This window comes from Artibeus jamaicensis, unplaced genomic scaffold (assembly GCF_021234435.1).
Source record: "Artibeus jamaicensis isolate MK-2021 breed Jamaican fruit bat unplaced genomic scaffold, CSHL_Jam_final contig_585, whole genome shotgun sequence".
Lineage (NCBI taxonomy): Eukaryota > Metazoa > Chordata > Mammalia > Chiroptera > Phyllostomidae > Artibeus > Artibeus jamaicensis.
In genome coordinates, this window is record NW_026521894.1 from 7,894,846 (window position 1) to 8,142,663 (window position 247,818).

Consider the following 247,818-nt stretch of genomic DNA (forward strand, 5'->3'; position numbering starts at 1 on the left):
GTTTTACACTAATATAGATGGTTACTATTTTGAAGAGAGTTTTCTTCCTTTATATGTTAATATCAAATAATTTTCAGATTAGGAGAGAGCAAGATGGCGTCGGAGTAAGAGGGAGCGGATTCTAGCTCCCGCACTCGTGGGTGAAAATCCTGGCAGATCTATAGAAAAGCGGCGCACTAATCCATCAGTTATCCAGCATTTGTGAAATTGAAAGAACAGAGACTCTGTTGGACGCTGAAACACCAGAAAGCGGCAGGTCAGTGGGGCTTTGGGGACCAGTTTAAAGACAAAGCAGCGGCGGGGGCTGGCGCCCCAGGCCAGGTGGCCCGGGTGCTGCATCTACAGACGGGGTCCAGAACCATCCGTCTGAGACTAACACCAGAGAGGTCTACCACAGGAGCTTGGGCACCCAGCGGCTCCAGTGGCCACCAGCATGGGCCAGCAGCTCCCCTGCTTCCTGTACAAGCAAAACTGGACAACACCGGGCAGAGACCTGTCTGCTTGCCGGCTTGCATTTTTGGGGAGGGGTACAAAGACACAGGGCCCGGTTCAACTGCAGACTCTGTGATTGCAAGCCTGGGAGAATCCAGAGACGGATTAGCCTCACGGGTTTGGTTGGGGACTGAGCGGGAATGAGAGACAGGCTGTCCGGAAAGTTTTGTTTTGTTTTTTTTTATTGAAAGTGGACTGAGGTGTTCTCCTGCCAAATAATTTTCATTCATATATTAAATCTGGGAAACATTTTAATCAAAAGCCACCTCAAAACCAGCAGTGCATTTATTCTCATTCGTCCCAGGACCAGCTGTGAGCGACGCCCCTGCATGCCTGCTGCTCTGTTCTCAGCTAAAGTGGAAGTCAGAGATTTCACTGAAAATGATATAGTAGATACTCGAGAAGAAAAAAATAGATGTTTAGCCTAAAAATGGAGCATGAATGACAATCATTTCTAAAGTGTGCAAGAAGAGATATTTCTTGAGACTCTCAAAATATCTTTAAGTGACTGAAGCAAGTACTAAATGTTTTTTAAAAATACTAGTTCGCTTAGTTAAGTATTAACACCATACATTCAAAGTATGTGGTGGGCTAAAAATAAAGGCCAACATATAATTTCTGAAGGTTGAGTTCAAGGGTGATTCATATGCTGAGTATTACACCCAAGCTTTCCATCCTGGGAAGAGTCGGCTGAGGTTTTTGGGGTCCATGGCCTGTTGTAGGAGCAAATTCACTTGTCCACCCACACTGAGCACAGTTCCTTCCTCCTCTCCTTTGAGTTTCTCTTGTAGTCTCATCAAGACACGTTCGGCTACTTTGTTGAAACTCTGGTCCATTGCACTAATGACAAAACACAAAGGTATTAATAAGCTGGAACAGTTTGAAGAGCCTTGGGAATAGAAAAAATCTGAACAAGGACAGTAAGTCCTTCCTAAAATACTGCTACCTGAAATTTCGTTTGCATTCCCGGTCATCTGCATTCTGAGTGGAGTGGAGCTCAGTTTCATCTTCTAGCCTTTGCTGTAAATACAAAGCTTTCAAAGGGTTCATGGTCCAGTCAAAGAGTGGATCGTACAGGAGGACCTAGATAGAACATACGTGTTAGAAGAACAATGTGTGTTTTGATGATGTACTTAGAAACAGTAGAACCAGTAGTATAAAAATAACTGAGCCAATAACATGGTAGTTGACTGGGGGGAGGGGAAAACTTATTGCACAGGCTTCTTGTTTCCTTATGGAAGAAATTACACCAGCACAATGCTCTGGGCTTCCTATCCCATTCTGAATTCATTCTTCTGCCATGGTTGGTGGCAGTGACATCCCTTGGCCTATGGTTTTTTAGAGGTGAAACTATTAAAAGAAAATATGTATTAGTCACTTTCTTCTCGCTCCTTGGTCTGGGTAAGGGCATTTATTTGCAGGCCCAGTTCTCACTCAGGGGGGACAGGTTGAGCTGTGAGTTTGACAGCACTGGCAAGCCTTCTTGGACCTCACTCCTAAGCCATGTTCTCCAAGTTTTATGACATTTTGATCTCTATGCTTTTTCTAAGGCTCTTTCTTTTTCTCTCAATTAGTTCTAACTCTAAATGGATGAACAAAAAGTATAATTTACTGACAGCTAGCTCCTCAAAACCCAAGGCCTTGTGCTGTGGTTGGCATCTTAAGGTACACATGGAGGAGTCCTGGCTGGTATGGCTCAGTGGATTGAGTGCCAGCCTGTGAACCAAAGGGTCGCTGGTTTGATTCCAAACCTAGGGCACATGTCTGGGTTGTGGGCCAAGTCCCCAGTAGGGGGCATGCAAGAGGCAGCCACACAGTGATGTTTCTCTCCCTTTCTCCCTCCCTAAAAATAAATAAATAAAAATCTTAAAAAAGAGAGAGAGATACACATGGAGTAGAATGAATACCAAAATAATTGCTACGGCCAGAGCAAGTGGCTTTAGGTCATAGATTTTATTAAATGAAGTCATGAGGGATTTCTGAACTTGGCAATTCAGAACAGCTAACTGCCCCTGGTGTTTATAAGCATACAAAAAAAATTTTTATAAGCCTTAGCAAGTACTTACCATACAGGTCTTAATAAGTAAAGATTCAATTCCAGGGACGAGTCACATTGCAGGATATCCTACCACTATAAAGTTAGAGCACTTTTTTACTGATGCCTTTACTGTGGTTCTCAGCAGGTCTTCAGGTTGGGACTGCAATATGCCTTTAGCATTACCTGTTTAATGTGCTGGATCAGCAGTAGCAAAATCTGGTCCCCTGTTTATGCTGTTCTCTGTGTCCTCCAGGGCCATTAAACTGAGGGATTGACTGTGACTGTAAGTGGTTTGTCCATTAGTTCAAGGTCCCTTCAAGCTGGGCACTGACATGGCTTTAGATTTCAGAGATACAAACCAGTTTCACCCAAAAAGGGAGTTCTGTTTTACTAATCAACGAGTGAAAAGGAATGAAGGCCTCAATTATAAAGACACGATATAGTCTTTTTGGGGTGAAGTAGAGAAACAACACAATTATTTCAAACCCAAGAGCTTGCATGAAAAAATCATACCTGCAATTTCTGGAATCAAAAAGGAGGTAATTAAAAATATATACTCTAGTCATACTCAGAACGAAAATGGTTAACTGAAAACAGGAATGTAGACTGATTAAGCTAGAGCAGGGTTCCCCAATCTCGGCACTGTGGAAATTTTGGAGCTGGATCCTTCATCATTTGAGGGTTGTCCTGAGCACAGGATGTTTAACGGTCTCCATGGCCAAAACAAGCTGAATGTTGAGAATATCTTCATCACCCCCCTGACCCATTATGATCATCAGGTATTGCCAACTATCCTCCAAGGAAAAAAACTCCCCATGGCTAAGAACCACTGAGTTAAAGGGAGGGATTTCCTTAGTAGATCTGATTAAAATCTTGGAGGACAGAATTGTCTATTATATATAAAAAAAAACAAACCATCACAAAGGTCAAGAGAGGCAAATATGCTGAGAAAGAAGGCAAATGCACCTGAGTCAAAGTGCTCTTAAAGAGGGATTTGGGAAGTGAGGAGATGTTTTCATTGATATTACACCAGAAACAATGACTGTGGCTCAGTGAAACCTAAGAGAGGAAAAGCAAAGAGTACAAGAGAGGGGCCAGGAATGGCATTCCAGAGGACTGGATCCATGCTGCCACCGAGAAGCACCCTCCTTCAGCTGACAATGCACAGTCTTCAACTGGAAAACTGCTCTGAAAGACTGGGCAACCACTCAAATGATGTTGGGAAACTTGAACAGTTTCACAGTGGGGAGGAGTGGGTACGTCAGTATAAAATACACAAAGCACTGGAGGGTGGTCTTCAGTTACACAGATATTACAGGTGGAGATAGATGCAGATCACTTCTCAGGCTCAAAACCTTCCAGTCATTTCCATCTCACTCAGTCAAACCTAAAGTCCTTACAGCTGTGTAGGAACCCCTCGGTGATCTGGCCACTGTTACTTCCCTCACTTGATATCCCACCACTACCTAAAGAATGAGGCTCACGAGCAATCTGACATATTACCGATAAATGTCTGAGGCCTTGAAGAAACGGCCTTCTCCCAGCAAGTGTTCACTCAGCACACGGCTCCTGAAGGAAGCCCAAATCTACCCAAGCAGGACAAATCCTTCTGCCTGATACTGAGCAGAGTAAACACTGCAGAACATGTTAAACCTCCATGGATCTTAAATAAATGTGTAAAGTTTGGACTTTCTGTCTTAAACACAAAAAGGCAAGATAATTTTAGAATTTAAGTTCTGTATCATGCAGGAATCTGGGTTATCATTTACTCTGACCGCAGAACCAAAGGCAAACTGTAATATATGACATATATTACAATTTGAAATGGAAAAAAGAAAAGGGAACACATTTTCATTCAGCCTTGGGACTAGCATAGCTGTGTGTTTAAATTGTCAACATGCTACTGGGATTCATTTCAACGCCTGCTTTGTAGCAAATCTGTATTGCTACCAGCACTCCAGAGATCTATAAAGATGCCTTTGGTTCATAAGGGTGGACACAGGACCACCCGAACAGACTGTTAATTTCACTCTACACAACATACAGCCCTACCCTTATTATCTGATCAGAGGCTTAATGGTTAATGCTGATGAACTGAAGAGAGTGATTCTCAACCCTGGCTGCACAGTGGGAGCACTTTTAAAAAACATTAATGTTCCTGCCGCAGCCCTAGAAGTTTGGTTTGAATCTGGTCAGCATCAGTATTTTTTAAAGGCAGTACAGGTGACACAATAAAGTCCAGCCAGGTCCAGCACCACTAGATTGAAGGAACAAAAAGCTAAAGAATGTAAGTGAGGCCACTCTACCTCCAGAGTTTCCTTGAAGAGGAAGACTCCTCACCTCTTGCTGCACATACCCTTTACCACAGTGGTCAGTGACAGCCTTAGGACACAGTTCTTGCTGGGTAGAGCCAAGGTCACAAGCAGGGAAATGTGCTTAACTTTCTTCCCTTTCTGCCCTGTTTGATGTGAGGCTGTGGGCCTGATAGAGTGTTGGGACTCACCAGGCCCACACCACCACTTGGTGGCTGTCCCAAGGTTAGGACCCCAGAGAGGCCCTGAGACAGTCCCAGCAGCAAGCCAGTCTGACCCTCACTCCCTGGCTACAACCCTTCACCAACAGTGCTGACTTTGATCTCTATACGTCTGGTTAAATGCTTCTGAACCTGGTAGAGAAAAAAGGAAATAACTTGGTTTCTATTAATCCCACAATGGAATCTGTTCTGAAAACCATGAATACCAAACAAGATATCTAAGATGAAGAAGTGCTGATTGATATGTTAAAGACTAGAAATGACTTCTGCTGTACCACTGAAACTTGAGGGAACCGGAGGCATTCTAAGCCACTACTGACGTGTGCAACCCCCACCCCTCTTGCTGCCCATCATCACGCCACATTAAAATGAAGCATTGACCCTTAAATCAGTGACATGCTGACAAGAAACCATGTATCAGAGAGAGAAATAAAGATTTCCTTGTAATATACTTTACCTCTACAATGGTTAACAGGGTTTCCCGAGAGTTTCTCATAACCTCCATGGTTTTCTCACAGCATCTACAACCACATCATAAGTATGGGTTTGGTTACACACCAATGTTTTCAATATATTTCTATTCTCCATCCCCCCTCCCTCTTCATGTGAAGTATACCGAGACTACTTTTGTTAATAATTTCCAAATTAGTATCTTAAAAGCACAGTATGTAGCAGAGTGGGCTCTAAGTAGATGTTTCTAAAATGAATACAAATGTATACCTAATGGAAAGAATAGAGATCCCAGAAATAAACCCACACTTATGTGGTAGCTTTATCCACAGCAAAGGAGACAAGAACACACAACGGACAAAAGACAGCCTCTTCAATGAATAATGTTGGGAAAACTGGACAGATACAAGCAAAATAAATAAAACTGGACAACTTTCTTACACTGTACACAAAAATACACCCAAAATACATTGACTTAAATGTAAAACCTAAAACCATAGAACTCCTAGAATAAAACACAGGCAGTAAACTATCTGATATGGATCTTTCAATATATTCTTTTTGGATATGTACCTCTAGGCAACATTAACAAAAGCATTTTCAAAGTAATTGGCATAGTGAAGAAAACCATCAACAAAACAGAAAGCATGCTAATGATGTATCTGGTAAGAATTTAATATAAAAAACCCACATTAGAAAGCAAACAAATTAAAAATAGGCAGAGGATCAGAATAGACATTTCTCAAAAGAGGAAATACAGGATGGGGCAAAAGTAGGTTTACAGTCACTGGCACAGAAAAAAATACATTAATTAAAACCTAATAATACAAAAAAAAATCTTTATAGTTGTCAGCATACTGACAACTCTGTAAACTTACTTTTGCCTCACTGGAAAATACAATAATAAATAAATAATAATACAAGAATAAACTCTACTTACTATACACACTACTAAACTACTACTAACACTACTAAACCTAATTTTATCCCACCCTCTACAGATGGTGAACAAACACATGAAAAGATGCTAAACATCACTAATCATCAGAAAGAGGCAAATCAAAACCACAATGACATATCACTTCATACCTGTCAGAATGGCTATTATCAGTGTCAAGAATAGGGAATCCTCACACACTGTTGGGGGGCCTGTAAATTGTGCAGCCAATATTGAAAACAACATGGAAGTGCCTCAAAGAGTTAAAAATAGGCCTGGGTTGGGGCCACTCAGTTAGTTGCAGTGTAGCACCATAACCAAAAGGTTGCAGGTTCAATTTCCAGTCCGGGCACATACCTAGGTTGCAGGTTTGGTCCCCAGTCTGGATGTATACGATCTCTCATTTGGATGCACCTGATCCCTACCTATTCTGGGTGTGTACCAGAGGCAAGCAACCAATGTGTCTCTTGCATTCATGTTTTTGCTCTCCCTTTCTCTCTCTCTAAAACCAATGGAAAAATGTCCATGGGTGAGAATTTAAAAAAAATTAGTAACAGAGGGCACTTTCAAAGCAGATGCATCCTTTCTTCTTTGATCCTTTCTCACCATTATGCACTGTGACCCCAACCTGCCCTGGTTTTTTAAAAGATTTTATTCTTATTTATTTATTTTTAGAAAGAAAGGAAGGGAGGGAGTCTGAGATGGAGAGAAACATCAACGTGTGGTAGCCTCTCACATGGCCCCACACTGGGGACCTGGCCCACAACCCAGGCATGTGCCCCAATCAGGAATTAAACTGTGAAAAACCCTCACTCAACCCACTGAGCTACACCAGCCAGGGCTGCCTTGGCTCTTTTTGCAGCTTCTCCTGCTTCTCCATTGTGCCTTGACCCTTCCATCCCTAGTATCAGCCTGTGGGCAGCAGGCATGGTGCCTGGCACCAATGTTCTGGCAGTTGATGTCAAGTGCACAGAACTGGTGACAGGACAGACCATGAAGAGGGAGTGGGAATCACAGACAGGAGGCTGGAAGAGCCCCAGTGAAAAGGGAGAAAGCACGTAGGAGATGCTCACGCAGCCAAGCTCAGGCAGACATTTTGCTCGCCTCCAACACCTTCGAGCGGAATGCCAGTCACTGCAGCTTTTCACACTAGAGCTGTGCCCAGGGCCCACTGAGACCAAGGGCAGAGAGACTGGCAGGAAGTTCTAAATTGCCTCATGTAAACAGTAAGATATTGGTTTTAAAATCATTATGTTTCAAATAATGAACAGAATTCATTCAAATTCTACTTAAGCACCTGCACAGCAGCTTGCACACCATGGTGAGGGTTGAGTTTCACAGACAGCCTGAGGGTCAACCTCATGCACAAATGAGCCAGCAGCAATTAAGGTGCAATTAGAACAGGAGAGCCCACATAATCCACACAAGGGACATTTCTCAAACACCCAGCTCAGGAGATCAAAGAGACTGCACTATTGGGTCCCACAAAACACCCACTATATAAGGCCACCTCATAAAGAAAGAAAGTTGTAGCAGATCTAATACGTAGAAACAAACACAAATAAGGCAACCAAAATGGGGAGACAAACAGGCTTCAAATGAAAGAACAGGAGGGATCTCCAGAAAATGAGCTAAAGGAGATGGGAGGCAAGCAATTTATCAGATATAAAGTTCCAAGTAATGGTTATAAGGATGCTAAGGAACTTAATTTGTGAGAACTACAACACTATGCAAATAATATAGAAATCATGAAAAAGAACCAATAGAAAATGAAGAATACCATACCTAACATCAAGAATATACTGGAAGGAATCAAAAGTAGAATGAATGAAGCAAAGGATCAAACCAGAGATGTGAAAGACAAGGCAGATAAAAACACCCAATCAAGCAGCAAAAAGAAAAAAGAATTACAAACAATGAAGATAGTGAAAGGGATTTGGGGAAATTATGAAGTGTAAGGACATCAGCACCACAGGGATTCCAGAAAGAGAAGAGAGAACAAGAAATCAAGAACCTGTTTGAAGAAATCATGATAAAAAACTTTCCTAACCTAAAACAAAACAAAAAACTTTCCTAACCTGATGAAGGAAAATGACACAAATCCAGAAAACATAGAGTCCCAAACAAGATAAACCCAAAAAGGTGCACATCAAGACGCATCATAATTAAAATAGCAAAAGCTAAAGACAAAGAGAGAATCTTGAAAGCAGTAAGAGAAAAGCACTTCACTACTTACCAAAGAGCTCCTATAAAATTGTCAGGTGATTTCTCAACAAAAACATTTTAGGAAAGAAGGGATGGGCATGAAATATCCAAAGTGATGAAAAGCAAGAACCTACAACTGAGATTACTTTACAAAGCGTGGCCAGCATTTAAAATTGAAGGAAAAATAAAGTTCCTGTCAAGATGGAGGTGTAGGGAGAAACCTTTCGCTTCTTCGCACAACCAAAAGGAGGATAACACCAATTTAAAATCAGTAAACAACCAAAAGTGCCAAAAAATCAAACTTCATGGAACTCTGACGACCAAGGAATTAAAGAAAAAAATCAACCAGGACAACCAGACTGGTATGGCGGACGGTGAGGGCCAACTCAGAAAAACCTCGGGCAAGTGGCTGAGGGGCAGGGCTGACTTAAGGCTAAAACTGAGACTCAGAGCGACTGTGGGCTAAGGCAGGGGTTGCCTCAGTGGGAGATACTTCCAGTCTGACATGAGAGTCTGTTGGGAAGTGCCCTAGAGATGAGCAAGCGAGCTGCATAGCTCTCTCTCTGGCCCCTCCTCTACAGGCAGCACCAAAGCACATCCAAGAGGGTCATCCCACTCTTGTGTATTCCTAAGGCCCCACCCCTTAAAACTTATCAGGTATGTCAAGACAAAGAAATATGGCTCAAATGAAAGAAAAGAGCAAAACCTCTTAACTAAGCAGTGAGGAGATTGCCAACCTATCTGATAAAGAATTGAAAGCCCTGGTAATCAAAATGCTCACAGAACTGATTGAACTTTGTTGAAAAAATGAAAGAACAAATGAAAGATACCCAAAATATTCAGGGAACCAACAGTGACAAGAAGGAAATTAGGATTAAAAGCAATAATTTGGAACAAAAGGAAAAAATAAACATCCAACCAGATCAGAACAAAGAAACAGAAATCCAAAAAAATGAAGAAATGCTAGGGTTCTCTGGGACAACCTGAAACATTCCACTATCCAAATTATAGGGGCACCAGAAGGAGAAGAACGACAGCAAGAAATCGAAAACTTATTTGAACAAATACTGAAGGAAAAATTCCCCAATCTGGTGAAGGAAATAGACTTTCAGGAAATCGAGGAAGCCCAGAGAATACCAAAGAAGTTGGACCCAAACAGGAACACACCAAGGTACATCATCATTAAGTTACCAGAATTAAATATAAAGAGAAAATCCTAAAAGCAGCAAGAGAAAAGGAGACAGTTACCTACAAAGGACTTCCCATAAAGCTATCAGCTGATTTCTCAAAAGAAACTTTGCAGGCAAGAAGGGGCCGGAAAGAAGTATTTGAAGTCATGAAAGGCAAGGACCTACATCTAAGATGACTCTATGCAGCAAAGCTATCACTTAGAATGAAAGGGCAGATAAAGTGCTTCCCAGATAAGGTCAAGTTAAACGAGTTCATCATCACCAAGCCCTTATTATATGAGATGTTAAAGGGACTTATCTAAGAAAAAGAAGATAAAAACTATGAACAGTAAAATGACAACTTACAACTATTAACAAATGAACCCAAAAGAAAAGAAAAACAACAAAAACAAAAACTAAGCAAACAACCAGAACAGGAACAGAATCAGAGAAATGGACATCACACAGAGGGATTTCAGTGGGGAGGGGGAAGGGAGGAATAGGGAGGAAAAGTTACATGAAAGAAGGGATGGGGGGAAAGGTATAGGAAGGAAGCATAATTGGTAGGCATAAAATAGATGGGGAGAGATAAAAAATGGTATAGGAAACAGAGGACTCAAAGAACTTATAGGTACAATCCATGGACATGAACTAAGGTGGGGGGAATGTTGGATGGTTGGGGGGCAGGGTGGAGGGAGAATAAAAGGGGAAAAATTGGGGAAACTGTAATAGCATAATCAATGAAAAAATACTTAATAAAAAATAAAATTGAAGGAAAAATACAGATCTTCCCTGATAAGAGAAAGCTTAAAGGAGTTTGTTACTACCAAGCCAGTATTATAAGAATTATTAAAGGGCCTGGAAGAAGGGTAAGGAAGGGAAAGAGGTGAGAAGGTGGGGAGAGGAAGAAGAGGAGAAAAAAAATGACAAAAAATAGAGAAAAAGATCTTTAAAAAGAACAGAACAAAAACCCCAGGAAAAGAATGAAATAAAATGGAGATAAGCACCCTGTTAGATGCAGAATTCAAAACACTGCTTATCAGGATGCTCCTGGGTACCTCAGCAACACAGGAAAGACCCAGGCAGAAATGAAGGTTGCATTAAGTGAAATAAAGAAAAATCCACAAGGAACCAAGAGTGGAGGGGATAAAGCCAAGAATCAAAGCAACAATTTGGAGCATAAGGAAAAACAAAGCATTCAATCAGAACAGCAAGTAGAAAAAAGAATTTTAAAAAAGAGAATAGAATGAGGAACCTCTGGAACATCTCCAAAGGTACCAAAATTAAACCACTGGGATGCCAGAAGGAGAGAAGAAAGAGCAAGAAACTGAAAACTTATTTGAAAAAATAATGAAAGAAAAGTTCCCTGATCTGATGAAGGAAACAGACATACAAGTCGAGGAAACACAGAGAGTGCTTTGGGTCCAAACAAGTTTGGTCACCAGTTCTATTCCTGGTCAGGGCACACATGCCTAGGTTAAGGGTTCAATCCTTGCTTGGGGTGCATATGAAAGGCAACTGAGCAACGTGTCTCTCTCACACTGATGTTTTTCTTCCTCTTTGTCTCTGTCTTCCCCTCTCTCTAAAATTAATTAATTAAAAAAAGAAAATGGTGGCATATGTATACACTAATAAAGAGCTATCAGGAAGAAAAACCTGGTTATTGTAAATAACAGTGCTATCAATATTAGGGTGCATAGGTTCTTTGACTTGGTGATTCAGGATTCCTAGGGTATAATGCCAGTAGTGGGATGGCTAGATCAAAAGGCATTTCCATCTTTAGTTTTTTTTTGAAGAAATTCCATATTGTTTTCCACAGTAACTACACCAGTCTGCATTCCCACCAACAGTGTACTAGGGATGTGGTACATTTACACACAGAATACTACACAGCAGAAACAAAGAAGGAACCCCTACTCTTCCTAACAGCATGGATAGAACTGAAGAGTATTATGCTAAGTGAAATAAGCCAGGCAGTGAAAGACAAATACATGATTTCACCTACAAATAAAACCTGATGAAGAAAAGAAGCAAGCAAAATAGAACCAGAGGCATGGAAACAAGGAACAGATTGACAGTGACCAGAGGAGAGAGGGAAGGGGGATAATGGGAGAAAGAAGGGGAAGGAGCAAGCCAAGGAACATGAATAGAGGACTTATGAACATGGACAATGGGGGGAGGAGTGACTGTGGTAGCGGGGCAGGGGGACGGGGCAGGGGAAAGCAAAAGGTAGGACAACTGTGACTGAACAACAATAATAAAAAAGGAGAAACTAAGAAATCAATACCATTTCCTATTGCAATAAGAAATTAAGATACCTAGGAATAAACTGAACCAAGGAGGTATAAGTAACATCATTAAAATGTCCACACTACCCAAAGCAATCTATAGATTCAATGCAATTTCTATTAAAATACCAATGGCGTTTTGCATATTTCACAGACCTAGAACAAATATTTCAAAAATTCATATGGAACCAAAAAAGATTTTGCTTAGCCTCAGCAATCCTGAGAAAAAAGAACAAAGTTGGAGGTATCACAATACCTGATATCAAACTGTATTACAAAGCCACTGTAATCAAGACAGCCTGGTATGGCAAAAGAACAAGACACATAGACCAACAGAACAGAATAGAGAGCCTAGGAATCAACCCACATGTATACGGTCAATTAATGTCTGACAAACAAGGTAAGAGTGAGTAAAGACAGTCTCTTCAATAAATGCTGTTAGGAAAATCAAACAAGTACACACAAAAAAATGGAACTAGACCACCAACTTATACCGTACACAAGAATAAACTCAAAATGGAAAAAGGAGTTAAATGTAAAACCCTAAAAGAAAAATAGGTAGTAAAAATCTCAGACAGCTCTTGTAACAAGGTTTTTGCCAATATCTCCTAGGGTAAGAAAAAAGCAAAAAGTACATAGATAGACTACATCAAAGTATAAACCTTCTCCATAACAGGAAACACCATCAACAAAATGAATTGGGAACCCACTGCATGGGAGAACATATTTGCCAATGATACATCTGATAAGGGGTTAATTTCTAAAATATATAAAGAACTTACACAGCTCAACACGAGAAAAACATAAAATCCAATTAAAAAATGGGCAAGAGACCCGAACATTCACTTGTCCAAAGAGGACACACAGATGGCCAATAAACATGAAAAATGGTGAAAATCCCTAATCATCAGAGAGATGCAACTTAAAACCACAATGAGGTATCACCTCACACCTGCCAGAATGGCTACCATCAATAAATCAACAAACAAGTGCTGGTGGAGAAAAGGGAACCCTATGCATTCTTGGAATGCAGGCACTGTGGAAAGCAATATGGAGATTCCTCAAAAAATTAAATATGGAACTGTCTTTGACCCAGCAATCCCACTTCTGGGAATATATCCTAAGAATCCCAAAACACTATTCTCCTATGTTCATAGCAGAGTTATTTACAACAGCCAAAACCTGGAAACAACCCAAGTGCCCATTAGCATGGGAATGGATATAAAAGCTGCGGTAAATAGAATTTATAGAATGGAATACTATGAGGCTGTAAAAAGAAGGGAATGTTACCTTTTGTGGCAGCATGGATGAACCTGGAGACCAGAGGAGAGTTGCTCTTAGCATAATAATATGCTTATTATGCTAAGTGAAATAATCCAGTCACAGAAAGACAAATACCATATAATTTCATTTATATGTAGAATCTAATGAACAAAGTAAACTGGCAAAATAGAAATAGAGGCGGGGATACATGGAACAGACTGACAGCTGTCAGAGGGGAAGGAGTAGGGGGAACTGGATGAAAGAACTGGAGAGAATAGCCAAGGAACATATATACATTACCCACAGACAGACAACACAGTGTGGTGATGGCCAGAGGAAGAGCAGGCGGGGGCTGGGAGGAGGTGGGCAAAGGCAGGGGGGAGGGGAAGAATGGGGACATCTTAATAATGTCAACAATAAAAAGTAAAAATAAATAAATAATTTAAAATAGAACTGCCATACAGATCAGCAATTCCACTTCTGGACAACACTCATAGTCAAGATATGGAAGTAACCCAGGTGTCCATCAATAGATGCATGAATAAAGATATGTGCATAACACACACACATACTCAGCAAGAAAAAAGAATAAAATTTTACCATTTGCAACAATGCAAAAAATATAACTGAATCATGCTCTCACACCATATATAAAAATAAACTCAAAATGCATTAAAAGACTTAAATGGAAGGCCCAAACCCACAGAATTCCTAGAAGAAAACATAGGCAGTAATCTCTTTGACCTCAGTCCTAGAAATATTTTCTTCTGATGTGCCACCCCAAGCGATAGCAACAAAAGCTGTTAGTAGACCCAGAGGGTATTATACTAGTGAAATAAGACAAGGAAAGACTGAAACCCTTTGATAAACAAAAATGAACAAAGTAAAAACAGAGTCAGTTACAGAGAAGAGACTGATGGTTGCCCTAGAGTGGTGTTGGTGGAGGTGTATGAAAAGCTGAAAGGGATCAAGAGGTACAAACTTCCAGTTATAAAATAAGTCAGAGGGATGTAATATACAGCACAGGGAATACAGTCAATAATAGTGTAATACTTTTATATGGTGACCTATGGCTACTAGACTTATCATGGTGATCACCTGTATAGTAAGGTACGTAAATGTTGAATCCCTATTTTGTACACACGAAACTAATAAAATATGGTATGTCAACTATACTTTAATAAAAATGTAGTAACTATTAGGTTACTTTGACTAGAAACTGCCTCATTAAAAGTTAACTTCATAGACCTATGCGAAGGGAATTGCCAATTTCTTTTAGCAGGCACTGGAACTAGATCATAAGCTCCTTTTGAGCAGTCTACATGCCCAACAAAGAGTGCCTCCTAGCGCCAACAGGAGTTCCGAGCAGTAGGATGAAAGAGTTAGCTGGAACAGAGGAGGTTAGGAAAGACAGTACATAGGATATACTCTCACATTAAGTGAGGTCCCAGGTGATCTGAAAGAAGGGGAACCTGTTAGGATTTTTGCCCAGGGTCTTTTCCTTAGTACTTGCAAAGCAGTGAGATGTAATTCTAGCAATGAATTCTATAATCTACAGAAATCAACTATCCAAATAATTATGATACCAAAAATCACTTACCTTCTGAAGACACCTTCAACACCAGTAATGCCCATCCCATCCACAATATCTCTGGTGAGTCTAAAAGGAACGGTTTCAGGAGTAGGAAGGATTTTACCCTGTTCAAAAGCAACCCCTAAGTGAAAAATACAGTGAGGTTAGGAGGTTCCATAGCTGACCGACTTTCCTCCCAACTGGCATGTGAACCTTGTAGAGGCACCAAATAATCTGTCACCTATACCCCCTCAGAACTACAGCACACACTAGTTTATTCTGTTTCTGCTCTGCCTGACCTCCTCTTCTCCACCACTGTTTAGGAGGTCCACCTCAAATTAAACAAACATTACCTACTTCTTGACATAATTAGAGAAATCTTGATTAAAGGGTGATATTTAAAAATGAAGTAGATACAGGTAGAATTTAAAATGCAGAGGATGTATATAGTAATTTATATTTATAAAGTCCTTGATCTCTTTCTAATGGAATTCAATTTTACCACTTATGTACATTACACTGTAGAATTTGTAACTTAAAACTACACCTTCTTAAAAATCTTAAATTCTATATTATTCTTCTTCTGCAAGAAGAAGAAAAACCAAAACCTCTTCTTCTGCAATTAATTTTATTAAACAGTCTTCAGACTCATTGGGGTTTCTAGTCTATTATCCTCTCTTCCTACTCAGCTGAGAGTATAGAATGCAAGGTTGGTTACTCTCACTATACCTCAAACCTCCGTGCCTGACCACACCTACCATTTCAAACTAAAATTTAAACTCCAGGGATGTTCAAGACTGTTGTAAGAAACTGTATAATGACACTACTGGCTCTAATTTAGGATTATCACCTTAGGAAAGTGACCCTTAAACTGCATAGCATGTCTTTTACTTATCCTTTTTTATGATTCTTGGTCTTATTTCCATAGTATTGGTTTTAGAATTTCATTGTTATTTTAAGGCCAATTACCATCCTTCCAATTCTTAGATGTTAGCATGTTTTCTATTTCTCAGAAAAAATGGAATAGCTACTATAATTTCCCTCAAATTCTTTCCTCTCTAGCTTTAGACTTTCCTATTAGTGCTCACTCTTTCCTCTTCTCCACAGAAAAGCTGACATACCTCCAATGTAAAGCTGACTCTACCCCCCACATACCTCATAATTTCCCTTGCTATTTTAAATACCTTTGTATCTTTCCTATTTTATTAATATCTAACATGTCAATGCCTCTCTCATATTAAAAAAGCAAACAAACCTCCCTCAAAACCAATAAAAAAAACCCAAACATGTATCTGTCTCATCTCTATACCAAATTTGTACCCTTCCCTTTCCTTCTAAACTTCTTGCAGAACAATTCCACATTCTTAGTCTATACGTCTTTAACTTCCATTCAATCATTGCCTTTTCATAATTTCACTTCATCCATTCTATCCAAAGGTTACTTCCTAAGCCTCTAAGATTGATTAACTGTTAAATGCAAAGGCCTGCTTTCTGCATTCATCTTATTTGACCTTTCTGTAACAGATATTGCTAAGCCCTTCTTCCTTGATAAAAAATTGTCCTCCTTTGGTTTCCAGGACTTGGTGGTTATTCCTCAGTTTTTCTTCTGATTCAGCCTTTTCATGCTGGCATTCCTTACTATTCTACCCTTAGTTCTATTCATCAAGGCTGATGTATGAGATCAGAATGTCCTTCAGCCCAATGACTTACAACTGAAATCTATTTGCTGAACATGTTATCACACTCAACTTCTTTGCTCTCCTCTTCACTAAACTGCCAACTCCATCTGGAAATCCCATCGATGCCTCAAAACAATGTGCAAAACTAACCTCGTTGCTTCTTTATTCTTTATAAAAGCTATTGTATTCTTAACTAGAAACTTCAGTTATCCTGGAGCCTCCTCTCCCACTGTTTCCACATCTAATATCACTGGTACAGGTTACTCCAAAAATGTCCTCCAAATACAATGCCCAGGTCTTTACAAATGTAGTCCAAATCTTTGTCCTCTCTTGTCTAAACTATTATAGTACCCACCAACTTGTCTCCTGTGGCCAATACTGCTCCCAGTTATTTTCCCAATAATCAGATGTAATTATATCCTGCTTAAATATATTTTCATTTACTTTCCATAATTTAACAGATTAAATTGGAAACTTCTTAACCTGGATTTTTACAGCCTAGAAGCAATCTATCGATCAAGCTATTCAATTACATGCAACCTTTACTCTGCAGGGCACACTGAATGTCTCCTGATACCTATAGCCTGCTACATCTTCATTATTCCTCCTTTCACATCTGCTCTATCTTCTGCCTGGATTCTCCTTCCTCTTTTTGTCTAAGACCTGGCTTAACTGCCACATCATCTAATAAGCCTCACTCATTATCCTGGGTCGAGTTAGCTACTCACTCCAGCATCACTGTGTTTATGCCTTTATGTTTACTGCCTTGATTTCTTTAGCTCCCTCATACTTGTAATATTTTGGTTGAAAAACAATACTTCTTGATGACTAAATATTTATTAAACAAAATAAAAATACATCTTTTATTACTTACCTAAATCTATATGTACAAGTTCTGCTGATTGTTCATTGATCAAGATATTCTGTACGTGTCTATCACCAAGTCCAAGTATGTAACCAACTGGGAAAAAAACAAACCCCGAAATCATCAATGATATCATCTATTTTTAATAAGATATCTAGCCATTATTTCAAATATTACCACTGAATATATATAATTTTTAAGTAGTTTAGGCTTTTTAACCTACTTAAAGGAAATCATGTACATAACTGGCCATTTTGAATTTAAGTCATATCTCACTAGCTGTTTTTCTTTATACTGCATTTTACAGATCCTAGATGATCTGCTAAAAAGTTTTCTGTTTACTAATAATTAAGCAAATATTTAAAAATATTAGTACTTTGAAATTGGTGTGGGTAAAGTTGAAGCCATTATTTACCAGAGCCAAAGCAGTACAGTGCATGCATTCAACTATTTATTGAGTAACCTATGAATGAATTCTTCATTCTTCAATGGAACTTTCTTTTGTCTGATTCTATCTAACACAAATTAATCGTTAATTCATTTTATCAGGTATATACCATAAAAAAGTACATTTCTATTTTTAAGACTGACTATGACAAGCCTTAAAATCCTTTTAACCTAAGAAAAGACATGAGGCAGTGGAACAGAAAAGACACCACATAGGGTGTCAGGATGTTCAAGTGCCTGGCTAGCTCTGTCATTAACTGGGCCTTACTTTCTTGTTTATAAACTAAATTGTCCTCCAAATAAACTAAATTCGTTGAATCAGGTTGATGATTCTGAATATAGAAAAGAAAAAGATTTCATAATTACCTACAACTTTTCCCAAAAACACACATGCCCTGCCATACTGGGGTATGGTACCTAAGTGATGGAGGAAGTTGTCTTTTAGTTAAAAATCAGCAGATTGAAAGATCTCTTAGGTTCCTGTTAGTTTCCATTCTCTAGGAGAATTTTCTCCAGCAGAAGCTAAGAAGAGCTACAATTAGAAGCTAAAAATCAGGATGAAGAAGACACTCAATAATCTAATAATCTAATGATGAAGGCAGTTTGGTTGATAACCAGCATTAACACCACCATCCCCTGCAACTAAGAATGTAGGAAATGCTGAGTCTAATGAGATATCTAAGATTACCAATAGAAGAAGTAGCCACACTGCGAGTATAGGCCAATCGTTTCTCAAACCAAACAGCTGGATCCAAGAATTTTTCCATGCAGAAGTAACGAAAAACTGGTTGGAAATTCTGACAAATATCCATGAAGGTTTTATATTTCTCTTCATAAGACTTCTTTTGCACATCCTTTAAATAGATAAATATAAAATATTTTCTCAATATTGTATTCATCTAATTTAAGTCTACTAAGAGTATCTATATGGAAAATAGTATAATACACAGAGGCAAAAGAGATATCTCTACTAACAGTCTGGTCAAGGAAGCAATTAATAACAATTCTAATCCCTTTCGGGTTTTCATGTTAATATTAGTGGAAGGAGTCACATCAACAGTGACTGTTTTTGACTCAAGTAAACTCTAACTGGCATGATCCTGTAATCTACATGAAAGTCAACACAAAAATGACAAAGGCAGCTCCAGATAGTCTTAGGTGGCATCACAGCACTAGCTGTGAAAACCAAAAAGGAGGAAGAATGAAGGAATCCCCAGTGGATGGCAAAACATCTTGAATCTGTCCTTTAACACCTTCTCACTCTACTGCACATCACTTGCCTGAAGCAAAGCCTATCGATTTCAATGGGCTCAACTCCCACGCAAGTACTGTCGACTTCCAAATCTCTACCTTTGGCCCGGTCATCCTTATGCTCCAGCTTGATGTACTTCTTCAACTGCCCACTCAACATCTTCACTTGGATCAATCACTTCCAGATCCAAACTAATCTGACTTCTCAACTCTGGCAAAGCTTAGCCACTTTATTTTTTGACACAGTAAATAGTCTCTCCATTCACCTCATCACTCCAACCAGAAAATTGAAAGCCACTGATTACTCTTTTTCACCAACCCCACTTCTAATCAGCAACTAAAGCCTATCAGTTCTGCCGAGTTAATATTTCTCATATGTACCCCCATTCCCATTCCTACTGTTATGAGTCTTAGTTATAATCTGCTGTCTCATGACTCTAGTTGGCTTTTTTAAAAACACAACCCACAGTGCTGTCAGAGTTATTGTTCTAAAATGCAAATCTGGTATTAATATTCTTAAGGTTCTCTACTGCTTACGGGATAAAGTGCAAATTTCTTAGCATATCATAAAGCAATTCTCCTTTTCTTGACTAATAACCACTGCTCCAATCTCTTATCTGCTTCTTTTCAAAGACTAAGCCTATGCTGTCTTTAACTGCATATTCATGCCTCCTTTTTTGTTTGTTGTATCTCCTGCTTGGAAAACAAATTCATTTATGAAACTTGGCTCAAACACCAACTGTGTTTGAATCTGATTCTCTTGAATCTGATTCTTTCCATTTCCCCTGTCCCAGGAAGAACTAACCACTTCTTCCTCTATACCCTGTACAAAAGGAAAAGTAAATAATTTTAGAGTTGGAGAGATGAAGTTCAAATCCTTGTTCTACCATGTATTAGCTAATTGACCTTGGATAAGTGAAAGTCTCTGAATTTCTTCTCGTCTTTCAAGGGGATAAGTACAATGATGATTAGTCACAACACTTCTGAAATTTCACATCTGTGAAATCTCATATGGTATAGAAAAGGCATTCAATAAATGTTGATGACTGAGTGAATGTAAGACCAAATGGTCAGTGTAATGTGGCAAATGTCTTAGAAGCTCTCTACATTAATTTCATGTAAAAATTATTTCATAATGCTTTAAAAATTTTTTTAGTGTTTTAAGAATTAGCATACCCCAACTGGAAGCAAATTAGCATACACTGACAAATGTTAAATTTCTCATCAGATAAGGATTGACATTATAGTTTAAAAACCTTCCTTTTTTACTCACTCACCCTTTCATTCTGGTGAGCTTACTGTCTTAGTATCATTAACAGTTGCCTGCTGAAATGAAAAGTTTTTGCATTCTATAATATCTGATAACTATCAGCTTTAATACGATATTAAACAATCTTGAAATAACTCATACTTTTGAGTGTCACTTACCATCATTTTCTTCTGGCATTGATAGGCACTGATATCCTTTGGCCTGTATCTTTTATGAGCACCACTGTCATTGTTAACAAGAAATTCACCAATGGGGACAGTTCCTGTGCACCATTCAAGAACACCACTTCGCTGAGAAAGGGGAACCACCTGAATTTATGGATTAAATATCTTTCAATTATGGAAGGGCATTCAATAGCATGTGACAATCATTCAACTATCAAAGTCATTGTGAAGCATTTTTCCAAAGTTGCATTACTATTTTTCTGTCCATAGGAGGAAGACAAAACTCTTTGGAGGAAGGCTATAAAAATATAAGATTTTGTAGTCTGCTGCTTAGACTTCTGAGACTCCGCTCACCTGTTAGTCTTCATGACTCCCTTTAGAAGTTAATATTGTTGATGACACCCTTCATCACCTGTGACTGAGCCATTCTTACTTCATTCCATTTGGAAGAGGATTTACCCTGCTTTCCTTATACTTTAATATCAAACAAATTTGAAGAATTTCCCTTTGGAAAATACTGAATGTAGTCTCAGTTTTAGTATACCTTAATAATTGCAGGTATATGTATTGTTGTTTTATAGTCTTGCTACCTTTACCAAAGGGAAATGTATTCCTAAACATAAAATAAGCAATTTTACTGGGAAGATTATAAACTGAGACATGTTATAAACAAACATGAAGTATAGAAAATGATATAAACAAATGCCCTTTACCCACTAAATAGCTTTATCAAATCTCAGGTTTTCTCATATTTCCTGGGAGAAGAATCTCCCTCTGGAGTCCTCACTCACCACATGCCCCTTCCCAAGATGGCATGCTAGATGCTTTAGCTAGATGATTGCTTATCATGTGCATGTATTTTTTGGTATACCTGAATCCAATATTACCAATATCAGTTTGTATATCAACTATAACTAAATTTAAAAATAAATGTATAAAATATTTTAAGTGAAGGCCTTCTCTCTTTCATGCTCTTCAGCAATGAAATCTGCTTGGAAACCTTAGCTGCTTTCTGAGAAAATCAGGACGTACTCCTATAGCCCATACTTTGTGCAGCCCATTGTGACCCAATTCTTCAGTCATCATCTTTGCTACCTAAAAGCCTGGCACACATTAAACTTTCCTTTCACGCACATTACAAAATATCTGCCCTCTGAGAACTTCTCAGCAACCATTAAAATATATGTCAGACGGAAGACCAGCAATAGCTCATCAACTCTGTCCTACAATTAAACTAGATCAATAGATAGTAAAGTAACAAGACTGACAGGGTGGTCTCAAAGGGTGGTCCCTGAACCACAGCTGTATCAGTATCACTTGGTTGGTACCTTGATAAAAATGCATATTCTCAGGTTCCGCCCTAGAATTAGAAATTCTGAGAATGAGGCTTAGCAATCTATGTTTTAACAACCTTCCAAGTGATTATGATGCCTGCTAAGTTTAACTTTTTCTTTAATACCAAGCCTTAAGATTTTACTGAGTAATGTTGAGCTTTGAAGGGCTAAGGTTAACTTCTGTTTAGCACTCATGGAGGGCTAACAAATTTTTAAACATTACTAATGGAAAGCATCAATTATATTAATTAATATCCTTAAAAATTCTATATAACAAATTTCTCATAAATCTTGAAGTCTAAGAGAAAATGTGCTTTTGAATAATATGTTTCGCTGCCTCCACCCCAAAATTCTGTAAGGCGATTTACCAAAAAATACAATAAAGATAAGGTGTTTTGTGAAAAACTTAGAATGTGAAAAAAAAGGTACTACCCATAATCCCATCACACTCAGTGATAACAGCACTTTTAGACTTATTGAAGAACTTTCTAAAGCCATAGTTTATAAATGTATATATGCATACACATCTATTTTAAGACTATTCTGTCTTTTTAACCTGTCTATTCTTATGCCACAAACCATACCATCATCATTAGTAAAGCTTTATCACTTGCCTAACTACAACTGGATAAACCCTACGCTCATCTATCACTTTTTATCAAAGACAGCTTAGTCATTCTCACCAATATAGTTTTCAAGAAAAACTTAAACAAATTTTTTAGTTATTGATTTGAGAGAGAGGAAGGGAGGTAGAAAGTGTTGAGTTGAGGGAGAGAAAGAAAAGAGAAACACCAATTTGTTGTTCCACTTATTTATGCATTCACTGGTCGATTCTTCTATGTGGTCTGACTGGGGAACCAACCCACAACCTAGGCATGTAGGGACAACACTCTAACCAACGGAGCTACCTGGCCAGGCCCTCAAGATAAACTTCTAAATCATTTTTCTGATTAATAAGAAATTTCATTGAGATTTCACTGTCCATGCATTAATTTGATGTGCTGACATTTTTCAGTGTCTTCTCATTTAAGACATGGTACCATTCTCTTATCTTACTTTTCCTTTACTCTTTCTTGTTGTATTTTTATAATTTTTTTCATGCAGTCAATACTTTTTATTATTGTGAGATACTTAAACCAGTCTTAGTTAATGGTTAAGATACTTCTTGGTTGTATAAAAGCAGAGTATAAATGTCTCTAAAAGGCTGCTTCTGTACTGCACAGTGATTATTCATACATTTCCTTAATTTGTTTGTATCTTCACAGAAACATGAACAATGAATAAACAAATAAGCCTTGTTACAGAAGTAATAAAGGGCAAGTATGAGATACAGAAATGAAACCTAAAAGGACACAACTATGAAAAATAAACTCTTCAAAATAAGGGTTTACTATTATTTAAAATGTAAACATTAAAGTAAGCATTTAATGTAGAGGCCAAAAATTATTAACTAATACAATAATGTGACTTGAGAACAGTCCTCTCAGGCAAACTACTGGAGGAAGTGCAAATTGGTGCACCCCTCCATTATGGGTAATCTGACAATATCTCCCAATTACAGGTGTGAGGCAGAAAAGAGAAGGAAACAAAGGCCTCAGGCTCTACACCTCCCCTTTCTGGCTTGGCTGGAACATCACGGATGTGACTTTCACTGACCACCTGTTCCCCCGCTTCCCTCTTCCCCATTTCCTATAATTGAGAGGACCCAAAAGAAATCAGTATCTGGAGAGGAGAGACAAGGCTGGCCTGAGTTGGCAGTGACCCTACCAGCTTCAGAAGCCAAGGACAATCCTAGACGACGTTTAATAAAAACCTTCCACCCAGACCCCATCAGCAAGTCTCACTCTCCGAGGTTGCCCATTATCACTTTCAGAATCCATTCTGTAGCTTTAATAAATTTACTGTGTTCTGTCATGCTCTCAAACTCCTTCTTGTTCTGTGACAGGAACCTGGATTGGGTTCACGCCTCCCTTGGCCTCCCCAGGTGCCGCCTGGCATCAGGCAGACCACTCATCTGACCCATGAATGCAACTTTTGGAAATGTATCCCACAAACTGACCTGCATGTACACATGAAAAATTATATGTTCTATGTCATTCACTGCAGCATAGCATTGTTTCCCATAGCAAAAGACTACTAATGGCACAAATGCCCACTTTATACAATAAGGGCTTTTATAATAACCATGAAATATACAAACTACAGCTCTTAAAAAATAGGAAAGACCTCTATAATATACTGTTATATTAAAAACAAGATATGTATGCTGTCTTTTCTCTAAGAAATGGGGAATACTAAAATATATTAATATATTCTATTTGCATAACCTGGAAACAAATAAAAATAGTACTTATAAGGATAAGAAAGGAGTAGGGTGGATGAAGTTGATAGGATGAAAGGTGAGAGAAGACTTCTCTTTTCATACCTTTATCAACTGTTGCATTTTTGACACATGCAAACTGATTACCTAGTCAAAAATTAACAAATTTAAAAGTCTATTTAATGTGCTATAGTCTTCATTAACTCAGTATTTTCTTTTTAATACCACTTTTCATACCCGAAATAAGCCCAATGGATAAAGATAAAGAAAAAATACTTTTGTTGATTACAAGAAACATCTAACTGCATTGATGAGTTCTTAAAAAAAAAAAAAAAAGAAGAAACAAACAAACAAAAAAAAACTGTGAGGCTAAATCAGAGGTTGCCAATCTATGGTCATTAGACCAAACCCAGAAGCAGACTGTTTTCTATAGCCTGTGAGCTAAGAATGGGGTTTCAGATTGAAAGGGTTTTGAAGAAAATAAAAAGAATATGTGACAGAAACCTTTTGTGGCCCATAAGGTTTTAAATGTTTAATATCTTGTCCTTCAGAGAAGACATTTGCTAACCCCCTGGTCTGAATAATGGCATCATTTTTATGCTTCTGTCGAAGCAGCAGAGGTATAAACTAGTGACCTTGTATGTGCAGATGGTCAGCTTCCTCTTCCTGGTCTCAGTGTTTCTCTGCAGCAGTGTGTTACACATCTGGAACACCTGCTGCATGACAGCATCTTGTCTCAAGTCATCTCGGCCCTTCAGGAAAATCAAAACATGAATAACTAAGCATAGTTCATTTTCTTATTATAAAACCACACCAAAGGTTATCTGAGGACAGGGAAGAGCAATCAGAAATCAATCTGAGTACCCATGCCTCTCCTAACAGTCTTGAAGATTTAAAACCTAAGGTGATTCCTTCATTCAGAATAGGGTGTGACATACTGGGTAGGCAGAGCAATTCAGAAGGAAGTTCCCCCTAGCTGTTTTTGTAATTAGACTAACTGGAACTCCTCCACCTGAGAACAGGCTGCAAAATACTTGGGTGGGACAACACAGTTATTTCCCCACTACTCCTCAGGAAGACCCAGGGAGCTTTTGAGCAAAGTAAGGGAGGAATGCTGTCTGTCCCTTTCTGGTACATTTGATAGCATTCAGCATTGTGCCGGACTCGGATACTGAAGCAAGGAACTTCAACTTGAACTATTCAAGAAAATAAATAACAACCCACAAAATATCTTCTCTATGCCAAATAAACTGGTTATTAACATCATCATGTCTGTATATATTAAAAAGTATTCTTTTGTTGCAGGAGATAGCATAGAGTAAAACAGACTGCTCTGCTGATGCTGGACAGCGACTATAGTATCCTGGTTGCCAGAGAACACCTTCTAACACTTAGGTAGCAGCTAGAACTGAGCAGCCAAGGGGGAAAGGAAGGCAGGACCCTCACCATTGCAATCCAACAAAGAACTTAATACAGGAGGCTAAAAGCAAAGGAGAACAAGTCTTATCTGTGACCCAGTAGTCCTGAGCCTGGTTAATTAAGGCTGCCAGGCATTTCGAAAAACATAAGTAAACTATGATAGTGTGGGGAGTCGTGGGCAGGGGGTGGCCCTTGAAAGTCCCTGTGTATCATCCCCACTAGCTGGGAAAAGGAAAACCTTGAGATGGTGTATTTATCCCAAGGCCCAGAAGGAAGAAGGGGAGGGAGCCCACAGTGCCCAAAGAAAAAGCCCATAAACAACTTTGGTTAACTGCCTGCCTCCTGTCAAGTACAAAATGAGCAAATAGAGTCTGAAGCAAGAAAAGGATTCAGGCTAACAGACCTGCCACCACCCATACCTATATTTGGGTAGTCATGTCTCCCCAGGAAAGTGGGCACCACCTTTACCCATCAATCAATATGTAACTCCCTCACCTGTACCCCAGCAACTATGTAAGTGCTCAGAACAAAGGACTCGCTCACTTCTCTTGGCTTGTGGCTCTCTTGACACACTGGGGGCCCCTGGACACTCAGCCTCTGACCTGGGAGGGTCCCTGGTCAGTCACCCCTTTTGAACCACCTGGCCTCTGGACACCCTTGCTCTAGCCACCGGTGCTTTTACTCTCCCATTCACTAATAAACTTTCCTTGCACACTAATAGGCTCACTGATATGTAATTCTTTACTGTACTGGTGAGAAGAACCAGGGTTTCTCTAGTAACACTTTTATTTTAATGAATTGTTGTTATAATATGATCTTTCAGAGACAACACACAAAAAAATTTTTAAAAGCATTCTGCTTCTAGAAAATAATGTATTTCTATTCTGTAACTTTTCCTTACCTATAATTTTTCAGAATAAAAATAAAGACACAAATAAAACAGGAAGAAAAAATCAGTTTCTCTTTGACATTTTTCATTAACTTTTAAAGAACTACATCATAGAAGGAAAGTCTCACCTTGACAAGCTGTCTCCTTTCTTTGCCATCAGAGCCCACACAGTCAATTATTTTTGGTAAGTTTATACCTCCTGCTAAATGAAATTCTGCTTTAAATGACTGTATAGTCACCAGATTTCCATATACTCCTGTGGGGTCCACCTAATAAAAAATATAAATACAATAATAGGTTAGATACACTATTTGCATCTATATAAAAATGAACTGTGATTAATAATTTTAATATTAAACAGGAATAAATGACAATGTGCTGTTGGTTAAGAACTGGAGCTACAACTTTAACTTTCTGTTAAATGACAGAAAATAACTGACATTGAAAAGGTTTTATAAAGCGACACAGATATTACCACCTCTGTAAATATCTTTTTAAAATATATTTTATTGATTATGCCATTACAGTTGTCCCATTCCCCCCCTTCATTCCCCTCCACCCTGCACACCCCTCCCCCACCATCCCCCCCATTTAGTTTATGTCCTTGTGTCACAGTGTTTCCACCTACGCCTTCATCTTGGCGGAAGTCTCCTCTCTAAATATCTCTTAATAAAAGCAGAGTATACAAACTTAGAGTAGTGTCACTGAAACACTATTAAAAACGAGTGCTCATGTCTGCACACTCTTGTATATGTTAAGTCGCCTGAGAAATAGTAAACTACTAACAAAAACATAATAAGGTAATTTTAGAAAAGTGTTTTCTAGGTTGTAACCACTAATTATGGCATTTTCAGGAAATACTCAGCTAAATAGTATTGATGGAATAATAGCTGGGAAGATATTAGTTAATCCATATAATACAACTATACTTCAAATCAAATAACTACATGTACTAACCCTAAACTGCAAACTCAGAGATTTACAATGTAGTTAAAATGTCATTTTCTAAACTATAGCTTTTACTATTACATATATCCCTGAGCACAGGTTACTTGTAGCAGTAAAAGATCATCGTGACATAGTTAAAGTATCATGTACATTATCATTAAATTTATATTCTAATACATACTGCATTACTTAATACTGTAATATATCACAGTCAATATACTCTAATGCATACAGAACTTTTTAAACCAATAACACAATTAGGAACTTTCTCGCCAAGCTGAAAATTAATGTTGGCATAAGCACATGGACTCTTTCCTTCTTCTGGACAGTGAAGACAACAGTCTACAGACCTTCTTCATAAGAAAGATGGAGGCATAAAACTGAAGGCGAAAGAAAGGAAAGCAGGAGAGGCCTTTACGTAGTTTGAGGCTCGAGCAAAGGGAGTCTAATAGTTAAAAAAAAAAAAAAGCCCTATAGACTGAAACAAATAAAATTGCCAATATTTAACCAATATTGACCTACCAAAAAAAGGGCAATTTAAGTTTACTAAAAATATCCAAACAGTCCTGGCTGGTATGGCTCAGTGGATTGAGTGCTGGCCTGTGAACCACAGGGTTACCAGTTTGATTCGCAGTCAAGGCACATGCCTGGGCTATGGGCCAGGTCTTCAGTTGGAGGCATGAGAAAGGCAATCATACACTGATTTTCTCTCCCTCTCTTTCTCCCTCCTTTCCCCTCTGTCCAAAAATAAATAAATAAAATATTAAAAATAAAAGGTAAAAATAAATAAAGATATCAAAACAGTTCATAGTAAATTACCTTAATTTCCACAGTAGGAACAACAACATCTTCTAAATTCTTAAGTTTAGTAATTGGCTGGTCTGCTGGAATTTTTATGCCTTCTGTATTTAAAATAAAGAGGTTTTAGTGACAACCAAAAATTGAGGAACACCACTGAAGGTAAAGCACCGTTCAGGAGGAGATGCTACAGACCTGACCTGTGGCTGACCCGTGGTTTGGGCCCTGATTTAGAAATGGAGACCCAGGGGCTCGGGACACAGTGCAGCTCAGGGTCACAGCATGCAATGGGCAACACGGCTTATAATGCATTTGCAGGTTACCTGGCTCTGGTTATTAGACCACATTTCATCTGAGGGGGTAGATGGAGCACCTTAAGATAATTACATGCTTTTTTAAAGAAATTACATAATTACTTAGTATACTCCTGCCATATTACTATTAAAACTGACTAAAGGGCATGACAACATTTTTTGTTTGCTAAGAGGAACACAATGAGAAGTCTCAATCATTTCAAAGTATTAAGAATTTAAATGTGAAGCTATGATTCTGAACATAAAAAGGAGTATCACTATTAAAGAAAGTATGGGGAGGGAGATACTCTTAAGAGAATGCATATAACCAAAAATTACAGCAACTTATAATTGTTTGAACAGACACAACCAGAACAGTGATGAGTTACATGCAAGGCATTCCATGGAGGAAATGGAGGCCTTTTGACTTTTAATTCCCAGGACACAGTAACTAACAGCATTTAAAAAAACCTCTGATCCTAAAAACTCTCAGTTATTTAAAGGACTTGCTTCTATGCAATCCTCTGCAACAGAAGATTACCCAGAGAAATCAAATTATTCAGTGCAGCCATCTATTATCTGTCCAACCAAAAGGTATTAAGTGAGCCCTGGCTGGTGTGGCTCAGTGGACTGAGTGCCGGCCTGTGAACCAAAGGGTCGCTGGTTCTCTTCTCAGTCAGGGCACATGCCTGGGTTGCATGCCAGGTCCCCAGCAGGGGACACGAAAGAGGCAACCACACACTGATGTTTCTCACCATCCCATTCTCCCTCCCTTCTCCTCTCTCTAAAAATAAATAAATACAATCTTAAAAAAAGATACTAAGTAAAAAAGTGCAGGGTGTTGAAGCTATTAGATAAAAATTAAGCTGGACCACCTGTAAATTGTAATCATCAAGATGTTCACATTATAAATACAGAGAATAACATAGCAAAAAGCAAAGAGTCATTCTTATATACACATACTTCTCTGAGTCTTCCACTGAGTGGCATCAAAGTTTGCTAACAAAATATAAGCATCACAGAGTGTCTCAACACTTCTGACCATCTGAGGTCTCCTGCTACTGATAATACGGATTATTTTGTTTGCAGCCTCGATTCGATCCTATTAATAAAGAAAAAAAAACAATGCATAAGAAAATACCTGACACTTCAACTTTTCAGTTATAGTAACAAAGGAAAAAAGGCTGTATGCACACATATAACAACAAAAGGACTGTAATCCCTCAATCCAAACCAAACAATTCCCATAGGAATGAAATACATAAAAGGTATAATAATCTCAAGAGTAAATGGCATGGGAGCCTTTCAAATTGTATTTTTCATTGTTCATTGCTGTGACAAAAAAAATTGAAATATTACTGGTACTTCCAAACAATTTTAGGTTGTACCCTAATCACCAAGAATTTACAAACTGAGTATGGTCACAACACACATTCTTAGAATCCCTGAGACTTAGAAAAATAGTATTTCAAAAAACACGAATATCACAATTCAAAAAGTTATGTATGTTTAATCCAATACCTCATCAAGCTGAGAGCTTTGTTTAGGTGCGTTTTTAGTTATTCTACTTCTTACTGCTGCCTCTGGTTTGGTCAAAGATTCATCTTTGTTTGCATTTGCTAAGGCCAGTATAATAAACAAAGTATGATGGGGATGATCTGTTGAAATTCTAGAGATGAGCTGTCAGAAAATGAAGAGCCATTAGTTTTATCCAAACAAACAAAATAGTATGAAATCCACAATCCTTTTCATTTTGCTTAACATTAAGATACGTTACTATGGTAGATACCTCAGTGGGTGAGATGTACATATGTGTATGAGAGACAGAGGTGCATGAGTATGAGAGAGAGAAACTGAGTAATCTGTGTGCAGTGGGAGGAGAGAAAAGGAAATCTTCCTTCCTGCCCTTACATATCATAGGAAATGTAACTAAAAATTTTTTTGGTATCTCGATTTCAGAAAATGGAACAGTAGTTCCATATATTTGATATGGTATATAATGATATAAAAGAACTAAAATTCTTTTGATTCTCAGGTTTACTTACATTATTGAGGACTTCATGAAATCCTAGGCCTCCCAACATCTTGGTCCCCATTCTAGCAGCCAATTGGTACATAAGAGGCAGAAATTTATATGAGGGAATCTTCATTCCGTCTCTCTATTGTTTAAAAAAATACAAAATTAAGAAACAACACATTTCAAATAATCTCATCCCTAAGCAAATAAATTATTCTAAGGTAATGCTCCTCAACTAGCACAACCACCTGGTGCTTTTTTTTTTTCCCAAATATTTTACATCTTTTTAAAAAGACTTTATTTATTTATTTTTAGAGGGGAAGGGAAGGAGAGAGGAAGAGAAATATCAATGTATGGTTGCCTCTCGTGCATCCCCTACTGGAGGCCTGGCCCACAACCCAGGCATGTGCCCTGACTGGGAATCAAACTGCAATTCTTTTGGTTCCCAGGCCCATGCTCAATCCACTGAGCTACACCAGTCAGGGCTGGTGCTTGTTAATAATACTTTACTAACTATATTTTTTCCTGATCATCGGTAAGTCATAGTATTTGATCCTAAGTTAAATTGTATTGAGAACTGAAATACTTGGCACGGCTTATAATCCAGTGACTTCCCAGGGGGATGAATGTGGGTCTGTGGACCATGGTGATCCTGACTCCTGAGAAGTGTATTAAAATTAAATATTATACTTTTTATACTAAAAGTAACAGGACTGTGAAATAGCAGATTCATTTGTATCTACTCTGAATCTTATCAACCTTTTCATCCAGCAGAACTATTTTACTTTTAAGCTTCAAATTCACTATCATGCATATAATTAAAACAACTTTAATACTATCAATAAAATTTAACATTTTAAAATAAAAATCAACAAAATACTGCTGCCTTGATGCTTTTGTAAATATATATATTGCTTGCATTTACAAAACTATTTCAATGTATAAATCCCAGAAAAGCATAAACCAGCGGGAACAAACTAATCTGTGTTCATTTTTAACTGTTTTCCAAGTACCCCAATTTAGCATTCTGGGTACTTTCCTGTGGTAATCGTGAAGAAATAGGACTGACCTAAATTCTCCCATCTCCATATAAAACTGCATCATCAGAGCTAACTAAGAATACATGTGTATTCTTAATTACTTGTATTCATATGTAACTTGAACCTATGTGTACTATGAGCACTGAACCAAGTGCTAGGAATACAAAGAACTGTATAACCCATGACATTGATGGGCTTAATTATATGCTTTTACAGCACAGGGTGGAATATTGGGTTGAAAAGACAACTTGCCTTCATCATGCCATTGACTTCAGAAACTCCAGAATTTTCAAGCCAGAGGGAACAAAGACGAAATATCCACATATCATGTCCTTCTCCACTTAACAAGCAACTGATGTAATTTTCAACTGCTTTACATAAGAAACGTTTACGATCCTCTTTCAGTGCACGGAGTGCACATTCATCCAGCTCCAACTCTCGCTGAACCTTTACTGTGTATCTTGCATTGAATAATGAAAGCACAACACAAAAGCCATCAAGTTTTATAGAACTACAAAATCACATGATATACAACACAAATGAAAAATCAGAAAAAGGAACATTCTAAGGATTATAAGTGGAACAAACTTACTTTTTAAAAAAAATTTACTTTTTGCCTTAAAATAAGTTTGTGCAATTCAAAAGCTATCATAGGCAATCAAAGACAAAGTGGGCTCTACCTAAGGTACTTAGTTAACCTTATTCTCTACTTACACTAAAATATACAGACCAAAGGTAGGCCTAAGTACAAGGTTTAAATATATCAAAACAGGTAACCAAAAAGCTAACATCCATGTACTCTATAATGAGCTCAGAACCAGAAAGTATGAGTTCATGATCTGGGCTCCGTGTATCTGTGTGTGTGTGCATGAGGAGGGAACCTCCTCCCAAACGGAATTTATTTATAAAAAATTGTGTATTTCTTCTTACATGTTTAAACTTCAGTCACCTTCAAAGTACTTCCCATTTGATTCAATATAACTATTGAGAGGTTTTTCCCACTGCTCAAAATAGTTTTTGAACTCATAAATTTTGAAGGTTCTCAGTGCTTCTGCCATTTTTTGTTTCACTCTTCCACATCGGCAAACCATTTCCCTCTGAGGACTTTTTTTATCCGGGGAAACAAAAAGAAGTTGCTCAGGAAGACTGGGTAAATAGGGAAGGTGGGACACGGGGGTCACGCTGTTTTTGGTCAAAAACTGAACACTCAGCATGGTGTGGGCAGATGCACTCGTAAATCACCCATCATAAAATGGGCAAACATGTTGAAAGAGTCTTCAAAAAAAAAAAAACTCACTGAAGCCTAACACAGCCTCTTAGAACAACACCAGCTAGTACACTGATAGGTTCCTAGAACACTCACCTAGTGAAGAAACTACAAGAAGCCTGTCCTCCAGAAGATAATTCTGGTTTTGGGTCCCCACTCGTATACAGTCACTGTACATCTGTGCATCTTGTCACTTGTACACATCTAGTTAATTACCTGTTATTGGTCTGAATTTTATGTTCCCTAAGAAGGCCCACTTCTTCTTTGGCCCTTTTCAGGAGAGCTTGTTTGTTTTCAAATTCTGATGATTTCATGTAGTTTTCAATTCTCTGGTACTGAGTATCTGAGAACCGTGCTAGGGAGAGAAATGCCTTCATTTTTCCATTTCTGAGCTCATCGTTTTCTCCATCATATTTTCCAGCAACTTCCACCGCCTTCAAGAAAACACAATCCGTTTCTATTATATTTACAGGTACTAAAAGCATCTAAAAAAATCACTCAGGTCAAAGAATCCCCGCACTAATGTTTAATTTATTTATCAGCGGAAGTGTATGAAGTACAATATTTTCTTGACTTTTCAAAACAACTGATAATGACAGCTAATATTTGTAGAGAACTGTGCAGAAGCAAAGAGCGCCATAAAATTTAAAGGTAATCATCATTGTGCTTTTCATGTTACACCTACTTAGTGAGGTAACTATTTCCAAAATTAGTTAAAATAAAGAAATAGCTGGAGTACTGAAGTCCTAGTACTACTTGTTGGGTGGCTGGACTACAAACGAATAGCAAAAGCTGACTTGCACATTCCTCAATCAGCTAGTTTTATTGATAAATAAATGGAGACATGATTAGAAACTACTTGTTGAAAGACTAGCTGCTGGTGGGAAGTAAAACACATTGGAGCTTACTTTCAAAATATACTTCTTTAGTGACATTCTGTTTCATTCTGCCCTAAAGTTAGATAGAGCCACAACTGTAATAATATATGAAAAAGTGAAATCATACTTTATTTGCCTACAAAATAAATTTAGTCTTGATGAAGAAGATCGAGTATATGCAGGCTGAACAACTGTCTTAGGGCTGCTGGGAAGTCTTACCTTTTCCAGGTAGGTCTGCATGATGCCTGTGGGGTTTTCTAAGCAGGTTTCTGCTAACCAGCTGCCACAAACCCGCAGACACTCTGTGTGTATAAGCTTCAGTTGGGGGTCATGCTGTGTATGAAAAGCAAAATCTTAAAATGTAATTCGTTACCAGGACTATACAAAAATATCTTCCACTTAGAAGAAGTAGGTTAACAATGTTTTTCTTTAGCTGCTTTCGCCAAACAACTATTTTAATAACCCAAGTGTATAAGTCTATGAAATAATCATCTTATACCATTCATAATTATCAATATTATTATTATTAGAACATCTCAGTTATTGAGTACTTCTGTATGACAGGAATTTTCTAAGGGCTTTCTGTACATTAGTATATTTAATCCTATGCAATGAGTATTATTATCCATAATTTGCAGAGTACAAAGTAAAATTGAGGTACAAAGAGTATAAGTAACACCAGCGCCAATATTGTTAAGCAATATTTAAACATCATATCATATTGGCTCCCAATGCTTTGGTATAATAATGAAGTCTCTAACAATGAAAGATGTCATACAAGTGCCCAATACCAGAAGTACAGGAAGTTGATATTCACCAATCAGGTGTATGTGAGAAGGACACCACTCTGACTAAACCTTTTAAACTTCATGAAACCTGCTATATAAATGCCTCTACTTTTGTCCACTGTGTGCTGGAAATAAAGCTGGAGAAGCAGCCAACTTCTCAATAAGTAATAGGTAATGTTAGATAAAGTATGAGACATTATATTTCAAAAGTACTTAGATTGACAAGCTAATTATGCCAACCTGATTTTAAAAAACTTTTGTTCTCTCATGTTTTTTCCCTTATTCCAAATTTATAGTAGCTATTTCATGTTTGTTTCCCACATACCCTTCTGGAATTCCATAGAAAGTTTTTAAGAAAGGCATTGAAATAAATCAAATAATTCTACTACAAGATGGATGACAGAATTGTTGAAAATAGAAAAAATGAGTACTTTGTAAATCCTTTTACAAATATTAATTTTTCAGACTCCTTCTTACAGCTTTTTTAAAAACATTTTTTATTGTTGTTCAAGTACCACTGTCTCCATTTCCTCCCCACCATCCCCCCCACCCTGGCCATCACCACTTCTCACCCCTGATCCTACTCCTCTTTGGTTTTCCCAAAAACATGTTCCTGAAAACCCTTCCCCAGTTTTCCCCTCATTATCCCCTCCCACCCCACCTCTGCTTCTTACAGTTTCTTATTCATGAATCAGTTATTTCAAGGCTTTCGTAGAATTATAAACTTATAAAAAAATATAAAGTGCCATATGTTTTTTTTATAACAGTAAAGTACTAATTCAGACAATAAAAAAACAGTGAACCTCTGAGCAGCTGGCATCCAACTTCTTGATCATGTCCTTGAGAATATTCAGGGCGAGACTCTGCTCCTTTTTTGCCCAGAACACCTGCGCTTCCTCCAGCTGCCACTCAGAAACTCCACAACTAGTTGAATTATACTGTTTAATTTTAAATATTGCCCTTTCAGGAAGCTGAAATGAAAATAACATATAACAGTAAATACTTTTACTATTGTTACTACTACTAAAAGCAGTAACTACCATTCAGTGATGACATGACAACTGAACAGAATTATCTTACATATATCTTTTCCTGCCTTCCTTAACCCCCACTGTTTTTCTGCCTCTTTTCCTTATATCAATATATATGTGTATGTATATGAGTATGAATATATATAGTATGTAAAATAACTGAATTATTGTCAATTTGTTAGGTATCTTCTCATTTCATAAATAGAAAATTTGGACTTAGAGAAGGGTAAGTACCTTGTCCAGGCTTACACTCAGGTCTAATTCTAAATTATTAGAATTAATTCTAAATTCTAATTCTAAAAATGGGAAAGCTTGCCTTAAACAATTATGCTATGCAGTATTCTAATAGCAATCTCTATCTCTCAGTGAGATTGCCTTTTTATTCATCCTTTCTATCTTCTAGGTAATAAAAGGAAGGTCAAGAGGTGAGATGACATAGATTCACCTGGGTGTTGTTGAAGGTTCGGGCTAGTATGGAGAGTTGTATGAGGTGCTTGGTGAGAATGTCCCGAAAACATTCTTTTTGGGAGCTCCCCATTTCCTTTTCCATCAGGAGCTCCAAAATGACTGTGCGTAGAGCCATGATAGGCTCCTGAAAACTAAAATCACTGTCTTTGAGAAGCTGGGAGTGTCTCTGCCACTTCACATACACTTCAGAGGGCTGCTTATCCATAGCTGATCTGAAAGCAGAATCACAGAACTCAGGTAAACAAGCAAAGTGGAAACGAATTGCTATTATGCAGGTCTTAAATTTAAGATAAAACACAAAGGTGTTTTTACAGTAACAAGACTGGAACTTCTAAATAATCCAAAATAAGGATCAAATTTAGAAAACTACAAAACTGTCTGAACTTGGAGAGTCAGAAAAGAGGCCACAGACAATGTACATTTAAAAAGATTTCTTAAAAATCTTTCACAGAAAGCAGCATTTCTAAATATACTGTCTTCTGAAATGAGAACACACTCATCAGGCCGTCACACCAGACACCCAGCTCTCATCCTGCTTCATTGCTCCTTGTGATAAAAGAGGACCTGTCAGCAAGGGGATGGAATCAACCCGCTAATCAGCCACAGTACCCGGCAGGTGGAAGGGATGACTCCATGCAACTGCAGCTGTTAATAAATCATAATCCAGGGGAGGAAATGATGGCAAATGTTTCATACACTGACACTATTTATTAAAGGAAGAGAAAATGCATGTTGTACAACTGGTTTACATGAACGGTATGCTTCCCAGGTGTCTAAACTGATACTGTCTAACCTGTTGGGACTACTGTACTGAGAGAAATTAAGATGAAGCCGGGAGATGAAGAAGATGACAAGGTGCTGACTAGTAAGTGAAAGCTCTTTATACCTTGATAAAGGACACAGTGACACACATTCATAGGACCAAAACTAATTCCTCCCAAAATGATCCTAGAGCAGGAGATATCAAACTTTTTAATCTCAGGAACGCTTTACACTCTTACAAATTAGTGAAGACCCTAAAGAGCTTCTGTTTAAGATTATATCTATGTATATTTACTGTATTAGAAACTAAAACTGTTTAAATAGCAAATATACATTAATTTAAATAACAATAAATCTACTATATACCCTAAATAACATTAAAAGTAACCACAGTTCTCAAAACAAAATTTAGTGAGAAAATGGTTTTGAAGTATATTCTGCAAATCTCTTTGATGCCTCGGTTAATAGAGATAATTGAACTCTCTTCTTTGCTTCTCCAATTGGTTTGCTGTGATATGATGTTTTGGTTGAAGTACATGAAGAAAATCTACCCACATACAGGTATGTAGCTGAAAAAGGGAGGAGTATGTTATTAGTCTTTACAGGTAATTGTGGGTATGTTTTTTTGATACCTCAAAAACATCACTGCACCACATGAGAAAATGACAGCAAAAAAGGAAAATAACCTCTTATCATAAGTATAAAGATAGTTTTGTGTCATGGGCCCTCTGAGTCAGCTCATCCAACTTTCCCTCTCTCTCAGTTCCTTGTAATTCCCTATCAGAGAAAGAGCCAGTATTACTCTTCAGAGGTTTCTTAAAGTATCCTATCCTGTGGTTAGTATAAGACAGTTTTCATACAGAGGAAAAAGTTCCTTGAATACTGTCAATAAGAACTACCAATATACTTATTTATGGAAGCAGAAAGTGGTTTTGTTCCTTTACTCTCTAGATAATGCAATTCCGAAAAACCGTATTATTTCCTAACTCTAAAATTTCCTCCTCCTTTCTACTCACAAAGCATATTCAAAGAAAGTGTTAGTTTAGCATAAAATTATACCCTCTTTCCTTCCTCTTATAATAATAGTGACTCAAAATGACAGAGCTATAAGGGCCCCTTGAGGCCATCAAATATAAGTCCCTCATTTTAGAAATGAGGAAAGTGAGGCCCCCTCCCAAATAAGTGACTTTCTCAGGGTCACAGAATCCAAACTGAGATCCGTAGCATCCAGAAGAGCTGCTTTAGCTCGTTTCCCAATATTCTGGGTCACTTCCTTCTCGCCGTAATAAGAACCAGTCTCCTCTACACACCCCTCTGAACTCACTGACAGTCACTGGATAAAGACAACTGACTGTTTAGTTCCAATCAGTCAACAGGAAAATGCGCTGGGGATACAACAATAAACAAGAACGGGCCCACCTTCAGGGAACCTCTAGTATAGCACGGCAGAGTCTCTAGAAAATGGCACGAATGCCAATGCAGTGCTAGAACTGTGTACTGTATGCTACGGCAAAAAACATGAGGAAACACTTATCTGGGATAGAAAAAAAAACATAGCTCTTGCTGGCATGGCTCAGTTGGCTAAATCATCATCCTATAAACAGGTTGCAGTTTCAACCCCCAGTCATGGCACATGCCCGGTTCCTGTTAGGGCATGAACAAGAGGCAATGGATCAATATTTCTCTGTCTCTACCTCTCTTCCCTGCTCTAAAAAATCAGTAAGCATGTCCTTGGTAAGGGATTTTAAAAAAAGAAAGAAAAACACCTGAAACTAAATTTTAAAGCTTAAATTTTTACATTCATTATTTTTGAAAATATTTAATAAGAAGACAGTTCATTAGACTAATCAACTTTTACATCTTGACAGAACAAACCTACTGTTGGTCTGTATTTTGATTATTTAAAGTCACAACCGGTAACAGGAAAACCACAGCTGAGGACGACAGAGCCATATGAATCACATACCTGGAGAAAAGCTCCCCGATGTTTTCGAGCTCCCCGATGGCCTGCAATCTGCTCAGTGTGGGGTACAGTGAATACACAGACTCCAGGCTGCCCTTACACAGCTCTTCCACTTCTTTTACTCTAGTGACAAAAGAAACAAGACAATTAGAAAACTAAGGAAAGGTTTTTCAGGAAAGCCAAAGCTCAAATCCCTCATCAAAGAGCTCTGATCATAGGCTCTGATTCTGATCTAACAATGCTGGCATTCACATCCCCAGTACAATGCAGTGACAATGAAGTCTGGAATCTGACAGACCTGGATCTGAGGGCCAGTTCTGCCCCTTATGGCTACATAACTTTGGGCCCGTTACTGGTTTCCTGTGACTCTAAGCTCTTCCCTTCCAGAATCACCTTGGTGATCAGAGAATGCATATGAAAGAGCCTAAGAGGCAAGAACATAATAAGCGCTTAAATGGTAACAAAATTACTTCTATAACAAAATACAGGTTTAATAGGTAACTAGCTACTGCTAAACATACATAAGTGCTTTCTAGGCAATGTTTCATTTCTGTCCCATAATAAGCCCGTGAGTACAACCATTAGTCACCACTTTATATTAAAAACACTAATACTAAAAGAGATAAATTCCATACACTTACTAAAGAACATAAGATTAATATTTTTAGTGTACTGGTTCAGGAAAAAAAACAGAGTGGCAATCAACAAAACTTTCATGAGAGTTCAGCATAAATAACAGATCTGGAGTACTAAAGAAAGTGGTTTTTCAAAGGAAAGAATGTATTTGAACCACATGAACAAAGATAAATGTATTACACAAGAAAAAATAATATACGTAGCATATGAGTACGCTCCAACATCTAAAACAAAAACCCAAAACACTGTAATATGTATATATACACAAATACATATTTGACATGTGCATTACAGAATTCTCTAACACATAACATTTAAAAACAAGAATACTTTTTCCAGACAGAAAATAATTAAGATACACATATCCACAATTCTTATAAAAACCTGTTGCAGGAGATAAAACTCATCTGAGCACTCACCTCTCAGATAAGCAAAAGCTATGAAAATGTTAAATACTGGATACTGCATCCCCCATTTGCATCGAGTTTCAACACTAATTTGTATGAATTTTGTTACACAGGGAATTGTTTTGAGAGGAAGGCGGGAATGATAAGGAAACACCCTGACCACAGCCACCAAGTCCTTGTCCTACTTCACCAGTGCAAATCCATACACTGAAATCACTTGTCAAGTTTTCAGAAAAGAAGTCATGACAATAAATGTTAAAATACAATGTCTTTTTAAAAATAGTACCTGGCATATTTGACACTTTCATAAAATGTGGCGACTTCCCTGTCTCTTAAGGACTGCAAAGCATTGTACAATGATTCGTGGTAACTGGTTCCTTCAATTCCTTTGCTGTGAGATAATTTTAGAAATAAAACAAAAAAACCTTAAAATATGCATGTATAAATAATTTCACCAAGAAACATTTTCAAACTACAATTAAGATTCCTCCATTAAAAAAAATGCATTTTGAGAAATTTTGGTAAGAAATACAAAGAATTAGATCATTTAAATCTTCACACACACAATAATTCTTACATATTGTGCCTGGTTCTAATTATGCTATATTCTCATTTATATATTCAATAAACACCTAATATGTGCCAGGGACTAACTAGGCACCTGTTTCTAAATGCAGACAAGTCAAAGGTCCCCATTCTCATGGAGCTTATGTTCTGGTCTGGAGAAGATGGACAACAGGTAAGAAAAATATCAGGTGACATTGAACATGAAGAGACTTAGAACAGAGTAACCAAATACTACTTTAGAATGCATAGTCAGGAAAGGTCTCTCTGAGATATGACATTTTATAATTAGAATCTGAATGACAAGAAGCCACACACAGTAACGGGGGATAAAAAACATGTTAGGCATTTAGGTAGAAACAGCTTGGCTTACAGAAACAACAGAGAAGGCTGATGTGGCTGAAATAGAGTAGGCAAAGGAAAGAATAGTATATGGTGATCTATATACAGAGGCAGGCAGGAACAAGCTCACAGACTAAAATATTTTTAAAAATATGAAAAGTATATCATTAACTGTATAGAAATCTAACTGTCTGAAATTTGAAAGACAGTCCAATTAACAAAAATGTTTGAACTATGAAAGCAGTTAGACATAGTTAATTTTTTTGGTGTTCACATCTTCAAAAGACTTTTAACAAAAATACAAAATCTTTAATTAATTAAGTGTTTGGCTTTTCATTCAGAAAACATGGTAATCTTACATATAGGTTATAAATGTTATCTTTCTGTGTTAGTAATTTAGCAGCATTATTTGACAAAAAGGAATATTTCATGAAGAAAGTTAAAGTCTTTTTTGTACCATTAAGCCAATAACAATGCTAACTAAAATGTTTGCAACAAGGAGTGGGAAGGGAAATGCCTACAATTTTTTAAAAAATTATAAATATTGCAGGAACAAGTATAAAGGACACATGGACAAAAACAAGGGGGGTGTGGAAAGGGGAGGGAGGTGGGAAGGGTTGGCGGGTGGGCTGGGATGGGAGTAAAAGGCAGAAACCTGTATTTGAACAATTAAAATAAAATATAAATAAATAAATAAATAAATAAATAAATAAATAAATAAATAAAAGTGAGAAGATTCCAATGAGAACATATGTTTCATATTTTTCTTTTCAATTACATTTGGAGGTGGGTATAGAATTTCCCTAATGTAAGAGAGTGAATTTAAGCCTAGGTAGATTAACTGCTTATCGCAATCTTATTTAAGGATTTTGCCATATCTATAGCTTGTAATATTCCAAAAATAAATCAAATATCCTGTTACATTCATAGAGCAATATTTTAAAAGCATATTGTTTATAATCAGAAAAACGATGATTAAAAATGACATAGCTCTTCTTACTTAACAGAAATGCAGTGGTCCCATTGCATATTCCTCCATGCTGCCTGGTAATGAAGCTCTTGTAGTTCAGCACACCATTCTTTATTTTCATGATCTAATCCTCTTAAATAGACAGAAAGAATATGGCAGAGTCCCAGATTCTGCAAGGCCTGAGCAGGAGTTAAAAAAAAAAGTAAGACCCTGGCTGGTGTAGTTCAGTGGATTGAGGGTGGGTTGTGAACCAAAAGGTCGCCAGATCAATTCCCAGTCAGGGCACATGCCTGGGTTGCAGGCCGGGTCCCCAGTGGGGGCTGCATGAGAGGCAACCACACACTGATGTTTCTCTCTCTTTCTCCCTCCCTTCCCCTCTCTCTAAAAATAAATAAAATCTTTTTAAAAAAAGGTAAATAATCAAAAAAATAAAAATAAAAAGTAGATATAAAAAACAAACATGAAAAGTAACTTTTAATATCACTAAAATTTCTGAAATATTGATTGCTATGCTCCCCCAAAACATTATGAGAGAGCTCAAAGGACTCTAACATTTGATGGAAGAACGGTTAAAATACATTAGCGAGTAACAGAAATGATGTCTTCTGGGCCCAACTCTGACACAAACTGTAAGAAACAGTTTACATGAGATTATCCAGGTGAAGGACTTACTCACTACCTGGCACATTGTTCACAGTCAAGAAATGTCTCCTACTGTTAGCTAGCACTTTTCTGATCAACAAATCAAATCTATACTATCTTTTAGGTTAGTGCCCTATCTAATTTACCTGTGCATTCCTCTGCTGATTTGGCCCGATGCCTGAAATAACAGAGGATTTTCAGTCTCATATTGAAGACCTAAATTTATCTGGCTATGTAAATATTCCACCAACATGGTGAAATAATCTCAGTACTACACTTTCAGTGGATCCCAAGGCGGGGGCAGGGGAGGGAAGATACCTGAATTATTCCTGCCTGGCGAGTTGATGAAGAGATCGCTGACTCAAGGTCATATGTTACTAGGGCTTTTTCCCACATTGCTTCATGTTCATATGTTCGCAACCTACAATTTAAGATTCCAAAATGCTTTTGAATTCCATGTGCATGTAACTCCTTTACAAACAGTATTAAAACAGTATTACCTAGAAAAATGCAATTTACCTTGTCAAGGGTTGTAGAATTTTCCCTCCACCACAGCCATACAGACTATCTGGCTCTCCTATACTTCTGTAAATTTCTAAGAGTAGATCCTAAAAATATAGAAACAATAAAAATTGGAGGAAAAACCCATCACTTGTTCGCCTAAGACTATCAGCTGATTTCTCAAAAGAAACCTTACAGGCAAGAAGGGGCTGGTAAGAAGTATTCCAACTCATGAAAGGCAAGGACATACATCCAAGACTGCTCTATCCAGCAAAGCTACCATCAGAATGGAAGGGCAGATAAAGTGCTTCCCAGACAAGGTAAAGCTAAAGGAGTTCATCATCACCAAGTCTTTATTATATGAAATGTTAAAAGGACTTTTCTAAGAAAAAGATGTTGATCAAAACTATGAACAGTAAAATGAAAACAAACTCACAACTATCAACAACTGAACCTAAAAAACAAAAATAAACAAGTAGCACAGGTACAGAAGCACTTAAACGTACATCTCCCGCCCCCCAAAAAAGTATAAACCAAGGACATGAACTAAAGGGGGGGAATGCAGGTGGGAGGGGGGTACAGGGCAGAGGATAATAAGGGAGAAAAAATGGGACAACTGTAATAGCATAATTAACAAAATATATATTTTTAAAAAAGAGTAGTATAGGAAATGGAGAAGCCAAAGAACTCATGTGCATGACCCATAGCCATGAGCCTGGGAAGGTCTGCTGGAGGGAATGGGGGTACCAGGTAGAGGGGGACAAATCGGGGAAAGGTTGGGACAGCTGTAACAGCATAATCAATAAGATATATTAAAAACAAACAAAAAATCCAGCTAAAACTATAGATGGGAAAACGACACTCTGCAGCTTAGTCTGACTCTTGAAATGGAATTTGATAACAATAAAGGTCATGAGATTTTCTTGGGAAGAATACTAAAAACTGCATTATATTGTAACTGCTAAAATGTGATATAAATAGAGAAGTGGTTTGATAACTCAATTTTTTGCTTTAAAATTTACATAGATAAATATTAATTCAATTTAAGTCATCTTGCTAAAATAAAAATAAAAATGGAAAGTGTTGGAAACTGCAGTGCATAGAAAATTGATTGGGCAATTTCACTGTCTAAATGGTGCTGCAGAGAATATTTCCTAGGTAAAAATTCAATAATATTGGTATCATTCTGTAATTTAAAAAAACTGTTTCTGGTACACAGTGCCTGGTGCCTGGTACACAGAAATTCCAAAAAATCTTCAAAAGAGGATAGGACTATAAAAAAGAAGAAAAATTGGGAAAATGGAATAAAAAATGCAGATAAAACATACTGTAAGCGAGGCATGGTTGATGGTATTAAGTGTTAATGAAACAGTAAAAAGATGTGGATGAAAGGTGGCCACCAGGGTTAAGAAGTTGACAGGTGACATCAGCAGTGCTACGTCCGTAGAGGGAGGGAAGGGAGAGGAACCGGAGACACCGAATACAAATTACTCTTTCACAGAGTTTTGCTGTGAAGGGAAATGAGAATAAAAGGGTGACACCTAAAAAAACAACAGAGAACATAGGGACAAGAAATTTTCTCTTAGGTTGAAAGAAAATGCTTTTAATAAAAAAGTTTAAAAATAGTTTGAATGTATTGAGAGAGGGGACAGTAGAATAAAAATAATTTTCCGAGAAAGAGTTGATGGGAAACAAAGCAGAGGAAGAAGGCTTAGTCTTGGAAAGAAGAAGAAACTATTTCTCTTTTTTGTAAGAGGAAAGGGTGCAATGGGAGCAGAGGCAGGCAGATCTCGATGTCTGATGGTGGTTGTGGTGGCATTCCCTAGCTATGCTGCTGTTTTCTCCAGAGGCAGGAGGCCAGCTGAGAGCAAACACAAAGAGACTGTAATGTAAAATTGCAACTGTCATTTCAGAGGAATAAGTTCACCCAAGAAATTCACCAAGAGGCCAATTTAAGAGTAGATATTGACTAATTTATTTTTTAAAAGCAGTATTCCTTGAGATGTGACATAAGGTAAGTAAACAAAGAAGTCAGCAATTGTAAATGTTAAGTGCTATACGGAAAATAAATGGGGTTCTGTGGAAGAAAATATATGGAATCAATTACTGTATGATAAAGGTAGCTTTACATCAACCTTCCTGATTGAAAAACCTCAAGGTTAGAAGGGTTAAGTAACTGGTGCAAGATTACACAATGTAGTGGTAGTCAGGATTAGAACTGAAGTTCCGGTCAGGATAAAAACTCAAGTTTGTCTACTCCAAGGCCTAAACTGCAAACCATGAATTTATGTACGTGATACTGAGTCCAAAGAGTAAATTCAGTTTGAAATTAAAGGACATCAATACAGGTTCTATAACAAAATAATCTAAAATACAAGTTAAATATTATCACAAATAATAGGGCCTATAACATTTACCTGTAAACTTATTCCAGTTTCTTCTTTACTTTTTTCACTCAAGCTTGAAATAGTTGTACTTTGACTTTCTTCTTCAAATGTAGGATTTCTGTTTGTCACAGAACATTTCTTTTAATAAGAATATACTATTTTGATGTTTGTGAATACACATAATATGAACTTTGATGGAAAAAACTAACAGAGGTAACAAATAAAACAATGAACCATTTGTACTTTAAAACATAACAGCATTTAGGCCTAGAATGAAAAACAAATTTGTTAATATTAATGTTTCAATGAGGATTACATTTTAATGACAATGTCATATATTGAAAAACTATATGCCAAAGTATGTTTATATAGGCAGGCTTGTTTAAAAATAGAACAGGTGACACGTGGTACAGTTCCTCACTGTTTTGCCAGTGGTTTTACCCAAAGTTCAAGCTCGTTACCAATCACAGGCACACAAATTAGGATCACAATGAAACACTAAACACCTGACAAATTGGCAAAAATGAAGATGTCTTATTATTAAGTGCTGAGAAACCTACATCCGAGATTATGAAACTAGTAAGTGATAGTAAGGACAAGAACTCAGATTTGTCTGCTCCAAGGCCTTAGCTTTAAACCATGTATGATGATATATGCTAGAATGTATAATGATATATGATAGAAATTCATATAAGTAATTTCATTTCCAAAATCATGCCACTTACACAGTGTCTACGAAATATGTGACAGAGCCTCTATTATTTATCTATAAACTTGTTCTAGTTTCTTTACCTTTTTTACCCAAACTAGAAATAGTTGTACTTTGGCTCCCTTCCTTCTTCAAATGTAAGGACCCCTACTGATCCATTTCCTAACAAACCACACTCCTGAGAAATACGCAAATTAGTATAGCCAGTTGAAAAAAACAACTTGGCATTATCCTATGAGGTTCAAAATTTACATACCCTGACACCTAGTAATTCTACACTTAGGCATATATCATTAACAGGGGAAGGGGCAAATTAATCATGGCATATTCTCCCACTGGGACACTATGTGGCAGTGACAAATTAATGAACTACAGAAGCACACAACATAAATAAAATCTTACAAAAACATTTAATGAAAAATAAGTTGTAAATAATATAATTTCTTATAAAGCTCAAAAATAAGGAAAACTACCATATACTGGTTCATACTCACATAACGATATCACCTAAATGAATGATAACCACAAAACAGGAGATAACTTTGACCCCTTGGAAGGAGCCCGGAGGGATGGGACAGAGACCACTGACCGACACGGTGGTACTGACAACATTCTACCTTGCTTTCCCACCCTTGTACGCAGGTATCACATTCCTTATTGGCAGGTCATACAGAAAGAAGTTTTTAGAGCAGAAATTAGGAAAGTAGGAAAGACAGTGTTACAGATTGTGACTCTAAGTCTAAGGCTGTAATTCACCCAGACAAAAATGGGCTTGGCAGGACTTTTGTCACAAACACTGAAATGACTGAGGTTGTGAACTAATGACACTTTTTGTCTAAGTCCTGTTTGAAGAAGTTTTGACTTCTTTCTAAAAAAAATTATGGATACTAGCTTTTGAAATCTCATACTTCCTAATATAATATATTTGCTATTTCAATTTTGTAACAGGCGATTTCTTGGTGGAAATATAAAAATAAACACTAGGCTACTTCAAATGAACAAAAATTTGAGAAAAGTAGGGGACTTATAAGCTGTACTTTTTACTCTTGAAGTTTTTTTACTGTATTTTGTTTTTTCACTATTACCTAGGATTATACTTATTGGATTTTTATGAGAGTTCTAACTTAGAGGAAAAGCAAATTAAAGTATTAGAGATACAGGTGGGTAACAAATACAGTAATGAAAGTGGTTTAGTCACAGAAATAAATCAGTTATATTACCTTATAATTAATAAATAATATGGATCTTGACTAAACTAAGGGACTAGTGGTACACTTAATTTAGCTGAAATCAGAGACTCGCTCAACTATTTGAAAATATTTATTGTTTACTTATATTAAGTTCCCAATGCTAGTTGCTATGGAGAATACAGAGAAAAAGAAGTATGTCTCCCAGTAGATCCTCATCTGTATAATTTTTACAATTCTTAAGTAATAAATATCTTTACTTATTCCAGAACAGAATTACTCATTTCTTTTGAAAAAATTATTTCTCTTTAAAAGTTAGAGATCTAAAAATATCATTAAATGGGGGAGGTGAGAACAAAAATCTTTAATAGCTTCATTGAAACACAGTCAACACAAGTTTTAAAAACCAAAACTTGTCAATTCCATTACCTTTTCTCTTGATCATCCATGGTTTTCCTATCTGCATAGATTTCTGCGTAGAGTAATGCTGTAAAGTGAGCAGCACAAGACTGAGCTACCTTGGCAACCTCCAGATAATTCAATTCCAGCCAGAAAGCATCATCAAACACTGTTCCGGAAGAGGATCTAAAAAAAATTTCTAAATGAAGTCATGTCCATTTCTTTAACTTCAATATGAAAAGTATGTTGATATAAAATATAATGGTAGCAAGTACTAGTTAAAAATGAAAATTACATTCAAATAACTAAAAACTACATTTCCCCAATGTAGACAATAGTCCCTTGGTATCTTGTAGTGGCTGGTTCCAGGACCCCATGCAGATAACAAAACTGACAGACGCTGAAGTACCTAACATACGACAACATAACATTTGCATATAATCTATGCAAATCCTCCTGGATACTTTAAATCATCTCTAGATTAGTTAAAATGCTTAATATAATGAAAATACTATGTAAATAGTAGTTCTGCTGTATTATTTAAGGAATAATGACGAGAAAAAGTGCATATACGTTCAGTACAGATGCAACCATCATACATCTAACTATATGTTATATGTCAGCAACAAGGTATAATTTCTTTTTTCAAACAGTTTTGATCCATAGTTGGTTGACTATGTGGATGTGAAAGCTGCAGATACAGAACCCCTGGATGACGGTAGGTGTAAACAACTAAGATTAACATGGCTGAAGAGCCCTACATGCCTCTCTTTTTGTATCACACACCTCTTAGGAAATACGACAAAAGCGAAAGCTATCATCCTAGAATAAACTTGAGGTTCCCCCTTCACCAAGGAATCCATGGGTATATGCTAAGAACAGGCTGCATCGAGCAAGTCATAAGATATATACAAATGGCCAATTTAATGACAATACTGTTTGTTCTGTAACACATAGTTACACGCCCTTTCTATTTGTAGTTCATTTTCTCCTTGTTTTTTTTTTTTGGTCTAGGTTGGGTTATTTATTTATCTTTAGAGAGGAAGGGATGGAGAGAGGGAGAGAAATATCAATGTGTGGTTGCCTCTCGTGCATCCCCTGCTGGGAACTGGCCTGCAACCCAGGCATGTGCCCTGACTGGGAATCGAACCTCAATCCTTTGGTTCTCAGGCCTGTGCTCAATCCACTGATCTAAACCAGCCAGGGCTAGGTTGGGTTATTTAATAAAAACTTCCCACTGTGGTAACAGTTGCCCAGATGTGAAAGGGATCGTAGATATTTATCTTTCTAAAAAATGGTATTATAAAGATGTGGCACAGTAATGGTTAAGAGCAGTGGTTTTACAGTAGGATATAGCTAGGTTCAAATCTAGCTGCATCAGGAAAATCCCAAAATCCAGCTGGATTACCTAATACATATTATATGATTTTCAGCACCTTAACTGCTTAATCCTCTACTAACAAGCAAAATAGAGACAGACTCATAGACAGCAGGCTGACAACTCAGGGGCAGGGGAGTCCGGGTGGTTGGGGGGTGAAGAGATCAAGCAAAAAGGGACTCATGGGCATGGACAGCAGTGTGGTGACTGTGTGAGGGGAAGAGGGATATAAAGGGACTAAACAGTAATAGGAAAATAAAATAAAAAATAAATTTAGCCCTGGCTGGTGTGGCTCAGTAGACCGAGCGCTAGACAGCAAAGTAAAGTGTCGCTGGTTTAATTCCCAATCAGGGCACATGCCTGGGTTTTGAGCCAGGTCCCCAGTAGGGGGCACATGAGAGGCAACCACACATTGATGTTTCTCTTCCTCTTTTACTCCCTTCCTTCTCCTCTCTCTAAAAATGAATAAACAAAATCTTAAAAAGAAACTTTATAAAATAATAAATTTTTAAAAGCCTGAGTATTACAAATCTTTATCTTCTCAAAGCCTTACCAATGTTAACACCATTCTACCACAATGATAAGTCTGATGTAAATGACTGAACCTGCCTTCCAACACCAAGAAAAAAAGATGCCTCCAGCTACAGTTAAAGCTTTCTTAGAATACAATCTGTTATGAAACAATAAGGTGAATTAGCAACTCTCCAATTAGAAACAGAGCTCTCCAATTAGAAAAAACTGAACACTTATTTTTCTAAGAATGGAGTAGAATGGTATGAGGATATAGAGAAGTTAATTTTTAAAGTGAAAATGCATTTATGTTAAGCAATTTTCCACTTTTCCCCCTACCTCTTCCACCCATTCTTTACCAACTACTGCCACAACCACAATACATTTGTCATGAGACATCAATCGCTACCTACTTAAGTTATAGGCATACTACATTATCTCTTCCAAGTTCTGGTCAATGCTGGAGCAGTACAGATCAGTCAGCCAACTGACTCACTCTAGCAACTCCTGAATTCACTATTAAAAATCTCATGAGAAATAATAGAAACAAAGGTACTGTATTGTAAAAGAATTTATCAGAAGAAAACAAATGCTGCCACCATTTACTATGCTATATAATATACCATATAGTATTACTTATAATGTATAAGTAGTATATATTATATGATCTCTTATAGAGTACTTATAAGTAGTATATTACCCATAATATATAAGTACTTATATAAGTATGTAAGTATTACTATATAGTACCATACACACACACTAAAGTGATAAAGACAATGACGGAGACTTTACACAAACATGATTGCTCAGGCGGCCCATGGGAGGAGTTCTCACACTACGTCATTTTGAGAACCCTACAGGAAGAACTCTATGCTCACAATAAAGCTCTATGGAGGTAACTACCTCTACCCTTAAATCCTTTTTTTCTCTTGTATAAATAGCTCTTCACGCTGTGCAGTGTGTGCAAGTGGGTTGCATGTGTGTGTGCACTGAGTTGCAACCCTTGGTTTTTCTCAATAAATCCTTTTTGGTGACAAAATACCTAGTTGATACTGTTTTTCCATGGGCAAAAGAAACATATCTTTTAATAAAGGTACATAAAGGACACTTTTACATAGTTGTAGTTACTTCTATGAGCTGAAAGTGAAGAGAAAGTTTGAAAGTAATGCAACTGAACTTAACCTGGAACATAAATTTCTCCTTTCCCATCACTTTGAAGATAATATAAACTATAGCTTCAAAGGATGTGTGATTTAGCAAAGATAACATTGTTAGTAGTACTGTCAGGACTTGAATTTAGAGTTCCTGATACCAACTTAACTAAAATACTATGCTAAACATGAATTATAACAGGGAGATATAAGCATCACACAAATTAAATACAGCACCTTGCGGCCACTTCACTTCAAATAATGTTAAAATTCAGCCAACAGTAACAAGCTACACCTCCAAATCCCCAAACTCAAAAAGCAGTATTCATTAATTACCTCTTTTGTCTCCTCAGGTAGTCCACAACAGCAAGCATTGTTCTCTGTGACTTTTTACCCAGGCGACACCGGGAGAAGTGCTCTGGCTCTGACAAACAAACAAAGATGCCTCCTCAGTCCCAGGTGCACTTGCTTAAGCCCATTCTTCCTTCTGTGTGTGTGCCTGCCTCCCTCTACATTATAAAAGGGTCCAGTGGCCAGTATCGAGCACAAAATTGGTTCTTAGTAAATATAAACTGATAAATGAAACTTAATGGCATACTTTTAAAAGAAACTACTATACTTATAAAACTAGAAATTAACTGTAATTTATATTTTGTTTCTGAAGGTACCAAATTCATTGACTCAATAAATATTTATGTAGGATACTGTATGTTCTGGGTACAGTATACAACTATACATAAGACAGACTATTTCTGACCACATATACTCACTAACTAGCCTGAGAGACTCTTAATATACAATGTGATAAATGCTATGAGAGGAAAAGTTTAAAATACCTTAGAGGAGTATAGAAAGGAATGTGATCTCAACAAATGAAGTGTCACATAAGAAGTAAGATCTGAAAGAAGAGAAGTGGTCCAGCAGGAGAGGAGGCAACACTGTTGTTCTAGGCAACAGTGACACTACCTGAGGTGCTGGAACAAGAAAGAACTTGGAGAATCTACTGAAAATATGGCTGCATCACAGAGACATAAAGCACTAAGGACAATGGGACAAAGAAATATACATGGACTAAAGTTACTTATAACACAGAATCGGCAGAATTTGGTAATGAGATGAGACGTGACAGAGATTCCTGGCTTGGGCAACTGCATGCCACTGATGAAGAGCACAACGTAGAGGCGCAGGCTGGGGGGAGACAATGAAGACAGTAACTTTCCCTTTTGACAGCTGAGTATGAGGTGCACATGGGACATTCAAGTGAAGGCAGGGACATATCAGAAAAGATAAACCATTTAATTTGATAGAAATCTGTATTTACTTTCCTTTTTGTAATGAAATTTTACATACAAGGTTTGAATTTTCAGTTAAGGCAATGCAATATTGGCACTCTCCATAGAAATATAATAAAATTGGCCGACTTTGCCTTTGAATGTTTGTAGTATAGATGTGTATGTACAAAAAATAAAAGTGAAAAAAATAACTCTTGACCATGTTCATGATAATAAATTATCAGGTTATCACAGGTAGTGATTCTGTTAAACTTGGATAAAATTATGTTTAATACTGCTTTACATTGTGTAATATTTAATTTTTAAGTGTTTACTGGTAACTTTGAATACTTATACCTGTATTTCCCAGATTAACAAAAGGAGATATATTCTGGATACTTTTCAAAGTCTCTATGAGAATTTTTATTTTAGGACTTTCATTACAGCACCCTAAACAAAATTCATATAAGCGTATTCTGGACCATTTACATGACCAACTTATAATCCAGTAGAACCACAGAATGGACATTCATATCTATGTTTATAATCATTGAAATAGTAGAACTGTAATTGCTGTTAGCCAATAGAAAAGAACAAACATAAAACATGAAGCAAAGTGAAGTTTAAATGCCATCACCATCATGTCAAATTAAATTTGTACTAGTAAAAGTAAAAAACAAAACAAAAAACATTGGGAGAATTGAGTAATCATGGTGTATGCCAAAGTAAATAGTCAAGTCTCGGAAAACATTAATATTAAATTAATACTTTTCTTATAATTGTATTGGTCTTAAAATACAGTAAATGAATTTGTACCTAGTTTTACGTTTGCACATAAAATACGTTAATACACTAAGGAGAGTAAGTTAACATTAAAGATCTATGAATTTTTTAATTTTAGTTTGAAAACCTGACCTACAATGTGTGCTCAATTATGCATCTATATGTAATGTGAACCCAATTCCTGATGGAATTGCTCCTGCTATGACCTCTTCCTAGCATAGGAAATACTTAACATAGGAAATACTATAGCATGAAAAAAAATAGGTTTTAAAAGTAATAAAGTATAACTCAAGTTTTTTTTAAAAACTGGAAAAATACATATCAAATGTTAACTGTCATTACTATAGATAAGAAAGCTATGGCTAATTTTGTTAACTTTTACTAATTTTTCTACATTCCACAATAAATTATTGTGTAACAAAAAGGATGCTTTAAAAAAATGAGTGGGTCAGAGCTTTAACATGAAAATTCCATCCTAACTCCAACACAGCACCTGTAATAACATTTGGCTGCACATGTGTCCGCTTTCCCTTTGCCAGACTGCAGGGTGAGCCTTGTTCACACCTGTGGTGCCAGTGCCAAGTACAGCGCTTGACACACACTGAATGCTCAGTGAGTTGCTCCATTATTAATAACCAAAATTTACTGAGGGAACACTATTCATCGAGTATTATTGTAGGTGCTATATATAACACCATCTCATTGAAAAATTGCTACAAGTTTTACCTCCATTCTATAGATGAAGAAATAGATGTTTAGAGATGATGAAATTAAGCTCACAAGGTATCTTGATAAGAACTGAGATGTTAACAGTATAAATGTGAGAATTTTAACAGAATACCTGAATCCAAACTGGTAGGGGTTGTGGATCTGTTCATCTGTGAGGAATATCTGAAACAGTTAGTGAAAAATCCCTGAATGTGTGTAGAAAGCAAATTTCTCCATGATGCATTTGTATCTTCTAATAAAATATCATGGATCAGGTATGGAAGTACTGTCTGACAAAAGTCAGATTTCACCTGGAATACACAAACATACCAATAGTTTAAATTAAAAAAAATTAAAAATTTATTCTATTTTATTGTTATATAAGCTTTTAATAAATTGATAGGTGAATATGCCATTAAATTCAATATACTGCTAAAAACATACAAAAAAACATGCATACCAGATTTCTTAAACATTTTAATTGATGTTCAAGTACAGTTTTCTGCCTTTTACTCCCATCCCAGCCCAACACCACCAGCCCTCTCCACCTCCCTTCCATTTCCACTCCCCTTATTTTTGTCCATGTGTCCTTTATACTTGTTCCTGCATACCACAGTGATGTCTTAAGAAAAAAATTCAAACATACCTAGAATATCTATATAAAATACATGTGGTTAGCTACAATGTTAATTGCTCATTTCCAGTCTAGGCCTTTTTCATATAATGAAACAGAATATTGCCTACAATGAAGTTATGTCACTGCTGTAAATGTTAAAGTTGCAAAGTGTTAATATAACAGAAATTGTTACATTTGATATATAAAAAATAGGGATCAACATTTAAGAAAAATGTTGAAAATTTAATTTTTTCACATTTGCTATACTCAGTGATGAGTTACAACAACCATTTTAAAATGTTTTATTTTTAAAAATCCCCAATTTCGGGGTATAAAATTTGAGTACTTATTTGTGGTATGTTCCCAAGTTTTAAAAAACGTTTTAATATATCTAGTACATTAAAACAGTACTTGACCTTATTTCTGCCAAAAAACTACCTTCATATATTCATCACAGGCCTCACACACAAGGCATGCTGTAGATTACCAATTTCCTTGCTCAACTAAAGAGAAGGCCAAAAGCCAGTTTTGGTAACAGAAAATTTAAAGAACTAGGAACTGAGGTGGACACAAATGTATATTTGGAACATTCTGTCCTCCGGCCCAAAGCCAGACTTCTATAAACATCCTAGGTGTGCTCACTCCTGAGGAATGAACTATGGGCATGTCCCAGGTCTCACTCCGCTGACCTGGTAGAGCACAGAGCGGCGCTGTAGAGAGTGTGATGACTGGCTGTCAACACTTGCTCTGTGAGAACCCAAGACTGCGTTGTAACTGCTCCCAGTGAGTGGGCCTTACCAACATGCTCACTTCTCTAACTGTAATTGGTGGATGCTTGACCTTCTCAGATATGTTGTTTTCATATCTTTGGTGAATCGCCTTCACAGTACCATAAATTAAGCAGATTTTAAAGTCTTGGAGCACCATCAGAGTGCTGTTCAGGATGACATATTTGATACAAGCATGTAACATAACTTCGTATTTGATTTGGTATGTACCTTTATTCTCTAATGAAATAAACTGTTGTATACTTTCAAAAATAAAAAAGCAATATTAATTGCTACACCATTTCCTTTTCTCATTGAAGAAGGCATATCAGGGAAAATAACAATGACCTTATAAAAAAAGAGTAAACAAAAAAGAAAGACCTCTGCTTAACATAAATATTTACAGTCACCAGAATTTTAACTGTTTGCTCCATGTACCCCTTAGAACTCATCCAGTATATAAGGACCTCACAGCTGAAACCTGCTGCATAAAGTAGTGGCTACATAAACATGTCCTGTTGGAAGAATTCACAACAGCTGAATGCAGTGATGTTGCATGAGGAAGATGACCCGTATCACAGCTCTCTTTTTGCAGACGTGATAGGCTGCAAACACGTACAAAGGAGCCAAATGGAATGGGACAAGCAAAGAAAACTATTAAGAGAAAAGCCAAATGAAAAAAAGGAAAGATAGAAAGGGATGAGGCAAGACCAAGTAGTCATTTTTACCTCACACATTGGTTTTAGTAATTGGAGAATTTCACTTTTTGTGCCTCCACTATCCAAAAAAGCACAAGTCAGTGTCTTTATCCAAACGTCATGGTTTTCGCTTTGAGGAATCCACAGGCTTGTGTCATCCAGGCCCTCCAAAGGGCTTTCTCTACCAAGTCTGGGAACTTCTAAAAACTGAAAATGAAGTGATCAGAAATATAAGTAAGGTAATCAGAAATACATTTTACATTTCCCATGGAAAGCAAACACTCAAACATAAACAAATCTATTTTCCAATAAAACTATATACAGTTTAAATCTGGAGGCCAGGGTTACCTTTAAAATTTTAAATACATTTATGTTTACAAAACAGGCAGACTAGTCTGGTTAAAAATCACTGGTCTAGACAGCAGAGAATGAGCTCTACTCTTGGCTCACTCAGTAAATTACACAGATCACAAACTCTCTGCCTCATCTTCTTACGTACAGAACCAGTCCAAATCTATTACACAGAATTGAGTTCAAGATGAAATAAGATTTTAAAATGTTACAACTGTAGTGTTTTACAGCTAACATGACTAGTTTTATTAATAGTTTATATTAGCACTAATTTTACTAAGACCAAAATTATATTTATGATACATTAAAAGTACTATTTCGATGATGGGTATATAACCTGAAATTAAATTGGTAAAAACTCAATCGTACATTTCTCAGGCATTTTATGAATAGAAAATATTAAACAGCAATGTTTACAGGGTGCTGGTACCTGGACAGGGCATGGAAATTTCATGCTCTTCCCCATGCCTTGTCCTACGCATCTCTTCCATCTGACTGTTTCTCAGTTACATCCTTTTGTAATAAACCAATAATCTAGTCTTTCAGAAAACAGGAGACTTCTGGCCAAGATGGAGGGCGTAGGTAGACACACTGTGCTTCCTTGCACAACCAAAATAAGAACAACAAAAATTTAGAAACAAAATAACAACCAGTACTGACAGAAAATTGAACTGTATGGAAGTCCAATAACCAAGGAGTTAAAGAAGACACATTCATCCAGACCAGTTGGAGGGGTAGAATCGGGAGGCCAGGCGGAGAGAGGTTGCAGCAAAAAAGCAGTGTCTGGAACACTCTGGGGGGAGCAAAGTGGTGGCTGGCAGAACCCAGTGAGGCAGCAGATTGTGGAGGGGCCTGGTGCAGATGGTGGCTTGTGAAACCAGGAATCCAATATTCACACGCAGATAAACCAGGCGAAACTGAGGAGCGAGACAGACCACACAACCCAGGGTTCCAGCACCAGGAAACAAAGCCTCAAAACACTGATTAAAAACACCTGTGGAAGTTGAGGGGCTGGGAGAGACTCCCAGCCTCACAGGAGAGTTCCTTGGAGAGACCCACAAGGTCCTAGAATGTACACAAACCCACCTACATGGGAATCAGCACCAGAAGGGCCCATTTTGCTTGAGGGGAGCAGTGGAAGGGACTGAAATCCAGGAGAAAGCGAAGGAAGTGCCATTGTTCCCTCTCAGACCCCTCTCCCACATACAGTGTCACAACCCAGCAACTGGGTTGCCCTACCTTGCTGAACACCTAAGGCTCTGCCCCTCACTGCATAACAGGCAAGCCAGAACAAAAAATAAACAAATAAACAAATAAATGGCCCAAACAAAAAAACAGATCAAAGCTCCAGAAAAAATACAACTAAGTGATGAAGAGATAGCCAACCTATCAGATGCACAGTTCAAAGCACTGGTGATCAGGATGCTCACAGAACTGGTTGATTTTAGTCACAAATTAAATTAAAAAAATGAAAGCTACACTAAGTGAAATAAAGGGAAATGAACAGGGAACCAGTAGTGATGGGAAGAAAACTGGGACTCAAATTAATGGAGTGGACCAGAAGTAAGAAAGAAACAACCAAACAAAAAAGAATGAAGAAACAAGAATTAAAAATAATGAGGAGAGGCTTAGGAACCTCCAGGACATCTTTAAATGTTCCAACATCCGAATTATAGGGGTACCAGAAAGGGAAGAGGAAAAGCAACAAGTGGAAAAGTTATCTGAACAAATAATAAAGGAGAACTTCCCCAATCTGGAAACGGAAATAGACTTCCAGGAAGTCCAGGAAGCTCAGAGAGTCCCAGAGAAGTTGGACTCAAGAAAGGACACACCAAAGCACATCATAATTACATTAGCCAAGATTAAAATGAAGGAGAGAATCCTAGAAGCAGCAAGAGAAAGGGAGACAGTTACCTACGAAGGAGTTCCCTGTTAGCTGAGTTCCTGAGTGCAGACTGTCAGTTGATTTCTCAAGAGACCTTACAGGCAAGAAGGGGTTGGAAAGAAGTATTCCAAGTCATGAGAAGCAAGGACCTATATCCAAGATTACTCTATCCAGCAAAGCTACCATTTAGAATGGAAGGGCAGATAAAGCGCTTCTCAGATAAGGTCAAGTTCAAGGAGTTCATCATCACCAAGCCCTCATTATATGAAATGTTAAAGAGACATATCTAAGAAGAAGAAGATAAAAAACATGTACAGTAAAATGACAGCAAATTCACAATTATGAACAACCACACCTGAAACAAAAACAAACTAAGCAAGCAACTAGAATAGGAACAGAACCACAGAAATGGAGATCACATGGAGGGTTAGCAACAGGGGAGTGGGACAAGGAGAGAGGGGAAAAAGGCACAGAGAATAAGCAGCATAGATGGTAGGTAAAAAATAGACAGGGGGAGGGCAAGAATAGTATGGGAAATGTAGAAGCTAAAAAACTTATGACACATGGACATGAACTAAAGCGGGGGAATGTGGGTGAGAGAGGGTGTGGAGGGGAGTGAAGTGGGGAAAAAGGGACAACTGTAATAGCATAATCAATAAAATATATTAGGAAAAAAAGATAATAGAAGAAGGAGGAATCTTTTCCATCTAATTTTATGAGGCCAGCAAAACCAGACATTAAAAAAAAGTATTCAAAGTGATGAAAAGTGAGGACCTATATTCAAGATTACTCTATACAGCAAAGCTATTGTTTAGAGTGGAAGGGCAGATAAAGTGCATATCTGGCAAGGTAACACGAAAGGAGCTCACCAGCACCAAGCCCTATTATATGAAATGTGAAAGGGACTCATCTAAGAAAAATAAGATCAAAACTATGAACAATAAAATGACAACAAATTCACAATCCTCAACAACTGAAACTATAAAAACAAAAACAAACTAAGCAAACAACTAGAACAGGAACAGAATCACAGAAATGGAGATCACATGGAGGGTTATTAGCAGGGAGAGTGAGGAGGGAGAATGGGGGAAAAGGTACAGGGAATAAGAAGCATAAATGGTATGTACAAAATAGAGAGAGGTTAAGAACAGTATAGGAAGTAGAGAAGCCAAAGAACTTAAATGTACGATCCATGGACATGAACTAAGAGGGGGGGGGAAATGAGAGACAGTGGGGGGTGCAGGATGGAGAGTGGATAAAGGGAAGGAAAAAATTGGGATAACTATAATAGCATAATCAATAAAACATACTTAAAAATAAACAGGAATGTTTATACTAAAGGAGAAGCAAGAGGTATTAAATATCCTTCACACAGTACTTTTGGTGGAGTCTTGTTATGATACCAACATGGAAAAAGGGAGAAATCTATAGGTCATCTTATATTTCACTGGAAGGAAATTATAATATTTAAACTTGCTGTGGAAATAAATACTTGCTTGTTGACGTCAATATCTAATAACCATACCCCAGAGCATACCCCAGAGCAACAACTTTTACAGGATCAGAGTCAGGGTTTCTTACTCATGAGAAAAAATGCTGAGAGTAAGAACTCCTCCTTTCCCCAAATCAATCATCACTTCTCTAGGCTACCTATGTCTCTCAGCTTTTCCACACTACCATAATTAGAAACAAAAACGCCTTGTATTCAGGAAGTACAGTTGGAATTATTTCTAAAAAAGGTTAAATGTTAGTATAATACTATTTAAGCAACTTGACATTCCCATCCCACAACCAAAGCACTGTTCTAGAATAGCAAACATTCAATAAACATTTATTATTTGAGAGACCTTTTTCCTTGATGTTCTAAAAGGATGTAGATAGACCAGCATGGGATCAGCTGTCGTCTTGTAAATCTCCCAGAAAGTATGACCAGTCTTCGTGGCTAGAATGTTTTTCAAACAGGTAACAGCGGCTGATCTCACTTTGACACTGAAAAACAGATATAATCCAGAACCCTATAAAGTATATCAACTATTATTGATAACTACTAAACAATCTCCAATGAGAAATTAAAATGTAAAATGTATATCATTAGGAAAATATTGTATTTATTAGGAAATTTTACATCAATAAAATTATATTACGTCACAGCCAAAATTATCAGAGGATTTTTAATATTCTTGAGTAAACCTAAGTTATTCATCAATAGCAATTCCCTTCAATAAAGTTTATGACTACTGAAAATTAAAAGAACTCATAAAAATATAAGTAAAATAACACTGACTAATAAAAATGAGTAATAAGAATGAGAGAATAATAATTCACCTAAGAAAATAATATTTTGATTATATTTTCTTCAAGAAATAGAAATAATCAGGGGTAAGGCAGAATGATATTTCCCTCCAGAGGATAAAATTATTATCTAGAACAATTTTAAACACACAGTAAGTGCACACTTATTGTGATCAGAAGCTACCCGAGGATCACGACATGAGGCATCTAAAACCGCTAATAAGACAGTGAAGGGCCTTCTCTTTTGGGGGGCGGGAAGGAAAGGGAGGGCTGTAATACAAGAGCACTGAAATATAATATTTAACAAAAAAGGGCCAAAAGCCTGATGACTGTAAATGATGATGAGCTATCAAGTAAAGGCTCAGAAACTCACACAGAAACATAAATCCTAAACCTGGATTCATCCTCTCCTCCTATTTCCCTATTTCTCCATAGTCAGTAATCAGTAAGTCTTGCTGGCTCTATGTTAAAAACATACCATGGCTCCATCCCAGGTAGAATATAGGTGTTAAGTATATGGGTATTACTATAAAATTCTTTCAACTCTTGCTGTTCATTTGAACATTTTTACTATAAAATGTGGCAAAAAAAATGCCAGGCTTTTTACTGTAACAGCAACCAAATAGGTACACATCCATTAAATCAACAATGAAAACATGGCAGGTAGACATTACTGCTAATCATTTATTACCCAAGAAAAAGGAGGGAGGGTTTGGAAGGAAACAGATGCAAAACACCTACTGACCTTAAATAGATGCCCAGTATGGGCAAAAATTCTTTGAACCCACACTGAAAAAAAGGTGATGAGGTGCTCAAATATATAGTAAGTAAATAAATAAATAATAGATAGATAAATAAAAAAGGGGGCAGAGAAAGCAAACAAAATTTTTTATAACCACCAAGCTGAAACTGTTATAATAGCTGTTACAATTTTGTTTAGCAAAGAATAAATGAATAAAAGATAACTGACTAGCTTAAGTTTTAAGTTGTAAAATTTCTACTCTAAATCTATTTTAAAGGAATCAAAATAGTCTAGCTGAGAAGAGTGGAACATTTGATTGTGACAAATGCCCCAAATATCCTACTTTGAATTTCCATACTTAATGTTCTATGTAAAACTATCTGGCAGTTTTTTAATTATCTATTTGTCTAGTCTACTTTCACTGGAATCTCACGTAAACCTTGTCTAGTATATTCATCACTGTATTAAATGTCTAGTACATAGTAGGGTTTCAGTAATTTCATGCACTATAAAAATATAACTATTTTCATTAAAATACTTGAGACTGAAAGAAAAGTATGGCAACTTAAAAGGGAAAAATTTAAAGGTACTGGAAACTTTAATTTATGTGCAATATCATTCATGAATGTCAGATTAAGTAAATGTTACCAGAAATAAACTATCACTCAGTACTCACCAATCCTCCACCAGTGTATTATTCAGGTAGGTCAGCAGTGTGAGGGTCCACTGAAGTTCTTTAGCTTCAAATAACTCAAGGGCCTTGGCACAAGATGTATCTTTACTGTGTTGTATAGCTATCATAGAGAAATCTACAGGACCCACTTCTCCCAAGCAGCTTCCAACAGCCTCTACATGTAGAAATTACATCTCAGTAGAGTTACAGCTAAGGGAGCATACACACAATGAAAATTTCCTAATTTCCAAAATATAAAACCATTTTGTCATCCCTGAAGAGTTGTTTCTCAAACACTAAATAAACAAGCTACAAAATACTGTATCATTCCCTTTACATACCATCCATATGAACAGTATTTTCCCTATAAAATTATATTCAAGGGCTAAATACTAACAGAATATAGGTATTAAAAATGAAAATTTAAACATAGCTACAATATGAGAGTACCAACAGACTTCAAAACTCACACATTTTTAAGTATAGTACACATAAGGACCACAAACCTTAAATACCCAGTTCAGCAAAAACTCATACACAAACGTGTGCAAGCACACGCACATAAGATTTCTTGCCATCTGTGTTATCACTACCCAGACAAAGAAAGAACATTTTTAGCATGGCAGAGGAATCCCTCAAGCTCTTTTCTAGTATTGGTGGAAATTATTAAAATATGTTCACAAATGTATAATAGTCCTTTCAAAAGGTGAAGCCTAATTCTTCTCTAGGTGGACTCTCCTTTGTGACTCACTTCTAACGAACAAAATGTGTATAAGTCATTTATCTTTTTGATTAAATAGATATGCAAGTATTTAATTCTTAGATGCTATTAAAAATTAAATTGTAAACGAAAGAAAATTTCCTTTCTAGACTGTTCAGTGCTGATGTACATAATCACTACTGAATTTTGTGTGATCTTCTACCCTGCACCTTTGCTACATCCATTTACTGGCTCTATGATAGTAGCTTTCTGGTAGAGTATGTTGGATTTTTTTACAAACACACACACACACACATGCACACACACACACACACACACACACTATAAACAGAGATCATTTTACTAACTCCTTTCCAATTTGAATAATTTTTCTCTTTTCTTGTCCAAATGCTCTGGCTAAAACTTCTGATATAAAGTTGAATAGCAGTGGTAAAACTGGGCAACCTTTTCTCAATTCTGATTTGAGGGAGAAAACTTTCAATCTTCTATCCTTAAGTATGATATTAGTCATGGGTACAAAGATTTCATCTACACAGGAAAGCCACTTAGGGCTCTTGTAGCAAATGCAGTTTGTCCCCAGAACCAGTGCTACTATGGACAAAAGGGTAAATTTTGTTTTTGTTTTTGTTTTTAAGATTTTATTTATTTATTTTTAGACAGAGGGGAAGGAAAGTAGAAAGAGAGGGAGAGACACATCAATATGTGGTTGCCTCTCATGTGTCCCCCACTGGGGACCTGGCCTGCAAGCCAGGCACGTGCTCTGACTGGGAATCAAACCAGTGACCTTTTGGTTTACAGGCCACGTTCAATCCACTAAGCTACTTATAAATTAAAGATGAAAATTTCTTGGTTAAAGAAAACTTCTAGGGTGCTGATAGGTTTTGTTTCTTGGTCTGGGTGTGACATGCGTAGGTGCGTTCTGCCTGTAAAAATTCTTTAAGTTATGAACTAATGATCTGTACACTTACCTGATACAAAATATATTCCAGTAAAAAATTTACAAAAAATTAAGTACTCTAAATGTCAGACTCTCAATGAGAAGTTAAGAAAGACTCCTCTGAAAGTCAGTAAGATTTGTGAAGCAGCTCTTATTCTTCCCACCTTGTATTTGAAGCACGCTGTCACGACAACTTCAACCTGATTTTAAAGCCATGTTTCCCTCCTGTGAACATCACACCTAAACATGTACACTTGGCAAGATACTGGCTCTTTATCTTACATTAGGTTACTCCCAAACAGTGATGGTAAAAAACTTGAATACAGTTTTAATATTTGACGTTAGTTGAGGAGTCCAAGCCCTCATTTTTATTTTTTATATAAAAAATTAAATACCAGTCATTTATAATACATATAAGAAGTCAATTTATTTGACCCTTTGCTACAAATAGGTGTATCTCACTTCCCTAAATTATTTACAGGCATTTTCAAACTGACAGTTGTGTACATGTATCAGTAAGTTTTTGATATATATACATTAAATATACATATTTTGTGTGTGTGTGTGTGTGTGTGTGTGTGTGTGTATAAATGTCTAAGAAAGAAAAATATGAAAGGAGGGCGGCTTAGTGATACTGGAACCAAAGAGAAATACTACTGAGCTAGCATCTCACAATTTCCCCAATATCCCCAGTGACAAGCTTTTACTAGTTTTAAAAATATTATGAAATGACCACTGAAACAACAACAACAACAAAAAACACCCCTCATAGTCATTCAGCCAAATAGTTTACCTAAAACTTCTCTTTCGCCAGTGTGGTTTAATGCCATCTTGGATAACTGCAGCAAGTTGACAACTAGCTTCACCACTACGCCATCTTGTGGGTTATCTAGGAGAAGTTTTGAAAAAATTAAATTATAATGGAGAAGACACTTTTCTTTACAATGTACTTACATATTAAAATTATCTGTGTAGAAAACTTTTTATAAAGTTCTTTTAAAAGGTTTTACATCATGAGAACTTCAAAAATATTAAGTGATACCAAGTATACTCTTTGACCACAATGCTTTAAAATTAAAAGTCAACTGCAAAAGGCAATAGAACAAAACACAAGTATGTGGAGATTAAACAAGCTACTAAATAACAACTGGATAAAAAAAGGAATAAATAAGTTTTCAGCTGGTGGCTGTGCCTTTCCCCCTTCTGGTACCCCTATAATTCGGATGTTGGAGCATTTAAAGATGTCCTGGAGGTTCCTATGACTCTCCTCATAAGAGAGGAGAGGAAAAACATCATTTCTCTCCGACTGAGAGTCTACATGAGCCAGGGCTTCTTTGAATTCTTGCTTCTTGACTCTTTTCTGTTTGGCCATTATTTGCTTTCTTCTGGTCCACTCCATTGATTTGAGTCCCAGTTTCCTTTTCATTGCTATTGGTGCCCTGTGCAATTCCATTCATTTCAATTAGTTTCGCCTTCATATATTTGTCTAATTTGTGGGTATAATCAACCAGTTCTGTGAGGATCCTGATGACCAGTGTTTTAAACTGTGCATCTGAGAGTTTTGCTATTTCTTCATCGCTTAGATCTATAGGCTCTGAGGCTTTGAGATCTTCCTGCACCATTTTTGGTCTGTTCGTGCCCTTTAAGTGTGAGAAGCGGCTCCTTGGACTCCCAGGTCGCTGGGTTGTGACGCTGTATGTGGGGGCGTGGTCAGAGCGGGGAAGGAGAGAATCCTAGAAGCAGCAAGAGCTAAGGGGACAGTCACCTACAAAGGAGTCCCCATCAGACTGTCAGTGGATTTCTCAAAAGAGACCTTACAGGCAAGAAGGAGCTGGAAAGAGGTATTCCAAGTCATGAAAACCAAAGACCTACAACCAAGATTGCTCTATCCAGCAAAACTTTCATTTAGAATGGAAGGACAGATAAAGTGCTTCTCAGATAAGATTAAATTCAAGGAGTTCATCATCACCAAGCCCTTATTATATGAAATGTTAAAGGGACTTATCGAAGAAAAAGAAGTTAAAGAAACATGAACAGTGAAAGGACAACAAACTCACAGTTATTAACAACCACACCTAAAATGAAAGCAAACTAAAAGGACAGCTAGATCAGGAGTGGAAACATAGAAATGAAGATCTCAAGGAGGGTTAGCAACAGGGGAGTGGGAGGAGGAGAAGAGGGGAGAAGGTATAGAAAATAAGTAGCATAGACAGTAGATATAAAATAGAAGGGGGGGGCAAGAATAGCATGGGAAATATAGAATCTAAAGGACTTGATACACATGGTCATAAACTAAAGGGGGGTATTGGTGGGGATGGGGGGGTAGGGTGGAGGGGAATGAAGGGGAGGAATAGAACAACTGTAACAGCATAATCAATAAAAAAATTTTAAAAAAAGGAATAAAAAGTGAGATCAAAAGATATATAAAAACAAGTGAGAATGACAACACAAAACTCATGCGATGCAACAAAAGTGGTACTAAAAAAAAAATGGGGAGTTTACACCATTACGAGCCTGTATCAAAAAATCCCAATTAAACACCTAACAGTGCATCTTAGAACTAGAAACAGAAGAACAAAACAAGCTAAAATCAGCAAAAGAAAGGAAATGGTAAAAATGAAAGCAGCCCTGTCCAGGTGTCTCAGTTTGTTAGAGTGTCGTTCTGTACACCAAAGGGTTATGGAATCGAATCCAGATCAGGGCAAACACCTAGCTTGTGGGTTCAATCCCCAGTAACCTATAGATGTTTCTCCCTCACATCAATGTTTTTATCTCTTTCTACCCCTACTCTATAATCAATAGGACTATCCTCAAGTGAGGATGGAAAGAATAAAAAATAAAAATAAAAAAAGTAGAGAATTAAATGAAATAGAAAGAAAAAAACTATACAAAAGATTAATGGAGGAGCCCTGGTTAGTGTTCCTCAGTGGACTGAGTGCCAGCCTATGAACCAAAGGGTCGCTGGTTCGATTCTCAGTCAGGGCACTTGCCTGGGTTGCAGGCCAGGTCCCCAGTAAGGGATGCGTGAGATGCAACCACACATTGATGTTTCTCTCCCTCTCTTTCTCCCGTCTAAAAATAAAATAAATAAAATCTTTTTAAAAATAATACAACAAAGAGCTGATTCTTTCAGGAGACCAATAAAATTGACAAACCTCTGTCTACACTTAGTAAGGAAGAAAAGAAAAAAGACTCAAAATCAAAAATGAAAGAGAAGTTACCACAGACTCTATAGGAATACAAAGGATTATACACGAATATCATGAAAGACTGTATGACACCAAATTCAATAACCTAGAATAAATAGGTAAGTTCCAGAAAATATATAACTTTCCTAAACTGAATCATGAAGATATGGAACATCTAAACAGACCAATCAGCAGTGAGGAAATTGAAACCATCATAAAAAACTTCCACGAAAGTTAAAAGTCAAGGACCACAGGGCTTCACTATTGGATTCTATCAAACATTCAAAGATGACTGGAAATATATCCTTTTCAAACTCTTCCAAAAATATGAAGAAGAAGCAATACTTCCTAACATATTTTATGAGGCCAACATAACCCTACTACCAAAACCTGGTAAGGGTAACACACACACAAAAAAACTACGGACAAGTACATCTGATGAATACAGATGCAAAAATCCTAAACAAAATAACAGCAAATCAAATACAACAATACATTAAAAAGATAATAATACATCACTGATAAAGTGAGGTTATTCCAGGGCACAAGGATGGTTCAACATCTTCAAATTAATCAATGTGTATACCACCTTAACAAAACAAAGGATAAAAATTATACAGGATACAACATCCATTGATTATTAAAAACACTTAATAACATGGGTACAGAAGAAAAGTACTTCAACATAATAAAGGCCATGTATGACAAACCCCCAGCTAATATATTCAATGGTGAAAAAGAGAGAGATTTTTTCTAGGCTCAAGAACAAGACAGGGATGTCCACTCTCACCACTATTATTCTACACAGTACTACTGGAAGTTCTAGCCAGGGCAATCAGGCACAAGAAAGAAATAAAAGGCATCCAAATTGGGAATGAAAAAGTATACTTGTCACTTTTTCTAGATGACATGAATCTTTATATAGAAAACCCTAAGTCTCCAACAAAAAACTATCAGAAACAATAAACCAAAACAATAAAGTTGTAAGATACAAAATAAATGAAAATCCACTGCATTCCTTGGCTTCGGCGAGTGAGAACCCAGGCCTCCTGGTTATGGGCGACAACAAGAGTTATAGCAAGATGGTGATAACAGAGCCGTGTCTTGTTTTCAGCTCCCACAAGGAAAAGTTGTGCAAGAACTTGACAACCTTCCATAGTGCAAGGTGGAGCAGAAGAGAGCAGCCAAGGAGATCAGGCAGCGATTCAAGTAGGAGCAGAAGAAGCTCTGGGAGGAGGGCCACCAGAAGCACTTGCAGAGGCCAGCAGAGAGAAAAGGTGCTGAATGAAGCAAACTGGTCCGGCTGGTGACAGCAAAGTCAAGAATCAGTTCAGGGCAACCAACCCAACTGCACAGTCCTGTGATCACCATCAGCAACCTGGACTGCCCCACCTGAGCAAAGGACTGGGATGAGTCTGAGGAGGACGTGGCATCTATGGAGAAGCCAGCCAAAGCCTTCCCCAGGAAGTCCAGGGGACCCCTGCTATACCAGTAGATCTCCTCTCTCAGGGCATCTGCATTCGTACTGCACACAGTTGCAAGAGAATCAAGAGGAAACATCTCTGACAGGCCCAGGACTTCACCCAGAAGCTCTGACTACCACTAATATGAGCAAGACCCAGTGTTGCCAGCTGACTCGAAAGCCCACAGGCTGCTTAGAGTGAGCCTGAGGGGATCTGTCCTGTCTCTGATAGGCTGTCTGCTTAATGCAGTCTGCACAGACACCTAGGTTTTTACCCAAGATGCAGTGGGCAGCTGAGAACTAGCCTCCCTCAGGAGGAAGCTTCAGGGCCAAATTAGGAGCATCTTCTTAAATGTATATGCCCTACTGGACCTTCATTAGATTTGTTGGGGAAAAAATTCATCGCCATCTGCTTATACTATCATCAAAATTTCAGAACCCTACCCCCCTGAGAAAAAACCCTTTTCTAAATGCAACAAAAAGAATAAAATGCCTAGGAATAAACTTAACAAAGGATGTGAAGGACCTATACCCTAAAAAACTACAAGACATCAAGAGAGACTGAACAAGACACACAAAAAAATGGAAAGATATTTCATGTTCATGAACTAGAAGAATAAACATAGTCACAAAGGCCATATTAACCAAAGCAATATACAGATTTAAATGCAATTCCTATCAAAATCCCAAAAGCATTTTTTAAAGAAATAGAACAAAAAAAAAATCACCAGATCTGGAGGGGCTCAAAAAAGACCCTAAAAAGCCAATGCAATCCTGAGGAAAAAAAAAACAAAGATGGTTGTGTCACACTTCCTGACCTCAAATTATACTATCATACAAAGCAACAATAATCAAAACAGCACTGTACTGGCACAAAAACAGACACAGAGACCAACGGAACATAACTGAGAGCCCCAAAATAAACCCACACATATATGGGCAAATAATTTTCGACAGAGGAGCCAAAAACATATAACGGAGAAAAGAAAGCCTCTTCAATAAATGGGGCTGGGAAAATTAGAAAGCCACATGCAAAAGAATGAAACCACACTACTATTTTTTCCCATACATACAAATTAACTCAAAATGAATCAAATACCTAAATATAAGACCTGAAACAACAAATTACAGGAAAAAAACCCATAGGAACCAAAGTTATCAACCTTAGTCTTAGAAGATTTTAAGAATTTTATCCCAAAGGCAAGGGAAGTACAAAAAAAAATAATAAATGAATAGAATTATATTGAACTAAAAGCTTCCACAGAGCAAAAGAAACCACCAACAAAACAAAAAGGTAACCAACCAAATGGGCAAAGACAGCAGCAAACAATAACTCTGACACTGGATTAATATACAAAGTATATAAAGAACTACTCCAATTCAACAACAAAAAACAAAAAATCCAATTAAACAGACACTTATCCCAAAAAGACATACAAATGACCAAGAGATACATGAAAAGATGCTCAACCTCAGTAGGTATTAAAAGAAATGCCAATCAAAACTACAATGAGATACCACCTCACACCTGTTAGAATGGTTACCATCAACAAGGCAAGTAATAACAATTATTAGAGAGGCTGTGGAGAAAAAGGAACCATCAATTACTGTTCATGGGAATGTAAACTGGTTTGGCAACTACGGGAAACAGTATAGAGGTTCCTCAAAAAAATGAACAGGAGAATTACCTTACGACCCGGCAACCCCTCTTCTACCCAAATAATTTGAAAGCATTTATTCTCAAGCATATATGCACATGTATGTTCACTGCAGCACTGTCAAGGTGACTAAGACATGGAAACAACCAAAGTGTCCCTCAATAGATGACTGGATAAAGATATAGTATAGATAAATAATAGAATATAACTCTGGCATACAAAAAGATGAAATGGATGGACCTTAAGGATATCATGCCAGTGATATAAGTTAGAAAAAGTAAAAAACCAGATGATTTTACTCATACGTGGATATAAAACTGAAAACAACATATGAACAAACAAGACAAACAAACAAAAACTCATAGATACAGACAAATAGCATTGTAGTTACCAGAAGAAAAAGGGGTGTAGAGAAGGGTAGAGGGGTTAAGTTATAGTTACAGAAGATTTGACTTTGGGTGGTGGGCACACCATGCAATGTACAGATGATGTGTCACAGAACTGTACACCTGAAACATACCCAATTTTATTAATCAATGTCACCCCATTAAATTTAATAAAATATTAAAAAGAAGAGAAAAAACAGTATTTGAACTTCCCTATGAAATAAATCCATGTAAAAGTGGTCAGAACATCTGGCAAACAAAGAGTGAAAAATGTCATAAGTTGTACAGAAAAGTTAATAACTCAGCAAAATTACAACAGAAACACAAAAATCATTCAATATTAAGGTAGAAGAACTCTCGGGAGCACGTTTGGTTTTAACCTCTAGTATTCAATCTAGACTAGCATTGTTGAATAGAATTTTCTGCAATGATAGAAATATCCTGTAATCTGCACTGTCTAATGACAGCTACTTAGCTACATGTTACTACTGAGAACTTGACATGTGCAAATATGATGAAAAAAATCAAACTTTATTTTTTGATTTTTTTAAATTTATTTTTTAAATTGTTGTTCAAGTACACTTTTCTTTTACTCCCATCCCAGCCCACCCACCCACCCAGCCCTCCCCGGTCCCTCCCATTTCCATCCCCTCCCTAGTTTTTGTCCCTGTGTCCTTTATACTTGTTCCTGTAAATCCTTCCCCTTTTCCCCTGAAATTCCCTCCCGTCTTCCCTTTGGACACTGTCAGCCTGTTCTCTATTTCAGTGTCTTTGGTTATATTTTGATTGATTGATTGCTTTGTTGTTTAGGTTCATGTTAAAGGTGAGATCATATGGTATTTGTCTGTCACCACCTGGCTTACTTCACTCAGCATAATGCTTTCCAGTTCCATCCACACTGCTGCAAAGGGTAGGAGGAGCTTCTTTCTTTCTGCTGCATAGAATTCCATTGTGCAAATGTACCATAGGTTTTGGACCCATTCATTTACTGATGGGCACCTAGGTTGCTTCCACCACCTGGCTATTGTAATTTGTGCTGCTATGAACATTGGGGTTCATAGGTTCTTTTGGATTGGTGTTTCAGGGTTCTTAGGATATAATCCTAGCAGTGATATTGCCGGGTCAAAAAGGCAAATTCATTTTTAGTTTTCTGAGGAAATTCCATACTGTTTTCCATAGTGGTTGTGCCAGTCTGCAATCCCACCAACAGTGCACTAGGGTTCCCTTTACGCCACAACCTCTCCAACACTTGTTGTTTGTTGCTTTGTTTATGATGGCCATTCTGACCAGTGTGAAGTGGTATCTCATTATGGTTTTAATTTGCATCTCTCTGATAGCTAGCGATACTGGGCATCTTTTTTTTTTTTACAGATTAATGTATGGTTGCCTCTCGTGAGTCCTCCGCTGTAGGTATCTTTTCATATGTCTATGGACCCTCTCTATGTTCTCCTTGCAGAAGCATCTGTTCAAGTCTTTTGCCCAGTTTTTAATTGGGTTGCTTGCCTTCGTAGAGTAGAGTCATGTGAGTCCTTTGTATATTTTGGAGATTAAACCCTTTTCTGAGGTATCACTGGCAACAATGTTTTCCTATATGGTTAGTTTTCTTTTTAGTTTAATACTGTTTTCTTTAGCTGTGCAGAAGCTTTTTATTTTGATGAGGTCCCATTTGTTGATTCTTTCCTCTATGTCCCTTGTTCTAGGAGACATAATAGTAAAAATGTTGCTGTGTGAAATATCTGAGATTTTCCTGCCTATGTTCTCCTCTAGGACTTTAATGGTGTTGCAGCTTATATTTAGGTCTTTTATCCACTTTGAATTTATTTTTTTATATGGTGTAAGTTGGTGCTCTAGTTTCATTTTTTTGCACGTAGCTGTCCAGTTCTCCCAACACCATTTGTTGAAGAGGCTATCTTTACTCCATTTTATGTTGCTGCCCCCTTTGACGAATATTAATTGACCGTAGAGACTTGGGTTTATTTACTGGCTCTCTGTTCTGTTCCACTGGTCCATGTGTCTGTTTTTATGCCAGTACCAGGCTGTTTTGATTACAGTGGCCTTGTAATTCAGGTATTGTGATCCCTCCTACTTTGCTCTTCTTTCTCTAAATTGCAGCTGCTATTTGGGGTTGTTTATGTTTCCATATAAATTTTTGAAGCATTTGTTCTATATCTGTGAAGTATGCCATTGGTACTTTAATAGGTATTGCATTCAATCTGTAAATTGCTTTGGGTAGTATGGACATTTTAATGATGTGAAATCAAACTTTAAATTTTATTGTTTTAATTCATTCAAACTGAAGTAGCTACAAATAGCTAGTGTTTATATCAGGGCATATCTAGAATGCTAAAATACCCAAACAAATGATACTATGAGATAGAAGTGTTCACATTTTACATATATGTAGATCTCAAGACAAATGCAATCGGAACTCATAATTCAAAAGGTTAAAACTAAAACTAGTTAAAAAAATTACTCAGAATAAAAACAATAGAAATACGAAATTACCGAAGATAAAAATCAAAACATGAGTAGAAAAAGTTTCCCTGAAGTACAATAGTATAATAACCAAAATGCAAATTAACATAAATAAAAATGTTTTTTTAAGTAAAACAGTGCTAGAACATGTTTACACATGTATGTATATAAACACACACATAGCCCTGGCTGGTGTGGCTCAACTGGCTGGAGCATCCTTCTATAAAATGGAGGCCACAAGTTCCATTCTTAGATGTGGCACATGCCTAAATTGCAGGTTCAGCCCCCCTAGGGGTGTGTATAACAAGTGACTGATCAATGTTTCTGTCTCATTGATGTTTCTCTCTCTGTCTTCCTCCTTCCACTCTAAGCATGTCCTCAGGTGAGCATGAAAAAATAAACACACACATACACACATATATACATATATAAACACACATACTTGAATGATGTTTAAAATCAGACAATTTTTTTTATTTAAATAAGGTTGAAAAGAATAAAAAAGAAAAAATAAGAAGTTGCAGCAACAGCCTTGTATGCCTGGCTCTAAAGAATTCCTGCTACTTTTAGGCAGCAGAAAGTTAACCCCTTTTAAGCAACAGAATAACATAATCATGTGTGGGTTTAGAAGAATCAGTCTGAGGGCGCACGGGGGCAGAAGTAGCTACGGCTGCATCAGCTGTTAGAGCTGGAGAGCGGTGGGGCGGAGCTGCCATGGAGCATCAATGCTGGCTGCCATTGGAGGCCAATCCAGAGGTCACCAACTAGTTTCTTAAACAATTAGGTCTACATCCTAACTGGCAATTTGTTGATGTATATGGAATGGATCCTGAACTCCTTAGCATGGTCCCAAGACCAGTATGTGCAGTGTTACTTTTCTTCCCCATTACAGAAAAGTATGAAACATTCAGAACAGAAGAGGAAGAAAAAATTAAATGTCAGGGACAAGATGTTACATCATCAGTGTATTTCATAAAGCAAACGATAAGCAATGCCTATGGAACAACTGGACTGATCCATGCTATTGCCACAATAAAGACAAGATGCACTTTGAATGTGCATCGACCTTGGGAAGATTCCTGGAGGAGTCTGTGCCAATGAGCCCTGAAGAATGAGCCAGATACTCATGAGACCAGTACCCATGAAGGTCAGACTGAGGCACCAAGTATAGATGAAAAAGTAGATCTTCATTTTATTGCATTAGTTCACATGGATGGGCATCTCTATGAATTAGATGGACAGAAGCCATTTCCAATTAACCATGGTGAAACAAGTGATAAAACATTATTAAAGGATGCCACAGAAGTTTGCAAGAAGTTTATGGAATGTGACCTTGATAAATTGAGATTCAATGCAATTGCTCTTTCTGCTGCATAGTTGGTCAATAATGGAAACACCAGATACTGTATTATTTGCAACAAAAATTCAATTTCTGCTGCCATACCCTAACTCAAATTTTTTATATTTTCATTAATTTGACTGATTAAACTTCATGTGATTAAAAAAGAAAAGAAAAATTCCGGCAGAGGTATAGAGGATGGATAAAGTGGGAGTAGTTTAAGGTGAGACTATTATAAGCTCTTTTGTGGTTAGATGGGAAAAGATGAGAGTCTGAACTAAATGATGAGAGTCTTAGTCCATTGTGGGTATACCAACAACAAAAATTTATAAAATACAAATAACACACGTCATTAAAATTAGTACTCTGACTTCAGTCAAGATAGTGGTGTGGGGAGAGAAGCCTTATAACAACAGACAGATGGAAGAAACTACTTCACCACAATGTGACAGGTAGGGTGTGCAGAGGAGATGCAAGAGGGCTAGCTGGGTTTCCACAGGCAGCAGCTGATGTACCAGAGGGATATTTCAGTGACAGGGGGTTCCCCCTGAGAAGTGTAGGGCCTAAACCTCAAAATGGGCTTCCCAGTCTACAGCACCAGAGCCAGAAAGGAACCCAGATAACATCCAGCTATGAAAGCAGCAGGATTTCTATCTGACAGAGAGAGATGGCAGGGGAGGCAGAGAGCCTCTTAAAGGGCCAAGGCACATAATTTCATTTGCAGCCACTTGCCCTGGCCTCCAACAAAGGGAGGGCAGAGTGGACTAGATACATTTGAGGAAAGTCTGAGGTTCGTGGCTCTTGGAGAAAAGTGAAGGAACAGCCACCAGGATCCCTGTGCTGTCACTCCCCATATTGCAGGAGCCATCTCTCTCAGGCAGAGCACTCCTTACCAAGTGGCATCAGCCTGAGGGAAGCAATACCACAGACTGCAGGAATTACTCTGTCCTACCCTGTGGTGCTTAAGCCTGGCTGCTGAGTATAGGCTGACTCAATCAAAAACTGATCAGTTTAACATCTAAGGTAGAAAATACAAAGAACCAGCCAAAATGGGAAGATAAAGAAACAACCTCCAAATGAAAAAATAAGTGAATTCTCCGGAAGAACTAGATGAAATGGAGGCAAGCTATTCATCAGGCAGTTCAGAGTAATGATTATAAGAATACACAACAGCATGAAAAAAGATATAGAAACCACAAGAAATAAAGAATGCAACATCTGAGGTAAATAACATTTGCAGGTAGAATAAACAGTAATATAGATGAAGCGCAGGATAAAATCAAAGTTTTGGAAGGCAAGGTAGGAAAAAGCACCCAGGCTGAGCAGCAAAAGGAAAAAAAAATTTTTAAATGAGGAGAGCTTAAGAAACATTTTGGATAACATTAAGCACACCAACATCCACATCATGGGAATACCAGAAGAACAGAGTGAACAAGGAATCCAGAACCTACATGAAGAAATATAATGACCAAAACGTCCCTAATTTGGTGAAGGAAAAAAATCACAAGTTCAGGAAACTCAAGAGAGTCCCAAACGAGTTGGACCCAATGATGCCTACATTAAGTGTCCATTATAATTAAAATGAGAAGGCTTAAAGACAAGGAGACAGTCCTAAAAGCTCCAAGAGAAAAGCAGGAACTTACCTACAAGGGAGCACCAATTAAACTGGCATCTGATTACTCAACAAATATTTTAGTCTAGAAGGGAGTGGCGTGAAATATTCAGGCTCTGAAAAAGCAAGGACCTACAACCAAGGCTACTTAACCCAGCAAGGCTATCATTTGAAATTGAAGGAGAAATAAGGAGTGTCCCAGACAAGAGAAAGTTAAAGGAGTTTGTTAACACTAAACCAGTACTGCAACAAATGTTAAAGGGCTGGCTTTAAGAATTAGAAGGAAATGAGAGAAAAAAAAAATGGAGGAAACCAGTCAAACAATAAAATGGCACTAAATATGAGCATATCAATAATCACCTTAAATGTAAATGGCTTCAATGCTCTGACCAAATGACAGAAGGTAGCTGTGTGTATTAGAAAAGATACATATAGACTAAAAGTGTTGGTAAAAGGTATTTCACGCAAATGGAAATTTTTTAAAAAGCAGAGGTAGCAGTATTTACATCTGACAAAACAGATTTTAAACAAGGCTTTAGTGAGAGACAAAGGAGGACACTATTTAATGATAAAGGGAAGAATTTAACAAGAGGATATAACCCTAGTAAACATTTACGCACCTAATACACGAGCATATAAATATGTGAAGCAAATCTTCACGGACATAAAGGAAGAAACTGTGAGAAATACAGTCCTAACTGGGGATTTTAACGCCCCATTGATTTCAATGGATAGATCTACCAGGCAGAAAATCCAACAATGAGATAGCAGGTGCAAAGAAGACACTAGATAAAATGGATTTAATTGATATCTTCAGAGCATTTCACCCCAAAGCAGCAGAATATATATACTTTTCAAGTGTATACGGAACATTTTCTAGGATACACCACATGTTAGGACACAAAACAAGTCTCAATAAATTTAAGGAGATTGAAATCATATCAAGCATCTTCCCTGACAACAATGCTGTGAAACTAGAAACCAACAACAAGAAGAACACCGAAAAATATGCAAAGACATGGAAGCTAAATAACGTTATGAAACAATGAATGGTTCAACAAGAGCAAGGAAGAAATCAAAAGCAAGCCTAAGAGGGAAATTCATAGCATTATAGGACTATCTCAAAAACAAGAAAAAGCTCAAATAAACAATCTAATTCCAAATTAAAGGAACTTGAAAAACAACAATAAATAAAGCCCAAAGTGAGTAGAAGGAAGGAAATACTAAAGATTAGAGCAAAACTAAAAGAAATAGAGTCTAAGAAATATTATACAAAAGAATCAATGAATCCAAGAACTGGTTCTTTGAAAAGATAAACTAGATTGACAAACATTTAATGAGACTCTTCAGGATAAAAAGAAAAAGGACCAAAATAAATTAAATCAGAAATGAAAGAGGAGAAATAACAATTGACACCAAAGAAATACAAAAGACTGTTAAGAAAATATTAAGTACACTTACAGGCCAACAAACTGGACAACCTAGATGAAATGCATAAATTCCTAGAAACCTACAATCTTCCAAAAATAAATCAGAAAGAATCAGAGAACCCGAACAGACAGATTACACCTAATGAAACTGAAGCAGTAATTAAAAAACTCCCAACATCCTAGACTGGGTGGCTTCACAGGTGATTTTTACCAAACATTCCAAGAACTAACACATCTCCTTCTAAAACTATTTCATAAAATTCAAGAGGGAAGGCCCCCAAACTCATTTAATAAGACTAGCATTACCCTACTTCCAAAACCAGATAAATTATATATGGTTTTGAAAAGACAAAAAATTATATGCCGATATCCCTGAAGAACACAGATGCTAAAATCCTCACCAAAATATTAGCAAACCAAATGCAGCAATGTATCAAAAAAATCATATACCACGATCAACTGGGAGTTATTCAGGGAATGCAAGGGTGGTACAATATTTGCAAATCAATACATTTAATTCACCACATAAACAAAAGGAAGAATAAAAACCACATGATCATATCAATAGATGCACAAAAAACTTTTGATAAAATCCAGCACCAATCAATGACAACAACTTTCAGCAAAGTGGGAACAGAGGAAATATACTTAAACATAATAAAGGCCATATATGACAAAACCCACTGCCAGCATCATACTCAATGGGCAAAAACAACAGCGTTTCCCTTAAGACTGGGAACAAGACAGGGATTTCCACTTTCACTTCTCTTATTCAACAGAATACTGGAAGTCCTAGCCATACCAATCAGACAAGAAGAAATAAAAGGCATCCAAATTGGAAAGGAAGAAGTAAAACTGTCTTTATTTGCAGATGACAAGATACTGTACATAGAGAACCCCAAAGAGTCATCCAATAAACTACTAAACTGAAAAATGAATTAGCAAAGCAGGATACAAAGTTAATATCCAGAAATAAGTTGCATTTTATATGCAAATAATGGAACAGAAAGGGAAATTAAGAAAACATACCCATTCACAACTGCGTTAAAAAGAAGAAAATACCTAGGAATAAACCTAAGCAAGGATATAAAAGACCTGTACATGGAAAATTATAAGACACTGAAGAAGACACAAATAAGTGGAAGCACATACCATGTTCATGGAGTGGAAAAATTAACAGTATTAAAATGTCCATACTACCCAAGCTATCTATAGATTCAATGCAATTCCTATCAAGATTCCAATTTCGTATTTCACAAAACTAAAACAAATCTTTCAAAAACTTATACAGAACCACAAAAAGACCCGTGTATCAACAGCGATCCTGAGAAAGAACAACAAAGTTGGAATCATGCTACTTAATATCAAACTATACTATGAGACCGTAGTAATCAAAACAGCCTTGTAGTGGCATAAAAACAAACATATAGATCAATGGAACAGAATAGAGAGCCCAGGAATAAGCCTACGCCTTTATAGTTAATTAATATTCAACAGAGGAAGCAGGTACATAAAGACTGACTTAAGTGTTAGATGGGATATTATAAAGATCCTAGCAGAAAATATAGGCAGCAAAATCTCCGACACTGTATACCGAATTTTTTAAATCAGATGTATGTCTTCAGGCAAGGAAAACAAAAGAAAAAGTAAAAAATGGGACTACATCAAACTAAAAAGTTTTGTACTGCAAAATGGACAATCCAAAGAATGGGAGAACATATTTCCCTGATACATCTCATAAGGGGTTAATATACAAAATTTATGAAATTCTTACAAACCTCAACACCAAAAAAGCAAACAACTATATGAATAGTCAATAGACATATGATAAGATGCTCAATATCACTAATCATCACAGAAAAGCAAATTGAAACCACACTGAGATACCATCTCACACTTGTCAGGCCATCATTAATAAACAAACATTGCAAGCAATACTCTGTGGCAGATGACCAAAACTGTCTGGCACAATTTGAGCTTGCTATAGCAACAGAGTCTAACCTATTCCGGCATTCTCTCCTCCATGAGACAAGCCTTTATACAGATGTAGACAGTGTAAATAAATAAACAAACCAGTGCTAGTGTGGATGTGGAGAAAGGGGAACACTTCCGCACTGTTGGTGGGAATGCAGACTGGTGAAGCGACTGTGGAAAGCAGTATGTAGTTACCTTAAAAAATTAAAAAAGGATATGCTTTTTGACCTAGCAATCCCACTTCTGGAAATATATCCAAAGGAACCCAGAACACTCATTTGAAAGCATCTCTATGTTCACTGTAGTGTAATTTACAATCGCCAAGATATGGAAGCAGATCAAATGTCCATTTCTAGATTAGTGGATAAAACAACTAGGGGATGTTCACATACTGGAATTCTACTCAGGTGTTAAAAAGGAGAAAATTTTACCCTTTGCAACAGTATGGATAGACCTGGAAACATTATGCTAAGTAAAATAAGTCAGTCAGAGGAAGAAAAAACCCACATGATTTCACTCATATGTAGAATTTAATGAAGAAACCAAACTAACAAGCAAAACATAGACAAACTCACAGACAAAAATTAGTAACAGCTAGTGGGGCGGGGGCTTAGGAGGTGGAGGGACTACGCATAAAGCAAAAGGACTCATGAACATTGACAAAAGTGTTGTGATTACTGGTGTCGTGGGAGTATAAGGGGATTAAATAGTAACAGGAAGAAAATACACACAAAAAAGGTGGTGGCACAGGTAAACCTAGCTTGTGTCCTTACACAACCACATCAAACTTACAATCGAAACAGAACAACTATCAGTCAGAACCATCAGAAATCAAGTTGAATGGAAATCTGACAATTACAGACTTAAAGAAGCCATATCCACCAAGATTGGCAGAAGGGACAGACATGTAGAATGGGCTGGTCCCACATCCACATGTGGTGGATGAAAATTCAGGAGAAATATCTTAGGAGTGAGTAGTCCTAGCCTCACATCAACCCCTACAGCCCAGGGTTCACATGCCAGGAAAATAACTCCTCAGAATTTCTGGTTGCAAAAACCAGCAGTGACTTAATCAATGGAAGAAACTTCTGGAGTCCCAAGCAGTTCCCCTTAAAGAACTCATAAATGGACTTATTCCCTTTGAGCTCCAGCACTGCGGTAGCAGCTTGAAAGGTACCAGTGGCACACAGGGAGGTACTAAAGTGTCTAATATCTAGGTGAAAGCTGGGATACAGCTTTCTCCTGGACAGCAAGTGGGGCAGAGACCACTGTCCCTTTTCTGAACCCTTCCCCCACAAAGCCAGAGCCTGCAGACAGGTGCCCTATCTGAGACCCCATCAAGCTGGCTAACATGGTATGTACTGCCCTGGAGACCACCTGAAACTCTATTCCACCCAACACAGGCAGGCTGCCAAAATAAGGAGATGAAGAAACATGATCCAAATGACGGAACAGATCAAAACTCCAGAAAAAGAACTAAACAGAAGGCAGATAAGCAATCTATTAAGTGCAGACTTCAAAACACTGCTTATAAGGATGTTCAAAGTATTTAGTGAGAACCTCAACAGAATAAAATAAAATCCAGTCAGAAAAAAAGGATACACCAATAGAAATGAAGAACAGTTTACAAGGACACAACAGTAGAATGGATTAATACAAGAATCATATCAATGAACTGGAACATAAGAAAACAAAAAATGGACTTCCAGCCAAGATGGAGGCATAAGTATACACACTATGCCTTCTCACACAACCAAAATTTAGAAACAAACAAAAAAAAAACAACCAGTACTGACAGAAAATTGAACCGTATGAAAGTCTGACAACCAAGGAGTTAAAATACACATGTTCATCCAGACTGGTAGGAGGGGTGGAATTGGGCAACTGGGAGGGGAGGGGTAATGGCGAAAAAAGCAGTGGCTGGAAGACCCAGGGCAAGGGGAGGCAGCGGGCGGATGCAGCCAGGTGGTGGACTGTGGAGGGGCGCAGGGGCACAAGGCAGCTGGTGGACCAGGTGGTCCCACATTCGAGCACAGATAAACCAGGCGAAACTGGAGAGCGAGACAGACCCCACAACCCAGGACTTCAGCAGCAGGAAATAAAGCCTCAAAACACAAACTGCAAACATCTGTGGGGGTTGAGGTGCGTGGGGAGACTCCCAGCCTCACAGGGGAGTTTGTCGCAGAGACCCACAGGGTCCTAGAATGTACACAAGCCCACTCACATGAAAATCAGCACCAAAGGGCCCAATCTGTAGGGGGAAGCATCAGAAGCGACTGAAATCTGGCAGAGTGTGGAGCAAGCACCACTGTTCCCTCAGATCCCTGTCCCACATATAGAATCACAACACAGCGATGTGGGTTGACCTGCCATGGCCAACACCTAAGGCTCCACCCCTCACTACGTAACAGGTGCATCAAGACAGGAAAAAAAATGGCCCAAACAAAAAAACAGAAAAAGCTCTAGAAAAAATACAACTAAGTGATGAAGAGACAGCCAGCCTATCAGATGCACAGTTCAAACCACTGGTGATCAGGATGCTCACAGAACTGGTTGAATTTGGTCACAAATTAAATGAAAAAATGAAGGCTATGCTTAGTGAAATAAAGGAAAATGTACAGGGAAACAATAGTGAGGGAAAGAAAACTGGGACTCAAATCAAGGGAGTGGACCAGAAGGAAGAAAGAAAGAAAAAAACAAACAGAAAAGAATGAAGAAACAAGAATTCAAAATAATGAGGAGAGGCTTAGGAACCTCCAGGACATCTTTAAATGTTCCAACATCCAAATTATAGAAGGACCAGAAGGGGAAGAGGAAAAGCAACAAGTGGAAAAGTTATCTGAACAAATAATAAAGGAGAACTTCCCCAATCTGGAAATGGAAATAGACTTCCAGGAAGTCCAGGAAGCTCAGAGAGTCCCAAAGAAGTTGGACCCAAGAAAAGACACACCAAAGCACATCATAATTACATTACCCAAGATTAAAATGAAGGAGAGAATCCTACAAGCAGCAAGAGATAAGGGGACAGTCGCCTACAAAGGAGTTCCCATCAGGCTGTCAGCTGATTTCTCAAAAGGGACCTTACAGGCAAGAAGGGGCTGGAAAGAGGCATTCCAAGTCATGAAATCTAAAGACCTACAACCAAGATTGCTCTATGCAGCAAAGCTTTCATTTAGAATGGAAGGGCAGATAAAGTGCTTCTCAGATAAGACCAAATTCAAGGAGTTCATCATCACCAAGCCCTTATTATATGAAATGTTAAAGGGACTTATCTAAGAAAAGGAAGATAAAAATATGTATAGTAAAATGACAGCAAATTTACGGTTATGAACAACCATACCTAAAACAAAAACAAAAACTAAGCAAACAGCTAGAACAGGAACAGAACCACAGAAATGGAGATCACATGGAGGGTTAGCAACAGGGGAGTGGGAGAAGGAGAGAGGGGGGAAAGGTTCAGAGACTAAGTAGCATAGATGGTAGGTAGAAAATAGGCAGGGGGAGGGCAAGAATAGTATGGGAAATGTAGAAGTTAAAGAACTTGTAAGTATGACACATGGACATGACCTAAAGGTGAGGAATGTGGGTGGGAGGAGGTGTGCAGGGTGAAGGGGAGTGAAGTGGGAAAATGGGACGACTGTAATAGCATAATCAATAAAATATATTAGAAAACAAAAAACAACCAATCAGAACTACAAGAAGAAAAAAGAAATACAAAAAAGCGAGGATAGTGTACACAGCCTCTGGGCAACTTCAACCATTCCAACATTAGCATCTTAGGGGTACCAGAAGAAGAAAAGAAAGAACAAGAAATTGGAAATTGATTTGTAAAAATAATGAAAGAATGGTACCCTAATTGTATGAAAGAAATAGACACAGCAGTCCAGAAACCACGGAGTCCCAAAAAAAGATGAATGCCAAGACACATCACAATTAAAATGCCAAAGGTTAAAGATGAAGACAAATTTTAAAAGCAGCACGAGAAAAGAAGTTAGTTACCTATAGAGGACTTCCCAGCAGACTGTCAGCTGGTTTCTGAAAAGACACTTTTGCAGGCTAAAAGGCACTGGCAAGAAATATTCAAAGTTATGAAAAAAGACCTACCTACAGTCAAGATTGTTCTACCCAGCAAAGCTATCATTTAGAATCAAAGGGCAGATAAAGATCTTCCCAGACAAGAGTTCATCATCACAAAATCATTATATGAAATGTTAGAGACACTTATTTCAGAAAAAGATGAAAACTGCAAATAAAATAGCAATAAATACATATATATCAACAATTGAATCTAAAAAACAAACTAAGCAAACAAGAAGACCAGAGACAGAATCATGGATGCAGAGAGCATTCTGATGGTGCCAGATGGGTGTGGGCATATAGGTGAGGAGGGGAGGGGATCAAGAAGTACAAATCGGATGTAAAGTATAGTACAGGAAATGGAGTAGCCAAAGAACTATACGCATGACCCATGGACATGAACAATGTTGTAAGGATTACCTCAGGGGAGCAGGGGGAGCTGGTTGGAGAGGGACAAAGGGGAAGAAATTGGGACTATAACAGCATAATCAATTAAGTGTAATAATAAAAGAACCAAATGAAATAAATGAAATGAAATAACATAAAAGTACCCTGAGATGCTCTTATAAGCTCCGCCATCTGATCTTTGTGTTGTTGTAGTTGTCTTCGAAGATCCTTCAATCCTTCAAGTCTTGTCAATGGAAGTGCATCATAAACACTTACTGAAAGAAAATGGTTAATTTCCTAAAAGGGAAAAATAAATTAAAAATGAAATTGCTATTGATGTGTACTGCTTAAGCCTGTGAAATAAAAGTTTTTAAAAATTACTGCCTTTTACAGATACTAGTTCATCTCATTATTACTACCAAACAACTTAGAAGTAAATTATTTCTTCCATCTGAAATCCTACAATGTTTTAATTTAAATTCTAATAGACTGTCTCATGATAACATACCATATTTTGCCACGTATAATTTGCTCCCGTGTCTAATGCACCCCACATTTTGGGCCCAAACTTTCAGAAAAAAATATCTTTTGTTTTAACTTTTTAATTAATTAATTAATTAATTAATTTACATTTAGAAACAAAACTGATTATCATATTCCAGAATATTATTTTGCATTCAAATAGTTATTGCTTTCTAAGTTGCACATTTAATTCATAAGCATAAATAAGAGAATTTCAAGACATTTATATAGATATAGAATTAGTACTACCCATGTATAATGTGCATCCTGAATTTCCCCTTAAAAATATGAGCAAAGAATTGGGCATTATACATGGCAAAATACGGTAGTTACATTTTAAGAAAGATATAAGATACTCAATTAGAGAGAAAAGCTTAAATTCCTATTAGTTTAAATCTTAATATACTAACCTATATTTTCATATTGATACTTAGGAAAATACACATACAATTTTTAAATTATAATAAGGTTTATGAGGCAAAATATACCTGAAAATAATTTTGAAGTTTATAAAGGTTAAAAGAACTAAAACTTGAAAAACTCTTTAAAGATTAAATATCTCTAATTCAAATATTAAACTATACCTGAAAGTAATTTTGAGATATTAATGGATGTTATGCATATGAAAATCAAGCATATATTATATCACTTCTCTTCAATACTTAAACTCAAATATTTACCAAGAAACTGATATTTATTCTTTTACTGCAATGCAGGAGGATATATTAAGATTCAGTTTTTTTATTTAAGAGCATTGATTTCATGCTATCTTTTCATCATAATTTTTTTTAAATCTTTGTTTTTCACATTGAGAGCATTAGAGATAATCAAAAGGTACTACTGCCTAGCCTTTCTAATACAACATAGTAAGATACTGGAATCATTATTACCTCCATGAGTGAAAAGGGTCCTCTACTGTATTTGATTTTCTGCTGAGTAATACGTAGATCCTTAAAGATAACATGATCAGGAAAAGGATCTAAAAGTTTAATTGTGATATAGAGGTTTTCATTATCCTTGTTATCTATCACTAAGTATTTCAATAAGTCCAATACCTAAATATGATCAAAATAAAAATAAATTAAAGGGGAGAAATGTCTTAATTATATTTTGAAGTATAATAACCCAACCCATTGTAATAAATAACTCCAATAACTTAATTCAGACAAAATATTCCAATTATTTCTAAGGTAGCCAGCTATTACTGTTTCCATGCTTTCAAATAATTCAACAAAAAGTTAAAAGTGCTTCTACAGGATAAGCTCTGAGGTATAAAAATGCTAATATTACCGAAACATGTAAGTAGCATCTCACATACCATCATAGTGGTGAAAACTGCTATCCATAGCTTTTACTACCTCTACACTTAATGCATAAGACAGAAACTGTAATGGTATTTATTAGATCAAAATTGCTTTGCGTTCAGTGATAAAATAGTTACAAAAATTAATTCACTGAGAATGTTTTTCCAATCATTTTTCAAAAAATATTTTCACTAGCCCTGGCTGGGTGCCTCAGTTGGTTAAAGTGTCTTCTGGACACCAAAAATACTTTCAAATCTGACTCCGAGTTAGAGCACAATCCTAGATTGTGACTTTGATCCCCAGTTGGGGTGGATAGAAGAAGCAACAGATCGTTGTTCCTCTGAATTCAATAATCAGCCCTGGCTGGTGTGGCTCCATGGCCAGTGCCTGGGAACCAAAAGGTAACTAGTGCAATTCCAAGTCAGGGAATGTGCTTGGGTTGTGGGCCAGGTCTCTGCTCGAGGGCGTGCAAGAAGCAACCTATTGTATCTCTTGCACATCAATGTTTCTCTCCTCTCCTTCTCCCTCTCTCTAAATATAAATTTTAAAATATTAAAAAAATAAATATATCCTCAAGTGAAGATTAAAATATATATGTACATTTTCACTAAGATTACAAATCTATACCAAGTAAACATACAACACTCAGTTCCTTCCAAGATTACTTTATACACGTATTTCAAATATCATTTTGAAGATGATTACAAAATTACCTGTTCGTGAACCTCCATGTGTTCATGCACAAGAGGTATAAGTGTACCAACAATCACATGAAGATGATTTTCTAAAGCATCCTTACAGTAAGTTACTGCTGTGCGGCAAACCTGGCTTAATAGGTCACAGCAAAGGGAAAAGCTACGTAATGATACATCCATAAAACGAGAAGGCCTAATATAGAAAAAAAACCCAGTTACATCCTAGGAAATATTTTGACATACACTTATTTGAATGTCATTTTTACTCAGCAACTTTAACTCTGATGTGACTTGACATAAAAGTCACTTTCACATCCAGTTCCTTGAAGGTAATAAAGGGAAGTGGCATCAGCAAAATGGTGCAGTACAAAGCTCCAATTTCCCTGGCAGGAAACATTAAAGAAGAGAATTATGAGTTTCTTTCAGTTTTGTGTTTTTGTTTATTTTTCAGATCCCACATATAACTGGAATCATACTGTATTTGTGCTTCTCAATCTGACTTATTTCACTTAGCATAATACTCTTTAAATTCATCCATGTTGTCACAAATGGCAAGGTTTCATTTTTCATATGGCTCATATTCCAGTGTGTGTTTGTGTGTGTGCACCACACCATCCATCCACTTGTTTATCAATGAAACTGAAGTTGCCTTTGTATCTTGACTATTGTAAATAATGCTGCAATAAACATAGGGGTGCATATATCTTTGTGAATTAGTGTTTTGGATTTCTTCAGATAAATATCTATAAGTGGAATTGCTTTGTTATGATAGTTTTATTTGGAAATTTTGGAAGAACCTCCATACTGTACTGTTTTGCGTAGTAGCTGCACCACTTTACAACCCCACCAAGCAGAACTAAACTCATAAATACAGAGAACAAATTGATGGTTGTCAGATGGAAGGGGGCACTGAGGAAGGGGTGAAAAAGTTGAAAGGGATTAGGAAGTAGAGATTGCCATTATAAACAGAGTCACAGGGGTTAAGGTACAGCACAGAAAAATATAATCAGTAATATTACAGTAAATGTATATGGTGTCAGATGGGTGCTGGATTTATCACGGTGACCTCTGTAAGACGTATAAATGTTTAATCATCTTAAATGTTTTATGTTGTACTACATAAAACAATATAATATTGTATGTCAACTATAATTTAAAAATAAATTTTAAACATGTTTAATATAGAATGAAGGAGCTCTGCAGCTTGTCATGAAAAGATCGCCAAGAATAGTATAAAACAAAAATCATTTGTTGTAATAGTAAATATTTTTAAAAAATAACTGTCAGTATGTTTTTGGCTTTGTAAACAAAGTTTACAGCAATCAAGCAAACACATAAAAATATGCAAATTAAAAACTAGGAAAGCTCTATGGTGATTCACTTGCCCTTGCACTATCCCCCGCCCTTGGCTGTAGTCATGAAAACTGCATTCCCCTATTCCCTATGTGGGATCCTGGCCCTTAGATCTGGAGAAAGCAGAGCAGACCGTATGTGCTATTTATTGTGTATGTCTGTTCTAAACCTATCTGAGAGCCACCTGAAGGCTGGAAAAACTGCAGATATTACTTGAAGCCAACAACCCACAGCTGCCTGATGCAAGACATTATTGTCCAGTCATACAACAGACAGCCTAATACCTAGGAGGAAATGCAGGGGAGAAAGCTTCCTTGGGAAATTGGAGTATTCAAAGTCACCAACATATTTGGAGTATTCAAAGTCACCAACCTATTCAAAGTCACCAACATAGGAAAAAACCACACACATGCTTGTACAAAAATAACCTTTGAAGCCACAAGCTTTCCCTTTGGGCTGGTCCCTAGGATCAGGGCAAGCCTGGCTATGTGTTGAGGGAGTCCTCACACAGCCAATCTGCCAAGACTACAAAAGGTTTACTCTCTTTCTTTCTGGCTCCTGATATTCAAGAGAATCTGTGTCAAAACACTATCTCAACTAATTTAAGGAACAGTCTTCAGTGACCATGCACAGCAAGAAATACATTCTCTGTAAAAACAATTGAGTAAATTCATGAAACAAATGGCTATAGCCTTCAACAATAACAACAAAAAAAGGTCAAACCTGGGACAAGGAAAAAAATCTGATTTCCACAGTTACATTATAATGATTAAATGTCTTGTTTTCAAGAAGAAAATCACAAGACATTAGCAAATTATGAAAGACCTTAGGAAAGTAAAGCTCATTCATAGGAATAAATGTACTGACTGAAACAGTTCCTGAGAAAGTTCAGATAATAGACTAGTCAATGACTTTAAACAACTGTCTTAAATATACTAGAAGAACATAGAACCAACGAAAATGAAATGCAATATACCAAAACCTATGGGATGCAGGAAAAGTAGTGCTGACAAAAAATATGTAGCAGAAACACATTTTTAAAAAAAGACTTGATTGAAGCACACCAACAAACACTTAGGAAGAGTTAACTTCAACATTTCTCAAACTCTTCCAATACAGAATAGAAGGGTGCTCTTCCTAACTCACTTGATGAGGCCAGAGTAAGCCTAATACCAAAGCTGGATAAAGACAGTACAGCAAAATTGTAATATCCAATACCCTTTATGAATATAGATGGAAAACAAAATATTAAAAATCTGAATCTGAAGCATATAAAAAGATTATATACCATGAGCAAGTAGAATTTATCCCAGGACTGCAAGAGGTCAATATAAGAAAATTGATCCATGTAGTACATATTAATGAAATGAAAGAAAATACTACTTGATCACCTCAATAAACACAGAAAAGACATTTAACAAAAATTTAACAACCTTTTAAGATAAAAACACTGAGAAACATGAATAGACAGAAACTTCTTCAACAAAATAAAGGTAACCTATGAAAAACCCACAAATAACAACATTAATCAATGTTAAAAGACAAAGCTTTCCCATTAAGATGAGGAACAAAACAAGGATGCCCATTTTCACACTGCTATTCAATATTATACTATACTTCTAGCCAGAGAAATTAGACAAAAAGAAACAAAACTCATCAACAAAAAGGGAAACTATTCTATCAGAAAACATATTTGCTAATGATACATCTAATAAGGGTTTAACTTCCAAAATACATAAAAAAGATGATTCAGGACTTCTGCCAAGATGGAGACGTAGGTGGAGGAACCACCTTGCCTCTGTGCACAACCAAATCTAAGAACAACTATTTTTAACAACAATCACAACCAAGCCACACGGAAAATCGACAATACAGAGTCCAAAGACAACTAAATGCTCAGCTAAACCGGTAAGAGAAGCGAAACCAGCAGCGGAGCAGGTTAACAAGAAAAAATTCCCGGGTGGTGCGCGGTGCGCAAGCAGCTGAAAGCGCTGATCGCGAGCTAGCTACAGGAGCACACAGGGAAGAGGCGCGGCGGGCTGTCTCGGTGGGTCGCGTCTGCATGTGGAGAAACCAGTGAGAAGGGAAGCCTGCGCGGGGCAGCAGCCTCGCACAATTCCGGTCGGATAAACAAGCCCGAGGCGTGTGGTGTGACTGGACGGGCTGGGCTTGCGGAGAGGACCGCCATTGCTCCCTCTCTGACCACGCCCCCACACACAGCATCACAAACCAGCGACCTGGGTCGCCCCGTCCTGGTAAACAACTAAGGCTTCGCTCTGCTTACTTAACAGCACGAATAGACCAAAAATGGCTCTAGGACAACTCAGAGCCCCAGAACCGATAGATCTAAGCGATGAAGAAACAGCCAGTCTTTCAGATGCACAGTTCAAAACACTGGTTATCAGGATCCTTACAGAACTGGTTGATTTTAGTCACAAATTAGAGAAACATATGGAAGCTAAACTAATTGAAATGAATGGTAATACAAAGGAAACCAATAGTAATGGAAAGAAAATTGGGGCTCAAATCAAGGGAGTGGACCACAAGGAAGAAAAAAATGATCAAACAGAAAAGAATGAAGAAATAAGAATTCAGAAAAATGAGGAGAAGCTTAGGAACCTCCAGGACATCTTTAAACGTTCCAACATCCGAATTATAGGAGTACCAGAAGGGGGAAAGGCACAGCCACCAGTGGAAAACTTATTTGAACAAATAATAAAGGAAAATTTCCCCAATCTGGCAAAGGAAATAGACTTCCAGGAAATCCAGGAAGCTCAGAGAGTCCCAAAGAAGTTGCACCCAAGAAGGGACACACCAAAGCACATCATCATTACATTAGCCAAGATTAAAATGAAGGAGAGAATCGTAGAAGCAGCAAGAGCTAAGGGGACAGTCACCTACAAAGGAGTTCCCATCAGACTGTCAGCTGATTTCTCAAAAGAGACCTTACAGGCAAGAAGGGGCTGGAAAGAGGTATTCCAAGTCATGAAAACCAAAGACCTACAACCAAGATTGCTCTACCCAGCAAAGTTTTCATTTAGAATGGAAGGGCAGATAAAGTGCTTCTCAGATAAGACCAAATTCAAGGAGTTCATCATCACCAAGCCCTTATTATATGAAATGTTCAAGGGACTTACCTAAGAAAAAGAAGATAAAAAAGATGAACAGTGAAAGGACAGCAAACTCACAGTTAGTAACAACCACACCTAAAACAAAAGCAAACTAAGAGGACAGCTAGATCAGGAGCAGAACCATAGAAATGAAGATCTCATGGAGGGTTAGCAACAGGGGAGTGGGAGGAGGAGAAGGGGGAGAAGGTACAGAAAATAAGTAGCATAGACAGTAGGTAGAAAATAGATAGGGGGGAGGGTAAGAATAGTAAGGGAAATACAGAATCTAAAGAATTTGAGACACGTGTTCATGAACTAAAGGGGGAAATGGTGGGGGAGGGGTATGCAGGGTGGAGGGGAATGGAGGGGGGGAATAGAGCAAATGTAATGGCATAATCAATAAAAAAAATTAAAAAAATAAAAAAAAAGATGATTCAATTAAATAATGGGCAAAGGACCTGAATAGACACTTCTCCAAAGAGGACATACAGATGGCCAACAGACACATTAAAAAATGATCAATGTCCCTAATCATCAGATAGATTCAAATTAAAACCACAGTGAGAAACTGACGTACAGCTACCAGAACGGCTACCATCAATAAACCAACAAACAAGTACTTGATGTGGAAAATAGGGAAACCCAGTGCACTGTTGGTGGGACTGCAGACTGGTGCAGCCACTGTGCAAAACAGTATGAGTTTTCTAAAAAAATTAAAAATGGAACTGCCACCTTGGCTGGGGTGCCTCAATGGATTGAGCACTGGTCTGCAAACTGAAAAGTTGCCAGTTTGATCCCTGGTCTGGGCACATGCCTGGCTGCAGGCCAGGTCTCTGGTTGTGGGGGAGCAACTGTTCAATGTTTCTCACATTGATGTTTTTCTCCCTTCTTTCCCCTCCCTCTAAAAATAAATAAAATCTTAAAAAAAAAATAGAATTGTCTTTTGACACAGCAATCCCACTCTTAGAATATTATCTTAAGAATCCTTGCCCTGGCTGCTGTGGCTCAGTGGACTGAGCGCGGACCTGTGAACCAAGGGATTGTGGTTCGATTCCCAGTCAGGGCACATGGCTGGGTTGCAGGCCAGTTCCTGGCAGGGGACGCAGGAGAGGCAACCATACATTGATGTTTCTCTCCCTCTCACCTTCCCTTTCCCTCCAAAGATAAATAAATAATAATTTTTAAAAATTAAAAAAAAAAAGAATATTATCTTAAGAATCCCCAAACACCAATCTGGAAGAGTATATGCACTACTATGTTCATAGTCACATTGTTTACAGTAAACCAAGATCTAGATATAACCCATGTGAGCATCAGTACACGAGAGGATAAAAATGGTATATTTACACAGTGGAATACTACACGGCTATAAAACAGAAGGAACTCTTAACCTTTTGCAACATAGACGGACCTGGAGATTATTATGCTCAGTAAAATAAACCAGTCAGTAAAATTCAAATACTATATTATCTCACATATATGGGAAATCTAATGAAAAAAATAGAAACAGAGACATACACACATAGAACAGACTGACAGTTGTCAGAAGACAGAGGGTTGTGGGGGACTGAATGAAAGAACATGAAGGGATTAGCCAAAGAACACCTGTGTGTGACCCATGGACAGGGACAACAGTGTGGTGATGGCCTGAAGAAAGGTGGGGGTCGGGGGCAGCAAGGGCTGGGTGCAAGTGGGTCAAGGGAGAAAATTGGGACAACTGCAATATTGTAAACAATAAAAATAAACTTAGGGGGAAAAAGCAAGGAAGGTGGGGATCATTTCAACCTGGAATCTAGAGCCAGTTCTTCAGAGGCACAGATGAAAATCTGGTCTTGCCACAGGTATCTAATTGGTTTTGTGTGTGGAGAAATCTTGTAGAACTGAGAGCCTTTAACCTCTGGGATCTGACACTATCTCATCAAAATTGAGTTGAATCACAGGACACCCAACTAGGTCTGCAGATTTCCCTGGATGTGTGAAGGGAACACCACCCAACATGCACATTCAACTTGTGACCAGAATTGCTACAGTAACATGTATATTACAGGCCATCTAAAATTAGAATATTTGTTATTAAATGTTGAAGACCCTTAATAGTTAAGATTTCTAGAGTTGGAGTAGTAGTATATACAACTTACAAAAAAATAGGTAGATATAAATTCCAGGAACAATACTCTGGTTTCTACCTCTTAGTATAATTTTTCAATTAAGATAATGGTAGAAAAATATCTTTATCTTATTCTAAATATATTATTTACCTTTTGTTGATATAGTGAATCAAACTATAAATAACATCTCGAAGAACAAAGGCCCAAGCTCCTCCTAAGCCAGTTTTTATCTCTTTCAATAATAAACTAACAAACAGGTGATATATTTTGAAAATTCTGTGTTTTTTATAAACATTATTTGTCTCAGCAGCTTGCTCACATATAGCTAGAAGAATTTTCTGATAGGAATCCTATAAAATAAAGATACATTTTAGTAAAAACTTGTCAAATCACAGATACTCAGGTAAAATACATTCATATTCAAAACAAATTATATAATTTAGTTTTGGGTCTGATATCAAATGTAAAATGTTACATTAAAATTACTATATTAAACAAAAAATTACAATTTACTTAATATTCATAAACTGTAATTAAATAACATACTAAAATATATTTCCATGAGCCAATATATGACTAAACTGTAACAAAAAATTCAGCCCTCATATGTAACACATTTGAATCAATACTGACAAATATGATACCAAGATATAAACCTATAAGTATTTTTCTACTTCATTTATTCAGATAAATTTTCTATTCATTTACTTTTTTCTCTTTATGATTTGCATACACAGATATTCTAGCTGAAACAGTAGAAATTCACTTTTCAGTTATTACACTAGTATTGTATACTTACAGGGCTTTTGGAAAGAATTTCTAAAATACTTTTAAACTTGGTTTTATGGCAATTGCTGATATATGCAAATGTTGCTTTAATCACATGCGAGGGAAAATGAGGTGGATTAGGAGCAGGATCCAAATCCCTAATAGTTACAGAAAAAAAATGTTACCATATTCAGACCATAATCATCAAGAAAAAACAGATCTGACTTTAAGACTACAGAATAAAAATTAGGTAACTTCAAATTTAAAAATTATTTCTCTACTGAGAAACTAGGCTTTTAATAAAATTATATATACATATACACACACACACACACACATCATATATATACACATATATGCCTGTATACATCAACCAGAATACCTAAATACTTTTACCTTCTAGAACTTAGTTTTTAAATGATTTGCTTAAAAATTCTTTTATGAAGTTAATGGTAATTCCACAGAGGAGTCTCAGTGTTACTCCAGGTATCAACTAAAGCTCTATGCTAGTACTGTAAATACAATGATATTTTAAGACAACAGTCAAACATTATATCAAACGAAATTATATACATAGAAGTACTTTGGAAGCTATTACTATTTCATATGCCTAGCACTGTAGGACATACAAAAAAAGGGTGCTTTCAAGCAGTTTATAGTCAAGCTTGGAAAATAACTAACATTCATGTCAACCAAGTGCCTTTACACATCCAAGTGAAACTGTGTACAATAAGTGTACAGTAAGATTCTGATAGCTAAAGAGGATGATAAAGCAAAGGGGATCTAGACATGCAAATCACAGAACAAAGAAGAGAACATAGAATAATGTGTCATGAAGAAAATTTCGACAGACAACCAATGGCACAATGCTCAAATACTAGAGATGAGGGGAAAAGGTCATGAATTTGCAAGCGAGGTGGTAAATTACAGCAGTTATTGTGAAAGAGCCTACAGTAGAAGCAAATAGGTAATTACTTCAAAGGAAGTTATTTTTTTAAGAAACAATTTAAAGGCAGAGTACACACCTAAAAACTGAAATAGATATTTAAAAGTGTCAAACAATATACTTGTGAATAGACTTCTGAAATTGTAGCTAATTCTCTAAATTTAAAATACCCATACCCTGGAAAGTCACATAGGTCAGTGCTTTGGCTTTCACCAGCAGTTGCAGGTTCATGTAATGTCATCAATAATTCCACCACAATCTCTGGTAGATTAGTAATGAATAAATGATCAATCTGCAAGGATATAAAATAAAAATGTATCTAAGTGTTTATATCTGCATAAGAGCTCAAGGGGTTGACATTATCACCTCATTTCCAAAATTATTCAGAGACTACAGATGATCAAAGATCCAAGATCTGCAAGACATACACCTAACTCCACTTTTTTTTTTATTATGCAACAAACTTATAAACTGAGAGGAAATTACAGAAATCATACCAAACAAGACTTGCTTAATATGGCCTTTTAATTTTTAAAATCATTTTAAGTGATGAAGACTTCAGGTCTAACATGAAATTTCTCAGCCTAATCATTTCCCTGCCAACCAAATTCCCCATTGATCTGTACTTCTCCTCAATCTGAATTTCACTCTTATTTGGGAATGCTATTTCACTTAGAAAACTTTACTAGTAAAAATTCTCAGTGCCCAGCAATAATCATCTCTTTGTTCCCTACATGACTTCTCCCCATAGTTGATACCCCAAATTCTGAAGCTAGCTACTACCCATATCCTGTCATCAACTGTAAACTAAAATCCAACAGGAGACCTGACTGGTGTGGCTCAGTGGCTGAGCATCCTGCAAACTGAAAGAAAGGTCGCCAGTTCAATTCCTGGTTAGGACACAGGCCAGGTCCCTGTTTGGGAGCATGCAAGAGGCAACCGATCAATGTTTCTCTTTCACATAGACGTTTCTGCGTCCCTTGTTTCCTCCCTTTCTCTAAAAACAAATAAAAATCTTTAAAATCCAGCAAGAGTAAACTCTTTCTCAATCAATTCCTGCTACAGGTAGCTTCACAAAGAACATAAATCCTCTAAATATGAAGAATGGTTCTGCTACATTTTACCTCAGCCAAATGAACGAAAACTGTTTGAGTCTTAAAGGTGAATTTATTAGCTCTTAAAATAAAGAATTACAGTGCTTTAAACTAAAACACAAAAGGCAGATTTACTTGATGCACTTGGAAACACTTCCTCATAAGAGAAATATTTCTGAATGTGATAAGATACCTAATGTAAAATCTTAGCCATTCCCTCAGGCTTACATATCGGTTGTCCAATCATCATTTCCAAGGTTGTAGCCCTTATAAAATTTCAGCCTCATTTAAAATATACCTGGAATAAGTAATGATAAACTGGATAACTATAATTATATCAGAGGAAAAATTAACACTAGTTTCCTTGCACATAAGATCACAACCAACTTCACTAGTTTCATATGATTCTCTAAGTAAGATCTGTAATTTTAGCTATAGTCCATTTAAATGGTTCAGATAGCTAGGCATAACTCTGCAATCTTAAACGGTAAAGACTTTAGGCATTTAAAAATGAACAGTTTTAGAACTCAAACACTGATAATAATTTGTACCAACAACAACAATAAAAGAATCTAGAAGACTCATTCAGATAAAGTACATACTAGAGAAAAATATTTAACTTACACAGTTCATAATAGGGACTACCAAGAACTTAATATATTTAACAAAGAAGCCAAGAAACCAAAGTTTAATACAACTGCTTTTCTTCCTCATTGTGACCCTGAAAATTGCTATTTTTTGGTCTAAATACATAAAAGAGAATATAAGACTGGGCCTGCTCAGAAGTCTAAGATAGGAGATTGGGAGGGAAAAAGAAGAAACAGAATGTATCTCATAAATTCTACTACCTTTGGTATGCCAACATTCTGGTGCAAATATCTTTTGGGAAAGGAACTCCTCTGCTTACCATTTGCCTCCAGACTATATAGACTTACAAGCAGCTCTCACTGGCAATGGTCCACCTAGGCAACTGGGAGACTTGCTGTGACATTTTATGGTTTAACACAGATAAGTGAGCAACCAAAAAAGAGGCTCTAAGAAGTTTATGCAACTCAATTTTATATTAACAAGATTTGATTAGTCACCTTTATTTACATTTAAAAAAAAAAAACAACCCTGAACTGACCAATCCTCTATAACCTTAAAAAAGATTACCTATGATCCTGACCAGTGTGGTTGGGTGACATTCCACAAAGCAAAAGGTCACCAGTTTGATTCCTGCTCTGGGCACATGCCTGGGTTGCAGGTTCAGTCCCCATTTGGGGTGTGTATGAGAGGCAACTGATTGATGTTCTCTCATATTAATGTTTCTTTCCTCTTTTTTCCTCCCTTCCCCACTCTCTGAAAATAAATAAGAACTTAAAAAAGATTATATATGTGATTTAATATAAGTTGCCTCAAATAATTTTGAATTTATGTAAATTACTATGAAACAAACAAAAAATTTAAGATCCTTTATTTCCGTGACTCCATCATTTATCAGATATACTCAATATATCTGAGTATATCAATATATACTAGGTGGTTGGGATACATCAACAAGAAAGAAAAAAGAAGAAAATTCTACCTTTGTAGTAGTTATACTAGAGATGACTGATAAAAAACAATGAACATAATTCCCGAGTAAATTATGCCATATGTTAGAAGGTAGCCAGGGGAAAAAGAAAGATCAGGGTATGAAAATTTGGAATTGTATTTTTCCTTGAAAAGTGAAGGGCTTAATGAGACTGAAGAAGAAATAAGGAGGGTTTTCTATATATTATTCAGTACTGCTTGAATTTAACTTACATTTACAATGACTACCAATTAAAATAAACTTTAAAAAGGAACAAAATAAAATTATTCAAGTGATTTTTAAAAAATATTTTATTAAAAACATTTCATTTAAAAGCGAATCAAAAGGAGACAACACTGTATAACAACACAAATTTTCATGGACTATCTGTGCTAGGTAGTGATTATCACATATCAAATTTAACTATATAAATGAATACAGAACATTAAAATTTTAAAGTTACCACTTAGATAAATTAGGGAAAAGGTGGAGGTAAAAGTTGAAGTCATACCTGTTTACCTAGTAAGTTTTCATCCTTAAGTATATCATAGACTTTAGAAGCATTCTCTCTTTGCTGTGCCATCCCAGGGTCTCCTGTAACCTCACAGGCAAAGTAAGGAAGAATATTTACTAGAATCTTTGGAAAGCAATCTATCAGAAGACGTTTCCAATCCTCTTGAATCAGATTAGCAATGGACTTCACCTCATCAAAATCACTTCTAATCACCAGATGTGGAATCAAAACTTTATAACAAGATCTAAAATATAAAAAATTAAAATATAAATTCTACATAACTTTTCATAGTAAAATTTTATAATAGTTTTTAAAATAATGAAACATTTTCAATAAGCATTACTATCATTTATACAGATGAAACATTCTTTTAAAAATTATTTATTTATCTTTAGAGGAGAAGGGAAGGATAGAGGAAGAGAAATATCAATGTATGGTTGGCTCTTGTGCATTCCCTGCTGGGAACTAGCCTGCAACCCAGGCATGTGCCCTGACTGAGAATCGAACCACGATCCTTTGGTTTGCAGGCCTGTGCTCAATCCACTGAGCTATACCAGCCAGGGCAGATGAAACATTCTTATTCTACATTTATTTTTAGTTTAGTTAGCTTTTTATTTTTGACATTATATTTTATTGTTTTACTACTACAGTTGTCCCAAATTTTCCCCCTTTGCTCCCTTCTATCAAGCCCCTTCCTGCAATCCCCACACTATTGTCTACATCCATGGATCATGCATTATGTTCATTGGCTACTCTATTCCCAACACTGTACTTTATAGCCCCATGAATATTCTGTAACTACCAATCACTATTTCTTAATCCCCTCGTCCTTTACCCCAATCTCCACCCCATGACCACCTTCCCATCTGACAACCATCAAAATGCTCACTGTATCTATGATTCTATTTCTGTTCTGCTTGTCTATTTTGGTTTTTCTAGAATCAATTATTGATAGATATGTATTTACTGCCATTTTATTGTTCATATTTTTGATCTCCTTCTTAAAGAAGATCCTTTCACATTTCATATAATACTGGTTTGGTGGTGATGAACTAACTCCTTTAGTTTTTTTCTGGCCTGAGAAGCTCTTTATCGGTCCTCTGATTCTAAATGACAGCTTTGCTGGGTAGAGTAATTTGGTTGTAGGTCCTTGCTTTTTATCACTCAATATCTCTTGGCAATCCCTTCTAGCCTACTAAGTTTGTTTTTAGAAATCAGCTGACAGTCTTATGGGAGCTCCTCTGTAGGTAACTAGCTTCTTTTCTCTTGCTGCTTTTAAGATTCTATGTCTTTAATTTCAGCACTTTAATTATGATGTGTATTGAAGTGGTCCTCTTTGCATTCATCTTGTTTGAGACTCCATGTTCTTCCCGGACTTGTATGTCTATTTTCTTCGCCAAGTTAGGGAATATTTCCGTCGTTACTTTTTCAAATAGGTGTCCAATTTCTTGCTCTCTCTCTTCCTTCTGGCACCTCTATGATGCAGATGTTGGTATGCTTGAAGCTGTCCCAGAGGCTCTTTAACTATCCTCATTTTTTTGGATTCTCTTTTCTTCTTGCTGTTCTGATTAGTTGTTTTTTCTTTTCCTATATTGTAAATCATTGATTTGATTCTCAGCTTCATTCACTCTACTATTGATTCCCTGTAAATTGTTCTTTGTTTCAATCAGTATAGACTTCATTTCTGACTAAACCTTTTTTATGCTGTTTATGCTTAGTGAGGTCCTCACTAAGTTTCTTGAGCAAACTTATAACCAGTGTTTTGAACTCTACAACTGATAGATTGCCTATATCCATTCTGTTTAGTTCTTTTTCTGAAGTTTTGATCTGTTCTTTCATTTGAGCCATATTTCTTTGTTTTCTCATTTTGGCAGCCTCCCTGTGTTTGTTTCCATGTATTGGGTAGAGTTGCTATGTCTACCTTCATGTGGGCTATGCACACCTCCTGTTGTGTTTGAGCCATACTTGCTGTTGGCGCGTCAAAGGTCAGCCACCAACTGAGTTCTGTCAGGGGTCATGCACCATAAGCTACAATGTGATCTGCAGATGTCTGCTACTTTTGCTAGGGTTGGGGGTAACCTGGTAAGGCCAAGCTGTGAACCAAGGCTGGTTGCTGTTACTGCCACGCATGGGGCCACTTTATAAGAGGTATGGGGCTCAGTGAAACCAGATGCTGCTTATTTGAAAGTTTAGAAAAATCTGAAGCATGGGTCAAGACAAGCCATTCATACAGAAAAGTCACTGGAAACTGCTTAGGCGGGCCCAAAAGTTGGGTGCAGCAAGGCCTCAGGGAATCACCAGGGTTGGAAAAAAGTGTTAACCAAATTTACGGAGTCTCAGATATGGCGCCCACAGAGCTGGCTTTGTGGTTCTGTCAGGGAAGACTCAGAAAATGCACAGTGGCCTCTACCAGCACTTCTTTCTGGCAGAAAGCTGCTCCCCAGCTCTCACCCTGATGCTGGACAACTCAGTTCCTCCCTGTAAGTGTCTGATGTCTTTCAATCTTCTGCCCCACATGCTACAACTCAGAGGGAGTAAGTCCAAGTAAGTTGGTGCATGGACCTTTGAAGAGGAAATGCCTGGGACTCTAGTGGTTCAGTCTTCCGCAGCCTTAATCCCCACTGGTTTCAACAGCCAGAAATTATGGGAATTTAATTCCCTGGCATTTGAACCCTGGGTTGGGGAATCCTAGAGTAGGGCTTGGACTCCTTGCGCCCAAGATATCCTATTGATTTTTATCCACCACACAGGATGTGGGACTAGCCAGTTCTGCGTTTCCGCCCCTCCTACCAGTTTTGATGTGGTTTCTTCTTGAATTCCATAGCTGATTTCTTCTCTAATTCTGTAGTTGTAGAACTTCCTTTGAACTTGATTTGTGATGGTTCTGAATGCTGGTTGTTCTATAGTTTAGTTGTAATTCTGATGTGATTGTATGAAAAGGGGGAGCCATTTTTACCTATGCTGCCATCTTCACCCTCGTTTACTTTGCCTTTTTCCTTACTCTAATTTTATAAATGGAATAATAAAGTTAGTAAATTCTAACTAGTCACACTAAAAAATAGAGATCTTAGAATATATTGCCTTAATTCTGTCATCAAAACAGTACAAATTAAATTTTATTTACTTCTTCTGCATAAGCAATTTATATAAAACTATTTTAAAATGAAATGTGAAAGCAATTTATAAATTCAAAAAATAAATGTAAATATTATTGCCCAACTGAATGAGTAATAAATACCACTTAACAATTATGAACTAACCTCCCATCATTCTGATACCCACATTAATTAGTTATTTCAAACCTTTGCATTTTCAAATTTTTCTCCTCTAGAGGTAGAGTTAGCAAACACAAATACTTTTACATTAGAATAGAAATAATGACTAAATGTCCTAAAGTCAAGCAACACAAAATAAAAACAAGGCAAAAAAACCCCAGCACTAGTTATCTTTCACTTTTCACAGAAAAGATTAACAAATGTTAAATCTGAAAGGGATGTTAAAGATCTCCTCATGTAAATTACCTGCCTTACTTTACAGATTTAAAAAATCAAGTCCTAAAGGATGGTTACATGGTTTGCCTAAAATCACATAACCAGTTACTGGCACAGCAAAGACCAGATCCAAAGTCCAGTGATTCCCTTTAATACACTTTCATTAAAACAACCCATCCTGCCTCTCATACTATACAACCTCCCATGTCTACGTATGTGGAGGTGTAATTGCCGAACATTTATACCTAATTTTTAGTTACACATATTTCACATGTGCCATATATAAACCTACCTATAAAAATCCTCGATGTTTGCATAGTTTAATAAAATAAAAGGAAAAGAGGATAAGCTGTATTCAGTATCTTGAAGATTTAGCCATTCCCAAACCAGATAATCCAAATGAGAAGCCATGAAGTCTTCTAAATGCCTGTATCCAAAACTTTCGGAAACTTTCTCTAAAACCTGTACAAATCAAAAAGAAGTTAATTCTTTAAGAAAACAGCAAAGTAATATGTTATTTAAATCTTTGTTAATATTTACTAACAGTATGACTTCAGTATTCATTTAACTTTTTTATACCTTGATTTACTCATCTATGAGCTGGGGATAATAAAAGTACCCTGTTCGGCAAGACTAATTAAGAAAAGTGCATTTAATATAACTAGCACAGTGCCTGGAACATAGCAAACCTTTAATACATTTTACATAAATTTAGATTTAAACAGAAAAATACATTGCAATTTTCAACATTTCATTATATTCAAAATGAATATAAAAGGAAGGTCTACAGTAAAACAATTCTTCTCAGTCCTAAACCCAATGAGAAAATCAAAACACTATATTCCACTTACAATAATAACTAGGTAGTATAACTGTATAATTATTTAAAGCAATTTATTTTAACCAAGAAGTAGAAGTCTCCCTTGTCCAAGACTGACTGCCTATGGATTTGCTAACTGCAAAGCTCCATGGAAACCATGCTGTTGGAATGCTGAATGGTAAACCACTGACCTGTCACTGGCTCATCTGTGAAAATCTACACCGGAAAGGCTTGCTTCCCAAACCATGAATGCTGAGCAGGTGGAACAGGGAACAGAAGAACATTCTACAACACTGTGCTGATGTAACTGCAAGGCTGAACACTGGTCTTCCTTCTCTAATCATGCAACTGAAAAGGTCTAATATTTTACTCCTGGCACTGCTACATACCAATGTCCTGCCTGAGAATCAACAAGGCAAAACACTTGCTAATGCTGTTTTCCCTATGTCTTTCCCTCAGTAAATGCTATTCCAGAGGACCTACTCTGTATGACGACGGGTCATTCACCCACGTTAGTTCAATATATGCCTGGTGAAATGCTCTTAAACTGAATGTAAGAAATAACAGAGCATACAAATAAATACACTATTTAAAATACACTATTAAAAAATAAAACTGTCTCCAATTCTTTCACAAGTGCCATTTTGAAATTCTAACTTAACTTTTTTAATTGCTTAAAAGTTATCCAAGAAAGATTATATTCATCCATGTGTACCTTTTTAATGAGGTGAGGCTCTAATCCATTCTTTTTAACAGATTTACATAGGACAAACAAAGCCCGCTTTTCACAGACAGGACTACAGTTTAAAACCACAGCTATCATCATCAGTAAAACAGCTTTTCTATTATAAATTTCATCCAAAAGTCCAGGGTTCTCAGCTCTGTGGGACTTAAGAAGAATTTTAAACAATAATGTAATTAAATATTTAAAATTACAAACAAACCAGGCTAAAATCAAAGTACACCCTGACAACACTAAGCTGCCCTGAACAGTTTAAATCTTTAGTGATCCTTTAAATTCATAGTGATGAAGCCAAGAGTAGAGATTTTGAGAAAATATCTAAATTTCTAGAGTGGCGAAGATTGCTTCTGATAAGATATTATGGAATGAATTGCTAAATATTTCAGTGAGGTATAAAGCACTTTAATGAAAAAATAAAAGAAATTGTAAGAAGAGGGTGAGAGAGATTAAAGTTCCTCTTCAACTCCCAAGTATACCTCATAAGATATTTATTATCATTATAACAATATGTAGCTCTTTATACTTTTAAAAATATTATCACATATTATCAAAAGGAACAATGAACTCACACAACTAGATAGAACAGTATATGCTTCAATCATTATAATATCCCTACACATTTTTTGAGAAGCTATTTTTTGAAAAACTTGATAGAAGTTTCTCTTCACATTCAGAAGAAGCTGCTACTCTAATCCTAGTTCAGGTTTTTGGTCCAAGAAAAAGTAAGGACCTAATTCCTGTACTAAGTGGCAATCAATGATGTTTTTAAAAATAGCTATGTAGTCTACCCTAAGTCAACTCCACCTATTCCTTATAAGAGACAGATCTACAGACTCTCTAACATCCTAGTTAAAAGTCTACTTTTACTCAGAGCTAAACTCATTCTAGCTGCCCTCTAAAATGTATAGAAGATCAAATTCTTTTTATCAACTTGTTCATGACACTATGCTTCTATCAATGATGTCAAGGCAGACTTTGCTTTTCTGAATAACTACTACAATGTTGATTAATAGTGTATTCTTAAGATGTAAAACTTCCTAGGCATTTTTCTAAATGAATTGTTGTCATGTCAATATTTTCTCTTTCCACACAGACTTTTAAATGTATAATACACATTATCTCTATAAATTTTATACTATTTATAAATTTTACACTCGTCTTTCAAATCTACTGAAATAGTTTTCTAAACTATGATTCTTTCATACAACTATCCTTTTCAGTCTTGTGTTACCACAGATTAGACAGACATTTGATTAAATGCCTCCTATACTTTTTACAAACAACTCAAGGCATAAGTAAATAAATACATCCTAAGACTAAGACGTTTGCACTTCAAGAAAAATATTATCATGCTACAGAGAAATAAAAGAACCATACGGTTCTCTAAAGAACACCAAGATAATTTGATCTTCCATAGTAGAACATTTTTCAGTACATTTCTTCCTATTGTTACCTGCTCTGTGAACTAGCTTTTGTCTAGATCTTACAAAAACATTTTTAAATAAAAAAGCCATTTATGTTCCTAAAAACTGAGAAAATTGTTTTTCCCAGAAAAATGATACATATAAGTGGAACTAAAGGAAACTGCCATTATTCAATCGAGTCTTACCTATAAATACAGGAATTTCAATCCATTCAAACAGTTGTTTTAGTGTAACTTTATACTGTAAACTATCAGGTATAAAGTATCTTAGCCCAAAGTTGGTAAAGTAATAATGGTATACTTATAGAAAGTATTAGATAACAGCAAATACACATTACTAAAATTACCATTTCTCTCATTCCTTCCTGAGCTTTTGAGTATGCATTTTCAAAAGCTGTTTGCTGGAGCTTCAAAGGAAGTGCTTTCAGTAATGTGGAAGATCCTGCTTCTTTCATGTCCTGGAATAATCTTTAAAAAAAAACATAAAGTGAAATAATATTTTTACCTTAATCTTAATGTCTAAAACACATTATAGGACAAAAATAAGTTACTATGTGAGACACTAACATACTAGGTCTTCTTTCCAAACACCAAGAAAATCTGAGTCAATTTAAAACAAGTTCAGAATTATTTAGTTCAAGATTCAGAAATGATTATTTTTAATTATGGTTGACATACAATGTAGCTATTTTTTTAAAGATTTTATTTGTTTTTAAAGAGAGAGGAAGGGAGGGAGAAAAAGAGGGAGAGAAACATTGATAGGCTGCATTTTCTTCATGTCCTGACCAGGAACCAAACCTGCAGCCTGGGCATGTTACCTGACCAGGAATGTAACCAGTAACCCTTTGATTTGTGGGATGACACCCAAACAACTAAGCCACACTGGTCAGGGCTGTGTTAGCTATTTTTAATATGACAACTAGTAACCTATGGCTATGCTAGACATTGCGCTGATATCTGCAGCAGCCAGACATTCATAAATACCTAACTCATTACCTATTGATTGACTCTGCAGCCAACATGCGAACTTGGTGATCATTATCAGCAAGAAATTGTGGAAATACTTCATTTACAGGAAAGTCTTCATTCATTGCATTAAGAATAGCCCATTTTGAGTAAGGATCAGCCTTTGGGAAAGGAACGACTTAGGTTAAATATGAAATACTAAGCAAAAAATCACCTCAAACACACAGAAAAAAGGCTGAATAATTTTTTTTAAGTTATGGAAACCTTAATAATACATAATGTGGAGAAACTCACCTCAAGCAAAGTTTTAAGGCATTTTACTAGGGCCATTCTTACAGAGAATGTGCATTTCCCCTCCTTTGTTAAGTGCCTGAAATAAAGTGTTTCAATGTCAAGTATTTATTCCAATAAAAGCACAGTAAAAAAGAAAATTACTGGACATTAGGGTTATTTTAAGTTACTTTAGAATTTCTTTCCACGCTAACTTTAATTCTCATTATGTGGCACATGCCATTATTCTAAACCTTCTAAAAATATTCCACCTAAAGGATACAATAGAAGTTCATTTTAATGTATATTACGTTTATAATATTATGACTTATTCTGGGGCTCTCTTACTTCAGCTAATCACATTGTAATCAACTTAGTTTAAAGGGAATTTTTTAAGTCTTCGTTTTTATATCAAAGATTTCAAAACCATATTCCATACTGATTTAGAAGTCCTTCTCAAGTGGTATGACAGCTCCGAATTATACATATGTGCTCCTCCACAAGTATCATGGTGCTATCTCACACTATCACTATATACATGAAATAACCAGACAGTGACAAGTCCAATTTTTTCATTTTAGGAACATGAATGATTCAACTGTTTAAAGCTTATTACATTTTGCTTTATTCACCACACATGCCAAACTACTAAGTGATTCAAAATTCACAGGGAAATATACTAAACACACTTTAGAAAGCCAAGGCTTAAGAGGAATACAGTGTAATTCTCCAAGAAAGTAAGGAAGAGAACAGAAATTACATTCTACTGTTGTTAAAAGATGTTTATAGTTACATTTAAGGATGAGAAGAAATTACTAATGCAGAAACGCAAAATGTGCATTTGTATCAGAAGAAGCTAAAGAAAAATAAGAGCTCCACAGAATAATCTGTACCTACCAAAATGCTCCAGTAACTCTTAGAAACTGTCCTTGAGCATCCCTTGTGTTTTCAGCATCTGTACTGCTCTGACATAGGTTCGGCACTATGTAAAGCGTGTGGTTTAAAATTGTTTTACAAACATCTTGGTCACGACGATACAAAGAACACACGTTACTAAGGAGGGAAAAGTTTAACTTTATAAGTATAACAGAACACATCACTCAGTTTATAAATTTAAAGTGAACATAATATGGTTTCAATTTCTTACGATAGTGGTTTCAGAAGTTCAACAAGATCTTCCACTGGCAAAGGATATTCTTCTCCAGGGAGCTCCTTTAAAAGCACTAGATACTAAAATAGTTGAGAAGAAAATCAGTTTTTAAAAAATATGTCATTTACTTAAGTATATATGTAACCAAAAATTCATATACAGACCCATTCATTCAAACACACATATAACGAGGGAATTCTTTTAAAAGGCAGTATAATTTTAAAAAAAGAAAAGTGTCTCAAGTCAAACAGAGCCGATTCGAATCCTAGCTCAACTTACTACTTGTATGGTTAAAAACTTGCCTTGTCATCTGAGCCTTTGTACCCTCACCCGGAAAATAGGGACATAATATTTAACTGGCTGGATTACTGTGAAGATTAAAGGGAATGAATGTAAAGCCTAGCACTTATTAGAGGAATTCAATAAATGATAGTTATCAATGTTGGGGTTTAAGGCCTGAACAAGAATCTGGAACTACCTATGTTTCTACTCTCCCAAAATAATGTTTAGGGATAAAACTTCAACATTTAAAAACTATTCTATTAATAAATTTTAGGAAGCAGAGATAATCATGGACAGAAGAAGAAGTCAAATGCACTGACCTATCTTCCTATAAGGCAACCTGGTAAGGTTCTCTGTGGTATTACGACTATTTCTGAGAGCCAACAAATCATTTTCTGGCTTTTGTAAAATATCAGAAGACTTTTATCCTTATGTCTGGGAGGAACTCCAGTCCAAAGAATCCTCCTGTCCACCACAGATGAGAAATCAGTTGTCCTGGACACAATCTTGCTGTCCCAGCAGAAAACGGGCGGCAATTCCCTCTAGCGGGGAACACCCTGAGCCCTTCTCCCAAATGGCTTTTATTGGGAATGGAATGTGTAGGTGTAGACATGCATAGCTCATTAATGTCAAAAGGCTACAGTCATACAAACATGTATTAAATACACATAACAATGAAAGGAACACAGAGATTTGTCATAGGTCAGGTCTATTAGTTATGCTGATGGCACAAGGTCTTTAAGACATATTTCATAAGATAAGGAGTTTACTCCTTATACCTTGAACTTAAACGTCTGGTTTATATCACCACAGCTATACAACACAAAGTGCAGCAAGCTTCAAAGGATACAATGTATTTATTAGATCTGATTCCCACAAGGAACCCTCAGTGTTAGAGTCAGGTCATGTCTACCACCTGCATTACCTGGTTTTCCAGGGAGACTTACTAGCCCGTTTCAGAGCCTGTTCTCCAGGGGCTGCAGTCTTGGAAACCACAGAGTAGTATCCAATATCTCCCCCTTTTTTGCTTGTAATAGCGGCATAACCAAAAGCACTGCTGCCGCTGTAATCAACAGGGTTATCTGAGGCACAGCAGGCTTCAAAGGACCAAATGTACATTCTTTCTCAGGCAAGATTTGCCCCTGGAAGCCATTTGTTTCAGTACAAGGCCACAGCTGCCTCTGGCATTGTTTCCAGGCTGAGTCAGGTGTAGGGAGCAAAGCAGCCAAAAGATTAGAAGACTGTTTACAAATAGAATGAGGACAAAGCCGAAGGGTGAAGGTCTTTCTGCCCCTTCTCTGTAGACCCCTAAGTCCTTCCCAGATGACCATCTGTGACCGTGCCTGTCTTAGGTTGTCCTTCCCTCAAAGAATTTTACCCCGTCATTGGCTAACCAGTCCTCCACCCAGGGCCAAGCAGGGGGAAGTGAGGGAGGCAGGAGCTACACTCCTGCCAGGAGTATAGGTTCTATCTCCTTAGTGGCTCATGGCACCAAGGCCTTTTCACTCAGCCCTAGCAGTGGGACTCTTGTCCATTAGTCAGGTACAGTCCCTGAAACCAAACAGGATGGCTCCCATTACTTATCCATACGTAGAGGAATATTTCTTATTCCCTGTCATATATTATTAAAAAACATTACATTGGATCATTTTAAACATTTTGACATAAAAGTGATGTGTATGATGTTAATGAGTGTCTTGAAGTGCCTTAAACATTAAGCATCAAGAACAGCATTGCTCATTTACCAGGGGTGCAGACTTGAGCAAGAATTCTAAAAGAGACTCAACCTGCACACTTCCAAGAGATTCTAATTATTGGATGACCTGGCAAGTTTTCCACAATTCTGACTGGAAAAATCACAAGACGTGTCTGCCAATTTGCTGGGCCAGAGACTCTCCCCATATGTTCAGCAGGGCAAGGGCTGAGGAGATGGTGAGCATGGTCAGGAGATTAGTTACACGTAAGAATATTGAATAAACATTAAATGCATTAAGGTTAAGCAGGGAACCAGGTTTCCTACTGTTGAAAGAGGGAGCTAAAAATTCAGAGGAAAAAAAATAATAAATCCTATGCTGTTGGATTGGAAATGGAGATACCTACCAATAAATAGATAAAGATTGATGAGGTTAAGGCAGGAGGGGAATGATATCTTTAATATTTTCATCAAATTATAAATATAAATCTAATACTGAGGACAAATGAGACAAACCCAAAGTGAGAAACTGTAAGCAACAAGAGACTACACTATTAAAAAATAGGAAGATTAAGGGCCATGATAGAGGGGTAGGTAGATATACTGCGTCTCCTTGAACAACCAAAACAAGGATAAGAACAAATTTAAAAACAAAAATAACCAGAACTGCCAGAAAAGTGAACTGTATGGAAGTCCGACAACCAAGGTGTTAAAAAAGAAACATTCATTCAGACTGGTAGGAGGGGCAGAGATGGGCAGCCAGGGTGGAGAGGACAGATGGCAGGGCAGTGGCTGGCAGACCAGATGGTCCCACATTTGTGTGTGGATAAACCATGAGGAACAACTGGAGAGCAATACTGACCAAGCAAACCAGCACAGGGAAATAAAGCCTCAAAACCCCTGGCTATAAAAACTTGTGGGTGTTGTGGTGGCAAGAGAAACTCCCAGCCTTACAGGAGAGTTCACTGGAGAGACCCACAAGGTCCTAGAATGTACACAAAACCACACTCCCAGGAAACAATACCAAAAGGGCCCAATTGGCTTGTGGGGGGGGGGTGACTGGAAGCCCACCAAGAGCTGAGTTAGCAGCATTGCTCCCTCTCTGATTTTTACCCCACATATAGCACCATAGCAGAGCAAAGAGGGTTGCCTGGCCCTGGGGGATATCTAAGGCTCTGCCCCTTACAACATAGCAGTAGGGTGTAGACAAAAATATATGACCCAAATGAAAGAACAGACCAAAGCTCCAAAAATAGAACTAAGCAATGAACACTTCCGGCCAAGATGGAGGCGTAGGTGGAAACACTGTGCCTCTTTGCACAACCATGTTTAAAGACAACAAAGTTTTAGTAACATAAACGCAAACAAAGCACAGATAATTGGACTATACGGAAGTCCAACAACAATGAACCATTCAGCCAGACCGGTAAGAGGGGTGGAGCCAGCCGCTGAGCGGGGTTGGGCAAGAAAGATCCCCGGGACCAATCTAGGGCACAGGCAGCCGAGGGCGAATCCCAGGTGTGGGGTAGCAACCAGCGGACCCACTGAGGGCGCAAGGTGGCAGGCTGACCATGGTCACACACTCGCGTGCAGATAAACCAGGTAAAGGAGCAAGCAGTGACACAGACTGCGCAGGCCCCAGCGGGGCAAGAAGCAGCAGAGGGGACCGACATTGCCCCTCTTGGACCCCGCCCCCACATACAGGGTCACAACCCAGCAACAGGGTCGCCCCACCCTGCTGAACATATAAGGCTCCACACCTCATACATAACAGGCACGAAAAGACCAAAACAGGGCTCAAGAAGAACTCAAAGCCCCAAAGCCTATAACCCTAAGTGACCAAGAAATAGCCAACCTATCAGATGCATATTTCAAACACTGGTGATGAGGATACTCACAGAATTGGTTGATTTTAGTCACAAATCAGAGGAACATATGAAGGCTAAACTAATTGAAATGAAGGCAAATGCACAGGAAACCAATAGTGATGGAAAGGAAACTGGGACTCAAATCAAAGGAGTGGACCAGAAAGAGGAAAACAATGACCAAGCAGAAAAGTATAAAGAAACAAGAATTCAAAAAAATGAGGAGAGGCTCAGGAACCTTCAGGACATCTTTACACGTTCCAACATCTGAATTATAGGGGTACCAGAAGGGGAAGAGGAACAGCCACGAGTGGGAAACTTATTTGAACAGATAATAAAGGAGAACTTCCCCAATCTGGCAAAGGCAATAGACTTCCAGGAAATCCAGGAAGCTCAGAGAGTCCCAAAGAAGTTGCACCCAAGAAGGGACACACCAAGGCACATCATCATTACATTAGCCAAGATTAAAATGAGGGAGAGAATCCTAGAAGCAGCAAGAGATAAGGGGACAGTCACCTACAAAGCAGTTCCCATCAGACTGTCAGCTGATTTCTCAAAAGAGACCTTACAGACAAGAGTTGAGAAGAAGTATTCCAAGTCATGAAAGGCAAGGACCTACATCCAAGATTGGTCTATCCAGCAAAGCTTTCATTTAGAATGGAAGGGCAGATAAAGTGCATTTCTGATAAGGTCAAATTCAAGGAGTTCATCATCACCAAGCCCTTATTATATGAAATGTTAAAGGGACTTACCTAAGAAAAAGAAGATAAAAAAGATGAACAGTGAAAGGACAGCAAACTCACAGTTATTAACAACCATACCTAAAACAAAAGCAAACTAAGAGGACAGCTAGATCAGGAGCGGAACCATAGAAATGAAGATCACATGGAGGGTTAGCAACAGGGGAGTGAGAGAAGGAGAAGGAGGGAGAAGGTACAGAGACTAAGTAGCATAGACGGTAGGTAGAAAACAGATAGGGGGAGGGCAAAATTGTATGGGAAATATAGAATCTAAAGAACTTGAGACACATGGACATAAACTAAAGGGGGGGGAAATGGGGGGAGAGGGTGTGCAGGGTGGAGGGGAATGGAGGGGGGAATAGGACAACTGTAATGGCATAATCAATAAAATATATTTTTAAAAAAAGAACTAAGCAATGAAGAGAGAGCCAATCTATCAGCTGCAGAGTTCAAAACAATGGTACTCAGGATGCTCAAAGAATTGGTTGAGTATGGTCCCAAAATAAAGGAAAAAGTGAAGACTATGCAAAGTTAAATAAAGAAAAATATATAGGGAATCAACAGTAATGGGAAGGAATCTAGGACTCAAATCAACAATTTGGAGCAGAAGGAAGAAATAAACATCCAACCAGAAGAGAATGAAGAAATGACAATTCAAAAAATGTGGAGAGGCTAAGGAACCCGTGGGATCACTTTAAACATTCCAACATCTGAATCACAGAGGTGTCAGAAAATGAGGAGAGCAAGAAATTGAAAACTTATTTGAAAATAATGATGGAGAACTTTACCAATCTGTCAAAGGAAATAGATTTCCAGGAAGTCCAGGGAGCTCAGAAAGTCCCAAAGAAATTAGACACAAGGAAGCAAACACCAAGGCACATCATAATTATATTACCCAAGATGAAAATAAGGAGAGAATCTTAAAAGCAGAAAAAGAAGGGAGTTACCTACAAAGGAATTCCCATTAAACTATCAGCTGATTTCTCAAAAGAAACCTTACAGGTGAGAAGGGTTTGGAAAGAATTATTCAAAGTCTTGAAAGGCAAGGCCATACATCCAAGATTACTCTATCCAGCAAAGCTATCATTTAGAATGGAAGGGCAGATAAAGTGCTTCTCAGGTAAGGTCAAGTTAAAGGTTAAGGGCCTTATCTACGAAGAGAAAGATTAAAAAATATGAACAGTAAAATGACAACAAACTCACAAATATCAACAAACGAACCTAAAAAAAAACCAAACTAAGTAAATACGTAGAACAAGAACAGAACCATAGAAATGGAGATCACATGGAGGATTATCAGTGGAGAGGGGGCATGGAGAAAATAGGAGAAAAGGTACAGGGAATAAGAAGCACAAATGAGAGCTAGAAAATAGAGAGAGGGAGGTTAAGAATAGTAATAGTCAATGTTGAAACCAAAAAACGTGTATGTACAACCCATGGACATGAGCTAAATGGGAAGGGGCAATGCTTGTGGGAGAGGGTGAGCAGGATGGAGGGAAATAAAGGGAAGGAAAAAAATGGGATGAATGTAAGAGCATAATCAATAAAATATATTTTAAAAATAGCAAGATCAACAAGAGTAAGGAAAGACTAAGGAACTATTCCAAAACAAAAGAAACTGAACAGACCTGAAAACTAAAAGTGTTAATACAATGTTATATTTCTGATGATGATACCATGGTTATAGAACATACACACTGAAGGTTCAAGATGAGTCAGAAAAAAAGATGTGTGTGTAGAGAGAAAGAGAGAATGATAAGGTAAATGTGATAAATGTTAACTATAGAAGCTTGTGACAGGAATACAAAGTTCTTATAGTACTATAACTTTAGTGTCACTTTGCAATTACATCAAAAAAATTTAAAGCATTTAAACTAAAGGCAAGATTCAGACTTTAAGTGCAATGCTACATAAGCACTAGCTTTACATTTAGAATCTGTGTTTCTTGGCCTATTAAAAAAAACATAATTAATTATACCTAAAATAATAAATCTATCCAAAGACCATCTAAGTTTTAATGTTTCAGTTCAGTTTCCACTTACATTCTTTTTTCATAGAACATTAAATGAAAAAGGATATCTGTAACTAGTCTCAGATTCATTTTTCAAGAAAGAAATTTCAATCACTATGTGATTCTTATGTCAGTCCATTCTATTTACCTGCAAATCCAGACAGAACTGAAGAGAGTTTTCATTTCACTGAACTCACCATGTGTAGGTGCAGAGGTTTAGTAGGGTCTAGGGTGCTAGAATCAGTTAACAGTAACAATTTCCTCCGAATATCCGCTGCTCTAAATGACACAGTAGTGGTCGGAGCAGCAGTTACACACACACACAAGAACTTGAGCATGTCTAAAAAAAGGAGATCTTGCTTTGACAGATGTTCTTCAGCTAAAGGACTCATGGCACCTAAAAATAAAAAGCACTTACTAAAACAAAGAGACGGGCACAATAACCATATACACTGACCATTAACTCAAATATCCTCCTATCAAAAAAGAAAAAGTATATGAAAAACAAAATTATGGTTAAAATGATTATCATACACTAAAAGCTTCAAAATTCTTCATAAAACATTACTGTAGGATTCTATCATCAAGAAACAACCTATGGATAATCTAACAAGATAAACGTTCACAGCTGTACTGTTAATTATAGGAAAATAAGAATCCAAATTCGTAACAGTAAACTACAGTCAAGTGAATTACAGTATATATGTTAACTAGGATATTATGGAGCCATTAAAAAGTATGTTTATCAATACAAATAGTTAAATGAAAAAAGGCTCATAATTAATGTTAAAACAAACAAGGTATAGAAAAGACATATGAAAGTCAACGTTGATTATGATATTCAGAGGGTCTAGAGGGAAATACAGAAAAAGGTTAAAAGGGATGGCATTATAGGTGCTTTATCACTCTCCTGCTTTCTATTTTGAAAAAAACTAACAGGATTTTTTACTAATTATTTTAATTTTTCTCAGTAAAGAACAGAAAATAAATTCAATTAAAAATTAGAGAATCTAAAAGGCATGAAAAGAAACAATCTAATAGACTACACCAGAAGGAAATAAAATGAGCATAAAATAAGTAACTATGAGGCTTTTTGAAAGTCCAAATCAATATGAAGAGGTACAAGAAATCCCGCATCGTAAATATATATTTACCAATACTAAGCTGGTTCTCTCCAGGTTCACTTGCATCACTAACACTACTAGCAGGGTAATCATTTTCATCAGTGTCATCCTCCGTTGATTCTACTTGTCCATTTTCAGGTGGCTTTTTGATAAAGGATACCTTTAAAGGAGAAAAGTGTTTTTTAAAGTTGGCTTCTTTCAGAAGCAAGTTGTATTTAAAATTCACATGCTCAAGTGTTTCAACATTCATGTATATGAACACTGCAGTATTATTTCTATTACATCTACAACAATAGGAAAATGGATATAAACTGTAATTTATCTGTGGTAACATAATAAAATTCAATCCTTACAAATAATATCTTAGACTAAGACTTTTTAAAAAAATACTTTATATTTAGAGAGAGGGGAAGGGAAGGAGAAAGAGAGGGAGAGAAATATTGATGTGTGGCTGCCTCCCACACACCCCTTACTGGGGGCCCAACCTGGCCCATAACCCAGGCATGTGCCCCGACTGGGAACTGAACCTGCAATCCCCTGGTTTGCAGTCTGGTGCTGAATCCACTAAGCCACACCAGCCAGGGCAGACTAAGACATTTTATATTACTCAAAATTGATAAGGGTGTGGAAAAAGTTTAAACTTATATGACTTTTTCAGGACAATTACTATATCCATCCAAAATAAAATTCATATTCCTTCTGAACAGGATATATTTCTAGAATATATCCTACATCCTTCATAGGTACAAATGTAAGTAGATAAAAGAATCTTTGCCACTCTTTATAACAAACAAACAAACTAATACAATGTTAATTAACATCAGATGTGCCGCTGGACTTCCAGTTCAGATGTCAGACTACTTAAATGTGGTACTCGCATCCTCCCAGAACCCCCCCCCAAATTACAACTAAACTACAAAAAACCATTATTCAGAACCACCTGAACTCTAGCTGAACAGGAATCTTATAACTAAGGATATACCAAAGAAACCACATCCAAACTGGTAAGGGGGCAGAGAGGCAGATTGAGCTGGTCCCGCAACTGCATATAAAAAATCAGGAGGGGTACCTTGACTAAGGAGATTCTCCTGAGGAGCTAAGGGTCCCAGCCCCACACCATACCACAAAGCCAGAGTTCCAGTGCTAGGAAGACAAGTCCCCATAAAGTCTGGCTATGAAAACCAGGAGAGACTGTGGTTGAGACAGAGGGTTGAATGGTCTCACTTCCTCTGAGGTGCAGTACTGGGGCAGCAGCTCAAAAGGCACCAAGGACACATGAGGAAAAAAATAAATTGTCTGGATTTGTGGTGAGGACTGGAAGAGCAGCTATTACCCAGACAGAAGTATTGGCAGAAGTTACCAAGAACCATATGTAAGTCTCCATAAACCTAAGACTATTCACCCCACCCTGGTGATTCCCTAAAACTGTGTCCTACCAACTTGTGAGCCCACCCAAGCAACTTCTAGTGGCTTTTATATACAAATGGCTTATCTTGGCTCATGCTAATAACTTTTCTAAAATCTGTAAAAGGTTCACAAACACTAAACAAGTAGGATCTGGCTTCAACATGCCCTGTACCAGGAAATTGTGATCCTGGCCTTGGTTCACAGCACACACTCTCCCCATCACATCATGACCCAGCACACCTAGCAGCCATAAGCAGATCACTTTCAAGCAGGGCACAGGCAGCAGCTGACCTTAGTCTGCTCATCTCAGGAGGTCCCATAGTCAGTGCGCCAGGGAGACAGCTTCAGACCACCAGGGGGCACCATGGAACCAGCTGGTGCAACCATCTCCATGAGCAACACATTCAAAGGGTGAACTCACTGGGTACCTGAGCCTCGTTGAAGCAAGTTCTACTTCATAGAGTTAGACCCTACACAGCAGCTCTTCCATTGTAGTTATGCATGTCCTTGCAATCAACTGACATGGAAGTAAATCCCTTCCACTGACTTGCCAAAGACAATCAAGGCTCGGCTACAACAGGAAGATACACACAGCCCGCGGCAGGATGCAATGGAAGCACCCAACTGGAGTGACCAGGGTGGCTATGTCAGTAGGCCCCTAGAGCATTTTTACTAAATAAGGCCACTCTACCATGACTGGGAGAGGTAGCAACTCTATCTAAAACATAAGGACAGAGGCAAATAAAATGAGAAAACAAACAAACATGTCCCAAAAAAGACAATAAAACAAAATACCAAAAAAGAAATAAAATGAAAACAAGCAATGTACCAGATACAGAGTTCAAAACAATGGTTAAAAAGGATACTCAAGGAACTTACAGTAAGAGTAGATGAATTCAATGAGAACTTCAATAAGAGATAGGAAACATAAAAACAAAAATAGAAAATATTAAAAAGAACTACACAGAAATGGAAAATACATGAACCAAAGTGAATAAACATTAGAAGGAATCATCATTAGAGTAGATGAAGCAGAGAATTAAACCAGCAAACTGGAAGATAAAGAAGCAAAAAACAATCAAAATAGCAAAAAAAAAAAAAAAGAATCCAAACTGAGGACAGTCTAATGAGCCTGGGACAACATCAAGTGTACTACCATATGTATCATAGGGTGTCTCCCATAAAATGAAGAGACAGCAAAAAATGGAAAACCACCCTGGCTGGTATAGCTCAGTGGATTGAGCACAGGCTGTGAACCAAAGGGCCACTGGTTCAATTCCCAGCCAGGGCATATGCCTGGATTGCAGGACAGGTCCCCAGTGGGGGCTGATGAGAGGTAACCACACGCTGATGTTTCTCTCTCTCTTTCTCCCTCCCTCTAAAAATAAATAAATAAGATCTTTAATATATATATATATATAGAGAGAGAGAGAGAGAGAGAGAGAGAGAGAGAGAGCGCAATCCTATTTAAAAAAAATGAAAACCTATTCGAAAAAATAATGATTAAAAAATTCCCTGATCTGGTGAAGGAAATAGACGTACGAATACAGGAAGTGCACAGTCCCAAAGAGAATGAATGCAAAGAGGCTCACATCAAGGCACATTATAATGAAAACACCAAAGGTTAAAAACTCTTAAAAGCAGAAAGACTCTTGAAGGCAGCAAGAGAAAAGGAGCTAGTTATCTACAAAGAAAGTCCCGTAAGACTTGGCAGACAATTTCAAAACAGAAACTTTGCAGGGCAGAAAGAATTGGCACAAAATATTCAAATTGATCAGAAAGAAACAAGAACCCACAACCAAGATTACTCTACCAAGCAAAGCTACCATTTAGAATCACAGAACAAACACACAGATTCCAGGACAAGAGAAGCTACAGGAGTTCATCACCACAAAACCAGAAGAATAAAAGAAGTTGGACAGTATGAATAATAAAATGGTAATAAATACATATCTACTATTTATTACGTTAAATGCCCCAATCAAAAGACATCTGGGATACAAACAGACTGAAAAAGTGTAGGGATGGAAACTGATATTCTACAGCAAAAAAAACAAAAAAAAAGGAGTAGAAATACTTAAGCCAGTTAAAACAAAGGCTATAACCAGAGGCAAAAAAAGATGCAGCAATTCTACTTAAGGGTATATATCCAAAGAAAACCAAAACACTAAAATGAAAATACATATGCATCCATATGTTGTTCATTGTAGGATTACCTACAATAACCAAGATATGAAGTCATCTAAGTGCCCATTAACAGATGAATAAATAAGTAGAACTGGTACGTGTATACAATGGAATATGGCTCAGCCATAAAAAAAAAAAAAGAATGAAATACTGTCATCTGCAACAATATGGTAGGACCTAGAGGGTAGTTTGCTGAGTGAATTAAGTCAGAGAGAGAAGGACAAATGCTATACGATTTTACTTATGTGTAATGTAGTCTAAACCACAAAAGAAATGACCCTGAACAGAAACACATTCATAGATACCAAACAACATTTTGACTGCTGCCAGATGGGAGCGCCCTCCTACAATCGCTCTGCTGGAGGGTGATTAAGAAGATGAGTGAAAGAGATGAAGTGATTAAAATACGAATTGGTAGTGACAGAATAGCCATGAGGATATAAAGTATAACACAGAAAATATAGGGAGCTACCCAAGAGACTTCCAGCCAAATGGAGGCGCAGGTTGACACACTGTGCCTCCTCACACAACCAAAAGAAGGACAACAGCAAATTTAAAAACAAAAAACAACAGAACTGACAGAAAATCAAACAATATGGAAGTCCAACAACCAAAGAGTTAAAAGAAACATTCATTCAGACCAGTAGGAGGGGCAGAGAAAGGCAGCTGGGTGGAAAGGACTCATGGCAAGGCTGTAGCTGAAGGACCAAACAAGGTGGTGGTTTACAGACTGGGCAGTCCCACATTTGGGTGCAGATAGAACAGGAGTAACAACTGGGGAGTAACACAGACCACACAGCCAAACATTCCAGTGCATGGAAATAAACCCTAAAGCCTCTGACTGAAAACACTCATGGGGGTTAAGGCAGCAGCAGGAGAAACTCCCAGCCTCACAGGAGGGTTCATTGGAGAGACCCACAGGGTCCTAGAATGTACACAAGACCACCCTCACCCTCCAAATCAGCACCAGAAGGGCCCAGTTTGATTGTGGGTATCCGGGGAAGTAACTGAAAACTAGCAGAGAGAGAAGCAAGCTGCACTGTTCCCTCTCAGACCCCTCCCCCTCATACAGCATCACAACATAGCAATCTGGGTTGCCTCACCCTGGTGAACACCTAGGGCTCTGCCCCTTACTACATAATAGGCGTGCCAAGACAAAAAAAATGGCACAAATGAAAGAACAGTTCAAAGCTCCAAAAAAAAATACAACTAAGCAATGAAGAGATAGCCAACCTATCAGATGCAGAGTTCAAAACACTGGTTATCAGGATGCTCCAGGAACTCACTGGGTACTTCAACACCACAGAAAACACTTGGGCAGCAATGAAGGCTGAATTATGTGGAATAAAGAAAAATATACAGGGAACCAACATTGACGGGAAGGCAACCAGGACTCAAATCAGTGGTTTGGAGCAGAAGGAAGAAAGAAACATCCATCCAGAACAGAATGAAGAAACAAGAATTCAAAAAAAAATGAGGAGAGGCTGAGGAACCTCCAGGACATCTTTAAACATTCCAACATCCAAACCATGGGAATGCCAGAAAGAGAAGAGGAAGACCAAGAAACTGAAAACATATTTGAACATACAGTGAAGAACTTCCTCAATCTGGCCAAGGAAACAGGCTTTCAGGACGTCCAGGAAGCTTAGAGAGTCCCAAACAAGTGGGGCCCACGGAGGTACACACCAAGGCACATCATTATTACGTTAGCCAAGAATAAAATGAAGGAGAGAATCTTAAAAGCAGCAAGAGAAAATGAGAGAGTTACCTACAAAGGAGCTCCCATTAGACTATCAGCTGATTTCTCAACAGAAACCTTATAGGCAAGAAGGTGCTGGAAAGAGGTATTCCACGTCATAAAAGGCAAGGACCTACATCCAAGATTACTCTATCCAGCAAAGCCATCATTTATAATAGAAGGGCAGATAAAGTGCTTCTCAGATAAGGTCAAGTTAAAGGAGTTCATCTTTACTCAGCCTTTGTTATATGAAATGTTAAGGGGCTTATCTAAGAAAAAGAAGATCAAAAGTATGAACAGTAAAATGACAACATACTCACAGCTATTAACAATTGAATCTAAAACAAACAAACAAACAAACAAACAAAGCAAACAACTAGAACAGGAAACAAGTCTCAGAAATGGTGATTACGTGAAGGGTTATCAGCAGGGGAGTGGAAGGGGTAAAGAGGGGGAAACGTACAGAGAATAAGTAGCATAAATGGTAGGTAGAAAATAGACAGGAGGAGGTTAAAGGAAATGTAGAAACCAAAGTACTATATCTAAGGACTTAAAGAAAATGTAGAAGCCAGAGAACTTACACAAATGACCCATGGACATGAATTAAAGGGGGGGTATGGAGGTGGGAGAGGGTGTGCAGGGTGGAGGAGAATAACGGGGGAAAATGGAAAAAGTGTAGTAGCATAATCAATAAAATATATTTTTTAAAAAATGAAACAAAAAAAAGAAAATATAGTTAATAATAGTGTGATAACTGTATAGTATCAGATGGGTACTAGATTTTGGGGGGTAATTACTCTGTAAATTATATAAATGTCTAATCACTTGACTGTACACATGAAACTAATATAATATTGTACATCAAATATAACTGAAAAATGAAAAAAATTTTTAAAAAGAAGATCGCATGGGCTAAAATGACAAATATATTATATCCATATAAGAAAATATCAGACTAGTCATTAAAAAATAAAGGTGTAGCACTATGTACAGACATTAAAAAGTAACCCAGATTTATTATTAAACAAAATTAATCCAGTTACAGAAAAATTTTTTCACTCATTAGATATGTGAATATCCACCCTGTGGGCCAGGCACTTTTCCAGAAAAAAAATGCATCTTAGAAGCCCTTTTATATGGAAGAGGAAAAATAAATACCATGATGAGAATATGTTGTTTGTTTGGATTTTTTATTATTTTTAAGAATAGAAATCTGTTTCAATTAGTATCTAATCATCCACTCTATTTTTTATTAAGAAATTAAAAGCCAAGCACTATACTAGGTATTGATGTAAAGAAACAATGAAACATATCCGCCCCCAACCAAATAACTTTAATTTGCACATTTTAAAAACCATAAGATACCATATGTTGTGAATTGCATCTTGATTTAGGAGAGTTTTCAGTGAAAAAAAAATGCACCTTAGAATCAATGAGGAGAATAAAAAATTTCTGTGGAGTAGGTGGAAGCTACACACAGATTCACAGCTAAACTACAGAGCAACCAACCTGAATGACCAACTGAAAGACAGCTGGAAAGTAGTAGTGTATCTAAGGATTTAAAGAAGAAGCTACACAGAGGCTGTCAGGATGGACAGAGATGCAGCGAGGGCTGGTCATTGCACCCAGGTACAGTGGCTGAGAAAGGCAGAGGGATATCTCAACTGCAAAAGCCCCTCCTTAGGATCGTGGAATTTCAACCCCATGCCAGGACCTCCAAACCAGAGCATCAAGTCCAAAAAGAGGAGCCTGCATAGCATCTAGCAGTGAAAATCAGGGGGTGCTCTGCTGGAAAAAAGAGCGAATCTGCTAAAATCCCAGGTGCTCTGCTAAAGGTGCAACACATAGGAGCTTGCTCCTAGGCACTCACCTGGGGCTCTGATAGAAGAAGGAGACTTAAGGTATATGGAACCCATAACGAGAAGACTTCCACTGAGATCTGAAGGGTCAGCCGCTGAGGTTCCAGTCATGAGGCAACATCCCACACAACTCTCATGGACTATCTTCCAGGCTCAGGCACTCCTATCCTTGCAGCATAAGTTGGGGACTGCACTAACCCAGTCCTCCAAATACTGGCAGCACTACCCTGCCAAGCTCGAGTCAGGCAGAAAGTACTGTTGGTTGAGCTGAACAAAGACCTGAGGTGCACTTTTCTAGGAGAAAATATAAGTAGATTTTCAAACAAACACTGAACTGAGTGGCTTTAGAACAGGGGCCAATCTTCTCTGTTCTGTGGTTTAGGCAGGTGCCAACACCAATGAAAGAATCCACTGTCAGACTCTGGCAGCGCGGCTGTGGAGCCTCCACTCCCACAGGCCTGTACGACCCTCAGTAGAGGGCTACTGTGATTTGCATTCCTGATTCCATTTGGCCTGGTTGCGCTGGGCATAAGTGCCATGGCGGGGAGCATGAAATGCAGCTCAGAGCTGGAACGTTTGGAATGTGGCTCAGTTGGGGTCTCTGACGCTTGGCTGTGAAGCAAGGGGGATATGTGCCACTTGCTCCCCTCACAAGGGCTAGTGTCATCCCCAAAGAAAGACCGCCTTAATCTATTTTTATAAGTCCCCTGGCCCCATCCTGCTGGGCTCATTTTTTGCAGGCTGGAGGCGACTCTGCTCAGAGCTGGGATGGTCGAAGAGCACCTATTTCAGAGGCTATAGTCTGGGGCTCAACCAGTGTGGCTACACAGCTAGGGGAGGACTACAGCTCATGCCCCCCCATTCACGGCACAGCCAGTGCTACCCCCAAGAGAAGGTTTTCTTGATATATTTACCACCCAAGTTCTGGTGGCTCCACCCTGCCAACCTTGCTCCTGCAGAGACTGCTGGCTGCAACCAACCTGAACTTGTGGTATACTCCTCCTAAAGGTACTAGCAGAAACTGAATGGTATGGCTCAGGAGTAGGAGCCATGTTCTCCCCATTGAGTCCCTGACTACACTGCCCAAGTAGGGGGCTCACTAGTCCCATCCTCCAGACCCAGCTGCCATGCCCAGGCAAGTTTGAGTCTGTGTGGAAAGGTCAGTGAAGTATGGCCTGCATGGGCCCACTCTAGAGCCTTTCTTCATAAGACTCTGGAGGAAGTCCAGGCAACCTCAGAATGGACAAAGAAGCTGACAGGTGAACACCAACCTCAGAAACCCTTGGATGTTTACTGACATGCCCCCAGCTCAGGGGTCTAGGAAGCTGATCCTGGTACTTAGCCAGGCCCCTTCCACACATGCCCAGGCAAATTCAACACACTCACAAACAGTGAACAGCAGGGTAGTGCCAGACAAGTAGCCGAAGGACAGTTATACATAATGTCTGACATGCATGTGCTCTGGAGCCCTGGCCAAGGGGCCTAAAACCAACATATCCTGTGTCTGGCTTCAAACCATACCAGAGTTTGACCCAACTAGCCACACAAAAGGCACGGCCAACGGGGGAATCTAGACCCTGCTGGGAACAACTCTGCCTTGAGGGGCACCTAATTAATAGCAACTCATACATGGTGAACGAGGTATATCCTTACAGTAAGCCAGCCTGAAAGATAACACTAGCCATGCCCAAAGCATTCAAGACTCAACTACAACAGCAGAGGGCACACAACTGACACAACCATCATTTATGAAGCACCCAGCTCAGGTGATCCAGAAGATCATGTCACTGAGACCTACAGACGCATACATAAGAAAGTCGTCATAAGAAGCCTGGTAGTCACAGATCTACTTAATACACAGAAACAAATACACAAAGGCAGACAAACTAAGGAGACAAAGAAATATACCCTAAATGGAAGAACAAGAGACATCCCCAGAAAAAGAATGAAATGAAACAGAAGCAACAAAAATACTGAATACGAGTTTTAAAAAGTGATTGACAGAATGCTCAGGACATTAGGAGAAGAATGGATATGAGTGAGAACTTAAATGAAGACAGAGTAAGCATTAAAAAGGACTGGGAAACCATAAATAAACCATTCAGCAAGGAAGGATACAGTATCTGAAATAAAGAATACACTAGAAGGAATCAACAGCAGATAAGATGAAACAGAGGACCGAATCAGCAATTTAGAGGACAAGATTACAAAAGGCACCAAAGCACAGCATGAAAAAGAAAGCCCTGACTGGGTTGGCTCAGTTGGTTTGGCATTGTCCTGCAAAGCATCGCCGGATCACTTCCATGTCAGGGCACGTGCCTGGGTTGTAGGTTCACTCCCCAGTCAGGGTGCATACAAGAGGCAACCGATCGCTGTTTTTCTCTCACACTGATGTTTCTCTTCCTCTGTTTCTCCCTCTGTTCCCATCTTGCTAAAAATAAAATCTTTAAAAAAAGATAATTTTTTAAAATGAAGAAAGTCTAAGGGACTCCTGGGACATTATCAAGTATAATAAGAAATGCATCATAGAGGTACCTGAATGAGAAAAGAGTGAAATTATAGAGAACCTGCTTCAAGAAATACTGGCTGAAAATATCACTGACCTGTGAAGACACACAAATTTAGGAAAGCCCAGAGGCCTGAGACATGATGAAACCAAAGAGGCCCCACCAAGATACATCATTAAACTGCAAATGCTTACTGACAGAGAGAATCTTAAAAGCAGCCAGGAAGAGATAGTTATCTATAAGGCAGCTCCAATAAGGCTGCCAGCTGATTTCTCAAGAGAAACACTTTAAGCCAGAGGGACTGGCATAAAATAGTCAAAATAATAAAAATCAAGGACATACAACCAAAACTATCCAACAAAGGCTATCATTTAAAATTCAATGCAAAATAGTTTTCCAGATTAAAAATACAACAAAGAAAATTACCACTAAACTAGTATTATAAGAAATATTAAAGGGAATGCTTCAAGAACAGAGAGAGGGAAATAGGTATACAGAAAAAAAAGTCAATAAATAAGTAACTATTCTAATAACTTTAAATGTAAATGGATTAAATGTTCTAATAAAAAAACATAGGATAGCTGAAAGAATAAGAAAACATAGCCCATATATATGCTATCACAAGAGACCCACCTCAGAAAAAAAGGTTCACACAGACTGAAAGTTAGAGAATTGAAATAAATAATCCATACAAATACAAACAAAAAAAAGCGGGGGAGCAATACCTATACCTGACAAAACTGATTTCAAAACAATAGCCGTTAACAAGAGACAAAAGTCACTACATAATACTAAAGGGACTGACTCAACAAGAGGATATAACCCTTATAAACATACAGGGTCTGGCAGAAGTAATGCCTGTGAGGTAGGTAAAGTAACAATTTATAGTTACTTTAAATTGTTATAGCCCAGCTGTAATAATTTATAGTTTTATTTTGAACATTTCACCTAAAATGTCATATGGTGTGCTTGAGTGTGATATTGTTATGTTACAGAATTTCACGCTTATGACTTTGTAATAAAAGATTCTGTAATAAAAAAGGGGCACTATTTGTGCCAGATCCTGTATATACAACAGAGAAGCACCAAAATATAAAGAAAATCTTGTTTGACATTAAAGAAGAGATTGACAGCAATGCAGTCACAGTAAAGGATTTTAGCAACCCACAGCCATCAATAGATAGATCTTCCAAACAAAATAAACAAGGAAAAGCAACCTTTAAAAAAAAAACCACACAATAGATCAAATAGATTTAATTGATATTTACAGAACATTTCACTGCACAGCACCAGAATATACATTCTTCTCAAGTGCACATGAAATATTCTAAAAGATAGACTACATATTAGGATACAAGACAAGTCTTAACAAATTCAAGAACACTGTAATCATATCAAACATCATCTCTGACCACAATAGCATAACTACAACTCCCCTTGCAAAAAGCAAACCCCAAAATCATGCAAACAGCACAGGTTAAACAATGCATTTTTGAGCAATGAATGGGTTATCAATGAGATCAAGGAAGTAATAAAAAAATTACCTGGGAACAAATGAAAATGAACACACAAAGACCGAAAACCTATGAGACATAGCAAAAGCAGTCCTGAAAAAGAAGTTCACAGCATTACAGGACTACCTCAAGAAGCAAGGAAAATGTCAAATAAATATTTTGAGCTCTAAAAGAGCAAGAAAAAGAACAACAAACAAACTCAGGAAAAAGTAGAAAGTAGGAAATAATAAAGATCAGAGCATAAGTAAATGACATAGAGACAAAAATATATAAAATTACAAGGAAACCAACAGCTGATTTTTTTAAAAGATAAACAAGACTGACAAACCTTTAAACCACACTTATCAAGTAACAGGGAGTGAGGACCCCCAAAAATAATATCAGAAATAAAGAGAAGTAAAAATTGATATCACACAAATAAAAAGAATTATGAAAAAAATACTATGAACAACTGTATGCCAATAAATTCAACAACCTACACTAAGTGGATAAATTCCTAAACGTACACTCTTCCAAAACTGAATCAGGAAAAATGACAAAACCTGAATGGACCTATTACAACTAATGAAATAGAACCAGTAACCAAAAAACTCTCAGCAAACAAAAGTGCCACACTAAATGGCTTCAGAGGTGAATTTTACCAAACATTCAGAGAAAGACTTACACCTATTCTGGCAGCTGGTAGACAGGGCAAGGTGACTGCTGATGGAGAAAGGGGTCCCACATTTGCATGCGGATAACCAGGAGGAAGAACATGGAGCAAGATAGACCATGCAACCGAGGGTCCCAGTGAGGGAAAATAAAGCCTCAAAACTTCTGACTGAAAAAACCTGTGAGGGTTGTGGTATCAGGAGAAACTCCCAGCCTCACAGGACAGTTTGTTGGAGAGATCCACAGGGTCCTAGAATGTACACAAGCCCACCCTCGCCCCCCAAATCAGCACCAGAAGGGCCCAATTTGATTGTGGGTAGCCAGGGAAGTAACTGAAAACTAGCAGAGAGCAGAGCAAGCAGCACTGTTCCCTCTTGGACTCCTCCCCACTGACAGCATCACAACATAGTGACCTGAGTTGCCCCACCCTATGAACACCTAACACTCCACCCCTTACTACTTAACAGGCACACCACAACAACAACAACAAAAAAAAAGCCCAAATGAAGGAACAGTTTAATGCAACTAAGCAACGAAGAGATAGCCAACCTATCAGATGCAGTGAAAACACTGGTAATCAGGATGCTCACAGAATTGGTTGAGTATAGATGCAAAATAGAGGAAAAAATGAAGGCTATGAAAAGTAAGATAAAGGAAAATGTATAGGGAACCAACACTGATGGGAAGGAAGGCCACCAGGACTCAAATCAGTGGTTTGGAGCAGAAGGAAGAAACATACAACCAGTACCAAATGAAGAAATAAGACTTCAAAAAAATGAGGAGGGGCTGAGGAACCTCCAGGACATCTTTAAATGTTCCAACATCCAAACCATAGGAGTGCTGGAAAGAGAAGAGGAAGAAAAAGAAATTGAAAATGTATTTGAACAAATAGTGAAGGAGAACTTCCTCAATCCGGCCAAGGAAACAGGCTTTCAGGAAGTCCGGGAAGCTCAGAGAGTCCCAAAGAAGTTGGACCCAAGGAGGAACACACCAAGGCACATCATAATTACATTACCCAAGATTAAAATGAAGGAGGGAATCTTAAAAGCAGCAAGAGCAAATGAGAGAGTTACCTAGAAAGGAGTTCCCATTAGAGTATCAACTGATTTCTCCAAAGAAACCTTACAGGAATGAAGAAGGTGCTGGAAAGAGGTATTCCAAGTCATGAAAAGCAAGGACCTACACCCAAGATTGCTATATCCAGCAAAGCTTTCATTTAGAATGAAAGAGCAGATAAAGTGCTTCCCAGATAAGGTCAAGTTAAAGGAGTTCATCATCACCAAGCCAGTATTATATGAAATGTTAAAGATACTTATCTAAGAAAAAGATAAAAAATATGAACAGTAAAATGACAACAAATTCACAACCATCAACAACCAAACCTTTAAAAAAAGTAACAAAAACAAACTAAGCAAACAACTAGAACAGGAACCGAATCACAGAAATGGAGATCACATGAAGGGTTATCACTGGGGGAGTGGGAGAGGGATAGAGGGGTAAAAGGTACAGGGAATAAGTAGCATAAATGGTAGGTGGAAAACTGACGGGGGAGGTTAAGAATAGTACAGGAAATGTAGAAGCCAAAAAACTTATATGTTCTTTGCAGGGTGGAGAGGAATAAAGTGGGGTAAATGGGACAACTGTAATAGCATAATCAATAAAATATATTTAAAAAGAAAAAAAAGACTTACACCTATCCTTTTCAAACTATTTCAAGAAATTGAAGAAGGAAAACTCCCAAGTTGATTTTATTAGGACAGCATTATTCTAATTCCAAAAGCAGATAAAGGCACTAAAAAGGAAGAAAATTATAGGCAAATATCCTTCATGAACACAGATAGTAAAATCCTCAACAAATTATTAGCACACAGAATCCAGCAAAACATTTAAAAGATCACATACTAAGATCAAGTAAGATTTATTCTGGGGACAAAAAATTGGTACAATATTTTCAAACCAATAAATGTGACATACCACATAAACAAAATAAAAGATAAAAATCACAGATTGCATTAATAGATACAGAAAGAGAATTGGATAAAATGCAGCATGTATTCATGATCAAGACTCTCAGCAAAACAGGAATAGAGGGCTCACACCTCAACACAATGAAGGCCATATACGACAAAATCACAGACACCATCATACTCCATGGGCAAAACTAAAAGCATTTTCCTTAATATCAGGATCAAGACAGGGAAGCAAGCTTTTCACCACTCTTATTTAAAATAGTACTGAAGTCCTAGCCACAGCAATCAGACAAGAAGGAGAAATAAAAGGCATCCAAACTGGAAAAAAGGAAGTATAATAGTCCTTATTCACACATAATATAATATTGTACATAGAAAACCCTAAAAACTCTACCCCAAACTACTAGATTTAATAAATAAATTTGGCAATGTAGCAGAATATAAAATTAATATCCAGAAATCAGCGGTATTTTCATACACCAATAGTGGACTCTCAGAAACAGAAATTAAGAAAACAATACCATTTACTACTCCAACAACAACAAAAAATAAGGTACCTAGGGATAAATTTAATCAAAGCAGGTTTCTGTACTCAGAAAATTATAGGATACTGCAGAAAACAAAATAAGGAATATACAAGTAAGTGGAAGCATATACCATGTTCATGAATTGGAAGAATTATCATCATTAAAATGTACATATTACCTAAAGCAATCTATACATTCAGTGTAATTCCTATTAAAATATAAATGACATATTTCACAGATTTAAAACAAATATTCCAAAAATTCATACAGAACCAAAAAAGACCCCAAAGAGCCTCAACAATCTTGAGAAAGAGGAACAAAGTTGGAGGTTTCATAATACCTGATACCAAAATATAGTACAAATCCATTGTAATCAAAATAGCCTGGTATTGGCATTAAGACCTGGCAGATAAATCTATGGAAACAGAACTGAGAACCCAGAAATAAACTCATGCCTTTCTGGTCAAATAATATTTGACAGGGGACAGAGAGCATACAACGAACTAAAGACAGTCTCTTCAATAAATGGTGTTAGAAAAAATTGGACTGCTATACGAAAAAAAATGAAACCAGACCACAAACTTACTACATACAGAATAAACTCAAAACAAATAAAATAGTTAAATACAAGTCACAAAACCATACTAGAAGATAGGCAGTAAAATCTGATATCTCTCATAACAATATTCTTGCCGATATGTATACTAAGGTAGAAAACACGGGGAAAAAAACAACAAATGGGACTACATCAAACTAAAAAGCTTTTCATAGCAAAAGAAACCATCAACAAAATAATGGGTTGGCCAAAAAGTTTATTTGTTTTTTTTTTAAGGAGGCCCTAATAGTGCTTAGCTCTCTTTAACACCATTCAAAACAATTCTGTTAGACTGTATTGTGAGAGCTGCCATATCAGCATGAATTTTTTTAAAACTTATTAAAACTGGTGAAAATTTGTGTAGCCATTTTAATATTAAAGATGAAAAAAAATGTAACATTTTTGGCAGATTATGCTTTATTACTTCAAAAGAGGGAAAAATGCAACTGAAACACAAAAAAAGATTTGTGAGGCAAACGTGATAACCACTACACTACTGAAACTCTTAAAAAAATTGTGTAGTATATGGAGCAAGTGGTGTGAATGATCAAACTAGTCAAAAGTGGTTTGCAAAGTTTCATGCTGCAAATTTCTCGCTGGATGATGTGCCACAGTTGGGTAGACTAGTTGAAGTTGATAGTGATCAAATTGAGATATCAACTGAGATCAAATTACACCACAGGGGAGATAGGTGACATACTCAAAATACCCAAATCAATAAAGTTATTGGTGAAAATGAATCTTTTATTTTACAGTTAAAACCATATGGACTTTTTGGCCAACCCAATAAAAAGGCAACCCACTGCAACAGAGAACATATTTGCCAATGATACATCTGATAAGAGGTTAATTTCCAAACTATATAAAGAACTTATACAACTCAACACCAGAAAGACAAACAAAATGGGCAAAGGATTTGAATAGACACTTTTCTAAAGAGGATATACAGATGGCCAATAGCCATGAAAAAATGTTCAATGTCAGTTGCCATCAGAGAGATGCAAATTAAAAGTGAGATACCACCTGACAGCTGTCACAATGCCTACCATCAATAAATCAACAAACATCAAGGGCCAGTGAGGATGTGGAAAAAGGTGAAGCCTCACATACTATTGGTGAGAATGTGGACTGGAGCAGCCACTGTGGAAAACAGTATGAAGATTCCTCAAAAAATTTAAAATGGAACTGCCTTATGACTCAGCAATTCCACTTCTGGCAATATATCCTAAGAAACCCAATTACTAATTCCAAAGAATACATACACTCCTCTGTTCACTGTGGCATTATTTACAACAGTCAAGATCTGGAAACAACCCAAGTGTTCAACAGCAAATGAATGGATAAATAGTTGTGATCCATTTACACAATGAAATACTACTCAGTTATATAAAAGAAAATCTTCCCTTTGCGACAGCATGGATAAACCAGGAGATTATTATGCTAAGTAAAAGAAGCCCGCCAGAAAAAGACAAATAACAAATTATCTCATTTATACATGGAATCTAATGAACAAAATAAGCTGATGTACAAAACAGGAACGGAGGCAAAGACACAGGACGAGACTGACAGCTGCCAGACAGTTAGGGGTTATGGGACTGAAGGAAAGAAAGAGCAGGGATTAAGCAAACACACACTCATATACATAAAACACAAAGACACAGACGACAGAGTGGTGACAGCCAGGAGTAAAGTGGGGTGAGGGGTTGGTTGGTGACGGTGAAGAGGAGAAATGGGAAAGGAAAGAGACTTTGCTTGGGGCAACTGAAACACAATACAAAGTGCAGATGTTTTATTGTGCTGTACACTTGAACACTATCGTTTTACAAATCAGTGTCACCCCAATAAATTCACTTAAAAGAAAGAAAAGAAAGAATTGTGATACTTGCTCTCTCAATTTCTCTCACTCCCCAACTCACTCCAATCTAGCTTCTGCATCGACAACTCATTTTGGTCACAACGTTAGTCTCAATGTTGCCAGGTTCTTTGCACATTTTGGTCTTAAAATTCATTAGCATTCAACCCAGTGTGCCTACAACCCTTCTGGAACTTTCCCTTGCCTTCTACTGTTGTACCCTTTTGGTTTCCCTTTGCTCTTCCTGCCTGTGACCTTACCCACCACCTGTACCCCACTAACAGCTAATCATCCTTCAGTCACCACTGAAACTGCATATCCCCCAAAATCCTTTCCTACCATCCTGATTGGTTCAAGTCCTGGTACATAAGCCAATCCTGGTAGGATTGGCTCTCCTTGGATCTCACACTTCTCCTTTAAGATACTCATCAAAAATATAATCAATAATTTGGGTAATTTTGTTTCATGTCTCTCTTCTCCATCAGCTTGCATGTGCCATGACATCAAATGCTGTTTCATTCTCTGCTGAAATCCCAGTACTAGGTAGCACCTTGCCTTATTCATACCATGAGTTTATTATCTATATAACAGATTAACAAATACATAAAGAATAAAAAAAAGAAAAATTATCAATGAAATATGGTAGTAAAACAAAAAGCATACTTACTAAACTTCTACAAATATCTGCAATATCATTCAGTAGCTTTGATGTTAACAATCGTAGGAAAAATCTAGATGCAATCTTATTTGGATTGTACTATAATGAAAAATAACCAAGCAAACAAATAAACAATTATTCTTGGTAGATAGTATTTTATCTTGAATGAAATGTAGATTTTCCTTTACACTAAAAATTCTCTAACATGAAAAGCATGGATAAAGAGTTTATTATGGGGCAAAGTTATAAATAATTTCAAAAATAGTAACCTCTTTTCTTGGAGTAATAATAACTACAGCACATCACTCTCACTGTGCATAAATACCATTAAACTAAACCAGCTGCTATATGACTCTAAACATAAGTAAGCAGTAATAGTAGCTTACAGTTTATTCTTACAATTCTCTCCTTCCCACTTACACCAAAACATAGAAAGACACATAACAAAGCCTAAAATACATGTTAATAATATTGATACATGGCCATATACTTAACAGCAACTTTGAAAAATGTTTCCAATTATTATCGCCAACCTAAATTGATTCAGCTAATCCTCAAACTGGCTCCAAATCAAGACAAAGACTACATACAGTAACACTATTCCTGTCAAATGTTGTGAAAGACTATCTGGACAGAAAGAGAGTAATGCATATGCTGGCTTATTTATCTTTGTGGTTCTCACTAGCCCTAAAATAATGGCATACACATCACATAGCTAACAGTTAGCACATATTAAATGAATGAAAACATGCTGGCAATAAGGGTCATATATGTAATATATAACAGTGGTAAAATAATTCTTAAACTTCCTGAAATTATGAAATTAGTTTCATCAGTTACTCAGATTATCTATTGCTTTATTCTTCTGGATACTACAATTTATTTTCCATTCAATTTCATTTTAAATCAGTGTATAAACTTACAATGGATCAAAAAAGAATTAGCACCACCAATCAGTTATCAACCCTCTAAACAGCCTGTACTGTCAAGTAGGAAGAACATCTTACCTTGGTACAGTTACATAAGCAACTTGTACATAGATGCATCGTATTTCTCAATGAAGTAATTCTAGATTCCCCATCTGTTTTATTTTTAAACAGAGAGATACTTTCTCCAGCACACTGCATTAGACACTATTAAGAATAGAAGAAGAAAAAAAATCAAATTTCAGTTAAAATTAGTTTAGTGATTGCTTTTTAAAATTTTAATTAAAGGTAAAATTAACAAATGCCCAGGCTGTAGTTCATTGGATTGAGCACAGGCCTGAGAACCAAAGGGTCCAGGTTCAATTTCCCATCAGGGCACATGCCTGGGATGTGGGCCAGGTCCCCCAGTGGGGGTCATGTGAGAGGCAACCACGTACTGATGTTTCTTTCCCTCTCTTTCTTCCTCCTTTCCCCGTTCTCTAAAAATAAATAAATATAAAAAAGAAAAAGACTAAATATCCCCTCCAAAAATAATAAAGTAAAATAAAGGTAAAATTAAGTTTTTAAGAAGTTATACTTGATTTATAGTATAATTAAAATTTATAAACTTTAAAAAAATTTTAAACTTTGTTTATTCACTCTTACAGAAAGGAAGAAAGGGAGAAAGAGAAGGAAACACTGATGTGTGAAAGAAATATCAATCAGTTCCTCCTCATACACCCCCAACCTGGGACCCAGCCCGCAACCCAGGCATATATCCTGACTGGGAATCGAACCCGTGACCCTTCAGTTCACAGGCCAGCGCTCAATCCACTGTGCCACACCAGTCAGGGCATAAATGGCAAATCTTATACCGTGTTCTTATAAATTACACAACTGACAGTAGTACCAAGATGAAAATGAGTTTCATGCTTAGCACCTACTTGATGAACACTCTTAGTCAAGGATTGTTTAGGATAATGGATCACAGAAAAAAGTTTTGGAAGTACAGATAAAAATCAGGAATTTTTGCTATTAAGCTTTAATGTAATATTACTTCAATTACTGTATGTATAGTTGGCTGAAAATAATTTCAAATCTTAAGGAAGGACACATAGTATCATTTCTTCTCAGACTCAATAGAGTCTGAGAACAGAAAGGGTTCTCAGCATCAATAGAACAGAAAGGGTTAACCTACATAAAAAGTATGTGGGTTATTATGTTTTCCATACAAATATACCAAGGATATATTTCATTCAATTAATCTAGAACTTACATTAATTCTCTTACCTTGGCTTTGTGGAATAATTCTGATTTATATACTTCCTCTTCAGTTATTACGCCCACGTAACAATAGCAACCAAGAACACCCACCAAAAGACTTGAACACCGGACAAGTGTTTCTGTATTTGTAGTCTTAAAGTAAAACACAAATAAAATATATGGTTCATAAATACTTTCAGTACTCTATGATTACCTCTTGTAAGAACAAATTTTATGTACATATTAAAAAACAACAGTTTGTTAACTGAGTTAATGTAACATACCCCAATGCGAGCAACAAATGTCGGAAGCCTTCAGGAGTTTAAGATGGAACTTTATTGGCCAAAGTTTCAGAGTTTTACCTGTGCAGGGGCGAACTCTCGGGGTGTCCGGAGACACGGTGCCAAAATGGCTGCAGATGAGAGTTGCACCTGGCGCTTACAGCCTGGGGGTTTTTATTGGGGTGAGCAAGCAAGCAAATACAGAAGCAGAGGCAGCTGTTAGCAAATGGCTATCTCGAGAGAACACACATGGCTAGGTTCTCTGCTTGCAACAATGGATACTTTTCTGCAAAGACAAGGTCATGCACAAGGCGGTTTATCTTGTTCAGCACTCTGTACTTTCTGTACTTTCTATCTTCCTTGCTGAAACAGTCTGGAGCCTGCCTCGGGTTCCTTTTGGCTAATTTTATCTAATTCCAGCCCTAACATTAACAGCGGTATAATTCTAATCATCTCTGAAACACATCTAAGATCCTTGCAGAGTTGTGATAACTAGGGTTCTCAAGAAAAACAACAGAAGTATCTCATAATGGCCAAGTAAGACAGCGCCTCTTAAAGTAGCACAGTGGACTGCAAAGGCCCTTAAATATTTGAGGTACAAAGAAAAAAAAACTAGTAGGCAAATAAACGTCTGGAACATACTCAAAAAATTCATATAAAGAAATATTAAAATGACCTTCAGAGCTTCTAAAGGAACCTTGACTTATTCAGCTTTTAATACTCCAAAGACTAATGCAACTATTTTTGCAAGTAGATAGTCCTTAACCAATTTTATAAAATTTTGTATGATTTTGCAAAGGTTACACAGAAGGACAAGATTTTTGGATTTTTTGTTCCTATATTACAGGGAATGGCATTTGAAGGGCAAACACAGAACACCATATTACTTTCTAAGGAAAGTGGTTACAACTGTAATACAGAAGAATGTCAGTAATTAAAGTTAAGGTACATAAAATGTCCCTTCTCTGGTTCTTCAGCTCACTATTCCTGGCTACTGAATTAACTCCTTTGAGTAGCTTACAGTTTTTATTTTACTCAACAAATATTTTATCACCTACCATTTAACAAAGCATCATGGCATATAAAAGATTAATTATATATATAATTATATATATATATATATATATATATATATACAATATATATATATATATATATATACCCCCCCCTTTAAGGAGTTTACAGCATGGTTTTAAGAGGTATATGTATATAAAACATACACAAATTTTGGTACAAGGAAGATCCTAAGTGACCTTTAAAAATGGAAACATTAAGTATTATGAAAATTAAACGACAGACTGTTGTGGCTGAGATTATCTACGAAAGGATCTAGCAAGGATTTTGACATGCAGATGATCTGAATATATAGCAATGGGTAGAAAGACATGAGAGTTTGGGCAGAATAACACATGGGAAAAGAATGTGTGAATTAATACCACGAAGGAAATGATATGAGAAATTACTGGGTGACCTCTAAAATATGGGTGACTGACAGTTCACTTATTACGTTTATCAATCACTCTTTCCATGCCAATTACCACCAAAATTTATGACACTTATTTTTCAGAACATAAGACGCACCTAGGTTTTAGAAGAGGAAAACAGAAAAAAATTTTGAAGCAAAAAAATGCGGTAAAATATTTAATAACATAAATAACACAATATTTCACCAAAGTAAATGTAAACAGAACTCAACAGCAGCATTAACAACCATTATTCCTCCCAAATTAGGTGGAGGGGGGAGTGTGTTTTATAGTCCGAAAAATACAGTATATCAGTTTTAATTATGTCAGTAATGTTGCTGTTATTGTTAACACTTCCTTCCACAAAATCCCTACACAAAACTGAATCACTTTTTCATACAATAATCGCTGTACTCAAAAACATTATCATTCCTCCTAAATCCACCCAAAGAATTCTACTTCTACAGTGTCATCCAGAATTCTTGGCGCAAAATAGTACTGAATTATTATTCTTCAGTTTTCTGTTTTTCATGCTATTTTCACTATTAGCTGACATGTACTGTCACTTTGCTTTTATTTATTTATTTATTTAATTTATTTTAATTTATTTTTTTAAATTGATTATGCTGTTACAGTTGTTCTATTCCCCCCTTCATTCCCCTCCACCCTGCCCCCCATCCCCACCATTACCCCCCTTTAGTTTATGTCCATGTGTCTCAAGTCCTTTAGGTTCTATATTTCCCATGCTATTCTTGCCCCCCCATCTATTTTTTATCTACTGTCTATGCTACTTATTTTCTGTACCTTCTCCCCCCATCTCCTCCTCCCACTCCCCTGTTGCTAACCCCCCTTGAGATCTTCATTTCTATATTTCCACTCCTGATCTAGCTGTCCTTTTAGTTTGCTTTCGTTTTAGGTGTGGTTGTTAATAACTGTGAGCTTGTTGTTCTTTCACTGTTCATGTTTCTTTAACTTCTTTTCCTTAGATAAGTCCCTTTAACATTTCATATAATAAGGGCTTGGTGATGATGAACTCCTTGAATTTGGTCTTATCTGAGAAGCACCTTATCTGTCCTTCCATTCTAAATGAAAGTTTTGCTGGATAGAGCAATCTTGGTTGTAGGTCTTTAGATTTCATGACTTGGAATATTTCTTTCCAGCCCCTTCTTGCCTGTAAGGTCTCTTTTGAGAAATCTGCTGACAGTCTGATGGGGACTCCTTTGTAGGTGATTGTCCCCTTAGCTCTTGCTGCTTCTAGGATTCTCTCCTTCATTTTAATTTTGGCTAATGTAATTATGATATGCCTTGGTGTGTTTCTTCTTGAGTCCAACTTTTTTGGTACTCTCTGGGCTTCTTGGATTTCTTGGAAGTCTATTTCCTTTTGCCAGATTGGGGAAATTTTCTTTTATTATTTGTTCAAATAATTTTTCCACTGGTGGTTGTGTCTTTCCCCCTTCTGGTACCCCTATAATTCGGATATTGGAGCGTTTAAAGATGTCCTGGAGGTTCCTAAGACTCTCCTCATTTCTTTGAATTCTTGCTCCTTGACTCTTTTCTGTTTGGCCATTATTTGCTTTCTTCTGGGCCACTTCATTGATTTGAGTCCCAGTTTCCTTTTCATCTTTATGGGTTTTCTGTGGAATTCCATTCATTTCCCTTAGTTTAGCCTTCATATGTTTCTCTAATTTGTGGCTATAATCAACCAGATCTGTGAGGAAGCTGATGACCAGTGTTTTAAACTGTGCGTCTGAGAGTTTTGCTATTTCTTCGTCGCTTAGATTTATCTCTGGGGCTCTGAGGTCTTCCTGCGACATTTTTGGTCTGTTCTGGCCCTTTAAATGTGAGAAGCAGCGCCTTGGACTCCCAGGTCGCTGGGTTGTGACACTGTATGTGGGGGCGTGGTCAGAGCGGGGAAATGGCGGCGCCCTCTACTGCCGCAAGCCACGGGGGCCGGCCCGGTCCAACCGCCCACTCCCTCGCCTGTCCGCTCGCCCGCAGATAGTCAACACGCAGCACCGCCTCCCCACTGTCTCCTCAGCAGTCGCTCACCCGGTGGGTTGCTCTAGGTCCAATCCTGGGTTTGGAACCCGTGCATCTGGATTCGCGCGTCTGGATTCCGCGCCTGGGTCCGTCCGACCGGAGTCCTGTGCAACCCCTCGCGAGACGCCGGTTTCGCCCCTTACCGGTCGGGCTGAAGAATTTGTTGTTACCGGACTTCCGAAAAGTTCAATTTTCCGTGTTCTGGTTGTGTTTTCTGATGCTCATATTTAGTTGTCCCTAAACTTGGTTGTGTGAGAAGGCACGGCACATCCACCTATACCTCCATCTTGGCGGAAGTCTGAAGTTAGTATTCTGTTGAACAGAACAACTATGTTTTATGGGTCTTTGTTGAATGAACATCCAGGTGTCTTCAGTTCTTCACTATTTTAAATAAAGCTGCAGTGAGTATCCCTATACGTATATCTCTGTGTACTTATAAATACTTGAATCACCTCACTGAGGCAGTACATTTTAGTGGTTAAGAACACAAAATACGAGCTGGTAGGATAGCTCAGTTGGTTGAAGCATTGTCCTGATACACCAAAGTTGTGAGTTTGATCCCTGGTCAGGGCACATACAAGAATCAGCCAGTGAATGAATAAATAAGCAGAACAACAAATGTTGTTTCTTCCTCCCTTCCTCCCTCTCCCTCTGAAATCAGTAAAAAATAATTAAAAAAAAAAAGAACTCGAAGTCTGTTACAGCCAGGATGATTCCAAGTTCCACTCTGTTTTGCATTAGGTGCGTCGCTTAGATTTATCTCTGGGGCTTTGAGGTCTTCCTGCGAAATTTTGGTCTGTTCTGGCCCTTTAAATGTGAGAAGCAGCGCCTTGACCCAGGTCGCTGGGTTGTGACGCTGTATGTGGGGGTGTGGTCATGAGGCGGGGAAAGGACTGGCCTCTATCGCTGCAGCCGGTCCAACCGCCCACTCCCTCACTCGCTCACAATCAGGCAACCGCAGTCAACACGCTGCACCGCCTCGCCTCCCCACTGTCTCCTCCGCAGTCGCTCACCAGGTCCAATCCTGCGTCTGGAACCTGCGCGTCCGTATTCGCGCGTCTGGATTCCGCACCGGGTCCGACCGAGCCCTCCTTTGCAACTCCTCACCAGACGCCGGTTTCGCCCCTTACCGGTCGGGCTAAAGAATTTGTTGTTAGCGGACTTCCGAAAAGTTCAGTTTTCCGTCTTCTGGTTGTGTTTTCTGATGCTAATATTTAGTTGTCCCTAAACTTGGTTGTGTGAGGAGGCACGGCACATCCACCTAAACCTCCATCTTGGCGGAAGTCCTCACTTTGCTTTTAAAAGTAAGGTTCTCACCATCCTTAGTGCCTCCTTTCCTTTCCTACCCATTTCTCCCCTCTAGCACTCTACCAAAGTAGAAATACAGGCCTTAGTTCTTTTTAAAAACTCACCTCAGATGAATAGTTATTTAGAAGCTGTTCTGACAGTTCCAGAAGATAGCGATCCAGTGATTCCTTGAGATTTTGGTGGACAGAAAAGCCTACAATGGATTTAGGCTTTTCTATAACACATTCTTTCACAATGGTTAAAAAATCCATCTTGTCAAATGTCGTCTGAAGATATAGTTCTTCAACTGTTGAGAATGAAGGCTCTTGTTTCTCTTTCAGGTGGTGTTCACTTCAAAAAAGTAAGATCTTTAATTTATAATCAAACTACCTAATACTTATCTTCATATAGCAGCATTCTACTACAAATGAAAACATTAACTTATTCAGAGACTGTTTGTACAATCAATGGATTAGTCTTTTAAATACTCCTCTTCTTTGGACTTTGACACCTAGTTGTATCAAATTTCATTATTCTATAACCAATTTTACTGAGATGTGCAAAAGTAATACAAGAAACAATCTCAAAGGCAAATTCAAAAAGTATTAAAAAGACTGTAGTAATAACACTGGACATAAACATGAAGAGTAACATTAAATCACTTCCTTTTTTAACCTTTGATTTCTCCAAAATGCAACATTTTTTTTACTTAATGCCCTCCTGAGGGATATTAGAAACCTTCATGTCAGTGAGTCATTTTCAGTCACAGTGAAAAAATAAACCTTTGAGTCAGTTAACTAAATAGAGGTTTTAAAATTTATTTTGTTTTCCTTTTTCTCAATTATCATTGGGATTTTTTATCATTAGTTTTTAAAGCTAACACAGTCAGATTTTATTTTACATATAAAAATGGGCCATATCTTGCCCTGAGCAGTGTGGTTCAGTGGATTAGGCATGTTCTACAAAGCTAAAGATCACAGATTCAATTCCTGGTCAGGGCATATGCCTTGGGTTCTCAAGGGGGGAGAACGAGAGGCAACTGATTGATGTTCCTCTATCACATCGATGTTTTCCTCTCACTGTTTCTGTCCCCTTTCCCTCTCTCAAAAATAAGTGAATAAAATCTTTTTAAAAAATGGGTCTTATCTTCAAAAAACTTATTTTATGCAATTTTTAATTCCCATCATAACATTCTATTTCTTCCATTGGCAAATGTCACATTACACTATACAGCATTTAAAATAGTAAACTGGATTTAAAATTACAGAACATAAATAATCATTAATTAAAAGAAACATTTCTTGTGTTAACAGTTGTAATTTTTTTAGTTGACCAATTTCTCCAAAATTTTAAAGACGTAGCTACTACTCTATGTAATTAAAGATATAACTTAAAAGAAATATAGAATTCTATTAGATAACATACCATTCTGGTACACTCTGGAAAAAATTCATTGTAGCTTTACAATTTTTCATAGTGAGACTCACAAGGATTTTCTCCAGTGAAAGATGTGGAAAATGACTATAAAGAGAAATAAAAATCTTCACTGAAAACATCAAAAGCCATTTAAAGTCTTCTTTAAACTTAAACATCAATGTTTGACTTTAGTATTGACCTCTAAAATTTGGATCCAAAATTAAAACTGCTTTCATCTATACTGAATGCCTTAATATTTCAAAGAAGAATTTAAAGAGCATAATTTTATGTCACTATTGTTTTTAACGTTTCCTAGACGCAAACGTGCATGGAATTTTTAAAGCTCAGTTCTGAAATAAAACAATTATGAATTCAAAGCACTGGGATCCAGAGATCTACCTTCCAATCACTCACTTCCAATTACTGACTATGGAAAGGTTAAGTGGGCAAGCTGCTCTCCCCATTCTAATCCTTCAGTCCCATTTTGTCTTTTTGTCATTTCATCCTCCCATTAACATATTTTACCCAGAAGATACTCTCATTATGATTCCAGGATACACGAGTTAAATATATGTTCAGATGGTCACAAAGGAACACATACATGCTGAAAGTGTTACATGCATATTCTTTGTGCACATCCCCCTTACTGTCCTCTTAGGACAAAGACATAGGAACAAAAAGGAAGAACACTGTAACAACAAAGGGACTATTTAATACTTAGGCGTAGCTCTGGGAAATGCTCCATTACCACTGTAAAATAAAGCCATCTAGCATCAAAGAGTACTTGATGGAGCCTCACTAAAGAAAACAACAAAAAAAAATAGTACCATGCTACTGAATTCAAATTACCTGTGAAGAATTGGAGGCAACTCTGTACTATCTTCAAAGTCATCCTCTAACTGATAGAATAGGAGCCACTTCATTATCAATTCCCTTAAAGAAAAACTTCTATTTACTTCACATGTATTCTGCTCCATTCCCATTTTTACTGTTTCTGGAACTACATAGACTGTCAGTGCCAAAGTCAAACAGCATGTAACAGGACTATAACAAAACAAAGAATGATTGTTAAAAGTAACATCTTCAAGTACACAGTATTACAAAAAAATATGGTTTATGAATATTGAACAAATAATGAATTGTCAAATTACACATCAAAAATTTAAACATTTCATTCTTTAATACTGACCTTAGTAATATTCCCACATTAAAACTAAATTTACATTTATTTATTAAGACTATCTGAACAAACAACAAAAGTGCCTGAAACAGAATTTAACAATCCTTAACTGAACTTATAGAAGCCAAAATTTGGCAGGAGGGAGGTAGATGAATATATATACACACACACATACACACATACACATGTATAAAATATAAAAACTGTAAAACCTGATACAATACAGTCAACTTACCATGAAGGTCTGCAGGCTGACCCAGTAAATAACTTCCAGAATTCTCTGTCAACCTCAACTAAATTCCCTTGAATTATGGCTCTAAGTAAGCCAAAATTTTCAGCTTGTATTTGTTCAAAACTAATATTGCGTAAGGTAATAGACCAAATTTTAATCCAGAGTTTCAATAAATCTGACTTTTGTGAGCTTTCTAGGTTTGACTTCTTGCCTTGACACAATGCAACTTCCGTAAGGCATCGTAACACATATGGTGTGCGTTCCCCACGTCGTCGCTGAGGTAGAAGCTGGTACAGTATCATCAATAATGGTAAGAGCTCACAGTTAGGTAAACTTGCAGGATATTTTAATATTAATTGGGTTGTAATCTGTAACCTGAAAGAAAACGGTATACATAATTGACTTGAAAATTACTCAATTCTATTACCAAATTAAAGAAAATATGCAGACAGTACTATTACAATATTCTAAGTAGAGTATCCCCATCATCGTTTTCCATACTATTCTCACAATACACTGGCTCTTAAAATTTATGGGGCCCTACTTCCTAAAGTGGCAACTTTCTGCCTAGCTGGGTAAGCTATCATATTTCCCTTACACAGAAACTTTTACAGAATAACTAAATTATTAATGTTATACTCTTATCACACCCACCCGTTCTTCTACCACCAATAATATTCCTCCAAGATAAGAAAATAAATAAAAACTTAAAAAAAAACTGCTTCCCTTAATATCGTGTAATTTCAATAAAAATTTGCTGAGTTCTCTACAATGTGTCCTACTCAAGAACAGAAACTTGAATTTATTTATCTTTGTATTCCTAATGTTTGGCACACAGCAAGTATTCAATTTAAAACTTTCATTTTAAAAGATTTTATTTATTTATTTTTTAGAAAGAGGGGAAGAGAAGGGAGAAAGGGAGAGAAACGCTGATTGGATTCCTCTCACATGCACCCCAACTAAGAATGAGCTCACAACCCAGGCATGAGCCCTGACTTGAGAATCAAACGGGTGACTTTTCACTTTGCAGGACGATACACAACCAACGGAGCCACGTACATCAGGGCTAATAAATAACTATTGACTAAATGGACAAATTAATGAATGTGAAATAGAAACCCTGAACTACAGAAAACAAGTGAGTTTAAGCAATAGGAATCTAAATCAAAACACTTTTCCCACATAATTCAATTATATTTAAACATTACACCAACACAGTAAATATCAAAAGAACACTAATCGTAAGTTTCACTATAATCTACAAATTTCTAACTGTCCTTAGGCAAGTTGCTTAACCTTTCTCAGTGAACCAAACAGGCTGAACTGGATGAATTCTAAAGATTCCTACCAGATCTAATATTTTGTGATTTCACAGAATTCCACACTTTAATTATTTATGCTATATGAGAATGCTGTATGAGAATAAAGAACATAGCAAATAAGAAAAAAAATAATCTTGTCCTGGCCAGTGTAGCTCAGATAGTTGGGGCATCGCCCCTTGCATCAAAAGGTCTTAAGTTCGATTCCCAGTAAGGGCACATGCCTAGGTTGTAGATTTAGTTCCAGAAGGAAGCAAGCAATCAATGTTTCTCTCTCACATCAATGTCTCTCTCTCCCTCCTTTCCTCTTTCTCTAAATCAGTAAATGTATCCTTGGGTGAAGATTAAAAAAAGAATAACCCTTTCCTACAGCATAAAGTCCAAATTATTCTGTGATTTATAAATGTTATCTTTAATTTCTTCCTAATCCAATTCTACTAAAAGGTGCTTATCCATACTAAAATCTCTTTGTTTTGAGTTGTACGACTCAAGTGAATTCCATGACACATACATTAGTGATTACCTACCAGGCAGCTATTCTCCCTTATTCCCTGCTATGGTAGTATGTCGAAGAAAGGTGGCTGGTCCCAGGAACTAGCAAATGAGCCATGGTAATCTCAATATGTCCTGGCAATCATGCTCCCCTTTGTCAGTGACTAGTTTAGAAGTAGACGAATGACCTAGTTCTGGTCATTGGGATTAAAGGATTCTGACTAATAAGATTAAAGGAGGTCTTTGCGAGAAAAAAATAAGTGAGACTAAAATGACACTAAAAGAGGAAAAATAGTATTTTACCAAGGCACAAGTTCAAAATCATTCTGTGACTTTTGAAGATGATCTTTTATTACATCCCATCCTAATTCTATTTTTCTCCTTTTGCAATGTACACTATAGTCACTAACTTCTTTTTGTGTGGTAATATAAGACTGAGAAATCTCCAAAGATATGGAATCTTCATTAAAAACCTGTAAAATTAAAAAAAAAAAAACTTAAGTTTTTTACATTACTATTATTTTCTAATAGTCCATTAAAAAATGTGTTCTTTCTAAAATGAAGATAAGGAACGTTTTTAGGCAAAAGTAATAAATCACAGAAATATATAAATATCACAATATAGTAATAAACACTTTGCATGGCTGTCTAGAAAGTAAATATTATCAAGAAGAGTATTAGTTTTATTTCCTTATAACATTTACAAAAGAATCACCAAGATTTGTAAAGTAAACCAAAAAAGTATTTTCAAAGTAATGAAATTATAAATTTTGACTTCTGGTCAAAATGGAGGTGTAGTTAAACAGGGCTTGCATCCTCACACAACCACAGCAAAATTACAACTAAATTACAGACCAATGATCATGGAAAACTGTCAGACATTAAGCTGAATGGAAGTCCAACAACTACAGAACTAAAGAAACCGCATCAATCCAGAAGGATAAGAGACATAGTGATGCAGAACAGGCAGGTCCCCAGACCCACACGTGGTGGATAAAAATTTGGGAGGCGTATCTTGGGAGTGAGGGGTCCCAGACCCACATCAGGTTCCTAGCCCAAAATTCCAGTGCCAGGAAGATAAGTCTCCACAAGTTCTGGCTGCAAAAACCAGCAGGACTGGAGTCTGTGAAAAAAACTACTCAATTCCCTGTCAATTCCTTTAAAGTGTCCACACCGAAGTAAATCAGACGTATTCCCTCTGAGCTCCATCATTACCAGGGTAGCAGCTTGAAAGAAACCAGTGGCATTCAGGGAGGAACCGAAGTGTCTGACGTCAGTGTGAGAACTGGGGGACAGCTCTCTCCCAGACAGCACAGCAAGCAGAGACCATTGTGCCATTTCTGAGCATTCCCCTCATAGAGCCACAGAAAAGGCAGGCGGGAGCCATATCTGAGACTCCATCAACCTGGCTTACACTGTGTACCCTGTCCTGGCATTTACCTGAGGCTCCTCCCCACCCAACTTATGGCCTGCCCTCACAGCCCACCTACCACTGATTAAACATCCCAGGCCTGGCACTAGCAGCAGCCAGCTTTGAATCATAGTTTGTCTCCGCCTGGGAACCTTCAATCCCAACATAAGTAGCAGCTATTTGCAGACTGCACTGTAGCTCATACTGGGTTGCCCAAAGCAAAGCACAGGTGGTGGCTAACCCTGACCTGCACCACCTGGGAAACCTCAGAATCTGAGAACCCAGTGGACAGCTACAGACCACATCGGAGTACCATCACCCTGACTGGGATAAACCAATCCTAATGGAAGGCAAAGGTTGGTGGTCAGTAGTCACAGCCAGTCCTTACAGCTGACTGGCCTGGATATATCCCTCTCATTGACCTGCCAACAGCAATCCATGCTCAACTACAACAGGAGGCTGTACTCAGGCCACCAGGAAGGTACACCTTGAGTACACAGCTTGGGCAATAGGGAAGGCTGTGCCACTGGACTCTACAGGACACCTACTGCATTAGGCCACACTACCAAGACATGGAGTCAAAGCAGCTCTACCTAATACACAGAAACGAACACAGGAAGGCTGCCAAAATGAAGAGACAAAGAAACATGGCACAAACGAAAGAACAAATCAAAACTCCAGAAAAAGAACTAAACAAAAGGAAGATAATCATGCTATCAGATGCAGACTTCAAAACACTGGTTATAAGGATACTCAAGGAATTTACTGAGGAACTCAACAGCATAAAAAATCCAGTCAAAAATGAAGGGTACACTAACTGAAATAATGAACAATTTACAGGGAAACAACAAGAGAGTGGAGAAAACTGTGAATCAAATCAATGATTTGGAACATCAGAAAATAAAAAACAACCAATCAGAATAACAAGAAGGAAAGAGAATCCAAAAAAGATGAGGACAGTGTAAAGAGCCTCTGGGACAACTTCAAGCATTCCAATATTCACATCATATGGGTACCAGAAGGAGAAGAGCAAGAACAAGAAATTGGAAATATATTTTAAAAAATGGTGAAAGAAAACTTCCCTAATTTGGTGAAGGAAACAGACATACAAGTTCAGGAGGCACAGAGAGTCCCAAATAAGATGGATGCAAACAGGTCAACACTGAGACACATTATAGTTAAAATGCCAAAGGTTAAAGATAAAAAGAAAATCTTAAAAGCAGCAAGAGAAAAAAAAAGTTAGTTACCTACAGGGGAGTTCCCATAAGAAGTTCCCATGAGAAGTCAGCTGATTTCTCAAATGAAACTTTGCAGGCTAGAAGGGATTGGCAAGAAATATTCAAAGTCATGATAAGCAGGGACCTACAGCCAAGATTGCTCTCCCCAGCAAAGCTATCATTTCGAATAAAAGCGCAGATAAAGAGTTTCTCAGACAAGAAAAAGCTAAAGGAGTTCGTCATCACCAAACCATTATTATATGAAATGTTAAATGGGACTTAAGAAAAAGATAAAAACTATGAATAATAAAATGGTAATAAACATATAGCTATCAACAATTGACTCTAAAAAACAAACTAAGCAAACAAGAACAGAGACAAAATCATGGATAGAGAGAGCAGTTTGATGGTTGCCAGGTAGGAAGGGGGTGTAAGGGAATGGGTGAAGAGGTGAGGGGATTAAGAAGTACAAATAGGTAGTTACAGAATATCCATGGGGGTGTAAAGTACAGTATAAGAAATGGAGTAGCCAAAGAACTTATACATATGACCCATGGACATGAACAGAAGTGGGGTGATTGCCTGTGGGAAATGGGAGGTGCTGGGTGAGATGGGCAAGAGGTGAAAAATTGAGAGAACTGTAATAGCACAATCAATAAAATATTTAAAATACACAAACACATTGCCCCAGTTGGTGTGACTCAGTGGATTGAGCACCAGCCTGCAAACTGAAAGGTTGCCAGTTCGATTTCCAGTCAGGTAGGGCACATGCCTGGGTTGTGGACCAGGTCCCCAGTTGGGCATGTGTGAGAGGCAACTGCTTCTCTCTCATACAACAATGTTTTCCCCCTCTGTCTCCTTCCCTTCCCCTCTCTTTAAAAGTAAGTAAATAAAATATTTTTAAAAAACAAACATAAAAAATCATAAATTTAGCATTAAGAAAATAATAAGTGAAATTATCTAGAATGTTAACCAAATCTCTGATAAAAAAAAGTTTTACTTTAGAAACATTAAGCCATCAAATGAAGAATGGATAATGAAAATGATATATCCATGTAATATTATTCAGCAATAAAAACATGAAATACTGATTTACAGTAAACTTGAAAACACGCTAAGTGAAAGAAGCCAGACAAAAAAGACCAAGTATTGTGTGATTCTTCCTATATAAGATGTTCAAAATAGGAAAATTGATAAAGATTAGTGGTTAGTTGCTAGTTACTGGAACAAGTGAGGAACTAGGACAAAGTTTAGGGAAATGTACTATAATTAAATAGAATTGATGGGTGTAAAACAGTGAAATGTCTTTAAATCACTGAATTGTATACTTTAAAATAGTGTATTTTATGCTATGTGATTTGTAACTAAGTAGAACAAAAGAAAGAAACATTATGGTTAGGGTAATCTTATTATGTACAGGCAATATTTTAAGAATGAAAAAGTTCATCACCACTTTCACTAAGTTCATAATACATAGAACAGTTATCTTTCAAGTCAGAGGCAACTCTAAATATTTATGGTATTTTGAAAAGAGTAGATAGTTACATGTGCAGAGTAATTTTATATGATTTCTATCAAAACACAGTTTTTAAGAGCCCAGTTAAAAAAAAATTAACAGGAAATTTCAAAATGTGACAAATACCTGGTGACAAATATCTGCCATCAATTCAATCAAGTTTTCCTTGACAGCAACGTTACGAAATCCTGAAGAATATTTTCCTCTGCTTCCAATATGACTTATCTCATTAACTAGCAGATCATATAAGTTGTATAAGATACTTTTCCATTTTTTTGATTCATAAGCACCTATAATTCAAAAAATAAAATTTTTGTATACACTCCATATGTACTGCCAACTCTCACTAAATTATTCATCTGTTAAAGTGAAAACAACATTAGAAGACATCTGGTCCAACCTCTATTCAGTACTAATGCCTGTTCTGACACTGTCCTTGACAAACTCTAACGGTGTCCATTTCACACCGTTAACTGTATTTGCTCAAAAATTTTCCCATATGCTGAACTAATGTTCTCTAATCAACTCAACTGAAATCTCAATTGGCCCTGACTGGTGTGGCTCAGCAGGCTGGGTGTCATCCTGCAGGTCAGGTTTGATTCCCAGTGGGCAGATGCCTGGGTTGCAGGAGGCAGCCAATCGCATTCTTTGACACATTAATGTTCCTCTCCTGTCTTTCTCCTTCCTTCCCCTCTCTCTAAAAATAAATAAATAAATAAAATCTTTTAAAAAAATCTCAATAAAACTTTCACTGATTTCTTCTCTCCCATGAAGCAAATAGAGTTAATAAGTTCCCTCTTTTGCATGAGGACCAAGTTCTCTGTATGTCTAAGTGAAAAACACCTTACCAGTTCCTTTAATTATTGTACAAATGACGTTATCTACAATTCTCATCATCCCAGTCCACTTTTCCTAGACGCACAACAATCAACCTATGTCCTTAAAATGTTGACTTTACAACATCAGGTGAACATCACACTCCAACTGTGATCTGACCAGTATGGGGAACAACAGGCTATTACTCCCCAAACAAACAAACTAGCCCCCTCCCTACAAAATCTACTATTGTAGCCTAAAACTACATTAGCATTTTAGGCATCCTCATTATCCTGCCAATTTTTAATTCAGCCTAAATATGCAGTTAACTAAAACCCTAAACGTGTCATGTCATTTCTTCACAAACCTGATTTTCATCTTGGTGAGAGCTATATGAAAGATGAAAAACTAAGAAAAGCCACCATTCTTTGACTCACAGAGGTTTCATGGGCTACTCATACATCTAAACCATACATACTAACTAGACCTCATGAACACACACAGCTATTTCTGATGAAGAAAAGAACAGTGGCTGCAACAGTTCTTTCTTGTTTTAGCTGCTATTACTCAATGTAGCATGATTTCTTAGTAAGATCATTAAACTAGCCATAATGAATTGGTCTGAAGGCTAGTGCAAGCCTAAAGGGAAAATCAGCCCGAACATGAGGAAAGGCACTCAGTTCCACCCAAGAAAGTTCCTGCCTACTCATTGGACCTAGACCATTTAAGCAATACTATCTTGATGAAAAGACAAATGTGAAGGAACCAAGGGTAAATGGGTCATTCATTTCTGGTTCTCCCTGTAAACAGGGGCCTGGAATAACTATGAAGTCTAAGACTATATGTACCAGTCTTCCTTGGGAACTGACTAATCTAATTGGCTATTTTCAGTCCACATTTATCTATTTTATCTTCTAATAAAAGCAATATGTGGATTAACAAGACCATGCCTTCTTGAAATTCTTTTACACTTGGTCTGTGCCTTAACTCTTAGCAATAATTACTGCTGCTTAATTAACTCCTAGAGAAAATAGTGTCTCATATTTGTTTGTATTCCTTATAATAACTAGCATTGTGCTAAACACATGGTAAGGCATAATATGATTTACTACCACAGCTTCAAATTCTAAAAACATGTATGAAAAATATCATCATGACTAAAATCACTACCAAGCACAGCAATCCAAAGGAAGGTCACTACCTCCTACCAAATATAAATTTCAGGCTTAAGCCTGTATGTTTCAATGAAGAAGCAAATTCAAAACAGCAAAAACTTTCTTTATACCTTTTTCTTGGGTTTTGGCTCCCTTTGGATGATGGATATAAATCTGCAGTTGAAATAATTCAATAATTATTTCTTTTAAGGAGTCATTAAGTCTGTGTTGAGTCCAAATATAAAGCAAGGTAGGAAGAATTTCATCTCCTAAATCACACACTTGAATTCGAAAGTTAACAGCCAAAGTCTTGAGGAAGATAACAAATGCTGCTAAGATATGATTTAGACCCGCAGAAGTCTTTTCTTGCCTATGATAAAAAATAAACAGGCTCAACTTCGTATAATGGGAAAAAGTACACAAACAAGACAGTTATTAACTGCACGCTAAAAAAAAATCTAATTTTCAAAAACAATAACCTTAGTCTCAGAATTATTCAGAATAAAATCCCAACTGTACTACAGAGTAACCAAAAACAGTTCTTTGGAGCTAAGGGATCACTCCTGCTAGCTTCCCCTACTAAATATTGTCTCAAATTATACAAAACTGGTTTATAATGCCTATCATTTATAAAATGTTTCACATTAAAAACTAAGTAATACCACACAAATATAAGATATTGATACTTCCAAAATAGACTACTTTATTTTATTATTACCATAAAAAATGGGGAAATAAAAGTACTTAGAGGGTATTTAGGTTTTCCAGCCATTAGAAAAGCAAGAGAGATCTCTCACTTAGGAACATCATTTCCCATTTTGCATACTGGACATTCAGCAATTGTTGGACCTAACTAATACTTTCTTTCGGAATCCACTAGTTCTAGTATAAAAAGCCAAGTTTTTTAAGTTAGTAGTATTTTTAGCCGCTGAATCTACAAAATATTCTTTCAAGATCAAAGTGAAATGAAACAAAACAAAAAGACGTTAGATTACCTTGCATTCTGAATAGCCTTGGAGAAAAAATCCAAAAATTTGGAATTGAATCCGTCAGTTTGTGAACAGCATCCTTTAGTTACAGCTTGAATGATTCTAGCCACTAAAACTCTATTAATATCTTGTGAAGGTTTAAGATACAGTGTGAAATACACAGAAAACAATTCTTAAAAAAACAAAGAAACAAAAATATATTAGCTATGGTTTTTAAAAAAGAAAACTATCAAATCATGTAACTTAAATGTAACAATTCAGTTTAAAATTTAATAATTCCACCAAAAGTAAAGATTTAAATTATGCTAATTTATATTTAATACAGTAAGGGCATTCCATCCTTATGTAATTGTATTTTATATAAATTGTGTTCAAGGCAGGAACAACAGGCTAAAGAATGGACACTAAGAGTCCGACATCAGATAAGCTACTTAACTTCTCTCATCCTATGTTTCTCCATCTAAGCCTAACAAAGTACCTGACACAGTGCACACTCCACAGTTTTATTTTGTTTTAATGCTATTCGACTAATAAGGGACAATTTCTCACAATAGTAGGGTACTTTCATTTTGGGATAAATTACTTAATCCCAAAGGCAACAGGTGAAATAGGTGTAAAAAGTGAGCTATGTTACAGGAAAGAAACCCCAAGCTTTTAATAGTTAATGGAATGCAAGGAAACCTGTCCCTTGCTCTGGAGGAAGCCATTAATCATCTCTATCATCATCTCTATATCCCAAGGCTCACTATACAAACATACTTAAAAAAAGCAGTGTCTCTGCTCATAAGATGTGCAGAAACGTGAAATGTATTGAGAATTATCTACCAACACAGTGAAAAACAAAGTCGTTAATGCAGGTTTCTCCCATAGAAATAATCAGAAAGTCTTCAATTAAAGTGAGTAATAACACCTATGGGTAGCTTCCTTTTCAACTGTATGTCACATGATTCTGCAGAAATAGTTTAAATACAAAAGAATAAGGACAATATAAATACCTAAAACATTAAACAGAAAAATGATTTTTCAAAGGATTCCTATCCTATAGAGTTTATAGGACTCTATACGAGTGCTTCCCAAACTTTTCCCACTACATGCAATACCTAAATAATGGTAAACAGTTGAGTTAATATGCACACATTGGAGATCACATGAAGGGTTATCAGATGAAGAGGGAGGGTTATCTTTATCATTTCCTTCTTACTACTTGGCAGGAATAGAGAGGGAAGACAGGAAAAGCTAACAATGCAACTGTATCTAAGTAAAGCTCAAGTTTCAGGGTTTTTATGTTAGTTAGGAGAAATGATTCCAATTGTAAAAGAATCCCACCTACTCCCCTACTAAGTGGTAAAAAAGTTGGTGTATACATTCGACAAGTCTCAGAAGACTAGAGTCCAGCTTCAAAAATGGCTGCAGTGCATGCCTCCAGATGAATTCACTTCCTCCGTGAATTCCACAGGAAAATATCAAAGAGCAGATGGTAACAGAGCATAACAAAAGGGAGTTTCTGGAGTTAAAATAAAATAAAACCCCAAATAACATCATTAAATGTAAATTTCTTAGGACTTTATTTATATACAGACAAGCATGGCATCTGCAAATAGAACAGTTTTATTTCTTCCTTTCCAATCTGTATGCCTTTTATTTTCTTTTCTGGCCTAACTGCCTTGACTAGAACCTCCAGTACAATGTTGAGAAAGTGGTGAGCATGGATATCCTTTTCTTGTTCCCAATTTCTTTTGTTAAAAGATTTAAATTATGAACCTAATTTAACTATGAGGTTTGGGACATCATACTTGTTTTGATAGTGTGTGGTTAAGGAATTGCTCCATTTAGATATTCAGTTATCAAACTTAAGTGTATAGAGCTGTTCACAAGTACTCCCTTATTATTCTTTTAATAGCTGCAGGGTATGCAATTATGTCCCATTTCATTCCTAAATCAGTAATTTGTGTCTTGTCTTTCTATATTAAGTCACTTTTGCTAGCGCTTGTAAATTGTATTGATATTTTCAAAGAATTAGCTTTGTTTCATTAACTTTTTTCTGTTCTCAATTTCATTTATTTCTGCTCTTCTGCTTGAAGTTTTAGAATTTGATTTTATAGTTTCTTGAGCTAGAAACTCAGATTGTTGATTTCAGATCTTTCCTTTTTAAAGGATTAATATTTTAGAAATATAACTGACATTAGTTTCAGGTGTACATGATTTGTATATATTGCAAAATGATCACTATAGTAAGTCTAATTAACATCCATCACCATACACAGTTACAAATTTTTTCCATGTGATGAAAATTTCTAAGATCTACTCTCTTAGAAACTTTCAAATATACAATACAGTATTATTAACTATAGTCACCATGCTGTACATTACATCTCCCTGACTTATTTATTTTATAGCTGGAACTTTGTCCTTTTTAATCCTTTTCACCTGTTTCACCTGCCCTTCACTCTTCCACCTCTCGCAACCAGCAATCTGTTCCCTGTGTCCAGGAGACTTTCCTCTTTTCTAACACAGGAAATTAATGCTATAAATTACCCTCTCACATGCCTGCGTGTGAGAGGCAATGGGTTGATGTATCTCTCACACATCGATGTTTCGCTCCCTCCCTTCCATTTCTCTAGAAACAAATAAATAAAATCTTTTTTTAAAAATGAAAAAAAAAAAAAAGCCTGATTAAAAACTGGGCAAAAGGCCCAAATAGACATTTTTCTAAAGATGACATGCAAATGGCCAATAAGCACATGGAAAGTTATCATTGATCATTAGAGAAATGCAAATCGAAACCAAAATGACATCACTTCACATACATTCACATTTGAACTATTATAAAAAAAAAGAAAGAAAAAGAATTGAAAGCAAGGACTCAAAGAGCTATTTGTACACTCATATCATAGCAGCATTACTCACAACAACCAGAAGGTGGAAGCAACCCAAGTGTCCAATGACAAATGGATAAACAAAATGTGGTATATACATACAATGGAATAGTCAGTCTTAAAAAGGAAGAAAATTCTGAAACATGCTACAACATGGGTGAACCTTGAAGACATTATTCTAAGTAAAATAAGCCATTCAAAAAGGATAAATACTGTATGATTTCACTTATAAGAGGTAACTAGAATAATTAAATTCATGCAGACAGAAAGTAGAACAGTTTCCAAAGGCTGCAGGAAGGGAGAAGTCTTCTTTACTAGGTCAGTTTCAGTTTGGGAAGGTGAAAAAAAGATCTGGAAATGGATGGGAATGATTACACAACGATGTGGGTACAGTAGTCACATGTGTATTTTCAATTGTGCAGGAGGTCACCACCCCTAACCCTCATGTTGTTCCAGGGTCAATTATATACTTACTGCCACTAAATTGTATACTTAAAAATAGTTAAAATAGTACATTTTGTCATGTAAATTTACCATAAAAAAATCTTACTGGAGGTCCTAGCCAAAAAAATAAAAGAAGAAATAAAAAGCACAAGGTTTGGAAATAAAGGAAAATACTCTCTAGTACTTGTAGATGACATGATTGTCTAAATAAAAAATCCCCACAAAATCTACAAAAAAACCCCTGCTAAATCTAGTGATTTTAGCAAGGTCCCAGGATATAAGGCCAATATAAAAAAATCAACTGTACTGTGTAACAGCACTGAGAAACATGGAAACAGAAATTTTAATACCAGTATAATTTACAAACTACTGTAGTATAAATCTAACAAAAATATGCAAATTCTATATGCTGATAATTTTAAAACACCGACTTCTAGAAATCAAAAAAGATCTACATAAATGGATATATTATGTTCATGGATTGGAAGACTCTATGGTATTAAGATGTCTATCCTCCCTAAATTACTCAATATATTCAATGAAAACCCTATGAGGTTTAACCCGTTCCTATGAAAACCCTAGCACTATTTTTCATAGAAATCAAAAAGCTGATTCCAAAATTTATATGGAAATACTGGCTCAGTCTTAGGCCATCTTTTTATCTCACTCTAAACTCTCCCTGGACAACCTAATCCGTAACCTATCTTTAATCACCACCACTAGCAAATATACGCATATATTTTGAAGATTAACTTCATTAATTTCACTTCTTGAGCAGAGTCCTCATTAGAGAAGTAAGTTTCAGAGAAAGGAGCTAACTAGAGAAGTAATTCAACAAAAGGGCATATTATTAAAGAGGTAGTAATTTGCTTAAAAATTAAAAAGGATTGCACTGACCAGGTGGCTCAGTTGGTTTGGAGCACTGTTCCTGCACACCAGTAGGCTGTGGGTTTGATTCCCAATCAGGGAACATACCCAGGTTGCGGGTTTGTACCCTGGTTGGGGCATGTTACGTCAATGTTTCTCCCTCATATCAACATTTTCTCTGTCCCTCTACCTTGTTCTCTCTAAAATCAAACATGTCCTTGGGTGAAGATTTAAAAATATAAAAATAAAATAAACAAGGATTTCTGAGAACATGGAAATCATAGTACACAGACTAAAGAAAGGGCTACCTTTTTTATTCAGTGAGACCCATGGTTACAATAATCTAATACCTGCAAATACCCTAAATACTTAGCATGCAACTTTTCAATGAGAAACTTGTCCGAGTATCCTAGACATCACTGGCCTATTCTCCAACAGTGGCCACTAGGTTTGTTGAGGGCTGTGTTTAGGAGAAAGCCTCCCTGCATTCAGAGCAACAGGAAAGGACCCAGATGATGCCTCAGAAATGAAAGCAACTGTCTGAGAAGGCCTTTATTCATGTGGGAAGAGCACAGTGTAATACATGACACCGATTAGGTCATGGTTTTATGGTCTGCATATTTCTCACTTTGAAATGATAAACTGACAGTAAAGGATGTAGATAAATGGCTTTCAATTTAGTTAGCATAATTTATCTTGAATACTTTTCAATGAAAATACTGAGTTTCTAAATTTTCAGAGATGGTTATATTAGAAGACTTTGACCTCTGGCTTAAAGTGACGTCATTATAGTTATATTCCACTTTTACCCATTAAACCGTTCAGACCCTGAAATGCTCTCACCTTTAATAAATCAAGAAACTCAAATGCTTCACTTTGTGGTCATACCATACTTCTCATCTAACAAACTGTCACAATACAAAATTACTTCCTGGTATCCATTAAAGCCATTCAGACTCAGAAATGTTCCACCTTTGCAATTAATAAACTCAAATCTTTCAGTCACTGACCACCACTTCATTCCTTTGTGATTTCTCAGTATTGTTCACCTACAAATTGTCAAAAAACACTGGATTCCTCCCTGGTACCCACTCTACTTATCTTGTAAGTCACTGGTTCCTATATCATATAGGTCCTATACAGGACCCACTCTATCCTACATATCCTATGCTAACACTTTTGATTTCCATTACCTTATCATGACCTGATAATTGCCCAGTCTAATGAATACTTATGTATCTTACCACTTGTACAATACTGAAAATGTCTCACCCTTTTCAATTTGAAACTCTTTTGCTTTCACTTTTATGCCGTATCTCTCTCTTGGTTTTCTTTATCCTATTTTAACCATAGTTGACTTCAGGTGTTACTGATATGTGAACTCACTGCACCCAAACATGTCTATATCATATTGTATTATTATTCTGGTTTACTTGTTTTTTTTCCTGCCACTGGACTGTCAAGTACTTAAGGACAGGGGAAGGCATTTTTTAATTCTGTAATTCTAGTTCTGATAGCAGGCACCTAATATAGTGTCAGTGAAAATAATTTAGGAAGCACATAATAAATGAAAGCTTAGGGTCAGATTCTGTAACCATTTAATTTTACTAAAGTACTATTAACCTGTGAGGTCATTTAGGGAATACAGAAAGATTATGACTATGCTTTTGGTGAAATACCATTTCACAAGGAAAGATTCACTAAGAACAAACTTCAAAACATACCTAGCCACTGTTGCTGAGATATTTCACACCAGTATTTTCTCACTGAAAGAATGTCCTTGAGCAGTATATTGCTACAATCAGCTCCATAAATGGCACCATTAGATGAATCTTTCACTGTATCCAGGATGTAATTCAAGAGTTCTTGACATTTTAGCCTGGGTGCTCCTATTTCAAAATAAAATAAATAAACAAGTAAATAAAAACATACAAATCTTCAGATTATTAAGGACCTTGGAATGGCAACTATATAAAAAATTCTTTTCCGGAAATTACTGTTAGCTAACCTCCTTATCATAGAGTAGGAGTTAGCAAACAATGGTCCATGGGCAAAATTCTTTAAGCCACCTACTTTTGGAAATAAAGTATTACTGGACCACTGCCATGTCCACTCATTTGTATATGGTCTATGGCTACTTTCAGGCTAAAACCCAGAGCTCAGTAGTAGAGACAGACACTATGTAGCCTACGAAGTCAAAAACATATACTATCCAGTCCCTTTACAAAAAGAGCTTACCAACTCCTATAGGAATATATTCTCATACAGCAGAACAATCATTCTATCATTAGTAATGCACAATTTCTGGAATTACAACTAAAAAGGCCCATATTTTCTTGATACTTTGTATAAAAATAAATTTATTAGAATAACAAGATTATAAGGAGGATATTTTCTCTGAAGAGCAAAATTACTTTTAAGACCTATAACAGTACTTATGGTACATAAATATATAAGGTTACAATTTTGAATGAAGATGGTGACATTAAATGCATTTCCACACAGGAATGGGCTAAAGCAACTGGATGGGATACAGTTAAACTTTTTACCAAGCTTTTTAACGATGATACCAGGTATCTGTTGACAATGGACAAACTATGTGGAAAAGAAAATGTCCAGTTCTTGTTGGACTAGGCTGAAATACAAACTCAGGAAGAAGAAACCAATGCATCAGATCAACAACATGAACCCTAGTTAGGTCTGAAAGACCAGAAGGTTCTATACATAAAGAGGAACGCATGTCTTCTTTCAAAGAGCATTAATGGAGATGAGCTAATATGGGACAAAGATGACCAACTGGCAATAGATTTTGTTACCTCTGCTACAAACCTCAGCTGCAGTTTCGGTATGAATATGAAGAGTAGATCTGACATAAAATAATGTCAAGGAACATTACTCCACTATCATCACTTCTAATGCAGTGACTGCTGGGTTAATAATATTGGAAGGATTGAAAATTTTATCAGATAAAATAGGCCAGTGTAGATCAACATTTTTGAATTAAAAAAACTAATCCAAGAAAGCAGCTCCTTGTGCATTACACACTAGATGCTCCCAACCCTAATTGTTATGCATGTGCCAGCAAACCAGAGGTAACTGGGCAACTGAATGTCCATAAAATGACCATTCTCGTATTACAAGACTGTGAAAGAAAAACTGGCTATGGTAGTACCAGATATTCAAATTAAAGATGGGAAAGCAACAATCCTAATATCTTCAGAAGAGGGAGAGATAGAAGCTAACAATCACAAGAAGCTGTCATAATTTTGAATTAGAAATGAGAGCCAGGTTCAAGATGACTTCCTTCAGAACTACACTTTACTGATCAACATCCTTCATAGTGAAGACCTAGGAAAGGATGTTAAATGTGAAGTTGTCGGTGATGCCTCCGGAAAGTACAGCATAACCAATGGAGGTGATGATGGGGCTCAGACTTCCACATCCACAGCACAAGAGCAAGATGTTGATTCAGACGAAGAAGGCCCTTCAAATAATGCTGTCATCAGTGAAGAAAGAAGTTGCAAGAGGAAATTATGAGAAAGAATGTAAGGACAAAGAGGCCACTCACAGAACAAACAAGAGAGCTTGATGTTATAGCCACAAATTGAACAGAAATACATCTAAACAGAACCACCTTACTGCATTAGGTCATCTTGGCAGAACCAAGTTGTTTGTTATATCCTATGTTCTAAGGGGAAAAGATTGACACCAGTGACTGACTCGAAAATTATTCTGCTTCCTTTGAAAGCACCCATTTTGCTAGAACTGTCAGACATGTTGCAGTAGGCTGTATGGAAAGTAAAAATATAGTTTTAAAACCCGTTAAACAAAGCAATTGAATAACCAGTCATGAGATGGAACAACACGTTACCTTTTAATGTAAGTATCCTTGGATACCACTTAATAGTTTTTAAACATTGTGGTTTAGTAAAGTTTATGCCTGGTTATAAACATAAAAAAGGCAATATTACACCTTGATTTTGGGTTAGAAAAAATTCTTTTTAAACTAGAGCTAACCATTTTCACACTCTTAACTGACTGAAACAGATTCAAAAACTATAAAGTGCTATGAATTAAATTTTGTTTTTAAACACTAACTGGTACTATGTATACCGATGTAAAATAATGATAATTTACTCAAGTTTTGAGCTTGTACTGCCTGGTATCTGTATAAAAAGCCAATTTTAGTGTATTGTTACAGTTTCATGTTATTTATAATTGATGTTTCATAAAACCCAAATATGACTATACTGTACTTATGAAATTAACGGCCTCTGCATATTTGTTACACATGCCTGCACAGTTTATGTGTCTGCTGCCTTGTTGGGTTTATCTACTGTATTTACTGGAAGCATGATAAATTCTTTCTTTTTAAAAAACTAATTTGTAATTTGATGTGAAGGTTAATAGATCTCTACTGTTTGACATAGATGCATACTTTCTAAAATAAAGTTTTCACTTTGATATTGCTTTTTAAATTTGAAAAGTATTTATTTTGAGCAAATCATATTGATATCACAACTGAAATTTTATATCTCAACATTAACAATTAAAAAATCACATATAACACTTTTTGTTATAAGCTATGAGCAGGGTACCACAAGTCATTATATATATCTGAATATATTGTAGTTTAGAATTTTCTAGTGATGAGATTAGTTAAGTATCAGACTATGCTAAATTAATATACACTGATATAACTGGAAAATCATGTTTCTTAAGGTTTGTATCATAACTTCAGTCATCTGGTCAATGATCAAACAAACAACCATATGTTTCTTTGCTACCCTGTGCATCTCTCTCTTAGAGTCCTTATAACATTTTCTTATCTCTAACAGGTTATATTATTACAGCCTTACAGAAAGGAATTAAGTTCTATATCTCGATATATAGCCCAGTGACTGGTTAGATGGTTAGAATAGTAAATGGCAAATAAACGTTTATTGAATAACCTTATAAATTAATATCAAAATGAAATATTTCCCTGTGGCCTTATCCCAATATATTTCCTTTCTCTACCAAATTTGAGAAGTGCTTCGAGAATAATGCTGACAATTCTTTTCTAAAGAGCTGCCTCAAAAGGATACCTAAGTTGGCTGCAATGACTTTAAGGAACCTCTTGGAATGTAACATTTTTCCCAGTTGGATTTTCTATTCTTTAGAATGTCTGTCTATACATTGTACAGAAGGTGACAAATGCCTAAATCGAGCAATGAACAATATTTGCTTCCTGGTTCCTTTCCCACTGCCTCTTTTTTAAAAGTCTGTTTCTTTCACCATACCTTGATTACCAACTGCTAAGCAAGTCTGGCAAAGTCTGGACCTGTGTTTAAAATCCCATCAATTAAGGGGAGGAATTTGGAGAAACAAATATGATGGACACAGGGACAAGAACTAAGGGGAGTGGAAATGGAGGGAGGTGGGAAGCATGGGGCAGGGGGGGCTGGGATGGGAGAAAGACAAAAAACTGTACTTGAAAAATAACTAAATAAAAATTTTTAAAAATCCCATCAATTCTCCAACCTTTTGAAAAAGCAACTGAAGAAGGGAGATGACATGGTAACGCTGCCCTGGTTCTACTTCAAGACGAAAGATGTTTTAAGTTACAAAGTCAAACTTGAAAGAAAACAAAGCCTTAAATAAAAACAACACTTTTTAGCCATACATTGATAATTTCATCCACTCATTCCTGTAAGCCAATATACTGATACTTTCATATATTTTCAAAGGCGATCTCCAGTGTTAATTTTGCAAATGAAATTTATGTTCTTTTGTCATTGTAAAATAAAACTATAAGCTGCAAATTATTCTGGTGGGCTACAAATGGGCACACATAGAGATCTATAAACACCCAATGTTAGCAGACAAGAATACAAACTTTAATCAATGCAAGGCCAACATCATATAAGGCAAAAGCAGGTACAGAGTATTTCAGGGTCACTTTCTTTGATTTATGCTGGAGTCCTTGACAAGGGCTAAAACTATCCACACAAACTGGCATCTCAGAAGAGCTAGCAAACTAAATTTTTCCGAAACCTTGTTTTTTAGACTCAAGGTCTTATACCTCCATTCTGAAATATCATCCACTAATAACCTATGTCCTTCTACTTAATAATGTTTACCAACATTGGGCTTTCGATTCTTTAACTAAACTTGTTACCACAAAGCCAAGTCCTTAACTATGAAGAGTAAACAAAGTCTAACCCCAAGAGTCCCTTAACAAACATTCGTGATCTTAATTTTTTAGCATTGTGTGAAGCCCATTTCTTAACATAAGCCTATTAGGATCCTGCATTTTGGTTAAAAAAATGTCAAATTTTCAAAACTATCAACTGTACAAGTTGAATGGAAGATATGCGGCTCTTCAGGAATAAAAAACAATTTCTGTATTTTAAAAAAGTCAATAGTAAGCACAGTACTATTTAAGAATATAGGTTTTGATTACCAAGAAACCTAATATGGTCTTAGAATTAAGTAGTAAAAGTACAGAACAAAAGATGTCAAGTCCTGATCCACTCTGTACCAATAAGAACATACCTATGAGAATGAGTTCCACACTTTAAAAGAGGTACTGAAGAATATTCGGAAGAGAGTGACATGAAGTGACTCTTGGAAGAGAGTCACTGAAGTGACTCACATGCACTGAAGGAAGTAGGTGTGTTTAGCACAGAAAAGAAGACTTAAGGGAAATATCGTCACTAACTTCAAATATCTTAAAGAAAGTCATATTGAAAAAATCAATTAGAATTTTTCTGTAGTACCTCAGAAGGCAGAAACAAGAACAAAAAGAGACAAGTTTTCACTACTATTAAAGCTATTATCAAAGATAGAAAAAGCCTGAAAAGGTACGTTTAATCATATGGCTACCTAAGTGCTAAGGATATAAAGAAGCGATCCAAGAATAGGTGTTGAAATAGTAATTTTAATCATTTTAGCTCTGAGATTATATCATTCCATACTTATATAAATTCCTCCAAATACGTGAAACAATATTAAAAATCATTACTTATGTACTAAAAATTAGAGTTAGCACTCAACTTTTATCTCATCATATTCAGACCCGGCTCATGCAACAAATAATTATTAAGCCAATTATTTATAATAAGTAATATAGCGCTTACTTTTATTTGCACACTTGATGAAATATTTGAGCAAGCTACTGATTTCTTGCATTTTTTTCTGCCTGGTGGCTTGTGTTGAGGCAGACACATTTGATTTTGCTGTTTTCAGACATTCTGTTTCTTTCTGAATATATTTCTGTAAAAATCTTCAAGAAAACAAAATGGAATTTCAGAAACTCATTAAATATTTAAATTATTATAATAGCTTCAAAAACTCCTTCATGCTATCATAAAGAGCATCTTTTAAACCATGTTGTTTCAATCAATGTACCAACTAAATGCAACAAATTTCTCATTCAAGGCCTAAGACCCCACAATACCAATTTATTTTATTTTTTTATTTTTAAAAATATTTTATTTATTTATCTTTAGAGGGGAAGGGAAGGAGAGAGAGAGAGAAATATCAATGTATGGTTGCCTCTTGTGTGTTCCTGCTGGGAACTGGCCTGCAACCCAGGCATATGCCGTGACTGGGAATCGAACCGCGATACTCTGGGTTGCAGGCCCGCGCTCAATCCACTGAGCTACACCAGCCAGGGCTCCACAATACCAGTTTAGAGTCTGGTCTGCAAAGCTCTTAATGTATAACCTCCATGATTTCCTATTGCTTTACTTCCTGATTTCTCATTTTATCATTAAAAGCTTGCAGTACTATTCTCTGTCACCTGTTCCTGTTATTCAAAGCATGATCTATCTCTTTCCTAGGCAGCTGGAAATGTTTCTAGCATTTAAATAAAGCCTGCCTATAAAAGATTTATGATTACCTGGGAGTGCCAGGTGCATATTTGGCCTACTTGATCAGCTTATGCAAAGGAATATTTACCTTTAAATAATAACTATATTTGTGGTATCTGAAATAAACTAAGTAACAAAAAAGCATGTATTTTTCATGTTACTCACACCAAAATCTGTAATAGTGAATACAGTACCAAATAACAGGTAAAAATAAAATAGATTATCTGCTCCAAAAACTGGAAAACAAGTAAATACTCTTACTTCCTCTTGACTATAAATATTTCAAGTTTCTCAGTATTCTGCTTTAATTATCTTACTTGTCTTTCCTACATCTTATAACATGTTTCTAGTTTTAAAGGGATTTAATAGTTGAAAATTGTCTTAATGTAAAATGCATTAATTTTGTTTGGCACACCAGTCCAACAACCAATTGCATCTTTCCAATACCTGAATTTTGTTTTTTTTTAATTGCATTCATATAGAATTATTCTAAAATTCCTTTTACTTTTTATTTATTTTATTTTATTTTATTTTTTACTTTTTGTATTATACTTTAACATCTGGCAGTTACTTAAAGCTGTCAGGCTGTGCCCAGGTGGCTCAGTTAATTGGAGCATCATCCCATCCACCAAAGAAAAAGGCTGTGGGTTTGATCCGCATAGAGGAGCATACGGGAGGCAACCAACTGATGTTTCCTTCTCACATCCGTGTTGTCCTCTTCCTCTCTCTCTCTCACTCTTCCTCTCTCTCTAAAATCAATAAGCATATCCTTGGGCAAGGATTAAAAAAACAAAAAAAAGACGTCAAAGTAGTAATAAAGCACTTTATTCTCTAATTTATAATTGTTTTATGAACTGATATGAAAGGAATTCTATCTAATCTTCAGTGCGATACATCTAAGTCATTTCACTGAACAAATGATTTAAAATTAACTTTGTCTATAAACATCTTTTAAAAATAATGATTCAAATAAATACTAAGAGCAAACTTCATATACAAGGAGCAATGTTATATAGAAGACAAATATAAATAAGACCTAACTATATAACAACAAAATATCACAACAGAAATAAAAATGAAATAAATACAGTAAAAAAAATTACAACAGAACACCTAAAAACAGCATCCCAATTCAAGTATTTCCCTTGTTTGGAATCTGAATGCCGATCTAAATGTTGAATGGTTTCAGGATTTCGAATCAGACGTTTAAAGTTCTCAATTTCTTTCTGAAAATGAAAAACAGAAGATAATAATGGGTAATTAATTACTTATTTCAAAGAAAAATTAAATTTAAGTAATTTACTACCCTTCGTTCTGTGGCTTTATCGTGTCCTAGTTGACGGCAGCAAATAAGCAGATCATCAAGTACTAGACTCATGGTTCAGATTTTCAGAAAACACATCATTGCCTGTAAAAATGCATACAAAAAATTATTTCAGACTGTGGTTAATAAGATATAGTTGTATCTAACTGTACAAGTAGAGGCATATTGTAATCAAAGGCACAATGGTTTTTCTTAACATTTCCACACTTAAATGAGGTTTTCTTAGTACATCACAACAAAGCTTCAACATGCCATATTTTGTACAGAGCTTCAATTGTGTACTTTGTGTGCAGCAGCAAGATAAAAAGAGGAAACATGTAATTTATTCTACTGTTCTGGTACCTCTTCTAAGAAACATGACGTTTAAACTCAATTACAGAAATGCATGGAAGCCAGACAAGCAAATAAGGAAAAGAGCACTTAAGAATTTAACAGTGACCACCTAAACTATTTAAAAGTACCTTTTCTATATGTCATGAGTTATATAGCTGAACAAAAGCTTAAATTGCATATGCTCTGGAATTAATATGCAGGAGGTTATCAGAGCTATTAAGTCTTACCTAGCACTTGCATCATAACTGGCTTTATGGCTCTCATTTAATATATAAAAGCAGAGGGAAAAAGATATTATTCCTATTTTCAAAGGAAATTGTAAACTACAATGTTATCCCTTACAAATGTCAAAAGATCAACTATATTTTACTGTGCCTTAATACCAATGAGGTAGCCTTCCTCCGTTTAGATTTTCCAGTAAAATAAACCTTTTTTTGATAATCTTTAAAAAAATCTTATGTATTTTGTTTTTGCCCTGGCTGCTGTGGCTCAGTGGATTGAGTGCCCGCCTGCAAACCAAAGGGTCAGCCCTTTGATTCCCAGTCAGGACACAGGCATAGGTTGCAGGCTGGATCTCCAACTGGGGGCATAGGACAGGCAACTGATCGATGTAGCTCTTGCACATTGATGTTTCTCTCCCTCTCTTTCTCCTTCCCTTCCTATCTCTCTAAAAATTTAATTTAAAAAAAATCTAAAAAAGGAGCTTCATTTTTGTTATACAATGTTAATAAAGAAAAATATACACATTTACGTCCATGGTATCTACACATACATATATCTCAAAAGGAAAAAAATGGAAATGTCTTTTTCCCATCCATCTATATATACTATGTATGTTTCTCTGCCTATGTTTAATCTCACAGAATCTTTTTTTAATAGTTTATTTATTTATTTTTTAGAGAGAAGGGAAGGAAGAAAGAGAGGGAGAAAAGTATCAATGTGTGGTTGCCTTTCACATGGTCCACATTGGAGACCTGGCCTGCAACCCAGGCATATGCCCTGACTGGGAATCAAACCAGCAACCCTTTGCTTTACAGGCCCGTGCTCAATCCACTGAGTTACACCAGCCAGGGCACCACGTCACCTCCCTTTTTTTTTAAATTTATTTTTTTAGTATATTTTATTGATTATGCCATTACACTTGTACCATTTCCCCCCCTTCATTCCATTCTACCCTGCATACCCCTGTTCCACCACTCCCTTTAGTTTATGACCATGTGTCTCAAGTTCTTTAGATTCTTTATTTCCCATACTATTCTTTCCCTCCCCCATCTATTTTCTACCTACCATCTATGCTACTTATTCTCTGTACCTTCTGCCTCCTTCTCCCACTCCTGTTAACTTTCCATGTCATCTCCATTTCTATGGTTCCACTCCTGATATAGCTGTCCTCTTAGTTTGCTTTTGCTTTAGATGTGGTTGTTAATAACTGTGTTTGCTATCCTTTTACTGTTCATAGTTTTTATCTTCTTTTTCTTAGGTAAGTCCCTTTAACAATTCATATAATAAGGGCTTCGTGATGATGAGCTCCTTGAATTTGACCTTATCTGAGAAGCACTTTATCTGCCCTTCCATTCTAAATGATAGCTTTACTGAATAGAGCAATCTTGGATGTAGGTCCTTGCCTTTCACGACTTGGAATACTTCTTTCCAGCCCCTTCTTGCCTGTAAGGTCTCTTTTGAGAAATCAGATGACAGTCTGATGGGAACTCCTTTTGTAGGTGACTGTTCCCTTATCTCTTGCTGCTGCTGGAATTCACTCCTTCATTTTAATCTTGGCTAACGTAATTATGATGTGCCTTGGTGTGTTCCTTCTTGGGTCCACCTTCTTTGGGACTCTCTGAGCTTCCTGGATTTCCTGGATGTCTATTGCCTTTGCCAGATTGGGAAAGTTCTCCTTTATTTGTTCAAATAAGTTTTCTACTTGTTGCTCTTCCTGTTTCCCTTCTGGTACCCCTATAATTCGAATCTTGGAATGTCTAAAGGTGCCCTGAGGAGGCTCCTAAGCCTCACCTCATTTTTTTGAATTCTTGTTTCTTCATTTTTTTCTTTCTTCTGGTCTACTCCATTGATTTGAGTCCCAATTTCCTTTCCATCACTATTGGTTTCCTGTGCATTTGCCTTCACTTCAATTAGTTTAGCCTTTATTTGTTCCTCTAATTTGTGACTAAAATCAACCAGTTCTGTGAGCATCTTGATCGCCAGTGTTTTGAATTGCGCATCTGATAGGTTGGCTATCTCTTGGTCACTTAGAACTACTGGCTCTGGGGCTTTGAGCTGTTCTTCTTGAGCCATAATGTTTTGGTCTGTTAGCGCCTGTTATGTATGAGGGGCAGAGCCTCAGATGTTCACCAGGGTGGGACAACCTAGTTGCTGAGTTGCGATGCTGTATGTGGGGGCAGGGTCAGAGAGGGACAATGGCATCTGTTCCCCCCTCTCTCTCTCTCTCTCAGATTCTGGTCCCCCCCTGCTGCTTCCTGCAAGCAAACTGCACCCCCACCCCCAGTCCTGGCTCCTGGGTGTGTGGGCCTGTGCACCCTCCAGGATCCTGTGGGTCTTTCCAATGAACTCTCTGTGAGCCTGGCAGCTTCTCCCAGCACCTTGACCCCAAAAGTTTTTCCAATTGGTGCTTTTAGGCTTTATTTCCCGTCACTGAGGCCCTGGGTTGCACGGTCTGTCTCACCACTCACTCCTTTGCCTGGTTTATCTTTGCACAAATGTGTGACCACGGTCAGCCAGCCACCTTGCGCCCTCACTGGGTCTGCCCGATGCCACCCCACGCCTGGGATCCACCAACCACTGCCTGTGTGCCTGGGTTGGTCTGGCCGCTTTTTCCTGCCCAGCCCACTCCACCAGCTGCTGACTCCATCCCTCTTACCAGTCTGGCTGAATGGTTCATTGTTGTCAGACTTCCACACAGTTCCATTTTCTGTGTTTTGTTACTAAAACTTTGTTGTCTTTAAACTTAGTTGTGTGAAGAGGCACAGTGTTTCCACCTACGCCTCCATCTTGGCTGGATGTCTAATCTCTCAGAATCTTAAAAGTGGCAAGAAGTGAGAGACCACACTCCAGCCGATAACTCTAATTCTCCTCTACTTGTATTCATTGATTATTCTGACCCCTTCACCCCTATTACAACCTTCTTTACTCTGCTGTTGGTAACAAAATGTTATTTACTTGATAGGCTCTCAGTTGACTGTATACTGGTTCAGAACGGGACTCTCATATTTGTTTCCATTCCTTAGAGTTGTATCTAGGACTTTTCCCCCTCTTTGGTCAATCTTAAAGTCCTTTTAATTGAATGAACAAAGAAAATAAAATACCTTAGCAATATTCAGCACTAAACTAAAGAAGCATTAAACTAGGCCAGCCAAGATGGAGGCATAGTAGATACACTTTGCCTCCTCACACAACCAAAAGAAAAACAACAAACTTAAAAACACAAAATAACCAGAACTGACAGAAAATCAAACTGTATGGAAGTCTAACAGCCAAGGAGTTAAAGAAGAAATATTCATCCAAACAGGTAGATGGGGTGGAGAAGGGCAGCTGGGGTAGAGGACACGTGGCAAGGCTGTGGCTGGCGGACCAGGCAAGGTGGCAGCTGGCAGAGCAGGTAGTCTCACATTAGTGTTTCGATGAACCATGGGGAACAACTGGAAAGTGAGACAAACCATGCAACCCACAGTTCCAGTGAGGGGAAACAAAGCCTCAAAAGTTTTGATTGGAAAAAACCAGTGGGGGTTGAGGCAGCAGGAAAATCTCGCAGCCTCATAGGAGAGTTCGTTGGACACACCCACAGGGTCTTAGAACATACACAAAACCACCCACCAAGCAATGAGCACCATAAGGGCCCAATTTGCTTATGGTAACAGAGGAAGTGACTTAAAGCTGGCTGAGAGGTGGGCAAGTGGCACTGTTCCCTCTCAAACCCCTCCCCCACAACAGTCACCTGGGTTACTCCACAGTGGCCAATACCATTACTACTTAACAGCTGCACTGAGACAAAGAAATATGACCCAAATGAAAGAACAGATAAAAGCTCCAGAAAAAACACAACTAAGTAATGAAAAGATAGCCAACATATCAGATGCATAGTTCAAACCACTGGTAATCAGGATGCTCACAGAAATTGATTTTAGTCACAAATTAGAGGAACAAATGAAGGCTAAACTAATTGAAATGAAGAGAAATGCACAGGAAACCAACAGTGACGGAAAGGAAACTGGGACTCAAATCAAGGGAGTGGACCAGAAGGAAGAAAGAAACAACCAAACAGAAAAGAATGAAGAAACAAGAATTCAAATATATGAGGACAGGCTTAGGAAACTCCAGGACATCTTTAAACGTTCCAACGTCCAAATCATAGCAGTGCCAAAATGAGAAGAGGAAGAGCAAGAAATGAAAAACTTATCTGAGAACATAATCAAGGAGAACTTCCCCAATCTGGCAAAAGAAATAGACTTCCAGGAAGTCCAGGAAGCTCAGAGAGTCCCAAAGAAGTTGGACCCAAGAAAGCACACACCAAAGAACATCGTAATTATATCACCAAACATTAAAGATAAGGAGAGAATCTTATAAGCAGCAAGAGAAAAGGAGATGGTTATCCACAAATGAGTTCCCATAAGAACTACAAGGTTCCCAAAAGAAACCTTGCAGGTAAGAAGGGACTGGAAAGAAGTATTCCAAGTCATGAAACGCAAGTACCCACATCCACGATTACTCTATCCAGCAAAGCTATCATTTAGAATGGAAGGGCAGATAAAGTGCTTGGTGAGTTCATTATCACCAAGCCCTTATTATATGAAATGTTAAAGATACTTACCTAAGAGAAAGATAAAAAATATGAACAGTAGAATGAGAACAGACTCACAGCTATCAACGAATGAACCTAAAAAAACCAAAAACAAACTAAACAAACGACTAGAACAGGAACCAAATCACAGAAATGGAGATCAATCACATTGTGGGTTACCAGTGAGAATGGGTGGCAGCAAATGGTGGAACGGTACAGGAAATAAGAAGCATAAACAGTAGGTATAAAATAGACAGAGGGAGGTTAAGAATAGTATGGGAAATGGAAAAGCCAAAGAACTTATGTGGACAACCCATGGGCATGAACTAAGGTGGGGGAATGATGATGGGATGGGGTAGTGGGCAGAGGGGAAAAAAGGGGAGAAAAAAATGGGAGAACTGTAATAGCATAACCAATTAAATAAATAAATTAGTAAAAGTAGGCACCTTTATTCCTAAATATACTAGAGATGTTATTTCTAATGTGAATAAAATGCATGTTTACTAAACATGTGACGCTTCCAGGAAGAGACAACTCTAAATTTCTTTTTTAAGCTGTGGCTTACTTGTCTTTCCTCCTTTCTGTTTCTCAAAGATTGATCACTTTCAAAAAAAACAAAACAGTGCAGTATTACGTACATAAATAGGAGATACTCATTCTTTGGTACACGCAACAATATTTATTGGGCAACTGTTTTGTACAAGGTACTACACTGGGGTAGGGACAGGGTCTAGACTTATACTGAACCAGACAGACACAAGTTCTATCTTTGTGGAGTCATAACTAGTGGGAGAGAGTGACAGTAAACAAGTACATGGATAAATCAATGCATAATTCCAAGTTGTTATATATGGCTCAATAGAAAGAAATATGCAATAATAGGAAGGATCATTTTTGATAAACTATTAGGGAACACATCTCAGAGGAGGTTACAATAAAGCTAAGATCAGAATGAAGCAGTACCAATCATAGAGCTGGAGAACATTTTAGGGAAGGAGATGAGCATAGCAGCCTAAGGGTCCTAAGATGGAAGAGCATATGGTATGTTAGGGGAACTAAAAGAAAACCAAAAGAACTAGAGAGTAGTCAGCTACAGTAACAGTGTCACTAAAGCTGAATTCAACTAATGTGTTAATTCAAAAAGACCTAGGTTCTGCTCCCAACATGCAACTAAATGACTCATATATATTTTTAAGATTTATTTTTAAAGAGAAGGAAGAGGAGACAGGGAGGGGAAGAAACATCAATGTTTGGTTGCCCCTCATGCACCCCCCACTGGGGACTAGGCCTCCAACCCAGGAATGTACCCTGACTGGGAATTGAACCAGTGACCCTTTGGTTCCCGGGTCCGCACTCAATCCACTGAGCCACACCAGCCTGGGCTGATTTATATTTTTTAAAGTAAGAACCTCTGAATTGGTCAATCCAATAGTGATCCCTTTGCAGAATTTGACAATGCCAAATCCCATCTTTCTAGATATAACTCTGCCTTTGGCATGCCATTCTTTTCTAGCGGTAAGAATGTGGGCTGTGTACTCAGATTGTACTGATGCTGCTACTTACAAGTTGTATAACCTAGAACAGGTTAGCTAATCTCTCTTAATCTCAGTTTTATTAATGATAAAATGAAAAATAATACTAGCACCTATCTCAAAGAGGTATTGTAAGGATTCACATACATGTTTCACAGTGCATGGAACATAACAAATGCTCAATAAATTATCATTAGTAGTTATCAATATTCACACTTCCTTTTGTTTCATAAATTTAATGTTTCTTCTTCCACCTAAACCTGAAAGAACATCCTTGTCTCCTTACTTCTCACTCTATGTTCTCTCAGTGTGATCTTATCCATTCCTATGACTGACATTTTGCAAATGCCCAAATTTATTTAACTAAATACCAGACCTCACTTGTGAGATTCGGGAACCTTCTACACTTCGTGGCTTTATACGCACTCTGTCTTATCTGCAGAAGGCTCCTACCATCCTCCAAAGCAATTTAACACTGTGAGGTCTCAGCACAAACTGATTTGATTCTCTCGGCTGTTTCCACAGAACCTCATTGACACCTCTACTACCGCAGTACTCTTTTATCACATTATCATCCCGAAATTTTAAGTCTTTTTACTTAATCTGTGCCTGGCAAAAACGGCAGCGAACGCTCTTGAAAGCTCACCACAGGAAAGGATTATCACAAGGAAAATTGAATAGCGAAGTCACATAGACGATGGCCAGAATTTGTACTCCTGCAGTGATTCCAGAGCCCAAGATCTTAACCACGCGACCGCAGTTTAAACTTCAACAGATGCTCGCTGATTAAAACTAATTATGAGAAGAGAAAAAATGGTAGTAGTCAAGTCGTCTAGTTGTCTTTAGAATAAGGTTCGTGGATAAATTAGCTACGGGCTCGCCGAGCCAGGGAAAGATGACGTGTGAAGAAGTGCAAGGGCCGCTCTGGAGTCCTGAGACTGAGTCTATGAAGGCTGGGGCCAAACAGCTCGAAAACGACTGAATTCCCCAAGAGCATGGCTTCCGCGTCCTTACCGCTGGACTCCGACAGCCAAAGTGCAATCTCCCATGAAGCCGGAGGTTGCAGCCCAAATTGCCTAAGGCCAAGGCCGCAGACCGCTCGAGCAAGCTATCCAGGCATTATTCCCGCTTCCGGTTCAAACCTGGCGCGACCTCGCAGCGCCGGTCTCCACAGGAAGAAGTAAAGCAGAGCGGCGCCCCCCCTCCCGCCCAGCACCATTTGCCCATGCGCCTCATCTTCACCGAATCGGCGCTCCGGGCTTCGCCTCCCCGAAAACAGTGGGCACGTCTAAAGCCACGCGCCTGCGCCTTGCCCACCAATGGCGTGCGCCCTTGCGTTTGCTGCTCGCTCGCAGGCACGGACTCTGAGGCCTTCACTCCACCTCCTCGCCCCCTACAACCTCACCCACTCAAATATGAGGGAGGAAATGACGACAGTTTTAAGGAGAGCGGAGGCGGGTTTCATTTCGGCGCCTTTCTTTCTCCTGCGGAAGCGATTGGCTGGCGTGAAGTGAAAGAGGCGGGACGAATTGCCGCGGGTTCAGTGCCGCCACTGGAACCGGGAGATGCGGCACAGTGGTTGCTGCTGTGTTGGCTTTTACCCGAGCCTGGTCTCTTATTGGGGTCCCATCTGCAGCTTTGATTATGTTGTTACCTTCAGACGTTGCCCGGCTGGTATTGGGTAAGGTCGAACGCGGGAGGGAGGAATATTGGACCAGTTAAGCTGGGCGGAAGGACCTTTGGGGCGAAAGGTTTTCCCAGGGTGGGGAAGCTTTAGGGTTTTGCTTCCCCCCGACTACTTTAGCCTGATGGTGACTCTTATGCTGGAGGCTCGGGCAGTTAAGCCTCTTTGTACGTGGATGCTCTTCTCAGGCTGCGTGGCGGTGGGTAGGGGAGTATCGCTGAAGAGGAGCTTGGGTGGGACACCTGAGGCCCGGGTTTGGAGGGCAAGTCAGGCCTGAATACTTAGTTGAGACCTATGGAGGAGGGTTGGCTACGTGATGGAGGGAATGCATGTTTTTCAGCCTTGGGTGCACTTTCTCTTGTTAGGGCCGGGGCCAAAATAGGAAAAAATGAGGACTTTTTCAGGCACCCAGCTTTGTGAAAAGACCTTCCTGACGCCCTTCTGATAACTCGATTTTAGAACCTCGAATTTGGGGCGAATGGTGTGTTCTTCCCTCTCCACCCACTGCAAAAAGTCGTCCCGTGTAGAGGTTTGAAAGGCCAGCTGCATATTTTAAAACAACAATTCCAGGTTTTTTTGATTAGCAGGAAACTTCACATGGGAAATGACTTTCAGTTGACTTTTCTAGTCTTCGTTAGTTTTTCCTCCGTTTGCGGAGGATTAGTTCCTCGGGCCAGTTCTCAATGTGTATTATTGTCCGTGTGGGAAACAGGTTTTGCTATTGTTTGTACCCTGAAAGAATGAGGGTTGTACTACTGGGAGAGAGAGCCACATAAAACTCAAAATTCGAGCAAATTATTTACAGACATAATATGCGACATCCCTGAAAGTAAATGATAAACAACTCTGTTGAAACTTCCGGTAGTGTCTGCAGTCATTGCTACCATTGTTTTATTGTTAGATAAACCCATTGTCTTGTTTCTTTTTAAAATACTCAGTTCTGTCCAAAGAAATGATGTTTGTGCACGGACTCTTGATAGACACATTTTGCAGGAAATATTAGATGATAAGTGGCTCCATCACATGTTTTTAGAGAACTAAATGAATGGCTTAAGCGTAAACTAATATCTTGTTAATGTTTGCCCACTTTATCAGAATTGAGTACAGCTCACCTGAATCTATATCTGTATCTGTGAGGAAAAGGTATCTTGTAATTGTTATATTAGGCTTACATGTAAACCAGAGTAGGTTTTCACAGTGATCATGATAACATTGGTATACTTTATATTTTCCCTCCACGCAGTGTTTGCTTAAGAATTTTTGAGTTTTGGCATTTTGGTAATCTAGATGCGCTTCAGGAACCCAGTCTTCAGCAGGGTTTCTCACCTTCAGTGCTGTTTTGTTTGTTTGTTTTATTTTGTTCTTAAGATTTTCTTTATTTTCAGAGAGGAAGAGAAACATCAGTTAGTTGCCTCTCGAAAGACCCCAGCCAGGGATCTAGCTGGCAACCCAGCGTTTACCCTGACTGGGAATCCAACTGGCGACCTTTCGGTTCACAGGTCACTGAGTCATATGGGCCAAGGCTTATCCTCAGGAATGTTGACGTTTTGGGCCAAATGATTACTTACCAGGAACTGTCTTTTGCATAGTGGAATGTTTAGTGGCATCGCTGGCCTCTATCCTTTAGTGCTCCACTTCATCCTCATCCAGATACGACAACAAAAAATGTTGCCAGATGTTACCTAGAGGGCAAAATTACTGTCAGTCAAGAACCACTGGTCTTACAAAAGCAATATGATTTTCTAACTGGAATAATTCACACCAACTTGTGAGTCTTTATCCTGCACAAACCAGCTGCTCTGCTTCCTACTTTTCTTACCAATGGATAGAAACTCCAGCCATTGTTTCTTACCCTAAACTAGTTTTTTGCCATTCACATTCCATTTTGATTGCCATGTATCTTACCAATATGCCTCCCTATTACTTCTCTTTTGGACTTTTGTTGTTGCTTCTCAGATAATCTTACAATTCATCATATTTACTGTTAGAACACAAAATCTACCTAAAGCATTTGCACTACACTTCACATTCTTAAAGTTGAAAGTTGCGCACTTACCAGAAATTTCCAGTTGTGCAAAAGAATATCTAATAAATCTCCCCACACTCACTGCTCTCGCATTTTTTCATTTAGCATTACATTTCTTGAAGCTCCTATCAGCACATAAATATCTACAATTATAAAACCTAGTGGCTTAAAATATTAACTATCTTATTCTTCACTCATGATTCTTCTCATAAGTACTCCCCATCTACAGCCCCTCTTTGTTGCCTCCGTTTCTTCATAATGTTCTTTCAGCAAATCTTTGGGTGTTTGGTATGTTCCAGACACTGCCAAATGCTAATTAAGAAGTTCTCATACTTAAGGATTTTTACCATTACACACACACACACACACACACACAACACATTCCTACACGCCACTGCTTATTCTAGCTAATGCTCTGTCACCCTTTCATAAATCAAATTTATTCAAAGAGCAATAAATTTTACTTAGTTGTTCTACTTCCTTACCTATTTTTTGTTCTGCAACATACTGCATTGACTTTTGTACCTCACTGCACTTAAATAGCCCTTCTTGCAACTCAGCTACAGTCAACTGTTACCTTGCTAGAATTTCCTTAAATATTGCACAGGTCAAAATATGTCAAAGTGGTGTTTATTGCCTCTGGATCACCAGTTTGGTTTTTTATCAGTGGGTCACTCGAAGTGCTCTATGGAATCACCCTGCTTTATCTCACCTTCTCAACATCTACCCTGTGCACCAGCCATACCAAACTACTTGCAGTTTAACCAATTTTTTCTTTATATTCTGTTCCCTCTGCCTGCAGTGTTTTTCTCCCTGTCTTCCTAGTATTCTTACATTCACAGTTCAGGTCAAATGTAATCTCTGAAACCTCTTTTAGCAGGTATAGTTAGTACTTCTTAAATGTTCTCACAGAATTACACATTATTTCTGTTGTACCTTTACCATGTTTTATTGTAGTTGAGTGTTTCCTTACCTTTTTTAAAAACATGCAAAATCTAACCATTTTAGTGATTTCTAGGTGTACAGTTGTGTGGCATTATTTAATTCACATTGTTCTGTAACCATCTTATCCCCCCTAGAATCTATTTTTCCTAGAAATTTGCCTTTTTGTATATTCACTGTTTGTAATCTGGGATTAATAGACAGGCTTCGAGAGTTCTGGGATCCCCCAAAACCGTAAAGGTTTGTCTGTGCAGGTGGAGTGTTTTAGATTCCTAAATAGGCTTGTTCCTGTCTGTCTGAGTCAGCATTCCATTTAGGAAGATTGAAACCAATCTTTTTTTTTTTTTAATATTTTATTTATTTATCTTTAGAGGGGAAGGGAAGGAGAGAGGGAGAGAAACATCAATGTATGGTTGCCTTTCGTGTGTCCCCTGCTGGGAACTGGCCTGCAACCCAGGCATGTGCCCTGACTGGGAATTGAACCGTGATTGTCTGGTTCACAGGCCCGCGCTCAATCCACTGAGCTACACCAGCCAGGGCTGAAACCAATCTTGAGTATTTAACATGAAGCTATTAAATGAGGGAATTGGTTACATTGGAGATAGAAGAGCTAAGAAGAGCAGCTTAAGTGAAGCCAACTCAGGACAGCAGCAACAGCTGAAGGCCACAGAGGTGGTGAGAACAAGGAGAGATGAGGCAACCCAGAGGTTGAGTTTATGTACTATGTGGAAGATGAAAGGTAGATTTGTCTGGTAAGGGATCAGTAGTCAAAGTGGAGATTCTGCCAGGACAGAGAGTGAGTGGGAGGGAAAAAGTGCGGCTTCCAACTGCCCTTTAATCTTTACACTGGTGCTTCCCATTTATTAAACCCAGCCACTAGCCAGGTGATATAGAGCCTAGGAAACATTGCCTGCATGGGGTCAGGTTTCCTGTCATACAGTGCAGAGGAGGAGAATGGGGAAGAAGATATTCAAAGGCAGACAGAACCAGAACTGGCACACCTCCCAAAAAAGTCAAGACCTACTGTTCTTATTCAACTTTATATCACCAAGACATTACAGATATTTAATTCTTACTTACAGAAGTTTAATTGTGATTATATTTCCCTTTGTCTACTTAATACCATTTATTCAGATTCTGTATATTCATACTGTTATTATAATAATATTGTCATTGCTGATATTTACAACTTTTTATGATCCTTAACTCATTCTATCTTTTTGGTTGTATCTTCACCTATTCTCTGTCATATGTATTGTGCTTCTTCCAGCCTGGGCATCTTCTCCAAACATGCTCTTCATATGTTTTCCGTCAGCTTCTTTGGGATTCCGCAGCCATTCTTCAAGACTTTCCTCTTCCTTGAAATAGTGCAAATTTTCCCCAGATCTGATAATATTTTTTCTAGCCCCTATCCTCCCGTGAAATAAGTCCTAGTATCTTACCACCCTTGCTTTATATTTGTATTTATAGATCCTGCTTAATCATAACTTGTTCACTAACACAGACATAGTTATTTGTGGATGTAATAATATAAGGAATCATAAGTTAAGTCTTCCCATAAAATATTCACATTTTTTAGGATCATTAAACCATGAATTTTGGGAGAGCATTATTATGATATGTGAAGGATATATTTTCAGGTAGAAGGATTTCTCTATCTTGCTTTTTTCATCAGGCACCTCTTTTTCAACTTCCCTCTCTATAAATAGGAAGAGAGGCCAGACTCTTGGCATCCTGGTTCCTAAAATTTGAATACCCTTCATATATTTAGAATTCTAATTTTCCTAATTTTCCTTCTCTTTCTCAGTTATGTCTCTCCTTTAGTCTGGTTTGTTATTTATTACTACCTCCACTGAAGAGCAGGCAGAAGACAGTGTTATGTTAAGAAAAAAGGAAACCCAGGCTTACTTTCTTACTTATTTGAACAATTTGGCCACTAAGTTTACACAAAAGGTACAGTTAGTTATTCTGAAGTTACTTCTAGAAATAAAGAAACAGTCCTGGCTGGTATAGCTCAGTGGATTGAGCATGGGCTGAGAACCAAAAGGTCATCTGTTCGATTCCCAGTCAGGGCACATGCCTGGGTTGCAGGCCAAGTCCCCAGTAGGGGGCACACAAGAGGCAACCACACATTGATATTTTGCTCCCTTTCTTTCTCTCTCCCTTTCCCTCTCTCTAAAAATAAATAAGATCTTTAAAAAAAATCATTAAAATTAAAGAAAGAGAAACAATAACTAATTTTAGTTGAAGAGTAATTATTTGTATTATTATTGTAATTGGCCCTGGCTGGTGTGGCTCAGTGGATTGAAGACCAGCCTGCTAACCAAAAGGTCTCTGGTTTGATTCCCAGTCAGGGCACATGCATGGATTGCAGACCAGATCCCCAGTCAGGGCTTGTGAGAGGCAACTTATCAATGTATCTCTCACACATCAGTGTTTTTCTCCCTCCCTTCCCCTCTCTCTAAAAATAAATAAAATCTTTTAAAAAGAGAAATAATTGGTCTTGTTTATATTTTCGCTGTGACTTTTGAAATTAAGAATAATTTGTACCTAAACTTCCCCTATTATTATAGTTGAGAATTGATTTCAGTCAGGTACTTGATGATAAATAAGCCTTTTGTGGTCAAGTAACTAGTTTACTGTACTATAAAATGATAAATGAACATGGATGTGGTCAACTATCACTTTACCACATTATTTTAGAACTTCTGGGAGAAAAAGAAAGTAAAATACATCAAGTCTAACCTAAAATGGGAACTCTAGATTGTCCCAAGTGGAGCACAAACACTTATTATAGAAGTAGTGTAGCTTTTTAATGAAGCCTTTTCTCAAGTGTATGTTGTACAAAAGTATAATGTATTAAATCATAAACTATATGATCTGTCATGTTTCCTTTCCCAGCATATTCTAACAGAAATGATCATGTTATCTAAGAAAGTTTAACTGTATCACTACATTCTGTCTAGGGCAGTGTTCTGAACCTCTATTTCAATATCACGCTATAAAGGGATACTTTTAGACTTTTTTTTTTCTAATTACCCCTCGCAGGTGAAATTTTGATGCCACAAGTATACTGCTTGTATACTGTACATATATCTGTAATTTGTGCATTAAAGAGTGGGATTTTCTAAATCAAATCTATTTTGAGGAATTAGATTTCATACCACCACCTGTTAGAACTCCCAAGTGGTTATGTAAAAACATCTGGGGTAGTTAGTAGTTTGGAAACCCTCCACCACGAAAAGAAACTGTTTATTTGGGGTTTTCAATTTAAATCTTGAAGCACAAAAAACCCTCCAACTGCCCTGATTCCAGGGGGAATCTAATGGTTTGTACACGTTTCTAAAATTCATGAAATCCTAGTAGCACCTGACTTGCTCCAAATAATGTAACTGTAAGAAAGCCAACCATCTTAAAAATGCTTTGTTTTCAGTTGACTATAGTTTTATAGGGTTGTTTGTGAAAAATGAAGAAGTAGAATATCAATTTCTCTTTTGGTCTTCATATGTGAAGTGATTTCACATTTTCAATGATAAGGGTATTGCAGTAGTAATGTCTGAGAAAAAAAGTTGTTGTTTTTTTTTTAAATACTCACCCAAGGATATGTTTGTTGACTTTAGAGAGAGAAAAGGAGAGAAATATATCAGTGTGAGAGAGAAACACTAGTAGGATGCCTCCGACATGTGTCCCAGCCAGGGATCAGACCCACAACCTTTTGGGGCACAGGATGGCATTCCACGCTCAGGGTGCTTCTTCTGGTTTGTAAATGCTTTCCCATACTTCAAAGGACAGTGTCTTTTGGTGTTTTATATATATGTTTGTTTCTTGCTATAGCATTAATTAGCAAGAAGTTGGAAAACTGATTCATCAATAAGTGGAAAGTGGTGAGTTGGTTCCCACATTCCAGCTAGGGCATTTCCTAAAATGAGATGGCAGTTTTCTTCCCTTTCCTTTTTATAACATTTATACACAGTGACTTTGTAGGCCCACTCATTAGGTTTTCGAGTTGTAGGGCCTTGTTAGTTAAACATATAGTTTCAGGTGAAAAGACCATATAATTTTAAAGTTGGAATAGACCTCAGAAATAATTGCTTTAGTATAGCAAGACCTTGAATAATTTGCGTGGTTCAACATTTTTTCATTACAGTGTTGGGGGGATGCCACTTCTTAAACTAACTCTTATTTATATCAGTTAGCCTATGGTAAAATTAGTTTTATTGTGCATTGTTTTGTTTAAAGTCACAGAACCTGTCAATTGACTTAAAGTCACAGAACCTATTAGTGATGTTAAGTGAAGAATTATATAATTAAATACTTAATGACCAGCACTAAAATATGAATACTGCAAAGGCAAGTATTGGATTGGCCAAAAGTTTGTTTAGTTTTTTTCCATAAGAAGGTTCTAGTAGTCCTCAGTTGTCCTTAACCTCATTTGAAACAGTTTTGTTAGATTGTATTGTTACAGTTGTCATATTAGCGTACAGTTTTTTAAAAATTTATCAAAATTGGTGAGTTTTTGTGTAGCCATTTTCATAATGAAGATGGGAGAAGATACACAACATTTTCAGCATATTATGCTTTATTATTTCAAGAAAGGGAAAAACGCTGAAACGCAAAAAAAAAATTTGTGCATCGTATGGAGAAGGTGCTGTGACTGATCTAACATGTCAAGTGGTTTGCAAAGTTTTTGGTACTATTTACATTTTGACCAATTACTTCTTTGCTGTAGGGCTGTCTTATGCATGTAAGGATGTTTAGCAGCGGCCCTGGCCTCTTCCCACTAGAAGGCAAAAGCAGGAGATAACCGACGTACTCAAAATATTCAAATCAATAAAGTTATTGGTGAAAATAAAAAATATTTCTTTTACTTTACAGAAAAATCTAAACAGACTTTTTGGCCAACACAATATCAGGGAGTCTAGTATTCGGTAATAAGAGTGTGGTACATAATGAGAGGATTAAAAATAAAAATTGTCTGAGGAAGTGATAGTTGTACTAGACCTAAAGAATAAGTTGAAATTAGCTATGCTAGGAAAAAATAAACATACCCAGGCAAAGTGAATAAAATAAACATGTCCATGCAGAGTATATAGTGGCCTTGAAATAAGAGCATTTGTTTATTTGCAAAATTAAAAGACCAGTTTGGCTGGGAGGGGTGGAATAACCAGACATATGGCTAAAAAGGAAATTAGGATGCAAAACAAGTGGAACTTCATGACGTGTTAAGTAGTTAGTATGATATTTTTTTCACTGATATAATTCACATACCACAAAGTGTAAAATTTCATTGTTTTTTAGCATATTCACAATTTTTTGCAGCCATCACCACTATCTTTATTGCAGAACATTTCCATCACTCCAACAGTAACCCTATGCCTGTTAACAGTCAAATCCAATTACCCCTTCACCCATCCTCTGGCAACCACTAATCTACTTTCTATTTCTATGGATTTTCTTATTCTGGACATTTTATGTAAATTGGATTATATAATATGTGGTGACTTTTTCAAGATTTTATTTATTTATTTTTAGAGAGAGAAAAAGGGTGGGGGAAGGAGAGGGAGGGAAACATTGGTAGGTTGCCTCTCATGTGCCCCCAACCTGTGACCTTTCAGTTTGCAGGATGACACCCAACCCACTGAGCTACACCAGTCAGGGCTTGTGTCTGACTTCTTGAACTTAATATAATGTTTTCAAGATTCATCCATGTTGCAGCAAGTATATATAGTTAATTCCTTTTAATGCCTGAATAATATTCTATTTAATGGATATATCACAGCTTGGTTTTCCATTCACTGATGGACAGTTGCGATGTTTCCACTTTTTGACTATTAAAAGGTGGTAATGTGGACATTCGTGTACCAGTTTTGTTTGAACCTATGATTTTAATGCTCTTACATCTATATCTAAGGGTGGGCATGCTAGGTCATATGGTAATTTAGTGTTTAACATTTTTAATAATGTGCCAAGTGTTTTTCCACAGTGGTTTTATCATTTTTATTATCCCACTAACAATATATGAGGTTTCCAGATTCTTCACATTTTTGTAGTACAAACAGTCCACAACTTATGATGGTTGGATTTATGATTTTTCCACTGTATGATGGTTTTTTGAATTTTGATCTTTTCCCTTACTTGCAATATGCTGTACTATACTCTCGTGATGCTGTGCAGCAGCAGTGAACTACAGCTCCCCATCAACAACGTAAGCACAAGCGTAAACAACCAATAAGCACAGTGTATTGTGTTGCCAGCTTATTTTGGATATTGTGTTTGTGTTTTATCATCTCATGTTTCTATGAAACACCTATCTATATCTCCAGCTTTTGGTGAGAAGGGAAGGCAATTACTTTTGAGGTGAAACTCAAGTAATTGCCCAACTGTAGGCAAATGTAAGTGCTCTGAGCACATTTAAGGTAGACCGGGCTAACTCTGATATTTGATAGTTGAAGTGTTTTCAATGCATTTTCAACTTAGGACATTTTCAAATTAATACAGGTTTATCAGGACATAACCTCATTGTAAATCGGGGAGCATCTGTACTTAACTATTGTCTGTCTTTTTAATCTAGCTATCCTAGTGAGTATGAAGTGGTTATTATCTCATTGTGGTTTTGATTTTACATTTTTCTAATGGCAAATGAAGTTGAGCCTCTTTCCATGTGCTTATAAATTGTATGTCTTTTTTGGAGAAAGGTCTATTCAGATCTTTTGTTGCTTTTTTACTGTTATCTTGTAAGAGTTCTTTATATTCTGGATTCTCAAGTCATATATATAATTTGCAAATATTTTCTTCCATTTTGTTTGCTGTTTGTCTTACTATTTTCTTAGGATAAAGAAGAAAACATAAGAGTTGTTAATTTTCTATTTTTTCTTGCTTGTTCTTAATTATTATTTTTTAATTAAATGAATCTACAGCTTCTGGTACTATCACACTTATTTACTTATTTATTTATTTATCTATCTATCTATCTATTTATTTATTTATTTACAGAGAGGGGGAAGGGAGAGAGAAAGAAAGGAAGCGGAACATCATTGTGTGGTTGCCTCTCATGTGTCCCCTACTGGGGACCTGGCCTGCAACCCGGGCATGTGCCCTGACTGGGAATCGAACCAGCGGCCCTTTGCTTCACAGGCCCATGCCCAATCCACTGAGCTACATCAGCCAGGACTAGTTACTTATTTTTTTATTGTGTTTTTTTCCATTGGGATTTAGCCCCTTATACTCCTCTCCTGCCAGCAATCACCACACTGTTGTCCCTGTCCCTGGGCCATTTTTCCTTTTTGCTCAATCCATCTACTCTCTAAACTCCCCCTCCCAATAGCTGTCATTCTGCGCTCTATGAATTTGTTTCTTTTGCTTGTTTAATTCATTAGATTCCACATATGACTGAAATTATGTGGCATTTATCTTCCTATGACTGGCTTATTTCTCTTTTGCTTGTTCTTTACATGTCATATCTAAGAAACCATTGCCTAATTCAAAGTCAAAAATAAAGATGTACACCTGTGTCTTTTTCTAAGCATTGTATAGTTTTAGCTCTTACATTCATTTCGTGTTAGTTTTTGTATTCAGTGTGAGGTAAAGGTCTAACTTCATTCTTTTGCATGTGGGTATCCAGGTCCTAGCACCAGTTGTTGAAAAGGCTATTATTATTCTTTTTCCTCACTTCACTGACTTGGTACTCTTTGAAAATCAATTAACCATAAATGTCTGGACTGTTAATTCTCTTCTATGTGTCTGATCTGTGTCTGCCGTTATGCCAGTAACACATTACCTTGATTACTTTAGCTGTGTTTTAGAATGGGTGTATGTGACTCCTCCAACTTTTTCATTTTCAAGATTGTTTTGGTTACTCTGGGTCCCTGATATTTCTGTCTGTATTTTAGGATCAGTTGGTGAATTTCTGCACAAAAGTTAGACTTAAAAATTTTTTTAATTAATTCTCACGTGAAGGTATGTTTATTGATTTTACAGAGAGAAGGGAGAAAAAGAGATTAAAAAAATATGATGTGAGAAACATCGATTGGTTGCCTTGCATACGTGCCCCAACTGGGGATCAAACCCTCAACTTTTTGGTGCATGAGCTGGCAGTTCAACTAACTGAGCCACATAGCAAGGGCACAAAAGGTAGAGTTTTTACAGGGATTATGCTGAGTGCATAGATGAACTTCAGGAGTACTGACATATTAACAGCATTTTATTTAGTTTTCTTTAATATTTTCTAGTGATGTTTTCTACTTTTTAGTATTGTTTATTTTGTTGAACTTCCATTTTTCTTCTTGAGTTATTATAAGTGAAATTGTATTAATTTCATTTTCAGATTGTTCATTGCAAGTGTGTAGAAATAAAAATCGTATTTGTATATTCATCTAATATCCTGAAACTTTACTGATATCACTTACTGGCTTTAATAGTTTTTCTCTGTGTGTACATTTTTTCCTTAAAAGTTTTTGTATACAACTTCATGTTATCTATAAATAGAGATAGAGAAAAAGAAAGAGATTTTAACTCCTTCATTTTAGTCTGGATGCTTTATATCTATCTTGTTAGTAATTACCAGGCTAGAACTTTCAGTTCATTGTTGTGTAGAAGTGGCAAGAACAGATATCCTTGTCTTGTCCTTGGTCCTATGGAGAAAGCTTTGAGTCTTTCACCATTAAGTATGATGTTGTGGGATTTCTTGCATGCCTTTACTCAGTTAAAGACATTGCCCTTTAGTATTCTTAGTATGAAAAGGGAGTTGTAGTTTGTTAGTAGGCTTTTCTGCATCTGCCGAGATGATAATGTGTATTTTTTACCTTTGCTTTATTAATACAGTGTTTTACATTGATTTATTTTTGTTTTATGGAACCAACCTTGCATTTCTGGCAAAATTGCATATGGTAATGGAGTATAGTGACTTGAGTGGTATGAATTTAGCTGGAGTTTCAGGCAAGGTGGTGGGTTAGACAGACAGTATTTGGAACTTCCCACAACCACATCAAAATTACAACTAAATTATAGAACAACCATTATTCATAATCACCTGAAATGTAGCTAAACAGGAAGCCTACAGCTAAGGGTATAAAGAAAAAAGGGTAGGAGGGGCAGACACATGGAACAGGCTGGTCACACACTTGCATGTGTCAGGTAGAAATTGGAAAGGAGCCCTGGGTGGTATGGCTCAGTGGATTGAGCGCCAGTCTGTGAACCAAAGAGTCACTGGTTCAGTTCCCAGTTGGGGCACATGCCTGGGTTGTGGGCCAGGGCAGGTCCCCAGTAGAGGGCCCAGTAGGGGGCGCACAAGAGGCAACCACACATTGCTGTTTCTCTCCCTGTCCTTCTCCCTCCTTTCTCCTTTGTCTAAAATAAATCAAATCTTTTTTAAAAATTGGCTTGGTTGGTGTGGTTCAGTGGAATGAGCACCAAACTTGGCCAGTTCAATTCCCAGTCAGGGCACATGCCTGGGTTGCAGGCCAGGTCCACTGTAGAGGGCCCTTGAGAGACAACCATGCACTGATGTTTCTCTCCCTTCCTCGCCCTCTGTAAAAATAAATAAATAAAATCTTTTTAAAAAATTGGAAAGGAGCTTGGGCTGGTGTGGCTCAGTGGATTGAGTGCCAGCCTATAAACTAAAAGGTCACTGGTTTGATTGCCAGCCTAGGGCACATGCCTGGGTTGGGGGCCAGGTCCCCAGCGGGGGGTATGTGAGGGGCCATCACACACTGATGTTTCTCTCCCTCTTTTTCTCCTTCCCTTCTCTGTGAAAATGAATAAATGAATGAATGAATGAAATAAAAAATTTTAAAATCCCCAAACTTTCTAAAAATTGGAAAGGGTATCACAGCTGTGGAGCAAGGGATCCCAGCCCCACATCAGAACTCTCAGGCCAGGGTTCCTGTGCTAGCAGAAGTCCCCATAACTTTTGGCTGTAGAAAGCAGTTGGGATTGTAGCTGAGTGAGACAAGGGGATTTCTGGAGTCCCAAGCATTCCTCATAAAGACCCTCTACATAGACTTACGGAGATGCATGCACTCTGAGCTCTGACACTGAGGCAGCTGCTTGAAAGGGGCCAGGAACATAATGGGAAGGAACTGAATTTCCTGGCTCGGGGTCAAGGCTAGAGAGGCAGCTTTCTCCCAGACGGAAGTGTGGTGGAAGCCCTTATTCCTTTCCTGAACCTTTTCCCACATAGGCTACAGGCCAGTGTCTTATCTAAGTTTCCATCAACCTCACTAACATTGTTTGGCCTGCCCTGGTGATTCCCTGAAATTCTGCCCCAATCAAGTTGTGGACCCACCCAGGCCATTTTCAGTGACTTTCCATACAAATGGCTTCTCTTGCCTCGTGCTTTGGATTTCCGTAAAATCTCTCAAACAAGCAGCATCCGGCCTCTGCATACCCAGTATCTCTTGCTAAGTGGTCCCAGGCCTGGCATTAGTAGCAGCAGGCCTTTGTTGGCAGCTCGGACTCCCCTGGGCATCTCCAAGCCCAGTAAAAGTAGCAACCGTCAGCAGATTGCTCTGTAGCTCTTGCTAGTTGGCCCCAGGTAAGGCACAAACCATGGCTGATCTTGCACCTCCGAGGAGGCCCCAGAACCAGTACACCTGGTAGAGAACTGCAGATCATGCCAGATTACCACCCTACCACCTCCATGAGCTAAACACTAAATGGGCACCAAGGAACAGACTCAGTGGGCACCAAAGCAAGTCCTGCATGGCCCCTGCAAAGCAGCTCCTCTTCTTTAGTCACAGCTGATTGGCCTGGGGAGGTCAATCCCTCCCACTGACATGTCAGTAGCAATCAAGGCTCAACTACAACAGGAGAGTGTCACACAGGGAGCACCCTGGAGCCCCCAGCTTGGGTGACTTGGGATGCTATGCCACTGGGCTCTACAGGACATCTACTGCATATCGCCTCCATACCAAGTCTGGGAGACATAGCAGCTCTACCTAATTCATAGAAACAAGCACTAAGAAGCAGCCAAAATATGACAAAGAAAGAGTACCAAAATGAAAGATCAGGAGAAGTCTCCAGGAAAGGAACTAAATGAAATGGAGTCAAGCAAATTACCAGATACAGAGTTCAAAACAGTGGTTATAGGGATGCTCAACAAACTTAGTGAAAATTTTAACAGCATAAAAAAGGACATGGAAACCATTTAAAGAAAAAATGAAGTATATACTGACACGAAGCATAAACTACAGGGAATCAACAGTAGACCGGATAAAGCAGAAAATCAAATCAAGGATTTGGAATACAAGGAAGCAGAAAACAAACAATCAGAACAGTAAAAAGACAAAAGAATCCCCCTAAAATGAGATTATTGTAAGAAGCCTCTGGGACAGTGTCAAGCATACCAACATTTGCATCATGGAGATGCCAGAAGGAGAACAGAGAGCAAAAAATTGAAAACCTATTTTTAAAAATAATGACAGAAAACTTCCCTCACCGGGTGAAGGAAATAGACATACAATTCCAGGAAGTGCACAGTCCCAAACAAGATGAACACAGAGAGGCCCATACCAATACACATCATGATTAAAATATCAAAAGTTAAAGACAAAGAAAGACTCTTAAAGGCAGCAAGATAAAAGCAGTTAGTTATCTTTAAGGAAGCTCCCATGAGACAGTCAGCTGATTTCTCAACAGAAACTTTACAGGCCAGAAGGGACTGGCACAAAATAGTCAAAGTGATGAAAAGCAAGGATATAACAACCAAGATTACTTTACCAGCAAAGCTATCATTTAGAATCAAAGGACAGATAAAGAACTTCCCAGACAAGAAAAAGCTAAAGATGTTGTTCATCACCACCAAACCAGTAGTACAAAATATGGTAGTCTTTTTTAAAACAGGAAAAAATATCAAAAATATGAATAATAAGGGGACATAAAAATCTTACCATTTGTGACAGCAGGCATGGACCTAAAGGGTGTTATGCTGAGTGAAATAAGTCAGTCACAGTGAAATACCTTAGACTTTAGGATTTTATTCATCTATGGAATCTAAAGAACAATATAAAGGAATAAATATACATACTGACAGATACAGAGAACAGATTGATGGTTTTCAGAGGGGAGGGCTATTGGGGGACTGAGTGACAAGGTGAAGGTATTGAGAAGTAGAGATTGGGCCCTGGCTGGTGTAGCTCAGTGGATTGAGTGCTAGCCTGTGAACTGGAAGGTCGCAGGTTCAATTCCTGGTCAGGTCATATTCCTGGTTGCAGGCCAGATCCCCAGTTGGGGGTGTGTGAGAGGCAAACTAGTTGATGTTTCTCCCTCTCTTTCTCCCTTCCTTCCCATCTCTCTAAAAATAAATAAATCTTTGAAAAGAGAGAAGTAAACATTGGTAGTTACAAAATAGTCATGGATTTACAGCATTAGGAATTATACTCAATAATATTGTAACAAATACTTAGGGTGCCAGTTGTGTGCTAGAAATATCAGGGGAATCACTTTGTAAAGTATATGATTGTTTAGCCACTGTGCTGTACACCTGAAAGTAATACAAACTAATACTGAATGTAAAAAAGTTAATAATGTTTCCAGGTTCAGTGTTCCTAGAATTTTAGTGAAAATTATTACATCTATCTTTACATAAATGATATGTGTAATTTTCCTGTGATGTCTTTTATCTTAGTTTTTCTTCGTCTGGTTTTAGTATCAGGTTATTATTAGCCTCAGAGAATTAAAAGGGAAGTATTCTCTCTTTGTGAAACATTGGATTAATTCTTCTTTAATGTTTAGTAGGATTCACTAGTGAGACCATTTGATCCTAGGCCTCTTTGTGAAAAGTTTCTTTATTACAGTTCAGTCTATTTATTTGTTTTAGTTCTGTTCAAACTTTTTTATTTCCTCTTGACTCAGTTTAGGTAGTTTGTGTCTTTGTAGAAATGATCCACTTCACCTGGTCTCAGTAAATTGTTGATATAGAACTCTTCATAGTATTTCTTTATAATCTGATTTATTTCTGTAAGTTTGATAGTATTGTTTCCTTTTGTTTTCTGACTTTAGTAATTTAAATCCTCTCTCGTTTTATTTCTTTGGTTAATCTAGCTAAATATTTTTCTTTTTTGTTGATGTTTTCAGAGGAGTAATTTTTGGCTTCCTTGATTTTTCTCTATTTTATTCCCTATTTATTTTTTTCTGTAATAACCATTATTTCCTTTTCCTTCTTTGAGTTTACTATGCTGTTTTATTAGTTTCTGTTAGTGGTTGGATATGCTATTGATGAGCTATTTTCATCTTTTTAATACAGATATTTAAAATTGTAAATATACTTACCACTAAGCAATGCTTTAGTTGCAACCTGTATATTTTAGATTGGAATGATGTGTTTTTGTTTTCATTTATTTCAAAACTCTTTCCATTTTTCTTGTGATTTATTTTTTTACCCTTTGGTTATTTAGGAATTTTCATGTGTTGTTTAATTTTCATGTATTTGTGGATTTTCCACATTTCTTACTAATTTCATTTCACTGTAGTCACATAGTATACTCTGTATGATTTCTGTCTTTATAAATTTTTTTCAGACTTGTTTTGTGTCCTAATAATGGTTTATCTTGAAAATTGTATGTTCTTGACAAGAGCATGTAATCTATTATTGAGCGAAGTGTATTATAGATGTCTCTTAGGTCTAGTTAATTGATAGTGTACAGGTCTTTGATTTCTTTCTTGATGTTCTCTATATTTGTGTATTACTCAATGTGGTATATTGAGGTATATAACTTTTATTGTTGAATTGTTTATTTCTCCCTGCACTTTTGTTAATTTCTGCGTTATGTTTTCCGGGCCTGTGTTATTAGGTGCACATATGCTTGTAATTCTGATATCTTTGTCACTAGTACCAGTGATTGTTTCAATGACTACTTTGTCTGTTATGGTATAGCCTCTCCATTTCTCATTTGGTTACTGTCTAGATGTTATGTTTTTTCCATCCTTGGATTTTCAGCCTGGTTCAGTCTTTGACTCTCATCTATTTCTGAAAGCATATAATTGGATTATGTATTTCATCTGTTCTGTAAATCACTACCTTTTGATCGAGCATTTAATCCCATTCCATTTAATGTAGTTACTGATAAAGTGTGCATTTCGTCTGGCAGTTAGATACTCGTAGTCCATATATTGATGTCTTTGTTCTGCTCTTCCTTTATATTACTGCTTTTTTGTGTTATTCTGTTTTGCCATATATAATGCTCACTTCTTGCCTAAATTTCTGAGGGAATGATAAGGATGTGCATTATTCATGGGTAGTACTAATTCCATATCTATGTAAGTGTTTTTAATTATTTTATTTATGCTCATGTGTTAAAAGTGTAACTCTAGAAAGCAATAATGATACCTGTGTGCAAAGTAATCCCTAGGTTACAATAATCAGTTTTATATGCAAATTAAAAATTGAGCTAAAAATTTAAACAAAGATTTTTTTTCCTGAAATTTTGGGTCAAAAACATGAGTGTGCATTATACACAGCAAAATGTGGTAAATATTTTCAATTCGCCACTATAATTCATTGTTTTCTTCAGATATTTTTATATTTGAATTAAACAACCTCTCTGGGATTAGAACCAACTTAATTTCAATACTGTATAAAAATTTTATATGATGGAATGAGATAGATTTGGGGTGCTGAACACACAGTGCAATTTACAGATGATGTATTATAGAATTGTACACCTGAAACCTATATAATTTTTTAAGCCAGGCAACCCAAATAAATTCAACAGTCAATAAAATGAATAAAATTTGCTTCTGTAACTGCATTCTTTTCCCACTCCTTTTTGCTGTTAAGGTCATATCAATTACATCTTTATATATTATATGCCCATCAGTCCAGATTTATAGTTATTGCCATATGCATTTAAAGCAGATAGGAGATGAAGGTTACAAAGAAAAATCATTTTTACTGTTTTATATTTACCTATGTAATTACCAGTGTTTGTTTTTCTTAATGTGAATTTGATTTATTGTCTAGTGTCATTTTATTTTAGCCTGAATAACTGACTCCCTCTAATATTTTTTATAGGACAAATCTGCTAGCAACAAATTCTCTGGTGTTTTGTTTTGTTACAAATCTGAGGCTCTCTTCCTTTTTTTTGAAGGAGTTTTGTTAGATACAAAATTCTTAATTGACTTTTTTCTATCACCATTTTGAATATGTTATAGCTAACTACCTCTGGCCTTCCTGGTTTCTAATGAAAAATCAGCTGTTAATCTTGAGGATTCCTTGTATGTGACGAGCTGCTTCTCTTTCTATTTTTCAAGATTAGTCTTTGTCTTTTGACAGGTCAATTATGATGTATCTTTATCCTACTTGCAGTTTAGTGAGTTTCCTGTGTGATAAGTAGATTGATGTGTTTCATAAAATTTTGGATGTTCTTCGATACTGTTTCTTCAAATATTCATTCTTCTATTTTCTCATGTTTCTTTCTGAGACTCCCATTATACTTTTTATACTCCCATTTAATGTGTCCCACAGTTCTCTGAGACTGTTCACCTTTCATCAGTTTTTTTTTTTTGTTTCTGTTCCTCATACTGGATAATCTCATTTGTTTGTGTTAAACTTCACTGATTTTTTCACCTGTCTCAAATCTATTGAGCCCCCTCTAGTGGTTTTTCATTTCAGTTATACTTTTCACGTCCAGAATACCTCCTTGATTTTTCTTATAATTTCTACATTTTATGTCCTTTTGATGAGACGTTGTTATAATTTAGGTACTTAAATATCTAAATAGTTAAGCCTGGTTTTCTTTAGTTCTTTGAACTCATTTAAAATAGCTGATTTAAAGTCTTAAGTCTAGTGTCATAGCTTGCTTAGTGGTAGTTTTTATTAACTGCTCTCCCCACTCACCATAGATGAGCCATACTTTCTTGTTTCTCTGCATGTCTCATATTTTTTGTTGACAGCTGGACACTTCATGTGACAGTTCTTGAAATCAAATTTTTCTCCCTCCCTCATATTGGTTATTAGTCTTTGTTGTTGTTAAGCAGTTGTTATTTGTTTCGTTTCTTGAGCTAATACTGTACTAAAGTCTGTATTAGTTGAGTTTATATTCTATGATTGGACATTGTTATCCTGAAATGATTAGAGTCAGTTCGTTTCCCATTTTTTATCAGGGGCTCTGTGTACGTGGGGCCTGCTTAAACATTCATCTAAGCAGCTGACAACTCTGCCTTAGTATTCACTTGCTCAACCAGAAGTGAGGATTTAGGGCCTTCTCACGCTTTCTGAGCACGTGCACTGCCTTACATTTGCACATGACCTAGTATTTTGGGACCACGTCAGAGCTTTTTCCAAACTGTGTTGTTTGTTTGCTTATTGTTTGTCCCAGCTGTTATTCTATGTCACAGGCAGCTATGGTGTTAAGCAATTCCTGTTGCTTATTTTAAGCAAGCACCTCAAGGGAAAGATTGTTTGCACTGGAGGCACACTGATTAAATTCAGAGACAAGCTGTACAAGTGGGATTTTACAGGGAATTGTCACACAGGTCAAATAATGACAGTTTCTGGGAATGGGGCTTTGGGAAAATTGCAGCCCCATCTGATTCCTGCCCTGGCTGCTAGGCTGATGGTTTTCACAGTGATTGAGGGTTATTTATTTTCAAGTGTATTACTAAGCTAAGGAAATGAGCATGGAAATAGAGCAAGTTAAAATACCACAGTGTTCACTGTACTTACTTTTAGCCATTTTTTAAAAAAATAAATGATCCCAGATCTTTGCAAAACTTATTATTTTTGAGAGTTCTGTAAAAATTTATTTTGATCATTTGTATGAGTGTTGTCATTGCTTTTATGGTTGAAAGGTCCTCAATTCACTATTCCTACTGAAGCTGCTCAGAATTTAGAAGTTTAAACTGAAAGGTATGCAAAGTCATTGAAATTCTTTACACAGGAGGGTAGTTATTTAACTGGATTTGATCTACAAGTCAAGGCAAATGTGATGCCTTATAGATGAAGCATCTTGAGTCCAAAAGAATATAGGTGATTTTTCCCCCAAAGTAACAATTCTTATTTTAATAGACTGTAATAGAAACTGCTTTCCTGCCCTGGCTGGGTTGTTTGTTTATTTGGAACATCATCCTGGACACCAGGCGGTTGCAGGTTCAATTCCCAGTAAGGGCACATACTAGGTTGTGGATTCAATTTCCGATCAGACACGGGGGCAACTGATGTATCTGTGTGTGTGTGTGTGTGTGTGTGTGTGTGTGTGTGTGTGTGTGTATCCCTAAAAAAGAAATCAATGAACATATCTTGGATGAGGATAAGGAAGAAGCAGCAGCTGGTTTCCTGATTTTCTCTTCATTGTTCTTTTTATGCCATACTGGTATTTTTAGTGGTTGGTTTAGTTAAACCTTAGTAATCCTAAGAAATAAAAGCACAAAGATTGGCTGATAGTCAGTACTAATACATATGTGCAAAAATTCCAAGCACTGCTTTATAATATTATTCCATCAATGTCTGTTTTGTGTGAATGTTAAAGTCCTTGTTGAAATAATGAATGCTTTGATTCCCAAAGGGTATAAAATTTAAAAAGAAGGTCTTTGTTATGGTTCATGAAAAGTTTTTTTTTTGTTTTTTGTTTTTTTTTTTTTTCAATTTTTCTCAAACCATTAAATAAATTAAGTATACAAGTAAATAGCAACATTTGGAGAATGAGGATTTTTGATAATTTACTAAATTAATACTAACTTAGTTGAGATGATACAGACCAAGGTTCCACAACCCATAGTGGATTCTTGGCTTCAGGCAGTACAGAACTGAAATATGAGCAAGCATTTATTTTAAGTTGGTTAGCAAAGCAGTGAGACACAGTGGGCTACTGCACAGACAGGGCCACCCCCGTTAGCACAATTTGCTTCCTTTATCGAGGTTCTTGGCCGGGAGTAGGAATATTTAAATAATGGGGAGGAATATTTAAAATCTTCCCAGGAACGGAGTGGAGACTAAGGAGCTCTATAGGTCACATGTGACCCTTAGGTGGGCTTTCCGTTTCAGAGCATGGTCATTTAGCATCCTCATGTATTACAATGAGTGTATAATGAGGCAAGGTACTACTATTAGGTGAAATAAGTCGCCATGTTGGATCCAACTGGTCTTAGCCCAGGTTAAGCCATAAATCTGGTGGGCGCGGGTATTGCTTATTGACAATTTCTGTAGCTTTTATTGATTGCAGCTGTTTTACTACATACCCTATCTCAAATATGGAGGCTATGAAGCAGAAGAATAACACTTCCTTTTTTAGTTATTTATTTGTTACTTTATTGATTCTCATATAAGCATTAATGTGCAGCAATTATACTTTATCAGACATCTTATTTTTCTAGTTTATCTAGAGTTTCTCCTATTAAAAAGCCAGTTATTTTATATATTTTACTTTGAGGCTGTATAAACTTCTGTTTCTGAATAAGTCTGTAGAATCCCAACATATTCCACCAGCAATTCTATTTGTGATTTGACCCTTCTTTGGAGTGAGTGTGTGTATATATTGAGTTGGCAAAAAGTGTTAGTTTTTTCCTTAAAATAAAAGACACATACTTCATTTTCACCAATAACTATTGACTTGGATATTTTGAGTATGCTGGCTATTTTCTGCTATTGGCTTCTAGTACATAGAGAACAGGAGTGAGCCTATGTATCTTCAAATGCATAAGACAGCCCCACAGCAAATAATTATTTGGCCTAAATGTCAGTAGTACCAAGAAACTTCACAAACTGCTCTTGACACATTCTATCAGTCACAGCACCTTCTCCATACACTGCATGAATCTTTTTTTATGTGTCAGTTGCGTTTTTATTTTTCTTGAAACAGTAAAGCATAATATGCTGAAAATGTTACGTGTTTTCTTCCATCTTCAGTATTAAAATGGCTGCACAAAAATTCAGGATTTTTTTTTCCTTTTTTTTATTGATGTCTGAATATAGTTGTCTCCCATTTTCCTACCACCACTTTCCCCCGCCTTACCCAAGCCCACCTCCCACCCTCAATTCCACCCCTGTCTTGGCTCCATCCATGGGTCCTCATACATGTTCTTTGATATATATCCCTTTCCCTTCTTTCCCGTGTTATTTCCCTCTCCCCTGCCCTCTGGTACTGTCAGTTGTCAATTTCAGTGTCTCTGGTTGTATTTGCTTGCTTGTTTGTTTTGTTGATTAGGTTCTACTTATAGGTGAGATCATATGGTATTTTGTCTTTCACCCCCTGGCTTACTTCACTTAACATAATACTTTCCAGTTCCGTCCATGTTGTTGTGAAGGGTAGGAGCTCCTTCTTTCTTTCTGCTGCATAGTATTCCATTGTGTAGAATTTTTTTATCCATTCTCGATTTTTGATCCATTCTCGATTTTTGATCCATTCATTTACTGATGGGCACTTAGGTTGCTTCCAGCACTTGGCTATTGTAAATCATGCTGCTATGAACATTGGGGTGCTATACATTTGAACAATGTGCACAGGTTCTTTTGAATTAGTGTTTCAGAATTCTTAGGGTATAAACCAAGCAGTGAAATTGCTGGGTCAAAAGGCAATTCCATTTTTAGTTTCTTGAGGAAATTCCATACTGTTTTCCACAGAGGCTACACCAGTTTGCAGTTTTGATGAGTAATTTTCTGAATGCACATTGGTATGACAGCACATTGATATGACAACAATCTAACAAAATTGTTTCAAATGAATTAAAGACAACTAAACACTATTAGAGCCATTGTAGGGAAAAAACTATAGAAACTTTTTAGCCAACCCAAAAAGTATGTCTGCATACCCAATGTGGGGCTCTAGCATTTTTAACAGCTCTTTTATCAGAAGTGTAGAATTTACTAAAATTACCTAAACTTCTGTTTTTCATTTAGGTTACTTACAACAGGAAAACCTCACTTCTACCTGTCAGACTTTTATTTTGGAAAGTTCACATTTAAAAGAATATGCAGAACACTGTACAGATGAAGGTTTTATCCCAGCCTGCTTACTGGTAAGTGATTTGTTTCATAAGGGAAATATTTCACTGTTGACCAACATAAGAGACTACACACACAGTCTTAAAATCAACTCATTAGCAAAATCAAAATTGGCAAAAATTTGATAGCTTATATTCATGCATGATCAGAAAGACCCAAAAGCATACCAGCTCTTCTTTTCACAAATGAATTACAACTTTGCACCTGAAAATCAGTTTGGAATGATACTGTCATTTCTTACTCGTTTCACTACTGCTTGTCTGGGGCTTGTTTACTTCCTGTTATGGATTGAATGTTTGTGTCCTTTCAAAATTCGTATGTTGAAACCCTAACCCCCAGTGTGGTTTAGATTATATCATGAGGTTACAACCCTCATGGTGTGATTAGTACCTTAATAAAAAGAGTAAAGGGGAGAAGTCTTTGCACATGCACACATCAAGTAAAGACCATGTGAGCACACAGAAAGAAGGGGGATGTCTGCAAACCAGGGAATTGGTTCTCTCCTGGAACCAAATCACCCATCACCTTGTTTCCTATACTTTTTAGGCTCCAAAACAATGAGAAGTAATTGTTATTTAAGCTACCTGGTCTATGGTACTTAATAGCAGCCCATCCTTTCCTCTTTTGTTGCTTACTTCAGACAAATATAACACAGGGATTTTGATATCTAAAATACTACTGGACCAACAGTATCATTTAGTGGGTATATTCTGGAACTACATTTTAAATGGTATTTTGTCATTATAAATATAGCTGCTTAGATTCATTTCATCTGTCATACAACATGATTATCTGCAGAAGAAAAATACCTCTGCATAGCTGATAGAGTTTAGCAAGCTCAAAGGATGCAAAATACACAAAAGTTCATCATACTTCTTTATACCCACAATGGATCATTGGAATCATTGGAATCAATTTCCAATGCATCTCACTGGAAATTGAATTTTTAATTTTATTTTAGAATTATAGTTTATGTCAGTATTTTTTCTTTTTCATTAGTTTCATGTGTGCAGTCTAGTAGTTAGATAGTTGTATTTTATAAAGTGTTCTCCCCAGTATTTTCAGTACCCACCTGGCACCATACATAGTTAATCCAGTAGTATTGACTATATTTTCTATGCTGTACTTTTCATCCCAGTGACTGTTTTGTAACCACCAATTTATACTTCTTAATCTCTGTACCTTTTTCACTCAGTCTCCTAACGCCCCTCCCTTCTGGCTGCCATCAGTCTGTTCCATGTATCTATGAATGTGTTTCAGGAAATTGATTTTTTTTAAAAAATACCATTTATAATAGTAACAAGCAAACAAAATGAATGTACTTGGGTAATAAATCTAACAAAATATGTGTAGGATTTGTATCCTAAAATCTACATAAAAGAAATCAAAGATGTTAATAAAAGGAGAGATGCACCATGTTCATGGATTGAAAACCTCAGTAGTGTTAAGATGTTAGTTCTCCCCATTTTAATCTACAGATTCATTAAAATCAAAATCTCCACAAGTAATTTTGTAGATAACAATAACCTTAATTATAAATGTTATATGAAATGCAAAGGAACAAAAAAGGTACATTGGATGACTCAGATTACTTGATATTATGACTAACAAGCTATAGTAATCAAGATTGAGTGGCATTAGAAAAAGGTTACACATACGAGGTCTGTCCAGAAGGTGTCCAGACATGTAATATGAAAAATAGAGACATTTATTCAAGATAAAAAGATACAAGAAACATTGTACATAGGATAGTGTTGCCTTAGTACCCTTCGAAGTAGGCCCCTTGGGACCTCACACAGTTCTCCCAATTGCCACCAGCTGCCCCGTCATATGTTCCTAAATCTCATGGACTGTCTGAAATTTCTTCCCTTTTAAAGTAATTTTAGTTTTGGGAAAAGCCAGAAGTCACAGGACACCAAATCTTAGCTGTAGGGGGCTGCATCAACTGGGTGATTGGGTGTTGTGCCAAGAAACTCTACACAAGAAGCGATACATGAGTGGGCACATTGTTGTAATAAAGCTGCCAGTCACCAGTTGCCTGTTACTGCAGTCTTCTGAATCATCTGAATAGTTTCCGTGGATTAGTGCAAGTGTAATGCAGAATTTGATACAGATTCATTGCTTTACTTGCTCAGTCATTCTGAATGTGGCGGACACACACTACACTTAGTGGCATGCTCACTCAATGGCATCTACTGCCCCCAGTGACTAGTACAGTAAACTCTTCATTGTTCACGCATGGGCATTCCAGTCAACTCTTTTTGGCTCCCAGGTTACATTAAGTTATGCAAACTGTTCTCCTTATATTAACGATGGCTGGAAACGGCTTGAGACCTGTATTAGTTTTCTATTGCTGCTTTAACAAATTACCACAGGCTTACTGGCTTAATATACAACTTTATCACCTTATAATTCTATTGGCCAGAAGTCCAACAACTTGCAGTGGGTTTGCCTTTAAAATTAATTTATAAGCAGGTCTAGTCCTTCTGGAAGCTCTAGGAAAGAATTCTAAGCCTTTCCTTTTCCAGCTTCTGTAGGCCGCCTGCATTCCTTGTCTTTTTTTTTTCTCCATCTTCAAAACCAGTGACACAGCTTATAGAGTTTTTCTTACACCTCTCTTTAACAGTATTGTCTCCCTCTTCTACATTAAAGATCTCTTGTAATTAGATTGGGCTCACCCAGAAAATCTTATTCTAAGGTCACCTGATTAACAACCTTAGTTCTGTCTGCTACCTTAAACTCCCTTTTGATTTGTATCCTAACATATTCACTGGTTCCAGTTATTAGCATTTGGATATCTTGGAGTGGTGGGGGGCGGGAGATAATATTCTGCCAATCACAAACATGAATACTTTCAAGTTTATATAGCTGAATATATATAATTTCTTTTAGGGAAGAACTGTGTTTATTTGGGAAATACTCTTTTTTAATTTTAGCTCTGAAATATAAAGTTCTTTTTAATTAAAATACAGTTGACCTACAATATTATATTAGTTTCAAGTGTACAACATAGTAGTTTGACATTTACTATATTTTGTTTTGTATAATGTGTACTTTTTGCCCAAATTTTTTAGGAAAAATCAGGATATTCATTATACATGGATAGTACTAATTCTGTATCTATGCAACTGTTTTGAATTCTTTTATTTATGCTTAGGAGTTAAAAGTGTAACTCTAGAAAGCAATAACAATTATCTGTGTGGGAAATAATACTCTGGAATATGATCATTGTTTTTGTTTCTAAATGTAAGTAAATTAAAAACTAGTTGAAAAAATTAAACGAAGGATTTTTTCCCCTGAAAGTTTGGGCCAAAAATGTGGGTGCACATTATACACTGGAGCATGTTACGCACAGCAAAATGTGGTATGTAACTTACCAAAGTTATTACAATATTGTTGACTGTGTTCCCTACGTTGTACTTTACATCCCTGTCATTTATGTATAAGTTTGTACCCTCTCACCTTTTTGCCCCCAACCCCCTACTGACCAAAACTGGTAACTTCTTTTTTTTTTTTCTTCTGTATTTGTATGAGTCTTTCTGCTTGGTTTCTCATTTTTTTACTGAAAGGTTTCCTCAGCTTCTGCTGAGAAAGAAATGCCAGTCAGCCACAAAGTTAGGCAATAAAGGGATTTATTGGGGTTTGCGTACCAAGGCGAGATTCTACGGTCCACAAAGCATGGGGCCAGAGAAGTCTCCACCAGAGTAGGGAATGTGGCGGGGTTTTATTTTTGTTGGCTCTCTGTGGGAGCTGGGGATTGGACCCCTTTGAACAAAGTGGCAATACATCATTGGTGGTTTTCCTTGGGCTCAGGTTGCTATGTAGATAACTGCTTTAACAAAGCCTTCCCTTTCGGCTCTCCGGTTTGATGTCAGCTGCCATTTTGGATTGTAGTCAAGCCACCGTTTTGTTCTACCCTGCCCATCCTGACATTTACTTTTTTAGATTCCACATATAAGTGCAATGATACAATATTTGTCTGTCTCTTGCTTATTTCACTTAGCATAATACCCTCTAGGTCCAATCATTTTGCAGAATTCAAGGTTTTATTCTCTTTCATGGCTGAGTGATATTTGTGTATGTCACTTCTTTAACCAGTCATATGTTGATGGATACCTAGTTTGCTTCCATATCATGGCTACTGGAAATAATACTGCAGTGAACATAGAGGTGCAAATATCTTTTCAAGTTAGTGTTTTTGTTTTCTTTGGATAAATGCCCAGAAGTAGAAATGCTGGGCCCTTGTTTTCTCTTTTTATAGCCTTTGTTTTAAAGTCTATTTTATCTGATATGAGTATTGCTATGCCAGCTTTTTGTTTGTTTCCATTTTCATAAAATACCTTTATTCATCTCTTTAGTTTTAGTATGTATGTGTTTTTCAATGTGAAATGAGTCTTGTGTAAGCAGCATATTTAAGGGTCTTGTTTTTGTATCCACTCTGATACCCTATGTCTTTTAAATGAAACACTTATTTACATTTAAAGTAAATATTGATAGGTGTGTACTTATTGCCATGTTAATTGTTTTCAAACTAGCTTTATAAGTGGTCGGTCTACTACCTTTACATTTGATTTTAGTAGTGAGATTTTTTCTTTCATATATTTTCTCATTTGTAGTTTTTGCCTTTTCTTTATTGTTTAAAGAATTTCTTGTAACATTTCTTGTAATGCTTGTTTAGTGGTGATGAACTAATTTAGCTTTTGCTGCTCTGGGAAGCTCTTGATCTCCATTTCTGAATTGTTGACCTTGCTAATTAGAGTATCTGGTTATCTGCTTCATCATGTTGACTGTATTGTGCCACTCCCTTCTGGCCTGCAAAGTTTCTGTTGAAAAAATAGATGATAGTTTTATGAACTTTATTTATATGTAACTATTTGTCTTTCTGTTGCTGCTTTTAAGATTTTCTCTTTGTCTTTAACCTTTGCCATTTTAATTAATGATATGTCTTGCTTTGGGTCTCTTTGGGTTTATGGTTTTTGGACTTTCTGTGCTTCTTATGCCTGAATGTCTGTTTCTTTAATCAGAGAAGTTTTTGGCAATTATGCAAGTGGTTTTCTGTCCCTTTCTGTTCTCTTTGGAACCCCTACAGGTGTGATTGTTGTTCTGCTTCATGTTGTCCTAGAGGTCCTTGTACTATCTTCATTCTTTCTCTCTCTGTTTTTGTTTTTGATTTTTCAGGTGGGTGAGTTTTCACTACCCTGTCTTCCCCATTGCTGATACATTCTTTTGTATCATCTGATTGTCTTCTGATTCCCTCTGGTGTATTTTTTTCCATTTCAATTGTTGTGTACTTTAGTTCTGAAAGGTTCTTTTTACAGTTTTTCTCTCTTTGAAGTTGTCACTGAGTCTGTCTGCTGATCTGCAGAGTTTGATGAACATCTTTATGTCTTGTACTTTGAACTCTTTAGTAGACAGTTTATCTCTGTTTTATGGAAGCCTTTTTCTGGGGTTTGTCTGGGTTTTTTTGGTTTTTCTCGGAACATATTCTTTCATCTCCTCATTTTGCTTATTCTTCCTATGTCTTAGGTAGCTATTGTTTCTTGGAATTAAAAAGTTGCTTTATTTAGAAGTCTTATAGGGCCCAGTTGAGCATTGCTGCTAGTCACCACAGCCAAGGGCTCCAGGGGTGTTCACTTTGGACTAATGTTGCCTCCTTTTTATGGTTGGGTCACAGCTTCTGTGGACACATTGGCAGGCGAGGCTGGTGCCCGGCTGGTTGTGGCAACATTGATGGACAGAGGAGGCCTTCGATGTGTCGGTCTGCGACACCTGGCTTCAACTAATGCAGACACACTGCTGTGTACTAGCTTGTGTGGCAGGACAGCAGCTGCTTTGCACAAGTGGTAGCCTAGGTGGGTCCTCAGGAAAATGCCAGGGTGGGGTGAACACTATCAGCAAGGTTAATGGAGGGTGTCATAAATGGTGCCTGCCAGTTTCAGACCAGAAAGGAGGAGGAAATGGCACCCTCCAGGACTTCTGATTCTGAAGACAGTTTCACCTAATCTTTATTGCTCCAGCAAATGCCCTCAAATTAGTCAGGATATGACCTTCACATATGACCTGGGTACTTTTCAAGTAGCTGCCTCTGCACTGGTTTTTCTACAGCCCGTTGACTCTCCCAGACATAATCCCCACTGCTTTTCAAAGCCAGGTGTTATCCTCTTCCCTGTGCACGCCCCCCAGACTGGGGCTCAGATCATTCGCTCTTCTCTGGAAACTTAATGCTTTTGTGATATCCTTCTCACTTGTGGGTCACCACGCAGGGAATAGACTGAGTCTCTGGCCCCTCCTACCCACCTCTTTCAGTGAGGCTTCTTTATATTTGTAGCTGTAGAATATCTGTTGTGCTAGTTTTCTGGGCATTCTCAGAGACAGTTGTTCATTCATGTGTGGTAGTTTTGGTGTCAATGAAAGGTGAGCTTGGGCTCTTCCTACTTTGTTATCTTGAATCCAAAGTCACGAACCTCTCTCGAATGCCAAATACCATTCCTTGGGAGTATGGTGCTGTCTCATAATAAACATATCTCAAAATCTCAGAGACACTGCCTTTGCTGTTGTGTAGGAATCTCACATCACTGGGAAGTACTTCTGATGGGACAGTCTGGTTGTAGAAGGGGCCTAGTGGATTAAGGAAGAAACATCAGAAATCATCTCAAGGAAGAAAGCGGCTAACAATCATGACGTTTTGGGGACAACTGGGTACGGGCAATTGTAAGGAGCGATTAAAAGGACCATGCCATAGAAGGAGGGTCAGTCACTGAGAAAGCCCCAAGGGAAAAAAGCCAACAAGTTGGAGAAGGGGGCTGTTAAATATTCATCCAAGACCTTGGCCATGCTAGATCTCCTCTGCCCGTCTCTCCCATATTTTTTTAAATTTTATTTTGGTTGTTGTTCAAGTGCAGTTTTCTGTCTTTTATTCTCATCCTAGCCCACCCACCCACCCATCCCTCGCCACCTCTCTCCCATTTCTCCCCCCCCACCCATAGTCTGTGTAAAAATCTAAACCTGACTGTTTCGTTTGAGACAGACTGTGTTCTACATGGAGTCAAACTATGAAGAACAACATGGAGCCCTGGCTGGTGTAGCTCAGTGGATTGAGTGCGGGCCTGCGAACCAAAATATCGCGGTTCGATTCCCAGTCAGGGCACATGCCTGTGTTGCAGGCCAGTTCCCAGCAGGGGGTGCATGAGAGGCAACCATACATTGATGTTTCTCTCCTTCTCTCCTTCCCTTCTTCTCTAAAAATAAATAAATAAAATCTTTAAAAAAAAAAAGAACAACATGGAAATCACACCAAAAAAACTTGTAGATAGTTTGAGGAGGACCCTGGACAAGAGGGACAGGGGGTGGCCAGTGTGGTTTAATTTACAAAGGAAAGGAGCCCAACCAACACCAGGTCAGACAGTCCACCCAAGACTACATACAGACTGTCACAAGACAGCAACCTATTCACCTGAGTCATGGTCTGTATAGACATATACAGACAACAGCAGCAGAAACAAGGTTAAGTTCATGAGGGAAACATTGTGACATCTCAGTGTCTTGGCTACTCAACCTTTCTGGGTAGACCCTGCTTTAGGAACAGACTTCAATAAGCCTTCCCCTAAAGACTTTATTACATGACCTTTGTCCTTTAATAGCAGTGGAAATAGGGGCAGGGAGGATGAGCTTATGAAATGATCTAAGTGAAGATAAGAAAGTACTGATCCTTGGGAAGGGTATCTCTTACACATTTTTTTTTTTGCTGTGTTCACTAGGCTTCCCAGACAGAAAGGGTCCTTATTGTTTTTTAATAGTTGTAGGAGTGGATCTCTGTTTCCCAGCTAAAAATTGCTTTTTATGCCTTGCGGCTCTTATTAGCCAAAGAAACACAGTTACAATGTCTTATTCAAACAAACAGGTTCTTTACCCTAACTTTAGTGACAATTTTCATTTTGGATAATCTGCTCTGTACACTTTCTTTATCACCTATTCTGTAATCCAGATCATTTACTTTACATGGTAAAATGTTTCTCGGTGGGATATTATTTGTGATATTCAGTGGTTTTGGTAATACTTGATTCTTTTTCTTTCAGTCTTTATTTGGAAAAAACTTGACAACAATTTTGAATGAATATGTAGCTATGAAAACAAAAGGTAAGAATTCATGTTGACATACCATCTATCTAATTGTTTTGATTACAAATAATTTTTAAAGACTGGTAATGTCTCATAAAAGTTATAAGAAAACTTGTTTCAGTTATGACATAAATTTTACTGGCAAATATCTAATTAAATAGTATGTGTTTATATTGAGTAATAAATAACATCTGGATTTTAAAAGTAATTTTTTTAAGCCATAGAATAAAACTACTGTAGATGAACAGATTATATATTACAAAATTTCAAATTAATATCTTAATTTTAAGTTTGTAGTGTAAATCTGAATACCAGCACAGTCATAAAATCCTGGCTTTATATTTATCAGAATATAAAATAATCCTTTCCTAAATTAATGTTTTAGAGGGAATGAATTGTTTATTTTATTCTCTAATAGTTATTATCTCTGTAGCTTACAACATTAATGTAAATTAGCGGTAAAGAATTAATTTGCATAAAATAATAACAAAAAAGGAAGTAAAATGATAACAAGTAAGTTTAACATTTACACTGAGTGTATGCAACATATGCCAGGTACTCTCATATGGTTTTTCTTAACCCTTAAAATAATTCAGTAAGAGATACTGCTTATTTGGACCCATTTTTAAGTATCAGAAAACTGAGGGTTAGATGCACCAGATACCTTTTCCAAGGTCAGAAAACTAGAAACCGCTGAAAGTGATAAGCCTGGAAGTTCTGGGCCTAAATTTCATTTCTAACTCTTCAAGAAGGTTAGATGATCTTTCTATCAAAGATTTATTTTCCCGAAGTATCTCAGCTATGTTACAGGAATATTTAGTGTGCAAGTGACATGAGAAACAATATGCTATTGCAATACAGTGGTTTATATCTCACTTTGATGTTGTTAACTTTCTCTGGTTTGAGTTTTTATAAATATGTAGTGAAGATTTTAAACATCTTACTGAGTTTTCCATAATGTGGCTTTAGAGCACATCTGGAAAAAAAAAGGACTAATTAGACCTCAGGAATTTTTCCTGTAATTCTAAGCATAGTAACTGGTAAAGAGTTGCTGAGCAATCAGAGTGATTTGGACATGAAAATATTGCATGTCAAAAAACTAATTTCCATACTCCCAGTTTGCATACCTTATGTGATTACTTATAACTCAAATTACTTTGACTTTCACATGTCACAGGCTGTCTATTGAACAGAGATTTAAAATAGTTTGTCTTTAATTCAAAGAAGATACAAAAATTAATCTAAAAAATTCTTGGACTTCACAAATATCCATTTTCATTCACATATCTGGTATTCAGTGGGTTCAGGAAAAGAAAGCAGTCTTGTTATAGCTTCAGTTTCCAGCATCAGGTCAACAGTTTGAGAGAAAAGTTCCTCATTCATTTTCTGTATATATTCAAATTGAATGATACATATTTTCGAACTTGGGTTTTAAAGAAACTTTTCCTGTTACTATTTAGAAACATCAAATCACGTCCCAGCAATTATGTCATCTCTGTGGAAGAAGTTAGACCATACGCTTTCTCAGATCAGGTAATAAAAAGCTTATATAATAAGCTTATCAGAGTGTATACATAATGATTTAGGAGTGCAAACATACAAGAATAACTTTGAATTTTAAGTTTTATGAACCACACGGAGAATTTATAAACATAGATCTGTTTTTGAAATTGCTCTAGAGGTTATTGGTATTTCTTTGTCTTTGATTCTAATAATTTGAAATAAATTGCATAGTATAATAAAATGTTTAGAAATGAGGAAATTGAGACTGAGAGAAGTTTCATGATATTTTCAAGTTCCTATAGGAATTTACAGGGAGATATCTGTCCAGAATACAAATCTAATAGCAGTCCTCTGTGAATTCCCTTATACAGTTGTAGTTTCTCTACATTTGTAAAGAATTAATTTGTGGAATCCATGCCTCATTGGTTCTTCCCTTCTAAAGCATCAAGTTTGAGTAATAATACTTCTGGAATCTTTTATTGATATTGGTGTTATAAAATCTCTTATTTGAGTGTGGTATGAAAACCTTAGTTTTTACCCTTCTCCTATAGCTACAAGTGAATACCCCACTTAAATTCAATAGTGGCTTCATTTTCCATCCTTAGTTTAAACTTTAAAATAGTTCCAAACACTTTCTATCTAACTGTAATACATTATTTGATAGTTTTACCTTTACTTTCATTTTCTGACTGTAAGTGACTTTCAGATGACTTCCGGCCAAGATGGAGGCATAAGTGGAAACACTATGCCTCCTTGCACAACCAAGTTTAAAGACAACAAAGTTTTAGTAACAAAAATGCAACCAAAACACAGGAAAATGAACTGTACGGAAGTCCGACAACAAGAAAAGCTGTTCTTTCTCCCCTTGCCAGTAATCTTTCAAGATATTCACAATTTAATTAATACCCTTAAATACTTAGTAGTTATTGAGATAGTATTATATTGACAGAGTGTTACATATGAAAGAAGGCTCTTAGCCCAGTATTCCTGAAGATGGTTTCTCTGTTATAAAAAATGATTCAGTAAGTTTTCTGGTTCTTATTGGCAGTGACTTGATAGATTTCTAGGACAGTGGCATAGTGTCTGTGATTGTTTACCAACTGGCTAACTCCAAACCACAAAAGGAGAATCAGCTTATATTGCAAATTTTCTTACATTGTTGCTTTGCTCCTTTGGAGATTTAGGTGAAATAATTTCACAGTCATAAATTTGATAAAAGCAGGATGCCCTTCCTTTCAAATCAACTTTGGGATTCTAAAGTATTTATATGTGGAGTGATATGTGAAATCAGAAATTCTCTAGGAAGGCATATCTATAGTTATAAGAGGAATTAGTAATTATAAAATTCTTAAAAACATATGGGCTCCTAAAGTCAAATCCAATTTTATTCTTAAGAGAATGTTAGGGCTGTCTAATACATATTGCATCAGGTAGAAACTTGATTATGAAAATTATTTGCATGAGTATTTACATGCTACTACTTTTCTACTCAAGCAAATAAATTTGGTTCTTTCCCCTCCCTCAACCCCCAAGAAATGTACTTGGTATTTCTGTTTGAAAGAAATCTATTGCCTTTTTTCTCTTTTTTTAATCCTCAGCAGAGAATATAATTATTGGGGTGTTTGTTTGTTTGTTTGTTTGTTTGTTTGTTTTGAGGGAGGAGGAAGGGTAGACAGCAAGAAACACTGATGTGAGAGAGAAACATAGATTGGGTATCTCCTGTGTGTGCCCTCACTGGGGATCAAGCCTGTGATCTTTTGCTGTATGGAATGATACTCCAACCAACAGAGCTGCTCAGCCAGGGCCTACTGCTTCTTTTTTTTCTTTTTAATCCTCACCATACGACATTTTTTTCATTGTTTTTAGAAAGAGAAAGAGAGAAACATCAGCTGGTTGCCTCCTATAGGCGCCAAACTGGGGATCGGACACACCCATGCCGGGAATCAAACCTGCAACCATTCCGTTAGGAAACAACATTCCACCCAGCTGAGCCACACTGGCCAGGGCCCAGGGCCTATTGCCTTTTAACTTATAATTCATGTCTGCCTGCAGCTAAATCAGAGTACGTCTTGACAACTAGAGTTTTTTAATGTTTAACTACTTTGTTTTATTTGTTAGGAGCATGCAAAGTTCCCCAGGGTTCGCTGCCAATCAGAGAGGTTGGTATTAAACTTTAAATTAAATAGTGTTTGGAATTACTTCTGAAACTACATGTGTGCTAAGTATATATTTTGTTCATACTACTGCTTTTTTAAGTGTAGTTGTTGTAATAACAGAAAATATATTTGTTGTAAAAAATGCATTTTAAGTATTCCTGTTTTCCTCGTTAGCTTTTATATATTTATATCTTTTTGTTCTCATTCCATAAGTTTGTTTTCCAGTTTTTGGAGTTGTCATCAGTATGAATTATTACAGAAGAAATACACTTTTAGATTTATAGTTTACTCACTTCTTATGACATCTCATAAACTTAGTTGATATTCGTAAGGTCTCTGTTTCAGTCTGTAGATTTAATATGTTAAGTAGTAGGGTATGTATTTAGACTTTTTAAAACTCCCAAACTTCTCTGACATTGAGTTACTTTTTTTTTTAATTCTCCTGTGTTTCAGCCCGAACAAGAAGTGGAATTGCAGAAATCAAAAGGCAGAGAAGGCTTGCATCTCAAGTAGCTCCTGCCAGTTCAGAACTGCTTACTTTACCATATCTTTCTGGACAATTTACTACTGCTCCTTTGACAGTTACGCAAGTTATTCGACCAACTGGCCAAACTTCAGTTCCTTTGAGGTCCAATTTTGTAGTGGTTAACCATGCACAATCACAAGACACTGTGACCAGTAAGTTTAAATTTTACTCTCATAAATTTTATTTTAATCAAATTGTATAAATGAGATGACGTATTAATAGTATTGTCTTTATAGTCATAGTGTAAAATTACAGCCAAAAAAAAAGTCTAGAAAGACTTTCAGTAAATTTGCCACAAAAAAGAAATATTGTCCTGGCTGGTGTGGTTCAGTTGGGTGGGTGTCATACCATGGGGTGAAAGATCACCAGTTCAGTTCCAGTCAGGGCACATGTGTAGGTTGGGGGTTCAGTGCCAGGTTGGGGGGTGTACTAAAGGCTGCTGATCGATGTTTCTCCCTTCTTTCTTCTCTAGAGATAAATGAATAAAATCTTTTTTTTTTTAAGAAAGGAAAAACTGCATTATTAAATGTATAAGACATTTTAATTTTGGATCTTTGTTTCTGTTCTAACTGAAGTCCAGCCTTGCACCTTCTATTATATCTCAGTTATCTCATTAATAGAAAAGGTATCATTCTATTTGATTTTAAAAGGAATACACAGTATATTTCACCATCTCCTTGTTTTTGTTTATGCTGGCCTGCCCTCTTGGAATGAGGAGTATTTTCCAGTCCACCTCCCTCCCTACATGTTCATAATCCTTTATACTCTTAGCTCAGTCTTAGACTAGACCTAGGGATAAACTTGGAAATGATCTAGGCACATTTTGTTATATACTTGAAACTTTTTAAAACACTTAATATTAAGGGGCCAAAAACTAGTTAATAACAGTTGGGAGTAGAATTGTGGTGTCAGATGACTTCCGGCCAAGATGGAGGCATAAGTGGAAACACTATGCCTCCTTGCACAACCAAGTTTAAAGACAACAAAGTTTTAGTAACAAAAATGCAACCAAAACACAGGAAATTGAACTGTACGGAAGTCCGACAACAAAGAACGCTTCATCCAGACCAGTAAGAGGGGTGGAATTGGCAGCTGGCACAGCGGAATTGCACAGGAAAAAAGTGGCCAGACTGACCGAGGCTTGCAGGTAGTGGTTGGCAGATCCCAGGTGTGGGGTGGCAACAGGCAGACCCAGTGGGGGCACAAGGTGGCTGGCTGACTGTGATCACACATTCATAATCAGATAAACAAGGCGAAGGAGCGAGCAGTGAGACAGACTGCACAGGCTAGGGCCCCAGCCACGGGAATTAAAGCCTAAAAGCACCAATTGAAAAAACTTTAGGGGTCAGGGTGACAGGAGAAGCACCCAGGCTCACAGAGAGTTTGTTGCACAAAACACCATGGACCCTCTCTGACCCCCACCCCCACATACAGCATCACAACCCAGCAACTGGGTGGCCCCACCCTAGTGAACACCTAAGGCTCCGCCCCTCATACATAACAGGTGTGAACAGACCAAAACATTATGGCTCAAGAAAAACAGCTCAGAGCCCCAGGGCCAATACTTCTAAGTGACCAAGAAATAGCCAACCTATCAGATACACAGTTTAAAACACTGGTGATCAGGCTGCTCACAGAACTGGTTGATTTTAGTCACAAATTAGAGGAACAAATGAAGGCTAAACTAATTGAAATGAATGGAAATGCACAGGAAACCAATAGTGATGGAAAGCAAACTGGGACTCAAATCAAGGGAGTGGACCAGAAGGAAGAAAGAAACAACCAAACAAAAGAATGAAGAAACAAGAATTCAAAAAAATGAAGAGAAGCTTAGTAACCTCCATCTTTAAACATTCTAACATTCGAATTATAGGGGTACCAGAAGGGGAAGGGGAACAGCCATGAGTGGGAAAACTTATTTGAACAAATAATAAAGGAGAACTTCCCCAATCCGGCAAAAGAAATAGACTTCCAGGAAATCCAGGAATCTCAGAGAGTCCCAAAGAAGTTGGACCCAAGAAGGAACACACCCAGGCACATCATAATTACATTAGCCAAGATTAAAATGAGAGAATCCTAGAAGCAGCAAGAGATAAGGGGACAGTCACCTACAAAGGAGTTCCCATCAGACTGTCAGATGATTTCTCAAAAGAGACCTTGCACGCAAGAAGAGGCTGGAAAGAAATATTCCAAGTCCTGGAAGGCAAGGACTTACATCCAAGATTGCTCTATCCAGCAAAGCTTTCATTTAGAATGGAAAGGCTGATAAAGTGCTTCTCAGATAAGGTCAAGTTCAAGCAGTTCATCACCAAGCCCTTATTATATGAAATGTTAAATGACTTATCTAAGAGAAGATAAAAAAGATGAACAGTGAAACGACAACGAACTCACAGTTATTAACAACCACACCTAAAACAAAGCTAGATCAGGAGCAGAACCATAGAAATGAAGATCACATGGAGGGTTAGCAACAGGGGAGTGGGAGGAGGAGAAAGAGGGAGAAGGTACAGAAAATAAGTAGCATAGATGGTAGGTAGAAAACAGATAGGGGGGAGGGTAAGAATAGTAGGGGAAATACAGAATCTAAAGAACTTGAGACACGTGTTCATGAACTAAAGGGGGGAATGGTGGGGGAGGGGTGTGCAGGGTGGAGGGGAATGAAGGGGAGGAATAGGACAGCTGTAATGGCATAATCAATAAAATATATTTAAAAAAATAAATGAACACTTATGGGGGGAAAAAGTGGTGTCACATCTCTGTTTCTGTTTGAGACCAGTCATCTTTCTCTTTTGTGGAGCTAAAATTTATTGCCATCCATTACATTCCCCTCATTTCCATCTTTTCTTCAACCTCTCTTATACCTCTTGGTAAAAATATTTAGTATATATTCACTGTAATATATATTTAGTTTATACTTTTTACCATTCTTTTATTCTGCAATGTATTTCTTCTTGAGACTGTACTGCACTTTGATAGCAAAACCTTAAGTCACAAGTACTATATTTTATTCACCTTAATATCTTTTACAGCATTTTGCATACAGTAGATTCTCAATGTGTGCTATGCTAACTGAATTACATATAAAATGTTGTAGCAATGTCTATTTCATTAATTCATGTTTAGAGAATTATTCTATTTCCTTGACTTAACTGTTTTGTTTTCTTGGAATACAGCAGGTGAGACTTTAAATATCATTCCTGGTGCTCAGGAGAAGAAAACTCATGCCAATTTAATGTCTCCTGGTAGACGCAAAAGGTAAATGTTTTTTATGTTTATTTTTGAGACTTTTTAAATTTATATTTTATTGATTATGCTATTACAGTTTTCCTTTCCTTTCCCCCTTTCACCTCCTCTACCCAGTACCCCCTTCTCCCTCAGGCAGTCCCCTAATCATTGTTCATATCCATGGGTCATGCATGTAAGTTCTTTCACTACTCCATTTCCTGTACTATACATTTCATCCCATTGCTATTTTATAACTACTACCTATTTGTACTTCTTAATCCCTTCATTGCCTCACCCATTCCCCCACACCTCCTCCCATCTGGCAACCTGCAGGTAGGTAACTTCTTTTCTTTTGTTTTTAGAAGTCTCTCTTTATCTTTAATCTTTAGGTTTTTAATAATGATGTGTCTTGGAATGGGCCTCTTTGCATCCATCCCATAATTGGGACACTCTGAACTTACAGGATTTACATGTCTATTTCCTTCACCAAATTAGGGGAGTTTTCTTTCACTGTTTTTGCTGATATATTTTCAGTTTCTTGCTCTTTCTCTTTTTCTGGTATTCCTTTGATGAGAATGTTGGACTTCTTGCAGTTGTCCCAGAGGATGCTTATGGTGTCCTCTTTTGGATTCTCTTTTTCTTGTTCTGCATGGTTGTTTTTTGTTTCATTGTGTTCCAGATCGTTGATTTGGTTCTCAGCTTCATCCAGTCTACCGTTGTTTCCCGGTAAAGTGCTCTCGTTTCATTTAGTGTATCCTTCATTTCTGACTGGGTCTTTTTCATGGTGCTAAGGTCCTCACAAAATTCCTTGAGCATCCTTATAAACAGGTTTTCAACTCTGCATGTGATAGATTGCTTATCTCAATTTCCTTCAGCTCTTTTTTCTGGAATTTTTATGTTATTTCATTTGGGCCATGTTTCTTTGTCTCCTCATTTTGGCAGCCTCCCTGTTTTTGTTTCTATGTATTAGATAGAGCTGCTTTGACACCATGTCTTAGTAGTTTGGTCTAATGTAGTGGTGTCCTGCAGGGTTCAGTGCCAAACCCTCCCTTATCCCCCAAGCTGGGTACTCGAGGTGCTCCCATTGTGTGGTCTGAGTAACACCTTTCTCTTGTCGTTGAGCCTTGGTTGCTGGTGGCAGATCAATGGGAGTTACTTACCCAGGCAAGTCAGCTACAAGGACTAGCTATGACAATTGACCTCCAACCTCAGCTGCCCATGGAGGATCAACCATGCAGGGGCAGGGTAGTGGTGCTTCTGTGTGGTCTGTAGCTGTCCACTGGGTTCATTGACCCTGGTGTTTCTCGGGTGGTGCAGGCCAAGGTCAGCCCCCATCTGTATTTTGCCTGGGGCACACTGTCTGAGCTATAAAGCAACCTAAGATGGCTGCTACTTGTGCTGGGCTTGGAGATTCCCAGGTGAAGTCAAGCTGTGACTCTAATCTGGCTGCTTCTGGTGCTCACTAAAGCTAGCTGTTGCTTGTTTGATAGGATTTAGGAGCCAAGATTGCCATTCTTATGGAAAAGCAGCTTGAGTAGGTCCCTAAATTAGGTGGGTACAGCCTCTGTGGGTCTCCAAGGTAGGTCACACGGTGTTAGCCAGGTTGATGGAGTCTCAGATGTAGCACCAGCCTACTGATTCTATGGTGGGAGGACTCAGCAAAGGACGGTTGTTTCTGTTTACCATAGTGCCAGACATTTCAATCTCTTGCTGTATACCATGGGTGCCCTTCAAACTGTCACCCTGGTGCTGGAACTCAGATGAGGCAAGTCTGAGTAGGTGAGTCATCAATCTTTGAGTTCCCCAAGGGGAAATGCTTAGGGCTCTAGCAGCCTTCTCCACCAACTGAATCTCTGCTGGTTTTCCCAGCCAGAAGTTGTGGGGACTTATCTTCCCGGCACTAGAATCTTTAGCTGGGGGGGCAGGTTTTGGTCTGGGACTCCTTGCTCCCAAGATATCCCTCCCAAATTTTTATCCATGTTGGTGTTGGGACCAGCCCATTCTATGTCCACCCCCATTCTACCAATACGGATGGATGTGGTTTCTTCAGTTCTGTACTTGTCTGACTTCCCTTCGACTCAACTTCATAGTTGTTAGACTTCCATTCAAATCAGTTTCTGATGTTGCTTTGTGACAGTTGTAAATTTTAGTTTTAATATTTTTAAGTATATTGTATTGATTATGCTATTACAGTTGTCCTTTTTTTTCCTTTATCCCTCTTCACCCAGCACCCCAACTCCCTCCAGCATTCCTCCACCCTTAGTTCATGACCATGGGTCATACATATATGTTCTCACGTTCTCCATTTCCCAAACTATTCTTAACCTCCCACGGTCTGTTTTGTACCTACCAATTTTGCTTATTCCCTATACCTTTTCCCTCATTTTCTCCCCTTCTTCTCCCCACTGATAACCTTCCATGTGATCTTAATTTCTGTGATTCTGTTCCTTTTCTGGTAGTTTGCTTAGTTTGTTTTTGGTTTTGTTTTTTTAGGTTCAGTTGTTGATAGTTGTGTTTGTTTTCGTTTTTCTATTATACTTTTGATCTTTTTCTTAGGTAAGTCCCTTTAACATTTCTTATAATAAGGGATTAGTGATCAGGAGCTTTAACTTCACCTTATCTCAGAAGCCCTTTATCTGCCCTTCTATTTAAATGATAGCTTTGCTGGATAGAGTAATCTTGGAAGTAGGTCCTTGCTTTTCATGACCTTGAATTCTTTTTTCCAGCCCCTTCTTGCCTGTAAAGTTTCTTTTGAGAAATCAGCTGGCAGTCTTATGGGCACTCCTTTGTAGGTAATTGTCTCCTTTTCTTTTCCTGCTTTTAAGATTCCCTCCTTCACTTTAACTTTGGGTAATTTAATTATGATATGTCTTGGTGTATTCCTCTTTGGGTCCAACTTGTTTGGGACTCTCTGATCTTTCTGGCTTCCTGAAAGTCTGTTTCCTTGACCAGATAGTGGAAGTTCTCCTTCAATATTTGTTCAAGTCACTTTTCAATTTCTTGCTCTTCCTTTTCTTTTTCTGGTACCCCTATAATTTGGATGTTGGAATGTTTAAAGTTGTCCCAGAGATGCCTAAGCCTCCTCTTTTTTTTTTTTTTTGAATTCTTTTTTCTTTACTCTGTTCCAATTGTATGTTTATTTCTTCCTTCCATTCTTAATTGTTAATTCAAGTCCCAGATTCCTTTCCTTCACTGTTGGTTCCCTGTGTTTTTCATTTTACATAGCCTTCACTTTGTTCTCTATTTTGCAGCCATACTCAACCATTTCTAGGAGCATCCTGATTACCAGTGTTTTGAACTCTGCATCTGATAGGTTTGCTCTCTTCTTGTTGCTTAGTTCTTTTTCTGGAGTTTTTATCTATTCTTTTATTTGGTTCATAATCTTTGTCTCAGCACACCTGTTACATTGTAAATGGCAGAGCCCAGGTGGGCCAACCCGCAGTGGTATATGTGTGGGAGGGTTCAGAGAAGGAACAGTTTTGCTTGTTCAGCTCCCATCCTGCTCTCAGTCACTTCCCCTGCTTCCCACTGTAAATTAGGTCCTTTAAGGTACTGCCCTGGTGCTAATTCCTGGATGGGTGGGCTTGTGTGTGTTCTAGGACCTCATGGGCCCCTCCAATGGACTCTCCTTTGAGACTGGCAGTTTCTCCCACTACTCCAATCCTCATAGGTTTTCTACAACCAGAAGTTTTGAGTGTTTATTTTTCCTTCCAATTTATTTGCATGCAAATGTGGGACCACCCTATCTGCCAGCTACTGCCTCACCTGCCTAGTCCACCCACCAGTGTTTTGCGTTGCCTGCCTTGCCTGCCTTGCATCCTCTCTCCACCCCCATGGCCCATCTCTGCCCCTTGTACCAGCCTAGATGAATGTTCCTTCTTTAACTCCTTGTTTGATAGACTTCCAGACAGTTGGATTTTCTGGCTGTTCTGGTTGTTTTCTGTTTTTAATTTGTTTGTTATCCTTCTTTTGTTTGTGTGAGGAAATGAAGTGTATCTACCTCTACCTTCATGTCGGGCTGAAGCCTCTCAGTTTCTATATGTTTCCAGTGTAATTTTGATTTGGTTGTGCAAATACACAAGCCATATTGGCCGAAGTCACCATCTTAACTTTGTTTTCAGTAGAGGCTTTTTTAAAAAACAGGTTTCCAGTAACCTTTAAAAAGAAAAAGGATTTACACCAGGGTATTTACATTATAAGTAAAATAACAAGGTTGGATTAAGTTCTTGGAACTATTCACTGTATATCCATTCCAAAACATTTTTTTCCACATTATAACCTCCTTGAAATCAGGTGGCATCTTATAATCAATGGCATATCACTTTTATTGAAAATGTTTTTTCTGTAGTGTTACAGAAAAATGCATCAAAATTGTTATTATGTCAGGTTTTGTGAAACAAGTGTTTTTGAATGAATGTAAGTAATATTGGCATGTTTTAGGATATACAAACATTTAAAGCCCTAAATCAATGGATAGCAATCTTTTCAGGTTCAGTCTGAGAAGAGTACTTTCTGTTGCACTCAACCCATGTTTCTTTGTTTGAAGGATATTCAGAACGATGGGTATTAATATAAAGTTGGTTTATTCCCAGTTTCTCAACTGCCATGTCATCCGTATTTTTGTTGGAATTTTTACTTTGGTTTTCTCTCAGTCAAGGCTAACCTCAGCCTTCTTTATGGCATCCTTTCTCACCTAACCATATAAAATAATAAATCAGATCTAATAATATATAACATTTATAGGAACCTTGACCTATTTATAACATCTTTCAGATACTTTATATCATTTAATTTTTTCATAAATCCTATAATGCAATTGGTCTCATCCCATTATAAAGTGAATCAGAGGGTCCTTGCTACAGACCACATAGCTAATAAATGGTAAAGATAGACTTTACATTAATTTGTTTTTTAATTTAAGTCTAGGAATACTTTTCTACTTCATTGCCCTTTGTTCTTACCAAATATTGAGAAAATATCTGTTCTACCATGATCTTAAGATATATATCTGTATTTATAATGTACATATTTTGTCAGTGTGTATAATTATCATTGAATCTGTTAACCATAGTACTTGAAAAGACAATCTTTTAAAATGGGTTTCAGTGAATCTCAAAGGAAAAATACCACTTTGTCTGGGCCACAGTCAACAGTACGGAATTTCCAGGATCCAAATGCATTTGCAGTGGAAAAAGTAAGTGACCTTTCTAAACTTTGCAACCTAAGATATTCCTGAGTTTTAAGATATTGATATATACAAAGACTGTGTATTGGAATTGCTCTGTGTGGAGGGTCACAAAGTTTAACAGTATGAGACAGTTCATTCAGAGTAGATAGCAAGTGTGAATGCACCAAGAAAAAGCTGTATGTTTAGGAGACAGTAGTACAATATTTTTGAATTATGTAATACAATTGGGCATTTTACTAGAGTCAGATTATTAAAAACCTTCTATGAAAGGGTAGATACTTTTAAACTATGTTATGTAATCACTGAAGTCATTGTTGGTGAAGGACCTGTGAACACTTATAAGTTGTAAAATGTAGTATTCAGATGTCAGTATTGAGGGAACCACCATAATTTCTAAGTTTCCACCTAGATTTGTTAAAGCTACCCAGCTTCCATTAAATTTTTTAAAATAAATAACGTAATAGTCTGTTGTTTTGCTGATACTGACTCTATTTTCCAGCAAATGGTTATTGAAAATGCACGAGAAAAAATATTAAGCAACAAATCTCTTCAAGAAAAGCTTGCCGAGAACATTAATAAATTTTTGACTAGGTAAGCTATGTGTATTTAAAATGCCTGATTGTTTTTGCCTAATTGAAAAGTACATTAAAATTTTTCTTTTCTGCCCTGACCAGCATGGCTGTTAGTTGAGCTGCGTCCCACAAAGCAAAGGGTCGCTGGTTCAGCTCCTAGTCAGGGCACTTGCCTGGGTTGTGGGCCTGGTCCTCAGATGGGGCATGTGCAAGAGGCAGCTGATTCATGTTTATCATCCCCTGTCTCTAAAAAATAAAAAAATAATTTTATCTTTCTCTATTATAGTGACAACAATATTGCTCAAGCACCTAAGCCAACAGATAGTAACCCTACTGAACCAGAGACTTCAATTGATGAACTTCTGGGACTTCAGGTATGGGTGAGGGTGGCTGTGTACTACACATACACAGTTGTGTATACTGTGTACTACATGACTATGTAGTACATACTTAAAAATGATGGCATTGCAGTTTCATTCCAAAACCATTGCCAACTGATTAGATAGATAAAATTTTTTTAAATAATTGTTTAAGATACAGACTAACTTTATTACGTGAATACAATCTGTTCCTGAAAATGTGTTTGTGAATATTCAAATAATCAGTCAAAATTGCATAGTAGTCATGTGCTACATAATGATGTTTTGGTCAGCGATGGATCAGGATCACATATAGAAAGTTGTTCCATAAGAAGATTAGTAATGGAGGTGAGTGTTCTGTAAGAAGTGGAAGGAAATGTGGTTTAGAAGAAATCTTTTTTTCTGACAGAAGCAATGTCTGTGGAGCTTGGCAATAGGTTCCCTTGCATCCAAAGCACCTCAGTTTTAAGGTTACATCCCAGTCAGCCACTGACCTGATACAGCACAGAGGATCCTATCCTCAGCACTATGTATTCAAGAGGGTCGCTACAGCTCTCCCAGATCTAGCCTGATGGTGTTAAGAGTACATTTGTTACACGATCTTTATTGAGGACCTAAGGTCCTGTATAAGCACACAGGTCCACAGGAGCTACATTAAAAGGTATTGAGTGTCACTGCCACTTTCATGAAAGCTTTCTGTGATAGTGTGGAGCCAGCCTGTTCTTGTGCTTTGGGAATATTTTCAGATTGTAATGCAGTAAAGAGTAGATAAGTTTTATTTCTTCCATCAATTCAATGTCACAGAGAATCCTCTGTATCAGACAGATAGAGGGTGGTAGAACCAAAAACAAATTTGCAGAGTCAAAATATTGAGTCCTCAATACTACACAATCTCCCTGTCAAATACCCTCATTTTTTATGACTACCACAATGTTTTTTAATCTAACTTCTGGTCCAACATGCAGTAGCCAAAATTACATCATCCTGCCTATATCTCTATGGTCCTTTATCTTTCTATCTTGATTTATTATTCTTGCTGATTCTCAGGTCACCTTTCATTTCCTCCTGGTAGTCACTTTTATATTGATTTTTGCTTTACCCAGCCAGTTTCTCCTCCATATTTCCTGTCAGTCTAGCCCACATCCCTGTTCATGGAGCTGAGCAACGTTGACAGCTTTGACGTTCTGTTGCTGACCCTGTTAGAAGGAAGCACAGGAAGAACCTGTGGGACAGTGTGTATAAAGTCTGCAGTAGTGTACAGTAATGTCCTAGGACTTTACATTCACTCACCAGTCACTAACTGATTCATCCAGAGCAACTTCAGTCCTGTAAGCTTCATTCAGACTGAGCGCTTTATATACATATACCATTTTTACCTTTTAATGTATTCATACAGTATATTTTTATGTTTAGATATGCAAATACTTATCATTGTGTTAAAATTCTCTACAGTTTTTAGTATAATAACAGGCTATACAGGTTTCTAGCCTAGAAGTACTAAGCTATAACATACAGCCTATGTGTGTAGTAGGCTCTATCATCTCGATTTGTTTAAAATACAGTATTAGGTTCATACAGAAACAAAAGTGACTAATGATGCATTTTCCCAGAACATGTCCCATTGTTAAGTGTCACATGAGTACTTTTTTTTTTTTTTTCAGTTTTATTGAGAAATGATTGACATACATCACTGTATATGTTTAAGGCATATAGCTTGATGATTTGATTTATATATATTAAAATTGCTTTATTTAAATGCTAAAACTTATAAGACATTCCTAACCCATCTTATAACTTTAACCAACTCTTCCAGATATCAGAAAAATACCTTCCCCTTATCCATACAACAATCAGTCATGCATTTCTAAGTATTTTATTTTACTTATTTTTTATTTAATTATTTTTCAAGTACAATTTTCTGTCTTGTACTCCCTTCCCAGCCCACACCCCCATGCTCCCCACCTCCCTCCCATTTCCACCCCCCTTAGCTGTTGTTCATGTGTCCTTTATACTAGTTTTCTACATTTCTAAGTATTTTAATACTTAAAGATTCATTAGTGGGTACATATGTTATATGCATTAAACAGCAGTACCATACAGTGTATAATAAATTAGTTTCCTCTGTGTTGCTATAAACTGTGTAAGAATTTTTAAAAGTAATGGAATGATATGTTAACAATACTGGGTTGTCCAAAAAGTCTGTTTAGTTCTTTCCATAAAATAAAACACACATTTTTCATTTTCACTAGTAACTTTATTACCTTGGATATTTTGAGTATGTTGGCTTCTAGTGGGTAGAGGTCAGAGACCTCTACCCATTAAATATCTTTCAGTGCCTAAAATAGCCCCACAGCAAAGAATTACTTGGCTAAAATGTCAGTAGTACCAAGAAACTTTTACAAACCACTTTTGACACATTCAGTCAGTCACAGCATCTTCTCCATACAGATTATCTACCAATACTGCATTTCATAGCCTCTTCTTTTCTAATGTTTAACAAAAAACATGTTGCCAGGTTTAAATTTTATAGTCTTAAAAGTCCTTGCGTATATTTTCTACAGAAACACATCAAAATACAGTTGGTTCCTATAACTAAGGCACTCTGTTAGGTACTGTGAGTGGTTATATTAAAATGATGATACAGCCCTCTGCTATTGGTTGTTTATAATATTTGCAAGTCTTTGTCACCTTAGGGTAAGCAAGATTTCTTAGGGCTGTACAAATCAGTAACTATAATAATAATTTTAAAAGGCTTCCTTGAAATTTAAAATACTTGCCTGTTAAAAATATTATAAAGAAAAAAGGCAAACTACCAACTTGGAGAAAATATAATACATATATCTGGCAAGGAACCTATATCTGCAGGATATAAAGAGCTTCTACACATCAATAATAAAAGGCTAAACCATCCCATTTTAAAAGGGGGGGGTGAAAAACTGGAACAGACAAAGGAAGATGTGGGAATTACCAATAAGACCATAAGAAGATACTCTGCATTGTCACTTGGGAAATGAAAATAAGAATAAAATGTCATTTCACACTTAACTTAGAGTGGCTAGAGTAAAAAATCTGACATGACCAAATATTAGAAAGCATGTGAAACACCTGGATCTATGAAAAATTCTGGTGAAGGATGTAAAATAATATAGCCAATTTGGAAAACGAACATAGTTTCTTAAAAAGTCATATATAGACCTATATACCTAACTTACGACCTGCCAATTAATTATACTAGGTTTTTAACCAAAAGGAACAGCTATGTTTACAAAAAGACTTATACAAGAATGTTCATAGTAGCTTTATTCATAATAGACAAACATGAAAACAAACCAAATGTCCTTCAACAAAAAGTAATAAACAAATTTTGACATGGTCATAAAAAAAGAATCCTATTGAAAAATACAAAAGAATGAGCTAGTAATATGCATAACAACATGGATGAATCTCAGTTGATGAGAGAAGATAGACATAATGGAATGCATTTTGTATGTCTCAGTTAATATAAAGTTCTAAAACAGGCAACAGGAATGCTGAAGGAAATTGTTGCATAGGTGAGGGTAAGGTGAATGATTTGCCAAGGGAAGGAATTCTCTAGGAAGGGGGATTGTGTTGAGGAGGGTGTATGGAAATGTTATATGTTTTCATTTGGATTGGGGTGATAATTATACTGTCCATACAGTTGTCAAAGCTTGTTGAACTGTGGACTTAGCTTCTGTGCCTTTTATTATGTATAAACTATGCCTTGATTTAAAAAAAATTACAAATTGGTTTGCAAGTACCTATGGAACAAATATTTCAGGATTCTTTTGATCCTAATTGTTAAAGTTTAGAATGAATTGAAAAATACTAGAAAAATGTGTTTCTTCAACAATAACTTTTATAAAAGGAGGTATGGTTGCACTGTTTTATAGTTTGATTAGCATTGACCTCACATTATTTACAGTACTGTATATTTTCAAGTTATTAGATATAGAAATATCAGCTCAAGCTTCTAACTTCCTCCTAAATCATACTTTATCAGAATTATTGATGTTCTTTTTATAGCCTCGTAATCCAAAGTTAACTTGTTTTTTTTACTTCAAACAAAACATTTTTCTAAATTTCATGGCCATTTTTGTTTAAAAAATCCAAATTTTTATCACCTTATGAGAGTTCCACTTTACCTGTTTTTCCATATGAATTTCTTGTCCTGTGTGATTTAAATGTATGTTTCACCGACATCGAAGAATATAGCATTGCAGAATGATATATAGATAACTGAAATTGAAATTTTAAATCTTCAGCTATAAAAGGAGAGAGTAAATAAATATCCCTAGCTAGAATACTGAAACTTTTGAAATCTAATATTTTAGCTGAAAACATTCTGTTTTGCTTTTTCTGTAATATGTTCCTGGTCTTTTTTTTTTTTTTTAATGTCTTAAACCTTCACTGTGGTCAGTGTTGGTTCCAGTCTGTTGGAGTGTTGTACCATAATCAAAGGGTTGCAGGTTTGATTCCCAGTCAAGACACATAATCTAGTTTGTGGGTTTGATCCCTGGTCCAGCCCATACTGCAGGCAACCAATCTAAGCTTTTCTCTCTCATCAGTTTTTCTCTTTATCCAGTCTTCTCTCCCTTTCTCTAAAAATGCAATGAAAAAAAAAATGTCTTAAGATTAGGATATTAAAAAAATCTCTTAAGTCTTCATATAAAATTGATGCAATTGAAAAACACATTCTTTTTATCTGGCTACCTTGCCCTCTGGCTTACTCCAGCTCCAGTGAGAAGTATTCAACCAACTCTGTTTGCAGTAACTTACAGGAAATGTGGTAGCCAGATGTGGTAATGGTGTTTTACCCCAGAAGTTTGTAAGCATGAGAAATCTCAGCACTTCTACTGACTACTCATGGGTAGGAGACAGTCTTTACCCCATGGTTGCACTCCAGCTTTGAATGAGTTATTTTAAAGCATGTTCAGTATCATTTCATTTAAATCATATTGGTCTCCATAAAAAGTACAAATGTCCAGCCCTGGCCAGGTAGCTCAGTGGTTTGGAGCATCATCCAGTGTACCAAAGGGTCGTGAGCTTGATTCCCACTCATGGGAAATACCTAGGTTGCACGTATGGGAGATAGCCAGTCGATGTTTCTTTTTCACACTGCTCTTTTTCTTTCTCTCTCTCTCCCTCCCTCCCTCTCTAAAAAGAACAATAAAAAGTACAGATGTCCAATAAAAATGGAAATATATTCAACTCAGTAATAAATATAAAGACACCAGACTGCTTTTATTTATTACGCTGATAATGGTTAAAATTTCATATTGCCCATTATTTGTAAGGGCATGTGCATTGTTACACAAAAGAGAGAAGGCATCCTTATACAACTTCTCTGGAAGGCTGCTTTGTCAAGAGTTCTCAAAATTTCATTTTATTTATCCCTGCTGATGTCGCTCAGTGGATTGAACACAGGCCTGCAAACCAAAGGATTGACAGCTCTCTTCTCTGTCAGGGCATATTCCTGGGTTGTGGGCCTTCTTGGGGGTATACAAGAAGCAGTCATATGTTGATGTTTCTCTCCTGTTCTTTCTCCCAGCCTTCCCCTCTCTCTAAAAATAAATAAAATTCATTTTTGTAAGTACTTACTTTTTTTCTTTAAGATGTTGTTTTTTATTTTTAGAGAGGGGAAGGGGAGGGAGAGGGAAACATCAATGTGTGGTTGCTTCTCACAGACCTGCTACTGGGGACCTGGCCCACAACCCCGGCATGTACCCTGACTGGGAATCAAACCAATGACTCTTTGGATTGCAGGGGCCAGCACTCAGTCCACTGAGTCATACCAACCAGGGCTCAAACTTTTAAATATATGTATCTTTTGACCTAGTAATTCCAATGAGTAGCATTTAACCCAAGAAATGAACAAGTGCTGGATAAAGATTTTGACTGTAGCTTTATTTACTGTAAATGAAAATTAGAAAAAGTTTAAATGGCCCAAAGTGGGAATTGGTTGAGTTTTTTATCCTACTACTGAAAGGACAGTATAGGAAATTTTTTTTAAGCTTAAACCACAAGGACAAAGAAGAGGACATGACAGGAAAAAAATTTGATTTGCAAGTTGAAATAGACAAGTTGTCCCTGACTTAGCAGGACAGGCAAAGCTCAGGTAAAAGCCACTTTACCACACAGAAGTCTGAAAAGACTTGACACGATTACTTTTGAAAATAAAGGATAAGATAGGGCTACAACTAGGGTGCAAAGGTGCACATTTTAGGAATTAGTGAAACTCCATACCTTCCCACACCACACTGTCCCCCAGAAAAACTGTCATGAATTCTTCCAGCAAGATACATAACTCACTGAAAGGAAAAAAACCCAAAATTTAGATGATTCTGTAAGATTATTCTACTGCTTATATTGTAATTGAAAAGCTCCCACTTTCAGCCAAGAATTTTCAGGTAACTTAAGTATGGCATGGTAATTTTATATATGAGCAGGCAAACAAGGATTGTCTGACATTTGAAGATAGCATTTACTATGAAGAGACTGAAGCAAACAGCTAAAAGGAATGAGCTAAATTTGTATTCGGAGAACTTAGAAAGCAGTGTACAATAAGCTAATGTAAAAAAAAAAAACAGATTAGAGAACATTATAAAACCAAACTCATAGAAAAGGTGATCACATTCATGGTTACCATAAGTAAAGGGGGTAAGAAGTGGGAGAACTGGATGAACATCAAAGGTACAAACTTCCAGTAATAAGATAAATAAGTACCGGGGATTTAATGTACAACATGGCTATAGTTAATATTTCTGTATGGTATACTTGAAAGTTGTTAAGAGATTAGAGCCTAAGCGGTCTCACAAGGAAAAAATAACTTTTCTTTTTCTTTCTTTTTTTAATCTACATGAGATATTAACTTATTGTGGGATCATTTTACAATATATGTAGGTCAAGTCATTATGCTGTACACTTTAAGCATGTTTTCATTTATATTCATATGTATATATAGTTCCTATGTTTATTTTAATTTTTGCAATATATTTTGCTGGTATTAAACCATATTAATTTAAATAGGTTTTTTTGTTTTTTTTTTTGGTAGAGTGAAATTCATATGTCTGAAGAAGCTATACAAGATATATTGGAACAGACAGAATCAGATCCAGCCTTTCAGGCACTCTTTGACCTCTTTGACTATGGTAAGAAGACTGTTTCTTTCAAGGCAGTTAGAAGAAAAAACTTTCTTCGTTTCTTTGAGAACTTAAGCAAAATGATGCAACATTCCCCAGAGCATCTGAAAACAGTTTCTATTTTTATTAAACATTATATGGATATGAAAGGCATTTTGTGGTTTTTTTGTTTTGTATTTTCTTAAAGAAACTTTAGCTAAGTTGTAAAAGTGTTGAATAGTTTTAGTTTTGTTTTTCGTGGGCATTTTTGCCAGTCAAAACAAATGTGTTGAAATCTGCTGCTATACATACATTATACCAAACACAATTGGATAGAACAAAAGGAATACAAAAAGTTGACTATTTGCTTCAATCTTATGGCCTAGTGCAAAATGTAGTCTTTCAACCAGCAGTACCATAGTTATCTGAGAACATGTTAAAAATTCAAATTCAGGACTGCCCCTCGCCTCAGGTGATTCTGATAATAGGCTAAAGTTTAAGAACTACCGGTCTGGTAGAAAAATCTTTGTTCTGGTCATTGATAAAAAGCAGTATATTAAAAACATCCAAAACACCAATAATTAAAACCAAAGTTTAACATTTGCTTGACCACTGTCAAGCTTCATTAATTGATGCTCATTTTCATTTTGGTCATTTAACCAATTGTTTCCCTATTCCCTTTTTAACAGGTAAAACAAAGAATAATAAAAATTTATCACAAGGCATGTCCAGTCAGCATATGGAAACCAATCCCAATGTAGTCTTAGCAGATGAAACTAATCTAGCAGTTAAAGGTTCTTTTAAAACAGAAGAATCTGGTAAGAATTTGACTTTGTTAATATCATCAATCCAAACCTTAATGTCAGTCTCAAAATTTCAAAGGCAAAAAACATTGTTTAATTTAGAAATTGTTCAAATTACCACATAGGTCATTTTGTATTTCTAGTATTCTCTCGTCATTAGAAAAAATAAATAGAAAGTCACTCCCCAGCCTGTAGTACTTTGAAAAGATGAATTTTTAGTAGTTACTCTTTCATTTTATGATAGAGTCTTAACATGCACAATTTGATATTAATAGTGTTGACCAATTTGACCAAAGTCTATATCATAATTGACTTTTTTTTGAGCCACAAATTCAAATCCCTCATATGTAAGGTTAGTGTGTGGTATTAATCATTCAGCCTAGTAAGCAAGTTTAGCTGACTGCTCAGTATCCATATCTCACTTATTTAGAGGAAATTGTGTGCAATAGTCTTGAATTAAGGATTTTATGAGGTTTTAGTAATGTTCCTTTGTGCCCACTAACTCAGTTCCTTCTGTTTCTGCCTGCCATGGAGTACCGGTATGGCACATAATTGCCCCACAGGAACTACTTGTTGAATGAGGGAAGACAGTGAATATGTCCATTTTAGGTCTTTTAAATATTTGCCAATTTTCTTCATATTTTACTTTGGTAAAATGTAACACATGTACAGAAGTGCACAATAAAAAATGTATATAGCTCATAGAGTTGTAAGTCCAGCAAATACCATGTAACCCTCTCTTAAGTAAAAAAAAAAGAACACCACCAGCACCACCAAAACCTCTCTTCCCTTTCCTTCCAAATCAATATTTCCTCCATCCTTGTTCCTTAGAGATAACCATTATCCTGGTTTCCCTCACATTATTCAGTTTAGCATCAGCAGTTCTTGCTAAACTTTACACCACTGTGGTACCACCTCTAATCCATTTCTATCTCCAGCCATGCCGAAGTAATTGTTTCTGCTGGATTACAATGGGGTATATCTTTCTCTCTCTAAGTGTGTGTGCATGAAAGATTGTGCCTCGATTAAGATCTACCCTTCACAAAATGAAATTTGAGATCTTATTTTCTCAGAAGGTCTTCCTGCTTCATTGAAACTGACTACTCCTGAATTTAGTTGGCCTGGGTGTAATCTCCACTAGTCTCCCCACAATAAGGATGCAGGTGTGCTCTGTACCACTATTATTTTACCACTGTCACATGAACAGAACTACATGATTATTGATAAACATTTTCTGGATTTTTCCCTATATTTTTTATATTGTTAATTAGTACTGTTTTCTGTCCTAAAGTGTGAATGCTGTATGACACAGTGTATCAGTGCTGTATTGTTTTCTTAAATGCCCTTTCTTCTTATTCCAGCTGTCACACTTTTATTAACACCTTTATAACACATTCTCACATCAGCAAGCAGAAAGAGGTGCCTTTTGTTCCTGTACTTTTGCAGTTTTTACCATGTTTTTTTATTGCTTTTTGTTCTGTATTTGCTTCCTTTATTAGACTGGTTTTTCCAAGGTCATTCATCTTTGTTTCCCAGTACCAAACATGGTTGATTTTCAGTAAATGTGTGTTGAATATTAAGCAGTACATAATAGCATTACATGTTGATTGTGCAAAATGTACTGGGCCCCATTTCACTTTTAAGAATGTATCATAAAGTAAGGTTAGTAGAAATGGTAAAATTAGAAAAGTTGAGTATCTTGAAGAAAACTGCATGTTTGGAACCGTCATCTTATTTTTGTACATACTGGTAAATATTAGATGTTCTTAAACCTATATAAGTCCTTCACTGTCATCTGTTTTCCAAGAAGCTTGAAAACAATTTGGCACTTCTTTAAAAAGGCACCAGTAATAAAAAAAGTACCTGTGTTTTCATACTCAGAAAATGGTGGATAATGATTTTTATATCAAACTGTCACTTACTGGTATGTCCATGATTAGTTTCTTTCATGAAAAAATAGGTTTTATGGTAAACATGACTGCCTCAGAAAGCTGTACATACTCACCATATCTTTCTACTCTCCTAATATTTTGCAGATGATCAATCTGGTCAACCCCCACTATGTACATCTTACCAAAATGAAGACACGTCAAATGCTTTGAAGAATGACAGCAACCATGAAGAGCTTAGACATGAACCCCAGGAACATTTTTCTCAGCTAGGCTCTAGCATCCAAAAAAAGACCTTGAAAACAGTTGTACCTACTGAACAGAAGGGTAACCTTGATATTACCTTTGAGTCTGTGCCTAGTTTGAATGACTTTAACCAAAGAATAAATTCTGATGCCAAATGTAATCAGCATTGTGCTGAATTATATACCAGTCAGATGTCCACTGAAACTGAAATGGCTATAGAAGTTGAAAAGAATTCTTTGTCTCCAAATGTGCTGAATGAATCCCAGTTACAGCCAGATTGTTCTGATACACCAGTAACTTCCTTTGTTGCCCTTGGTGATGAAACTAAAAATGAAAACTTAAATCTCTCTGGGAAAAGTTCTCAACTTGTATCCCCAAATATACCATTAACTGGAAAGCCATCTAAAATTTCTGAAAGTTTGAACGATGCAGGAAGACTGAAAGCTAATTTCCATGGTTCCAAGTCACCAGGTTCTAGAGAAATTCACCAGAGTAAAATTGAAATTAATGATGTATTACCAGTAACATCACAACGACTTTCAGATTGCCAAGATAATTCTTCACTTCAAAGTAAAATATTATCTGTGTCTGTTGAAAGTTCAGGTTTAAATGTATCTGAACAACAAGTAGAAATTTGTCTTGGAGATTCAATATCTTCAATTAAACAGCCATCTAGTGATTCATCGTGTGTTGAGTTAAATCGTACAGAACATGAAGTTCAGCCCTCCAGTTCTGACAAAGTTCCTTTGGATTCACATGAGCCATCACCTTCTGTAAAAGAAGATGGAGATAGTATTTTTCTCTCTTTAGGTGAAAATGATAACTGTGGGGAGGTTACATTGATGCCTCCTGAAGGTAATCTTGTAGAAGATAGACATTCTCTTCCTTCAGAATCTGTGTGTTCTTCAGTGGTAGAGTCTCACCCTGAGTCCCAAAATACTAGTGATAAACCTGCTAGCAATAACTCAACAGAGATAGATGCAGCAAATATTGTCTCTCTCAAAATTATCATCAGTGATGATTCATTTGTTTCCTCAGATCCTGAACTTAGCAGTGCTGTTTCTAGTATCAGTGGAGAAAACGTGCCAACTATAATTTTGTCTTCTGCTAAATCACCTGCCAAAAATGCAGAATTAGTTAAATGTCTGTCTTCAGAAGAAACTGCAGGTGTTATCACATCTACTGAAGGAGATTCAGTCTCAGTGGAACAAAGCCTTTTGGCGCTCAAACCTGAAGATACTGCAGAAAACAACACTCAGAGTGAAGACAGCATTGGTTTTTCAGCCAGTGTTACACCATGTGTTTCCAAGGATGGAGGGTATATACAGTTGATGCCAGCTACAAGCACAGCTTTTGGCAATTCAAATAACATTCTGATAGCTACCTGTGTGACTGATCCAACAGTCTTAGGGACAACTGTAAGTCGGTCTAATGTTGTAGTGTTGCCTGGAAATTCTGCACCTATAACTGCCCAACCTTCACCACCTCAACTACAGACACCACCAAGATCGAACAGTGTATTTGCTGTCAACCAAGCTGTGTCCCCCAACTTTTCACAAGGTAACTTTAAGAACATACCGAAATGGCCCTGCCTGGTATGGCTCAGTAGATTTGAGTGCCCACCTGCAGACAGAAGGTGTGCCAGTTCAGTTCCCAGTCAGGGCCCATGGCTGGGTTGTGGGCTGGTTGGGGGTGTGCAACAGGTAACCGCACATTGATGTTTCTCTCTCTCTCTCTCTCTTTCTCCCTTCCTTTTCTCTAAAAATAAATGAAGCCTTTTTTTAAAAAGAGGGATATATGGAAGTTTACTTCTGTGAAATAGGATTTACTTTCTCTTATGTATGTAGTTATTACTAGGTGGTAATAAGACTTAGATAGTGTGAGAAAAGATTCTTTTTTTTAAATTAATTTTATTTATTTTTCAAGTACACTTTTTTGTCTATTTTTCCCATCCCAGCCTCCCCACCCCTTGCTCCCCACCTCCCTCCCAATTCCACCCCCCTTAGTTCTCATCCCTGTGTCCTTCCTATTTGTTCCTCCAAATCCCTCCCCCTTTTGTGAGAAAAGATTCTGACACGTCTGATTATATCTCCTCTGTAGCTAATTCAAACTTTTTTAATCTAATAAGCTATGGAATTTGGTGGTTTACAGTTTTTTCTTATTTTTTCACCATTATGTTCTAATCACGTTCTAAACTACAAAAGAGAAAAGACTATCAAATAGCTATGGATATACCTACTACAACCCAATGTTGTAGGAAATTTTTAAAAATATATCTATTATAATTTTAATTTTTAAGGAATTATCTATTTGGAGAGACTTTTCTTTAAGATTTTATTTTTAGAAAGGGGGGAAGGGAGGGAGAAAGAGAAGCATCAATGTGTGGTTGCATCTCACGCACCCTCTATGGGGGACCTGGCCCACAACCCAGGCACATGCCCTGACTGGGAATCGAACTACTGACCCTTTGGTTCGCAGGCCAGTGCTCAATCCACTAAGCCACGCCAACCAGGGCTGGAGAGACTTTCAAGACACAACTTAACTTTTCTCTCCATAAACCTATTTATGGATAAACCTGCTTCTAGAATTATTTCCTTTATTTTAATCTTGGCTAATGTAATTATAATGTGCCTTGGTGTGTTCCTCTTTGGGTCCATCTTCTCTGGGACTCTCTGTGCTTTCTGGACTCCCCGGAATTCTATTTCCTTTGCCAGAATTGGGAAGTTCTCCTTTATTATTTCTTCAGATAACTTTTCCACTTGTTGCTTTTCCTCTTCTCTTTCTGGTACCCCTATAATTTGGATGCTGGGACGTTTAAAGATGTCCTGGAGGTTCTTAAGCCTCTCCTCATTTTTCTGAATTGTTGTGGTTCCCTGTACATTTTCCTTTATTTCACTTAGCATAGCCTCATTTTTTTCATCTAATTTGTGACCCTATTCAACCAATTCTGTGAGCATTCTGATTGTCAGTGTTTTGAACTCTGCATGTGATAGGTTGGCTATCTCTTCGTTGCTTAGTTGTATTTTTTCTGGAACCTTGATCTCTTCTTTTGTTTGGACCTAATTTTTTTTTTTTTTTTTTTTTTTGCTTGAGTACCTGTTAGTGAGGGGTGGAGCCTTAGGATTCACCTGAGAGGGTTAACCCACGTGGCTGTGTTGTGATGCTGTATGTGGGGAAGGGGTCCCAGAGAGAACAGTGCCATTTGCTCTGCTCTTTGCAGGCTTGCAGTCACTTCCCCCGCTTCCCACAAGCAAATTAGGCCCTTCTGGTGCTGATTCCCAGGTGGGTTGGCTTGTGTACATTCTACGACCCTGTGGGTCTTTCCAACAAAGTCTTCTGTGAGGCTGGGAGTTTCTCCAGCTGCTGCCTCAACCCCAACAGGTGTTTTTAATCAGTGGTTTGAGGCTTTATTATCCTGCTCTGAAGCTCTGGGTTGCAAGGTCTGTTTCACTCCCCAATTGTACCACCTGGTTTATCTGTGCACAAATGTGGGACCGCCCACTTTGCCACTTTGCCAGCCGCTGCCTTGCTGTGAGTCCTTTCAATATGCCCATCTCCGCCCTCCTACCAATCTGGATGAGCCCGTCTTTAACTCCTTGGTTGTGGGACTTCCATACAGTTCTGTTTTCTGTCAGTTCTGGTTTTTTGTTTTTAAATTGTGGGTTTTTGTTTTTAAATTGTACTTCTTTTGGTTGTGTGAGGGGGCACAGTGTGTCTACCTACGTCTCCATCTTGTCCGTTGGCTGTAGAATCTTATGCTTGCTTATAATACTTCTCTTGACTAAGTGCCAGAACCACTTTAATACTCAAATTCACTTTTTCTTAATTTGTTAGCTTTGTTGCATTTCCTGAACTAATTTTGTAAAAAGAAGGGTAAATTATAAAGGCAAAGGAATTACAATTTTAGAAAATTTATTTCAGATGAGTAATCATTTTGCTGTCTTATGTTGGTGAAAGAAAACCGTATTTTATTGAGTTTGCTTTGTTTTGCTTTGCTTTGCCGTAGGATCTGCCATAATAATTGCTTCTCCAGTGCAGCCTGTACTCCAAGGAATGGTAGGAATGATACCTGTATCTGTGGTTGGACAGAATGGAAATACATTTTCTGCTCCTCCTCAGCAGGTAAGATTTATGAACTAAAAATGGTGCAGTGATGCTTTTCAAACATAGTATAACTTACGTCCTTTCCTTTTGTAGGTCCTTCACATGCCTTTGGCAGCACCTGTATGCAATAGAAGTATCCCTCAAATCCCTCTCTCTCAAAAATCTCAGAAAACTCAGGGACTAAGAAATAAGCCTTGTACAGGTACATTTTTAAGTTCATTAATGTCAACTTTATGTCTTTGATTTGTTTGCAACACCATCTCTATTTTGGTGGGGGTTTTTTTTTGTTTGTTTAAAGATTTTATTTATTTTTCAGAAAGGGGAAGGGAGGGAGAAAGGCAGAGAACTATCAGTGTGTGGTTGCCTCTCATGTACTCCCTAGCAGGGCCCTGGCCTGCTACCTAGGCATGTGCCCTAGATTAGGAATCGAATCAGCGACCTTTTGATTCACAGACCAGCACTCAGCCCCTGAGCCACATCAGCCAGGGCCCTCTATTTTCTTTTTCAATACTTGCACCATTGCTAACAGGTAATCACCCATTCTTTGCTTAAAGCTTTTTTTGCAATAATTTAAAGAAAAAGATAAAGATAAATGGGACAAAATTGTTTAGAAATTGACCACATACTTATAGGAAGTAACATCAGAAATCAGTGGGGACACGGTGGATTAATAAATGAAGTTTATTGACTGTATATGTATATTACAGAAAAAAATTAAAAGGTGAAGGATTTATACAATCTGGTGAAAAACCAGAGTATTAGTACAAGAAAAATTAGCTCCCTTCCGTGTACCATATACAAAGGTGAAATTCAAGGTGAATAAAGATCTAAAAGTGAAAAGCAAAACAAACACAAAACTAAATGTAAGAGAATATTTCAGTGTTACTGGAATAAAAAGAAATATCAGCCCTGGCTGGTGTGGCTTGGTGGATTGAGCGCATGTACGAAGTAAAGGGTTGCCAGTTCAATTCCCAGTCAGGGCATATACCTGGGTTGTGGGCCAGGTCCCCCATAGTGGGCTTGCACTTGGCAACAACAAATTAATGTTTCTCTCCCTCTCTTTATCCTTCCCTTCCCCCTCTCTAAAAATAAAATAAAATCTCTAAAACATTTTTTTCTAAAAAGAAACATCAGTGTGTGCTTGCCTCTCACCCAACCCCTAGTGAGGACCTGGCCTGCAAACCCCACAACCCTACAACCCCACAAACCAGGCATGTTCCCTGACTGGGAATCTGGGGATCAAACTGGCAACCCTTTAGTTTGCAGGCCCACACTCAGTCCATTGAATCACACCAGCCAGGGCAAGAATTGCATTTTAAGAATGCATAATTTGTAAATGGAAAAGTGTGATGTGGTATTGATTACAAAATTAAAGGATTTTGCTGGCCAAAGATACCATGTACAGAGTCACAACTCGATTTTCATCCAGAGCCTTGATGAATGCTGCATCCAGTTCTCAGGCTTCTCTACCTCAAATTTTCCTCTTTGTGGATGACAACATACCCATGTAGCTAACCTACCAAGCACCCTAACGCTCTGAATTTTTTGACCTTTTCCACTTTCACATCTTTAATTTTTACTTCACTCAGCCTCTTCCATAGCTTCATCTTTAATTTTTCACTTACTCTTATTAGACCTATATGATTTTTTTACTTTAAAGTGTATTTTACTATTTATGCTATTACAGTTGTCCCATTTTTTTTTTCCCTTTATCCCTGTCCACCCTGCCTTCCCACTAGTATTCCCCCCACCTTAGTTCATGTCCAGGGGTCATAGACATAATTCCTTTGACTTCTCCATTTCCTATTTTTAATCTCCCCCTGTCTACTTTGTACCTACCAGTTATGCTTATTCCTTGTACCTTTTGCCCCCATTCTCCACCCTCTTCCTCACCACTGCTAACCCTCCACGTGATCTCCATTTCTGTGATTCTATTCCTGTTCTGGTAGTTTGCTTAGTTTGTTTTGTTTTTTAGGTTCAGTTGTTGAGAGTTGTGAATTTGTTGTTATTTTACTGTTCATAGTTCTGATCCTTTTCTTTTTCTTAGATAATTCCCTTTAATATTTCATACAATAAGGGATTAGTGATGATGAACTCCTTTAACTTGACCTTATCTAGGAAGCACTTTGTCTGCCCTTCCATTCTAAATGAAAGCTTGCTGGATAGAGTAATCTTGGAAGTAGGTCCTTGCTTTTCATGACTTTGAATACTACTTTCCAGTCCCTTCTTACCTATAAAGTTTCTTTTGAGAAATCAGCTGGCAGTCTTATGGGCACTCCTTTGTAGGTAACTGTCTCATTTTCTTTTCCTGCTTTTAAGATTCTCTACTTCTTTTTAACCTTGGGTAATTTAATTATGGTGTGTCTTGGTATGTTACTCTTGGGTCCAACTTGTTTAGGACTCTCTGATCTTCCTGGCTTCCTGAAAGTCTATTTCCTTAGCCAGACTGGGGAAATTCTCCTTCAATATTGAAATATGTTTTCGATTTCTTGCTGTTCCTCTTCTCCTTCTGGCACCCCTATGATTTGGATGTTGGAACGTTTAAAGTTGTCCTGGTGGTTCCTAAGCCTCTCCTCATTTTTTTGTGTTCTTGTTTATTCATTCTGTTCTGGTTTAGTGTTTATTTTTCCTTCTCCAAATTGATGATTTGAGTCCCAGATTCCTTCTTTTCACTGTTGGTTCCCTGCTCATTTTCCTTTATTTCATTTTGCATAGCCTTCACTTTTCCTCTATTTTGCAACCATACTCAACCATTTCTAGGAGCATTCTGATTACCAGTGTTTGGAACTGTGCTTAGCACTTTTTCTGGAGTTTTGCTCTGTTCTTTCATTTGAGCCATATTTCTTTGTCTCAGCACACCTGTTATGTTGTAAGGGGCAGAGCCTTAGGTATTCACCAGGGCAGGGCAACCCACGTTGCTGTGTTGCAGTGCTGTATGCGGGGGCAGGGTTCAGAGAGAGAACAATGCTGCTTGCTTGGCAGGTTTTCGGTCATTTACCCTGCTGCTCACAAGCAAATTTGGCCCTTCTGGTGCTGTCCCTGGGTGGGTGGGTTTGTGTACGTTCTAGGACCCCATGTGACTCCCCAATGAACTCTCTGGTGAGGGTAGACGTTTATTCTGCTTCAGCCCCCACAAGTTTTTACAGCCAGAGGTTTTGAGGCTTTATATCCCAGCACTGGAACCTTGGCTTACGCATCTGTCTCAATCCCCAGTTGTTCCTTCTGGTTTATCTGCAGGCAAATGTGGGACCACCAGCTGCTGCCTTGCTTGCCCAGTCTGCACCTTGTATCATGTCCTTTACACACCAGCTGCCCATCTCCGCCTCTCCTATCAGTCTGTATGAATGTTTCTTCTTTAACTCCTTGGTCGATGGACTTTCATACAGTTCCGTATTCTGGCAGTTCTGTTTATATTTAAATTTATTGTTTTCTGTCTTTTGTTTGTGTGAGGAGGCAAAATGTATCTACCTATGCCCCCATCTTGGCCAGAAGTGTAGACCTATATGATTTTTAAAGTTCAATTAACCTCTCTCAAGATATTCTCATTTCTGCCCTGGATAGTGTGGCTCAGTGGATTGAGCGCCAGCATTCGAGTCAGAAGGTTACTGATTTGATTCCAAGTCAGGGCACATGCCTGGGTTGTGGGTCAGTTCCCCAATTGGGGGTGTGTGAGAGGCAGCCAATTGATGTTTCTCTTCCTCTTGCTCTCCCTCCCTTACCCTCTCTCTTAAACATAAATAATTTTTTTAAGATACTCTCATTTCCATATAGCCCCTGAACATCCCTTCACCAATGAGAAGTTCCTATTATTTCAATCCTCACTTTTTACCTGAACTTTCCGTTTCTTTCTATATTTTTTCTTTACTATGCCGGCTAGACCCCTCAATCTACCATAGCAGTTACTTTTCCCAGTACAATTAAAAACCTTCATATCCACATTCTTGTACCCTGCCAAATGCTACCCTCCAGCCCTGGATCTAATTCACCATCCATTTCTGCCCTTACACATGAGCTTCTTAGCACTGTTTTAGAAGTGATACCAGGCCCTTTGATACCACTTAAAATTTTTTCCCCTTCACTGCCATTTAGAAGACATTTATTTTATTTTTGTTTCTTTATTTTTCCCTCACCTGAGGATACTCTTGGAGTGGAAGGGTGGGAGAAAGAGGGAGAGAAACACCAGTTGGTTGCCTTTTGGCCATGACCCCAACCATGTACTGTATGTCTTCAACTTTTTGTTTTTGGCCCCTTTCTTCCCTGGGTGAAAAGTTCATTAGGTTTGTTTCACCTGCCAGTCTTTTATCCCTACCACCTCTTATCTCTGTTCTTTATCTATATTATTCTTTTCTCATGTTTCCACTAAAACTGTTTAAAATGAGGTCACCAGTGACATTTTCTATTCTTACTGTACTTCCCTCTAAGTACTGACAGCTTCTGGAACCATTATGCTGTGCTTCTTCATCTAACTTTTTGTGTCTTGAGACCTTCAGACTCTACATATCCATTTAACCTTTTCTTCCTCAGAGACCTGCTCTGCCTACTTTTGCCCCTTTGGTTAATGTCACCATTGATTCCTCCTTTACTCTTTATTCCTCCTTTACTCTTTATATCCACCTCCTTTATAGGTGAATGCCCTGTACTTTCTCTAAGATCCACATAGTCTCTTACCTGGAATATCTAGAGCCATCTAATTACATCTAACTAGAATTTCTGTTCTAGTTCATCTTCTATACTATTTGCAGAGTAACTCTAAAACATTAGTCTAGTCATACATGTTTGATATTTAAAATTCTCAAGGGTTCTCTTGATTGAGAATTTTTGCATAATACATAAGGGCCTTCATGATCTTTTCTTTCTAGCTTCATGTCTTACTACTCTGTCACATAAACTACATGGAAATCAAAATGTAGTTATTAAACTCCAGCACATCTCATCTAAGTGACATGACAGTTATATGGACAGATTTTTAGTATCTTTCTGAATCTAAGTAAGACTCTTAAGTGCTATATTGAGCATTGTAATTCCAAATATGGGGTTCATAATATTTGCCTGAAGTTGAAACCTCCCTAATGGATGAGTAACTGTCTTGTATATATTAAAGAGGTGCTTTTAAACTTAATATTTGATAATATTTCATTTGTACTTTAGCTGCCTTTAAAATTTTTCTTACGATGTGTGATACCACATAGTCTGTTTTCTCTCAGAGGAATATACTGTTCTTTCAAGAATGTTTTTCTTTTCTAATTAATTCATTTATAATTCCAGGAAAGCAGGTAAATAATATGGTGGATTCATCAAATCATTTAATTGGATGTCATGCCCAAAGGTGAGCATAAAAAAAGTTTCTGTCAGATTATTTGAATGCACAGATATAGAACATAAATGATTTGTTAACATTGCTAAAAATAACTTTTTTCTTTTTTAAAGAATTGAAGTTTCTGATAAGAATATGGCAACAGATCATGGAAAGAACCTGGAAGAAATTGCAGTTCCCTTCTCAGTAGAGAATGTAGTTCCAACTAGCAAGCCATTCGAAAGCCACAGGCGTGTGCTCTGTTTTGATAGCGCTGCTTCCTCTGTGGCAGATACACAGAGGACAAACCAGAAGACAGTGTCCCAAAACAAAGAAAGGAGTGACATTTCATTTCCTAATCTTGACTCACCCATGATGTCCTCAACCTTGAAACACTCTTCTAATACTCTCAAAAGAGAGAGAGAGAAACCTCCTGTGCCTAAGATTTTATCTAAATCAGAATCTGCCATTAGCCGACATACCACCATAAAAGAAGTTCAGTCAGAAAAAAAAGTTTCACCAACAGAAATTGGACTTGAATCTTTCCATAAAGCAACAGCTAATAAAGAGAATGAATTATGCAGTGATGTGGAAAGGCAGAAAATTTCAGAAATTTCAAAACTGTCTAATGGGCAGCAAAATGGGGGTTTACGGAATGAGAAAACTATAGCTTCACTGCAAGAAGTAACCAAAAAACAAGGCACAGCCTCAAACAGTAAAAATGTCATTTCAGTGGGTACATCTGTGAAGGATCTAAAACAGGAACAAACCAAATCTGCCAGTTCTTTGATTAACCCACTAAGCAAACACACCACAGAAATGTTACCAGATGCTCAGCGACATAGCCCAGTAAATAGGCTTACGGACAATACTCATTTATCTGTACCCCGGACGCCTGGCTCTGTGGCAGGGGAAAAACATAAAGAAGAACCTACAGATGGTATCAAGGTCCCCTCTAGCAGGCGTTTCACCGAAGACAGTAGCACACCCAAAGTAATGGTCCCTCCTGTCACCCCAGACTTGCCAGCCTGCAGCCCTGCCAGTGAAGCAGGAAGTGAGAACAGTGTGAACATGGCTGCCCATACGTTAATGATTCTCTCCAGAGCAGCCATCTCTAGGGCTACTTCAACAACTCCTCTAAAAGACAATACTCAACAATTTAGAGCATCTTCAAGGAACACCACAAAAAAGCGGAAAATTGAAGAATTAGAGGAGCGTGAGCGGAACTCCCGTACTTCTAATAAAAATCTTTCCAGTTCATCAATACCAATGAAAAAGAAGAGAATTAAGGCAAGTTTGAAAGTCTTAATTTCAGAATCATACCTTTGCCCTTCCTTCGATGCTCAGGTCAGAGAGCTGAACATTTGTTTGCCATAGGTCGCTAAATATCTAGGGAAACAGCTTTGAGTTTTGATTGACCAAAAAAAATGTAGTATAGATGTGTCTCTCAGCCAGTGTGATACCAAGAGTCGTCTAGGTGAAACAGCATTTTCAAAATAATTGCTAAGGCATTTATTTATATACATCTTCCTTGGGAAAAGGTGGCTTTGGTATCAGTCATAGTAGGATCCAAATTTGGGGATAGAGGGTGACATAAGGCATGAAAATTGGGAAGCCACTATTGTACATGGAATCATGAAGTAAAAAACTACTTTTAACTTCTACATCTTGGTTTTTTTCCCCACATGTCCTGCTATATCTTTCATGGGATCTTATAGATGTTAATATGTGGAACAGTGTAAAAACTAAACAGTGTAAAAAAAAAACTGTTTTTTTCCTTAACCACGGTTATCTTTAAAAAGGCAATGCAGGGATAGTATTAATAATGAAACCCATTTTTTTCTAACCTGTTTAGCCATTTAGTAAGTGGATTGAATAGAAATAAAGGTGTCCAAAATATGCATCAGGGAAGGAGTCTTCGCTTCGCTGCCATGCAAGCCTGGGTTTGAGTCCTGCATCCCCTGCTTGCTGGTTCTGTGACTGTGATTAAGCCCACAGCCTCTCTGAGTCTCAGCTGCATCATGTAACAGAAGGTTACCACACATCTTACCTGATATCTGTGAGAGCTAAACGTAGTGCTTGTACAGTGCCTGGTGTATGTTAAATGTTTGGAACTTGAAAAAGTACCTGTTACTGTAAAATCTTAGTAAAGCTTTTTAAGGTTTATAGTTTAGCAATGATGGGTACTTTGTAGAAAGGATATCCTATCTCATTTCATTCAGCATTAATATACTCTGGATTTAAATAATGTCTTTTGTCCTACCTAAGCTAATGCTGGAAGAACAATTGGAAGTCTATTTTATTAACTTTGAATTTATTATATTTTTTTCTCTACTTCTCTGTGAAACTTAATAATGAACTGAAAAACACTTGTCAAGAATTTTAGTATGTGGAAGAACCAGATAAAAAGTTCTAAGTGATTTAACAAAGTTTTTGACCTTGAGTTCACTGTTAACTTAGGTTTATTTTTTTCTTTCTCTTTTTTATTTCACTTTTTTTTTTCTTTTTGACAGAAAAAGAAGCTGCCCAGTTCATTTCCAGCTGGAATGGATGTGGACAAATTTTTGTTATCCTTGCATTACGATGAGTAATCATTCTGAACATAAAAGAACAAAAGCTGTTTAAAACTCATATCCCTTAAATCCCTTAAACTATGAGTGTAAGGAATGAGATATTTACAAAGTCTAAAAGTATGACCTGCACTTTCATCATACTGAAATTTCACTTTATATCTAAATCATGCTGTTTCAGAAACAGCTGTCTAGTTTGTAAATAGAATTGCCTGGTATATTTTTATTTTGGAAAAAAGTTGCAAAAATGTAAATAAAGCTAATCTGCAAAACTGTATAGCTTTGATAATTGCATATTGTAAATATTTTGTAAATACTCTTGAAATAGAGGTTAAATCAACCCAATGTTCTCACACTGTGTTTTTTGACTTGTGATCCCCAATTCTGAGGCTTATTTGTCTGGAATTGTTTCTCACTGTTGGGGGGAAATAATATTTTTCCTTATAAGTTGCCTTCAGTAACTTTCCAACAAGACATTTAAAGATATAGCCACTAAATAGTAAAAAGTGATAATCACCTCAAATGATAGTAAAGTGATCAGGAAATAACAGTTTGTTTTTTTCCTGCAGTGAATACTTTACAACCCCTTCTTATCATTGCAGTAAAGATTATGTTTCTGAAATTTATACTTCTTCTGATCATTCTGGTCTCTTTGTTTTAAAGAGAGACTTTTGTAAACCAATTGAGTGTTCTCATCTTTTGGTTATAAGTTTCAAGATGTTTCACAGAACTTTGAGTGTTTAGACTGTTGAGCCATAAAATGTTTGGTTATGTACTAGTTGAGATTTCTTGGGATGTATATACTTTTCCCCTAAGTACTGGGGATTTAAAGAATTGCACTAATTCTTAGACCTCCTTACATAGTAGTGACCAATGCACATTTAATTTAAATCTTGTATTCTATTTTAAAGCTTATGTGGAGGATTATTTTCTTGTGTCCTTTTAGAAAGCCATGTCCATCATAAGAAGAGAAATCATAGTTTTATATTTAATGTTTCTCCTAAAATGGGCTGTTAAGTAACTATATCTGTTAGTGCATTGTCTCTGTACTCCTTAAAATGTTATAGTTACTCTCAAAAAGGGAAATGAGAGGTGCCTTCTCTGTATTAGACTTAACACATCAGTCAAGTTGATGGATTGCTCTAAACCTTTCAATGAGAACAGAAATTATAATTAGTACTTGACCAATTGTGCCTAGATATTAAAGTATGTTCTCTCAAGTGTTTTCTGTTTGGTTAAATATCAATATATTAAGATTTTTTTCCTACAGGTATATGTAAAAGTTATTTCCTCAACTTTTTTTTTTGTACTGGGCCTTTAAAAACTAAATCCATCCTACTCAAAACAACATTTCTCCATGTGGAAGTAACATCTTAATTGCCGACACTTACTGCAGCAGAAATTTGTATTGTAAAAATTATATGATGTGACAGTAGTCTATCCCTAAGGAACTAAATATCATACAGTTAATGTTTATTTAATTCAACTTGATACTGTAATGCAGTTAGGTTTGAATAAATATTTTCATTAACTTAAAGTTTGAATTCCTTCATATTGGCAGTCATTCTCATTTAGATATGTTGATTAAATCTCTTTGCAAGTCAATTCTTGCATACTTTTTCAGGAGTCCACATAAGGTTGAAAATTATAGATTTTCTCTTCATTCAATTATTATGCATTTATATGTGCTGACTACTAAGAATTCATTTACAAATAAGTCACTTTCTTCAAGATTCTTAGTTCAGTAGCTAGCAGCCACTAGATGTGTCCAAAGAATTGGAGACTTCATTTATGTCCAAGAGCAAAACACAATCTCCATTTTACCTTAAAAGTTCAGGCATGCTGGACTTAATGGTAGTATTCTACCTGGAAACCTATTTCAGCAGTCAAGTGCCTCATGATGGCATTTTAGGGTTAAAGTATATCACAAACTTGTAGCTACTTCTACAACTATATTTAAGTATATACTCTTTTATTTTGTACATTACTCAGTGGTTGATGTCAGTGTATGCCAAATCTGAAAAGTCTTATAGTTAAAATATTTAGTTATTTTAGCCCTGGATATTGTTAAAACTCTCTAGTATGTTGAAACTGTACGTGAAAAAAGCATCCATTAGCATTCAGCCAAGGGCTAGATGTCGTGACTATTAGGAGACAGATTTAAACTCTGAGAGGAGTAATTTCAGTGACTTGTTACTATTTTCTGCTTCCATCCATTTCTCACATCACCATCTTTCAGCCGCAGGCCCACCTTGAAGTTAACCAGTGTTAACCAATGAACTTTTGACTTCCATTATTATGCTTCCTCTTTGAATATACTTTTTCTTTTTATAAACATTGGTTAACATTTTGACATAGTTTACTAGTCTTTTTTCCTAATTATTTTTTCTACATAGTTGAACTTATACTGTAAATATAACTTTATAATGCTTTTTTACCTCAAATAATATTAAATATTTCAGGTTTTAGCTATTATTTTTTTAAAGTAGTGAACATATTTGCAAAAAAGTATTTGTGTAGGTTATTCGTTATTTCCTTGGGAGACATTTTAGACAGTTAGAATTACCAAATAAAAAATGAGTGGGTATTTTTAAAGGATCTCGATACATTTTGCCAAACTCTGCCAGAAAATTAATTCCTGCCAGCAAATTGTCATATCTTCCATACCATGCTTATTTCTTACTAAAAATACATGTATATTCAGCTATATCATCATTGGTTTCTAGGCTGTTATTTCTTGATTTTCTTAAAATGAGTACTTAGCTCTAATCCGTATATAATTTGTTTTGGTATCTGGTGTGAAATAAGAATGTACTTTTTTTCCCCCTAAATATCTAACCACTTGACTCAGTTTAATAGGTTAAAATAAGTTTTCTCTTCCCCCATACATTTACTTACAATGCCTCTTCTTATTTTATACTAATGCATAATCTTGTATTCATAATTCTAAAATCAAAAGGTTCTTACCAACCAGTATTTTTCCCTTAAGTTTGGCATCAAAACCCATTTCATGGCAAAATCTGACCTGGTTTGACAAGAGACTGTGAGTCCTTATCTCATTTGGTATAAACGTTCATACTTTGCTTGAAAAGCAATAATGTCCTTAATTAGGGTGAAATTTTAGATTCAACTTAGAGTTATATGATATATGCATTGTGTTACTTTTTAAAAAACGCTAAATATCTTAATTATGAAACCCAGCTAACCATAAAGGTATAAAGTCAAATTTTGGACCTGTATTAAATTTATATAAATACAGTATATAATATGGTTTATAGATTATTTTGTGTCACTGATTAAATGATTATAGTTTTGTGTGTATTATGACTTCTTATATTTTTTAAGTACTCCCCTTTTTATACTTTTTGATTAACTGTAGAATCATTGTATTGTTTCAAGTTAAAATTCTGTTGGGTTATTCGTTTGAAGTACATTGACCCTATAAGTTACCTGATACTGAAAGTAAGGATAATGGTAATATGGTATGTATAATTGTTTTATAGTTATCGCTATCCTCATAAATTTCTTGCTAAACTGGGTATTTTGTTTGTTGCTATTTTTAGAGAACTCTTCATTACTTTAACTGATTGTTTTTTTAGTTAATGTAAACATTTTATGAAAGCATAACATAGAACAAGTGCACAAACCATTCAGTTCAAACAGCTGAATGAATTTCTAAAAGTACACTCATTCACTTACTCACCCAGATCAAGAATACAACATTGCCAGTATCCCTAGAACCCCCTCATACTTCCTTTGCATAACTACTGGTCTGAACGGTAAGTCTTATCCTGACTTCCAGCACCATACTTTCTGCTTTTTATGAATCTCGTATAATAGATTCCTATAGTATACAGTCAGTCTTGCATAACTTCTTTTGCTCAACATGGTAAAATATATTCATGGATATTTTAGTCTCATTCTCAACACTGTGCTCTCATTGTGTTTATCCACATTGTGTTACACCACAGTTAGTCCATTTTATAGTTGAACATTTAGGTTATTTCCAGTTTGGGGCTGTTATGAATAGAACCTCTTCTATATTTTTGAACATGTCTTTTGGTGAATGTATTGTATTTTTCAGCTGGATGTGCAGTTAGGAGTTGCTGGGTGCTAGGGTTGTGTATATTCAATGTTATTCAGGTTGTTTTGTTTTGTTTTTTAGTTTTCCAGAGCGTCTGTACCAAATCATACACCATCAACAGTGTAAGAAGAGTTCTGGTGGTTTTATGTTATTGTTAATACTTGATCATTTTGTTTAAGCCATTTTTGAAGTACGTTGGTGTCACATTGTATGGTTTTTCTTATAGCTTCTTTTTTTAATTGAATTTATTGGAGTGACATTAGTTCATAAAACCATATAGGTTTCAAGCATACAATTCTGTAATACACCATCTGCACATTCATATTACAGCATGAACTCATGACTCAAAGTCAAGTCTCTTTCTGCCACCATTTGTCTCCCCTTAGCCCTCCTCAACCTTTTCCCAGCCAACCCCCTTCCCTCAAGAAATCACCATGTTGTTGACTATGTCTGTGAGGTGTGTTCATAAAACCATATAGGTTTCAAGCATACAATTCTGTAATATACCATCTGCACATTCATATTACAGCATGAACTCATGACTCAAAGTCAAGTCTCTCTGCCACCATTTGTCTCCCCTTAGCCCTCTTCAACCTCTTCCCAGCCAACCCCCTTCCCTCAGGAAATCACCATGTTGTTGACTATGTCTGTGAGGTGTGTGTGTGTGTTTTTTTAATTGCTTAATCCCTATATCTTTTTCACACAGTTCCCCAACCCTTCTCCCCTCTTGACAGCTTTCACTCTATTTTCTGGATTTATGGGATTGTTCCTATTTTGTTAGTATATTTTGTTCATTATATTTCACATATAAATGGAGTCATATGGTATGATTTGTCTTTCTCTGACTTATTTCACTTAGCATAATATTCTCCAGGTCCATTCATGCTATTGCAGAAGGTTAAGTTTTTTTTTTTACTGCCAAGTAAGCATTTTATTGTGTAAATGTACCACAGTTTTTTTATCCACTCATCTACTGATGGGCACTTGGGCTGCTTCCAAATCTTGACAATTGTAAATAATGCTGCATGAACACAGGGGTGCTTATATTCTTTCAGATCAGTGTTTTGGGTTTCTTCAGCTATATTCCTAGAAGTAGAAGGACTGGGTCATTAGGCAGTTTCATTTTTAATTTTTTGAGGAAACTCCATACCGTTTTTCACAGTACCTGCACCAGACTGCATTCCCAGCAACAGTGCATTAGGATTCCCTTTTCTCCACATCCTCATCAACACTTGTTTTTTGATTTATTGATGACAGCCATTCTGACAGGTATAAAGTGATATCTCATTGTGGGTTTTTTTTCATTGTGGTTTTAATTGTATTTCTCTGATGATTAGTGATGTTGAGTATTTTTTCATACGTCTATTGGCCATCCGTGTATCCTCTTTAGAGAAGTATCTATTCAGGTCTTTTGCCCATTTCTTAAGTTGGTTGTATTTCTTCCTGGCATTGAGTTGTATTAGTTCTTTGTGTATTTTGGAGATTAAACCCTTACCAGATACATTATTGGCAAAAAAAAATTCTCCCTTACAGTGGGTTGGTTCTTATGCATCTTGCTGAGAAGAACCTTTTTAATGTACTCCCATTTGTTTATTTAAATCCATTTTTTAAAATTTTAATCCATTTTTAATTAAATTTTTTTAAATAATGCATTTTAATTAAAGTTTTAATTTTAATAAATATACATCCAAGTGTATGTTTATTGATTTTAGAGAGAGAGAGGAAGGAGGAGAGAGAGGGAGGAAAATATCTATCAGTTGCCTTCTGTACATGCCCCAACCAGGGATTTTACCTGCATCCCAGGTATGTGCCCTGACCAGAAATCAAACCCATACATAGCCTTTGGTGCACAGAATGATGCTCTAGCCAACCAAGCCACCCAGCCAGGGCTGAATCTTTCATCAATTTTGAGTTTAATTTTGTGTATGGTGTAAAGAGGTGGTCTGGTTTCATTCATATTGTGATTTGGATTTGATTGTTCCTGATAAACTTGAACACAGTTTCAAATGATTATTTGCCATTTGGATTATCCCCTTTTGTGTAGTATCTGTTCATGATTTTTGCCCATTTTTGTATTGGATTGTGCCTTTTATTACCGATAGGTAGGCATTCTCTCTGTGTTCTACACACAAGTCCATTTCCAGATGGATAGCAGATAATCTAATACTTTGCCATGTTTTTCTTGAAGATTTCTTGTTTAACCTTCTGTACTTTCAGCGATCATCTTTCTGGAATTGATACTCCGTATGTATATCCTGTTAACCCAGCACCATGGATTGAGGGAAGACTTTCTTTCCCAAATATACTGCCCTGTTCCTATTGTCATCAGCTGGTAAACCCGTGCGTTTGGTTCTGGATTTTAGTCTATTCCACTAGTTTATTTTTTAAAGATCTGTCAGTAAAATACCATATTAATGACTATAAGAAATCTGTTTATTTTATGTTTTATTTTATATTTGGGCCCCTCACTGAGGAACTCTATTGAACTGATGGCTTTCTTTTGTGGTTGGTTTTTATTTACTAAGGGTATATCACCTATAAATAATTATTTTCCAAATAAGTATTTACATTAGGAGTGTATGTTTAACAATTAAGTGCTATTCCAATATCAATTAAAATGTTTTATTAATAATGCTAGTATTGTATACTTTCTAATCTTAGTGATTCTTCAAATGTAACTAAATTTGATTTGTCAATATTTTATTTAAATGTTTACTAAGAATGAGATTGGTTTCAAGATTATTCCTATTGTTTCGGGGTTTTTTTTAAAGATTTTATTTATCTTTTAGAGGGGAAGGAGAGAGGGAGAGAAATATCAATGTATGGTTGCCTTTCATGCACCCCCTCCTGGGAACTGTTCTACAGGGAACCGGCCTGCAACCCAGATATGTGCCCTGACTGGGAATCGAACCACAATCCTCTGGTTCGCAGGCCTGTGCTCAATCCACTGAGCTACACCAGCCAGGGCCCTATTCCTATTGTTTTAATGAATTTGAAAATTTCCATCTCTACTTTATCTGAATATTGGGATAATAAATAGTGCCCATTTTAATATTAATGCAATATTTAAGGAAAACAATATGCAAAGCATTTACATCATTGTCTGGAACAATCATTCTAGCAACTTCTTGCTATTCTACCTTATGCTGTATTTTGGAACTAAATCACCAATAAGACCATTAGGACTGGAGATTTTTGCAGAAGAAAATAAGGTTTTTTTTCCCCAGATTTCTTTGAGGTTAATTGGTGTACTCATGCTTTGAACTTCTTCTGAATTAAATATATATTCCTCTCTAATATTTACTTGTGTTCTCTTTAAATTAGATGTGACTAATTTTTTTCTGACAAAATCCCCTTTTATATTTGACAATGATATATATTTTTAACTTCAATTTAATAGAGAGTTTTCTGGTTTTTTCCTTTTTAAAAAAATATATTTTATTGATTGTGCCATTACACTTGTCCCATTCCCCCCCCCTTCATTCCCCTCCACCCTTCACACCCCTCCCCCACCATTACCCCCCTTTAGTTTATGTCCAGGTGTCAACAAGTTCTTTAGATTCTGTATTTCCCATACTATGCTTGCTCTCCCCCCTATCTGTTTTCTACCTACTGTCTATACTACTTATTTTCCGTACCTTCTCCCCCCTTCTCCCACTCCCCTGCTGCTAACCCTCCACGTGATCTTCATTTCCATGGTTCTGCTCCTGATCTAGCTGTCCTCTTAGTTTGCTTTTGTTTTAGGTGTCGTTGTTAATAACTGTGAGTTTGCTGTTCTTTCACTGTTCATCTTTTTTATCTTCTTTTTCTTACAAGTCCCTTTAACATTTCATATAGTAAGGGCTTGGTAATGATGAACTCCTTGAATTTGATCTTATCTGAGAAGCACTTTATCTGCCCTTCCATTCTAAATGAAAGCTGTGCTAGATAGAGCAATCTTGGAGGTAGGTCTTTGGATTTCATGACTTGGAATACTTCTTTCCAGCCCCTTCTTGCCTGTAAGGTGTCCTTTGAGAAATCCGCTGACAGTCTGATGGGAACTCCTTTGGAGGTGACTGTCCCCTTATCTCTTGCTGCTTCTAGGGTTCTCTCCTTCACTTTACTCTTGGCTAATGTAATGATGATGTGCCTTGGTATGTTCCTTCTTGGGTGCAACTTCTTTGGGACTCTCTGAGATTCCTGGATTTCCTGGAAGTCTAATTCCTTTGCCAGAATGGGGAAGTTCTCTTTTATTATTTGTTCAAATAAGTTTTCCACTCGTGACTGTTTCTCTTTCCCTTCTGGTACTCCTACAATTTGGATGTTGGAGCGTTTATAGATGTCCTGGAGGTTCCTGAGCCTCTCGTCACTTTTTTGAATTCTTGTTTCTTCATTGTTTTCTGTTTGGTCATTTTTTCCTTCCTTCTGGTCCACTCCCATGTTTTGAGTCCCAGTTTCCTTTCCATCACTATTGGTTTCCTGTGCGTTTCCTTTCATTTCAATTGGTGTAGCCTTCATTTGTTCCTCTAATTTGTGACTAAAATCAACCAGTTCTGTGAGCATCCTGATCACCAATATTTTGAACTGTGCATCTAATAGGTTAGCTATCTCTTGGTGACTTAGAAGTATTGGCTCTGGGGCTTTGAGCTGTTCTGCTTGAGCCATAATGTTTTGGTCTCTTCGCACCTGTTATGTATGAGGAGTGGAGCCTTAGGTGTTCACCAGGGCAGAGCAACCCAGTTGCTGGGTTGTAATGCTGTATGTGGGGGTGGGGTCAGAGGGGCAATGGCGTTTGTTCCACTCTCTCAGATTTCTGTCCCCTCTGCCGCTTTCCACAAGTAAATTGGGCCTCCCTGGTGCTGGTTCCCAGTTGTGTGGGTTTGCGCACCCTCCAGGACCCTGTGGGTCTTTCCAATTGGTACTTTCAGGCTCTAAATCCTGTCGCCCGAGCCCTGGCCTGAGCGGTCTCACTGTTCACTCCTTTGCTTTGCTTGGTTTATATGCACGCTCACGTGTGACTGCAGTCAGCCAACCACCTTGCACCCTTACTGGGTCCGCCTATTACCCCACGCCTGGGATCCGCCAACCGCCACCTGCGCTCCTGGGTTGGTCCAGCTGATCTTTCCTGCCTGACCCGCTCTGCTGCTGACTCCACCCCTCTTACTGGTCTGGATGAAGGGTTCCTAGTTGTCAGACTTCTGTACAGTTCAATTTTCTGTGTTTTGGCTGCATTTGTGTTACTAAAACTTTGTTGTCTTTAAACTTGGTTGTATGAGGAGGCACAGTGTTTCCACCTACACCTCCATCTTGGCAGGAAGACCTGGTTTTTTCCTTTTAAAACTATGTAAACATTTAATTAAGGCAAGGAATTTAGTTCTTTTGCAACTTTAGACATTTTCTTCA

The 247,818-nt window shown here is 37.2% G+C and overlaps 2 protein-coding genes, 1 non-coding gene and 2 pseudogenes across 8 annotated transcripts; 4 read left to right on the plus strand and 1 right to left on the minus strand.

Moving 5' to 3' along the window:
- Nucleotides 1-656: 656 nt before the first annotated feature.
- On the minus strand, nucleotides 657-171,267 carry ATM (ATM serine/threonine kinase). 5 transcript variants are annotated; one of them, XM_053670384.1, is made up of 64 exons: nucleotides 171,091-171,260; nucleotides 170,723-170,868; nucleotides 163,399-163,500; nucleotides 163,206-163,318; nucleotides 161,358-161,503; nucleotides 155,961-156,125; nucleotides 150,056-150,221; nucleotides 149,192-149,430; nucleotides 147,217-147,380; nucleotides 143,250-143,419; nucleotides 141,139-141,510; nucleotides 140,573-140,767; nucleotides 139,733-139,828; nucleotides 138,433-138,658; nucleotides 133,264-133,389; nucleotides 132,076-132,201; nucleotides 131,078-131,167; nucleotides 113,634-113,763; nucleotides 112,677-112,876; nucleotides 105,886-105,968; nucleotides 105,636-105,791; nucleotides 104,763-104,838; nucleotides 104,499-104,629; nucleotides 103,850-103,970; nucleotides 102,053-102,226; nucleotides 100,810-100,979; nucleotides 97,024-97,270; nucleotides 94,040-94,155; nucleotides 92,949-93,075; nucleotides 92,300-92,499; nucleotides 85,597-85,771; nucleotides 84,470-84,634; nucleotides 83,222-83,354; nucleotides 63,863-63,958; nucleotides 61,415-61,586; nucleotides 59,552-59,693; nucleotides 55,499-55,675; nucleotides 53,521-53,698; nucleotides 50,962-51,049; nucleotides 47,614-47,769; nucleotides 45,319-45,406; nucleotides 42,920-43,008; nucleotides 42,719-42,821; nucleotides 41,789-41,937; nucleotides 40,169-40,273; nucleotides 38,843-38,962; nucleotides 36,092-36,326; nucleotides 35,419-35,586; nucleotides 34,047-34,160; nucleotides 33,166-33,383; nucleotides 31,935-32,142; nucleotides 30,671-30,784; nucleotides 30,147-30,305; nucleotides 29,589-29,727; nucleotides 28,354-28,436; nucleotides 26,715-26,855; nucleotides 24,914-25,030; nucleotides 20,619-20,768; nucleotides 18,628-18,793; nucleotides 17,502-17,588; nucleotides 14,976-15,090; nucleotides 5,521-5,584; nucleotides 1,436-1,575; nucleotides 657-1,332 (listed from the first exon to the last, which is right to left on the minus strand). In XM_053670384.1, the coding sequence occupies exons 3-64, from the start codon at nucleotides 163,468-163,470 to the stop codon at nucleotides 1,149-1,151; spliced, it is 9,135 nt and encodes a 3,044-aa protein (XP_053526359.1). In that variant the 5' UTR covers nucleotides 163,471-163,500; nucleotides 170,723-170,868; nucleotides 171,091-171,260; the 3' UTR covers nucleotides 657-1,148. The 5 variants fall into 5 exon arrangements, with proteins under 5 accessions (XP_053526359.1, XP_053526362.1, XP_053526360.1 ...); XM_053670387.1 differs by having other exon boundaries at nucleotides 1,439-1,575; nucleotides 171,091-171,259; XM_053670385.1 differs by lacking the exon at nucleotides 170,723-170,868.
- LOC119059252 (ubiquitin carboxyl-terminal hydrolase isozyme L3-like) lies at nucleotides 72,953-73,615 on the plus strand (annotated as a pseudogene).
- LOC119059266 (small nucleolar RNA SNORA28) lies at nucleotides 78,549-78,674 on the plus strand. Its single transcript, XR_005084387.2, has one exon. It is a non-coding gene; the product is annotated as a small nucleolar RNA SNORA28 (small nucleolar RNA).
- Nucleotides 156,276-157,844, plus strand: LOC119059261 (SUMO-activating enzyme subunit 2-like; annotated as a pseudogene).
- A 315-nt stretch (nucleotides 171,268-171,582) lies between the features above and the next one.
- On the plus strand, nucleotides 171,583-241,648 carry LOC119058839 (protein NPAT). 2 transcript variants are annotated; one of them, XM_037158310.2, is made up of 18 exons: nucleotides 171,604-171,757; nucleotides 194,557-194,675; nucleotides 202,737-202,797; nucleotides 204,240-204,312; nucleotides 206,401-206,441; nucleotides 206,892-207,116; nucleotides 210,138-210,219; nucleotides 215,296-215,383; nucleotides 215,877-215,968; nucleotides 216,236-216,323; nucleotides 223,381-223,477; nucleotides 224,137-224,265; nucleotides 226,287-227,945; nucleotides 230,392-230,507; nucleotides 230,583-230,691; nucleotides 235,755-235,815; nucleotides 235,917-237,072; nucleotides 238,296-241,648. In XM_037158310.2, the coding sequence occupies exons 1-18, from the start codon at nucleotides 171,721-171,723 to the stop codon at nucleotides 238,371-238,373; spliced, it is 4,311 nt and encodes a 1,436-aa protein (XP_037014205.2). In that variant the 5' UTR covers nucleotides 171,604-171,720; the 3' UTR covers nucleotides 238,374-241,648. The 2 variants fall into 2 exon arrangements, with proteins under 2 accessions (XP_053526402.1, XP_037014205.2); XM_053670427.1 differs by lacking the exon at nucleotides 224,137-224,265 and having other exon boundaries at nucleotides 171,583-171,757; nucleotides 238,296-241,647.
- Nucleotides 241,649-247,818: the final 6,170 nt, after the last annotated feature.

Coding starts and splice junctions, on each gene's coding strand:
- ATM (XM_053670385.1), bottom strand. CDS start 163,470: ATGAGTCTAGTACTTGATGATCTGCTTATTTGCTGCCGTCAACTAGGA. Junction 28,437..29,588: donor TCAGTGGAAGACTCAGAGAA/GTATGTGTATAT, acceptor TTTTAAATACAG/AAGGCATAAAAATTCCAGCA. Junction 1,576..5,520: donor CCCTGTTAACCATTGTAGAG/GTAAAGTATATT, acceptor TGTTCTATCTAG/GTCCTCCTGTACGATCCACT.
- LOC119058839 (XM_037158310.2), top strand. CDS start 171,721: ATGTTGTTACCTTCAGACGTTGCCCGGCTGGTATTGG. Junction 171,758..194,556: donor CGTTGCCCGGCTGGTATTGG/GTAAGGTCGAAC, acceptor TTTTTCATTTAG/GTTACTTACAACAGGAAAAC. Junction 215,969..216,235: donor ATTAATAAATTTTTGACTAG/GTAAGCTATGTG, acceptor TCTCTATTATAG/TGACAACAATATTGCTCAAG.